The sequence below is a fragment of the Erpetoichthys calabaricus genome, chromosome 8 (assembly GCF_900747795.2).
Source record: "Erpetoichthys calabaricus chromosome 8, fErpCal1.3, whole genome shotgun sequence".
NCBI lineage: Eukaryota > Metazoa > Chordata > Cladistia > Polypteriformes > Polypteridae > Erpetoichthys > Erpetoichthys calabaricus.
This window is the reverse complement of record NC_041401.2, coordinates 40,647,776-40,936,133: the sequence shown is the minus strand read 5'-3', so window position 1 is coordinate 40,936,133 and position 288,358 is coordinate 40,647,776. Positions and strand designations below refer to the sequence as shown.

Sequence of the window (288,358 nt, the reverse complement as noted above, 5' to 3'; positions counted from 1 at the left end):
TCCCCTTATTTTGTATTTTGCATTTGTAATTAATATAGACCAGAGATTTGTTTTCACATTTGTGTTGATCACTGTAAAAAAAAAAACATTTAATCCACTTTGGTTGAATGTTTCATAACAATAAAGTGTGAAACTTCCAAGAGTATGAATACTTTTATAGACTCTGTGACAGTGGCACAATTAGTAACTTTCTAGTAACAAATATTTATATAGATTTCTACAATTCCTTATGAATAATTTGGACTTTGCACATTCTTAATTTACTAGCTTGTTCTGAATGGCAGATTTAGTGAGTGAGAGATTTCAAACAGTTCCTTGAGAATCATTTCCGAGTACCACTAGAGGTCACTGTGTGATTTTATGTTAGCTTGTGAGATTTTAACAATGCCACAAAAAACCTTTTGAATGATCTCTCTGCTTCACACTTCTGTTCTAGATTTGAAGGAACTGAATTGACTATGTTTATCTCTTTAAAGTTTCCTGATTTAAAGTATGTGAAATTTATGGAAAGGCTGCATTAGGTATCCTGATACAGACATAATCTTTGAAGCATTAAGTTTTTACATTTTTACGTATTGCTCATCTTTAATTTATATGTCTTAATTTAATTTTCTTTAAATACATTGTAATAATAGGTGCTGATAAAAGCACAATCTATTTCTGCTTTACCTTAATAAAAAGAACTACTACACAGTCAGTAATCAAAACTGGAAGTAGTGAAGTTTATATTTTTTTAAAATAAATCTGTGCATTTTGGCTCACTGTGAATAATTTAACAGGTTTATGTCATTCAACCTAGTACTGACCATTTCCTAATGAGATGCTGACAGGTCTAATTTATGAACATTTCTCTGTTATCTTCGTGAAAGGGAGTCGTAGATCCACTTGCTGCAATTCATTCATTTTTTTCAGCAATAACTGACGCCAAGAGACACGCTTCACTGATGAGAGGCATGCTGATGAGGCTGCTGACCTCACCTTCTGCAAGTGTTGAGTTGAGAACAGTACGCTGTGTCTGTGTGATATCTGGTGTGAGATTAATTAATTTACAGCAGTTGCCAGTTTGTTTTTGGTTGCCACTAAGGGGCCATATAGTGCTTTTTATGGCATATATCAGTCTTAGTCTGCCTCCCGGTTGTCTGATAAAGTACTTAACCTTCACTTTTTCCTTTTGCCAGCTAATTAGCCAGCATGGTTATGGATGATGTATTTGCTCTTTGTGTTTCGCTAGACTTTCTTTCACCCAGCTCTGGCCATATGCACATGGCCCATTCCTCCAGAAATAACTGGTGTAACCGGGACAGGTTCGTACACCTCCTTGCTCTACCACACAGCTTTTCAGTTTTGCACACAAATTTTCAATCAGATTGAGGTCAGGGCTTTGTGATGACAACTCCAATAACTTGACCTTGATGTCCTTAAGCCATTTTGCCACAACTTTGGAGGTATGCTTAGAGTCATTGTCCATTTGGAAGACCCACTCGCTGAGCTCTTGAGATGCTGCCACAGTATATCTACACAATCTTCTCTCCTGATGATGCTATCTATTTAGTGAAGTGCACCAGTACCTCCTGCAGCTAAACACCCCCGCAACATGATGCTCCCACCCCCTTGTTTGGCTGTTGGGGATGGTGTTCTTTGGCTTGGAAGCCTCACCCTTTTACCTCCAAACATGATGATGGTCATTATGGCCAAACAGTTTGATCTTGGATTCATCAGACCAGGGGACATTTCTCCAGAAGGTAAGATCTTCGTCCTCGTGTGCCACTACAAACTGCAGTTTGGCTTTTTTATGTCAGCTTTGGAGCATCTTCCCACAGTGTCCCCTGGCAGCACACATGGTACCCAGCAGAGCTGTGTTGCCGAACTCCATGTCCCATAGGGCCCTGCAGGAACCTGGGACACCGCTGCAGTCCGGGGGAGTTGCCATCTAGTGTCTTGAGGGAGGCAGTGTCCTAGAAAAGCTGCCTTCCCCCATCCTTCCATCTTAGGGGCATCCAGGCTGGGTTGAGCCACCGGCCGTCTCTTACAATGTACACTGTACATGTGATCAAGCCAATCTAAGTAATGGTAGGCCAGCAAGCTTAACATGCATCAAACCTATGCAGGCAGTTATTAAGTGACACATGTCAAGAACAGGTGCAGTTAGTGAATAGTCAGCATGGATTTAGACAAAGAAGATCATGTTTCAATATTATGCTGGAATTCTTTGAGAAAGCAAAAAAGCATATGATCTGGGAGATACATTTGATATTATTCTTCTTGACTTTGATAAGGTCTCACATGAGAGGCTAGGGACCAAATTAAAAGAAGTATGAATTCAGAATGTAGTTTGTAGGTTGGCACAAAATTGAGATTTTATATCCTACAGCAATGAGTAGCCAGAACCAAAGAGTTATGGTATGAAAAACTGATTTAAAACTAGGTAAGGTTACAATTAGTATCCCTCATGAGTCAGTATTGGAGCAGCTGCTTTTTCAATACGCAAGAACGGTTTTGATAAGAATTGAAATAAGAAGCTGGTTAAGTTTGCAGATGATACTAAACTAAGTAGAATGGCAGATAATATAGAATCACCTGAATAGTTACAAAGGGTTCCAGACCAAATACAGGCTTGTCAAAGGGATATTGAATGTTATTGAATGTAAAGTATTATATTAAAATATATAAGATGAGAAGGAGTCATTTAGACCAACAAAGCTCACCAAACCTATCCACTGAATTTTTAATATCAGTCAAGTTTTATTGATCCCTAAAGTCTGACTTTCTACCCACTACTTGGTAATTCATTCCACATGTCTGTGGGTCTATATGTGAAGAAAAACTTTCTAATGTTTGCGTGAAATTTACCCTCAACAAATTTCAAACTGTGTCTCTATGTTCTACTTTAACTCATTTTAAAGTATCAATCTGGATCCACTGTACTAAATTCCTCTCATAACTTAAAAAGCTTCAAACTTGTCTCTTCTTAAACTGAAAAGGTTCATATCCTTTAAACTTTCCTCATAACTCATGCCCTGCAGTCCTGGAATCAGCCTAGACCAGGGGTCCCCAATTCCGGTACTGGAGGGCCACAGTGGCTGCAGGTTTTCATTCTAACCCTTTTCTTAATTAGTGCACCATTTTTTTTGCTAATTAACTTCTTTTGAATTCATTTTAATTGACTTGCTTTTAAGATTTGCTTCCCTAACTTTCTAAAGGCAGTGTGCTCCGTGGGCTTTAGCATTTCATAAACTCATGCATTCGACTTATACAACCGACATTATAAAATACCAGAAATTATACAGTAAAATCAAGTCCCAGCTTATCTGCGGGAGAACTTAAACGCAAGTATATGCGTTATATGAACAAGAACCAAGTGAGCTAAAACTATGGACTTAACCTAGATATGAATAACCTTGACAAATCTTAACAAATTATCAATGTTGTTAACCTAAAACACTTATAAAGCATAGACAATCTTGATAATTAATTTGTCAATATTTGTGTAGAGCAATGGTCTCAAACTCTGGTACTGGAGGGCTGCAGTGACTGCAGGTTTTCATTCTAACCCTTTTCTTCATTGGTGACCAGTTTTTGCTGCTAATTAATTCCTTTTCCTTTCATTTTAATTGACTTGTTTTTAAAAATTTGTTCTCCTAAATTTCCTCATCGCTCCTCTGAATTGCTTCATTTCTTTCCTTAAACAGAAATGAAATGTGAAGTGAATGAGTCAACAGAAGACCAACTAAGTCAGGGCCTCAAACTCCAACCAGTTTCATCCAACCAGTTTCTTAATTAGTCGTCGAGTCTCGTCGTTAATTAAACCCATTCTTTAATTCCATGACTTGTTGCTGCTCTCATTGCGCAATAGCAGACATTTCCAAACTTTTTAAATTTTCTCTTTTCTAAGAGCACTGTTCAAATGTTTTGTGGACCTGAGCAGATCAGCATTCTTGAGACGTTCACCTTTCTTTATTTTCAGATACTGTATGATGGACACAGTTTGCTGGTCATGTTTTGGTTCATTTTGTATCTCATTATTATTTGGCAGCTAATTAAGTAAAAAGAAACAATTAAGGGGCCTAAGTCTTCAAAAGGAAGTCAATTAAAATGAATTCAAAAGACATTAATTAGGTGCAGAAACAGGTCACTAATTAAGAAAAGGTTTAGAATGAAAACCTGCAGTTACTGCGGCCCTCCAAGACCGGAGTTGGGGACCCCTGTCCTAGACGAAGGAAAAATGTTAGATTTTAATACAGAATAGGAGATCTGAAGTTTGAAAGTACGCCTTTCGAGAAGCACATCTTCCTTCAGTGTCTATACAGTATTAGCATGTCATAATTAAACGGTATTTGTTTTGTGTGATGTGTTGGATGATTGTTTTTATTATGGAGGATCCATTTTGTGAGGTTTGGAGCAACATTTTATTTATTTGGACAAAGTTTAAATTGTATTTTGCTATTACTGTGAGACTGCTAGCAGCAAAGTATAGAGGTTCTGCAATGTAGCTTCATCTCTCAGTGAATAACTTCTATAAAAGATCTTTCTAGAATTGTTGATGTATTTGTCAAGTAGTTCTATCACTAGGTTTCATTGTGACTTCTTCTGTTCCTGACTTCACTTTAAATTTTCCCTCATATTGTTTGCTGATAATTTACGATATTTTTATTTCTGACTTTTACTTGTCCCTTAATACAAATCTGCCTGATGTTACATCTTCCATTCTCCTTGCTCCGCACAATAATTTCTGGAGACGCTGTCTCTACACTACACAGTGTGCCGAAGCAAGTAAGAAGGCTAATAGAATGTTAAGTTATAAAGCCCAGTGTGTAGAGTACAAGTCAAGGGAGGTTATGCTTAAGCAGTTTAACATACTGGTCAGGCCTCAGCTGGACTACTGTGTGTAGTTTTGCTTTCCATGTTACAAAAAAAAAAAAAAATAGAGCATTGCTAGAGAAAGTCTTGAGAAAAGCAACAAGGCTAACTCCACACTGCACGGTCTGAGCTATGAGAAGGCATTGAAGTAGTCTGAACCTTTTTATCTTAAGCAAATGGAGTTTAAAAGATGGCTTGATTGAACCAGGGGCAGATCTACCATTAAACATTCTGGGTGTGCGCCCCGGGTAAAGTGACAGGCTAGGAGTATTTTTACCAAACCACACTTCCCCCTGTGAAACGATCTAGTGTCCACACAATGAAATCCCCAAGGGGGATCTCCAATAGCATGATCGAGTGTCCATGTGATGAACGCAAGAGTGGAAATTACTGTGCTGGAATAAAAAATGGAATGTCCGCACATTGCATTGGTAAAAGTATTATCAATTCTTTGTTAAGGAGCTCTATTCATTAATGGGAAAGTTGCTGTATAAATAAAATGTATTATTATTATTTTATTATTGTTATTATATTATTGCACTGGGTGTGGCAAGGATGGATAGGATTACATTACATTACATTAGAGGATCAGCACAAGTTGGACGGTTGGGAGACAAAGTCAGAGAGGCGAGATTGCGTTGGTTTGGACATGTGCAGAGGAGAGATGCTGGGTATTTTTGGAGGAGGATATTAAGGATAGAGCTGCCAGGGAAGAGGAAAAGAGGAAGGTCTAAGAGAAGGTTTATGTATGTGGTGAGAGAGGACATGCAGGTGATGGGTGTAACAGAACAGGATGCAGAGGACAAGTTATGGAAGAAGATGAACCACTGTGGCAACCCCTAACGGCAACAGCTGAAAGAAAAAGAAGAAGATTATTATTTTATTATTAGGTCACCCAAGAACCTGTGGGGGTCTTAAATTGGGCCTGGATTGAAATGATTAAAATCATGAAGAGACTTAGTGCAATGTACCAGCTGTTACTTTAAAGTAAATTCTTCCATTTGAAATGGGAACGCAGATGCAAACTTGTTAAGCGCAGATTTTGGACAAACATAAGAAAGTTTCTTCACAGAGAGTTGCAGGCACATTGTATGAGCTACCAAGTAGTATGGTGGACAATTTGACTTTGGGGACCTTCCAAGCTTGGCATAATGTTATTTTGGAGAAATTAGGAAAAAAAGGATAAGTGAGCTTTGTTGGTCTGAAAGGCCTAGTCATTCCAAACTTGCTCTAAAGTCTTATATGAACTTATTCATCGAAGACGTAGAATGCTAATCAAGCATCATGGTTTCTTTCTGTAATAGAACAATCTTTACCTCAGTATTAAATGATTTTCTATAAAGCCTGTGTTTTCTTCATGTTATCACATGTAATTAGTAATTAGTTAATGTGTTAGAGTTTTTGGGGTGTTTTTTATTATATTTTATTGATATGCTGATGAAAAGAATCAGTATTTTATATTTCAGGCTTGCATAGCGAATGTGGAGTGGTGCTGTCTTCCTGAGTTCAAATGTCAGCCTGGGTGCTGCCTGTATGGAATTTGCACATTCTTCTCAAATCTGTGTGGTTTTTCTACAGTGTTCTTTCCATATTTCAAAGACATGTGTTTTTGGTTGATAACTCTAAAAAGGCTTAGTGTGAGCAAAAGTTTGGCTGCAATGGACTGCAATGTACTGGCATGCTCTGTAGAGAGCTGATGCTACTGAGATAGGTCTTGTGTCCCTGAGAACCTGAATCAAAATTGGCTGCTCAGAAAATGAATGAATTATTACAAATTATGTAATTTTAAAAAAGGGAAAGAATCTAGTAATGAATATAAGCTAGATATGTGTAGCAATCATCTATATCTGAGAAAAGAAATTTCTGCAGCAATGTGTGACGCTCCTTAAAAAAAGCAGGGTTCAATCAGAGAAGAGTGACCTCAGTCAAACTGTGACGCTTAAATTGTCTCAACAGCAGATGCAAATAACGTCATGGAGGAATGTATTACATTTTGAACCCACAAAATGAAAACAGATGGAAGATTTTGAAAAAAAGCAAAAAGAAGCAGTTGTAACATTTCATAAAAACAGGCAAATTTTTTTCTGTATGAGAAACTATTTGACAGAAATCTTGTTTCTTTGCAGTTTAGCAAAGAACTGTGGCACCACTCCTTAAGAATTAAGTGCTAATGTGTAGAGTGTGACAATAATGGTTATCAGCCAATCAATAAATGGATCTTTGCCATTTGCAGAGTAAACGTAATCACAGTCTAATATAAACTTGAAAAGCTTATGAGTGCAATAAGAAGCTAAAGCAGTAGTACAGGCAAACAAATACAGTATTGACACACACTAAGATGAGCTTATATAGGATCAATATCACAGCAAATATTAAGAATGTTTTGCTTTGGTAACAGAGGAGTCAAGGAGTCAAATAAACTTAGACAAGCTGTAACAGAATATGGCAGCGTCCATTGCAGAATTGACACCATGCTGGTAGAATAGCTCTGGAAAGAAGAAGTGAATTTATGGCGTCACCTCAAATGTTTAAAAACATTGTGTAAATAAGTCAATGAGATGTTTGATTATATTAGGTGCAAGGTGTCATGTGATTTGTCATCATTTTAGCTATTGTACCAACCTTTCCACCTTCAACTTCAAGGAGCAGGAGAAGTGAGCTACTGTGACTAAAGTTCTTGCAAGACTGGTACACAGCCACAGAGAAGAGCACAGGATGGGACAGAGACAGAAGAAAGACTGTTGGCATATAATGAGACCTACCCATACATTCAGATGCAGGAGTACCACTGGGAACTGAGTTGTCCATAAGGAAAGACAGATGAACAGACCGACAGACAAATTATCTTGTTGTTTTTTTTTTTGTTTTTTTTTTTTAATGTAGCCCAAAAAACCACAACCCACAGATGACAATCAAAAATGTCCAGGAAAACCACTGACCTGGCAACACTGATGGCATATAAACCCAGGTTGGGAGCTTAAGGGAGCAAACATAAAGCTCAGTGACTATGTTCTGTACACCTTTGCACTATTTAAGCTCTTAGTTCATAATCTTTCATGGTTATCTGAGACACAAGATACCTTCATTTAGTGTAAATGTTTCTTCTTATCAATGCATACCATAAATATTTCATAGTCATAATAATAACTATTAATAGAAGCAAAATAAAAGGCTAACTTATAAAGTATGTAATGCTTACTGTGTTTCTTAGTTTATCTTCATATGCTATGAGGGAAGATATAAAAAAAATAAAGTTATGGATTTAATCAGAAAAACCAGCCTTCTGTGGGTTACTTATTATGCTTAATTGAACAGCTGCACTGTGGCACACAATAGTCAGATTTAAACAGTCATACCATAATAACTTAGCATGTTACAACAACAGTTACTGTCGAGAAACCTGCCAGCAGTTAAAATGTGTGGGCGGCAAATCTCCAAGCAAGAAAACACAAGAGCCTTCATGTACTATGAGCTAGAAAGCCTGGTCATTTTACTCTGAAAGAATTACAATTAAGTATATTTCAGACATCCATAACCACAATGCACAAGAAAAGACAGAAAATAACTGTTTCTGGCCAGAATATTGCTTATTTTATAATGAGTAAGTGAGGGGGGGCTGATATTTCTAGTGCTGGAGATAAGAAACAATTTAGCCTTCGCATGAGTGGTAGCAAGCAGAATAAAATGAGACAAGCTGACAGTTAAATTTCAGGGATTTCTACTTCTTAGCAACACTTAGCCCACAGGGGTACATTGTCTGTCTAGCTCAATAGTGGTATCTAGTGCTTCATTTAAAAACATGATGTAGATAGATAGATAGATAGATAGATAGATAGATAGATAGATAGATAGATAGATAGATAGATAGATAGATAGATAGATAGATAGATAGATAGATAGATAGATAGATAGATAGATAGATAGATAGATAGATAGATAGATAGATAGATAGATAGATAGATAGATAGATAGATAGATAGATAGATATCTTCACAGGTGGCACAGTGGTAGTGCTGCTGCTTTGCAGTAAGGATATTGTGGGTTCGCTTCCCGGGTCCTCCCTGTGGGGAGAGTGCTTTAAGTGAGTAGTGAGAAAAACACTATATAAATTTAAAGAATTATAGATAGATAGATATTCACACATAAACTATGGTGTGAAAACACACACCAGAATGACTATGACAGTGAGGCATTATGCACACATATTGCTGTTGGTGTAAAAGAGTTCCAGTAGTGTTTCTTGACACATTTCTGCCAAAAAAATTCATTTATGGAAAGTCCTCAGTATTAATATGTCAGAGAGAAATGTGTAGCATGTTCATAATGGCACTCAGTTTTGTTTAAATTACCTCCTTTGCAATGACATCCAGGGAGTTCAGAGTGTGTCGTTAACTGAGCCTGCCCTTTTAATTAGCCTGCTGATTTAGTGGGCCTCTTTTGATGTGATGTTATCAGCCCAGCACCGTACTGGCCATCACAGAGTTGTAGAAGATAAAGGACATCACAACCCATGTTAAAGAAATGCAGCCTCCTAAGAAATAAATCATGCTCTGTCCTTTTTTATATACTGTAGCTCCTCTGTGTTATGAGACCAGTGCACCCTGTTATTGATGAGGACCCCAAAGTACTTTAAAAGTGTACCACCTCCACATCCACTCTTACTGTAAACAGTGGTTGGGCATACATGCCCTTGATTTTGGTGATGTTGAGTTGTTGACAATTCTTTCTGCACACAGAAACGGAATTCCAACCATGAACTATAAGCTAAATATACTTCTTAAAGAGGATCTAAAAGCAAAACTATCTGTTTAACACTTCAGGTATAAATCATGTAAGTCAAAGACATGTTTTAACATAGTAGTAGATACACAGTCAGTATATGTGATATCTCCAGACACATAACAGATATCTCATAGAAGTAAAACACATAAGGATATAAATGACACAGATATCAATGCTTAGGGTTTTCATGATAAGTTAATAAAGCTTAGACCACAGTATAACAATGTACCAATGCGGGTGGAGGTCTGTCTAGATTTAGCATTTTGTAATAAACAAGATAAAATTGAGGAAGTGACCATAACATAATACAATTCTCAGAGTTTTGGCAAGGACAGATGCAGAAACTAAAACTGTTTAGTTTATATTAGGAGTGTAAATTTTGAACAAATGTGTCAAAGTTTAAAAATGGAAAATCTGGGTTAAGCTTTTAGAAGTGCAGGCAGTCAAGGAGGAGTGGAGCAGGTTTAAAAACTTTTAACATATAATACAGGATGGGTACATCCTAAAACTTGGAATTAGTAGCCAATAGAAAGCAGAAGGAAGCAGAAAAAAATCTAAAAATATATACTGGATTAATAAGGAGATGAAAAAGAAACTGCAAAAGAAAAAACAGTTATATAAGATGTATAAGACTAATAACTTAGAAGAAGAAGAATATTACACAAAAGACAAAAGATGACTCAACAATATTCTTTTAATATTTTAGTAATAAAAGAACAGTCAAACAGGTGGTGGTGTATTAGGAATAATTAAAGGGAATTAAAATATACAGCCAGTGAAACAGTAAATGTTCTAAACTTGCATTTTATAAAGTTCTCATAAACGAGGAATGACTTGCCAGTAGTAACAGGGACTACTAAGGAGACACTGGGTGATTTAGAAATTGTAGAGAGAGAAGTACTGCTCAGATTAAACAGGCTGAAATCTATCAAACCACAAAGACCAGACAATATTTATCCTTGAGTGCTTAAGGAGGTTAGTGAGTGCATATATAAACCTTTGCCACATATTTTTAGGAAATAAGTGCACACTAGGGAAATTCCTAAGGATTGAAAATAGCAAATAATATACAATTAAACAGTATCTATAAAAATATCTATAGTCCAGTAAGCTTAACATCCATCACAGGTAAATTAATGGAGCAGATTACTACGAAAAAGACTGAGCATCAGATGATATAATGCAGGAATTCTATGAGGAAGCAGAAAAAGTATACAATCATTTGGTGGAGTATACCAGACTTTTCCTAGTTCTGCTATGTCTATTTGTATCCTGGAGACTAAAACTGAACGCAGTACTCAGGGTGAGGCTTCACTAGTGTGTTATAAAGCTTCAACATATCCACCTTGGACATTCTGTTAACATTCTTCATTGCTTCTGTACTCTGTCGGGTTGTTGATTGTGATGAATCCACTATGGCTTCTATGTCCTTCTGATAAGAGATACTTTCAGGTTTCAGACCTCCCATTGCATATTCAGATATAATATTACTACTTCCTACATGCAATGCCTTACATTTATTTTCATTAAATTTAATCAGTGAAACTGGTATGCTCTCCCAGTCCCTCTGTAATGATTTTGTTGATTCCGTATTACCTGTCATCCCACCAAGCTTGGTATATCTGCACACTTAACCAGCTTGTTCCTTACATTCCTATCTAAATTATTTATATACAGCATGATATAAATAGAAGCGCTCATGGCACTGGCATGGCACTGGCACCATGAGGATAGCTACTTTTAACATCACCTAATACTGATAAGGTTTCTCACACCCTAACACTTTGCTTACTTTGTTTTAGCATAATTTGTCCCCATTTAGCCACTACACTCGCTTCTTTCCTAAGTATTGCTAGCCTTGCATATCAGACGTTATCCAATGGTTTCTGAAAGTCAAGCTGAATAATTTCATATGCACCTCTCTTATCATATCCTTTTGTTGATTGCTCATAGAATTTCAGCATATTAGTAAAACAGGAACTCCCCTGTCTCAATCCGTGCTGACTGTTCCCTAAAACTCAAATTTTTGCCACATGAGGCTCATTCTATTCCTTAATAACTTCTTCCATTAATTTACCTGTTATGTGTGTTAAGCTTACTGGTCTACAGTTACTTGGATTTGCCCGATCACCCATTTTAAATAACTGGATAATATTTACTATTTTCCAGTCCTTAGGAATTTATACAATGTTCAGTGATCTATGAAAAATATGCGTTAAGGGCTTACATATGCACTCACTAACTTCCCTTTAATAAATATTATCTGGTACAGGTGATTTGTTAAATTTCAGCATATTTAATCTAAGCAGCACTTCTCCCTCAACAATTTCCCAATCATACTCCCATAGTAGTCCCTGTTACTGCTGGGTAGTTAACCACTTCCTCACGTGCAAAGTTTAGAGTATTTGCCATTTCACTGTCTGTATAGTTTAGCTCTCCCTTAAGTCAAGTCAAGTCAAGTTGGGGAGCATGCACTGGTACAGTGCAGTGCCGCACCCAATACACGTCGAAACAGCTCGGGATCCTGGTTGGCAACCCCTCAGGCAGACACGCGGTCCAGTCCTACCCTCTGGAAATGACCCTCTATCTTCCGCAGACAGGTGTTACGTGGGCGACCCCTTGGCCTGGTCCAGCCACTTGGGGCCCCAACAACGAGGATCTTATAAGCTGGATCATCCTCGGGGAAACACGCCACATGGCTGTAGTGCCGTAACTGACGCTCCCTCACAATGCAGGTACTGTGCCTCATTTGGGACTCCATGAGCAACCGCTCATTCGACACAAAGTCAAACCAACGGTACCCAAGGATTTTCCGGAGAGACACAGTACCAAAGGAGTCCAGTCTGTGTCTCAGGTCACTGGATAGTGTCCATGTCTCACAACCATATAGTAAGACAGGAAGCACCAGGACTCTAAAGACTTGGACCTTCGTCCTTTTGCATAGATATCGGGAGTGCCACACACCCCTTTCCAGCGACCTCATGACCCCCCATGCTCTCCCAATCCATCTACTGACTTCACAGGAAGAGTCACCAGAGACATGAATGTCACTGGCAAGGTAAGTACACCTCTCAACAACTAAAGATCTCCCTTAGTGTTTTTAATATACTTCACTTCCTGTTTGTCTATTCTTTTACTACTATAATTTTGAATTTTAATATATAATATTGATATATAATATTGAACAAACCTCTTTGGGTTATCATTCTCATTTTGTTCAATATTTCTCCTGCCCTGTTCCGCGTTTGTACCCTGAAAGCTGAAAACCTTTTGGCATAAATGTTTCACTGGACAGAGCTGATTAAGGAAGACATAATGTCATACATGCACACTGATCAACTGCCAGCTCAAGAGATAGATAGATAGATAGATAGATAGATAGATAGATAGATAGATAGATAGATAGATAGATAGATAGATAGATAGATAGATAGATAGATAGATAGATAGATAGATAGATAGATAGATAGATAGATAGATAGATAGATAGATAGATAGATAGATAGATAGATAGATAGATAGACAGATAACTTTATTAATCCCAAGGGGAAATTCACATACTCCAGCAGCAGCATACTGATACAAAAAACAATATTAAATTAAAGAGTAATAAAAATGCAGGTAAAAACAGACAATAACTTTGAATAATGTTGACGTTTAACCCCCGGGTGGAATTGAAGATTGGCATAGTTTGGGGGAGGAATGATCTCCTCAGTCTGTCAGTGGAGCAGGACAGTGACAGAAGTCTGTCGCTGAAGCTGCTCCTCTGTCTGGAGATGACACTGTTTAGTGAATGCAGTGGATTCTCCATGATTGACAGGAGCCTGCTCAGTGCCCGTTGCCCTGCAACGGATGTCAAACTGTCCAGCTCCATGCCTACAATAGAGCTTGCTTTCCTCATCAGTTTGTCCAGGCATGAGGCGTCCTTCTTCTTAATGCTGCCTCCCCAGCACACCACAACGTAGAAGAGGGTGCTCACCACAACCGTCTGATAGAACACCTGCAGCATCTTATTGCAGATGTTGCAGGACGCCAGTCTTCTAAGGAAGTATAGTCAGCTCTGTCCTCTCTTGCACAGAGAATCAATATTGGCAGTCCAGTCCAATTTCTCATCCAGCTGCACTCCCAGGTATTTATAGGTCTGTACCCTCTGCACACAGTCACCTCTGATGATCACGGGGTCCAGGAGGGGCCTGGGCCTCCTAAAATCCACCACCAGCTCCTTGGTTTTGCTGGTGTTCAGGTGTAGGTGGTTTGAGTCGCACCATTTAACAAAGTCCTTGATGAGGTTCCTATACTCCTCCTTCTGCCCACTCCTGATGCAGCCCACAATAGCAGTGTTGTCAGCGAACTTTTGCACGTGGCAGGACTCCGAGTTGTATTGGAAGTCCGATGTATATAGGCTGAACAGTACCGGAGAAAGTATAGTCCCCTGCGGCGCTCCTGTGTTGCTGACCACAATGTCAGACCTGCAGTTCCTGAGACGCACATACTGAGGTCTGTTTGTAAGATAGTCCACGATCCATGCCACTAGGTATGAATCTACTCCCATCTCTGTCAGCTTATCCCTAAGGAGCAGAGGTTGGATGGTATTGAAGGCGCTAGAGAAGTCTAGAAACATAATTCTTACAGCACCACTGCCTCTGTCCAAGTGGGAGAGGGATCGGTGTAGCATATAGATGATGGCATCCTCCGCTCCCACCTTCTCCTGGTATGCGAACTGCAGAGGGTCAAGGGTGTGGCGGACCTGTAGCCTCAGGTGGTGAAGCAGCAGCCGCTCCATGGTCTTCATCACATGTGATGTCAGAGCGACAGGCCGGAAGTCATTCAGCTCACTAGGACGTGATACCTTTGGGACTGGGTAGATACAAGATGTTTTCCAAACCCTCGGGACTCTCCCCTGTTCCAGGCTCAGGTTGAAGATGCGCTGTAGAGGACTCCCCAGCAGGACCCACTGCTTTGCTGGCACGAAATCTCCTCAGCTCTCTGCTCACCTGCACTGCTGTAATTGTGGGTGGGGATGTCTCTCCTATGCTGGTATCAGCAGAAGGATGGGTGGAGGGTGTAGTACTCCGAGGTGAGAGTGGGTTAGGGTGGTCAAACCTGTTAAAGAAGTTGTTCATTTGGTTTGCTCTCTTCATGTCTCTCTCGATGGTGGCACCCCGCTTCGAGCTGCAGCCAGTGATGATCTTCATCCCATCCCACACTTCCTTCATGCTGTTATTCTGCAACTTCTGCTCCAGCTTTCTCCTGTACTGCTCCTTCACCGCCCTGAGCTGGACTCGGAGTTCCTTCTGGACGCGCTTGAGCTCATGCTGATCACTGCCTTTAAAAACCCTTTTCTTCTGGTTCAAAAGGCCCTTGATGTCACTTGTAATCCATGGTTTGTTGTTAGCATAGCAAAGTACTGTTCTTACTGGAACTACAATGTCCATACAGAAGTTGATGTAGTCAGTAGTGCAGTCAACAACCTCCTCAATGTTCTCACTATGTGATCCCTGCAGGATATCCCAGTCTGTAGTTCCAAAGCAGTCTCTCAGAGCCTGCTCTGCCTCAGGGGACCACTTCCTGAATGAGCGTGTGGTATGAATGCTATGATATGTGTTTCGACTATTTCACAGAGAGGTGGCTGCCAGTTTAAAGTTTGCACTCATCTTTTAAAACATCTTGCATTTTGCTTGTATGTGTGGTACAATATTTGAGGGGTTTCCTGGGTAAAAGAAGGTGGTATAAATCAGGGTAAGGATAATCAGGAGCACGAGTAAAAGACAGAGACAGAAAAAGATCCATAGCGTGAGATGGACTGTTCCTCATTATCTCTGGGCAGTCCCTACATACTGTATCTTCACTAGAGTACATTAGGGCACCACACATGTTAGTGTGGGTTCTATCATTTTCACAGTTGCCTTGCAGTACTGTTTAATGTGGTATTAAATTGATAAATTGGATGTTTTGCCATCACTTTGTTAAACAGGGCTCAAGTTTGTTTTTGCAGCTCATATAAAGAATAAATAAACAAGTTAAATGTGTGTGCAGAGGGCATTAAGTCCTCTCAAGTGGCTAAAATGTTACAGTTATGAATGACTGCTAAGGTTGTCTGACACACAAATGAGCTTGAAATCATATCTCCAAGGTTCATTAACTTTTCTGTCAAGCATACATTTCGGTGAAAATTTCCCTACAAAATTATTACCTCAGAGTAAAAGAAACTTCCTAGCCCAATTTATGATAAGAGAATATCAACAGAAATAATCTACATACGGAACTCAGCAAATTTTACCAATGACTGATGTGTGGAAATATGTTAAGTGTGCGCCCTAAGATTTAATCAAATAGTACAACTCTCCTCAGGGATGTAATTTATGGCGGAGATTAGAGGTGAAGTAACAGCAGATTGCGGAAAGCACTGACCCCAGTCGGAAGACACAGCTGTGGAGGTTTTGCAATGACATCAGATGAGGCAGTGAGAAAAACCTCATAACTTGGAAGTGGAAATGTACCCATCAAGTACAACACTCTAATCAATCTAGGAGATAAATGCATGGCTTGCAATTATCTTTCAGAGAAATAATAAGCTTAGCATACTCATGAAATGAGCTTAATAACAGAAATAAGAACAATATTGGATGTCTTTATCAAAAGGATGGGAAAGGCTAACCCTTGCTCTGTATAAAACCTGAAATGGAAATTTACTAATGCAAAGGTAACGGAAAATTAAAAAAAAAAAAATACAAAATTTGGCAAACCCCATGACAGACTGTAATCTTTTTTTCAATCTGTTACACCTGTCAGCATGAGGCATGAGGACACCACCACAAGTGACACTGCTTTATCAGAGAATGCATTTGGAATTTTAAACAACAAGGGCAAACTTAACATTTCTTACGGGTGTCGGGACTTGAAAGAATCTGATTGACTATTGATGATACCCAGCCAGCATCTGTCCCAGTTTACTGTTACTACCTAGCCCTCTGGCTACACTTGTAGAAGAATCCCCACCTCAATTACCCTAGACCCTGGTTCATATTAAGTGACTGAAAATAAAACTAAAGGAAGCCTTAGAAAATGAAGAAAATGTATATGGACATGATAAAAGTAATTAATTACATTGATTCATTTATTGGTAAATCATTTGTCTGGATACAAGCATACATTTACTAAATTCAGAATTATATGGGTGTATTTTTGTCTACGTTCATAAATTCTGGGTTCAAATCCCAGCCCTGGTACTGTCTTTGTGAAATTTTCACATTGTTCTTCCTCCTTGTACTCCAGTTTCTTTCCACATCCCTAATGTTGATTGGTGAGTATTGATTGGCACCATGTGAGTGAAGGTGCCCTTCTCATTCAAGGTTTGGTTACTGCTTATGCTTGATGCGGTTGTTATATGCTGTGCCTTCCAGTAACAATACACTGAAAAAAGCAAAGATGAAAATAAGACAACTCAAAGTACAGGATAGTGGCACCATGATTACTGAAGCTGCCCTATTGCACCAAACCCAGGTCTTATATTAACCTAATATTTATTATGCACTCAGTAGAAGGATGCAGGGTTTTTAATGGAAAGACCATGACTCATAATCTTTCACCAAGCCAAAGTTTGTTACCAAAATATCAGTTCTATTTTTTTACCTAAACCAAAACGATAAGCAGAAATTGTAGCCGAAATATCACTGCCAAAGATCAGTCCACTAAAGTCTAACTAAAGAAATGCGCTGGTTAACTCTCAAAGTTCAATCCAAGCTCTCAAAAAAAAAAAAAAAGATGCTGTAGAAGGTAAGGAAAAAAAAAACAAACAAATTCAGATCATAACAATACTGATACTGAGAAATGAATTCTAGTAGAAATAACTAATTCAATTTGTTATTTGATACAGTATGCTTTTTACAATATTCAAGAATCATTACAAGAATTAGAAAATACAACCACATAACTCATGTTCACAAGTCCTTACACTGGCTTCCAGGTAAGATTAGTGTTGATTTCAAAATCCTCCCTCTTACATATAAAGTTTTAAATGGTCAAGGCTCTGCTCAGGACCATCTTAACAGCATCATAGGCCCCCAGGTAAAGTAGTGCGCTGGGAACCCTGTTTTGATAGCAAAGCAGAAACATACATAGGCCTCAGAAACATTGGGGGCTCGTATACTCCTGGGGCCTCCAGCCAGTGTCCATTGTGCCCATATGTTATGCAAGTTACTTATCTGAACATAAGATCTTAAGATGCTGACCTTCTGAAGATTCCAAGGATTACAGGACCCCAAAGCTATGGAATGATCTGCCTTCGTATATAAGAGATATCCCTTCAGTCTCAAGTTTTAAATCCAGGCTGTAGACTCACTAGTTTAGTCTTCCATTCCCTGACTAGAGCTGCCGATTAATTGTGCATATTGCATCTGTCTGTTAGTTATTTGTATAAAAAAATGTTATTAACCTTCTTCTATTCCATTTGGCTTCTTGATGTCCTGCTGTGGCACTTGATGCAACCGCTCTACGTCCAAGCAGTTTTTCTGCTCATGGAAGACATCCAAGATACTGGGGTCCTTGGAATCAATTCATGGCAAGATTCAGTCATCAGATTAGGTGACACAGTACAGACTACGGAATGCCCAGAAGGTGTGTGTGGCCAGTTGGCAGAGATCTCCAGGACTGTAACTGTGTCTGACTTTGTCTTTTGAATTTGTCTGTTACAAGTAATCAAGGACCCCTCACAGGTTTATTTTCTCCAGGGATTCTGTTGACTGTTTTCCTCTCCTCTGTTGTCGGCTGGCTACAGTTCAGCAATGATGTTACTGGACAGATATTTTTAGGTTCCATTTCTTTTAGTCAGTTTGGAACTATTTTGTTATACCTTGTATTTAAACAAATCTATATGTTTATATGTGTGTGTGTGTTGTGGCAGACGACCGGAGACCTTGCCTCACAGGAATCAATGGAGAGTGGAAGGACCGGGAGAGAGGCAATACCTTTCCTGAGAACACAGGCCCCCCATAGTTTGCATCGAGGCCACGGGACTGGAGCTTGGAAGCCAGGGGGTGCTTGGACAATCCCAGAGCCTTGGACTGCAGCACTTCCACCACACCAGGAAGTGCTGCAGGAAGAGCGTCAGGGGGCACCTGGAGAACATCCGGGTGCATTATAAAAGAGGCTGCCTCACTTCATTCAGGGAGCCGGAGTCAGGAGGCAGAGGACAGAGCTTGTGAGAGAGGAGTGGAGGTGGCACTGAAGAAAGAGAGAAGGAAAGAAAGCACTGAGCATTATGGGTTTGTGTACTTTGTGGTGCTGAAAAATAATAAATGAGTGTGTTTTGGACTTGGGTGTCCTATGTTTGTCTATGATCTGAGGCTGATTTGTCCACAGTGTATTATGCAATTATTTATTTGTAAAGCCTGTAATTGCATTTTATCTGAGAACTAGTCACGGTGTTCTGAGCCTGCACTCAGTAAAGAGCTCAATACACTAATAAAACTGAATTGAGTTGAATTGAACTGAACCTGACCACCACCTCTGTGGAATCTCAATATTCACGGCAAGTCCACATAGGTCTACATAATTTTTTGTTTTTCAGATTTATCAGTTAATTTGATATTTTTATTTTATTTCTCTCGTCGGCTTAGTTACATCTAAGGTTAATTGACGACTACAAATCAACTCAGCATACGTGTGCAGACGTACTTGGGATATGTGTATTCTGCAAAGATCTGGTGTTGTGTTCATAGTTGGTTCCTACCTTGCTGCCAATACTGCTATCATGCACGCACATTACAGGAGTGTGCTGGAGGCGCTGTACAAGAGGTAAAATATGGGAACAGGTTTAGACGAGACACAGTCAGTAACCTCTCTTCCTTCTTCCACCCCAAAGAGGAGGTGTGGTGAAGTGAGTTCCTAATTGTTTAATTTATTTAATGGTTTTAGCTTGTGCAAGTACAAGGTATGCACATGAAAACATGTGCTAGGTTAACTAATGATTTAGCAGCAGCGTGGTAATCAGGAAACACTGGCTGGAGTTCGAGCAGAACTAAAAGGGGGCATGTTAGTGCAGAGAGGAGGGAAATGTCATGGAAGGAAAGGCAGGATCGGCCTGGCTGTGCTCTCGTCGGCTTAGCTGTGGAGCAGGCAAGAGAGACAAAGAGCTGGAACTTGTTGGAGGATGGAGGTTCAATGACGTGGTGAAATCCATGGAAGGGTAAGGCACCCTGGGGGCAGCAGCAACTGGTAGAAGTGCAGTTGGGTTTGCGTGGTGTATCGGGATGCAGTAGGCTGTGTCATGCAGACTCCTGGTGTCCCAAAGAAGATGGAGAGAGAGGGACAGAAAGAAGAAAACTTACATACACCACTTTGAAATGATAACACAGAGAAATGGCTTTTGCTCTCATGTTGAGGAACTGGTGGAGGAACACTCAGAGGAATTGTCTACAGAGGAACTTCAGCAACTTCTGGCTGAGCAACAGAGAATGGCAGCTGAAGAGCTTTCTGAAGAGGAGGGGGAGGATCAACAATCAGTGTAGCAAATTTCCTCTTCTGAAATAAATGACATCCTGAAAAAATGGACAGACCTACAAACATTTGTAGAGAAGACCCACCCAGACAGAAAAAAAGCTAATCGTTGCATTAACTTGCTTAAAGACAATGTCATGTCATACTACAGAACTGTGTTTAATTATTTTCAACCCAGTGCAGTGATTTTTATGGATTTATTATTTTGAATTATTTATTTATTGGCTTTTGAATATGCAATGCTTACATACACATGGCCACTTTTTATTCTCTGTTTTAAATGAAGGCTATCATTCTTCTGATTCTGAAGTCTCATCTCGCCCATAACTATCAATGTCCAGGATAAAGGAAGATTTCCATGGTTCCTGGCACTGGGGCAACACAGAAAGATGATCCCACACCAGATGAATGACCTCACTTCTGCAACGCTTCAGAAATCCCCTTTCTTCTGGTCTGAATCAGATTAGAATTTGACCCTGCCAGAAGTTGGCGTTCACTTTGGACTTGCCACTGTAAAAGTCACTCTAGCCCACATAAGTCATTCACTGGAAGCCATTATTTTGTTGAAGGAACTTAACGCTTTGATTTTCTTTTCATTTTTCAGAATTTATTAACATGGATGCCATTAAACGGGGTGCTCTGAGAAAACCCCCAGTCCTTTTATATTGCCTTTGTCTTTTCTGTTTTCACCCTGCTTAAATATGCAAATTATAAAATGGATGCATATTGCTAAGGTAAGATGCAGCAGCTTTGCAGGTTTTAATTTGTTCTCTAGAATGAAAAATGGCATATTGCATCTCTGGAGACTGACGGTCTTAGCAGTAATTCAGCTTTGGTCCGAATTACACTATACTAAGAGAACAATGAAGAGTTTAATGTGAGGTGAGGAATCATTCTTGGATGTTATGGTTGCTAATAAGATGTGGTTTTTAAATGTTTCAACATGTATGGAATCATGATGATAGAATGGTTTAGGTATTTTTGGCTTTGCACGTTTCCTTATTTTGAAGAAAATCGCAAAAACCGAGCTGCATCCAGTTTGAGCAATGAATGTCCCCTCACATTGTGTGACAGCCTTTAGAGAGAACCTTGAGCAACAGATCAGTAGCCTGTGTCACTTTGCTCCAGTCCCGAAAATGATGCAATAGCGTGTGGGCGGATAATGGAAAGCTCTTTTTATTCATATGCAATTCATTATTCCTTCTTTTGTTTTTGCACACATAAAAGATGCAATTGAAAAGGGTCTCTGGCTTGACCCTGCAAGACGAGGAACAGAAATTCTGGGAAATCCATTAGGTTTTTATTGGCTTTATTTTATTTTAAAAAATGTAATTTTAAACAGTGTAAAAAAAAAAAAATTCACTCACACACATATATCAGGTCCACCCATGTTCTTGAATGCACTAATGTCATTTGTTCAGAAACGACTGCATGTGTGAGTTGTAGTCTTTGAGGAACAGAAAGAAATGTCACATTTATATTTTGCCTACCAGCTCCAGTGCTTCTAAGCCTGTCAGGATGCTCCTCAGCTAAAATGGCATAAAGACCATTAGGATCTCAACACAGTTACGCTAATTTCTTAATTTAAATCAGGCATTCAACTTTCTTTAAAATGTCACACTCACTTTTGTCTGAAAAAAACGTCTTTATTATCTTTTGCTTAGAAATTAAACAACCAGCTTGAACAAAATTAAACCTTGCCGTTGTTTAAAGCAAAAAGAATCATTGGAGTTGCTTTGTTTGTTCCAGAAATGTGTACAATCTGAGTTATGGCCAGATATCTGTGATAAAAGTAAAAACAAAACAAAGGCAGTAAGAGTGTAGTTTGTTTATTTATTTATTTGCTAGAAAAGCTTAAGAAAAATTATATCTGTTACAAATTTACACTACTAAACCATGAGTGAAGACGCAGTAGTGATCAACATACTGTACATATAGCCATCCTGGCAAATTAGGAAGGGAAAAACAAAAGTAAAAATATTGGTAACAGAAAATGATGGAAATTTAAAATAAAGTTAGAAACACAATGATATATATCCGTTAACCTTTCACCGTATGTTTACACCTGAACACCAGCAAAACCAAGGAGCTGGTGGTGGATTTTAGGAGGCCCAGACCCCTCATAGACCCAGTGATCATCAAAGGTGACTGTGTGCAGATGGTGCAGACCTATAAATATCTGGGAGTGCAGCTGGATGATTAATTAGACTGGACTGCCAATACTGATGCGCTGTGCAAGAAAGGACAAAGCCGGTTATACTTCCTTAGAAGGCTGGCTTCCTTCAACATCTGCAATAAGATGCTGCAGATGTTCTATCAAACAGTTGTGGCGAGCGCCCTCTTCTACGCAGTGGTGTGCTGGGGAGGCAGCATTAAGAGGAAAGACGCCTCACGCCTGGACAAACTGGTGAGGAAGGCAGGCTCTATTGTTGGCATGGAGCTGGACAGTTTAACATCTGTGGCAGAGCGAAGGGCGCTCAGCAGGCTCCTATCAATTATGGAGAATCCACTGCATCCATTAAATAATGTCATCTCCAGACAGAAGAGCAGCTTCAGCGACAGACTGCTGTCACTGTCCTGCTCCACAGACAGATTGAGGAGATCGTTCCTCCCCCAAACTATGCGACTCGTTAATTCCACCAGGGGGGGTAAACGTTAATATTTAACATTATACATAGTTATTGTCTGTTTTTTTCACCTGTATTATTATCATTCTTTAATTTAATATTATTTATTGTATCAGTATGCTGCTGCTGAAGAATGTGAATTTCCCATTGGGATTAATAAAGTATCTATCTATCTATCTATCTCTATCTAAACTTTCTTTCGTTTAGTTAATTCCATATGAGAAAAGGGTTATGAAAAGTTTCAGATCATGACATTAACAACAAAAAGTGGGAAACTCTTTAGTTTAGGTATCCATTATAAGCAGTTATTAACAGTCTGCACGTTATAAAACATGATAACCCTCGTATTACAAGTTGGTTAACCAGCAGGAGACAAAGATTACAGATTCATGTTAAATGAGGTCATTAGTGCATTCCCTCGGGGTCTGTCCTGGGGTCATTACTTTTCCTGATTTATATTAATGACATTGATTCTTGGTATAGTTAGTAAACCTTTGAAATGTGCAGATGACACTAAAATTGTAGGAAGGGCAGATATTGAGGACACCGAGGAGACTCAGACAAGCTTCAAAAAGAGCAAAATGCTACACGTGGGCTTAATGAATGGCAATTATAAATATAAGATGGGAGACACTGTCCTACAGGAAGCAACCACAAAAAAAAAATTGAGGAGTTTATGTTGATGCAACATTTTGATTATCTAAGCAATGTGCAGAAGCAATCGAAAAAGCAAATACAATGTTTGGTTATATCATTAAATATAATGTTAAATATAAATCAAGAGACGTTATGCTCAGATTATATAAAGCACTAGTGAGTTCACATAAGGAGTGTTCTGTGCAGTTCTAGTTATAACAGCACTTGAAGCTGAGCAGAGGAGAGCAACCAAGTGCATCTCAGGACTTAAGGAAATGTCCTACTCTTACAGACTCTTAAACTCTACTCTACTCTTAAACCTGATTATTCTCAAGGAGGGCAGTTTGCGCGGTTGTCAAAATTCAAGAAGAATCTGGATGAGGTATTGGGGCAACTTATCTATTAGCTAAGCAACAAGCTTCAAGGACTGAAACTTTTATTGTGAATAGCATGCCAAATGTCCCCCTATCTATCTATCTATCTATCTATCTATCTATCTATCTATCTATCTATCTATCTATCTATCTATCTATCTATCTATCTATCTATCTATCTATCTATCTATCTATCTATCTATCTATCTATCTATCTATCTATCTATCTATCTATCTATCTATCTATCTATCTATCTATCTATCTATCTATCTATCGAGTAAGACAGGAGATAAGGTGAAATGTCAGGGTGCCAACATGCCACCCTGTTTACTCAGAATAATAACTGAACACAAATTAACAAGCACTGGATGGAGCAGTAAATAAAGAAAAGCAAAATGTAGCAATAGTCTGTAGCTTAAAGGCTCTGGAGAGAAGTCAGACTTCAGGGTCAGAGCTCCATAGTGCCGGTGGCTCATCTCCCGAATGAGATGCCTTCTTCCAGGAGTGCCTTGTTTTTAAAGCTCATGGACCAGAAGGGTTGGGATCATTTGATCTCAATGGGCTTCTTGGAGTTGTGGGTGACAAAAGAGAAAGAAGAGTCAGTGACCGCACCTCCCTCAGTCCCGGGGTGAAAGTGCTTACAAGTCCAGAACGTGACCCTCTGACATGCTTGCCTGACATAGTTAATAAAACATTCACAGACTGTTAATAATTGCATTATAATGGACACTTAAACTAAAGTGTGGGTCTGAGTTAAATTTATATAGAACATTAATGTAGAATGAAGTGAAACTTTCTTGGATTTGTAGCTTTTCTAAGGTCCATTATGATTATAATACATTTGATTACAATATGTTTTTCAGAGGCAAAATCATGGCACAACGTTTAGCCATGTTGCCTTACAGCTCTAAGACCTTACCTTAGCACTGCCTATTGTAGGAGTTGGTGAAGTTCTGGGGTGTAAATTCTATTATGAACCCTGCAGCAGCCTTGACTTATGTTTTATTTGAACACATATAGCTCATAACTAGTTTAGCCCATATTTGCTTATTTCTGACTGTTAGCTTATACAATGACTTATGAAAATAACACAGCAGCAATGTGAAGACTCTTAAGTTTCTTTCAATGGTTTGTACTAGGAAAGCTGCTGATAAAGCATGCTTCAAAATTAGTCTTTCTGTTAGTTTTTAAGATTACTTTGTTCCTTCAGAAAAATGACACTTGTTAAAAGATACATGATGATGTATGTGTGAACTTATAAAAGCAGTCAACTCAATGCAATGAGTAGACCCACACCTTAGGAGCTGCACCAAGGGCCTCATGCATAACGCCGTGCATAGAATTCGCACTATAACATGACGTAAGCACAAAAGCCGAAATGTGCTTACGCACAGAAAAATTCAGATGCAGGAATCTGTGCGTTCGCCAACTTCTGCTACATAAATCCCACTCAGCGTGGAAATAAACGCACGTGCACGCGCTTGCTGTCCCGCCCCAACTCCTCCCACAATTACGCCTCTTTGAATATGCAAATCATATATCAAATAGCCCTTAAGCCCAGCGTTCTGTGAAAAGGCAATGGCAAAAGTACGAGGAAAAATAGAAGAATTTCAGTGAATACCAAATGGAGGCAAAGAAAAACGTACTATTTGTTGGTTTAAACAGTTATATAAGCAACAAAAGGAACTTGATCGAGTGACATAGCGTGTCGGAGAAACTCGAAAGCACAAGTTCACAAAGTGCCTGAAATAAAAAAGTTGTCACATATCAAAGTCGGTGTGAAAAGGCAACTCGTAGCCCACCGTCTGAGTGTCATATGAAAGCTTATTAGGGTACAGTGAAAAAAAAGACACACCGTGTGAAAAAAGCACAAAATGTCAACTTTAATCTTGAAATTTCCACTTTAATCACGTAGTTTATTTTGTCATTAAAGTAGAACATCATAAACTTCATCTTAAAATCGTTTAATTTACTAGTTTCTCAAATCCCATCATAACTAAAGTAGCATGTTAAATGCTTTGTTGTGTATTTGATCTTATTTGTGCTCTATGTGCCTGAATCACTACGTGCTCTTCCTCTGACAGAACACAGAATCCATTACGTTCATAATATTACAGCTCTCTGAATAATTAAAATACTGAGAAGTATACGTGATATCATTTTCATGATGATATAAGTTAAAGCATGTTATTAAACATGGGAACATGGTGGTGCAGTGATTGTTCATGTCTCACAGCAAGATGCTTGCTGTGCCACGTGCGACCTTCAATGAAATGCTTTATTACAGAAGTACTGTCTTTTTAAAAAGTATCTAACCCCCAATTCCTGTCCTTACTTTTCTTTCTCCAAATACCCAATCGGCACACAATCAGCTCTGTAATAGACGTTAAGCCATCTGTAAGCTTAGAACGCCGATTCTTCAAAACTTTTAAGGAACATCGAAATATCTTCGTAATGTTTAATTATTCTATCCATCTATCCTTCCAGTGTCGCGCCAGCCACAGCATGAAAACAGCGCAAGGCAAGAACAATCCGTGAACGAAGCTCAAGCTCGCAAGCGCTGCGGCACCATGTAGTTAAAGTTTTATCTGTATAATATAATCAAGATATTTTGCTGCATTTCATCTTAAAAATGATATCGCCATCATATGTAAATACGTGCTTTATAAAGTGGCTCAGGTTGTGCAATATTATAACTGTATCATAAGTACAATTACCTCACGGTAACTTGCAAGTACAAACAGTTCTACAAGGAGCACCTGATGGACTGATTGCATGTATGGTTCTTGGGATGAAACTGTTTGTGAACCGTGAGGTCCAAACAGGAAAGTCTGTGAAGCGTTGGTCGGATGAGAGCAGTTCAAATAGCGAATGCCTGAGGCAGAGTGTGCTTGATGCTGTATACCGATAATTCTCTTTCCAATCGCTGTAGATCTGTGATTCACACTCAGATACAGTGATATAAATACTCCGAGTGGTGCAGTGAGAGTAATATGGAAAAAGACGATCCGCTGTGGCAACACCTAACGGGAGCAGCTGAAAGAAGAAGAAGGTGCAGTGAGAGTAACAACGCTAAAGCAGTTATGGTATTTAGAATAGTTTGACCACTCTGTGGACCATTATATTGTTACAGGTTAATTACAATCAGATGCATTCAATTTATGAACGATATGCGGTTAATTTCAATGTATTTGATAAAGCCGCCATCGTGGATGTAGATCTAAGAAAGGGTAACCACACAGAAACAGTAGCACTGCTTTGACGCTGGGTGCTGCCAGTCTGCAAAACCGAGCGGAGAACTTGCGTATGACAGGGTATGAGGTACCGTGAAAAAGTGTGTGGCTTTATGCCAAGTGTAGGTTTTATACATTGCGATTTGAATGTGGAAATGTTCTTACGCAACATTTCTGTGTTGTACGCACTGTTTATACATGAGGCCCCAGGACTCTAGCAGAGCATGTGGCATTTATGTGTGTCTAGCAATAAACCCTTGCTTCACACCGATCAATCCTTAAAGTGTTTGATTTATTTTATTCAGGTAAATTCTTACTGAACCCCTTCAGTTGGTGGCAGAAGTTAGATTCAAGACTGCTGTCTTGGACCAAGTTCCAGGCTGAATGTGGCAAAGAAATTCTGAACACCGGCGTATAAAGGTAAGGGGGAAAAACCATTTTGCTAAAATTTCCCTCTTTCACTTAGTATTGCTGCTAGCAACCTTGGGTGGGGCCATTGACTGCCAGTCCTTGAATTCTGTAGTAAGTAAGTAAATATTTAAAAGTGAATGATTGTCTGGGCAATGGTTATTGCTAAAAAATCCAAGCTTGGTAAAATGGGTATGGAAGCTGGATGCTATGCATCGCCGCTGCCCAGTAAAGGTGGTCCAGCGTTAATAAGCATATGCAAAAGTGAATAAAGTCATGGAAAAGGGCAGTGAACAAAGTACTCAGTGGCCACTAGACGGCAATTTTAACTGGGATAAATGGTCTCCTGTACTTATGTGGGTTTCTTCCTGATACATGGAGGGTTATATTAAGTTGCACCCTGAACTGGTGAGATTGCGAAATTGAGTGTATGAGAGAGTTCATTTATACTGGCGGTATGAACACTAATCTCAATGATTCTGAAATGGCTTACAAAATGGAAGGATGGGCTTATTCCAAGGCCAGGAATACTGTTATTGTTGTCTAGGAAGGATGACTAACTTGATATTATTCCATACATTTTACTTCTTTAATTATTTAATTTATGTTGTAGAAGGGATTATATGTATGACTAGCTGTCCCCAGCGGCTTCGCCCACGTCGAAGTGAAACAGGACAGTAAGGAGGGCCCTGAATGGCTCCCTACTCCTGACATCACACTTACTTCTTCCCCTTGGTCCGCAGCCTCTGTCTTGGATTAGCGCAAATATATCACTCCTGCAAGCGAACTATGATTATTAGCGTGATGAGAGAAGTCGCAAAATCAACTGGAATGTTCAAGCAAATTATAGAAAAAAACCTGATCTAAATCTATTAAGTAGTTCTCTCGTGAAAAGCGGACAGACATACAGACAGACAGACGTTGGATTTTATATACATATATAGAAATATGGTTGCTTACTTTACTGACGGAAATTGTGGTTAGGGTGGAGTGGTGGCTCTGAGGCTCATGATCTGTGCTAGTATCTGGAAGGTTGCTGGTTCAAATCCCATTACTGCCAGAAATGGTCCTAATCTGTTGGACTCTTGAGCAAGGCCATTAAGCTGAAAATGTTTCAGTGACTGACCCTGAGCTTTGATCTCCAAAGGTCATGAGAAAAAACAATTTCCCCTCTGGGATTAATAAAGTATATATATAAAAAAATCAAGTATACAATAAAGGAATTAACAATGTAACTAATTAAACATGTCTTATTTTCAAATTGTATGTTAAACATAGCTTTGCTTTATCTCAAGCATAACATACATAGAACATTTCAAATGTATCTACCTCTCATAGAGTATATAGCACCTTTCATATCTACAATTACCGTTTGAAAGAAACAACAGACAAATTAAAGATGTATGGGTTTTCTTCAAGTGAACTGAGTCTACTAGAGCCTACCCTGTTTCCAATTTCTCTAGCAAATGCAAACACAACAATATGCAAAGTATAATACTCTAGTTAAATTTAGTGTATTTAAAATGGAGCAGTTGCATTCTATAAATAGAAAGGGCTTTTAAGCAGGTCATACAGAAATGTTTGAGGTTAGCTGCTCAAAATTTAAAAGGGCATATTCTGCAAGATAGCCATTTAAATCACTTCATTTTTTTCATTTGCTGTATTCAACCTTCATTATATACTGCTCAGGAAATTAAAGGAACACTGAAAACACAGATCTCAATGGGAAAAAATCCTGCTGGATATCTATGCTGATATGGACTGGGTAATGTGTTAGGATGAAAGGATGCCACATTGTTTGATGGAAATGAAAATGATCAACCTACAGACACCCCGAAATTCAAAGTGAAAAAATGATGCGGCAGGCTAGTCCATTTTGCCGAAATTTCACTGCAACAACTCCAAATCGTACACAGTAGTTTGTATGGCCCCTACGTGCTTGCATGCATGCCTGATAACGTCGGGGAATGCACCTAATGAGATGACGGATGGTGTCCTGGGGTATCTCCTCTCAGATCTGGACCAGGGCATCACTGAGCTTCTGGACAGTCTGAGGTGCAACCTGATGACATCGGATGGACCATAATGTCTCAGGTGTGTCTATGGGATTTAGGTCAGGCATGTGTGAGGGCCAGTCAATGGTATCAATTCCTTCATTCTCCAGGAACTGCCTGCATACTCTCACCACATGAGGCCAGGCATTGTCGTGCACCAGGAGGAACCCAGGACCCACTGCACCAGCACAGGGTCTGACAAGGGGTCCAAGGATTTCATCCCAATACCTAATGGCAGTCAAGGTGCTGTTGTCTAGCCTGTAGAGGTCTCTGCGTCCCTCCATGGATATGCCTCCCTAGACCACCACTGACCCACCACCACCGGTCATGCTGAATGATGTTACAGGCAGCATAACATTCTCCACGGCTTCTCCAGACCCTTTCATGTCTGTCAAATTTGCTCAGGGTGAAACTGCTCTCATCCGTGAAAAGTACAGGGGCCAGTGGTGGACCTGCCAATTCTGGTATTCTATGGCAAATGCCAATCGAGCTCCATGGTGCTGGGCAGTGAGCACAGGGCCCACTAAAAGACGTCGGGCTCTCAGGCCACCCTCATGAAGTCTGTTTCTGATTGTTTGGTCACACACATTCACACCAGTGGCCTACTGGAAGTCATTTTGTAGGGCTCTGACAGTGCTCATCATGTTCCTCCTTGCTCAAAGAAGCAAATACCGGTCCTGCTGATGAGTTAAGGACCTTCTACAGCCCTGTCCAACTCTCCTAGAGTAACTGCCTGTCTCCTGGAATCTCCTCCATGCCCTTGAGACTGTGCTGGGAGACGCAGCAAACCTTTTGGCAATGGCATGTATTGATGTGCCATCCTGGAGAAGTTGGACTACCTGTGCAACCTCTGTAGGGTCCAGGTATTGCCTCATGTTACCAGCAGTGACACTGACCATAGCCAAATGCAAAGTAGTGAAAAAACAGTCAGAAAAGATGAGGAGGGAAAAATGTCAGTGGCCTCCACCTGTTAAACTATTCCTGTTTTGGGGGTCGTCTCATTGTTGTTCCTCAGTTGAAACTGATTAACAACCCCCTCTGCTAAAAGCTAACATTAGTAGTATCTTGTATTTTTGGTGGTGGTGGGGGGAGGGGGTCAGAAGATATGTTTAATCATATTTGGCTAGGCTACAAATATAAGCAGCTAAAACTTTTATGTGCTTCCACGACAAACATTCTACAGTATGCTCGATATTAGCAAAATATTATTTATCTTTTAGTTCCATCAGTACCCCTTATTAACACAGTTAGCCACTAACTAAAAGAAGATGGAATTCAAGGTGAGATCTGTAGTTGGGTACAAAATTGGCTCAAATACGGAAAACCACGGGGAATGGTGAGGGGAATGTTTTCAGTATTAGGTGATGTTTAAATTCTGTCCCTCGGGATCATTGCTTGGGCTGCTGTTCTTTTTTAACTTAAATAAATGATATGGACAAGAATATAATTGATAAGATAGTTAGGTTTGCAGATGATACCAAACTAGGTTGAAGGGCAGATAATGGAGAATCAGATAAATTGTTATAGAGAGACTTAGGCAGAAACGAAGTAAAAGTATACAAAACAGACTTGAGTATACAATGGAAAGTCTGTAATTGAGAATTGAAAATACACCTTATGAAAAGGACCTGGAAGTCATAGTGGAACATTACTATCTACAATCAGGCAGCATTTCTAATTTTTTAATATCCTAATGTCTGATGGCTCTGGTCTCATCAGAAGTGATCAAGAAAAGTACTAAGATGTTAGGTTAGAAGTGAGGCCTCACCTAGAGTAGTGTGTTCAGTTTTGGTCTCCATATTATAAAAAAATGCATAGCAGCGCTAAAGAAAGTCCATAGGAGAGTGACTAGGCTTACTAAGAGGCATGAGTTATGAGATGAGATTGAAGGAGTTGAAAAATTTCAGTTTAAGCAAACAGAGATTAGGAGGGAGCATAATTAAAGTGTTTAAAATCATTAAGGGAATTAGTATGGTGTATCAAGGCTGTTATCTTAAAATGAGTTCATCAAGAACACAGCTGGAAATTTGTTAAGGGTTAATTTTGCACAAACATTAGGAAGTTTTTCTTTACACAGAGAACCATAAACACATGGAATAAGTTACCAAGTAGTGTGGTGGAGAGTAGAACTTTAGGGACCTTCACATCACAATTTGATGTTATTTTGGACAATCCAAGAAAAGAATCAACAAGCACGCTGGGCTGAAAGACTTGCTCTCATCACAACTTTTCTAATATTCCAAAGCCTGAAGACTCTGGTCTCATCTAACAGTCACTTACCTAATGCTGTACTTGTTAAAAGGGTGTTTCATACACCAACCTTGATGTTTCTGAATGAAAAAAGTATAAATTTAGTTTGAAAATTAATGAACATTAAGACAGAAAATTCTAATGACCAGCCGGGTCACATTGGTAGCACTGTAGAGATGGAATTTTCTTTAATAACTAATTTGCAGAACGGAATTATTGCTTAGAAACCCTTCATCAGTAAATTTGTTTGAATTTTTATATGAAGAGAAGCATGCAATTCTTGAAGAGCAAAACAGATTGTCAGCAATGGATTCTGCTAACCTATAAATGTAGAAGTGGCCCTCAGTTAAAGATTGTGATATGAAATTTTACTGCAAATACTGTTTACATTGAACTGATTACAGACAGGTAAGGTCAGTATACAAATGTTGCTAAGATAAACTTATAGTTCAATAGATAAATACCATATATACTCACGTATAGGTTGGGTCTTGAAACCTGAAAAATCAATCATAAAATCAGACCCTCATGTGGGCGTTAGCATATCATAATCATAATATTGGTATAATATCATAATACCAATAGCGTGAGTTTTCCGCATTCGACTTATAGGACCAACATTATAAAACACTGGAAATTATTTGGTGAAATCAAGCTCAGACTTATCTGCGGGAGAACTTAAATGCGAGTATATACAGTAATAAGTCTTGATAAATAAAAATAATGAAATTACTTAAAAGGCTGTTTTTTTAAGAATAAGAATTTTTTCATAGATAAGTACTCTGAAGTCAGACAAAAGCAGTACTTTTTTTTGCCAAGCAGCAGGATGCATATTTATGCAATAGTAATTATTTATTAGCCTGGCAGACATGTCTATAAATTTTAATCAGTTTTTGAACCGCCCCAAAAAACTTCAGCATTTTATAATCTTCCTTGAGTTTCATAGGGACTAATATAATGAAATGAAATATTTTATAATTATATTGCATATGCCACATTTTTACAGTGTTCTTTAATATGGCACACTTACCCTCTAAGTCTCTCCAGCCTACAAAAGAAGACAAAAAGTCTCAAAATAGAAAACAAAAAAGAAAGGTACAAGACTATTCTGTGGAAATGAAAAGCAGCATTGTTAAACCGTGTTGATGAATTGTTTTTAAGGGCAGACAACAGAGGGTGGTATGGTGTTTGGCAAACTAGCAATACAGTAAATTCAACTATGTATGGAGCAAAGAGGTCCCATCTGGCATACATCAACTGTGGGCAAAGATCCACTGAGACACAAAAGCCATCAGACAGTAGAGGGTTCAGGCATTAAGTTAAAATATTTAGCCACTGGAGAAAATACTCCAGTGCTATTTTAAGAAATATGAAGGGGAATTGTCTTATAAGAACTGAAATCATTTTAGAATTGTTGGTTATTGGCAGTGCTTCTGTAGCAGACAGATGAGGAAGAGTATGCAATTGGATTATATAACGATCTGCGGTGGGTTGGCACCCTGCCCGGGATTGGTTCCCTGCCTTGTGCCCTGTGTTGGCTGGGATTGGCTCCAGCAGACCCCCGTGACCCTGTGTTCGGATTCAGCGGGTTGGAAAATGGATGGATGGATGGATTATATAACGATAAGTTAAATCTTCGGTTTGTAAGCTTTTTTTGTTTTTCAGAAAAATTATATAATTTTGATTGCTGTTTGAATTAAACTACAGTGAAGGTCATAATACAATGAATGTGTTAAAGAATAAATGTGAGCATTTCAGTGAAGAAGGATACATGTTACTTGGTTTAAAGGATATGGCTGAAAGTAATGAGATCTAATGAGTTCTGTCCATACTGGTGTCAGACTCTCAATGAATTCTGTATTTTTGCTATAGCTAAAACAGTCTGTATATGAAGGAACATGCAGGAGGTCATAAAGAAAGGAAGAGGCACAGGAGTTTCTTTCTGATGTAATCCATACTGGCATTTACTGAGGATTATATCATACAGTATGTGTCACTCCAAAATCTCGGAGTGCAGACACACATGTCCCATTAGGACAGCTTAAAGACTGGTGGCATCATACCTCCCTTTGGCTTATCTTTGTTTCAATTATTTTTTTTCTAGGAGGGGCATTTCATATTACAAATTATTCAGAAAATGGCTCATTCTAAAGTCTGAAATTTAAAATGCATTAAAATAAATACAGAAAACTTTGAAAAGAATATAATTTTAAGGTCATTAATTCTACTAACCAATGATATTCATTCAGTGCATTCAGAAAGTAATCAGAACACTTAACATTTTCACATTGGATCCTTGTTTGGTAAAATCATTAATAATTCATTTTCTTCCAACATCTTGAAACACTCAATACCCCAAAATGACAAAGCAAAAACTGGATTTTAGAAATAAAGGGAGATTCTAATGGACGGGGCCCCGAGTTATGATATGGTACTCACGTAATAATGAAGTGACAGAAACAAAATAAATACAGAACAAACCTTGACAGATGTGTAAACAATCGAATCACATTTGGTGTTGGAAATGGTCGCCTTCTTCATGCAAATACAGATCAACATGGTTCTCAATATTGGCAAAGGTATCCGCAAGCATTGTAGGAGTGATGGCAGCAATTTCCTGCTCAGTGTTTCACTGTAATTGTTCCAGTGTACTATGCTTGTTCTTGTATACTTTTCCTTCCAGTGCTTTCCACAGGAAGAAATCTGGAGGTGACAGATTCAGGGAACGAGGTGGCCATAGTCCCTTTGAAATGACCCGATTGCCACAAAACTATTCAATTTGTGCCATGCTGCCAGGTGACGTGTGACAGATCTTAAAGGAAAATAATCTTCACTGATCTCACGGTCATCTAGTTCATTCACAAATAACTCAAAAAGAGCGCCATGTCTCAGTCATTCATACATTTATTCAGGAATACTTTGATCTTTATCTTGTTTCGATTGCTTCATTATTAAGACAGTAATACATCATACAGTGGTGTGAAAAACTATTTGCCCCTTTCCTGATTTCTTATTCTTTTGCATGTTTGTCACACAAAATGTTTCTGATCATCAAACACATTTAACCATTAGTCAAATATAACACAAGTAAACACAAAATGCAGTTTTTCAATGATGGTTTTTATTATTTAGGGAGAAAAAAAATCCAAACCTACATGGCCCTGTGTGAAAAAGTAATTGCCCCCTTGTTAAAAAATAACCTAACTGTGGTGTATCACACCTGAGTTCAATTTCCGTAGCCACCCCCCAGGCCTGATTACTGCCACACCTGTTTCAATCAAGAAATCACTTAAATAGGAGCTGCCTGACACAGAGAAGTAGACCAAAAGCACCTCAAAAGCTAGACATCATGCCAAGATCCAAAGAAATTCAGGAACAAATGAGAACAGAAGTAATTGAGATCTATCAGTCTGGTAAAGGTTATAAAGCCATTTCTAAAGCTTTGGGACTCCAGCGAACCACAGTGAGAGCCATTATCCACAAATGGCAAAAACATGGAACAGTGGTGAACCTTCCCAGGAGTGGCCGGCCGACCAAAATTACACCAAGAGCGCAGAGACGACTCATCCGAGAGGTCACAAAAGACCCCAGGACAACGTCTAAAGAACTGCAGGCCTCACTTGCCTCAATTAAGGTCAGTGTTCACGACTCCACCATAAGAAAGAGACTGGGCAAAAACGGCCTGCATGGCAGATTTCCAAGACGCAAACCACTGTTAAGCAAAAAGAACATTAGGGCTCGTCTCAATTTTGCTAAGAAACATCTCAATGATTGCCAAGACTTTTGGGAAAATACCTTGTGGACTGATGAGACAAAAGTTGAACTTTTTGGAAGGCAAATGTCCCGTTACATCTGGCGTAAAAGGAACACAGCATTTCAGAAAAGAACATCATACCAACAGTAAAATATGGTGGTGGTCGTGTGATGGTCTGGGGTTGTTTTGCTGCTTCAGGACCTGGAAGGCTTGCTGTGATAGATGGAACCATGAATTCTACTGTCTACCAAAAAATCCTGAAGGAGAATGTCCGGCCATCTGTTCGTCAACTCAAGCTGAAGCGATCTTGGGTGCTGCAACAGGACAATGACCCAAAACACACCAGCAAATCCACCTCTGAATGGCTGAAGAAAAACAAAATGAAGACTTTGGAGTGGCCTAGTCAAAGTCCTGACCTGAATCCAATTGAGATGCTATGGCATGACCTTAAAAAGGCGGTTCATGCTAGAAAACCCTCAAATAAAGCTGAATTACAACAATTTTGCAAAGATGAGTGGGCCAAAATTCCTCCAGAGCGCTGTAAAAGACTCATTGCAAGTTATCGCAAACGCTTGATTGCAGTTATTGCTGCTAAGGGTGGCCCAACCAGTTATTAGGTTCAGGGGGCAATTACTTTTTCACACAGGGCCATGTAGGTTTGGATTTTTTTTTCTCCCTAAATAATAAAAACCACCATTTACAAACTGCATTTTGTGTTTACTTGTGTTATATTTGACTAATGGTTAAATGTGTTTGATGATCAGAAACATTTTGTGTGACAAACATGCAAAAGAATAAGAAATCAGGAAGAGGGCAAATAGTTTTTCACACCACTGTAACTCAGGGCGCCACCCATTAGAATCACCTTGTATTTGCAAATATATTAAAAACATAAAACTGAAATATCGTGTTGACACAAGTATTCAGACCCTTTCGTCAGTACTTCATGGAGCCACCTTTGGCAACAATTATATCCTGGAGTCTTTTGGGGAATGATACCACAAGCTTCACACACCTAGGATTTTCTGCCATTCATCTCTGCAGATCGTCTCAAGCTCCATAAGGTTGGATGGTAACCGTCAGTGGGCAACTGTTTTCAGGTTTCTCCAGAGTGGTTTGATTGGGTGCTAGTCCAGGCTTTGGCTAGGCAACTCAAGGATATTCACAGAGTTGTCCCTAACCCACTCCTGCTTTGTTCTTATAGTCATCACCCAGTTGGAAGGTGAGCCTTCAGCTCAATGTGAGATCCAGAGTACTCTGGGGCAGGTTTTCATTAAGAATATATCTTTACTTTGATCTGTTCTGCCTTCATTCAACACAGTCTCCAAGTTCCTGCTATTGGCAGTATCCAAGTCTCTTCCATTGAAAACAATACAATACAATACAGTTTATTTTTGTATTGCCCAAAATCACACAGGAAGTGCCGCAATGGGCTTTAACAGGCCCTGCCTCTTGACAGCGCCCCAGCCTTGACTCTCTAAGAAGACAAGGAAAAACTCCCAAAAAAAACCTAGTAGGGAAAAATGGAAGAAACCTTGGGAAAGGCAGTTCAAAGAGAGACCCCTTTCCAGGTAGGTTGGGTGTGCAGTGGGTGTCAAAAGAAGGGGGTCAATACAATACAATACACAGAACAGAACAAATCCTCAATAAAAAATTAAAAATTTTTTAGAAGTACGGAGCAGAATTTAACAGTAGATGATATCACATAATAAGATTTGGATAATTTTAGACTCCTGGATACCTCATCCATCAAGCTGCCTCCCCCATTTGACCATTCTATGGCTGAAACAGTGTTGGGCCAGCCAATCCGATGAAAGGACCCCTCTTTCTCACGATTCCTGCGATCCTCCATCAGGGATGACTTTACCTTAGGCAGGCAAAACAACTTGGCAGGTGGGCCGTGGCACCAAGTGCCACATTTGAGTACCGAGAAGAGAAACAGAATAGGTGAGGGTTAGTATCCAATTCTAACTATCATGTTACTTAAGTTTTAGTGCTAATGACTAACAACAGAGATACAGTATGTACAGTTAATCAGCAGCGCTAGTCAGGATATGCTAAACTGAAGTAGTAAGTCTTCACCTGGGATTTAAAACAACAACCCCACAGCATGAAGCGGTCACCTCCACGCATCATCATTGGAATGACATCACGGTCTCAGAGTCCTTCAGGTGCCTTTTTGGAAACGCAAGTGAACTGAAGACAGGCAAAAAACTTAGATCGAAGAAGTGTTGCAGTGATGGTTGTCCATCTGGAAATGTTTTCTTTCATCTCTGGAGCTCAGCCAGAATGACCATAAGGTTTGGGTCACCCCTTTTACAAAAGGGTGTTCTCCACCAAAAATCATGGTTCTTCCAAGCTTCTTCCATTTAATTTGGAAGGCCACTGGGCTTTTGGAAAGATTCAGCGCCACAGGAAATATTTTGTAGCCTTCCTCAAATCTGTGCCAACACAAGCCATCAGTTCAGCAGGCAATTCTTTCAACCTTGTGGCTTGTTTTTTCCAGTGATACACATTAGGCACTTTCCTACCACACATGTTTTGTTTTCAGGAACCAATAAGTTCCTGTACAATGTAGGCCCTGTACTACATGTGGTCCCTGGCCACTTTTGCTTGTTGCGTTTTAATCACATAACAGAAGTTGTAACCTTTATTCAAAATATGTCATGTGCAAAGAAGAGTGATGCAGTGCAAAGAGCGGCGTGTTGAGGAGTTCATTGGGAGCAACCCTACCACACCAAGCAGGTGGCTATGAATAGTGAAGCAGTGCGAAGTGTGGCACTCCATCTTCTCCAGTAACTCAACTACTAAGAGATCTGTAAGATGGCACTAATGCTTGCGGCCAACCAATCAGCAAAATTCATCACCCTAGCTCCTAGCTGGTTGAACAAAAAGTAAATACCCTGGAGTAGGAGCAAAAAAAAGTCCCAGGAACTGTAAATGGCCCAAGTTCTTGCGGTGGGAATGCCACAAAAGTTCCCGAATTTCTAAAAATCCCAGGTTCTTGAAAAATAACTTCCCGCTGTGGGAAAGTGACAACTGTCAAGCAAGGGTCCTTAAATAGAGAAATGTTTGCCTTTACTAGTCAGGTCCAATCAGCTGAATTTACCACAGTGGATTCCAAACAAGGTGTGGAAACATTTCTGTGATGATCAGTAGAATGCGATGCAAATGAGCCAAATTTCAATTGCCACAGCAAAGGTTCTGAACACTTGAGTCTATGTGATATTTCAGGTTTTTTTTTTTATTTCAAAATATTTTGCAAGTGTTTTTAAAGCGTGTTTGGTTTGTAATTCTGGGGTATTGACTGCTGTTTGATGAGGGAAAAAATGAATTGAAATGATTATTGCATAACAACAACAACAACAACATTTATTTATATAGCACATTTTCATACAAATGATGTAGCTCAAAGTGCTTTACATGCTGAAGAAAGAGAAAAATGACAAAATGAATAAGAAAATAAACTTAGGGAACACTAACAAGAATAAAAGTAAGGTCCAATGGCCAGGGAGGACAGAAAAAAAAATCCAGACAGCTGGAGAGAAAAAAACCAAAATCTGCAGGGGTTCCGAGGTCACGAGACCACCCAGCTCCTTCTAGGCATTCTACCTAACCTAAATGATTTCAATCAGTCCTCATTGTATTCAGGGTTCACATGGAAGAACTTGATGATGATAAGGCTGCAACATACTAAAATGTAAAAAAGCAAAAGGGTCTGAAAACTCTCTGAAGGCAGCGAACAGTGGACCAACTGGAAATATGTAAAGCTAATTGAATGTTTGGTAAGTCTTTAATGGTTTAGCCGATTGTGACACCCAGGTATGTACATTCACATGAAGAGACACTTCTCAAATAGAACTAGATGAGTGAGGGCTGCTCAGACTCATTCTGAACCTGGAAATCTTACAAAAAGCATATACTTTAAGACACCTGAATTCTAGAAATGAAATCATTTCCACAGAAGTCTTTTTTTTTTTGTTCAGAGATTACTTTGTAAATTTCCAGAGCATCCACATTGTTCTATAGACAGGTGAGTGGCTCAACAAGAGTGGAGTGTCATCTTATTCCATGAGCTACAAACTCAAACTCTAAAAAATGCATTCTATTGACCGACATCTTTTAGTAGCAAAAAAGGGAACCAGAATATGTGAGAGCATAAAAATGAAAAGAGGCTGGGAACAAGTGCAGAAATAAAACCACAGCAAGCACTCTTCTTCTGAACAGAATTATTATTGTGGGAGTTAATAAATGCTGCCTCTTTATTTCAAAGTGGAGGAATGGCATTGCTACAAAAAATGGAAGCATACCATGAACTAGTAAAATGATTAAATCCAAGAAAGAGTTAATTGGCTTTAGTTGACTTCTGATTTAATTTATTGTAATTTTATTCTAACTTGGCTCAAAAGCTGTTAAAGCAGACACGTTGTCTATCCAGTTTCATGATCCCAAACTGAATAACATTCCAGAGCATTTGGCCTCTTCTGGTGAATTTGCTTTATAAAGACAGTTTGCTGTTAGAATGGGACCTGAGTGTCACCCCACGCCCTTCCTTTCTCATAATTCTTTCTTTGACCTGATCCATGTAGCTCTGCTGTTATACACTACTGGTTATTTGTTAGTCATGTGAAGGGAGGACAAGGGCTTTCTTGCCTAACCCCTGTTCTTTGGTACATAGGTGTTTTTACCCTTGCTTGTCCTTTGGATTCTGACTTTTACTTAATGATTCTGATTTTGAATACTTCACCCTGAGATTTGCTTATGTGGTGTTTCTGACTTTTTTTGGATTGTTGGATTGCAGACAATAACCTGGTGTTATTGCAGTTCCTCTCAGTAAGGAGTGTTTATTGAGATCTGGTCAAGTGTGATGTGGTATTGCTGTGCTATTCACCACTTATGGTTTGACTTTAACCAAGCCATAAGTGCTTGGTTAAAATTGATGTGGAAGCTGACCCCCAGCAACTATATGCCAGTAACCTTAACATGCATCAAAGGTAAATTAATCGAAGGAATAATTAAGGAAAAGATTGAGCAGCACATTGCAAGAGCAGGAGTTTTACTGAACTGACAGCATGGACTCAGAAGAGGGAGGCCAAGTTTTACCAACATGCTGGAATTTTAAAAGAAAGCAACACAAGGATATGATCAAAGTGGAGCAAATGATATTATTTATCTTGACTTTCGGAAAGTATTTGAAAAGATGCCACATGAGAGGTTGGGCATTAAGCTAAAAGAAGTGGACACTCATGGTGTTGTTTGTAGATAGATGGATGAAAAACTGACACAACAAGCAGAGGGTTTTGCGCGAGGAACCCCATCACAATTCGCTGATGTCCCACAGGGGTCAGTGCCAGTGCTGCTCTTATTTTTAATATATATTAATGATTTGGATAGGAATGTAAATAAGAAGCTGGTTAAGTTTGCAGATGATACCAAGATAGGTGTTGGCAGATAATCAAGAATCAATTGAATCCATTAGGACTTGGACAACATACAGGCTTGGGCAGATTTGTAGCAGATGAAATTTATTGTAAGTACATGTAAAGTATTAGACGTAGGAATTAAAAATGTTAGATTTGAATACACAATGGGAGGTCTGAAAATTGAAAGTACACCTTAAGAGAAGTATTTAGAGGTCATAGTGGACTCGACACTATCAACTGCCAGACAGTATCAGAAGTCATTAAGGAGGCTAACAGAATATTCGGTTATATAGCTCCCTGATGTGTAGAGTACAAGTCCTAGAAGGTTACACTCAAGCTTTATAACACACTGGTAAGACCTCACCTGGAGTACTGTGTACAGTTTTGGTCTCCAGACTACAAAAAGAACACAGCAGCACTGGAAAAAGTCCAGAGAAGGGCAGCTAGGCTGATTCCAGGGATACAGGGATTGAATTATGAGGAAAAATTAAAAGAGCTGAGCTTTTTCAGTTTAAGTAAAAGAAGATTAAAATGTGACATGATTGAAGTGTTTAAAATAATGAAGGGAATTAGTACAATGGATTGAGACTTTTACATTAAAATGAGTTCATCAGAAGATGGGAACACAGTTGGAAGCTTGTTAATGGTAAATTTCACACAAATATTAGGAAATGTTTCTTTACATAATGAGAACCGGACAGGTGGAATAAGTTACCAAGTAGTGTGGTACACCGTAGGACTTCAAAACTTGACTTGATGGTTATTTTGGAAGAATTAAGTGGACAGGACCGGTGAGCTGAGTAGGCCTGAATGACCCGTTCTCATTCAGATTGTTTTGTTGTTCTGATGTGAGATGATGGTACTTACTGAATGTGCACATTACAATTCTCAAGGAACAGTGTGTAGATTTTCTTTATGATCTTTAATCATTCTAGAAACTGCACATGCTGCACTACACTCTACATGACAGAATTCTAATATTTTAGACAATACTGGTATTATATACACCCCTGAGCTTTAATTACATGATGTTTGGAGGTTTTTCATGTCAGTTGACACAGTGTAGCACAATTTGTCTGCCCTCTCCTTGTTTAGCCTAAGGATACATTAAAATCTTTAGTTGGTTTTGTCTCTGGTGAGGACAGTAGTTTCTCTTCTGATTTTGGAGAATGATTATTTAGTTTGTTAAGACATTTATAGGTTTATGCAAGCTAATATTATGAATCAATTGGAATTATAGAATGGCTAAATCAAGATCTGAAAAATTACTTTCCTCTTGTTTTTTGTTCTTTTCAGAATAACTACAGTCGATTTGTTTAACTTTTTAAATATGTCCACTATTATATATATTTCTACTGTATGAGGCAAAACTAATAATTTCAAGAACCTGTAGTGTCAACCAACACTCAGGAAAAACATGCTGTTCCATTGACTTGCTTTGGCCAGAGTCTGGCTGTCTTGCCTTTGTTTTAGTGGGTTCCTCAGCTTTCGTGTTACCTTAAATTTCGAAATTATGGTTCTTTGACACCTTCTTTAACACTGATTCCAATCTTAGATGATGGTCTCTCTGACCTTAAGATGTAGCCTGTTTTACAATGTCATCAGCTTGAGAAATCATACAGTATTTTATCTGCTTCTGTGCTTATTGTTACCAGGACTGTTCATGAATTCCTGACTGTAATTTAAACACTCCTCTCTTCTACTGTCATCATTTCCAGCATTGTCTAATGGTTATAATGGTCATGTGAGAAATCTAAAGCCTTTGGGGAAGACTGTCATGCTATGGTGATCTTTCGAGTGCTTACCAAAAACTTATTCTCCAGCATGTTTTTAGTTTTTTTGTTCATTACATCTCACACACTTAGGCTTGAAATGGACCAGTTCTCAACTACTTGCCAGTTTGCATTACTTTTACAGATTTGCCTACATCTGAGAAGTTCAGTAGGCTGTAGGTTACCACCATGTGGAATGAAGCCGTAGTGCTGATCTCTCTGTAGTGATTCAGTGTTGCTTTCCAATTATACAACACACACCGCAAGTAACTTCAATCTGGTTATCCATCTTTTGAACCTGGTTATTATGACACAGTTTTGCAAAATATAAGCCATCATTGATGAGAATTTTGAGAAACATGTTCTAAATTGTAATGCAGTGGATCCTCAGTTTGCAAGCATAATTCGTTCCGGAAACACACTCGCAGTCCAAAGCACTCGTGAATTTCCCCATAAGAAATAATGGAAACTCAGATGATTCGTTCCACAACCCAAAACTATTCATATAAAAATGATTAATACAAAATATAAGTAAAAATACATAAAACAAATTAACCTGCACTTTACCTTTAAAAAGAATCATGGCTGGTGTGAGTGAGTTTCTAAACTCTTGTGGGATTCCACCCAACGGGACGACATGCAGAAGAGCGTCCCAAAACAATCGCAGTCTCCCGGCGCTGTAGCAGTTCGCCGTAAAAGCGAATACGAAAAGATCGCGGACATGCTATAAGCGCCTGCCGTCGATGGGTGATACAAGGAACAAGGAACATTATAAATGCGCAGGGCACAGTACTACTTGGCCACGACCCTGCCTGACTGCTGTGTCTGTGTATAGGAGAGTGGCAGATCCTGCTACAATAAATAATCGCACTGTTGCAGTTTCAAGCTGAATAAAGTTAGCGTTGCTAAAGTACTAAGACTCAGCTTTGTGTTTTGGGGTGCAAGATGGGGACTCGCATGTCACAACACACACACGCACGCACGCACGCACGCGCACACACACACACACACACAGTCACGATGCTGTAGTAAACAGTATACGCTCGTACGGATGTTGACTATATGAGTGAGGCACGCCGACTCAGACGGAGAATAGGAAACGATTGCCCACAATCCCACAGAGATAGAGAGAGAGAGAGAAGAACCATCAGCTCAGTTGTGATCACATGACGCTCAGCAGACAAAGCGTATAAATACTACTCGTATTGCAAGACCTCACTTGTTTATCAAGTCAAAATTTATTAAAAATTTTAGCTCATCTTGCGAAACACTCGTAAACCAAGTTACTCGCAAACCGAGGTTCCACTGTATTTCACTTTTTAGGAAAATGCACAATTGATTGTTTTTATTAGTAACTAGCTGTGCCCTGTGGCTCCACCTGCGTAGAAATGAAGCAGGACTGTGAGGATGGTCATGCCCGGATCCCTACTCCGACATCACGCTTCCCCCTCCCCTCGGCATGCAGCCTCTGTCTCGGATTAGTGTGAGTATATCGCTCCTGCAAGCGAACTATGATTCTTAGCGCAATGACAGAAGTCGCAAAATCAATTGGAATGTTCAAGCAAATTCTAGAAAAAACCCCAATCTAAATCCGTTAAGTAGTTCCCTCATTCACTAGCTAAGCAGATGTAAGGTACGTCCCAAAGTGGCGTGTTAGTAAGGAGGGCCCCACCCCCTTCAGCTTGGCCCGCTGCGTCTCTCTTAGATTTGCACAAATAAATCAGTACCACAACTGAAATTTCTTACTTAGTGTGATAAGAGGGGTCACAAAATCAACCGGAATGTTCAAGCAAATTCTAGAAAAAAGCCTGATCTAAATCTGTTAAGTAGTTCTCTCGTGAAAAGCGGACAGACATACAGACAGAGAGATAGACAGATGTTGGATTTTATATAGAGAGATTTTTCAATATGGTCATAGTTTTCTTTTTGGCATATTTTTGTGGCTTGAAATTTTTGAGTTTTTTTTTTTTTTTTTGTAACACTGCAAAAATGCATCTATCATTTGCCTTACATAACAAGACCTTAACAAAGGCTTCTTTTGGTCTGCATACCACCTATAAAAACATCAGTAAATAGGTTATTCATATCTGTGCAGTGTTTTATAATAAGACCCGTTGATATGCTGGTTAAATTAACTTAGTTAATGTGAAGGATTTGTAAGTTTTTATAATTAAGTATGCAATATCAAGAAACAGAAGTCTCACTTATGTCATTTTGGACTGTTACAAAGTGAAATTATTTTTGTGGGCCATATTACATAGACAAATAACTTTACCAATGCTTTGTGTTATTAAAGCTAGGAGAAGCCTTTATTAAGATCTTGTTGGCTAAGAAAAAACGATTAATAGATGCATTTTTGCATTACCTAAAATAAAGTGTCACCTTTTTTTTTGAAAAAAATCAGAAAACATGACTGGTTCTTACCTCATTCTGATGTTGTTAGAATGAGCACTGGCCACTCATGACCATACAACAGGTTTGAAAATGGATAGTTAGTTTTAATCTTGCTGATTTCTTTCTGGATCATGCAACATTTACTGATCGATCTATCTATCTATCTATCTATCTATCTATCTATCTATCTATCTATCTATCTATCTATCTATCTATCTATCTATCTATCTATCTATCTATCTATCTATCTATCTATCTATCTATCTATCTCATCTAAAAATCTGCAATGAAAGACTTTAGAATAAAATTCAACAAAACTGAAGACAATGTAAAGTGGCCTACTTTAAGTTGCCTTAACATAGTTGAACATAAGGTGGCAGTGTTTGACTATGGAATTCAACAGCAGAGTGAACAGTTTTGGTCTTCATTAACTAAAGCCTTAAGGTTGTGCTTGATGCTTTTGTGACAGGACTCAGCTCTCTGTGAACCAAGATTTTGTGAAGCAGTTTGTTAATAATGGATATGCTATGAAATTTGTTGAACACACTTACGTGTGTCTGAAGCAGTGATGGTTGTTTATTTATCGGAAAGAAAATACTTTGAAGTGATTCTCTGAAAAAGAGTGGCTCTGTTCTTCTCCGTACTACAAAATATACATACATGTATGTGTCATCTGTTAAGTCATTTCTAGAAGAACCAGAGTCCACCTTGATTTATTAAACTTATGTCTGGAATATAATGGCCAAGCTGAAAATTTTGCTTGCTCACTGCATTTAATTCCTAATTTTGATTTTTTTTGGGTGGGGATTCTTTACAAATCTTTGTGTGATTTCCTTTTGAGTTTCCCAGTTCCTCATATATGCCATGTATCTACTGAGAATCAATAATGCCCCAGTCTTTCTGTGTTTGCATGTGCTGTCTATTGATTGGGCATCCAGACAAGAGCTATTTTTGTTGGGACAAGATCTGACCCTAATCTAACTTAAATGGGATATGTACCTATAAAAATGGATGGATGTGTTGAAGTTGTACTGATCAGTACAGAAGCCAATGCTGATAATTCTTCATTGGTTTGGTATGCAATCATGGTACTGGTGTTACAGAGAATACATTTTTTTTACTTTATTTCAGACACTGGATCTATGAAAATGATATTACAAGTGTACTGCTGTATGCACAGCATATGCCTTTTAATATACAGTATGTGTTCTACTATCTGCATAATATATAGCTTACTAATGTTCATATCTTAATGAATTATCACAAACTGTAATTTTCCAAGTTATAAAAATAGTTAATTTGATGTTGTTATTATTATGGATTAGATAAATTCTAACTCAGGTAATGAGGAATGGAATATGTGCTCACACAAAGTATAACCACCAAAGCATTATTGATGAAGCTTTCTTTGATTTTCTCTGACTCCCTACTCGCACACTTGTTACATTTTGAGGTGGTTATGCAAAATAAAACAGAAAAAGAAGGAAGCATAGTGTCAGTATGGTTAACTCTGTTGCTCTACAGCTCTAGAGATCCGAGGCTGACTCTAGCGTGGAGGTGAATTTCCTCCCTGCGTTCATGTTAATGTCCTCATGAAAGTAAGATCTTCACTCAAATCCCAAATGCACACATGTTAAGTTAACTAGAAGGTCATGAATAAGTATGCATGTAAGGCATGAATGTCCTCTGCAAAGGGCTTGAAGACCACACATGTACCACCTTGTCCATTTGCTTGCAAAACTCTAAAATGGATAAATGACAAAAAAAAAAACAGAGAGAACAGACAGACAAAATCTGAAACACCGTCTTTGGCCCTTGTTATAATAGTGCTTTGGTTGTTTTAAATACAGCTACAATGAATCGTATATTGTTCATGCATACTATTTAACTATGCGAGTGCACTATTTTACTGCATTTATTATAGTGGCATCTGTATTACCGTGTGACCCTGCACTGGATAGGTAGATAAGAAACTTGATGGATGGATATATATATGGTATTTGTATTATTCTAGATACTTGAACCTAAAACTAAAGGTAACTATTTCTGCTTTACCTCATACGGGTATAAAAGAGACAGGAGCCAATCTCTTATGTATTCTGTGTATGTGGGTTTAACCTTTGCTAGATTTTATCATATTTTCAGGTACTAGTTGTGCTACCCATCTAAGACAGATTGAAATCTAAGTAATCAATGTAGATCTCATCTTTAATATTTGCAATGCACCATGTAATGCATATGTCTCTGTTATAGGCTGTTTGGCTTGGAATTCTTAAAAGCATGGTGCTTGTAATGCACCATCTGCTGGAATGATGAATGCAATGCATACATCTCTGTATTAAAGTAATGTTAATGTTTCTGATGCACTATCTAATAGAATGACAAATGCAATCCATATGTCTCTGTTAAATGCCATTTGGTATGGGATTTATAAAAGCAGTGTTAATGTTTGTGATACTCCATCTTTGGGAGAATGATAAATGCAATGCATATGTCTGTTATATGCCATTTGGCATGAAATTTGTAAAAGCAGTGTTATTTGTGATAGATCACCTGTTGGAATGACAAATGCAATGTACTGTATATGCTTGTTATATATCATTTGGTATGGAATTCATAAAAGAAGTGTTAATGTTTGTGATGTGACATCTCTTGAAATAACAGTGAAATAGCAACCAGATGGACACACAAACTCTTATCCTTTTGTTAAGGTGGCTTGCACTTTTATGATCTACTAGGGTGCATATGTAATATCAAACCTTTATTAAAGGAATTGTGAAAAATAAATCTAGCTTACTTGACTGGGTTCAGTTGCCTCCTTAAGCAACTTTGTCTTCTTCCTAAAACCTGACTGACAGGCCATTACAGTATTAGCATTCTAATACAAATATAAACATCCATCTATTTACTTGTAAACAGAATAAATGCAGTTTAGGAATGTGGATAGCCTGGGCGTATCCTTACAGCTTCCAGAACAAGGCAGGAAACAAGCTGGAGCAGGATGCTAATCTTCTGCCAAGCACTTTCACATGCAGTCACTAATACAAGGCAAATTCAGAGTTTTCCATCAACCTAACTGACACATCTTTGAAAGTGTAGAGAAAAGTACAGATTTTCAATAGAAGAAAGACATGCAGACGAGATTTGAACACAGTTCTTAGGAACTCTAAGGATGTAACACTAATTTGTTTTTTTGTTCTCTATTATTTGAAGCTAAACAGAATATAGTTTCTAAAATCGAATTCTTTCTATTTTTATTGAACTACACTTAAACCAGTGAATTGTTGCAATTAGGTAACAGCAGGAATAACAGAAGCAACTGAGTATCAAAGGGTTAAGCCTTTAATGAAATATCTATCTTCCTTTTGAGTTCACTGAACTCTCCAAGGGAAATATTGAAGGACTGATTCTGTTTTAAATTCACAGCCAAGCTTTTAAAGATATTCAAGTGCCAACTTCTTTAACAAGAACAGCAATTGTTTTCTGGAATTTTTGATTTTGAGGGCTTAGGCATTATGGATGAAGCTGAATGTGAACTAGATGGGACTTGCATGTTTATTTACTAAGATTTGTTGCATTTTACTAATCAATTTGTGCACCAATAATATAATGAGAAAGCTTTGGAAAGAATGATCTAGGAAGCGATGACTTCATAACATTGATGGTTATTCCACTGTTTTTTTACATTGATTTGGAAAGAAAAGAAGCATAAAAGTATTTTTTATGAGAATATAGCAGTTTTGAAGTAATAAAAAAATACTAACTGTATCTAATTATGTTACAAAGTGGCGTGTACTGCTTTATCTATAAATCCATCTATTTGTTGTAACCACATTATCCAACATCAGGTTATTGAAAGAGTGGGTTATTTGGGGGTAAGCCCATTTCTACAGCAACAGGGATGAGGTAAGAACCACCCCTCCACAGGTGGTCATAGCTTATTTTAATAGGACCAAGGTATTAACCAACTATGGATGAGCCGCCAGTCTACACGCACATGTTTCTGCAGAACCAATTTAGAATTGCCTAACAGTCACATATTTGGGATGAAAACCAAATCTGAGGAAAAGTCCATGCAGATTCAGAGAGATCATACACACTCCTCACAGACAGTAACAGTGACTGGCCACAGGCCTCAAATACAGTACATGGAATAAATTAGTAGTAGTAGTAGTATAGTAGAGAGTAGGACTATAAGGACATTCAAATCTCGACTTGATGTTATTTTTGACGATCTAGATGAGTAAAAGGATGTGTTTGTTGGCCTGTATGTTCTCTTTACAATTTTCTAATATTCTTATGTTCAATTCCAGGATACTAAATCTATGAGCCCCCTTGACTAACCTCAGCGCCATTCCCTTTTGAAAATTGTGTGGAAGAAATGCTAAAATTTTATAAAGAGTCTGGAGACACATCTCCCATAATCCTCATGAACCCTATTCAAATGTTGAAGAGGTTGGACAACACAGTTAAAAAAATATCTTTTCAAATATGTGGTCAATGACCAACGGTGTGATATCCTTTACGTTACATAACGATATGTGTATGTGATACCATACTTTATTTCAGTAAACCATGGAAGCTAGCAGTATTGAAATGAAGCTAACAGTGATTTTATTATATATGTAGGTGCTCTTGTCAAAGACAGTGATTAGTCCCGAATGACTGATTAGTCCAATGTTGGAATTGTGTATCACAATAAAATTACTAATCATGGAATGCACACTATAAACCTTTAGCAATAAAAATAATGGCAATGTTAGATTATTCAATGTAAAAGGTGTGACAACTTAATTTCCAGAATGGCCATTAAGTGTCACTCATGTCACAAAGTGCTACTGAAATGTTTGAGCTGTTGAAAGTGAAGTATGGTGAGGATGCTATGAAAAAGTCAAGTGTCTTTGAGTGGCGTAAAAGGTTCAAAGAGGGGCGAGAAGATGTGAACGATGATGCTAGAAATGGATCATCCATCATGACAATGCCCCCAAGCTATGATGCTCTCAGTATTCGCGACTTTCTGGCTAAGAAATCAATTACCAAATTAGATCATCCACCCTATTCACCTGACTTAGCCCATTGCAATTTCTGGCTCTTTCTAAAAGTAAAAACTGCCATGTGAGGATGAAGATGTTCAGACATTTCTGATATCCAGTGTAATGTGAGAAAGGAACTCAAGGGTATTCTAGAAATTGAATTCTTGGTATTTTTTCAGCCGTTGTCATCTAACTAAATGCTTCGCTGCAGAAGGAGATTACTTCAAAGGTGACTATTGCTGCTATTTTTTCTGCAGGTTTCTACTGGTTCTTTTGGTACATTTAATTCATTGTGTGAAGTTCAGTACAATCCACTATCTCTAAAACGGAACTTGCAAAGAACCACAATTTTGGAATTTTTATAGGGAAACGTAAATATTGATTTATTGTGCGTATTACTTCCCAAAAAAATACTTTTGAAAGTGAGGCCACCTATCAGTGTAGAAATAATTCCAAGTAGATTTTATGGGATGTTAAAAAAAAAAAATGACTAATGGGCCTAGCCCAATATTACTGGGTGCAAGGCAGGAACCAGCCATGAACAAACTGCCAATTAATTAAAAACCACATTCACATACACCTCTCTACACTTAGTACTATCAAAAAGGCAAGTTTACAGAGAGATATTATAGTCATGGGGGACTTCAATTATCCAAATATTAACTGGGATAACCTTACAGATGGTGGAGTACAAGAGCAGGAGTTTTCAGAAGTAATCAGTGACTGTTTTTTAACACAGCATGTTAAAGCACCAACGCGGGGTGAAGCCTGTCTGGATTTAGTATTTTGTAATAATCAGGATAGAATTGAGGGAGTAGAGGTGATTGAACTACTAGGGTCAAGTGACCATAATGTAATACAAGTCTCAGTATTTTGTAAGAGTGCAGATGCAAAGACTAAAATTGTTAAGTTGAACTTTGGTAGGGCTAATTTTGAGCAGATGCGACCATATCTAAGTAGGATATACTGGGATAAGCTTTTAAGTGTGGAGACAGTCGAGGAGCAGTGGAACAGGTTTAAAAATGTTTTACATGTAATGCAGGACAGATACATACCTAAATTTGGAATTAATAGGAAACAAAAAAAAACTCCACGGTGGATTATTAAAGACTTAAAAAAGAAGTTGCAAAGAAAAAAACTGCTTTATAAGGCATATAAGACTAATGACTGCAAAGTGAATCGTAGAGCGTATGAGAACATGAGGGCAACCATTAAGAAGGATATCAGGGAGGCTAAAAGACAGTTGGAGAGGAATATAGCAGATAAGGCGAAAGATGACCCTAAGAGATTTTTTCAGTATTTTAGTAGTAAAAGAACAATCAAGAAGGAGGTCAAGTGCATCAGAAATAGTAAAGGGGAATTAAAAGATACAGACAATGAAATAGCAGATGCCCTAAACTTATATTTTTCTGAGGTGTTTACAAGTAAGCAAGTGGATAACCTCCCAGAGGTAACAGGGACTACTAAGGAGGTAGTGAGGGATTTGGAAATTATAGAGGGAGAAGAACTGCTCAGATTAAATAAGCTGAAATCAAACAAATCACCAGGACCAGATAATATTTATCCTTGAGTTCTTAAGGAGGCTATCAAGTACATAGTGTGGTGGGTGGCCGGCTAAATATTCCGGCCCTCACCCCCAGGCCGCCAGGTGGAGCTCTCCCAACAGCATGGACGTTCCCCAAATTCCAGCAGGGCCTCATGGACTTTGTAGTTTCTATGCACAGCCCTACTGGATACCATGGGGACCACCAGGAGTTGCTGTGGGGAGGCTGCCGGACTCTTACTTGCCCTATAACCCGGAGGTGCGTCATGATCACATGACAAGAGAAAACGACGTGCTTCCGGGTTGAAGAAAGGAGCTTTTTATCCGACCCGGAAGTGTTCATGATCACATGGACAGAAGGGAGAAACACTTCCATGCCATGGACTATGTAAAGGACTCTGGGAAACCAGTATGCGGAGCTGAGCTGGGAGGAAGGGTGGCAAAGTGTCTGGGAGTGTGGAGGATTGATTAGTGTATTGTTTATTGATTTATGAATATTGTGGAGTGGAGGGTGCTTTGTGCACGTTATTGTTCAAATAAAGGTAGTATTTGGACTTTTACCTGGTGTCTGGAGTCGAGTCAGAGGGTTCAAGAGGACGATAAGGGCCTCAATCTGCGACAATATATAAACCCTTGACACATATTTTTAGGAAGTCATTGTGCACTGGAGAGATTCTGAATAGACTGGAAAATGGCAAATTTCATCCCATTATATAAAAAGGGTGACAGGGCAGATCCAAGCAACTATAGGCCAGTAAGTTTAACATGCATCACAGGAAAATTAATGGAAGGAATTATTAAGAATAAGATTGAGCAACACCTGGCAAGGACAGGAGTTATTCTGAACAGTCAGCGTGGGTTCAAAAGAGGGAGGTTGTGTTTTACTAACATGCTGGAATTGTATGAGGAGGCAATAAAAGGATACGATCGAAGTGGAGCATATGATATTATTTATCTTGACTTTCAGAAAGCATTTGATAAGGTGCCACATGACAGGTTGGGCATCAAATGAAAAGAAGTGGGAGTTCAGGGTGTTGTTTTTAGATGGGTGCAGAATTGGCTCAGACACAGGAAGCAGAGGGTGATGGTGCGAGGAACCCCATCAGAATTGGCTGATATTAAGAGTGGTGTTCCACAGGGGTCAGTGCTAGGGATGCTGCCTTTTTTTACATATATAAATGATTTGGTTAGGAATATAAGTGACAAGCTGGTTAAGTTTGCAGATGATACCAAGATAGGTGGATTAGCAGATAATTAGGAATCCATTATATCATTACAGAAGGACTTGGATAGCATACAGGCTTAGGCAGATTTGTGGCAGATGAAATTTAATGTCAGTAAACATAAAGTATTACACATAGGAAGTGAAAATGTTAGGTTTGAATACACAATGAGTGGTGGAAAAATCGAGAGTACACCTTTATGAGAAGGATTTAGGAGTCATAGTGGACTCTAAGCTATCGACTTCCAGACAGTGTTCAGAAGCCATTAAGAAGGCTAACAGAATGTTAGGTTATATAGCACGGTGTGTGGAGTACAAGTCCAAGGAGGTTATGCTCAACCTTTATAATGCACTGGTGAGGCCTCATCTTGAGTACTGTGTGCAGTTTTGGTCTCCAGGCTACAAAAAGGACATAGCAGCGCTAGAAAAGGTCCAGAGAAGAGCAACTAGGCCGATTCCAGGGCTACAGGAGTTGAATTATGAGGAAAGATTAAAAGAGCTGATCCTATACAGATTAAGCAAAAGAAGATTAAGATGTGACATGACTGAAGTGTTTAAAATTATGAAGGGAATTAGTCCAGTGGATCGAGACTGTTATTTTAAAATGAGTTCATCAAGAACACAGGGACACAGTTGGAAAACTTGTTAAGGGTAAATTTTGCACAAACATTAGGAAGTTTTTCTTTACACAAAGAGCGATAGACACTTGGAATAAGCTACCAAGTAGTGTGGTAGACAGTAAGATGTTAGGGACTTTCAAAACTCGACTCGAAGAAATAAGTGGCTAGGACTGGTGAGCTTTGTTGGGCTGAGTGTTCTAATGTTCTAATTAATTACACTTAAATAGCACTCTACCAAAACAGTGGGAATTCTCTTTAATCACCACCAATGTGTAGCACCTGGATGTTGCAATGGCAGCCATTTTGGTGCCAGTACGTTCACGATACATTAGCCATTAAATTGTGAAGGGGTGAGAGAGGTAGTTAGTCATTTAGAGCCAGGGGATGAATGGAGACCAAAATGACCATGCCATGTGAGGCAATTTAGCCAGGACATTGGGATACACCCTACTCTTTTTGAAAGATGCCCAGGAATCTTTATGACCACAGAGAGTTTAGATCACTGTTGCATGTCTCATACAAAGGTCAGCACCATTGTTTTCAGGGCTATGTCCTCATCACTGACTGGAGTATTAGGATCCACACACAGACTACAGGGTAAGCACCCCAAACCAAAACCCTGATGGTCTCACTAACCCCTCTTCCTGCAGCAACCCAAGATTTCCTGGTTGGTCTCCCATTCCAAGTACCATTAAGGCCTAAACACACTTAGCTCAAGGTGGATTACCTTGTTCTGAGCTGCAGGTGGTATTGACACTGAACAATGATCCTTCACAATCTCTAAGACTTTTGATAAATAATGTATTGGCAAACATTCCAATACTAAAAGTCCTAATAGAGTTAGAAAGATTTCTTCTACATTTTCTTCTAATAGGGGCGGCACGGTGGCGCAGTGGGTAGCGCTGCTGCCTCGCAGTTGGGAGACCTGGAGATCCGGGTTCGCTTCCCGGGCTCTCCCTGCGTGGAGTTTGCATGTTCTCCCCGTGTCTGCGTGGGTTTCCTCCGGGCGCTCCGGTTTCCTCCCACAGTCCAAAGACATGCAGGTTAGGTGGATTGGCGATTCTAAATTGTCCCTACTGTGTGTGCTTGGTGTTTGTGTGTGTCCTGCGGTGGGTTGGCACCCTGCCCGGGATTGGTTCCTGCCTTGTGCCCTGTGTTGGCTGGGATTGGCTCCAGCAGACCCCCGTGACCCTGTGTTCGGATTCAGCGGGTTGGAAAATGGATGGATGGATTTTCTTCTAATATGGACTTTTGTCTCAGTCTCAGTGAAAGACCATATTCCTCCATACACTTTTGTTCATCTTTTAGTTTTTTGCTGTACTAAAACTTGTTAATTTGTATGACTACAAACTGGGTATAAAGTCTCATGAGCCTCTGCTATGAAACATGTCATAACAGAAAATGGCAACTGTTCTGTATTTACACGGAGTGTGATCTTTGGTACTGTATTGTCTACTGTGATGTCTAACAAATTATCAATAAAATGAATAAAACAATGGGAAATCTGACCTTATCTTAATCAGAAATCTATGATGTGTGTAAACTGACTGTATAAAAATAAAGTAAAATAGATGAACATTTCTTTCATACCATTTAGTGGAATATAAGTTAGGTTTAACAATTTTTCAGCAAAAACAGGAAATCAGTTTTCTTATGGTAGCCAATTTTATCTAACATTTAGTTGTTGCTGATTACATTTTTCAACTGGAGCCTTTCTGGGGAGAAATCACGGCATCAGATCTGTAGGTAATTTATTTGGAGGAAAAATGCATCTTCCCTCTGGATATTTGCAAAGGTCACAGGTACAATTAGTTTGCTTCAAAGGGCCTACCAAGTTACAAAACAATAATGCATTACCGGCTTTACAGTGCCAGCAGGTAAAAGATGTCAGTGACACATAGCATAAAAAGGTAAGTGGTCCTGAAACCTCCACTGCAAAAATATTCAGCCATATCAAGTAATCCTGAATAAGGTGTTTCACTTTTATTTGATTAACTTACCAACTGTGTGATGGGAAAAGGAATTTCCACTTATCATTAAGTAACTTTGTTGTGACCAATTAAGATAAATGATAGTTTAGCAAATGTTAAAAAGTGTTACCTGAATTTTTTGACTGAAGCACAAAAATATTGTGTTTTGTTAAAGAAAAAATACAAATTCTTTATCTATTGATTTTTACTGAAAAGTGCAGAGGATGTTTTCTAAGCCAAATAGATTGTTTTCTACTTTAAGTACTAAGCCTTGTCACACATGTGTGTTGGAGGACCTCTTCGCAGGCATATTCAAGGTATGTAATAACCTTCCGAGACAAGAGGGGGCAATGCTGCTAATGCTGTTATCTCTTTCTTTTCCAACAGTGCTAAGAAGCCATCCAGTGAAGGCTTTTAACCCAGCACCTTCCAGCCCAGCCATCATAAAAACCCAGGCATCCTGGGAAGGAGGAGTCATTATTGGCCAGAACAACCCTCTGGGCAGAGCTCCGCTACAGCAACTGCAACCTCTGTTCTTTTGTGAATTTGTGCTTAAAGGATGCATGCTTACAAGCATTATTTTTTGTTTGTTTCATTTCCGGACAATAAAAGGGATGACTTGGTTGGCACCCCAAAATTTCCTTGGTGGATCCAGGCCTCTCATTCCTGCACCCGGCCATAGCCTCTAACTACTTCAGTTTTCATTTGGGCCATGTAGAAGCCTTATATACATATTATTCAGTTAACTGTGTATTTACTAAAGACATATTATGTGTAAAATGCAAAATAATGAATGCTTTTATTAGTAAACCAACTGTGTTCAGTATTTAAACAGTTGGTAGAAATGCATTTATGTACACTATATACTAGAAATGAAACACTACCTTTTACCTGCTGTAATTATTAGGTAGATAATTGTGCAGCAATACACAACCCTATTATTTCCATAATATGACAGATTGTTTTCTACCGCACGTACTTCAACCTTAAAAATGATCTGCTGATAAAATTGCAATGTCAACCTTTAATTTTAAAGGAAAAACCAAGAGGCATCAGAAATGAACACAAGGTTGTTTCATACTTTTTTTTTTCCCTGTAACTTGGAACCAAGTTAAAATTTTCTTAGGAGCTTTAAAAGGTAATAAGTAGTTGCAGTAAATGTAGGAGGAGAAATAGTCACTCAAGCGAATAAGCAGTGCACATGATGGGGAAACTGTTTAAATGAGCAAAGATAAGAGATATTCTCAGGATGTACCCTTAGGTACAGTCACAGTATGTGGGCCATACTCTGTGCATAGCCACTCACGCCTAGTCAATTCTATCACACTTTTATTACTTCATATATTCTTTTAGAGACCTGGATCATTGCCTTTGGAGAGTAAATGTTGACACGACTAGAGGGGAACAGAATGTCTTGCATTGAAGCACACTGTAATACAAAATCTTGATTAAGGAGCCTTTGCTGGCAATTTGGAAAACGTTGTGGGGTCTTTCATTGCGAAACTGGCAGTAGAGTGAAATGTAAGTATAAAAGAAATGTCCAGGAGGAATTTTTGTACACTGTATTAACATACATTTATAATAAAAACATGTTTGTTTCTCAGATAGACAGAAAAGGAGAAATGTATAATATTTTTGTACTGTACCTTTAAAGCATTTCCCAGACATTCTTTGAATAATACTGGTGTCCCAAGAAACCGTGTTTAAGATTACTAAAGAGTATTTTAATAGGATTACATATATTAAAATTAAATAAATATAGCATTCCACTACTCAAGCAGGGCAGGTTTCAAGATCATGTTTTTCTTGTTTCAAATGAAACTATATACACCAGAGGAATGAAAGAAAGACCTGGTGTTTGAGTCCTTGGCTCCTTATTCTTGCTACCAGTCCATGAGGCTTTACTTTTAGAGCCTTTTTCTACAATACAGCTATCAAAAATGTCCTTTTATTGCCAAAAGGGCTCATAAGAATGTGCAAAAATGAAAAGTGCTCACAACAACAATACTTTCTAATTTTATATTCCACTTTGCTGCCCAATTAGATTCAGTAGATAATACTTTTTTAAAGATGGTTATTATGAGCACAGTTAGTATAGTCAAAATAGATGTTTAGATAGAAGATGAATAAATAGAAGTTTTATGACTTAAAGCAGAAATAATATGATAGACGAGATGTTGAACATACAGTATCTTTAAAAGCTTTTCTCTTGAACAAATAATATGTATAATGAAGGGCTTTCTAAATATCAAGGTGTTGTCCCAGAAAAGGACACAAGATTTATGAGAAAGAACCAGAGAGACACACCCAGGCAGAAATACACTGGCAACTTCACATGCCATTACAGGGAGGCAGGAGATGTCAGAAACCAGCAGGATGGAAGCAGGAGCACTGGTACAAGAGAAAGAGGGTGCCAACTGAAGGGATGTTTGAGCAGATTCCACAATTACAGTAGCAGGGATTAGGTGATAATGGATGCTTGAAAAGAGGCCAAAGGACCATGCAAAAGACAAAGGTAACATATTGTTCAAGATTTTAATGGCAAAGACTACAAAATAAAGACAGTTTTAACCCTCCAGGTGCCTCATGCATAACGCCGTGCGTAGAATTCGCACATGATGTAAGCACAAAAGCGGAAATGTGCTTACGCACAAAAAAATCCAGATGCATAAATCTGTGCAAACGCCAACTTCCATGTTCTTCCTCTCCATAAATCCCAGTCAGCATGAAAAGTAACACACGTGCACGCACCTGCTGTCCCAACCCAACTCCTCCCAGAATTACGCCTCTTTGAATATGCAAATCAATATAAACAGTATCAATATAAACAGCCCTTAAGCTCAGCCTTCTGTGAAAAGACAATGGCAAAAGCACAAGGGAAAATAGAAGAATTTTAGCGAATACCAAGTGGAGGCAAGGAAAAACTTACTATTTGTTGGTTTAAACAGTGATATAATCAACAAAAAGTTGATCGAGTGACAGAGTGTCGGAGAAACTCGAAAGCTCAAGTTCACAAAGTCGCACAGTGCCCGAAATAAAAAAGAAGTTGTCACATATCAAAGTCGCAGTGAAAAGGCGAATCGTAGCCCATCGTCTGAGTGTCATATGAAAGCTTATTAGGGTACAGAGAAAAAAAATAGGCACACAGTGGGAAAAAAAGCATGAAATGTCAACTTTAATCTCTAAATTTCCATCTTTAATCATGTAGTTTATTTTGTCATTAAAGTAAAACATCATAAACTTCATCTTAAAATTGTTTAATGTTTAGTTTCTCAAATCCCATTGTAACTAAAGTAGCACGTTAAATGCTTTGTTTTGTATTTGATCTTCCATGTGCTCTATGTGTGTGAATCACTACGTGCTTCCAGTCTTTCTCTTCCTCCGACAGGACACAGAATCCATTACATTCATAATATTACAGCTCTCTGAATAATTAAAATACTGAGAAGTATACGTGATATCATGTTCATGATGATAGGAGTTAAAGCATGTTATTAAACATGGGAACACGGCGGCGCAGTGATTGTTCATGTTTCACGCAAGATGCTTGCGGCACCATGAGTGACCTTCGATGAAATACTTTATTGCAGCAGTACTGTCTATTTCAAATGTACTAACCTCCAATTCCTGTCCTTACTTTTCTTTCTCCAAATACCCAATCGGCATACTATCAGCTCTGTAGCCATCTAAGCCATCTGTAAGCTTAGAACGCCGAATCTTCAAAACTTTTAAGGAACATTGAAATATCTTTGTAGTACGTGTTTAATTATTCTATCCATCTATCCTTCCAGCACCAGCAAGAATACAGCTTGAGGCAGGAACAATCCGTGAATGGAGCACCAGCTCCTCGCTAGCGCTGCGGCACCGTGTCCTCACATGTTTAATTATTAACAATATAGATTATTTAAATGAAGTTAAAGTTTTATCTGTATAATATAATAAACATATTTTTCTGCATTTCATCTTAAAAATTATATCATCATCATATGTAAATACGCGCTTTATAAAGTGGCCCAGGTTGTGCAATATTATAACTGAATCGCAAGTTTACAGTGAGGTAATTGTACTTATAAGTACAAACAGTTCTACAAGGAGCAGTTGATGGACTGATTGAGTGCGTTTATAGTTCTTGAGATGAAACTGTTTCTGAACTGCGAGGTCAGTACAGGAAAGGCTCTGAAGCATTTGCCGTATGAGAGCAGTATTCTCAATTGTATTTAGGATAGTTTGACCATTCTGTGGACAATTATATTGTTACAGGTTAATTACAATCAGATGCATTAAACTAATAAACAATATGCAGTTAATTTCAGTGTATTTATAAAGCCGCGTCAGGGATGTGGATCTACAAAAGAAAGGGTAACCTCACAGGAACAGTAGCACTGTTTTGACACTGGGTGCTGCCAGTCTGCAAAACCAAGCACAGAACTTGCGTACGCCAGGGTATGAGCTTCTGTGGAAATGTGCGTGGCTTTATGCCAAGTTTAGGTTTTATACATCACGATTTGAATGTGGAAATGTTCTTACGCAACATTTTTGTGCGTATGCACTGTTTATACTTTGGGCCCCAGGTCATTAGATGGCAGGACACACTTTCATTAGAGGAGTTTAGTCCAAGGCTGTGACGGTTAGAAAGAGAGGAGATGAGGTATTTATGTTGTGTGCAAGTGGGCTAGCCAAACACTGTTTAACATACTTAGAAAGATGGAGCAGATTTCTTGCTTTGCCTTATCCTTAGAATGTTGTATACATTTATTAAATAATAAACACACTAAAAAAAAATAATAATAATAAACACATACACACATTATATAATCTTATCAGTAGAAAAACATCTACTGATGTCATCTTCCATTCCTCACTGATTCACTCACTGATTCTCTTTATCTCTTAGTAGCTCTCACCAACGCTCATGTGCATTCCTCACACTGCATATCCCCAAGCACAGAGCATTCTCCTTGGCAACTACCAAATAAGATAATCAAATTGGATGGCCAGCCTTTTCAACCTTCCTCTTTAGTCTGTATAGAGTGGGATTGCGATTAACCTTTGCTCAGCCAAAAGCACACCTGATGGAGGTCACAAAACGTGGTGACAAATGTGGGACACAGTAAAGACAAGAGGATCCATACATTGAATCCATCCATCCATCCATTGTCTTCCGCTTATCCGAGGTCGGGTTGCGGGGGCAGCAGCTTGAGCAGAGATGCCCAGACTTCCCTCTCCCCGGCCACTTCTTCTAGTTCTTCCGGGAGAATCCCAAGGCGTTCCCAGGCCAGTCGAGAGACATAGTCCCTCCAGCGTGTCCTGGGTCTTCCCCGGGGCCTCCTCCCGGTTAGACGTGCCCGGAACACCTCACCAGGGAGGCGTCCAGGAGGCATCCTGATCAGATGCCCGAGCCACCTCATCTGACTCCTCTCGATGCGGAGGAGCAGCGGCTCTACTCTGAGCCCCTCCCGGATGACTGAGCTTCTCACCCTATCTTTAAGGGAAAGCCCAGACACCCTACGGAGGAAACTCATTTCAGCCGCTTGTATTCGCGATCTCGTTCTTTCGGTCACTACCCATAGCTCATGACCATAGGTGAGGGTAGGAACATAGATCGACTGGTAAACTGAGAGCTTCGCCTTGTGGCTCAGTTCCTTTTTCACCACGACAGACCGATGCAGCACCCGCATTACTGCGGATGCCGCACCGATCCGCCTGTCGATCTCACGCTCCATTCTTCCCTCACTCGTGAACAAGACCCCGAGATACTTGAACTCCTCCACTTGGGGCAGGATCTCGCTACCAACCCTGAGAGGGCACTCCACCCTTTTCCGGCTGAGGACCATGGTCTCGGATTTGGAGGTGCTGATTCTCATCCCAGCCACTTCACACTCGGCTGCGAACCGATCCAGAGAGAGCTGAAGATCACGGCCTGATGAAGCAAACAGGACAACATCATCTGCAAAAAGCAGTGACCCAATCCTGAGCCCACCAAACCGGACCCCCTCAACGCCCTGGCTGCGCCTAGAAATTCTGTCCATAAAAGTTATGAACAGAATCGGTGACAAAGGGCAGCCCTGGCGGAGTCCAACTCTCACTGGAAACGGGTTCGACTTACTGCCGGCAATGCGGACCAAGCTCTGGCACCGATCGTACAGGGACCGAACAGCCCTTATCAGGGGGGCCGGTACCCCATACTCTCGGAGTACCCCCCACAGGATTCCCCGAGGGACACGGTCGAATGCCTTTTCCAAGTCCACAAAACACATGTAGACTGGTTGGGCAAACTCCCATGCACCCTCCAGGACCCTGCTAAGGGTATAGAGCTGGTCCACTGTTCCGTGACCAGGACGAAAACCACACTGTTCCTCCTGAATCCGAGGCTCGACTATCCGATGGACCCTCCTCTCCAAATGTGGGACACAATAAAGACAAGAGGATCCATACATTGAATACTGTATATAATTGATTTTCAACCTTAAAAGGAGTGGATTTTGTTTAGCTATACATATTGGTAAAATATCTTAATAAATTATGTCAGAATATAACAATATAAAGGAAATGTATTTCATTTATTAAGTATTTAATTTTATATTACTTGTGCAAAGTATGAGTAACTTGTAGCAAAGCTATTCTGAGCATTACCTACTACGTTTGAGGGAATCAGTCTGAATGTGTTTGTCATAAATACATAAGTTTTGCAGCATCTCCCTAGACAATATAGCAAACACTGACTTCCAAAGCTTCTGTGAAACAGAGACTGAGAAATACATAAAAAAGAAAAAGTGAATCAGTTTATTTGGATTCTCTTTTGTGTGTTGGAATTACCCCATTTTTTGACACTCATTGTTCGCCCATCCTACCTGGAAGGGGGCCACTCTCTGAATTACCTTATTTAAGATTTCTTCCACTTTTTTTCTACAAGGATTTTTTCTCGTCTTCTTAGAGAGTCAAAGTTCAGGACAGTTGTCGAAAAAATGGCCTGTTAAAGCCCATTGAGGCATTCCTTGTGTGATTTTGGACAAGAAATAAAATGTTGTTGTAAAGTCCTAGAATGAGCAGGGCCCATTAAATTATATACTCATAATAGTTTGTGTTGACCAGGCAATAATTTTCTTCATCTCTGTACTATATATTTTGTTTTCCATATATGCTATTATGCATGCAAGTTCTTCCCTGGTATGTGATACCACTCCAGGTCAAGAGGATGCACTGCCGCACAGTACAGAGAACCCGCCAATGAAGGCAACTGACTCTGCCACTCCCAGTCCCAGCGCCATAAAGAAAATGACCACCTACAAGCAACCATCATTTTTGTCCAGAGCGATCAGAGCAAAGGAGTGCTATAACCTTTAGACGACATATGTAATAGCCATAATTGTACACGCTATATTATTCTAATGGCCACCATTTTTTGTCCCTTTTCCTTTTGTTCAGACTGTTAAGTTAACGGGGTCAGCCGGGTTGGTGCCCCAAAGATTATTTTTGTTTGAGCCTGTTATTCCCTTGGACGTTGACAATGCAAAGTGCTGTATTATGTAGTATTATGTAACAAACAGAACGAAAGTAAATGAGCCATCACATTTGACCCAGTCTTTAATAGGCACTCTAGAAAGAAGAAATCTTTCAAATCTGTAGAAAACAAGTTTACGACAAAAATCGCAACAGTCTTCCCCTAGCAAGCACTACTAATTCCTTTTGATTGGTTCTTTACAAATTAGTAAATTAAGTTCATGATTTTACTACTCATATCCCAAGATTAAAAAAGACTGAAATAATATATTTCTACTGCATGGTCAGCAGCCATACCACATGCACTTCAGAACAGACTATCCACCTGAAGCCTGGCCAGCAGTTGGATGGGAGACCATCTAGGAAAAGCTTGCATTGCTGCTGGAAGAGGTGTTGGTGAGGATCAATGCCCCAGTGCAGTGATAGGGACACTGTGCTGCAAAAATGGAGCTGTTCTTCGGATGACACATAGAACTGAGGTCTTGACTTTCTACAGGTGAATCTCAATGTCCAGGCTTAATTGCCCACCATGGCTAAGTCATTCTGCTCCCCCTAATCATCCACTGTCTCTAATTGTCCATCTCTCTCACCACTTCACCACCTAACAGCTAATGTGTGGTGTATGTACTGATGCAAAAATGGCTGTAGTTACATTATTCAGGTGTATGCTACACATTAGTGGTGGTTGAGGTGGCTCCCCACTCACTAAAGCACTTTGAGTGGTGAGAAAAGTAATATATAAATGAAAAGAATTATTATTATTATTACTGTTCAGTCATTTAATCTTAACCAGTTTATATACAGTAGGTTAGAAGTATGGGTAACACCATTAGGTGCAATACAGGAGTCAACCCTAGACAGAGTGACAGTTCACTGCAGGGCATATTCACTCAAACAGGGCTAATTTAGAGCTGTCATTTAGGCTAATCTACATGCATTTGTGATATATGAAGAAAGCTGGAATAGCTAGAGAAAACCCATGTAGACAAGTGACCAGACCAGCATTCAAACCTGGGGTCCTGGTTGCAACAGTAACCACTGCAACAGTATTAAGTCTGTAAATAATGAGATTAGACACCAAGTCTGGCCAGCGCCATTACTATGGATTATTGTACATTGATTTTATATAATTTGTATTTTGAGAATGATAAAAGTTAGTGCATTAATACTAGAATGCATCACACTTTCATGCGCAAATTGCTGGGCTTGTTTGCACTGCAATATATCATTGCATATTAAAATACTGTATCAGCCCAGGGGTGATTGCTATTTATCATATCAAAGTACACGTTATTGAGATGTAGAAGAATATCTGTCATGGTTTAATGCCTCAGAAACTAGAGAATATATACCCTTCTCAAGTCAGTGTGAATTCTACAACTGTAGCCTCTTCTTCACTTTTTCATAAGCATCGTCATTGCCTTAAACCTTTAACCATGGAGGGCATCTTTGAAGGCACCAAATACATGGAAATGCATTTCTTCATTTCCTGCAAATGTACAGTTTTAATTGTTTATCTGCCATGAGAAATTTAGTATTAGTCCATTGTTCAATAAATATTACACCAAATATAGCTCCATTTTTAAAGAACAATGGTGCATGTGGTAACAATCAGATTGATTCCATGGAGCTCCAGTATTCGGAAACATGACATTTGTGAAAAAATGTTTGATATTAAGTATCAAAAGTATTTTCAGTTGGGGTTTAAAAATTTGATATTACATATTTAAACTGATTTTCTGTTTATTTTTAAAATACATCCAAACATAAAAAAGGCCCTGGGCACTAATGCATTGGTTGCCGATAGAACAAAAATCTGAGATCATTTTGATAGACCTTGTCAGGACATAAATATATTCAAAGATTGTCCCGGTAAGGACAACAGAAGCTTTGAGGTAATGTAGTTATATGCATTAATCATGGTGCTGGAAAGTGTTGTGACGTGATGCATGTTGATTAGCTCAAAGAAGTAATAATTTCACTGTATTCTGCACATGTGACAATAATGACCCTATGACTGCATATAAACTGTCCTTTTAGATACATTTATTTTCAAGTAAATTACCTAAAGACATGATATCAAAATTGGATCAGATATGGGGCATCACTGTGGCACAAAGGGTAGTGTTACTGAATTAAAATGGAGTTTGGACATCTCCCTGTATATTCATGGGCTTTCGTCCGTGTACTCTAGTTTTTCTCCTATAGTATATCCTCCAAGATGTGATGGTTAGATTAATTGGCAAATCAAAATAGACCCTGTGAACGTGTGGGTTTATGTATGTGTGGGAATGGGCTCTGCGATGGACTGGCAATTTGGCCAGGACTGGTTCCTGCCTTTTTCCAAATGCTGCTTTAAAAGGCTTCGAACCCTCTATGACCCAGAATTGGATTAAGCAGGTTTGAGAATGTTATGTTATGTGGAATTTGATATGCCTTCTACCATCCTCCACTCTCAGTTGTCCATTTATTAACTAATATGTTAGAAAACCTACAAGGCTAAAGTCATCCGACACCACTTCAACTTGCACCCCACGGCATCAGCAATGTGCATGTAAAATATTGCAAGATCAGTTTTGTCTTTTAAATAGAAACTTGAAAAATTGTACCTTTGATGTCACGCCACATAATTTTTCATAATTCCTCTTTGATGTTATAGACGAAAATAACAAAGAATAGCATGCTTAACAGCAATATAAATCAAATAAATCACTTACAGTTTTATCAACATGAAACTGAAGGATCTTAAGCTGGATGAGGTAAAAATCAGATTTGAAAAGTGATGTTATGTGCATTGTCCATAAACAGGGCACATGCATACACATACACATGTAAATGTACACACTAAATGTGTGCACACATACATACATACATAGAGAAGGGTCAACCGTTTTTGTGTTCAGTGAGTGCATTCGTTATGGATATCAAATTACTCCCTCTCTTGGGCATTATCACATTGTATTGTTTCATAATATATAATCTGAATATGTTGAATTTGATCATTTTAACTTTTTTCAACATGAAGCACTCAGTAATGTCAAGGTGTGTCATTGTTGTCTCCTGTGAAATTGTAAATTCCTTGCAAACCCTGCACTTTTTTCCATTTGTTTGACTTAACAAGACTCAGAGCTTTCACTAATGATGCTAAATGATAGAGATATGCCTTCTTTGCTAGAGGAGATCTAAAAAACTTTACCAATATAAGATTTAACTAGTCCATTTTAATCCAGTTTATGCCCTCACAGCACTGAGAACTTTTCTGTTCTGGGGAGTATACTATGGTGCTTTATTAGTCCAGAAATAGATTAAATTTGTAGACACACACATTTTACAATATGGGTACCAACAGGGTAAGTGAATTGCAGTCAAATTGTTTATAAACATATTCAATTGATACATAACAAAACATGACAATGTTTTTTAATCCTTGTAACATCAGAGAGAGAAACACCAAAAATAACCCCCTTAAAGTCACCTATCTCAGCCACCCATCCTTGAGGCGGCCAACATACCAGCCTTGATAAGTGGTGAACGTTATTTAAAGGAAACATGAAAAAAAAAAAAATAATAAAGGCTAGTAGTACAACAGTTGGCCAGCAAGTAGAGGAGACTGGAGCACAATGAAAAGAGCTAGGAAACTACATCATGAGGCAACTCCCACCCAGCTCCTGATCAACTGCCATTTCTAAATTGTAGAGCTGGGTGAGTTCGCAGCCTACTGCTTTATAATAAAACAGTTTTTCTGGTAGGGCATACTGTCTATCTAGTACTTGCAGTAAACCCTTTCTCATTAGAAATGAAGTAACGTAAAAGCAGTGAGACTTATCTATTACCTTTAACCTTCAGCCCTTCTTAGCTTCCATCACACATTTTTTATTTAAGAAAATGTACTCATGTGCTTATACTTTATTCCTTTTAGAGACGTGCAAATTACAAATCCCCACTTCCTTCCTACATATCAAAAATATGCAATGAGTAAATCATGTCAAGACAATTGCAAAGATAACCATTTTCTGTCCACAACATTTTCACACCCCAAATGGAACTGATAATATGGTTCAGAGCAATTCATTCAAAACAGGTACTTGTAGCATGCATGCCATCATTACGTTTTTTTCCAGTTTCTGCAGACATCACACCCATGCCCAGATCTCCGACAGCACTAAATGTGCTGCAGCTGCAAGTGGTAAAATTAAAAGAAAATACAATTTTATATTCTACTTTAATCTAATATTTAAAATAATATCAATATGTTATTTTTTTATGGTTGCATGGTACATGAGGGCACTAAACACATAAGCTACGCACAGATGCTATTCTGATGGTATGCCACAGTGTTATACTTCTATCAAAAGAAGTGCTTAGAATCGGGGCCAAAAAAAGTAAATTGTGTTGCTTTCACATCAAGAATATTTTTCTACATCTTTCCCTTTCTCTGTATTTGTATTTGGTTAGCCCCTTGGGGTGATGTTGACTATGGAGAGGGCCTATGAAAAAAAATGATTGTTTATAATCTCTTCTGTAAAACCCTTTATTGCCCTTACAGGCTATTACTTGGCTTGAAGGTAGATAGAATGGAGGGCTGTTCATTGCCTAATCTGTTCAGCAAGGTTTTGGCTTAGATACAATTCACATTTTTTTTCATGTTTATACTATACAGTGCTTTAACTACCAAGAGAGAAAAGAGAGAATCCTTCTTTGTACTGCAGTAGGATAAACTAGATTTAGAACACAAGAACTTAAGAATAATTTTGAAAAGAATGGGCCATTTAAGTCCAAGTTAGTCCATCCCTATTCACCTACCTTTTATAAATTGTCACCATATCAAAATGTCAATATCTTCAAAGTACATCCCAAACTACCTGGTAAATTATTCAACATATTAAAAAAATGTCTGAAAAACTGTCAGAAATCAATCCCTAAACAGCATCCATCTGTGCCTGCAGTTTAGATGAAAAAATAACTTTAAGCTGGCAGCTGCCACACTAATTTCCTTCATAATTTTAAATACTTCTGTCATGCCTGCTGTTAACCTCTGCCTGATTAAACCACACCCCAATGTCCTGACATAGGGTTACTTACTCTTGTATTCTCTTATATCTTTTCTGAAATATGGAAGCTAAAAATGCACAAAATGTTTCAGATGAGGCTTCACAAGTGCATTATACAGCTTAACAATAACTCCCCTTGATATTTACTTGACTGCAGGTACTGCAGTAAGTACCCTCAATCAGTTCTGTACATTATCGGCATTTGTTCCATTGATTAGTTCACACTATAACCTGTAAGTCCTTCTCATAATATGTACTTATGATCTGTAGAGAATTTAGAAGCCGTTTTTATGGTTCCTTAGGTGATCATCAGATGAGCATGCATCTGATAAAACTTGTAAAATGTTTAAAACTTACTAAATATAACTAAATATAGTTGCTACGTGTTGTCCACTTATTTTCTTTTCTCCTATACTTCCACTTCCATTACTCTTTTGTGCACATAGTCATTGTCTCTCCTCATCTCATGTCCATACCAGTACTTTGTTAGATATCTCTCCTACCTTTGTAGTACCTCTGATTGTCTCATTTCTAATTCTGTTGTTTTTTAGTATCTCCACACATCTATTTCAACATTCTCGTTGCTGTCACGTCTAACTTCTTTTCCTGAGCTCCCTTTACATCCCATGTCTCAGCTCCATACATCATTGCTGGTTTTACCACTGTCTTATAAATTTTTACCTTTAACCTTCTCCTTAAATCTTCCATCTCACAATGCTCCTGAAACCTTCTTCCAATCATTCCAACCACATTGCACTCTATTGTTTATCTCTACATCTAATTCTCCATATTGGGGCTACCACTGATCTTAGATCTTCTTATGCACTCTTTTCAGTAGCTCTCCCCACAGGCTAACTTTTGAATCCTAATTGTCATTAAATCTCAAATATCTTCCTTCTTTTATTTTCATTCCTCTGTCCTCCAAAGCCCTTGATCAATCTTCCAACTTTCTCTCCACTTCCTCTTTTCTGGTGCTACATAACACCATGTCACTGGGGATTGGTCTTTTATCCCATGAGTCAACACATCCATAACCAGATCAAAGAGGTAGGGATATAAAGAAGATTCCTGCATGGTGCAGACCTACTCTGGGATCTTTTCTGTAATCCCAACACTACATTTAGCCTGGGTTCTCACTCCTTCATACATATCCTGGCTCATCATCACAAACATCTCTGCTACTCCTTTCTCTCTCATGCACCTCCAGACCTCTGGACGTGACACTCTATCATAAACCTTCTCCAGATAAATAAACACCATATAAAAAAAACCCTCTGTTTTTCTCAATGTTCCTCTATGAGCTGTCTCAGAAACTGCATCATTTGTTCCTTTCTCTGGCATATAACCAAACTGCTCCTCCCCTATCGTGGTATCCTCCCTAAGCCTTCTTTCTACAACCCTTTCATTGTATGTGTCATCAGTTTTATCCATCTATAGCTTCCAAACTTATAAATGGGTATAATCACACTGGGGCGGCATGGTGGCGCAGTGGGTAGCGCTGCTGCCTCGCAGTTGGGAGATCTGGGGACCTGGGTTCGATTCCCGGGTCCTCCCTGCGTGGAGTTTGCATGTTCTCCCCGTGTCTGCGTGGGTTTCCTCCGGGCGCTCCGGTTTCCTCCCACATTCCAAAGACATGCAGGTTAGGTGGATTGGCGATTCTAAATTGGCCCTAGTGTGTGCTTGGTGTGTGGGTGTGTTTGTGTGTGTCCTGCAGTGGGTTGGCACCCTGCCTAGGATTGGTTCCTGCCTTGTGCCCTGTGTTGGCTGGGATTGGCTCCAGCGGACCCCCGTGACCCTGTGTTCGGATTCAGCGGGTTGGAAAATGGATGGATGGATGGATAATCACATTGTTCCTCCACTCCTCTGATATTCTGTCCTGTTCATACTGTAGGTCTTCTGCATTAGATCCCAAAACACATCTATTCCCTCATCCCCTAAACTCTTTCACTCTGCCTCTGGTATTTCATCTATAGACAGTTACTGGGCAGAAATTCAAACCCAGGAAATCTGAAGCTTTGAGCATTAACTAACCACTACACCACTTTGCCACCTACATGTGTGATTCACATAAACACATCCCAAGCCATTGTTCTACATGTACATTTTCAAGCATGTCCATTTTTGGACAATTGCACCCGTTTGTTTAAATGAAAGCGGGTAAAGCAACACAAAAGGCTGAATATAAAAAACAGTTAACTGTGATCGATCTTTTTTTTTTGTCTATTTTTTTAAACACTTTAAATTCCATAGGATTCATGGGGGAGCGAAGTCAATGCAACTGTCAAGAATAATAAATAAATGCATTAAGCACTCATCAGTTTTCCGAAGCACATACCAGGCAGAGCCTAATTTTTCAGCTGCAGTCATAGGTGTCATTATAAATAGGTATTAAGACGTATTTCAGAGTAGCACGACATCATTGCATTGTAATAATAAACACGATCCCTGCCAGGTTGCATTCCTTTGAGCCACTTTCTAAGCAGATTCAAAATGCCATATTCTAGTTTACCTTATCTCGCTCTCTTTTTAGCCACAGTCGTTTTGAACGTCTCCTTCAGGCCGGTCTGATACGCAGCACCTGAAATGAGATCATCTCATTCCTGAGAGCTCTGATTTCTTTACAGTAAACAAAACGCATGTGAAATGTTTCTTTCTCTTCTCCAATAGCCCAACCACACACACACACACGTACACACAAGCTCCCATGTCTTTGTTTCACCTACAAATTATTCTCCCTTTTGCGTTTGAGTGACAGTGATTTTTTTTTTTTTTTTTTGGCTGTAAGCGAAGTCAGGTCTGGCGGGAGATGAACCGAGCTCAGTGTGCTAGAGAGCGAGAGCGGCGGCGAAACAGCGAGCGTGTGAGGGAGACAAAATTAAGTTTTAGTGCTCTTTACAAGTCTGGAAGGAAGCGACTTATTTATTTTCGACATAGAGAACTCCCCAACCGTCCCTTAGAGATACTGCATTTGTGACATGTTGTACTCGACGCCTACCTGCAGCCGCTGCACACGGCATGGCACTTTGTTAGGATGCTGGCTCGTGCCACAGACAAATGGAAACATCTCCTATTGTTAACTATTTATTACTTAGCTCTGTCCTTTAGGTGGCGGGACTCAGTTGAAGTCGCTACGCGGAGATCGTCTCTTTTCTATCCGCCGCCCTCTGGCACTGGGATATCTGCTGCGTGATTGAAAACTGCTCTTTTTTGGAATGAGGGACTTCTGACTCAGGACTTGACTGTTCATTCTTTAAGGAGCGCGTCTCAGACGCGGTTGTCATTTGGCTGTCAGGAAGATGTTCTGTTTCTCCGTTAATCTCTTCTTCTTCTGGGACAGGCTGAGTCACCGAACTCTTCAATTCTCACCGAGGTACTTCTGAGTCGCACTTCAAAGAGGCCTTTTGACAGCTTCTGTCGTTTCTCCCACTGCACAAGACACCGTCTCTGGACAGTGCCAGAGCTCCGAAATACCCGAATCGATCTAAAATTACTTTGGTCAGGAATAGTGTCTTTGTAGTCGTGATGCTGCTTCTCTCCAGAACTCAACCTGCACTGTTTTTTATTCTCCTGTGTCCAGTAAACATTATTGGACTGTGGTGGTGAGTTAAATTAAAACTTTTTGTGATAAACTCGCAGCCTTCGGGCAATCCTATAACATCTGTTAATTTATAGTATTTTGACAAGTGTATGTGAGATACAAATGTCATTCGACAGTATGCAGGACAGCCATCTCCGACACCAGTCTGAGACTCAACGGGGAGATTCTAAGTTATGCAGGGTGTGTTTTACCATAAAAGACCCCCCCCCCCCCCCCCCCCCCCCAAAAAAAGTTTTGTCTTATTCGTTTAGCGTTGTGTTTTTTTTTTTTTACTTATTAGATATGGTAGAAACGCTCAATGGCAATTTGTGAAATATTTGGCATGTTACTATTCTTCGTGATGGTCCAGCGCTACACAGATTATTTTAGTAGAAAAGTAGCTCAATGACACATCTCGAGAAATTAAAATGCGGTCCAGCAAGAACTATCGGTGTCTGACAGACTCAGTCCTAAGGATATGGGGGCTTTTTACGCTGTGAACTGGGAAGTTGCATGTTAAATTTGACGACTTCCAACGTTTCTTTTGTTTACTGCCACTTAACTTTTAATCGTTTCGAATATGAAGCAAATATGTTCACGGACGTGATGGTAATAAACATAAAAATAAATCCTAAAATAATAACAATTGAAATTGAGTCAAAATGTGTGAGTATAAAGAATGGGGTAATGGACGTAAAAATTACATTGCTACACTCTCCACATCCTACCCTGTTCTCCACATGCTTTGCTCATTAGGGCACACATAACCAACCACATGAGGATGTAATGCACATAATTCGTTAAAATTTGATGCACATCACATTTAAAAAGAGACTTTATGAGTGCAAAAAAGATCAGTCCTCTGGAATCTGACAAATATGCTGTACTGTATGTGTGTATAAGAGGTTGTGTGTATGTTTTATTATCTGCATTTAAACCACTTCTTTACAGTTGTTCTCCAAGAAAACAACAGAATATGTTTTCAATTGATCATCATTTTACTTGTGCTGCTTTCACTTACTCTTACAACAGGGCTTGACTGGTAAACAATGCTTTTAATTTTCACATGACAGAGTGAATTAGCACCTTGCAGACAAACTCAAATGTGTTAATTTTGGTGTTTAATTAGCTTTAGCTCATGAAGAGTTAAGCAATAGCCTTCAGCAAAAGTTATGAGACAGGAGGGGGTCAGAGTTGGAATTTCAGGTGGACCTGGAGGCAATGGATATGTCATCATAAAACAATTCCCAATTCAACATGCTGAAATTCCTCCTACTGATAATCTCCAGTCCTACAAGGTCAAGAAAAGAGGGCTTTCATAGATATGGAGAGTCACATCTTTAAAAAGAAACATACAAAATACCACTTTCATGTCTTTGTGGACTGTAATAATTCTAATATATATATAATGTCTGAGAATTTTACATATATATATATATTATATATGCACACACACACAAATCATTGATTATTAGAGTATATATATGTATACAGTATATGTGTGTATGATATATATATATATATATATATATATATATATATATATATATATATATATATTAGTATACGCTCTGTCTTTCTATCTAGATACATAAATAATTGTAGGGTATGTATGTATGTAAGTAATTTACACATACACATATACTGTATATGTATACATTTTGTACACATTGTATTTACCTTTTTGAAGTAAGTGTTGGATAAACAAGTTTTTTTTTCAGTGTGTTGCTTAAAATACGTTATATTCAGTAACATATGTGGTATATTTTGATATGGGAAGGGCACTGTTGTAATACATTTAAATTATGAATGTGGAGTTCCATACTGTGGTTCTATTCTATTTTAATTTTTTTCCACTGGGAGAACAAAGAATATATACATAACTATTTTTTTCCCCCGATTTCGATATACATTATTAATACCTGTGAGACAATACAATAGTTGAAAAAAAATTATAGCATTCTTTTCATAAAATATGTAGTAATGAACTGAATAATTTGAACAAAACTCTGCATTCAAAGAAGTGTTTATTGATTTACTGCTTTGCCCAATTTTCAACTTTTTCACTGTTGTTGTGTGGTGTAATGGGTAGCCCTATTAAGTAAATATTTCTGACTTAAACTATTTAAAAGTTAGGCCATTGCTTTGTCATGACTTGTCAGTACAAAACTGCTTTTATATATATGTTACGTTAATGACTTTGTGTTGTCTCCTGACATTTTCTTGACACTAAACATAATGTAGGAAAATATTACATACAAGGGCTGCAAAAAATATATATTTCAGCCAAGCAGAAGTCAAAAGGCATCACACTTAAACATAAGTATACAGAGACAATTCAGACATACACATTTCAGTGTATGAAATCATTAATTATGTACAATTTTATTATGGAGTTTTAAAAGAAACAATAATTGGCCTGGCTGAACAGAAAGACACATCAACAGCCCAAACAAAAGGCATCCCATTTAATTCAGATCATCAGATCTGCAACTTTGAGATTTGGGACTGTAAAACAGATTATAATTACACACATCTGAAACTGATCTATTTTTACAGTCATGTTTTAAGTCCAACTCTCATGTTTTTAGTGCTTTGGAGATGTTTTTGGTAGAAACATTTGAGAGTACTTTAAATGAGACGACTTAGTTCAAGCCATCCTATTCAATCTATAAGTATATTATTATTTATCCTTAAGGAAAATAACCTGAGAAGATATTAGAAAATGTTTATGTGGATCAGGGAATAATATTCCTGTCCATCTATAAAATTTCTATTCTACTTTTAAATGGAACAATGTTAAAAATAAGTCTCAGAATGGTTGATTTTAGATGAAATAGTACTTACAGTATGTTATGTGTTCACATCACATTTAGAGCATTTAGGGAACATAGACTGGTATGTCATTCCTTAGGTATTGTTGGCTGAACATGTTTTCTAACACCACCTTTTCAAAAGAATAGGTAACACATTGGTCTGTATCAAAGCATGTCAATACACAGATAGAGAATTCACAGAATGATTCTATTTTTTGTTGGTTTCCAAATTTGTGACCACAAAAATGCATCCAGTAATTTGTATAATAGAGGCAGAGGCGGATAAAAATCTGGTTGCAATAATAATATTTAGTAGATGGTGAAATGAGATATGTAACCCTTGTGACAGGTTACAAAAATGAGATTGTAGACAGCAAAATATATATTTCATTATACACACTATACTGTATATACTACATATATATGCCATGTCAGTTTTTCATTAACTTTTATCTTTGTCAAGAATAAGTTTATGTTTAGCCATTTTGTCATATGAAGATATTCAAAGTAAAGTTTGCATGTTCTTCCAGTGTTCACGTAGGTGCATGGAAGTGTTCATGCATGGACAAAAGTTTTACTGTCAGATCAAATAGCGTACACACACATACACACACACACTCTCACATACACATACATATACACATATACATATATATAGTTGTAATGCAGACAAACAGTTCATTCATCTATTCATTATCAGTTTCTGGTATTCATTTATAGCATTGCAGCGCTGAAGTCTGACCTTTTAATAGTGAAACATAGATCCAGTTATTAACCATCCATTTTCTGAACTTGATGTTACTTTCACAGGATTGTGGGGAGCTTATGCCTATTTCTGGCTGCGTGATACACAAGTGAGGCACAAAATTTGGAGGAGATGCCAGTCCATCATAAAGCACACTCACACATACCCACAATAGAGTTGTAAATTAAGTTAACATGTAATATATGTCCTTTAGAAGAAAGCAGAGTACTCCAAGAAAACACTCACAGATACTTTGAGAATGTGCAAGCTCTACACAGTCAGCAACGGGAGTTGGAATTAAACCCTTTCAGGCCAACTATCTACATAAAACTAACTGTTAAGAACAATTTAAACAATTACCTTCAATCATATCTATGTATAATGCTCTAGTTTTTCATTTGACATGGCTCCTATCAAAATCAGCATCTCTGCTTTGTCTGTTACTAAGGAGATTACATTAACGTAAAAAAGTGATTCAGTGTCTTGCATGTATACAGTTTCATAAGCTGTACTGTATACTATAAATATTAAAATCAATTAAACAGTTTATCATGAAAGCAACACTAAGTGAGATGGAAATCAGATAGTGTCACTGCTTGCCTGTTCACACTGGAGTGAGGAAGAGATGCATTGTTCAGTCTTGATTTGAATATTAAAAGGCAATGTGGCTAGTTGGATACATCTCTAAATCCTTAAATAATTTATAAGATTTGAAGCTATAATAATAATAATAAAACAACTCTTTTTCGAAGATGAAGACACAAATTTATGATATTTAATGGCAGGTGACTTGTCAGGTATGCAGGAAAGGTCAGAATATAACCACCAGGTACAGTATGTTAGTTTACTTTCTTCTTCTGCGGACAAACATCAGTTACTGTTCAGATTGAGACATAGTAAGCATATTTAGTGAACACAACAGATGAGCTCTATTTTGACCTGCTGCATGAGCACCTACAGTGTATAACAGAATTAAGTCTCTTGCAAAATGGATGCATCAGTGCATCACCACCCTAGCACAGTAATACAGGTCAAAGAGAGAAGGTGGAAATACTTTCTGGGTTCATGTAAGCCAAGAGAGTACATTCATAGATGTTTGAAGTTGCTTCTGACCACTGCTGATCATGAACATCTAGCTAATAAATGCAATAGATGAACTCACCTAGTCCTCCCCTAAAACTTTATATGCACTCCTCAACAGTCATTTCTCTTTTTCCATGAAATGCTGAAGGAGAAAACACTGGTGACATTTTCAAAATTTTTCCTCAAATACAGATAACTGCAATAATAACCAGCCTCTCTCTTTATTTAGTATGGTTGGGTGGGCAAGCCCATGAGCACACTTCTGATCTTGACCTCTGGTAAAGGCAGCTGTAACCTTATTTTCACAATGAAAAATTGATCAAAAGTAACTTCATGAGCTAAAGGAATATTACTTCATCTCATCTAAGTGTTCTTTTGACTAAAGAGCTAGCAATTGCAAGGTCAAGAGATCGAGCCCTGTGTAATATGCACATTAGACACCTATAGTGAATCTTTTAGCCTTTTTACTTTTACTCAGTGAGCAAATGATGTGTGCCCTTAAATCTGTGTTAATTCAGTAAAATGAAAAAAACAAAATGAAGAGGATCATGTCATATAATTGCATACACTTAAAATAAAAAAAAATATTTAGAAAGCTAATTGAGAACTTTTTTCTGGACATTTTTATTAAAGAATTGTTGATCTGCGCAACATTAAAATTGCTAATTAGTCTATTACGTGTATTGCTGAGATGCACTACAGTACCTGGAAAAAAACTCAAACACATGAAGGAAGCCTCTTCACAGAGAGCAAGTGCACCAAGAGTCAAACTTGGAATCCTGCAATGGAGTAGTGGCTGCACTAACCAGAATATGCCTCTGTATCACCCTATTTATGCAAAATCCCTTCATTCGTTCATTCATTCAGTATTTCAAATATGCTTATTCTCATTCAGGAAACAATTATCTTTAATACTGTTACTCATGTTAATGCATGGAGATATGACCTCTTTAGTTTCTACAGTGTGATTTTTGCAAACAACCAAATGGTGTTCAGAATAACTGCTAGACAATGGAGTATGCAGCATGGATGGAACCCTCCATAAAGTTAGCCAATCAACTGCTAGGAACTAATATCAGGTGTTTTTTTTAAGAGAAAAAGATGGAGAAAACCCTATATAAAACACTTATTGTGTTCCTTCTTAATACCTCGAGTTAATTATCCACAGCATAATTATTTTACTTCATAGCCTCACACAGTAATTATAATTGTCTTTTATTAAATGATTTATATCTATGTCTACGGCATACATATACACTATAATTAAAGTAATTATCTGTAATCTCTATTAAAAAATAAAACTAGAATGCATTCCTAATAAAACCTCTGAGTTTTAAATTTCATGTGTACCTTAATGTTTGTACTGATCTTTTCTTTATATTTCTATCCATATACTTCATAGAAGTCTTTTTGTATATGAATGCTGCACTGAGGATTTGAGCATCAATGTGACTGTCAAAGAATGCCAGGATGGAATGCATTTATATTGCAAACCCCTCTTTTAAAGTTCTTATTTTATTTCCTCAGTTTCCTGTAAACATCACAGTTATTAAAATGTCATATTGTGTATCCTTATAGGTTATATATTTTGTTTTCATATAGGCACTGCTTGTAAAATCCCATGTTGTCTGAAACAAATGCACTGAGTGATAGATGTTAAGTGCAAAGTGTGATTTCTATAAAGCTATTTGTGTAAGGATATGCAATCATTTGTTGAGTGTTCATAGTGGTGTTCTGGATACTTTTCAGGGCAGTAGGAAGCCCTCTGGTCATGGATCCCAACAGTATCTGCAGAAAGACAAAACGCTTGGCTGGAAAACAGGCTGAACTCTGCCAGACTGAGCCAGAAATCATCAAAGAAGTAGCAAAAGGAGCAAAGCTGGGTTTGCGGGAATGCCAGTTCCAGTTTAGGTTTCGACGATGGAACTGCACAAGTCACAACAAATATTTTGGTAAAATAGTACAGCAAGGTAAGAATCAGAAAGCCTACTGGCCATATGTTTTTTGAAAAGGAATTTTACTGATAAGAAATATTATATTACTTTCCACCATTAATGATATTTACAATTTTGGAGAATTTTATTTTTTGGTTGTTATTCTTTCTTTATTATGTTAAAAAAGTACATTTATTCCAACTGAGCTAATTTCCTCTTAATAGAAAAGTAAAAATGTGGGCCTTTTTGTCTTTATATTGTAAATTATTCACCTAAGCTTTTAAGTATGATATATAGTATATTATGTCCAATGTGATGAAGCACCCATCTATCAATCTATTTTCTGAACCTGTTTATCCAATTTAGGGTTGAGAGGAGTCATCAGCAAGCCCTGGGCTAGGAGCACTTATGTACGTACACACACACACACACACTGACACTGACGGCCAATTTGACATTACCAGTTAATGTAAAGCATGTGTTTTTTCTCATTACAGTATATAAGGAAAGTTGGTGTATCCATAGAAAAACACATGTGGACCCATGGAGATTGTGCGGTGACCGACCTGATTTTTCAAATGTGTGTCCTTGAGTAGTTAGGCAGCAGCATTATCCATCATGTTGACTCTGATAATGCATGTTGTGTGACTTGTGCAGAATCTGATTACTCCATTTAGGGCAGCACCGGTTGGAGAAAATGCACTTTTTCGTATTCTGCAACTATCTGTGACTCAATGTAGAAATTATAATAATGGCTGGCCAGCATGTGCTCATCATTATGTTGTCAATAACCTCAAAGAACTGATTTCATATTTCTATTTTAGACTGGTGTTGACTATCATGTAATGGCTATAGGAAATAAATATGAATTTTCAATAGTAAAAATTGTTTTAATATACTGTACTTGAAATAATGTAATTGTTCAGTCTGTCATTATTGAAATATTACTGTAGGTATGAAGTGGAGAAACTGTGTGTATTTAATTAACAGCTTACATTTAATGAGATTTATATTTATTGTTAGCTTGCTTTCAAACAAGGAATATGAACTAGGTCATATACCATAAAACAGAAATATCTTTAATAAATTAAATCGTCTTCCTGTCGTAATATCAATAGGTATGCAGAATGTCTTTGATATTCTGAAATGTCCATGTAAGTATTTACTTCTTTTTTCAAAACTATTAAATTTCTAATTTAAAAAAAAAATGAGAACCACTGATTTTTATGTAGGCATCATATTACAGGTTTAATATTCTCGGCTAAATTACCTTTTAAATGCAGTGAGCTACCTTTGTTTTATGAGACTTTGAAGTGAGTGATAGAAATCATTAGATGCCATGTAAAGCAATTTTACTCAGGCAATTTTCTTTCTACCGTTCCTCCCTTTCTTACAGCCTTTCTTAAAGAAAATCATCCATTATATGTTTTACAAGATAAATCTCTTAATGGGGGCAAGTTAATGATAGTTAAGGTAAATGAGAGCCAAAATTGTAAACATATTTGAGGTGTTGCAGTAAAAGAAAGCTTTATCATGAGGGCTGAGTGCATGTTGGTGTTGGTTTAATGCATGGAGGTTTCCAAATTCACAGTAGCCTGTGGCTACAAAACAGTAGTATACAAAAACGTGTTTTAAGTATGTGAGGTGAATTCCTGTCAGTGTTTATTTGGTCTTCAAAGAGATACCTTTCAGCTCTCATGGATCAGGATCCACAAGCTTGCGTCTTTAACAATTTTGGTGAATGCTGTTGGAATAATTCTTCATGGGAATCGTCTAAAGGTCATAATGAATTTACACCTTTGACCCAAGACAGAATAACCAATGAATTATAGCCTGTGTATATGTGTGTGTGTCTGTGGCACAGTGGTTAGTACTGTTCTCTTACAGTTTCAGGGATATAAATGTGAATACTGTACTTTGCATTGTTTTACACCAGATACACTGTTCTTTCCTCAAATCTTAAAACTAGTGTGTTAGATTAATTGGCAACTCTAAACTGACTAAGCATGGGTGATATCAGATGTGTGTGGGCCCTGTGATTGACTGATGCCATTGCAGAACTGTTTTCTTTCCTACATGGGTTTGGGTTGTGTTGAACAAAGTGAGTTTGAATATTCACTGGATGGTCATACGCATTCTGTGTGTTTATGTAAAATGGAGCAACTATTGATGTTGTATAGATAATTAAATGAAAGAAGTTTCAAACATTTACTGCCTTGCAATGGTTAGCTTCTAGCTGTGTGAAATTTTTAGTTTTTTAGCCTGCTTTTAAGAAAACATTACATCCATGAACAAAGCCATAAAATATCAATTGTACTGAACAGCTCGGTATTTTCATGTAGAAATATTGACATGAAATTAACTCTGACATGTTCTCCCATATTTGATTATTCAATTCTTAACCACTTGCTAAAGAAGAGGAAAATCAAGTAGTTAGGAAAGGGACACTGTACAGAAAAACTGGGAGTACAAATTTATCCTGCACTTGTCAGCTAAATTATTTCGCATCTAAAGCTGCCTTTGGATGCGATACAGATGTTGTACATTACCAGATGGAATAGTATCAAATACTGCCACCAAGCTAAAACGCATCCACACGTCCTCTTTCCAAACACACTTTGTCTGTGACAGGATCTCAGGAATCATGTGGTGCAAAGTCACAGTTTACAGTGGATGAGATGCCAGTCTGGGACACATTCTCATAGGCACATACATGCAAACATGTGGGGTAAGCACACTAACCATTATGAGCATACACTTCATTATAATGAGCACCCAGAAAAAATGCACGTAGACATTTAAACTCTGTACAAACAACAACTGGTAAGTGATTGTCACTTTCACTCCCTATTCACATCTATCTGTATTTATTAATCTCTCCCAGTAGCATAAGGCACAAAGCAGGAGCCAATCCCAAGTTTCCAGTTATCCCTAACTTCATGTCTTTGGGATATCTGATTTCAATCCAGACTCCTGGAGCTGCCTAGGTAGCAGTGCTATCCACTCCACAAGCCTTGTCTCATTTTTACTACCCTAAATGAAATAGCCATACATAGAAAGAGTAAACAGAGTACTAGCAATTCATTCAAAGTAAGAGGGAAGTGTGAATAAAACGGCAGGTTAATGGGTACGACTATTCATTTCAAATCTTAAAGTAGCCTTAAATCTTATAGTCTGTCTTCTGCTTTCTGCCTATTGGGAAGGATGATTAGCAAGATGATGGTCTAAAAGAAAGAAAAATAAAATGCTATAAAGATGTTATTTCTCTGTAATACAGTGCCTGTAAAAAGTATTCATCCCTCTTAGAAGTTTTCACATTGTATTGTTATACAACATTGTATCACAGTGGATTTAATCTGGCTTTTTTGGCATTGATCAAAAGAAAAAGACTCTTAAATGTCAAAGTGAAAACAGATCTCTGCAAAGTAGTCTAAAATAATTAATATGGCACACTTTAATTATCACTGGTGCAGCCAGTTGGTTTTAGAAGTGAAATTATTAGTTCAAAAGAGATCATCTTCCTGTAGGAAGTCGAATTGTTTGTAGTGTGAATGCTCTTGTATGTGGAACGTCCAGCTTGTGATAAGCCAGTATTGTGGCCTAACCTCCACTATGAAGACAAAAGGATTCTCCAAGCAACACCGTGATAAGTCAGGGACAAGAGAAATAGAGACAAGAGAATAACCACGTTACGGAATGTCCCTTGCAGTCCAGGTAAATCAGTCATTAAGGAATGGAAAGGGTATGGAAGAGCTGTATATCTGCCTAGAGCAGGCCATCCACAAAACACGGGACATGCAAGAAGAAACCTACAAGAAAGGCCACTCAAAGATCAATAATAACTATTAAGGGTTTACAAGCTATGGTGGCTAGGACTGGAAAGATTATGCTTACAAAAACTGTAGGCCGTTTCACCTGTTGCAGCTTCATGGAACAGTGGCAAAGAGAAGAAAATACTGAGGACATCTTGGCTAGAGTGGGGAGACTTTGAAATAAGCTGGAGGAAGTTCCTATGATCTGATGAGACCAAACTGTGACTGTTGAGACTGACTTGAAGGGAGTTAATACTTATGTGATCAGTTATTTTATGTTTTATATTTATTATTAATTTAGACCACTTTGCAGAGATATGTTTCACTTTGAGAGAGACTTTTCCTGTTGATCAGTGTCAAAAAAGCCAAATTGTGATTCAGTGTTACATGACAATAAAATGTGAAAACCCCCAAGTGGGTGAGAACTTTTTATAGGCACTTTATATTATTGCAGTAAACATTGAGTTAATGAAGGTAACAACAAACTAAAGAAAATATTTTATACAGCATTTGAAAAATAAATGGTCATTAAATTGATCTGAAATTAATTAAAGTAATAATTAATTCATTAATCTTGTTCTCTTCAGGTTTATAGTTTACTTTGCCTGATAATAATCATGTTTGATTTGTTGACTTTATACTGGCAAGTGTGAATAGTGTCCAGCAATGGATTGGCTCCCCATCTGGGATAGGCTCCAGAGTCTGGGTTTGGATGAAGATGTTTGGAAAATGGATGGCTGTGTGAATAAATATAAACTTTTCTTGTTTAGCACTTGTGGTCACTAAATTATATTATTTGTCTTGGTGATGCTTCCTGGTTGTCCAGTTTTGGTCAGTCTTGCTTCCAGCCCCCTGCAGTACAGACATGTGTCTCTGTTGTATGTCTTAGCTGAAAATGCAACTCAGGGATTTCACATTTTGCACAGCTGATACAAATAATTAAAGAACATTTTGTCCAGCTCCTTTGCTGGACTCCTGTGAGAACAGTTTCTGTTTTGTTATAAATAACTTTAAATCTTGCCATGTTTTTTGCACAGCGTGACACCTGACTGTAAGAGTTATTTTACTTTATTTTTAGACACATACATCTGAATGAATAAGAAACAAAAGGTATCACTGTAAAACTTAGAAACTTAACTACCAACAATGGGCTAAATTAACAACTCTCTCTCTCATATATATTGTGTACAGTAGGGGGCGCTCCAGCTCCCCAACACCCAACACAACAAGGCACAGACCTCAGTTAAAAGGAACAAAAAGTTTTTTATTGTGGAAAACTCTTTAAACCAAGTGTTTACCACCACAACAACAACATTTATTTATATAGCACATTTTCATACAAATAATGTAGCTCAAAGTGCTTTACATGATGAAGAACAGAGAAAAAAGACAAAGTAAGAATTAAAATAAGACAACACTAATTAACATAGAATAAGAGTAAGGTCCGATGGCTAGGGAGGACAGAAAAAACAAAAAAACTCCAGAAGGCTGGAGAAAAAAAAATCTGCAGGGGTTCCAGACCATGAGACTGCCCAGCCCCCTCTGGGCATTCTACCTAACATAAATGAACAGTCCTCTTTGTATTTAGGGTTCTCATGGAAGGACTTGATGATGATGGTCATGTAGACTTCTGGCTTTAAATCCATCAATGTAGGAACATCATGGTGCTTTGATTAGGTGGTGGTGGCGCAGGTCGCCACCTCAGAAAACCGGGAAAAGAAACAGAAGAGAGAGTAGGGGTTAGTACGGATTTTAGAGCCACCATGAATAGTTATGATCCATCCATCCATTTTCCAACCCGCTGAATCCGAACACAGGGTCACGGGGGTCTGCTGGAGCCAATCCCAGCCAACACAGGGCACAAGGCAGGAACCAATCCCGGGCAGGGTGCCAACCCACCGCAGGACACACACAAACACACCCACACACCAAGCACACACTAGGGCCAATTTAGAATCGCCAATCCACCTAACCTGCATGTCTTTGGACTGTGGGAGGAAACCGGAGCGCCCGGAGGAAACCCACGCAGACACGGGGAGAACATGCAAACTCCACGCTGGGAGGACCCGGGAAGCGAACCCAGGTCCCCAGATGTCCCAACTGCGAGGCAGCAGCACTACCCACTGCGCCACCGTGCCGCCCATAGTTATGATAATTAATTGAATATACAGAGCATCAGGATTAAATTAAAATGAAGTTATGAGAAAGCCATGTTAAAAAAATGTGTTTTTAGCAGCATAACTCTTTGGATGCATTTCTCTCTTTCTGCCTCCCTCCACTCCTTCTTGCAAGCTTTGTCCACCTTTCACCAGACTCTGGTTCATCTTTGTGAGGCTGGCAGATCTTGTTACCTTCTACCCTGTAGTACTTCTGGTCTTCCATTCATGTGACCCGAAAGCACATCCGGGTGAGATGGAAACCCCATGACGTAGGGTTCCCTAGTCCCTGCAGCACCCTCTGGAGGCACCCACGGAACACATCAGGGTTGAGTTGAGGAACTCCATGTTCCATGCTGCCCTTTGGAAATCTGAGGTATAGCTGCAATCCAGAGGGGCTGCCATCTAGTGCATTAGTGCACACTCTCACCCCAAGTCCTTTCATTCCTAAGGATGTCCTGGCCAGGTAAGGCTGTTGGCCGTCCCTCAGTGTATATTATATATATTATATACAGTATATATATTTTTTTAACTTATTTTTTGGATAAATCTGCATTTTTAAACTAACATTGTCATTGGCAATGATCCTACAGCCAGTACTTCCCTGGAATGACAACACTAGGAGAGGAACACTGAAAAATATTTATGTATCAGAACAAAATGAAATTAGCTTAGTTTCTAAATTACAGTGGCAAAATATTTTCTTTGCCTTAAACTTAAACTTTTGGATTCCCATTAAACTCAGAAAAATATTTAAATCAGTCAATATTTTGAAATAACTTTCATGCAGATACAGCTAGAAATGCATTCATATAATTCAATGGTTTTCTAAAGTTTTCTGTGCCAATATTAACACAAGTTTAATTTCAATAATAGTAAGGTTGCCAGCCACTCACAAACTCGCAGACATCCAGGACAAATGAGCTTGTTGCTCGTGTGTAAAATAAAATAAAAAATGTTTTATTTTCAGTTTCTACCTAACACTGTGTGGTCTTTTTGATGTTAAAGGAATCTTAGCAGGAAATCTGGGTCCTCCTGGGGATGCCTATAGCAGCCCCTCAGGCTGAGATGTTTCCTTGCTTTCCTGTGAAGAACAGCAGACTATCATTCCTGTCTTTCAAACTGATTTTGTACTGCACTCAGACAGTGTAACAGAAAGGGGCACGTTCCCATGTCTCTTCTCAGAGCCTCTTGGGGTGAAAAGATTCCTCCAAACTTAGGGTCATGCTTTTGGCTCTGAGGCATTATACCTTGTTAGATTATCTTTTAATGGTTCTTTTGTTATTCACGGTATGTTTTGCAAGTGGACTAGGTGGAGTAACTTGTGAGAACATGCATATGAAAACGTTAATGTAAACATATTATGAGATTAAAGTGAAAAAGTGTAGGCATTAACCCTTCCATTATCCATCCATCCTTCCATCCATTTGTCTCTCTTGTCAGAGTTCTGTTATAAGGAACATGGAACCTGTTCCATCTGAAAGAGGTGCAAAGTAAGAACTCACCTTGAAGCAAATCAGTTACATTGTTACCAAATTACATGTAGTCTGGGCAATTTAGGATTATTAACAGTGTTTCTTAGTCCTAAAGGACAGTCATGTAAACAATTAGAGAGCAAGCAAAATCCGCAAGAGAATGCATTGAAGGTGAAGTTGATAGCTCCAAATCAACGTGCACAATTCACATATTTTACAGTATTCATTTTGTTCAGTCCTTTAAGTTTATGAATTGCATCATGAATAAGGTATAGAGCAGTGGTCCTCAGTCCTCATGTACCGTTTTGAATGCAGCTTTTTTATTCCAACCAGAATCTGTTATTTATGATTCACTCTCATTTTGTAATTTTCTATATAATTGTTTAATTAGTTGTTCATGTTTTCTTCTCCTATTTTGTGTTTAGAATAGTGTGCTAGTATGATATTTACATTTAGACCAGGGATCTCAAACTCCGGTCCTGGAGGGTCGCAGTGGTTGTGGGTTTTCGTTCTAACCCTTTTCTTAATTAGTGACCTGTTTTTGCTGCTAATTTACTTCTTTTACTTTTATTTTAATTAACTTGCTCTTGAAAACTCCGACCCCTTAATTGTTTCATTTTCCTTAATTAGCAGCCAAATAATAACATACAAAATAAGCCAAAACATGACCAGAAAATTGTGTCCATCATACGATATCTGAAAATAAGGAGAGATGGTCTCAGCAGTGTTGATCTACTCTGGTCCACAAAAAATTTCAACAGTGCTTATAGAAAAGAGAAAAACAACCATTTTCGAAATGTATGATATGGCACAATAAGAGCAGCAACAAGCCATGGAATTAAAGAACGGGTTTAATTAACGACAAGATTCTGCACCTAATTAAGCAACTGGTTGGAGTTGAAGGCCATGATTTAGTTGGTCTTCTGCTGGCTCACTCATGTCATATTTCATTTCTGTTTGGGTACTATTTAAGGAAAGAAATGAAGCATTTCAGAGGAATGATCAGAGGAACGATCAGGGGAACAAATCTTAAAAAACAATTAAAATAAAAGGAAAAGGAGTTAATTAGCAGCAAAAAATGGTCACCAATTAAGAAAAGGGTTAGAATGAAAACCTTCAGTGCCTACGGCACTCCAGGACTGGAGTTTGAGACCGCCGATTCAGACAATGTCCAGAAAAGTGTGCTTAAATGCTTAACTTATGTTTACCGCTTTCTGTTTAATTCACCTTTTGCTGTGGAGTTTGCTCTCTTAATTGTATCTAAACACAGCCAACAAGGGATGTGCAGTGCAATCACAGGTGCAAATAAAAGCAAAAGGTAGGTGTAGCATCAGAATCTCCTGTGTGCTAATTAGTAAGAAATGGCTTAATGACCAGCACATTACAAAAATCTTAAAAACCAAGAAAAACAAGATTAATTTACCCCAGTGAGACACCAATACATTACTGTTACATTGCAATTAAAAAGAAGCAAACCTGTTTGTAATTTCTGGATTGGCACAAGAAGGAAGAAACAAAGAAAGGTAGAAACAGTCTGGTTAATGTTTGAAGGATTCTAGTTAAAAGCAGAAGTTTTTTGGAATGAGAACCTAAAACCTTAGTGATCCACAGGACTGAACTTGAGAGCCATTATTTAAGACTTTTCTTCATGGTAGGATGCAGAAGCACCTGAAACCTCAGTTCAAGTTCCAGAGGAGATGGTATAGTAAGGAAAGTGAAGCACTCGCTTTGTCAGAGTCTGCCTCAATGATGATGATGGATGTTAGTGGCATACATATCTGAATATCTGAAAGGCCCCCTTTTGGACATGCATTAAGAAGTTCTTTTACTCAGTCCCTATAAATTGCAGGTGCCCATTTTCACATTAGAAATAGGCCTCACAACTCTTGTTCAAATCAATTCTATTACTTTCACTTTCATTGTCAGGGGTTCTCTTCTTAAATATACACCTGCATTTGATAACTTTGCTGTATAAACATACATCTTGCAAAACATTCAAGCTGGTGTTTTACAAAAATAACACTGGATATTGGATGCCACACAAAGATGGTTATATTAGTGTGCAGTGACATTAGTATGTGGCTTATCGTATGAAGCAGGTTCATATGGGCCAAACCAAGACCGTCACTACTGAAATGAAAAGGTCATACGTCTGTTTTGTTAATGTAGAACCAAGCTGAAGAAGAAAATTTGTGGCTGCTTGAACCACTTAAGATAAATCACTTTTCCATGAGATTTTTATTGTGCTTGAGTTGTTGTCAGTCTATTTTTTGTTTTATACCATTTTGTCTTTACATTGTGCAGTGGATTTTAGTATGATTATTTCTGAAAGGTTCTTTAGAAAAACAAAACAACAACAGGTTTAGGTTAGGTACTACAAAAATGCATATATTACTCATTTACAATTATGTAACAAGACCTTAACAAAGGCTTCTTTGGGTCTTCAGAACACTCACAAAGCAGCAGTAAAGTGTTTATTCATCTCTGCAGTGTGACATACTAACAAAACTTCAGTCTGAAGTGGTCTGAGTGGCTCAACTGATACATACTTCTCTTGATATTACATATTTAGTATAAGACATGTGAATATATTAGCAAGTAATTTTACAATCATGTCAATATACCACACAGCACAGAGGTGAATAACCTATCTACTGATGTTTGATAAGTATTATGAAAACCAAAAGAAGCCTCGGTTAAGGTCTTGCTATATAAGAGTAAATGAGTAATAGATATTTTTGCAGTACTGAAATTGACTTGTTACCAAGACAAACATTGATGGATTAACTGGTCTGTTTCATGGGATAGATCGATAGATAGATCGAATGATATACACACACACTATAATCTGCACACATACCAGAATGACTACAAAGGAAGAAATGTAAAAAGAAAAAGACAAGAAAACTTCTGACTTGGCAGTCCCAGTCCCAGTGACGCATTATATAGGCATATATAAAGGAGCCCCAGTTCCATTTCCTGACACAATTTGTTGGTTGAAAGTCCACAGTGTTAGTGTGTCAGAGAGAAGTTGTGCAACATTCTTCATAATGGCACTGTGTTTTGTTTTCCTTCTTTCCTGGTGATCCAGAGTGCATCCCATAAATGAGTTTTTCCTTTTAATTAGTTTGTTGATTCAGTGGGCTTCACTTGAATCAATGTTACCAGCCCAGCACACTATAGCACAGAAAATTGCATAGGCCATCACAAAGTTGTAGAAAAACATTATGAACAGATTTTACGGGCCTACTGATATCAGCAAGTCTAACAGCTGATAAATACCAGTTTAGTAAAACTGTTGTACTATTCAAAACAAATTCAGCAAATTATTGAACCAAACAGTATAATGAACAGGTGACTGTTATTACTCAGGAGTTACTTTGTACTGCTTTCATGTTATAATGCATTTTGGGCAGTGCCTTTCTGTAAATCTGTATTGAAATAACAGGTTACAAAACTGAATAGTCTGACAAAATGTAAGAAAGTACTAATTATGTAATGTCTTTGAACAGTACGAAAGCTGCTTTTCTATGCAAGCTGCTCATTGTGCAAAGATCTTTGGCATGGCACAATCCAATGATACCGACACTGGTCTTGACTAATGTGTATGTGTGTAGCGTGCTTCCTGTATTTGGAAGACATATACTGTGTACTGTAGAAGATGACTGTTGTATCTCATTGTACCATAATACTAAGGCTTTCTCATGTGGTGTTTATAGCACTTTGTTTGTTTTACTCCCCATAGCCCATGGTTATTTAAAGAGTAATTACTCTATAACTACCTCCGCAAATACCATGCAATTATGCATTATTTACCATATACTTACTGTTTAGCTGAAATTATGAATGTACAGAATAAAGTTGACAAATGTGTTATTAAATATAGAGTACAGATTCTCTAAGTTCAGTGTAAGTATGTAATTCCAACACATTGTATTTACATATCTAGTTTAAGAACAATTAGTCTATGCACATATTAAATAGGGATATGGTAAATACCCTATTACAGAAGAAAAGTTGTATCCCTTTTCTCTTTGTTCTTTCTTTTTTTGGCACGCACATGCCCTTTTCTGGAGTGATATGAAATGCCTGCTCCGTGTGGCCACATGGGTTTGTTGATATTACGCATCTTTAAATGAAAATAACTCTGTTCATGTGCCTCAGGTGCAGTGTATTTCAGTGACAGGTTCAAATATATTAGTTACTTAAAACCTGGAAACTTTGTTCCAACAAAAGCATTTGAGTTCCCTGACATAAAAACTAGCTTTGCTTGAAGCATTGATCCTGCCTCCTATATGCAGAGATTCTTATACATTTTTGATTGTCAACTAAGTCTTACATCTATTAAAGAATCTCATTGTTGCAGTTAAAATGTGATTTCATCATTTACATGCCCTCTCAAACTCTGAAATGAAATCTATTCATCTTGAGCAATAGTCCAATTTAATTTTAGGTTCAAATGTCACTTGCAATATTTACCAGCTTCAGTGGAATTCTTATTATAGATTTGTTGTTTAAGTAACAAGTATTAGAAAAATAAGTGAAGTAAGGTAACCAGAGCTCATAGGCCACCACACAGGCTCTCAGGCCAGCAGAGAAATACCCAGCACAACAATTAAATGTCTGACAACTTTCAATTTAAAATATTTTGTTTATGGTTATTATTCTGCAACTGATTTTTTAAACAGGAATGATATTTAACAGAAATAAATAATAAAATTGCCCCAACTAAAACCATCACCAGATAATTTCTAGTTTATTAAAAATAGACTTTTTCTAATAGGAAGGTAGTCTGGTTTGGCTGGGTGTGGACATAAATAACAAAAAAATAAAATTATTGTATAAAAATATTTTTAACGTTACCTCATATCAGTTATGAAAGTAATTGAAAACAGGGAAGGGTATGCCTGCCTGTTCCTGTTTCAGAGTTGTGCACAGATAAAATGAATATCTCACTAGGAGCTCAGTGGATCATCGCCCTGGGAGAGACCATAACCTGTTGACCACTGCTTGTCCAAGATAAGGTAGCTGATAGATTTGACTTTGTAGTTGTCATTGGCACATTGCCACTCACTTGGCAGAACATATTTCCCAAACACGGTTTGTCAGCATATAGTGCTTGCATGACATCTTAATGTGTATTGTTGTTTGTGTACTGTAGCGATTACTGATTCATGCATACTGACTACATGGTGCGTACAAATTTTAAAGAAAAGATTTTCCAGCAGTGCATATGCAACTACACAGCTGTTAGAAAACATACAAAAAAAAAAAGCTTACCAGAGTTCATTGTGCTGGCTTAAGCAGTCACTTTAACCAGGAATATGAAGTAAACTTGGAGTCTGAACCAACATTAAATTTAAGGATTTCATAGCCTACTAATGACTAACTAATATGGTGAATAGAAACATTGAATATGTTAGATACCCCTGCCTTGGTGAAAGAAAAAGGAAAACAAAAAGATTAAAATGGCTATTTCTGCATTATGTGCTTGGTAGCTCACATAAGTAGTCTAATGGTCACTATAGTCGCACGTACAGAGTGCAGTGAAATTCTTACTTTGAGAGATATTGCAAGGGCATAAAGTATTAAAAGTACTATCTCAGCTAGAATTGGTCCGAAACACCATGGCACACCTAAGCATGACCGTAAATCACGAAAGAAGCTGAGGGTGATGGTGCGAGGAACCTTATCAGAATTGACTGATGTTAAGAGTGGTGTTCCACAGGGGTCAGTGCTGGGACTGCTGCTATTTTTAATATATTCTGTGTATATATATATATATATATATATATATATATATATATATATATATATATATATATATATATATATATATATATAAATGATTTAGATAGGAATACATTTGCAGATGATACCAAGATAGGTGGATTAGCAGATAATTTGGAATCCATTATATCATTACAGAAAGACTTGGATAGCATACAGGATTGGGGAGATTTGTGGCAGATGAAATTTATTGTCAGTAAATGTAATGTATTACACATAGGAAGTAAAAATGTTAGGTTTCAATACACAATGGGCGGTCGGAAAATCGAGAGTACACCTTTATGAGAAGGATTTAGGAGTCATAGTGGACTCTAAGCTATCGACTTCCCAGCAGTGTTCAGAAGCCATTAAGAAGGCTAACAGAATGTTAGGTTATATAGCACGATGTGTGGAGTACAAGTCCAAGGAGGTTATGCTCAACCTTTTTAATGCACTGGTGCAGTTTTGGTCTCCAGGCTACAAAAAGGACATAGCAGCACTAGAAAAGGTCCAGAGAAGAGCAACTAGGCTGATTCCAGGGCTACAAGAGTTGAATTATGAGGAAAGATTAAAGAGCTGAGCCTATACAGATTAAGCAAAAGAAGATTAAGAGGTGACAAGACTAAAGTGTTTAAAATTATGAAGGGAATTAATACAGTAGTGAATCAAGACTTATTTTAAAATGAGTTCATCAAGAACATGGGGACACAGTTGGAAACTTGTTAAGAGTAAATTTCGCACAAACATTAGGAAGTTTTTCTTTACTCAAAGAACGATAGACACTTGGAATAAGCTACCAAGTAGTGTGATAGACAGTGAGACTTTAGGGACTTTCAAAACTCAACTTGATGTTTATTTGGAAGAAATAAGTGGATAGGACTGGCGAACTTTGTTGGGCTGAATGGCCTGTTCTCATCTAGATTGTTCTAATAAATCTTCAGTTTTAAAACTCCCTTTGTTGGCTTCTGGTCCATTGGAAGTTTGTTTTTAAGTGCGTAAATGGGTTAGCTCCTTCCTATCTCTCTGACCATTTATACCTTTATATTCCATCTAGCAAGCTTAGGTCTGCTGATCATGCACTCTTAGTAGTGTGGGAGCTTGCCTAAAACTTAAAGTTGAACGAGCTTTTGTAACAGCCGCTCCTAGTGTTTTGAACTAAATATCTGCCTTTGTCAGGTCTGCTACATCTGTGACCAACCCAGGTTGTAAACACATATTTTTTTTATCAGAATTGGTTCCTTTACTATTTTTACTGTGTTTTATGTTTTTTTTTTGTTTAACTTTATCCTGTCTTAGAATGTAGTTCTTCTTACTTTATTTATTCTAACGTACAGCACTTTGGTCAAAATTGGTTGTTTAAAATGAGCTTTATAAATAAGCTAAACTAAAACTAACCTTTACGTTTTAGAATAAAGCTATTCATCATTAAGTAATGTGCAGAAATCTGCAATCTGTAGTATAAAAAGAGTAAAGTTTGACAGACTTGTTGTTAAAGGATTGCAATGACAGTAATCTTGCTATTTATGACTTGCATGCTTTTTGGGTGCATTTTATTTCTGGATGTACACAATTTTTGACCCTGTTGTTTTGGTCCTATGGTATAAACTTTTAATGTGAAAACAGCTTGTGAGTGGGTGGATTGGAATCTGTAATTTGACACGTGCATTATTAAGTCAGTTTGTTTGTTTAGAAATCTAAAACTGAAGATAGGTCTGATCTTGTGATATTTTTTCATGGGTGTAGATATCACAGTTGTCTGAATGTCCTTTCTATTTTGTGTGCTTGTGTTATCATACTGTGGTACACATTAGTATTACCAGTCATATAAATTTCTATGTTATAATGTAAGATGTTCAAAGAGTGTTCTCTTTCGCACACCACATTCATAATGACCCCAGTGACACTGAGCTACTGTAGTTCTTTCCTTCTTTAACATCAGGTGGAGCTCAAAGTCAGCCAGGCAGCACTGGGAATAAAGCAGAATACAATCCTGGATGGGGCATCAGTCTGTCAAAGACCACCCCATTAAACCAGTCACAAAAAACACACACTCAGAAAGGGTTCATCAAGAGTTAACAATTAACCTGACATGAGTGTCTTTGGGATGTTAGAGTGAAACTGGAGCATTTAGAGAGAAGGAAAAAACAACATGCAAACTCCTCAGACAATGATTATACCAGGATCTGAATTTAGCCTCCTGGAGCTGCAATGCAGTACCACTAACCACTGTACTATGACCTGCTCCCTTGCCTGTTCTTCACTGTTGTAATGTTTTTCTCCTGAATTTGCGTACTATTTTTACGCACATTCAATTGTTTGATAGATAGAACTTTATTTGTCCATAGGTGGAAATTTGGCTATTTGCAGAACAATACATAAATAAATGCATACATACATACATACATACATACATACATACATACATACATACATACATACATACATACATACATACATACATAAATAAATATGACTAAAAAAACTTACATTATGATAGACAACAAAACCCTCTCAAATGCACAGAAGAATGGACTGAAAAGAAAGAACACTTCTGACCTGGCTGTCCCAGTCACAATAAGGCCTTATGCAGGCGTATTGCTGTTGATATAAAGGAGCATTATTTGTGTTTATAGACACACTTCTGCTGAATAATTTGTTGGCTGAAAGTTGTGTTTGCTGCACATCCTCACTCGGGCACACTTTGTTCATTATGACACTCAGTTTTGTCATCATTCTGTCCTTCTCTACTACCTCTAGGGGGTCGAGAGTGTGTCACATAAATGAGTGTGCCTTTTTAATTAACTTGTCAGTTCGGTGGGCTTCTCTTGATGGGTTTACCAGCTCAGCACACCACATCATACAGTCATAGATTACATAAGCAATGTCACTACAAATGTTAATGTAGCACAGTCCCTAAGGAAAATTACTCTGCTCTATCCTTTCTTATACACTTCATTTGTGTTCTGAGACCAGTCCATCCTGTCATTGATTTGGACCCTCAAGTACTTGTAGAAATGCACCACCTCCACATTCACTCCCCAAATAGTAACCAGGCATAGAGGCTCTTTGGTACAGTGAAAGTCAATAATGAGTTCCTTGGTTTGCTGATGGTAAGTTACAGACTGTTCTTTCTGCACAAAGAAACAAAGTTCTCCACCTGACTCCTATGCTCTGTCTCATACCCCTTGTTAAAACACCCCATAAGTGCAGAATCATCAGAATACTTCTGTAAGTGACATGACCTGGTGTTATATTTATAGTCGGAGACAGGACTGTTCCTTGTTGTGCTCCAACGTTGCTCACATCCATATCAGAAACAGTTTTTGAGTCTCACAAACTACAATCTGCCTGACTAATTGTCAGTTATCCAGGACACCACAAGGTCATCCATCTGCATGTCTCTGAGTTTACCCATTAACAGGGATGGCTGGATGGTATTGAAGGCACTGGAGAAATCAAAAAAACATAGTGCTCACAGTGCTGCCAGTTTTTTCCATGTGAAAATAAGCCTTGAGGAGCAGAGATAATTGCATCTTCTATTACAATCTTTGTCGGATAGGCAAATTGTGATGGACCCAGGTGGTCTACCCCAAGAGGACTCATATAGTCCAGGACCAGTCTTTCAAAGGTCTTCATGATGCATGACATAAGTGCCGCTGGTCTGTAGTCATTAAGTGATGAAGTGCTCACAGCAAAAGGCGCAACATAAAGTAGGGTTTACTGATTAAATTAAACCATTTACCGTGAAGGGATCTACACATCCAAAAACAGGATATATATTTCAGTAACACATTTTAGACAAAGCATAGTTTCAAAATTAGTATTAATATTTGAAAGCTATTTTGAAAGTATATTTATAACAAGAAGTCGGAATTTTTTTTTTATCAATAAAAATATTACTTTACTCTGTTTAGATGTTATTTCACAATAAATTAGTTACTAAGCTTCATAAGCTTATAGAATGCTTAAAAAAATAAATAAGCCAAGGGCAACAATTAATAACATAACCTTCTCATATTCATTTAATCCAGTTCAGGGTAACAAAGAGATGGAGTCTATACTGGTGCCACTGGGTGCAACCAAGGAATGTACTCAGTATTTGGTTATATTGCTTATGAGTGGTGAATGGTGGCCTCCAGCTGACAACTACGCAGCTGACCTAAAGGCATCGGCGGACGTGCAACAATCAAAAATGCCAAAGCAGATGCCAACATCTAACAAGTATAATGGTCATCACACAGCCCACTCACTCACGTGCCCCCTATAAACTCTGAATCTGACTCTAACATGTATGTCTTTACTTACTTTATGTAAAAAATGACTAGGTGCTCAATCTGTGAGGCAGCAACACTAACTGCCGCATCACTTGGCAATAGTAAATTATATGTTTAGAGTAGCTTTGTTAGCAATGCATTAAAATATTGTAGAGTACAAAATTCAGGATCAGCTTAAAGCCAAAACATGCGATTAGCTAAACCAGGATAGTACAAGAACACAATTACATTTTTTTTCTCAACGTACTTGTTCATGACTAATGATTTTTTTTTTTTTGGTAGCCCACTCTTGTTGTTATTTCCATGTAACACACTACCTTGTTGTTTCTACATTTTGCTGGAAGACTTGGTGGATGCTGAGACATGTTTCTTTTGCGTTGTAATGAAGTAATTATGAAAACCCTGAGACAATGTACATTCCTAATTGGAGAAAAAGAATTCTGTCTGTCTCTAGGTAATTTATTGTGCCCTTAAGAATTAGATACATCATGGCTGTCAGATATCATTTATCTGATTCCCATCAAGTTTCCTTTAGAAAATGGGTGACATACTGTATTTCAAAGTTCTTGCATTTAAATGAATATCTGGCACAATCTAGAAGAGCAGAATTCACAGCTTACTGCTACTCATTCACAGTGATTTACAATGATAAGTTCTCACTAGATGTGTATTTATACCAGGGCTTCACATTGCTTAGCACTGTTGTCTTATAGCTACAGGGTTTAAATTCTAGGCTACCAGATTATGGTTTGGGATTCTAGACTTGTTGTGCAAGTTTCCTCTTGTGTACTTTTTTTTTCTTTCAATTTCCTAAGGACAGACAGGTTATACTGACAGGTGACCAAAAATTTGCCCAATGTGAATATGTGTGTGACGTATGAATAATTTCTGCGCTTCACATCCTTAAGGACATGGGGTCTTATTTATAAAACTTTGCATGGTTTCGAGCGTGAGAATCTGTGCATGCCAAAAAAAAATGCATTTATCAGACAAAAATCCTATTCTTATAAAACCCACCATACCCACATTTCTACACAACTTACCTTTTATAAATCACAACCACCATGTAAATGTCCTCCTATATATGTAATCACAATGCTGCAAACCTTTATTGGCTTGGTAGAGCAACCTTCCTCTTCATGCTTCGAGATTGTGCCACCTGTATTCAAGAGCATCTGGCTGCACTCTGCAACTGATTACGCAAGATTATAGCACCTCTCTTCTTCATTCTGAAGGTCTGGAAAGGAATAAGGTGCTAGTATCTGAGTAGGCAGCTAGTATCACCTGGCACATGTTTGCTGATATAAAGAATAGTATACACTCACCAGCCACTTTATTAGGTACACCTTGCTGGTACCGGGTTGGACCCTCTTTTACCTTCAGAACTGCTGTAATTCTTCATGGCATAGATTCAACAAGGTGCTGGAAGCATTCCTCAGGGATTTTGATATGTATTGTTTGATAGCATCATGCAGTTCCTGCAGATTTGTCAGCTGCACATCCACAATGCGAATCTCCTTTTCCATCACGTCCCGAGGGTGCGGCATTGGATTGAGATCTGGTGAGTGCTGAGGCCATTTGAGTAAAGTGAACTCAATCTTATGTTCAAGAAGCCGGTTTGAGATGATCTGAGTTTTGTGAGACGTACATAAACATGGACATGGTCAGCAACAATACTAAGGTAGACTGTGGCATTTAAACAATGCTCAGTTGGTACTAAGTGGCCCAATGTGTGTCAAGAAAATAAGTCATCACTATTAGCTTGAAATGTTGATACAAGGCAGGATGGATCCATGCTTTCATTTTGTTGATGCCAAATTCTGATCCTACCATCCGAATGACACAGCAGAAATCGAGACTCAGCAGACTGGGCAATATTTTTCCAATCTTCTGTTCTCCAATTTTGGTGAGCCCATGCACATTGTATCCTCAGATGCCTGTCCTTAGCTGGGAGGACTGGTACCTGATGCGATCTCCTGCTACTATAGCCCATCCACTTCAAGGTTCGACGTGTTGTGTTTTCAAAGATGCTCTTCTGCATGCCCCAGTTGTAACGAGTGGTTAGTTAAGTTACTGTTCCCCTTCTATCAGCTCAAACCAGTCTGGCCATTCTCTTCTGACCTCTGGCATCAACAAGCCATTTTCTCCCAGAGAACTGTCACTCACTGGATACTTTCCCTTTTTTTGGACCATTCTTTGTAAATCCTGAAGATGGTTGTGTGTGAAAATACCAGGAGATCAGCAGTCTCTGAAATACTCAAACCAGCCTGTCTGGCACCAACAACCTTTCCACATTCAAATTCACTTAAATCACCTTTTTTCCCCATTCTGATGCTTGGTTTAAACTTCAGGAGGTTGTTTTGACAATGTCTACATGCCTAAATGCATTGAGTTGCTGCCATGTGATTGGCTGATATTATATTTGGGTCAACAAGCAGTTGAACAGGTGTACCTAATAAAGTGTAGAACATATGAAAAACTGAAGGCTCAGCCAGTTACCATACCAGCAAGCCAGCCACCACGTGCACTACCATCATGTTTGCCAAGCTAGTTTTCATCAAAACAAATGAATCGCATGTTGACCCAGACCACGGAGACATGATGTTTGTCAGTCTCATCTTGGCATCACATTTGACTTGTGCGTTAATGGAATAAAATAGCTTGTGGTTGAAAAAAGCAGCTTCATTCTCACTAGGTGCCCTTATTGCAATAAGAATGCAGTAAAGTGGTCCAATTACATTCAGAGAAATGGACACTGCTGCAGTTTGCCTCTTTATGTTGGCAAAAATATGTAATGTTTTAAGTATGTGCACCTATACCATACGGTTAAAAACTGGATGTAGCACCTCCTCAGTCAGCTAATGGCTTTCAGCACAAAATGCATAATGAAGTTTGGCGGAGATATTCTTGACCTATTGGCCAGTTCCCTGAGAAGAGACAACAGGTAGCGGATATAAACTGAAATGTGCAGCAGTGGCCCTCTAAAAACGGAACTGAAATATGATCTGTATGTCATTGTTTTGCAGTTTAATATGTTTGTTATGTTACCACTCATTATAATATTGGCTCAGTGATAATAATTGTTATATACAGTAATTGTTATATTATAATATATTCATTATTTAGCTGGCTTGGCTGGATTTCCCTACGTTATCAAAGGTGTCATCATTTCCCAGTTTCTCTGAAATCTTGCATACGTATGGGTCAATGTTGCCATAAATATATGAAAGTTCCTCCGTTGACTTTTCTTTTATAAATTCCAACGAGTGTGTGAAATTGCGTATGCACATCTCAAGCCTCTTTTCTGTATATGCCAGCTTTATAAATGAGGTTCCTGGACTCTGTACCCAGCTGTGCAACCAGTGTTGCCAGATCCTGGAAATATTTCTAGCCCAATGACAGCTAAAAACCCTCCTAATGGTGTTGTAGTCCCATCCAATGAATGCTATTGACAACCAGGGGGAGTGTTTGGGCTTTAGACATAGTTTTGCCGCTGTAGCTTTCCTTCTCGAAGTGCATGTCCACGTCAGCGTTTATCCGCTATTAATATTCGGCCCACTTCGAGCCCAAAAAACTGAACACCACCAAATCAAAATTTTTGCCTGCACAATGCTTTCAAAAATAGCCCAGTATGGTGTGAAAGCTGCACATGTGTCACATGACCCTGTTAAAAAATAAGTGGGTCTGCAAAATGCCTGAATAAATGTGTATTAGAAAAGCCTTCTGGAAATATTTTCACTGGTTCTTATCTCTCAAAATAAATTATTTTGTTCATTCAGGATAAAAGCAATAAGTGTTTAAAAATGTTTGGCAAAGATCTGTTTTTACAAACTATTTCCATAGGTTAAGTAATGTAAAAAAACAGCTTTTGTAGGTATATATCTAATATTTAACATTTTATTCATTAGTTAAGACCAGGAATCAAGCAAGATACAGCCTACCGATGAAGCTGTTTTTATTGCTGGCACTTAACTTTAATCCTGAAGGCTTTTCAGCAGAAGGATACATGATGTATTTCTCATAAGCAACAGAATGAACATTGTAAGTAGAGCTGGTCCCACATGTTGGACAGATCAAATTAGCTTTGGCATAAAACAGAAGTCATTGCTGGATGTTTCCATGAAGCTCATTACAATTTTTGCCTATCTGCCTCTGCTAGCATTTGATACATGCGTTGTCTGGGATTAATTTAGGAAAGTTATGAGGGTGTCGCATTGGCTCTGTAAAAGTGGACCTAAAAAGTGAATTAGTTGGTGAGCTTATTTTTCATTGCGAGGAAAAGAGATTTCACTGTTCTCCTTGAGGTATGTTAAACAGTTTATCCAGTTCCTTTTTGATACTTTAGCAGCTGCCAGATAAAGTATTTTTAACGCATGGGTTAAATTCACAAAAAATAACTTTTCTGGCTACAAAGGAAGCAAGTATGGTTAAGTAAGGACAGACATTGGATTTTAGCCAAAATAAAAGAGGGGCACTTGGCGACTTAACAAGAAGTGATTGTAGACTGGTGTCTTTTTTCCTGCTGTAAGTCCCCAAAACTGCATCCCTGTGTGTGGGGTCACATCTTTCAAATCAGTATTCAAATATCAGAATCATGAGTTACAGTTGAATAAATGAAACTGTTTATGCAATGGTGAAAAAAGGAAACAAGAATGAGTAACGATTGTAAGGGACAAATGTGTGCATGTGTGTGTCTGTAAAATAAATGTAAGGCACATGTGCTGAGAAAGATGTGGTGCCATTTAGTCGGCCTGGAATAGAGGCTTTCAAGGACATTTTTAGAGATTGACCATTAAATAACTGCAGTACTTTGTCTTTTGAAATAATAATGTGCTTGACTCTGATTTTTATTGTCTTGTATTTGTGGTTGCAATTAACAAACACAGTAGTATTGGTCAGAAGTCCCGATGACATTTGTTTCTGAAGAGTTTACCTGTGACTTTTACAAATGTTTCGGCATGTGTGTGATGATTTACTTCAGAAAATACTGTTAATAATTCATTACATTTCTATAGCGCTTTTCTCAGTACTCAAAGCGCTATCCACACAGGGAGGAACCGGGAAGCAAACTCACAATCTTCCACAGTCTCCTTACTGCAAAGCAGCAGCACTACCACTGCGCCACCTGCGAGGATGAAAATGAAAATGTATGGGTTATTATAATATTGGTAAACAGTATTAAACTATATTAATTCCTGAGGGGAAACCATCTTTTCATGTGACCTTTTGGGGTCAGAGATCAGGGTCACGTCTGAAGCAATTTTCAGGTTAAGGCCCAATGGAGTAGGATCCCTTAAGACAGTAAGGGGAAAATCATGAATGTCTGATAAAGAAGCAAAGATTTTTTTTTCCAAAAACATCTGCTCAGTTTACATTCTCAAAATGTTTGACCAAATGAAGCAGATGCCTGACAAAATCATTCACAATTATGTTCTTGACCCGAAAGCATTTTGACAAGTTCTGAATTTTTTTTTCTGGTATAACTCAGCCTTAACAGTGACCTCAGGTGGCATTTCCACAAGATGAGATTTCCTGTCTTGTCTGTTACTGATTTTTTCCCTGTCCTAGGGAGTGTCATCTTAAGGAGCATTCAGGGTCTGTGGACAGACATATTGGGCTAGCATATTTTTTTGATTGATAATATTGTTGAATCAAGCTATTGGTATGATGTTTTCCAACCTTTCATTATGAAACCTGTAGTTATATGTGCTCAATGCTAATTTAACGCTACAATTTTAAAATAGCAATTATTCATTGTTCTCTTAGGGGGCGAAGGAAGTAAGAGAGGTTGGATTTGTTAAATGGTTGTGGCCATAAAAAATAATTGATATGCAAAAACAATTATGTTCTTAAGTGTTGAATTAATTGACATTTCATCCATGACTTTTGTGGAGGGAAAGAAGTTTTTGTTAATGAGAACCAAGATTCCAATATCACATAAAATCCTACAAATACACTGTAGAAAATAAGATATAGCAAACAATCCTATTTTAAATGTAATGATTACAGATGGGGGGATATTATCTAGTAATGGATTGAGCAACATGCTAGTTGCTTTGAGTCCTGGCCTGATCACTGTCAAAGTGTACATTGTCTTATGGGTACTTCGGCTATCCTCTTACATCCCAAAGATGTATATTTTAGGTTAAAGACATTATACTGACCCCATGTGAGTATGAATGTTTGTGTGAGTATGCCCTGTGACTGACTCATTTTCTGTCCATGACTAATTCCTTCTCAGTAATACACAACACCTATATACATAGAAAGTTTATTAAATGTACATATGATTCCTGCTAAATAGTGCTTTTAGCTAATTTAAATCAAACACCTTGAGATACTAATTGCTTATACTGGACATTTTGTGTTTCTTCAGATGATTTACTGGTACATTAACATTTTTCTACAATCTTCCTTTTTTTTTCTTTGAACTACTATAACAATGGTATTAAGTATGTGATCATCTTTAGGTAAACTAAGCCCATGCTTATTAAAATGCATTATCCCCTCAAAAAAAAGGTTAATACAGTAGTTTCAATATTAAAAGAGAGTCATAAAATGTTCTTTACTCTCTATTGCCTTCTCCCATGGAAATGATAATTTCTTAAAAATTTCAAAAAGTTCTTACACTTAACTGCTTGTTCTTCTAAGCAAAAATGTGCATTCTGATAATGCTCACCCACCCAAAAAAAAAAAAAAAAACAACTAAAAAACGAGCATGTTAACCAATGGAGAACAAATACAACTACCAACATTTCAACAGATAATGATGATATTCTTTTGATCTGATTGTCAAGAGATTAAAATGTGTCCCAATGGTTGTCACTAACACCTTTACCCTCCTTCTTAGTGCATGCTGAAACATTTACTTTAAAGAGCTTATGGCTTAAAAAATCACAGTTGACAATTTAGATCACTGCAGAATGATTCAGATTACTCAGTAACAGATATGTTGCCAAATAGTAGGGTTAAAGTTGAATTTTAACATCTTCTGCCTACTAGTATATGTTTTTCAAAGGAATGAAAGTATAAAATCATTTTTAAATGAATATTGAAGGTTTATTTATTTGTCACATGCAGACAATGAAGGGTAAATAGTGAAATGCAGCTCAGTGTGCAGCCTGTACTGTGGAACTGAATTCAAAAGTATACATTAAAAATAGATATACAGTATTAAAAAGGTGCAGCAAGATGTGCATAACATTGTTTTTATAGTAGCAATTCAATGAAACCCATCTTATTAACAATATACTGATAGGCATAGCTGCAAGTGTATGCTTTATCCATCCATCCATCCATCCATCCATCCATCCATCCATTATCCAACCCACTATATCCTAACTACAAGGTCACGGGGGGTCTGCTGGAGCCAATCCCAGCCAACACAGGGCGCAAACCAGGAAACTTCATTTGCATTTCTGCAACCAGCATAAAGTGCAATTGTATATTATGCTTTATTATCCACCAGGCCTTTAACATCCATCCATCCATCCATTTTCAAATGCTCAGGTTCAGCTACTCCCTTAACCTTCACAGATTTGCATATCGTTAGAATGATTGCCAAATAAATACGTAAAGCTTACTGTTTAAAGTGTTTGTCCATTTAATGAGGTTTTGATACAAGCAGATGATTTAGAGAGTCTATATAAAATATACTTTTTTTTTTTGTATGGTCAACAAAATATCCTAAAGATACCAATTAATATGACATAAAAGTGAAAGAAATAAAATATCCATTTACTTTATCACCTGAATCTAATGGGAACTGGGAACTTATTCCTACAGTATCAAGTGCAAATTCAAAGCCTTCCGTAGTCAGTGTGTCAGGATTAGATGTACTGCATTTATATTAACTGACAGAAAGAGGCATCTTAAGAATGTCCCAAATTTGGTTTAATGAAATTAAATCCATTATTTGTCAAGAAATACCATTTTTTTCCTAAATCAAACAAGAGAGGGACTATTTGGAGAAAACATAATGAAAGAATAATAAAGAACAGAAAAACAAACTAAAACCTGCTGCTCCAATTGTCCACTATGTATAATCTTTTTTCCCTTCCAGTCAAGTGGAGTGCATTTTCCAGTTCCTAAAATTTCATAACAGTCTCTCTCACCTATAATTGCTTTGGTATTCTCTCTTTCTCTCTCTCTCTGTGCTAATTAATCACTAATCATCTCAACTTCTGTCTCGAGATTCATTGTAGTCTTATATTTGATTGACATTTAAATCTATCACAAGGTTTGTTCCAGTCCACGATACAGAATCACTTCTGTGTGTTTTATTCAATTCAATGGCAGCTAGCTGATAGTAGTACAACTACACCTTTCAGTCTTTAATGGTCTGTAAATGTCCCTGAAACACATCACAGCTTCCAGCTTCTTGCCTTGTTTTTTTGGCAGCAGGATTCCATCATACATATCCTTCTGTGACAGGCTGTGAGAATTAAACCTCCTCAGTCTTGAACAGAGGAGACTGTGTGTGGACCTAATCCAGGTCTTCAAAATTCTCAAAGACATTTAGTGCATATACATGCGCTTTAATTATTCAAAGAAACCTGATTTATAAAATGCCATGTAAACCCTTATTTCGATTAGAGAAATTGGGTGTTTGGCCTCTGACAAGCCACATTAATAGAGATTTCTCCATGAATAATCTGATTATGTGGCGATGTAAACCCTTAACTGGATTACTGTTAAGGATTTTGAAGTCTGCCATGTCTGTTACACTCTGTCAGCCTGTACATGTATTTTCTTTGCACATTTCCAGAGGCAAATAATTGGCCAATCACGTTATTCCTACTTCTCACTGTAGTAATCGGTCTCAATATTTCAGAAATCACTGAATTTGTGTTAATGAGCTGAATGAACAATGCTAAATTCGGTAACACAATCTCGAGAGCAGTGCAGTAACATGTTAAAATTAATGCACGTTACGTAGTCTGATGACTTTTTAAAGTAACGAGTAACCTAACGCATATCTTATTGAAGTAAAAATACCTGTGTTGTTATTATTCCAGAATCACTGGGTGTAAGGCAAGAAGCACACGTTAGTGGTCCTTTGCAGAGCTCAATCACACAGCCAAGCACAGAAACCTATAAATAAAGTGACAGTTTGACTAAGCAATATTATAAAACAAAATAAAACTATCACAGACGTCATGATTATTTTCAGATTTACATTGTCCGATAATGTTTAAGTCTATTTTGTGCAGTTGAATGCCGTCAGAGCGTTTTGACATAGGAGAACTCCAGAAGATTACTTATTGCAAGCACACATGGAATTTAAAAAAAACAAGTTTATGTTCTGTTTTTCACCTTAACCTTAATGTGTGTGCTTTTAAACACACTTATTGATACAGTAGATCCAGCAGAATTATTTCAACTTAAAAGTGAATCACATACTCGAGGACACCAGTGGAATTTAAAGGGAAATGCGTTTATTACTGAAGCCATGAAGCATTTCTTTACACAAAGAGTTGTGGGACTCTGGAACAAGCTACCAAGATGTGTAGTTGAAGCAGAAACCTTGTCAACTTTTAAGAAGTATCGGGATGAAATACCGGAATAGCTTAGCTACCCAGGGCCATCTTAACATCATCATAGGTCCCCAGGCAAAGTAGTGTGCTGGGACCCCTGTTTTGATAGCAAAACGGAAACATACATAGGCATCAGAAATTTCTTGGCCCCCTATGCTCCTGGGGACCCTGTCCAGTGCCCATTGTGCTCATATGTTAGGAATGAGCTAAACAAACAAGCTTGATGGACTGAATGGACTCCTCTTGTTTACTAAATTTTTTATGTTCTTATCAATTTTTAATGATTTCTCTGCTATCACTTATTGGCTCAGAGGAGTTGTAGTAGCCATATTCCAAGCTTCCATTGTCTTGCTGTTACTTTGGTGCCTGTAATGAATTAATTTCTCTGGCACCAATAACACTTATAGAACTTAATACCTACTGATGGTCCTAATATCTTCACATTGATTTGCTGAAGAATATTTTAAGGTACAATCTAACATTTCCAATTACTCTAAACCTTAGTGGGCCCATTCCCTATGCTGTACTATTATACCTAGGAAAATCTCTTTTTCTGGCCAGTGCCTTTTTTTTAACCCCAGATGGTCCTCCTTGAGTTGTCTGGACTTTTTGGGGTGAAGTTAACACTCCAATTCAGTTTTAAGGAGGGTCTTGGACCAATTGCATCCAACTTCTCCCTGTGGAGATAGACAAACATACTCTGAAGCATCTTAAATTCCTCTTCATTTTGTGTTTTTCTGGAGATATTTGAACATCTAACACCAAGCAAACTGAAACTAGATATGTACTGTGTGTATGTGTGTGTCTGTGTGTGTGTATGCATGTTTGCGCATAAACAGTTAGTTACAAGTAAAAAAGTGATTTAGTTGAGGCTGATTTTACTTACTGGCTTTAGCTGCACTTAAATGAATTTCGTAATGCTTCACATGATTCATATAAAGTGTTCTACCTTAGAGAATGATTAAAAAATGTAATCAGGTGTATGTGGGCTTTTTTCTGTGAGCCTTAGGCATTCTTGGTGATACATTCAGAGACAAAATTCTAAACTTTACCTAGTGAGGTTAATCATTATTAGCCCATAAAATCTGAATCTTTTTAAAACTGTAAGAAAAGAAAAAAAGAGTTGATGTTATTACAGTTTTGTTTAAATATACTCAGGGGTTGTCATGGACCAGCTAAATAAATAAGGTACATTATTCAGATTCATGTCACTTTTATTTTATACTACTATAGTAAAAAAGTAAACGAGAAGTTATAAAGCATAATTTATTAAATGTGCTAATGAAAAAAAACATGTGGTGGATACTGTTACTCGTAAATACTAAAGGTGAGGTTAAATGTTTGGTAAGGACATAACAATTTTAAATGACAGAATTTGACAGAATTTTAAATGACAGAATGTGAGAACTGTTTACAATTTAAGCATTAAAACCAAATCCTTCCACCTTGTCATTTTATCTAAATCGTGTGCATAGTATTGTTTCAGTTACCGTATATACTCGTGTTTAAGTTCTCCCGCGGATAAGTCGAGGCTTGATTTTACCGTATTACTTCCAGTATTTTATAATGTCGGTCGTATAAGTCGAATGCAGAAAACTCACGCTATTGATCCAAGAGATTATGATATGCTAACGTTAGCCCACCCGAGAGAGTAACCACAGAGCACACTGCCTTTTTTTTTTTCTATGTTTTGTGCCTACATGACCACACGGTAATACCTGAACTATTCCGAAGTGACATTTGCACTGATTTGTGTTTTTTGTATCTCACACCCTCATACTCCTTTATTGTAAGAGCATCTCTTATCTACGATGGAGCATTGGATCAGAAGAAAATATGAAGCTGGTTTTAAATTAAAATTTGTTGAAGTGGTGAAAGAAATTGGTAACTGCACTGCTGCAACAAAATTTGATGTGTCTGAGAAACTGATGTGAGATTGGAGGAGGCAAGAAGATGTAAAAAAAAAATGTAAAATTAAGTGTCACATTTTTGAACGGGTGTATAAGTCGGGGTGTGATTTTATCATCGAATTTTCAGGTTTCAAGACCCGACTTATACACGAGTATATATGGTATATGCAGGGTTGCAAGGAAATCACTACATCACATTTTTCTTTCACAGGGTTCAATGTAATGTACCATTCTGGTGATAAAATTTTTTTTTATTTTGGAATAAATAGCATATTCCAGTTTAGAGTCACCAGTCATGTTAATGTACACATGCATTATGCCAAGAGTACATACTGCAGCTATTACTTAAAATATGCTAATCATGGCTTCAGAAAGCGGCAACGTACTGCATGGTACACACAAGTAAGAATTTCACTGTATTTTGTACACATGACAATAAAGACCTTATAAATCTATTTCAAATATACGAGTGCCAAGTAAAAATAAATAAAAACTCTGACATATATGTGCAGAATGTATAAATGCAACACGATATGACAGGGCTTGGATTCGATCCCAATCTCTTTGAGGCTGACGTCTACTTTAAGTTGCTCTTGGTTAAAGATTCAGACCCAGTGTCTGAAGACTGTAGAATAAGTATTAGCATAATCATAAAGTTGGACAGTGTGGCCATTTGTGACGTAGCATTGAACAGGGTGTGAAATTTAGATTTTTGTGGCTTTTTAAAAATACGTTCTTCAAGGTAGCTTATAGCTTTTCATATGTTACAGACCAAATTTAAGCAAGAATAGTAGGAAAGACCCTTCTAATTGATTTTCTTTGTAAATGTGCAATATCATGTACAAAATTTATGTCAGGATTTGTTAACTTGCTTTGTGGTTTTCTTTGAGTAATATTTTCTTGTTTTCAAGCTAGTGAAACATCAATTGAAAATTAATAATGAAACATGACAGGTTCACCCATATGATATTCAACATGTTTGTATTTGTCCCTAAAGGTTTTGTTTTTCTTTAATTTACACCACTGTGTTTTCTATATATGCCCCTATGAGGTGGATTTTGTTTTTTTACAAGTGTTCTCATGTAGTAGGCCTTGTGGGACCTCAATTTTAAATATTCACCCACTGTGAAAATTTGAGAACTGGTGGACTCAGCCGACCTGGTCAACACTTACCAGGGCAGATTATTCATCTTGTTGAAAACATAATTGTAAATCAACCAATAGCTGATGTCCTTAGGTGGTTTATTTTCTGGTAAAGGAAAAAGAATTACTTTTACTGAACTGAAAGTAATTCTTATCATAAATCTCTATAAATACATATGGTATGTTGCAACTTAAAAGCTTTATTAACTTCCGAAACATGACTGTTGGATAAAAAAAACTATTTTCCTAATTGTTTCAGGTTTTATGTCATAATGTTAAACATTAATGATTATACAGTAGATAGACTTTAGAGTCAGTATATAGAATATTGTGCAGGTTAAAGTGGCAGTAGGTGGCAGCATAGGAAAATGCTTAAATTCCATTAGCAGAGAAAGTTCAAGTTAGTAAATAGTCTGAAGCGCAGAGACGGTAAGTACAGGTAGATGGTTAAAATAAATTGCATGTAATTGCATATAAGTATATATTACATGTTTTGATCATTGTAATCTCAGCCTGTTATTCATGTTTTAATAATGATATGCTGTAGCCAAATTAGTTTAATTATTTTAGAAAAAACTTTATTTGTTCCCAGGAGGAAATTTGTTTTCTTACAGAACCTCTTTAAAGAAATAAATACATAAATAGATAAATAAATGTATATACACACTCAGTATGGTCTGAATACATACCAGAATGACTAAAATGGAAGGAAATTTTAAAAGAAAGAACTTCTGAGATGGCAGTCACAGTGGCACATTACACAGGCATATGGCTGTTGGTATAAAGGAGCCCCCGTGGCGTTTCTTGACGCACTCCTGTTGAACGATTCGTTGGCTGAAAGTCCTCAGTGTTAGTGTGTTAGAGAGAAGATGTGCAGTATTGTTCATAATGGCACTCAGTTTTGTTTTAATTCTTTTCTTTGCCAGGAGCTCCGGGGGTCCAGAGTGTGCCCCATAACTGAGCCTGCCCTTTTAATTAGCTCGTTTATTTGGTGGGCATCTCTTGAAGTGATGTTACAAGTCCAGCACACTACATCTCAGAAAATTGCTCTGGCTGCCAAAGAGTAGTAGAAGATGTGAAGGACATCACTTCCCAGATTAAAGGAACACAGTCTCTAAAAGAAAAATAGCCTGCTCTTCCCTTTCTTATATAGTTTCTCTGTGTTCCAAGATAAGTCAAACCTATCATTGATGTGGACCCCCAACTACTTGATTGAGTGCACCACTTCTACAACATTATATGTTTATGAGCAATAGATATAAATAGATAAATATACAATTAAGGGTAATTTTTTTCATCAAAAATTTTTAAAGGCCACAGCTAATGGAAATGTGTTAATAAACAATGAATACGACAGTTAAATCTTTCCTACCCAAAGCAACTCTCTCTTTAATGTCACCTGTCCTTTAAACAAACAGAAAAACATTTTGTATAGGTTCAATCACAGCACAGTTTACTGCTTCAAATTTAGCTTCAGAGAAGTCGTTTCAGCTTGCAAATTTTGTATAGAGTATTTTCTTCTTTTACATGTCAGATAGCCACTCCTGTCAGCAAAACAAAACCTCAGTCGTCTGCCCAAGCTATTAAAATGGCCATAGGGTCATTGTGTGCACGTCATCAGCTTAGGCCAGAATGATCTGACTATACCAACAGCGTTACGACGGTCTGAGCAAACCACTATCACACCATCACCCAATCATCATGACAAAATATTTAATAAACAAAATGTCTCTTTGATGAAGTAAATAAAGAATTAAAAATTCTCAAACTTTCATAACAGTTAACCCAAACTGAGAACACACCTCAGTGTTACACCATGCGTACGTTGTCTAACTTGATTTTGAAAAGCAGAAAGTGCTTATTTTGCCATAATTTCAAAAAGAAGACAACACAAACTAAAACATGTTTTCTGTCATTTAAATACTGTTATTGGTACTTTTTTGTAATTTGTTTTTTGAACGTGTTAATGTAAGTGAGATTTAGTTTATATTGTAACTTAATATTACAAACCGATTATGATGTGTAATTTGGGGTATGTATATTGTGACTCAAAAAAATGCAATTTTTCCTTATGGTTCGTCAGGCATCCTCTAGCCTAGATGTCAAAATCTGCCCATGGTTTCACCTAGTCTGATGAATGTTAGGTCCTGCAAAAGGTGAGTATGTTGAAAAACAGTGCATGCTGGTGGTTAAAGCACAATGGATATGTGTTTTATTTTACGGCAATGACTGGATCCCTTTAGTCCAGCAGAGCAAAATTGAAATATCACAGAATATGTGAACATGTTATTGATCAGGTAAATCCCTTCATAGAAGAGATTTACCCAATCATAGCTTTGTTTTTCTATCAGAATAATCCTTCATGCCACAATGCCTGGAAAGTAAAGGAATGGTCCTCGGAGTATGATCCCCCAAAGTAACTGAATCTCAATTTTGGTGTCCATCTGTAAAAGAAGATGCAAGGTACTCCTAAGATAAGAGACCTACTACCAGGCCATTTTGAAGAATCACTGGCCAGCATTGTTGTGCCACATTTTTGATCTTATTTAGTCCAAGCACTAAGTAACTCAATCTGTTCTGAGCATAGATGGAGGATCTGCTCACTATGATGAGGTGTACCTAAAAAAGTGGCCACTTGGTGTGTTTATATCATTGCACTTGCCTGTATTTGGTTAGCTTTTCATATTGTCATAATTTATATATTTTGCAGTTAAAGTTCGGAGGCACTATGGTGTAGTGGATACCACTGCTGCCTCATAGATCAAGTGTTCTGTGTTTGTCCAAGTCCATTTGTCCAATTTGCCTGTTATACCCATGTTTACATGGTGTAACCTTCTGGTACTCCAGCTTTCCTCACACAACTCTGTGTAGGTCTGTTTTCTGTCTTGTACCCAGGGCAGCTGAGAAAGGGTCTAGACTTCCAAGTGTGGGGTTCAGAGGGTCTGAGAATGTTCTGATAAAATTAAAGATAGTCCATACAGAAACACCATTTGTGTACTGTGAATATTTAAAAAAAATCTTCAAGCATGTTGAAAAAAAAGATTCAAATATTCTAACAAAGGTGAGTAAACTTGAGCATTTAATCTAAGAACCTGTAAACACAGCCATGCGGAATTTGCTGTGTTCGGATCATAACAAGCCATCTTGTCAAATATAATTGCAGTCACCTTTCAATACTTGCTCTTACTATTTGCAAAGCCAGTATCAAGATTTTTTAATAAAGTAGCGCATGCACCATTGGTTTCAAATAATGTGAAGACTGTACTCTTGAAAATTATTATTTGCTAATTCCTGTAGAAGCTCCTTCTGGCATCAACTGCTTAATGTGGCAGGTCCAGACAGAGGCTGCTGGTAAAATTTGTTTGGAATTTGTGTCCTGAAGGGAAAAAAGGGAGTTCAAATCAAGAGAGATTTAAATGCTGCTATTTCATAACCACCGTCACTGACTAGAAAAGAAAAAAAAAATTCCTTAACAAGGCTGTCATATTAAAAATTGGCAAAGTGAACGAGCCTTATCTAAGTGTTAACTAATTCCCAAATGTTATATTAACCAATTCATTGCTATTTTTTAATTTCACAAAGTTGATTCATTGTGCTGCTGCTCTTGATTCACACTTTAAGCATGCCTTCAGCTGGGTGGATGAGAGTGGGTAAATTATGTCTAAATGTAACATGATGAATGAAATAATAGAGCATGTGCTGAAACTTGTGTTCTTTAACTCTACTATGAAATGTTACCTCTCTATATTTCATAAGCAGTTGGAAATTAGCCAGTTTTTTTTTATTTTGTATAGCACTTTTCATCATCTGTCCTTCCATTCACTTTACTTGCATATTCCAATTTAGTAGTCATGGGTAGCAGGAGCCGGAGCCGATCCCAGCAGCATAGTACGGAAAAAAGGAACCAACACAGTGATACCAAGCCATCACAGGGCACGATTGCTGATAAAATCACCAATCAGCCTAATCTCCACATCTATGGAATGTGAAAAGGAATCAGAGTCCATAGTTCCCCACACGTGTCCTGCACATATAAATCGAGAACATAGACATGCATTATAGGCTGTAGCCTGGCCTGGATAGCATAGGATGTATTTGTTATCATAGTTCATGCATCCTAACATATTCTGTTTTTACAGCTAAATATAATGTATAACTTCTACTTATATGCCCAGCATGCTATAAACTACAACACATATTTTCATCCATCTTTGGTCTAAGATTGCTTATCCAATTCAATGTAGCAAGAAGCTAGAGACTAATTGATTAGCTGCTGCACAATTAAATTAAAACCAAAACATGCAAAACAATACACAGAAAAACTGAATTCCCTTCAGTTGTATTTCTACCAACTTGAGTGTAGTGGCCAGGAGCTGTTGTTCTTGGGTGATCTGCAAAATGTGAAAAGTGGTGAACAACAGAAAAATAAAATGAAAACGTTTGAAGTTAACAACTCTTCCAAGGGATTGGATGAGGTATGGGACAGTGTGAGCTAGAAATGATCAAGTCCAAATTGTGTTTGTTTAATGATTAGCAAAGATGTATTATATGGTACTGTTGGATTATATTTTTTTTTTTATTTCTCCGGTGTCTTCAGTAACATCCAGCCATCACTATTAAGGGGTAAACTCAAAGATATGCAGGTGGATGAGCCTCTGGTGTCCTGGTAATGGACTACCTGTCTGGTAGACCACAGTTTGTGAGACTCAAGGACTGCTTTTCTGATATGGATGTGAGCAACACTGGAGCACCACTAGGAATAGCCCTGTCTCCTTTTCTCTTTACTGAGTACCCCTCTGACTCTAAATACAACAGCAGTTCATGTCACTTTCATAAATTCTCAGATGATTCTGCACTTATGGGGTGTATTGATAAGGAGGAAGAGACACAGTGTAGTAGTCAGGTGGAGAGCTTTGTTTCTTGGGGCAAAGAGGATTGTCTGCAACTTAACATTAGCAAAACCAAGAAATTGTTTACATAGGACAGATACTGTATATAATTAAGAGAAATAATAAATATAAAATTTTGTAAGCCTCTAAATGACAGTTTGAAGATAAGATCAGATGTCCAGGGTGAACAGAAGAAAATGTAAAAAAAATCTGCAGTTAAGCTAAAGAAAAAAACAATCTAAAAGGGTTCTAGGTCAAAAGAGCGGCCAAACCCCAAAGGGCATTTTGCCTAACATAAAAGTTCTAAAGTAGTTCTTTATTGTTTTATTTATTTATTTGAAGGCTTCATTTTAGAGGATTCGATGCAGTGGGTCTTGTGGCAGGACCACTTGCATTCAATCATGCACAGGACTGCACAAGACTTTCTTCACAGGGTGGTAATGCAGAACGATCCGAAATAGAAAACAGACAAAAGTAAGGATTAATAAAAATTGCAGATTCATGGAGGAGTATGCATATCTAGTTTATTATGGGAAGTACTAAATTGTAGCTAACTCCTTCAAATCTTTAGCACTGTGATGGCCAGTATGATTTTCTTTGCTGTGGTGGGCTGGTAACATCACTTCAAGTGAGGCCAGCAAATCAACAACATAATTCAAAAGGCAGGCTCAGTTATGTATTGCACTCTGCACCCCCTGAAGGAAGTACCAAAGTAGAGAATTAAAATAAAACTGAGTTCCATTGTGAACAATGCTGCACATCCTCTCCATGACACACCAACACCAAGGACTTTCAGCCAACTAATTATTCAGCAAAAGAAGTGTGTCAAGAAACGCTACTGGGGCTTCTTTATACCAACAGCAATACGCCTGTATAACACCTCATAGTAAATGTGACAGTCAAGACAAAAGTTTTTTCTTTTTAATTTTCATCCCTTCTAGCCATTCTCGTGTGTGTTCAGACCATAGTATGTGTGTACATATATATACCGTAGAAGGTCCTTAATCAGCAGGACCGGTATGTGCTCCTTTGGGCAAGGAGGAACAGGAGGAGCACTGCCAGAGCCCTACAAAATGACCTCCAGCAGGCCACTGGTGTGAATGTCTCTGACCAGACTATCAGAAACAGACTTCATGAGGGTGGCCTGAGGGCCGACATCCTCTAATGCGTCCTGTGCTCACTGCCTGGTACCTTGGAGCTCGATTGGCATTAGCCATAGAATACCAGGCATTGGCAGGTCCACCACTGGCGCCCTGTGCTTTTCAGAGAGCCCTACAAAATGACCTCCAGCAGGCCACTGGTGTGAATGTCTCTGACCAGACTATCAGAAACAGACTTCATGAGGGTGGCCTGAGGGCCCGACGTCCTCTAATGCGTCCTGTGCTCACTGCCCGGTACCTTGGAGCTTGATTGGCATTAGCCATAGAATACCAGGCATTGGCAGGTCCACCACTGGCACCCTGTGCTTTTCAGAGATGAGAGCAGGTTCACCCTGAGCACATGTGACACATGTGAAAGGGTCTGGAGAAGTCGTGGAGAATGTTATGCTGCCTTTAATATCGTTCAGCATGACCCGTTTGGTGGTGGGTCAGTGATGGTCTGGGGAGGCATATCCATGGAGGGATGCACACACCTCTACAGGCTAGACAACAGCACCTTGACTGCCATTGGGTATCGGGATGAAATTCTTGGACCCACTGTCAAACCCTATGCTGGTGCGGTGGGTCCTGGGTTCCTCCTGGTGCATGACAATGCCCATCCTCATGTGGTGAGAGTATGCAGGCAGTTCCCGGAGGATGAAGGAATTGATACCATTGACTGGCCCCCACACTTGCCTGACCTAAATCCAATAGAATACCTCTGGGACATTATGTTTCAGTCCATCTGACTCCGCCAAGTTGCACCTCAGACTGTCCAGGAGCTCAGTGATGCCCTGGTCCAGATCTGGGAGGAGATCCCCCAGGACACCATCTGTCGTCTCATCAGGAGCATGCCCCGGCGTTATCAGGCATGCATATAAGCATGTGGGGGCCATACAAACTACTGACTACGATTTTGAGTTGATGCAATGAAATTTCGGAAAAATGGATCTGCCTGCTGTATCATTTTTTCACTTTGATTTTTAGGGTGTCTTTGAATTCAGCCCTCTATAGGTTGATAATTGAGCTTCTGTCTTCTTCCATTTCATATTTTCGCACTTCTGTGTGGGGTCAAAGTTTATAGGTTTTGGCCTCTGTAAAAGCCAAATTTCCCCTTGGGGAAAAATAAAGTTCTATCTAACTTTATTAGTATAATTGTTGTGAAACTGAACATGATTCAGTTAGAATGTTTTCTGAAAGTAATACTTACTGTTTCAATTAACTGTAGGTTTGCAGTAGTCTATTCAAACTGACTATTCATGAAGGTAATCATCTGGTCAAGTGTAGTACTGATAATCTCAAAGACAATTTAGAAGGAGAGCTTCAGAAAAGTGCACTGTCCTATCAAGTGTTACATTTTTGGGTCTACACCAACCTGTTAGTTTGCCTAGCTTCTCGTAATGCACCAGTCGCAATATTTTCCTTTACTGTGTCATTATTGATTTTAATAGCTTTTTCAATTGTCTAAAACTATTAACTGTAACACCCTTTTGAAATCCTTGAAAAGTGAGAGTGGAGTAAAGGGAAGCAAGTTCACAGAGGTATGTTTTCTGCTTGGTTGCTTCAGTTTAGTTTAATGGTGGATTCAGTCCATGTTGTTTGATTCATTTCTTGTTATTTGTATTGCTGTCATAGTTTTTGATTTACCTGAAATATCTTATCTATGAATGATGATGACCTTTACCTCAAACCTGAATATTATGACCAAATGCTACAAAAATGAACAGCACTAGAAGCTGTGCAGAGGAGAGCAGCTAAGTGCATCCCAGGATCTATGGACATGTCCTACTCCTTACTGACAGCCTTACTGAATTAAACAATGGAGGCTGCATGGGGTCATATTCCAGGTTTTCAAAATTCTCAAAGATATTTATAAAGTAGATTCAATAAAATTCTTTTAATTAAATGCCAAAATTGCACACTTGATGAGACCTGTGCAACATAAGGAGAAATGCATTTAAGACAGAAGCCAGGAAGCATTTTTTTCTGCAAAGAATTGTGGGAATCTGGAATAAACTACCAAGTCATGTAGTTGAATAAACCGTGATAACTTTTAACAAGTATCAGGATGAGATATCGGGACAGCTTAGCTATTAGCTAACCAGTCAGGTTTGATGAAATGAATAGTCTCATCTCATTTGTCAAATGTCTTTGATCTTATGTTCTTCGGCTCTGGATAAACCCTGAAACATCCTACAACTACATGCTGTGAGAGTTGAATGCTTCTTCTTAAGTTGTTGGAACATGACAAGTCACTGTGATATTAGAACTGTAAGTAAGAGAGGTCCAAAATTTGAATTTCACATCTTGGCTGCAAAAACACCTCCACCTTATTTATGGAAATGCTTTGATAGATAACATTATGTTTGGATTGTTACATTTTACATATGCATTTCCATGTTCATCTAATGTGATTCATTAATAACTGCTACCAAGGTTTGATCTGCCCACACTACCTTCCTGTCCATCGCAGAATTATTATCAAGACTCTGTACTAGTCATTTACAACACATTGTGCAGAGACTAGTGCTATTATCTGAAAAGTCCAAGAGATTAGACTCAAAACTTGGCCTGGCGACTCACTGTGAATCATTTGTATGTCCTCCCCATGTCTATTTAGTTTTATTCTCCTAAATCCTAAAGATGTTCAAGGTTAAGTGATTGCTAAATTGGCCCATCGTGGTTGTTTGCATACCTAAAATAAAAGTTGATTGATTAATTTAGAGAATGCGGGTACCATGATTTTAAAATTGGAACTTGACTTATTTGTTATTGCTTAGCTCTCTTTGAAATAACAGTTAGGTGGATTGGAGATTCTAAATTGGCCGTTGTGTATGCTTGGTGTGTTTGTGTGTGTCCTGCGGTGGGTTGGCACCCTGCCCAGGATTGGTTCCTGCCTTGTGCCCTGTGTTGGCTGGGATTGGCTCCAGCAGACCCCCGTGACCCTGTGTTCGGATTCAGTGGGTTGGAAAATGGATGGATGGATGGATAATTCTTTCTTTTGTGTATTGATTCTTCTGCCACAATGTGAACACATCACTGAAGAAGATTTGTCATGGGCAATATATTCGAGGCAGCCACTTGAGGGTTGCAACTAAACTACAGTGTGATTAAAATCACATCTTTGCCTGACTGCGTATGCCTGGAAATATGATTAACCATCATGATCTCTTGGGTCTCCCTGCTATATTTACTCCACTAGCAATGTGCTTTAGAATAGCATTTACCATAATTGCCAACGTATACATTATAGATTGAAGGAAGACTGTATGTACTGCTCATTAAGATATTCAGTTTGTGCATAGTGAAAATACAGTGAAATTAATCTTTGAAGTTAAGCTTAATACAGACACAAACAAAGAAAACAATATAATAAATGAAAGACAAGCATATTGTTTCAATTTAGTGGGATCAGTGCAACTCCTTTTGCATTGATAGATCTTAACCATCTTCAAATTCAAATAGTATTTTTATATCATGTCTAGCCATTTAAGTGAATATTTTATTTCCATTAAATTTTTAAATAACAAATGAATAATTAAGGGAAACTTGTAAACATCGAGTTTGACTAGAACCATTTAAGGTGATTTAATCAATTAAAATCTAGAAAATAAACCATGGAATCAAGGGAAAATTACAGTTAAACATTACAGTTCTTTCCCTCTCATTTATCCCGAAGTGATGAAAATACATTTGAGAAAATGATAAAGTGAAGCTTTCTAAATCTCCTTACATATTGTAGATTGCAAAATGAAGGCACAGGACAAGCAATCAAGATCAGTAATTATGATATATCTATGTTTGGTCTAAAAACTTTCAACATGTCTCGCCACATGTTGGAGTTCACCTTGTCTCCTCTTAGCTAGCGATACCTTTTTGTTCAACAGACATTATCATCTACAGATTGTTAAAGAGTAACGTTTGATGTTTTTGAAAGAGAGAGAGAGAGAGAGAGAGAGAGAGATCAGAGCTCCATGTGTTTTACAGGGTAGCTGCTGATTGCCAGAGATATCACGGCCATGTGCATTTCTCCCCATGCAGGGAACGATCACCCATCACAGCTAAACACGAGCAGATAGAGTGCCAATGTCTATTGATTTTTAAAGTTTGTCCTGTTTCATTACTATATGGGCACAGCCACGGGGTTCAGCTAGTATGTGATATATGTCATTAGACTATCATATGACTAGACCAAGTAAGTGCTGTTGTCACATTATGTTATTACACTTTAACACACAAGAAAAATATGATTTTGGTTCTAAAGTACTTGTAAATGTTTTATTTTATTTCAACACTGGGAATTATTGAAGATTTTAACTTATTTTTTTTTTTATCAGGCCAGATTAATATATTCATACAAGTGAATTTTGGCCAATCAGGACTCGGCATGAATGAAATTTAGCTGAGTTTTGCACATAATTCTCATAATGACCGTCATCATCAAGTTCTATCATGAGAACTCAGAATACAATGAGGACTGATCATTTATGTTAGGTAGAATGCCTAGAGGGGCTGGGCGGTTCCGTGGCCTGGAACCCGTGCAGATTTTATTTTTTTCTCCAGCCGTCTGGAGTTTTTTTGTTTTTTCTGTCCTCCCTGGCCATCGGACCTTACTTTTATTCTATGTTAATTAGTGCTCCCTTATTTTAATTCTTATTTATTTTGTCTTTTTTCTCTTTCTTCATCATGTAAAGCACTTTGGGCTGCATTATTTGTATGAAAATGTGCTATATAAATAAATGTTGATGTTGTTGTAATGCTTTGTACATGAAAGATAAACCTAAATGGGAAGACCTCCTTTGTTAGGTGTCTGCCTGAGTGCTTGATTTTCATTTAATGATGTTGCAAGCCACATGTTTCATATCAGGGCCTTTATTTCCTGCAACTCTGTGTAAATCCAAATCAAACCAAATGCTGAAGCTAAATGAATGAAGTCTGTATGATAATCTCTACAGTACTACTAATGTTAGCGGGGTACCTATGACAAAGCAAAAACGAGTAACATGTTTTCCTTTTACATTCCCATAGAATTTGTCTTGAGTTTACTGGTGTTATATTGTAACGAAAACACAGCAAAACTTTACTATAATGATTTTTTCAAACACCACTCTTAACTTTTGTGTCTAAATTGGTCCATTGTGTGGGTGTGTGGGGGAGTCCATCTTCATATTCTGCCATTGGATTTAGGGCCAAGGCTGTTGATTAACACCATGTCCAGGATGGGATCCTAATTTTCACCCAGTGCTGCAAATTTGAAAAATGCGTGAAAGAATTAATAATTTTGGAATTTTGCTATTCAACATTATAAGGATATGATGGAGACACTAAAGTTTTTGTTTGAGTTCCTTCTGAATGAGACAACCATTGTGTCTCCTTTTCAAATCATTTTTACCATCTTGTTTGAAAATGTTTGATTTCTTGCAGAGAACAATAGTAAATGGTCTGAGGAAATAGTAATTTTTAAAAAAAAATTTATTGCCTCCACACTGCCAATTCTAACCCAAATGAAATAAGAGTAATACTGATTTTAATGCTGTTATTTTCATGATCAGCGATGTTTGGTTGACAGAATCAAATACCTCTGCGTTCTCATTGTTGTTTAGACTCCTGGAATTTCTTACCATTATGCTGCTTTTGTTAAAGGTGGCATGGAGCAGACATTGAATCTGTAATCTTCTACCAAATTCCTCCACATATCTGCTCCCCTTCGGCTGTTGGCACTGCTTATTGCATTTATTTTTCAGGAGATTAGATGACCTGGCAGTAAGTATTGATATATACATTCCCAGATTTTAGGGTTAATACTGTAGGTGGAGGTGCAGAAATATGATTACAATGTTATAAGGTATGTAAGTAGCAAGAATTTCATGAGATCAAATCTACTAATGGGGAATGGTAAAAAGTGAAGACTAAGAAAAGACACAGAGGGATCAACTGCATAAGACAAGCTAGAAATTAATTAATTATTTATTGATTACATTTATATAGCGCTTTTCTAACCTACTCAAAGCGTTAAACTGTACATAGATAGTGAGGAACCACTTCAATTGCCATAAATATGTAGCACCCACCTGGATGATGTGACGGCAGCCATTCTTGTGCCAGTACGCTCACCACACATGAGCTATTAGGTGGTGAAGGAGTAAGTGAGATAGTTAGCCAATAAGAGGTAGGGGAGGATTAGTAGCCAGAATGGAATAGGGTTTGGTGCACATTTCAACTGGACATCAGGGGACACCCTACTCTTTTCAAAACACACCCAATATTTTTTTATGAGCATAGAGAGTTAAAACCTTGTTTTTATGTTTCATCCAAAGGATGGCACAAGTATTTTCAGTGCAGTGTCCTAATTGCTGCACTGGGGCATTAGAGTCAACACACAAACCATATGGCATGTGCCCCCTGCTGGCCTCACCAACATCTCTTCCAGTAGCAATCCAAGCATTTCCTAGATGGTCTCCCATCCAAGTACTGGCTGGGACTGAACATGCTTACCTTCATGTGGATGACCTGTTACTAGGAACTTGACAAGGTTAGCTGAGTGGATAACACTATAAGGGGGTTACTAAAATATTCAGGTCTAAACTGGCTAAGGTGACACTAAGACTAGGGTTTTCACAATAACAAAATTTCAAAGTACGAAAAGTATCGAAATGTGATATTTTCCATACACAATTCAGTATATAATGTAGCTCAATAAAAAAAGTATTTAAATTGAATTGGAAATCAATCTTTACATTGATGGAAACAAGTAATAACAATTTTAGTCATTAAATGCAAATACCTCCAGCAATGCAATCTTTAATAAAAGGTAAGACTAAATTTCTATAAACAATAAAATGTAAAGAAGTTCAACTCTGATTAACAGTTTTTTATATTGATGAAAAACAAATACTGTTACTGAGGTAGTACAATGAAATGTTCTAAATGGCATTAAATATTAATTGAACAAGTATTGCAATCTTTTGTATACATAAAAATATGAAAACAATTGCTTAATAAACATTCAAGTAAAAAAATCAAAAATCATGTGGTAATTTGTAAACAATTCAGAAAAGTAACACACAAACAGATCACTACACACCTAAAGGGTTTGAATAAATCAAACAGTGCACATTGCATTATTGTGTAAATAAACTACAACTACTATCTTTATAACTTCCAGATTTTTTTCAAGAAATACTAACATGTCAATGTGCTATTCCATGATGTTGCTCTGAAGTACATATGGCAAGGGTTTAAAAATCAAGGGAGCAATGGAGTATTGTCCTTGAATGAACAGCACAGAATAGAAAAAATTGCCAGAGGTAAAAATAATTGATAACCCCTGTCTTGATGTGTTGAAAATGTAACTGACTACAAAAAACATTTCAACCTGTAGAAAAAAAAGTCACATTCCTACTCCAAATGCAACAGATTACAGGTTTATACTTATTAATGTTTAAAATTTAGAAAATAAGATATATCTCGAAATTCTTTATATTGATTTCCGTGTCACTCTTTGAAGAGCTTGACTAAATTCTGTTAGTTGGTATTGTGCAGTAGCAAATCTTGAATACAGGCTTGCATATATCTTGTGGTTTATCTGCCCCATTTGCCACAAAGTCAAAGTATTTCCTGACACCACTCTGGCTGGCCATTTTATCAGTTAAGCGTGCTGGTGAAGGTTCACATGTTGGTGAAATTTTAGTCTTATTAACACCTGTGAAATGGGGCTACAACTCATGCTTATTGATAGCCTGCAAGGCTCAATTGTCAAATGCCAAAGCGAACTGGAAGTACACTCCTAATGCAGGCTGTGGAGTAGATACCCTGAAGAAAAAGAGTACTGAAGTAATTTTAAAATGTATAAATCAATACTTATTGATAATTCAATACTTTTGACAACCCTAACTGAGACAAATAAACCAGGAGCATGGCAAGGAGATACACATCTCTTTAAAGCCTATCACTTTGAATACTCAAAGAGAAGCCAGGATATAATATAATATAACATTTAACAATATAATAGTTCACAGTCATAGGGGCCTCAAGCCTATCTCAGCAACATTAAGGAGAAGGCAACCAACAGCCCTGGTAGTGAACTGCCTTGCCGTAGGTCAGGTATGGAAGGCACACAGTTTCAAACTGTGCCCAGCTAAATGTAACATAACATGCTCTATTGAATGTGCGGCACTATACTAATAGAGCGTATTGAATGTACTGTATTAAGTAAAGCATAGAGAAATAACTCATTATATATATATATATATATATATATATATATATATATATATATATAAATAAATAAATATATAAATGAATAAATATATATAAATATATATATATATATATATATAAATATAAATATATATAAAAAATATAAATATACATATATAAATATATATCCTCTTTAATAAAATCCCTGTGTGCGTCCAGGTGTCCGTGTGTGTGTGTCTTCTGGTAAAGTGCGCATGCGCAGGGCACGGTGCGATGCGCGATATTACTGTCAGAAAGTTACAGGCATTTTACGGAAATACAAACCAGTATTACTGCGAGAGGAAATTAAAGGTACACAATACAGTGACTCATATTACAGCCACATACAAGCCAGTATTACTGTCAGAGGAGATTAAAGGCATATTACCGACGCACACGCCTGTATTAACGCCAGAGAAAATTAAAGGTATATTACGGACGTACAAGCCAGCGGACGTACAAGACAGTATTACTGTCACAGAAAATTAAAGACACACAATACACGGCGGCAGCACACGAAGAACGGTCAGCTCAGCAAGTAAACATCAACAAAAGAAAGGCTGAAAGAAAGAAAAATGCGACCAACAAAAAGAATGAGGTCAAAGTCCCTTGCCATTAAATATAGACTGTTCCTACTAATGTTTATGCACTACTGTTCTAGCGCCCGTTATTGTAACGGGCTAAATGACTAGTGTATATATAAAACAACTGAAGTTTAATAAGAAAAAGTTTAAAGAAGAAACATTTTTTCCTTTTTTGTCTTTTGTTCTGAGTGTGTAACAACTTTTTCTGTATTTTTGTGTTGAATTTTCACTAAACCATTTTGAAACAAACTTTGACTGGGAAATTTCTTTTGGTTTGTGTTTGACTCATGCTTGATCCTGCCTTACCAACTTAGCAGATATACTATAAGAAAAGATTCCAGTACTGCACACATACAAACTTGCATCCATACAGGGTCAATTTAGAATTACCAATAAACTGAACAAATGTCTTTGCGATTTAGGAGGATCATCAGACTACTCAGAGAATAATTCACACATACAAGCTACGCTCAGTAACATGGGTGGGGGATTCAAACCCAAGATTCTGAATCCCAGAGGAAGTAACAACAACAACAACAACAACATTTATTTATATAGCACATTTTCATACAAAAAGTAGCTCAAAGTGCTTTACATAATGAAGAGAAGAAAAATAAAAGACAAAATAAGAAATTAAAATAAGACAACATTAATTAACATAGAAAGGAGTAAGGTCCGATGGCCAGGGTGGACAGAAAAAACAAAAAAAAACTCCAGAAGGCTGGAGAAAAAAATAAAATCTGTAGGGGTTCCAGGCCACGAGACCGCCCAGTCCCCTTTGGGCATTCTACCTAACATAAATGAAATAGTCCTCTTTGTAGTTCGGGTTTTTCACGGAGTCACTTGATGCTGATGGTCATACAGACTTCTGGCTTTTAATCCATCCATCATTGTTGGAACATCATGGTGCTTTGGGTAGATGGTGGTGGCGCACGTCACCACCAACAGGACACCGGAAAAGGAAACAGAAGAGAGAGTAGGGGTTAGTACAGATTTTGAATGAATAGTTATTATAATGAATTAGATATACAGAGTATCAGGATTAAATTACAGTGAAGTTATGAGAAGGCCATGTTAAAATAATGTGTTTTCAGTAGTTTTTTAAAGTGCTCCACTGTATTAGCCTGGCGAATTCCTACTGGCAGGCTATTCCAGATTTTAGGTGCATAACAGCAGAAGGCCGCCTCACCACTTCTTTTAAGTTTTGCTCTTGGAATTCTAAGGAGACACTCAGTTGAGGATCTGAGGTTACGATTTGGAATATAAGGTGTCAGACATTCCGATATATAAGCCGGGGCGAGATTATTTAAGGCTTTATAAACCATAAGCAGAATTTTAAAGTCAATTCTGAATGACACAGGTAACCAGTGTAGTGACATCAAAACTGGAGAAATGTGTTCGTATTTTCTTTTCCTGGTAAGGATTCTAGCAGCTGCATTCTGCACTAGTTGCAAACGATTGATGTCTTTTTTGGGTAGTCCTGAGAGGAGTCCGTTACAGTAATCTAGCCGACTGAAAACAAACGCATGAACTAATTTCTCTGCATCTTTCGATGATATAAGAGGTCTAACTTTTGCTATGTTTCTTAGGTGAAAAAATGCTGTCCTAGTGATCTGATTAATATGCGATTTAAAATTCAGATTACAATCAACGGTTACCCCTAAGCTTTTTACCTCCGATTTGACTTTTAATCCTAATGCATCCAGTTTATTTCTAATAGCCTCATTGTATCCATTATTGCCAATCACTAAGATTTCGGTTTTTTCTTTATTTAATTTGAGAGTAGTGCTCTTATCCATCCATCCATTTTCCAACCCGCTGAATCCGAACACAGGGTCACAGGGGTCTGCTGGAGCCAATCCCAGCCAACACAGGGCACAAGGCAGGAACCAATCCCGGGCAGGGTGCCAACCCACCGCAGGACACACACAAACACACCCACACACCAAGCACACACTAGGGCCAATTTAGAATCACAAATCCACCTAACCTGCATGTCTTTGGACTGTGGGAGGAAACCGGAGCGCCCGGAGGACACCCACGCAGACATGGGGAGAACATGCAAACTCCACGCAGGGAGGACCCGGGAAGCGAACCCAGGTCCCCAGGTCTCCCAAATGCAAGATAGCAGCGCTACCCACTGCGCCACCATGCCACCCCTTAATATATCATATTTTTGCAAATTAAAATATATTTCTAGGTAAACATTTCTATTAACATAATATAACCTTAAACCAGCTTAACTTAATTCAGGGTTGAAGGTCTAGAGCTTATCATAAGATGGGAACCAACTCTAGATAAGATGCCATTTTCTACACCGTGGTGTGTTGGTCTGACAACAGGACTTCAAGAGAAACCCACCGAATCAACAAGCTAATTAAAGGGCAGGCTCTGTTATGTAAAACACTCTAGACACCCTGAAGGAAGTAGCAAAGGAGAGAATTAAAACAGAACTGAGCACCATTATGAACAATGCTGCACATCCTCTCTTTCACACACTAACACTGAGGACTTTCATCTAGCGAAACATTCAGCTGAAATGTGTCAAGAAATGTCACGGGGTCTTCTTTATACCAACAGTAATATGTCTGTGTAACGCGTCACTGTCACTGTGTCTGCCAAGTCAGTTTTTTTTTTTTCTGTTTAATTTTTTTTTCTTTTTAGTCATTCTGGTATGTGTTCACAGCATAGTTTGTATATTGCATTTATTTATTTATGTAAAGACCTTCTGTAAAAAGCTCAATTTTCCTCTGGGGACAAATAAAGTGCATCTGTCTATTAATAGAATTGAACATTTGTATTGCGAATGACATATTATAATGAAGAAAACAGCTCAGTATTATTTTTTCTACAATGGTACACTGCAGAGGGAAAGGTTGGCGATTCCAGAATCTATTCTTATATAAAGTTGTTTAATCCTACTTTTTATGTCTGGTGAAGAGCTACTTAGGCAAAACATTGGTTTGTCATATCTGGAGATTATTCTGCCTGTTTGTTTTTATCTTTAGTCCCATATTCTGCATAATAGGTTTTGTTCATATGCTGAAGGTGTTGACAGCTTCACTAGAATTTCAAGCATCAGCTTAATTGTATGTTTTTACTTAAGAATGATTGTGTATCTCCATGAAAGATTTTTATGTTTTCGATTATTTGAAACTGTGGCACTGTTTCATATTTCACTAATTTTACTCTTGATCACCTTCTTTGGTTTCACTAGTCCATTAAAAATGTACACCAATGAAATCGCACTGGTGGAATGTGGTGTAGTGTGCCAAAAACTTGCAAACACAAGAGCATAATACTTTTGCCTTTAAAATAAGCACATGAAAATGGTAACAGCGAATGCTTTCTGGGATTATTTCATGGCAGTAATTTGTTGTGGAGAAGGCAAGAGTTCCCTTCTCGGACAAGCAGGAATCAAATTTAGCAGCAATCTGAGCCTGAACAGCATGATCTCTTTATTCAACACAAACAATCACAATGTGGGACACACAGAGAAAAGAATGTACACTCAGAAGCATTTGGCCAAATTAAAAAAAATAAAAAGGAGATTTGTATATGTCACGCTAACTCATCGTAAAGGAGTTAAAGAGAATACAGTATACTAATGATTCAGATGCCTCATTTGGCAGTAAGTGAACAAGTGCCTCACCTTGATGACTGTTCTCCACAAGCCCTGATCTGTCCATCAGAATGTGTGGTAAAAATGATCTACTATAATAATGCTCACCCCAGTCTCCGGTAATCCCTAGTCTTTCACTCCCCACATCTGTCTTGGATGCTTTTATCATATCTGACCTATTATACTTTCATTCATTTCCTACTCTGCTTATCCAGTTCACGATCATGAGGAACTTCTACTTATCTTGGCTGCACCAGGTACAAGGCAGGAGCCAACTTGACCAGGCCACGATGGGGTGCAGCTATGCACACCGCCATATTCACACAAGCTGGTTAAATTTAGAGTTGCCAGTTTTACCAACAAGCACATACCATAATAACCTGAGGAAAGCCCACATAGAGAAGGGGAGAATGGGCAGACTCCCCACAGGCAGTGCCAGGGTAGAGGTTCACTCCTAAGACTTGTGCAGCAGCTGTGCTAAACAATACATCACTCTCTGGGTATCTGACTTATTAGCAATGGATTATAGTAGTTACTAGCATAGACACCTGTTTCTTGAAACGGGCTTTACGGTACAATGTTAAGTTAGTCTGTTTCGATCACATTGTGCATTTACGAATCTCTGTTCACCAGACATGACTTACATCCCCTTTTCTTTGTACATCTTGTTCCATTTTTTCACCGGATATTCTAGCCCTTTCATCCCTCTTCTTTTGTGTTTCTTGTTGCCTTTCTTTGTCAGCAATTCCAGCCCTGGACAAAGTGATGCGTGAGCGTATGCTGCACCGTTTACCATTTTACACCAGCCACTTGCCTTTGTTCATCATAGACATTGCCGCCCTCTTATGGACATGGGAGGAGATTACGCCTGGGCTGGGGCATAGATAATGGACATCTTATCATTTCTATCTATCTATAAATAAATAAATAAATAAATAGAGATTATTACAGCACAGTCCCTCATAGCACCAGGGATGATTTCTGGCATGTCCTTGTTTATTACAGAGTTTACACATTCACTATTTATGTTTTAAAGTTAGTACTAGGGTGTTGTACCGTGTTAGCCATTATGAATGTAGAGAAAAGCCAAGCAAAATGACACCTTTTATTGGCTAACTAGAAAGTTTTAAAGTTTTTACTCAAGTATTTTTTTTCCACACTCCATACACTATGTCGTGGATAATCAGAGTTTGCAAACTGACTTGATTTAAGTGACTGTAGGTATGTTGCAAGAGTGTTTTCAACATGATCTGGCATCCTATCTACAGTTGGTTCCTGTCATGCCTCCAGTGATGTCAAGATAGAATCTGGCTGGCTCCACGTGACAGTGGTCTAAGAAAAACAATGGCTAGGTTACAATTAAAACCACAATAAACACTTTGAATTCCATCCATTCATTTTCTTACCCAGTAAATCAATTACAGTGATACAAGGAGCTGGTGCATATCCTGGTAACATCAGGCAGAACTCAGTCTAAGAAGCACTTTGGCTTGCTTTTCTTATTCATTTTTTTCAAAATTCCAGAATCAGCCTAGTCACTCTTCTCTGCACTTTTTGACTTTGATTTTTGTCTCTCATTTAATTTCATTAACTTTCCAAGTGCAATCTTTGCCTGCCTCCAACTGCATTTTTTTCCATAGGATCCCTTATTTGCTCACTTCTAATTTTTCCCCTAGTAGAACAGTTTATAGCTGCGATCGCATTGCTAGTCACATGATACTGACAGATTATAACCTGTCACATTATTGTGCTGCTACTATAATAAATGGAGGCACACATTCTCTCGTGTACACTCTTTAGATAGAAGACCTAGATTTAGTGCTGAAGAACTAACAAGTTAGTATAGGATTACATTTTTTTTTCTCTGTTTCAGACTTTTAGTTTTTGATCTTGTTCTGATTTTACTGTTTCCAATGAATTAAATGTGCTTGCCTTTTGGACTCTTCTTCAGGACTGCTTCTTCGTTATTTCTTGTTTGGTTGAAAACTCTGAAAAGTTTTGACTTTTTTTTTTTTTAAGCTCAACTTTGAAAATGGAATCCCTGCCAGAACTATCTGCTGCAAAAAAAGCAAAACAGTAATATTCTAGCAGGCGCCAGGGGATGGTGGTTATGAAAGTATTGTGATTTGACAGCACCAAAGTCAATTATTCAATCAATTCTGGAGTTCTTTGCAATTCTGTCCACACGTGTCATGATGACATTACCTGAAGTGAAGCTGCTGATCACAGCCAACACTTCTGATAAAAAGTGCCTGAAGATAAATGCGAACAATTTAAAAGTTTGAGTCACAACAGTTCAGATTTCAATAAAGGCAATTATTCTGTGATTAAGAAATAAGTTGAAGTGAAAAGAAGGAGGCACAATGTTCTGTCAGGATTAAAATGCTTCTGTGAATTTGGTATTAACAGTCAAGGTATGTGAATGTTTATCCTCAGGGCTGGTCAACAGCAGTACAACAGTACTGTGTCCTCTTCAAATTCTCTATCCACTACAGTTGACAAAGCTGAAAAAGCTAAAATGTTTTGCAAGGATAATTCAGGGCAGATCTTGCAGTTACAATGGACACCTTTTTTGAGTCCATTATTAATCCATTATGCAATTTACACAAGCAACTCTTCATGGTCCTGCATGCACAGTGAAAACCAGCATGTGCAGATCGATCTAATTCAGGTTCCACATTCAAATCTCTCCCACAGCTTCTGTGCAGGGCCCTAGAAGGAGTGTTTCAATTGCTGGCACTGGTAGCTCAGTGTAAAGTTCCTTCCTCAGTTTCACCCGATGCCACTTGCAGGTCCTCTGTGGCTCCCTGTGTCTGTTAAACTGAATTAAGCAGGTTCATAAATAAATAAATGGATGAATGGAAAATAATTTCTGTTTATCATTTGGTGTTGATTGCTATTACTGTACATATGAATTCTGTATTACCTTTCATGACAAAAGATATGTGGCATGCCTTTAGAGCCATAGCTTATCCTTGTGAGCCTCAGGGACAAAGCAGGAATATACCCTTACTTGCAGGGCACAGTCAAACACATCCCTCTTAAGAAGCCATATTAGAGTTGCCCGTTGACCTTCCCTTTGGCATAAAAACTGAAGTACAGAGAAAACCCAAAATGTGCAAAAACAACACACAACATTCAGCCCCCAGATTTGGGCCCAGTATTCTGGAGCTGTAAAACAGCAGCACAGTTCTTCATGTATCTTTGAAGATAGTTAAGACTTCAGAAGACCAGCATCATTGGGTAATAATCAGGACTTGTATCATTGGTTGGAGAAATTAGTGAAATAACGCTCAACTCTTTAAACAGCAATCCCCAAAATGTACCATGTATATATGGACTGCTCCATATATCTGATCTGAATGGCTCTGACCAATTTGCTGCTGATCGAGGTTAGCTGATTTTTACCCCAAACAGACTTGAGCAGTAAATTAGCCATTTTTCAGAACCTTCTTTTCTAACCTTCATCGTAATTTAGTTGTAATGTGCCTTTATTATGGTGATTGAGTACTTACATGTTATTTTGCTGCAGAGCTTTCTGTAAACAGACTTTAGAAAAGAGTGAATGAACCAAGGAATATTAGCTTTTAAAGTCAAAGGAGTAATACACTGAGAAAAGGGAATCTGATGTGTCGTACTGCACATGGAGAGGAATGGCAGAGTGTAAGAAAAGAAAGGCGCATCTTCAACAAAAATGAAGATATCCTTCCACAGAAAATTTTGGGGCGGTTTTTTAATGAAGAAGAATCAGGAGATGAAACTTAGTCTTAACCTTTGCAAAGTTTGAAACTGGAAAGTCTAACTGATCTGTTGTCAAGTCTAATCAAAACACCAGAAATCAAACTCAAAACAAACCAAGAGGGTATTTTCCGTACGTCGCTTAAATCATCCGAGATCAGATGCCTCATCTCGGATGAGTTAATGCCAGTGAAACTCACCTGGGATAAGTCGGTTTTTCAAACGCAGTTGTGTAGTAGATTAGTCTAGCTGGATCTAATCATCCGAGATGAATGCGCGCGCCCGTGCTGAGTGAAAAGCCCATATATATTGAGTCTAGAAAACATGATCAGCAAGTCTTTGATAGGCTGTAACAAAATGACGAAAGAACGGGCGCATTTTTTTTTTCACACAAGTGGAGCAAGACCTTTTATTCGAAGGACATGAAGAATTTCAAGATTTAATATGCACAAGGGATAACACTGCAAAAGCAGCCCAAACCAGAAAAGATGGCTGGTAAAAAGTGGTCGACAAATTAAATGCAAGTGCATTGTACTTACTGAAAGCAGCGTTTCATTTCCTATGTGTCAGATTAATTATTATTTAATATGTCATAATTCCAGATCAAACGTGAGCACAAGGAGAACACGGGAACAGGTTAAAGTGAAGTACAAGAATATACTTCAAACTGGTAAATATTGGTATATAACTATTTAAAGAATTGTTGACATAAAGAATCATATATAATGTAAAGAACATTAATTTTAAAGTTAATAAGAAGGCAGACAAGCAAAAAACAGGTGGAGGTCCACGCGGTCCAGACCTAACCCCTGCAGAAGAGTTGGCTCTCCAGCAAAATGCCCATCGCCCTGTTTCTGAGGGCATTCCAGGGGGAATCTCCTCCTCAGAACCAGTGGCAGGATGCAGTGGTCACTTCATTTCAAGTAAAGGATGGTCATTGCATATATTTGTCCTCAATGTGTGCCATAGGTAGGTTCCATATAGTCCTCTTTTTTTGTTGGGTCAGTTGCAGGGAATGTCATATCCCTAGAACCTGTGTCTGACCAACGAGATATGTGACAAAGGTCAAATATTTGGTGAAGACACTGTGTCTGATTATTCATCAGGAGGAGAGGTACATTTTCCAAATAATGTTTGATCAGACTCCACTGTGATCAGTCCCATGTGTCCCAATCACATTTGGAAATCCTGGGTAATGAGAATGTTAGGCTGATTGTGAGATTCTTTATGGAACTGTAGGTGTTTTTACCTGTGTATTACCTACCTGCAATGGCATGAAACGCAGGTGTCCAGGAAACATTATCAAAAAATGAAGGAAATATTTCAGAGCCAAACAGACTTTACGAATTGCCTGGCAAACTGCACTTTTAGATAGATTTTCCGCATTGCCTACAGTATATAAAAAAAGTGCCGCTTGCAAAGAACCTCAAAGCAATGCATACTGTCTGTGTGGTTGTGAGAGCCCGACTTCGCTGAGTTTGACTTCGAATATAAGGTCCTAATAAATTTTTGAGGTACAATATTCCCCCTCGGCTAAAGCGGTATCTTTTGAAAAGAATTTCCTCTGGGAGCAATAAAGGATTTTGCCAATCGCGCAAAACCCTCTCTATATGAAATTCTCTTCTTATAATTTGCGTACCGATATCAATTGGTCGCTCATTCATGAACGGCAAAGTCATGACTAAATGAATTCCACGCACGGACACTGATTAAGTATGTGAGCTAATCCTTGTTTACATCAAACAAACCTGCTCCGAGCAGGTTTGAGGATTAGGATGTGTTGCTATGACAACACATCCAGCAAGAGTTTTGAAAAACCGACAGATCCAGGATCACGCCAAATCATCAACAATTACATCCGGCTAAACGAGTAATCCACGTACAAAAAATACCCCCTAAAGCACTAAGCAATATACAAAACATTGATAAACAGCATGCACTAGTCACTAAAGATTATTATCCAGAACTCAGATAACCAGGAAGTTTCCCTTCTCACCTTTATACCTTTAAACTCATGACATCACAGGTCATGACCTCTGGTCATTGTAGAAAGCAACATGGCTAGCAATGGTACAAACACTAAACTCAAAATGGTGACACCAGCAAAAAATAGAATGGTGTCACTGAAAGATGTTAAATAGTTTAAACATCTTTAAATAAGTGTTTATAACAAATTGTTATCAAAGTAAGATTCATCAAATTTCAGAACTCTTAAATGAACCAGAATGTCCAATGAAAATGAAAGCTGTAATAAATTTATAACTTAATGTATAGCTGTAATAAATATATAACAAATCATAACAGAAAAGTGAATGAGTTCAGACCTTTCCATTTTGTCCTCTAATTAAAATGGTCACTCCTTGTCTGAGTGTGGATGACGAGTGAGCTTGTGTTTAGTAGAGCTGCTCACATTTTTATGTAGAAAAAGAATAAAGAAAAATGTGGCCTCATTGCTTATTAAAGAAAAGGCTTGTTAGCTTGAGAGCTAAAGGTGTCGATTTTACATGTAATCCTGTTGAACATGAGCATTGTAATAGAACTGTGGTTTATAATTAGGACAAGAATTTTTATTTACTTTTATGGTTTATTGGTTTAATAAGTATTTTTAGCAGGATTTTATTTATTTTAGTATTTTTTATGGTCATTGAACAATAAGCCTAGACAATGTCATTTTGTTACTAAAAAATGAACAGGTAACAACTGTGCTCTGTAGTTTATTTATAAAAAAGTCTAATTAATTTGGGTTGTTCATAAGAAATGCAATGATTTACTTCATGAGGTATAAAAGTACATCCATCCATTATCCAACCCGCTATATCCTAACTATCCTAATGGGGGTCTGCTGGAGCCAATCCCAGCCAACACAGGGCACAAGGCAGGAAACAAGCCCACTGCAGGGCGCGCACACACACACGCAGCAAGCACACACTAGGGACAATTTAGAATCACCAATGCACCTAACCTGCATGTCTTTGGACTGTGCAAACACTGGGAGAACATGCAAACTCCATGCAGGGAGGACCCGGGAAGCGAACCTGGGTCTCCTAACTGTGAGGCAGCAGCGCTACCCACTGTGCCACCGTGCCACCCTAAAAATACAGTACTTAATAAACAAGAATAGTTATGTCAGATATTTAAAATATTAAAATGAGTGTTTCAATTCAAACATGTCTAAATATTCTGAATAGTAATAGAATTTTGTCATTTTTTCACCCTCTGATAGAGGTCCACAAAGTGCTAGATCCCTAGTAAAGAATCAAAAATAATGTTCTATTCATTATTACTGACCTTGAAATAGTCTAAAACGATATTCCACCTGTTTATGTTTAAAATTTGTCATTTTAATCCTTCTAGAGGGCTAGGACCATTGGTAAAAAATCAAATATTAAAAATATTATCGTATTTGAGATCAGCAAACTCCAAAGTTTTGTGAAAAGCAGCAACTTTGAGCCCTTGTATCCCTTTAGGGGGTGAACCCAAGGGGTTAATTGATCTGGCATGCAACTCTTCAAGTCCTTCTGATTATTTTAGCTGAAGACACCTTTTGGTTTACTATTTAACATAAGAGTGTAATTTTCTACACAAAATATGGTCCAAAAATAAGGGTTTTGGGGTTTAGAGAAACAAAAATAGGAGGGAATCTCAAACAATAACTTAGAGATCAAAATGAGTAAGTGGTATATCATATTTGGGGGTTTTCTTGTACCGATTAGTCAGAAGACTCCAACAACAACAACAGCATTTATTTATATAGCACCTTTTCAAAGTGCTTTACAAGATGAAGAAAGAAAAGTTTCTAATATAAAAATAAAAATAAAATTAGGTAATACTAAATAGAAAAGAATAAAGTAAGGTCCGATGGCCAGGAGGACAGAAAAAAAAAATAACTCGAGAGGGCTGGACAAAAAAAAAAAACAAAATCTGCAAGGGTTCCATGGCCATGATTCTGCCCTGCCTCCACTGGGCATTCTACCTAACATAAATGATCTAAATCAGTCCTCATAGTTTTCACGCTTCACGTGTTCATGTGAACATCTGACCTTCAATCCGTCAATTTAGGGACTTCATGGTGCCTTGGCCCCAGACAAAAAATACCGTATTCAACTCTAAAGTACATAGTTCTGGTAAATATGTATGCATCTAATGTTGACCACAAAAAATGTGTGCAAAATGTATTGGGCCTGGTTCCCAATTTGAACGCTCATAAAATCACAATAGCTGAAGATTTTAAATGCATTTTAAATCCAGAGTTGGATACGTTCTCAACAACAAAAACTATAATTTATAAAACTACAAAGATAATTTCATGATTCATTACTGATCTCAATCTATAAGATTCATGGAGATTTTTATATCCAAATTCAGGAGAATATTCCTTCTTATTGCCTGTGCATCATAGTTACTCAAGAACTAATTATTTCTCCATTGATAACAATTTCTTACCACTATTAGATCTTAAGTGTATGACACTATTGTCATCTCCAACCACGATCTTCTTATTTTGGAGTTTATACCACCATGCCTTCCACAATCATATCACAACTGCCATCTTAAGCATCTGTCAGATGAAAACTTTATAGAATTTATCTCCAACCAAATCAGTTATTTCAAGGAGACCAATGGATCCTCTTTGGGAAATGACAAAGGCTGTTTTAAGAGAACAAATTATTTCGTATCTTTCAAATAAACAAGCTAGGGACTTGGAACACATCAGAACTGATGTCATGGATTTCCAGAATAGACCTGGATATGCCATATCTCCCAATGAGGTTCTTTATAAGCAAAAACTAGATTTGCAATCATCATTTAATCCCTTGACTCCAAGAGAAATGGAAAAACCTGCTACATCAATATTATGAACACAGAAACAACTAAGAATCCTAGTCAACAAATCCACAAGCAGGAAGTTTGCAATGCAATAACCACTGACACGTTTAAAGATACAGGATGTTGTAAATTTACACTAAAGTGGGAAGACTGCAGGCCCTGATGGTTACCCAATTGAGTTGTATAAAGAAATTTCAGCCACGTTAGCTCCTTTATTAGCTAAATAAAGCAATATTTTATGCCAAACATTCCACCAAGTATTAATATCTATTTTTCTAAAGATAGGTAAAGACTTACTGCAGTGTGTTTTGTATAAACCAATTTCACTCCTGAGTAACAATGTTAAGGTACTAGTCCTAGCTAGCAGAACTGATAAAGTGCTTACTTCAGTAATATCACAAGATTAAATGAGATATATTAAAGACAAATCTTCATTGCCTTTTTAATATAACATACTCACCCACAAAATTTTACTTACCAGATGATTTATAATCTTTGGATGCAGAAAAAACTTTTGACAGAGTCAAATGGGATTGCCTATTTACTGCACTGCACATTTTTGGATCAAACTACTCTATACTCTATACTTTTTAACACAATCCCTTCATTTCAGGGGCTCAAAAGTAATTGGACAAATTAAATAACTGGAAATAAAATGTTCATTTCTAATACTTGGTTGAAAACCCTTTGCTGGCAATGACAGCCTGAAGTCCTGAACTCATGGACATCACCAGATGCTGGGTTTCCTCCTTTTAAATGCTCTGCCAGGCCTTTACTGCCGTGGCTTTCAGTTGCTGTTTGTTTGTGGGCCTTTCCGTCTGAAGTTTAGTCTTCCACAAGTGAAATGCATGCTCAATTGGGTTAAGATCTGACTTGGCCATTCAAGAATTTTCCACTTCTTTGCTTTAATAAACTCCTGGGTTGCTTTGGCTGTTTTGGGTCATTGTCCATCTGTATCATGAAATGCCACCCAATCAATTTGACTGCATTTAGCTGGATTTGAGCAGACAGTATGTCTCTGAACACCTCAGAATTCATTCGGCTGCTTCTGTCCTGTGTCACATCATCAATAAACACTAGTGTCCCAGTGCCACTGGCAGCCATGCACGCCCAAGCCATCACACTGCCTCCACCGTGTTTTACAGATGATGTGGTATGCTTTGGATAATGAGCTGTTCCATGCCTTCTCCATACTATTTTCTTGCCATCATTCTGGTAGAGATTGATCTTGGTTTCATCTGTCCAAAGAATGTTTTTCCAGAACTGTGCTGGCTTTTTTAGATGTTCTTTAGCAAAGTCAAATCTAGCCTTTCTATTCTTGAGGCTTATGAGTGGCTTGCACCTTGCAGTGCACCCTCTGTATTTACTTTCATGCAGTCTTCTCTTTATGGTAGACTTGGATATCGATACGCCTACCCCCTGGAGAGTGTTGTTCACTTGGTTAGCTGTTGTGAAGGGGTTTCTCTTCACCATGGAAATGATTCTGTGATCATCCACCACTGTTGTCTTCCGTGGACCTCCAGGTCTTTTTGCGTTGCTGAGTTCATCAGTGCTTGCTTTCTTTCTCAGGATGTACCAAACTGTAGATTTTGCCACTCGCAATATTGCAGCAGTTTCTCGGATGGGTTTTTTCTGTTTTCGCAGTTTAAGGATGGCTTCTTTCACCTACATGGAGAGCTCCTTTGACCGCATGTTGTCTGTTCACAGCAAAATCTTCCACATGCAAGCACCACACCTCAAATCAACTCCAGGCCTTTTATCTGCTTAATTGATAATGACATAACAACGGACTTGCCCACACCTGCCCATGAAATAGCCTTTGAGCCAATTGTCCAATTACTTTTGAGCCCCTGAAATGAAGGGATTGTGTTAAAAAAATGCTTTAGTTGCCTTACATTTTTATGCAATCGTTTTGTTCACCGCACTGAATTAAAGCTGAAAGTCTGCACTTCAACTGCATCTGAGTTGTTTCATTTAAAATTCATTGTGGTAATGTACAGAACCAAAATTAGAAATAAGTTGTCTCTGTCCAAATATTTATGGACCTAACTCTATCTATCTATCTATCTATCTATATATATCTGTATCCACCTTAATAATACAAACTCTTTAGATTAGCACTGGGTCCTCAATATTTTCATGCATTCAAAAGGCAACTCTACAAAGGTCTAAAGCAGAAGCTGCTTGCTCCTATTCAAGATTTTTTCAACCTTCTCTGACCTACTTAGTGTTTAATTTATGGTAACTACTAGGGATTAAGACACTTAGAGATATTTGTATAAAAAACATATTTGCTTCATATGAACAATTATGCTCAAAATTTAACTTCCCAGCTACACAATTCTTCTCTTATATGCAAATTAGAAATTTTATTAAAAGAAACCCAACTTTCCTCATCTCACGCCTATATCGATCCCAGAGGTCATGCTAGTTAGTCTTAATGACAGCTCAGATGACATATACTGTAAAATAATACAGTATATACTGTAGAAATATGTTAAACAATCTACCCTTCAAAGATTCTAAGGAATGGTGAGAAAGGGATCTTTCAATTGACGTCTCAGAAAAGGAGTGAAACTCAGCCACACATAGAATATACTTTAGTTCTATATGTACCAAGCATTCCATAATTCAACTAAATGACTTTTATCGATCACATTGATCTCATTTAAAATTATCCAAAATTTACCCAGGGTAAGACCCAACCTGCCAGCGCTGCCATATAATTCCAGCTTCACTAGACCATTGTATTAATTTGGTTTTCATAAATAAAATATAAAAAAAAAAAAAACCTGAAGTGATTTCAAACCATTTATAGGTAATTCTTATGAACACAAAATACAACTTTAATATAGAACATAAGGCTTCTACATGGCTGATAACGCAGGAGCTTAGTGTAAAAAAATGTCAAGGATAAAGAAAACAAATCGAAATCCGTATTGGAATCAGACAATTCTAGCAACATGGAATTGGTGATCTGTAACAGCCCTAAAAAACATGATTGGAGCATTCCTATTAAATTTTAATGCAATGGAGAATGATTTTTGTTTGGCATATTTAAGGAATTTAAATAACTTAAGAATGTGCCCAAAACTTTTACAGGTAGCCGGGGAACAAATGGAATGAGTGAAACTAGCCTCAGTTTCAATAGCATTTTAACTTGGGACTTGAAGAGTCTGTTGACACCTCTAGCTTATAAATGCCAGATATTAATGTAGGCAGTATTAGAAATTTTACTTAACATGACAATGCTGTGGAAACAGAACAGATTCTTCAGTTTAGATCTCAGTAATGCTCATTTCAGTCAAGAGAGGGCCATGGCAGCTGTAGGAATCCATTCCAGCTAATTTCTACTTTTAACTAGTTGCCTATAATAATAAAATTTACTGTTTCTTCATGCTCCTACTTTTATGGAGTTAGTCTTAGTTTAGTTCACTTTTGTGCACGTTTAGGTTAGGCTAGGCAGGCTTAATTATCATAAAGGATTTTTTGTTTGCAGCAGAAAGTACAAAAACATAAGGCATTGTTACACCAATCCAATAAAATAAACATGCAACAAATGACAACCAGTGTTATTGTATATACACACACTAGAAATTAGTACAAAGAAGAAGTATAAACAGTTTTTTTTTTACAATTTACTCACAAAAGTGCTTCTTTTTAGAACATTAGAACAATCTAGATTAGAACAGACCATTCAGCCCAACAGAGCTTATCAGTCCTACCCACTTAATTCTTCCAAAATAATATCAAGTAATTTTTCAAGGCCCTAAAGTCCTAATGTCTACTTGGTAGCTTATTCCATGTGTCTATGGTTCGCTGTTTACTCTTAACAAGTTTCTGTGTTCCAATGTTTTTGATTAGCTCATTTTAAAGTAACAGTCTCGAGCCACTGTAGTAATTCCCTTCGTAATTTAAAAAAAGTTCAATCATGTCATGTCATAATATTCTTTGCTTAAACGGAAAAGGGTCGGCTCTTTTAATCTTTCCTCATAACTCATCAACCGCATTCCTGGAATCAGCCAGGTCACTATTTTTCTAGTGCTGCTATGTCTTTTTTATAGCATGGAGACCAAAACTGCATAAGTACTGCAGGTGAGGTCAGCACGTATCTACCTGACAGACTACAATTTGTGTTGATTAGCAGTCATGATGAACGCTCACCTATTCCTGTTTCATAAGATGTTTCACAGGTCTCATACTTGGCCAACTCTTATTTATTTAGTATTTATTTTTTTTCTCACATTGAATGGTATTATACATACGATTTATGTTCACACTAAGCCTACCCCTAACGTTCTACCAGATTCATGGGTTGATTGTATTAGTCATGCTAATTGTTGGTTTAATCACAGTTATTTAAAATTTAATGAGGACAAGGTTTTAAGACTCTTTATAAATCTGTTTGCCAATTTTCGTATTGATATTAATGGTTACATTATGTTTCCTACTTCAGAATTTAGGAACCCGAGTGCCATTTTAGAATCTAACTTGGTGCTTGAGATTCACGTTACAGGATAAATATGAAGATATTTCTTCACAAATATGCTATATATGATTTTGTCATGTGAAATTGTGTTCTACAGTTTTGTATAAATTTTAAAAAATATGTTAACTGCACTGGCACTTTATATTGCAGTCTATGGGGCATGGAGGAAAAGCCTTAAAAATTTACCAAATACTTCCATTTTTCAAGCCAAGACAGTTGTCAAGTACTGATCAACATCTTGGGATTACACACACATTGTAAAATAATTTACACATGTGATTATAGAACAAAAAAAAAATGAGATTCAGCCATTTTAAAAGAAGACCCACCATGCAAAATAGCTTAGTCTTCCTGTACAACAACCTTTCACACCGCAGGTGCACGGTTTTCTCACTTCAGACCAAATCACAGTAAACTTTTCATGCCACATGGTTGGTTTTGTTTTTATGTACTTTCGTATTTATGCGAGAATTTGCTTAAGTAAATAGAAAACATATCCTTACCACAAGAAATATAAAACCAGGAATATGTGATAAAAATGTGGATTTCCAGATCCCTTTTATTGAAACAAGGAAGGCATGGATAAATGCTCAACAACTCATCTTAGATTGAAAAATGGATGTATTAGGTTACGTTTTCACGTGGCTGAATCGCTTTTCCTCCATGCCCCATACCCTCCATTGTAAGGCACCAGAGCAGGCAAGATATTTTTTTTAATTTAAAGAAAGCACATAACTATGAACACAAATTCATGTGGCAAATACACATATACCATGTTTGTGAAGAAATAACTTTGATTTGAAAAATCCATCCATCCATCCATTTTCCAACCCGCTGAATCCAAACACAGGGTCACGGGGGGTCTGCTGGAGCCAATCCCAGCCAACACAGGGCACAAGGCAGGAACCAATCCCGGGCAGGGTGCCAACCCACCGCAGTGATTTGAAAAATACCAAACTTAACTCTTTAAGAAAGTAACAAGATCTGTCCTTCTTTCTGCTGAAAACATTTCTCAAATTAGACCTTTTCTTATCTATCATGCTGTTGAACACACACTTATCTCTGTTTTTACTACTCATCTTAACTGTTATAATACTGTACATTTGCCGCTTCAAGAAAATTACTAAACAGCTTCCAACGACTTCAGAACTTTGCAGCTTCAGTTTTAACTTATACAGTACGTAATGGTGTTATGTTATGACTACTTGTGTCCTTGAAGTGGTTGCCTATGAAATTTGATGTATTGTTGTTGTTTACATATACAATTTCTATCTACCTTTCTCAGGTGTTACAATATTACAAACCAAGTCACAATTTATGGTTTTCTAATGAAGAATTGCTTATCGTTCCCTACACTAAACACAAGTTACTGGGTGACTGACCATTTACTTTTGTAGATCCCAAGTTATAGAATGCCCTATCCATTTTCTTTCAGCATTCTTTCATGACTTATTATTTTAAAACTAAGACATCTTTTAAAATTGGCTTTTATCTTATTGTAATTTGATTGTTGTATCTTATTTATTTGTTTTATTCATACATCTCTGTTTTTAACTTACCTCTGTACAGTGTCCTTGAGTGTCATGAGAGGAACTTACAAGTAAAATGCATGTGGTATTTAGCCAGTCCACAAGTAGGTAAAGTAACTTTCTTGGGGACTCGGTGAATAGCTCGTAATTTTACATTTTCCATATAGAGATTTCCAGATAGCTTGTACCATTTAGTGGATTGGATTTTATGGTTCTTTTTCATTCTCCTGTTATCTGCTTTCACTTTTGATTCATCGTGTAGCCTCCTAGAACAAGCATACAGTCTTCAAAGAAAGTAGTAGACTATGTCTATGGGAACCTAATGAGACCACAGTTTACTTAGAACAGTAGTCATTAGTAACTGATGACAAAATACTAAATGAGATTTTTCATTTCTAAGACTATGTAGTGATGGATTTCTGTGCTCCAAGAGTTGTCTGCTGTTGCTTTTTATCTAAAATTATGTTGTTGATAAAACAGTTGTGACTGAATCAGTTTCCTTTGCCAAGTCCTTTTGACATTCTCTGGCACTTTTGACTTGCAACCTTTAACGTAAAACAAAAAAAAACCTCATGTACTATTTTGTAATTCTTGAAAGATTAATCATCCTATTATTTTGGATGGTCTGGTTTATTTATTTATTATATTTAATTATGGTTACCTCACTATCAGAAAGGATACTGCAATAGGCACTGGTATCTCATCTGAATGCAAGACGGAGAGGTATCTTCAAGGTCTTTAAGATGACCAATCAATGTTGCTAAGCAGATAATACAAGTTTTGAGGCTGTACTTGAGCCGTAATGAAATGGAAGCCAGCCAGCGGAGGTAAAAAATAGGGAATATGATACATGGATTCTTGCACTTGCCAGTGTTCTTTACTGTGCTTTTCTTTTCCATTCAGATATCCGGGAGACTGCATTTGTATATGCGATTACTTCAGCTGGAGTGACACACTCTGTGACACAAGCATGCAGCATGGGGGAGCTTATACAGTGTGGATGCGAAGCTACAAGGAGCCGAGCACCCCCATTCCCCACCTCTGGGCCAGGAGCAGATGGTTCCAAGTGGGAATGGGGTGGTTGTGGAGATGACGTGGAGTTTGGTTATGAGAAGTCGAAGCAGTTTATGGATGCCAAACGGAAGAAAGGAAAAAGTGACATCAGGACTCTAATTGACCTTCATAATAATGAAGCTGGCCGACTGGTACAGTAATGCTGTTTTTATTAAAGGTCATATTTAATAGTTAAATATTAAGATTGTCCAGTGAAACCAGCTAACTTGAATACACTGGTTAACATTCAGACATTAAAAACGGGGCATATTTTTCAAGGAATCATTTTATAATTAATTTTTATAGTAAACAGTAGCTGATGTACAGAGTTCTAGCTTAGTTTGTTCAAATATTTTTACATTTGGTAGAAACTAAATCAATGACTTACTGGTTTACAGTCTATCTCTTAAATGATTTGGTAGTATCCACTAAAACAGAACAAAAGCTGCTTGTATCAATAGAGTTGCAAGCAGTGGTGAAAGTGATCAAGTACAGTAAAGTTTGGAAAAACGGAATAAATTGTCATGAGTTACTAACTGACACATTTTACATCTTATTTTTTGTGAGATTTAGGATGAACTTTTTGAAGCTGCTTTAGATTGTATTCTCTTCAATGTAATTTGGACTTAAAGTGTCCTCTTATATCCTATCAAGATAGTAAGAACACCTGCTTATCACACATGTTTCCTTGCCACATCCAAAAGATATCAACATTAAGTTGATTGACCTGTTATGAACAAGTTCACTCAGCAGAGAACTGGCACTCCATCAACAACTAAAACCCTATTCCACATTTACGATCTCTCCTTAAACGCTACACATTACAGTCCAGAGTGAACAACCAGACATTCTGTGTTAGAAATTGTGATTGCTTGTACACAGTTTGGACCCAGCAATATAAAAGGAATTGCACTTACTATAGATAATAGAAAGCAAATCTTTGGTGTTGTGGCCTGCAGGGGGCGCTCCAGCTCCCAACACCTGAAATGGTCAGATGCAGATACAAGTTCTACATTACACACAGACATTGTTTGACTGTTGGAAACTCCACCCAAATCGTTTCCCACCTGCACAGCACAGTAGAAAGCACCAATAAGCATAGTTATAAAGCACAAAGCACTTTCTCTTCTTTGGCTTCTCTCTGTCTTTGTCTCCACTCCTTCTCCAGCAAGCTTCTTCCTCCACCTCCCGACTCTGGCTCTCTGAATGAAGTGAGGCGGTTCCTTTTATACTGCACCCGGGAGCACTACAAGTGGCCCATTAGCATGATCAAGAAGTACTCCCAGGTGTGGAGGAAGCCCAATGAAATAGGGCTCGCCAAATCCTGCAGCACCGCATGGCAGCACCTTTGAAACCCAACAGGTCTGATTCCAGAAACTCCAAGTCCCAGTGTGCCCTGTGGGAATCCGGGGTGCTGCCACCTAGCGTTCTGGGGGAGGTAATGCCCTGCACCTATTTTTTACCCAGTCCTTCAGTTATTAAGGCGCCCCGGCCATGTTAGGGTCCTGGCCATCCACCATAGCTTGTATAGCAATATTTGGTTTATAATGACTGCATAACTGTAATTCTTTACATTCATTAAAATTCACAACTCGTTTAGGCCAATACACAGTTGTTAGCTGCAGGGGTCTGTCCTGGCTACATCAGGTGAATGACAGGAACAGTTCTTGGATGGGTGTCAGTCCATTGCAGGACTCATCAACATACCCACTACCCCCGAATCAGTCCAGCTCAGAGTTGTCAATACAGTTGTACATCTCTGGTATTTGGATAGAAACCAGACCGGTCTTTTTTATTTTATTTTCACAACTTGAAATAAATAGATATTGGTACAGTTAGGATATGTTTTGTGACAAAAGCATCTATCCATCCATTTTCTAATAATAATTATTCTTTTGAAGATAGCAAACTCACCTGGCTGCATAGGGCAGCTCAGACTCCTTCAGAAGCCTCTAGGTCCTGTGGGTGTATAAACAGCTACCCACAGACAGGCTGAGGGAAGTAATGACTTAAACATGTCATTAACTATCATGGTCCTCATTCAGAAAAAGGCACCCTGAATATTACCTCAAGTAACTCCATTCAATCCATAGAATCACTCACAGTTGTCTAAAGTGCGCCTGGATTGCCATGTTTTCTGTCTCAGTTAACCATGCAGAGAATCGTTATTTCAATGACTTGGACCAGTGAACTTACCCCTGTGGTCATTACCTATAGCTTATGTGCATAGGGGAGATGTGGATGGGGACTAACATTGACTGCTAAAATTACAAAAAACTCAGGTACTTTTTTCACCACCAGTTTCCTGCAAAGAGTACAATACAGAAACTACTTGACAACTCTGCAACACAATATGATTCAGTATCAAGAGAGCTTTCAACCATCATGTCCATAGATGTCTAATATCACAAACCAAAGGAAAAAGTTGATGTTTATAGAATTGTTTCACCACAAGGCTTATTTTTGCCAATAGCTTGCTTACCTGTGAAATTTCGGCCTGGTTGTGAAACATTTACAGATTGCTCTATTCTGAACATTTTATTTATATTATATTTTTATTTGTACTTTTAACTGGCTAAGTGATTAGTAAACAATAAAAAATGAAACAGAGAACTTTCTAGTATCCATTCCCAGAGCATTCTAGTAGTAAGTGTAAGTTTAAAGATAATTCTAGTAGTAAGTAGGATTTTCTATTTGATGACAAGTCTCAGCAGAAACAAAGGAAAAGATAGATAGATAGATAGATAGATAGATAGATAGATAGATAGATAGATAGATAGATAGATAGATAGATAGATAGATAGATAGATAGATAGATAGATAGATAGATAGATAGATAGATAGATAGATACTTTATTAATCCCAGGGGGAAATTCACATACTCCAGCAGCAAAAAATATTAAATTAAAGAGTAATAAAAAATGCAGGTAAAAAACAGACAATAACTTGAATAATGTTCAACGTTTACCCCCTCTGGTGGAATTGAAGAGTCGCATAGTTTGGGGGAGGAATGATCTTCTCAGTCTGTCAGTGGAGCAGGACAGTGACAGCAGTCTGTCGCTGAAACTGCTCCTCTGTCTGGAGATGACACTGTTTAATGGATGTAGTGGATTCTCCATAATTGATAGGAGCCTGCTGAGTGCCCGTTGCTCTGCTACGGATGTCAAACCGTCCAGCTGTATGCCAACAATAGAGCCTGCCTTCCTCAACAGTTTGTCCAGGCGTGAGGCATCCTTCTTCTTAATGCTGCCTCCCCAGCACACCACTGCGTAGAAGAGGGCACTCGCCACAACCATCTGATAGAACATCTGCAGCATCTTACTGCAGATGTTGAAGGATGCCAGTCTTCTAAGGAAGTACAGGCGGCTCTGTCCTTTCTTGCACAGAGCATCAGTATTGGCAGTCCAGTCCAATTTATCGTCCAGCTGCACTCCCAGGTATTTATGATGTATTTAAGATGGTGCAAAGCCTACAATGGCCACCATTATCAGACATTCCTTGACGTCTTAAGCTGACGAATCTGAACTCCTGAAGTTGGAGGACCTGGTAAAAAGAGGAACAACATCCTTCTTTGATGCCATTATGGAAAAAGGCAAAGAAAGCAATCTGTCATTTCTCAAGAAACTACTAGAATAGTGGACAGATGATTCAATCTGCAACAAATTTTGTCAACTGCTAGTGTGCATAATGGTGGTTAAAGACATAGCTGAAAGAAGTGTAAGTCTCACTTAAATGTACAATCACATACTGACAGAGGACGAGGAGCAGAAAGTTTATTCTTTGACTGGTTACAAACAAGTGTCGAAGAGTTGTCTGCTCTTCAATTCAGATGAGAGAACAACAAATGCAGTGACCTCTAAATGTTTCTTATTTTCATAAAAAAATTGTGTCAGTAAGTAACATAGTCAGTAAGCAGTGGCTTTTGGAGCTCTGTTAGTATACTTTTGTTGGGATCAACCTTGGCAAGCATTCCATAGGTAAGAGGGAAATTAAAGAGAAATCCATGGTGCTCACCCCATAAAAGAAGAGAAATATTCCGAGAACAGAAATCACAAGATTCATCCCTGGAATGAGGACTAGAAGTGTTTTCTTCCACAAATACCTGGTAGCCAGATCATCACATAATCGTGCCTGGCTCTCTCTTACCTTAACAGTTATAATGAGCTACTGTATACAGTAAGTAAAAAGTGTTGGTAAGGATCAATGACATTTAAGCAAGTACAAGATGTATTCTAATTAACTAGGCCTGTCGAAGTACCTTTTAGATCTTGAAATATTATTTTATTTGCAAGGGATTTAGTTTTTACCTAGCCAAATACAATAATTAAGAAATATTTGACATCTCTATGTGTACTTTGAGTGACTTTCCTCTGTATTTGTGTGTCCTGTCTCTCAAAGTACATTCTTATAAAGCGTGCGTCTCAGACACTGTCATTGTTTTGGAGGCACCTTTCGCATTTACTATCCGGTTTTATACTTGTTGTCTTTGAGGTGACCCTCTCATTATGCATCTTATGCATTTACACCACCTTGTACGTCTCACACTGGCAGTTACTATTTCTGCGCATCGCCATAGCCAAAGTGACCAATCACTCCAAAGCTAAAACTGACCAATCAGATTGTTCAGAGGGAATGGACACACAGACCTTGGTATTCTATTATATATTAGACTAGGGGGCTCCGCCCCTTGCTCGCTTCGCTCGCCCACCCCCGAGTTTGGTTTACTGGATATACAATTTAAAGAGATTATTATTTTCATGGTAATTGTTACATATGCATTATTTTCACTTTTACTTTTAAACTTTTGTAAAAACAATATTTGTCCTTTACTTCCTGCTCTGGGCATGGTTAAATCTCTTTCTCGCAGGACATATAATGCTGCTCGTGTTGTGAATGGGGGGGGGGGGGGGGCTGAACACACGGTAAGGAGATGCTGTGTTGCTGCTGCTGCTGGTGAACAGCGTGTTCTGCATGTCGTGCTGCGTGTCGTTCATTTAAAAGCCTGTACAGTGTAATGATAGTTGATTAGTAAGGTGTATTAAGGAATACTTACAATATGATTAGTAATGCCTGCGGATGGGTGTGTGCAGAAGCGGATGCCTTATATAGATTGGATATGGACTAAAGAACCTGTAGTAAAATGAATGCCTCTGAGTACTGTCTATTAAAAAGTTGTCTCTTCCATTGCTGTGTAATGATTAAACTACGAACAGCAGCTGTCCTTTTGCCACTTTGCCTCTCTGCTGCTTGAGTCTTAAAAGGGGGGGGGGGGGTTGTCTGAACACACGCTAAGGAGATGTGGTTAGATCATCTGCTGGCTTGCGAGCTGTGTGTTCTGCTTGTCATTGTTTTAAGAGCTGGGAGCACATGAAGTGTGTCTTCCAAAAGCATTCCAACAACTGCTAGGTTAGATGTCCGTGAACTTGTTTTAAATTGTTTGTAAGTAGGGTGTGACATGCAAAGTCACCGTCTCACGAGTCTTGCTTCCTAAGGTTGTAATGTCTAGTCTCGGGTGTCATCAAAGTGTCTCTCCAAGATAATCAGGTCTCAATCGCTTCGCTCAACCCCCCCGGAGGCGCGCTATGCTCCTGCCACTTCGCATCTCTCCCGCTCGAGTTGTGAAGGGGGGGGGGAAGCTGAACGCATGCTAAGGAGATGTGAATGGATCAGCTGCTGGCTTTGTGCTTCTGCTGCCTAGGTGCGTGTTCTGCTTGTCGCACTGCGCATTGACCATTTAAAAGCCTGTACAGCAGCTGTCCTTCTGTCTCACTGCCTTGTCTTGTGTGACGTTAAAGTGTCTCTCACGGGATGTCAAATTGTCTTCCATGAAGATCATGTCTTGTCTCTTTGGTCTCCCTGCCAAGATTTTGTTTTTATAATAGAGAGATAATATAATTGACAACTAAAGTATATTGTAATTTAATTAACTAGCAGGAGCACCCAACATCACCTGAGGTGAAAAAAAGTGCAGGTGTGGTCAATAAATAAATTTCTCAATTGGACCTCCAAACCACAATTTCACTGACATACCCTAACCCTAACCTAATGTGAGGAGCCACTTTGCATACCTATGCTAAGTCCCAAAAATGCCTCCTAAGGGCAAGGAGAAAATTCTGAACAAAACATTATCCCCTGTGTAGCTGTAGCTGCGTTTATCCAAAATTATCAAAGTTCTGCAGCCTTTAGTTCACTTCATAGGATGATTTTAGCTACAGGGTGTCATTTGTTACAAATAATTCCACAGAAAAAATATCTTTGTTTTAAACATTTTAGTAAAATTTCAAGATAAAACAGAGAAAAAAATTGGTATTAAAGAAAAGAAAAATTATGTTTAAGGCTTTTTCCTTGTTTCATGTCTCTAAGTTTGATCACACAGTCATACTTGAAGCACATTAAGCAAGTTAAATAAGTTAAACACAAGTCAGAAAACTGTATGCCTTCTCCCATTTGAAAACATATTTAATAGTCCATGCAAGAAGCAAGACTATTTCCTCATTGGCTTAAATAACACTCTGTTCTACAGATATAGCAAAGAAAGTTCTGTCTCATGTTAACTTACAGGGGACAAAAGGCTATTCCATATTCTAGGTAGCTGTAAGAAACTGATATTCTGGAGGTTTTTTTTTTTTGGTTTTTTTTTGTTTTTTTCTGTCCTCCCTGGCCATCGGACTTTACTTTTATTCTATGTTAATTAGTATTGCCTAATTTTATTTTCTTATATATTTTGTCTTTTTTTCTCTTTCTTCATCCTGTAAAGCAGTTTGAGCTACATCATTTGTATGAAAATGTGCTATATAAATAAATTTTGTTGTTGTTGTTGTTAATATTCTATAGAAATTAAGCAAACACTATATGACTTTAACATCAAAGACTTTCTAAGATTGGCTGTTACACCCTGTTCAAAATATGGTGGTTCAGTGCCATGGATTTGCATGCTAGACATGCAAACATTCAGCTTTCCATATCAGATACAGTGCTATGAATATTTGTAACATATAGGTGTTCAGTGTAAACCACAGAAGTAACAATGCCATTGTGAACATACCTCCTAACCTATGTTTGTCTCATGCCCTATTCATTTTATTTTGATAAACATATACCAAAGAAGCATGGTAGTGCAGTGATTAACAGTACTGTCTTACAACTTCATGCTGTTGGGTTCAGTTGTTTGCTTGATCAGTACCTACAGTGGAGTTTGCTCCCTAAATGAGTGCAGGTTTCCTTAAATAAACCAAATATGTGAGTGTTCGGATAATTTGAACCTTTAAACTGGCCCTGTGTGACTGTACATTTGTTTATATGCCCAGATACCACCTGATTTCTCATTCAGGATTGTTTTTTAGCATACGTTCTATGCTGCTGGGGTAGGCTCTATCTCTGTGAACTTATGTAATGGAAAAATTGTCACAGGCATTGAATGAATAGAAAAGTGTATATTTGTTAGTCTTCCTGAAAGCAATGTCTGGGCATAATTTTGATATATTTTTGGTTGATATGTTCACAATAACTTCTTCCTGATACAAATGTACCTGAGGGGTAAAAGGTACCATACATACATAGTTTTCACTTTTCATAAAAACATTTTTGAAGGCATTTGTTTTGGGGTAACAGTTGTTCTGTATTAAATTGCCTCTGTCTAAACGAGTTATAATTCCTTTTTAGCTCTTGTTAAGACTCGTGTTATTTAGCCCTCACATCTCAAGTGCAGAGGCAATAGATGTGATTAAAAGTAAATTCAGTAAATCTGTCTCCTGGGATACGAAGACATAAACCTTTTGTATCTTAACAACAAGATGTACTGCTATTTGTTTTATGATTTGGCTGCCAGGCACCTTGGATGAAAAAAAACTTTATTGGGTTACAACAACAGTTAACTTTCAACAGCAGTCCACTTATTTTACATTTGGAAACAAAGATAAATGTAAGCTTACGTAGATGTCATATATATGCTCTAAGCATAAATAGTTAAAGGAGATATTGGAAAACTATTACAAGTTCAAATCTGAATAGGTGGTCACACCTATTGGGTTAAAAAAAGAAGCTCCACATCTGTTCATTTTTTGGATTAAACACCTTGACACATCACTGTCTTAGTATGAACCTAAATATCCTATGTTACTTTTTGATTCTTCTTATTTGCCTAATCACAATTCTTTTAGCATTTAGCTTCACTGTCTTTCTGCTTTTCTGAGGCTCTCCATCGTTTTTTGTTTTATGTTTCAATTTACTTTCATTGCTGAACACTAATAATACAGGCTCACCTTCATATTTAGCATATTAGCTTTATCCTTGTATTAAAGAAAAAGAACAATTATGGCTTAAGTACAGCTTAAACAAACAAGCACACTGAATGCATAGTACCATAGAGCAGGGTGTAATAATTAAATGCTGATTAAGAAAGCAACACACTCAGAAGCCAGCACCACTGGAAGAGTTGCAGCCTGTGTCTGGTGGTCTGGGGGTGAATTATACCGCATTAAGAAACTTACTAAAATGGCCATTAGCGCTGTCATGTCTGAGTTGTCTAATTAGCTTTACTGTCTGTCTTGCTTAAACAACATTTTTAACCTAAAGATTGTAGAAACAAATTATGTCCGGTCAAATATTGGTTCCCGCCTTGTGTCTGAGGTTGTCAGGGTGGCCCACATACTTCTGAAACTCTAAAAATGAATTTATTGAGTTTATCAAATGGATAAATTAATGGGTAAGGCAATAAACGATTTGCTACTCTTTGCTTTTGTGTCTATCTCTGTATAGACAATGAAGGAATACGTGGCTTTGAATGACACTTCTTTAGCAGTGCTCAGATTTAACGGAATGGGTTAGTTTAAATTCTCAAAGTATATGTGAGGGTTGATTCCTAATTTTATTGGCTCATAAATTACTAATAAGGGACACAAATAATGCTACGATCAAAAGATTGTTTGCTGTATAAGTGTGTAGCTATGGCAGAATTTCATGTTTCAGACGTGGCCTGCGATTTGCTCCACAGAAGAATTATTATGTGATGGACACTAAGCACTAAAAGAAATTGTCTATGGAAGTTTTTCATTTAGAGATGACCCCTCCTGGAATATAGAAGTCTGTTTTTAAACATTCATTCAAGGTCGTACCGACAGACTGGCAATACAGATATTATGTGCTAGTTTAAAATGGTTCCGACTTTCCATTTGTGGTTGACAAAGTATTACCACATGCTTTTCAAGACTACGTTCTAAACACTTAGAGCTGATCAAAGTAATACAACTTAGAAGGTCATCAGTCCTCCCAGTATTTTAATTATGAAGTGCAAAAAGCGTATATGGTACTGTGCAATTCTGTGAAGATCAAACTCAAAGATGGGATACATCCACCTTACACATAGAGTGTATTTGTATTCATTCTGTCATTTCTTAGTATACTGCATAGTACTCACAATGTCACTTAGTGAACATATGGCTACATGTCTGGGACTTGATTATAATTAATTTTTGTTAATAATTAATATACTGATGTCAGCTTTCACTATTTTTCTGACATGATATTACAGAAGATATTCAGTATGATGTCATCCTTCCAAGTTACTTCTTTTATTACTTGAGTACATTTCAAAACTGAATAATAAATATGCTGTATATATGTAGCACTAGATGTCAATCTGTATTAACATGGAATGGGTTGCAGACCCTCAAATATGTGGTGGTTATCTGCAGGTCATTTGGCATCAGTAGAAACATTTACTTTCAAAATTATTTTTCATAGACCTGGGATGCAAACCCAGGTCTCCAAACTGAGAGGCAGCAGCGCTACCACTGCCCCACCACATTGGACATTGTGTCTGTTCTATATGGAGGACAGTGCAGATGGTCAGACTAGTTTTAGTGAAAATCATTAAGAGTAAACAGTTGGGGTCTGGTAAACTGTGGCATTTCTGGGGTCCTGAATCTTTTGTGGAAATATGCTTTGGACAGGGATAATCATGCCTGATCATACCATTCTGTCAAAGTAAAAAAGGCAGAGGGGAAAAAATAATTGCCAGAACAAAAAGCTAGCAGTTCATAGCCAACCTGCTTTTTAAAACCCAAATTTCCATGATACAAAAAATAAGCAGGCAAAAAAGGGATCAGGAAATGGATTAAAATCTTAATGGAAGCAAAACTGAAGAGATAAAGAAAATCAGGCATCAAATCCAAAATACTAAGCAAACTTGGAGTCAAAATGCTCCTTATGATTCTTTACTATAAATCACAAAGAAGAGTCAAACACACTAAAAAGTAAGTAACACCAGCCTCAGATGTTAATGAGCATGTGGCACTGGCTTTTAAAGCGTCATGCCAATGGCATCACATGACATGACTTCTAGGTAACCAGGACTTGCATCCTACTGACAGCTACTCCTAATGCTGGCTTCCATACATAAACAAAATGTTGTCACGATAAAACACATAACCATAACAATTTCCCATTGGGATTAATAAAGTATCTATCTATCTATCTATCTATCTAAAGACAATAACCTATCAACATAACCATACCAGGATATTCTCTAATGTGATTACCTTCTAAAATGTGAAAATGAACTTGAAACAAAATTTATGTAGAGCAAAAAAAAAGCATTTTGTCTGAATTATAACTTAATGTGCTCAAGGTTCAATATATGAAGTAACACTTAACTTCAGGAATAGAATTTTCTTGTTGAATGCAAAATAATACTAACAATGTATAGTATGTCCTGTTAAAATGGAACTGGTTGAGCTCACCTTGCAACTTGCACGAGATTGAAAATTAAACAACATGGGCATATAGACAATATTTGTTATGATATATATTTATTATTTTTCTATTTACAAGCATAAACCACTTCAGTCAGCTCTTAGTGTAACACTTTTTAACAAAACCTACAATATGAATCTAAGTAAAATGCCAGGAAACAGACAAATGTCAGTAAGCTGGATATTTGAGCATACAGTGGCTTTAAAAGATGACTGTTCTGAATAGGTGCATCATTAGTTTTAGCATAAATCATGGGTATGATCAGCACACAAATGAAACTTCAGATCAACAAACTGGGGTTGTCCCCTTTAGGGTTTCACGTGAGTCATACATGGAGTTCAGATACAAAGATCAAGGCCTGGATACCGGAGACCAGGTGATAAAGCCCTGGAAACCCTGCAATGATGACACTGACCCTGAACTGAAAAAAAAAATTATACATATGCTTATAAATTCATTCTAAGTAAAAACAGAAAATAAGTATTTCATAAGCCAATACTTGGTTGAATCATCTATTGGTCGATACTGTACTATAGCTAATAACTGTTCAAGCTGTCACTCATTGCATGGTTCCACTCGGTTCCCAGTCCAGGTGGTTTGTCAAGTGGTGGATGTGGCAATGCACTGGAAAATCGGCACATGCTTACAATCTGACATTAAGCTTTTTTCTTTTAAGCTAATCCAGTTAGACCTTCACTGTATGTTTTGGGTCATTACCCAAATGATGGTGTGACTCAGATATCACACAAGCACTCTCTGCAACTCCCATCTCTCTTTCTCTCCCTCTGTTGCTTTCCTAGCCCTGGACTTTTGTCTTACAACCTGATGATCACCTCCTACCTCTACACTCCCTTAACCTCCGAACATGAAGATTTAAACCCATTCATAGGATACTTCCAGTTGAGCCCTATGCACTCTAGTCTAAAACTTCCTCTTGTCGCTCCTGCATTTCTGTATGAACAGTTACCCATATAAATGGACAGGTTCTCCCATGCATCTCCATGCTGCCACCTCTATGACTAGGAAACATGTTCTGTATCTATGAGCATGTGTCCTCCAGAGACCAGAGAGTGTTGTCATCTCTGTCGTTCCCTTCTTGGCCCCACTGCTGTCTATGAATGGAGGATTGGGCATCCATGCCAATTGCTGTCATCTGCCCTCTAGTGTCCTGGCAGAATTCTGCATGAACACTCTCTATCTTGCTCATGATGGTGACCTTGTATTGTATCCTTCCAGGGTGCACAGCTCACAGTGCAGCACCCTAGCAGCTCCTGTCCTCCCACACTGGAATTCACAGGACCTCTTCTGTGCTTCTACCAGTGTGACCTTCGTTCTTCTTTGCAATATTTCCATAGGAACAAACCATGTCCAGTGCCATTCTGGGGATGCCTTTGCACTCCCAACCTCTCCCTAGACACCCTCTTATAATGAAACATAACAGAAAGAGAAATAGTCCTTTTGGAGAAGGAGTCAAATACATTTTATAATCACTGTGTGTGGCAATATGTATATTGTGTATGTGTTGCCCCATTTAAAGAAATGTTTATTTATATTTATTTTATTAATTATTTGATTCCTAATTAACAGCATTTAACTTCATAGAATAATATATTTTTTTTTTAATACAATCCTTGCAGGATATATGCAGTTCATTTCTGGCATAAAGTAAATATCTCTAGGTCATATCTTGTTATAATTACAGAGCAAGAGGTAAAGTAGAGAAGGGTAATTTTTTGAAAATCTAAACATATTTAGCATAAACTGCTGAAATTTTAATGTTCCGTAGTATAATAAAAAGTAAACATATTGATTGCCGTACACAAATGCATGTGCTTTCGTAAATTGTTCATATAAGGCAGAAAGCAAGCAAAATTGGCTAAATTACAATAGTCAGTCTGAAGGTTTGTTTCTCAGTAAATTATCAGATATATAAGAAACTCATCTCTACTGTGTGCACCACAGTCACTTATAGAACAGTTGCCAGCTGTGCCACATCTTGGATGATTATTTAATTCTTTAGCAATATGAAAAAAAAACATTGAATTAAAAGATTAGGTTCAGCGGCTTTCAGATTAAATTAAATAATTCACTGGTTCAGTGACAATGTACAAAACGGACAGGAAGTGTATATCAGCAAATAATTTTTCCTAAAACAGCAGAGAAACGTATTCCTTGAATAATGACAGGAACTGATAAGGTAATGAGATAGAGGAAGCAGATTGACGAGGCTTATGTTGCAGTGAGTGTGTGACTAAAGGCTATGCATTAAGGGTGGAGGGGCAGCTAGTTTTTAGATTTTTCAAAATCCAATGTATGAAGCAACTAGTGGGGATTGCATTTGGAAGAAGTTTCCACTGTAGGGTAATAGGTAAATGGAGTCTTTCCTTATCATTTACATTTATTATTGTCATGAATCACTGCTGGATGGGATGGCAGTCCATTGTACAGTACACAGATTTACTCAGACTATGACAGTTTGGGATCTCCAGTCAGTATGACAGCATGTAGTTAGGTGAAAAACACACAGTTGCATGAGGAGAATGTTCCTACTCCCACAGTGAACTCGAAATTCTTTAGTGTATCCCATTTATCATCAAAAACACTTTACTCAGATCATTGATTGTATTCCATAGCTGTAAACATTCTAGACCTTTCTTGACTCTCTGCCTGTCCACTCACTACTAAGATTTCCCTTTTACTCCTTTTGTGCGTCGTAAAAACTATACTGAGACTAAGTGAATATCTGCAGCTAACCAGTTTTGTTACCCTTTACTATTATTGAAAATGTAATAACAATGTACACAGAAAATAAACAAATAAGAAACAAAGCTGTATCCAAATGCTGACCACACATCAAACACACTCACGTGCTAAGCTCCTTTTGCATATTTCACTTTCTATGTGCTTAGCTGTCTAACATGGCTGTTTATTCTCCATTGGTGCTATTGCTTCATTCCATGATGCACAGCTGAGAAGGCTATCAATCAAACTTTGGATTAACCTGATTAAATTGTATTAACCAAATCCAGCATCTAAGTCAAACCAAAATGGACATTCTTTTCGTTAAATTTGTATATATTCCACAAATATTTACAAGGAAATGTTCTAAATTAACGCAGAATACTTCTTCTTTTTCCTCTTCTTCTTCTTTTCCCACTTCTATGTTGGGGGTTAATGAACCTATCAACTTTTTCCATACAGCTAGGTCCTGCATCTCCTCTCCAGTCCAGTCCAATCTCCAGTCTTTCACTTTATCCATCCACCTCCGCTTGAGCCTCCCTCACTTTCTCTTCCCCTATACTTCCATTCTCATTTCTATTTTGCCCACATATTTATTGTCTCTCCTCATCACATGTCCATACCACTTCAACCTACTTTCCTGTATTTTCTTAGGTATCTCTCCCACTTTTGTTGTACCTTTGATTGTCTCATATCTTATTCTTTTCTTTATCTGTAACTCCACATATCCACCTCAACATTCTCATTTCTGCCACATCCAACTTCTCCTCATAAATGTGTACAACCACTCTTCTGGTGTTCTCTCCTGTTCATAGATCTTCTGCGTTAGATTTTACAACACATCTACTCTCTCTTTCCCTAAAATCTCTCACACTTACGCTGGTATTTCATCTGGTCCTGTTGCCTTTCCATTCTTCTATTTTGAGACAACTTTAAGATTGATTTACTTTGGAAAAGGTTCACTGCCTACTTAACAAATGTCATTTGTGATATAATGCCAAATAATTAACTTTGTTAATTAAAGGCAAAATAAATTTGCAAGGCATGTCTGTATTAGTAGTTAGGCTTGGTGTGAATAGCTGTTGTGTGCTAGCTTGAAGGACTGTGTAATCATTTATATTTCTAAAGTATGACATGATACAAAGTTTGTTTTGCAAAACGCATACATTTTACTTTATTTTATTTACTAGCTTTCTATATTGAATACCATCCTGAGTCACTTTACAAGTCCAGTCTGATAGTCCAATTTTTTATGGCATTTGGTGGAAGATTTCAGTCCAGCACTTTTCCCACTAGGCCACACTTCAAAAATGTCTTTTTGAAACTTTTATAATTTCAAAATGCATACTTGTTGAAATTTAAAAACCTCCATGAGCTTGTTTTCAGCATGAACTGGAAGCCTCTTCCCAATCAGTAAGTCAGTCAAATGACATTTTTTTTCAGTGATTTTCAAAATAAGGTAGTTACAAAAATTAACCCACATTTTCAAATGAAATAAAAAGCATGTGAAAAGACAGAAGATCACAGGTTTAAAGTTTTTTTTTTTTATGACATTGTATATGACATTGTATTGTAAAATAAATTATGTTAAATATTTCCAGCTAACTTTAACTGGTGTTTGCTTCCTCACCAGATTTTTTAAAATTCTGTTTGTGAAAACTGTTTAAAATGAAAGCAGCAGTATAAGCGGACAAGTCATATTTCAATGGGTTAGTTCTAACAAAGCTGAAAAACATCCCCAAAATACAGACTTTAAGTGACAGATATTGTGTGCCTGAAATGCAGATAACCTGATGAAGGGGCCTTAGCTGCCTTGAAAGCTTGCATTTGCAATCTATTTAGTTAGCCAATAAAAGGTGTCATTTCACCCTACTTTCTCCTGTATCAATCTATGGCTAACACGGTACAACACTCTACTGCTAAGTATGTTTTGAGACATACTGTCAATTCCATAATTATAAATTAAACTGGGCTGTTTGTGTCATTAGAGTGGCTCCCCCTCTGGCCACAACAAAAAATGTGGAGTGTGTGATTCCTTTCACAGAGGCACAGCAAGTGAGAGCTGTCTTAGGGCAGTAAAAGTTTGGATCCTCCAGTAAGTCTCATACTGATTTCCAGTTGTGTCTTCTGGATTAGGATGGAATCTGGTTCTGTGTAATAATAATGATATCTGGAATGCATGGTTTAAAAATTGGGTTTTGTTCCAAAAGCCATAGATCTTTTGTTAGTAAAACAATGCTATTCCTCACTATGTTAAGAGGCTTCCATTGCATGTAATAGTCACCTTCCTGAAGCCACAATTGACTTAGACAGTTGGCTCCATGATGTGTGACCCAGGTCTGTGCTTTCTGGAGCAATACATATTCTAAACACTAGGTGGCATTGTGGGGTGCTAAATGTGTAGCTGTCATGGTATCTTGTCTGATTTCTTTCTACACTCCAGATGTGAGCAGCTGGAATGAACTGGACTCTAGAGAGTACTACTGTGCGAGCAGCTGATAACCCGTTTAGTGTTTATTTCTATCTTAGAACTGTGGAATCGTAATGTGCTTATGAAAATGACTGCAAACAATAATAAAGCTGTTCATCTAGTGCATACAGTTGGCTTTTCTACAATGTGTTTTCTGTGTTGCATTGGTTTTCTTAATTGCCTTAATATTTAAGTCAACAATCAGATAACTTAATCATATAGTTAGAAGTTACCAATATAAATACATATTTGCATGTATTTATTGTTTAGGAAGATGCAGCAGATTGGCTCTTTCTATATGTTGGTCTATGTATAGTATAATTCAGTCAATTTTTTTGGCTTCCGTGTCTTTTTTAATTTTTACAAACTGTCATTTTAGTAAAGATACTGTGTAATGAAAAAGTAGCCCAGTAGCTAGCAGCGCACACCACTCAGGCACCTCTTGGATTCCTTATAGGTACAGTATGTCTTCTCGTTGGACTCTGCAGACTCTGCAGCACTCAGCTTTCTTCCTTCACTCTAGAGACATGCAAATATGTCATTTAGAAACTGAATATTTCAAGTGTTGGGTCCAGCCAAGAATTGATTCTTACTGTGGGTCCCTTTACTGTCAAGAAAGGCCCATACTTCCACTGTGACTTTGTATTCAACTGTGTAAGCCAAAAATGGGTGGATGAAAATATATGAAAATCAATAATGATCAGTAATACACATTTCTGTTACATGAGACTACATTAAACTCTTAATTGCGTTTCCTTTGAGTTGCATATATATTATGAAAACAATATCAATGTATGTGTTTGAAGGTAAAAAAAATATTTGCTTTCCTTCCTGATCTCTCTCCACTGCATTGTAATAATAATAAACAAAATACTCATGAATTTAAAAAAAGATATATATTGTAGGGGGGTAAGCAAGAAGGCAAAGGTGGTACCACATACCTTACATGAGCCTGGAAGGCGACCATCTGCCGCACATGCATGACATTATGTCAGCAAAAATCAAACTAAGGTGCATGTCAAAAAACTGTAATTTTTCAATTCTTTACCCAATTCTTGGTGACCTTCATTCTTATGACGAATGGTCTGTGGTCCCTGAAAAGTAAATTCTATTTTGTTGCATTATGTCCATAGTAGTATTAAAAATTTAGATAGATAGATAGATAGATAGATAGATAGATAGATAGATAGATAGATAGATAGATAGATAGATAGATAGATAGATAGATAGATAGATAGATAGATAGATAGATAGATAGATAGATAGATAGAATAGTACATCAGTGCCCATCAGAAGATTAGTGAGAAAGGTATGAGCACTTGCTCTATTTGTTATTTTCTCAGCATTTCTTGGTTAGCCTCTCCATAGCCTACAGGTCTCTGGATCAATCAGACTTCGTTAATTTACAAAGTTATTGCTCTGCTTATTTTTGATAAGTGTGTCTGTTTTTCAGGCTGTAGTCTCTCCGAATGAGAATCCATATGCTCTTTCCAGCCCATAGTTTTGAATAACTGAGAAGCCATCTGCGATAGATATGTAAAGAGTGTTGAATGAAATAGCTGATTATCATATAAAGATTTGACATTAGATTCTGAGCAAGTTTCTGTCTTATTACAATAGTCTTAATCTTCCTCCAAACACCATGGTTTGCATGAGGCTTCACTTTCATAGGAATAAGAACATCTGCAGTCACACATACAGCCACACTGACGTAACTCATTACATTTTAATATAAAGAGGAGAAACACACAATTCCACCCTGTAAACCAAAAAACAGTCTAAAAAGTGCTACGAGATAGCAATGCTATTAACTCATTTTTTATGCTCCTCTTTCTCTTAATCTATTTATGTGATAGTTGGTTTGTATTGTGCCATTTGCCCTCATGGGCTGTCCTCCTCCTTAATATGAACCTCTGACCTTGTACTCTTCATAGCTAGAATATTTCAAACATTCATAAGGCTTCTCCAGCTGTGGCATCACTTCACATTGTGTGGCAGGTTGCCAGTTTATCTCTACTGCATTATTATGCATATACACACAAGTACACCAGGCATTTTAATTATTTTTGTATATATATAAGCCAGTATATGTAATGAACTATAAATAAAACATAAAAAGATTTTTTCTTCAACAGAGTTGCAGGAAGCTGATGGCTATCCTTGCAACATTTGAAGCAAGTCAGGAACTATCCCTGAATCACTGTCACCCAAAAACAGGGGCAGTTTGGAGATATCAATTAAACTGACCTCCATATCTTTGCTGGACAGTCTGGAAACATGAACAAACCTCAGAATGAGACAGAAATCTGATCAATTTACTGCCTTTTATTACATCAATCGTCCAGTCATTATCTAAAACCACATAATCCAGCTTCAGGGTCATGGGGTGCCAGAGGCTACCCCAGAGGCAGCAGATGGAAGACAAGAACCAACCTATGATGCGGTTACAGTCACTTACAGAACACACTCGCTTACACCCACACACCTTCTCACTTATACCAGGCAAGGGTAGCTTATCTGACAAATGTGTCCTGTATGTCTTTCTGGAATGTGAGAGAAACTGGAACACCCTTAGAAAAAACATGCATGCAAGAATATGCAGACACTGATTGGACACTTGTAGATGGAGGAAGCAGTGGTAACCATTGTGCCATATTATATTATATTATATTATATTATATTATATTATATTATATTATATTATATTATATTATATTATACATTCAGAAACGCACCTAAACAAATTCAGTATTTTACGGGGTGTGCAGCCTGTCCTGTCCTGGAAGCATAGGGCACAATGCAGGAATTACCCTGGACAGGCCACCAGTCCACTGCAGGGCACACATTCACTCACTTCAGGGCCAATTTAGAGTTGCCAATTCACCTACTATGCCTGTCTTTTGGGATGTTGGGGGAAATACCCATGCAGACATAGATCGAACATGCACATGCCACACAGACAACAACTGGTTGTAAGATTCAAAGCCAGGATATTGGATTCAAGGGGCTTACTTCCTTTTTCTGAGATCAGTTTATCTGATAATATATACTTAGTGTGAAATCAGAAGATCATTGCTGGTTCTGTGAACAACCATCAGGACAAAAAAGCAGAAGACAGCTATGTTTAAGTGCTTTATATGATTCAAACATTTTTGTACATTTTTTTTTTTTTGCTTTATTATTCCTGTGTGAACTGCTGTTCTGTTTTCATAATCTGTAAAGAGAGGGCCATGTCAAAATAAGGTGAATATAGTCAAACTTAATTAAAAAAACAAAAAAAGGCCAGAAGATGTAAATTCCACCAACACATGAAACAATCAAAAAATGTTGCTCTGCAATTCTCCGTTAATCACAACCTTCACAAACTAGAACACTTTCTTCACCGACTGCATTTTCTCAAACGTAAAGGTTTGAAATAGTTACCATATCATTAGATTTAGACAGTGGCCGGCTGGCATTTGGTGAATGCTTGACTGCCGCTCTTAATTATACCTAATACTAATAAATTGCCCAGTGTTCACCTTTGACCCTCTTTGTCAGTATCACTTTATCACATTCTGAAATGCCGCCACACAGCTTAAACTGTGCTTAGAGAGGGGTCATATTCAGGTAACTGGGCAGGTGCGGGGTGTGGTGTTGAGGAAGACAACCTTCAACTGAGCAGCAATCCAGCATTTAGCAGCAAAAGCCCATAAAGATTCATTTTACATAGAATTACAGCATGAACGGCCCCTTTTTCATAAGTTCCACTGTATATTTATTGTATGTTTTCTTAATTAAAAACCTGGTAGAGATAAGGGCATTGCATTAATCATGGCTAATTATCAGAAGTGTATATCTAAGTGATTCCTGCCGTCAAGCCTTCTAAGCTTTGAGATGGCTCGGAGGCAAGAAGAGGTGAATTCTTTTCAAATAGCGTCTGCTTTTATCTAACCAATCTATCTTTGTCTCTAACTACAGGCTGTGAAGAATTATATGAGAACTGAATGTAAATGTCACGGATTGTCTGGCTCATGCACACTCAGAACCTGCTGGAAAAAAATGCCTCATTTTCGCGAAGTGGGTGATCGCCTCCTGGAAAGGTTTAATGGAGCCTTTAAGGTGATGGGAGGCAATGATGGTAAAACCCTCATCCCTGTGGGGCACAACATTAAACCGCCAGACAAGCAGGATCTCATCTACTCTGCGGAGTCACCTGACTTTTGTTTGCCAAACAGAAAGACTGGCTCCCTGGGTACCAAAGGGCGTGTGTGTAATAGCACAGCAATGGATGTCAGTGGATGTGACTTGCTATGCTGCGGACGAGGCTACAGGGAAGAGACGGTGGTGTTTGAAGAGAACTGCCTGTGCCGATTTCACTGGTGCTGCGTGGTGCAGTGCAAGAAATGCTCTGTCAGGAAGGAGTTAAGTCTGTGTCTATAATGTTGGATCTCATTTGGAAGGATAAAAAAGAAAAATGACCACCGGCTTTGCAGCTCCTAGAAAGTGATTGTGAAAAATAATGGATCCAGACAAAGCTGCAGTCGCTGATTTTAATCTGTCTGGGACGTGGAAACAAAACTGAACTGGAGAACCACAGTGATAAAAAAGGAAGACAGGGATCATTTTTTAGTTTGTCATGAAAAGGGTCCATCTTTTTTTTTTTTTTGTATTTTTAATTTATAATAATTTGACCGTGTAGGACATTAAAATGAAACTACTACCATTCCCTTGTTCTAAAGCACTTTGGATGCAAAAGCCTGTTTGGTGGAACTCTCTTCTGTTACTGAGCGCTTGGTTATGAACGAGGACATTACCAGTTATTTAGACATTTCAAGAGTTTAATGCCAAGTTCGTTTGTTACATGAATGGGGCGCCTGCAATCCCACACTGCGACTAAACTGCCACACTTTCATTCAAGCACATACTCTATTCTCTCTAGCATCTTTTCTGCATGGCTTATCACATTTAGTTCAAATGTTACGTTCCTGGTCAATTTCCTTATTGGGTTTTTAACATATATTAATAAATAAAGCCTCTGTTCTCCTTAGGCCTTATGGTAAGCATCATGAGTGACCTGGAAAGAAACACTTAAAAACATTCTGATGCCAAATGTTCCCGAGGATACACTGCACAAACCTAAATAAATGATGGCTGAAAATGTTCACAACCTTAATGGCTAATGAAATTTGTTTGCTTTAGGAAATGATATTTTAAGCTGCTGGAATCCATCAGTGGGCAGCCCAGCCTTTCAGCATGGGGATCTCACAGTAAATGCAACTTTCTTTACTTTGCAGTGAAATGGGGAATTTATATCTAAAACACTTTATTTGGAATAAATAATACATATGGCAAAAAATGTCCAAGTGTAAATAGGAATATGCATATGGTTTGTATAACTGATTTGTAAAAAAAATGAAAGCATAAAAGATGTACATGGTTAGTTTTGTTGCACACTGTTCTTAAACATTTTTTAAGTGGTTACTCAAGAACTGTGTATTTTTATGAAGTGAAAATGTGGTAAAATTAAACAATCTGAAAATCGGCTTGTACTTAAAATGTATCAGTACATATGCTTATAGAACATCATACTGTGAATACATTATGTGTATATTTATGCATATACACATAGAGAAAAGCCAAGCAAAATGACACCTTTTATTGGCTAACTAAAAAGATTACAATATGCAAGCTTTCGAGGCAACTCAGGCCCCTTCTTGATTTCATCTTGCCTGAAGAAGGGGCCTGAGTTGCCTCGAAAGCTTGCATATTGTAATCTTTTTAGTTAGCCAATAAAAGGTGTCATTTTGCTTGGCTTTTCTCTACATTCATAATGGCTAACACGGTACAACACCCTAGTACTATGTATATACTGTACACATGGTATTTATGCAAATGTGTGCGTGTTACCACAAGGGGGCACATGGTAAACTAAATGTACTGCATGTAGTGTAGATGTGTTCATGTGACTGTTGTGTGGCAAACCAAAACACAGGAACCTACAGTATAAGGGATGTTTCATTTGAGCAACACTAAAGGATGCTTTACTTTTATGTTTCTCACGGAGCTCCTGCACTCCTATGAGGATTCCGTTTTGGAGTCTGTCTTTATATTTTCATTCACAAGGGCAGATCCAGAAGGAACTGCTCCTCAGAACCTCTGTCTGCACACAGCCTGTCAAAATGGCAACACCCCTTCAACATCCATACACCTGTTTACAAGTTAAAAATTTTTTGTTTTTTCTTTCTTTCTTTAAGGTCACAATCCTAGGGGGTATTGTCCAGGTTGTGACACACATCCTGATTGTTCTCATCAAAAGGGAAGCATAGGCTCTGAGGACTTCAGTGAAAGGGGGCCTTCAGTGATTTAGTCAATTAGTCAACTAAGCCTGCTTTTTTGGATATGGAGTACTGTGGAGCCAAACTTGAGCGTACACAACTGTACTCACTCACAACTTAGACATAAATACACTTGTATACAAAGTAGACATAGATATACAGTATTATGAGGAAAAATATGCAAAGCCTGCATATACAGTTTTAATACAGTGTGTGTCTCTCTGTATGTACTGTATGTACTGTATTTATATATACAAACCGAAGTACCCGGCATTAGCTGGGTATACTTCTAGAAAGGTGTATGTTTGTTTTCAAATGGTGACCATGTTATTATTGCTACCTGTACGATCTGTTATCCACACTGCCTCTCTATCAATGTTTCTGCTCTCGTGAGTCAAGAATTTGTTCTTTTTGGGTCCAATTAGAGTCCAGAATTGTGGTAACCATGAATGCTGTCATGTCTAACTTGTTCTCTGAGATCAAGGTTCATAGTGCTTAAATTATTAAGAAAAGCCAACAAAGTTGGCTAAACAACAACCCTTTGATTCTCCTTTGTGTTGCACAGTGGTTCCACTCTCAATCAAATCTCACCCATGCACTGCAAAAGTGCATGATATTCCATTTTATATTATATTAGATAGAAGAAGGGCGGCACGGTGGCACAGTGGGTAGCGCTGCTGCCTCGCAGTTGGGAGACCTGGGGACCTGGGTTCGCTTCCTGGGTCCTCCCTGCGTGGAGTTTGCATGTTCTCCCCATGTCTGCGTGGGTTTTCTCCGGGCGCTCCGGTTTCCTCCCACAGTCCAAAGACATGCAGGTTAAGTGGATTGGTGATTCTAAATTGGCCCTAGTGTGTGCTTGGTGTGCGCTTGGTGTTTGTGTGTGTCCTGCGGTGGGTTGGCACCCTGCCCGGGATTGGTTCCCTGCCTTGTGCCCTGTGTTAGCTGGGATTGGCTCCAGCGGACCCCCGTGACCCTGTGTTCGGATTCAGCGGGTTAGAAAATGGATGGATGAATGGATAGATAGAAGAAGCACACAGTGTTGCCCTGGTAAGTTATGTTAAGCTCTGGTCATTTTGTCTGCTTGTCTGACTTTAGCCTCTTTGAATTTTTTACTTGCTCCGAGCCAGCAGGTGGCACTGGTGTAGCACACCGGGAAAAGCAAAAACTCTGTGGACCCCAGGGTCAACATTTTGGGTTCCAAATTAGTCTGTCTTGACATATTGGTCCTAGACAACAACTATGCCAAATTTGGTTCCATTTGGTCAAAGAGTGCAGGATTGTATTAATAACACACACACAGGCAGACATTTGATTTTTGGCATGTCATTTGTAACCTGCTTGATCCAGACCAGGGTTGCATGAGGAGGGGGCTGGAGCCTATCTCAGCTAGCATAAGGCACAAGGCAGGAACAAACCCTGGACAGGGGGCCAGTCCATTGCAAGGCAAACACACACACCCACAAAAACACACACCAAGGCCAATTAGAATCGTCAATGTACCTAACCTATGTATCTTGTGGCAGTGGGAGGAATCTACAGGGGGAGAACAAGCAAACTCCATTCAGGGCAGTCCCAGGACGTGACTGTTCTGTCTTATATACACACATAACCCATCTTTGAAATTATAACTGATCTGTCTCAAGCAAGGCTGTATTTAGGGCAGAGTAAGTAGAAATGCTGCCTCTTCGATTCCCAGCACAGGTATTGTCAGTTTGGAGCTTTCACCTCTCAGAAATGCTTATAATTGTTTTGTTATCTTTTAAAACCCTAAAATGGACTCATGCTCTAACATAGGGGTCCCCAACTCCAGTCTTGGAGGGCCACAGTGGCTGCAGGTATTCATTCTAACCCTTTTCTTAATTTGTTTTACTGCTAATTAACTCCTTTTCTTTCATTTTAATTGACTTGTTGTTTTAAGATTTGTTCTTCTGCATTTCTTCATCATTCCTTTGAATTGCTTCATTTCTTTCCTTAAATGGCACCCAAACAGAAATGAAATGTGAAGTGAGGGAGCCAACGGAAGACCAACTAAGTCAGGGCCTCAAACACAACCAATTTCACTCCAACCAGTTGCTTAATTAGCCGTCGAGCCTTGCCGTTAAATAAACCTGTTCTTTAATTTCATGGCATACATTTCCGAAATTGTTGATTTTGTCTTTTCTAAGAGTCAGAGTCTTTAAGAGCAAGCCAATTAAAGTGAATCAAAAAGAAGTTAATTAGCACCAAAACTGGTCACAAATTAAGAAAAGGGTTTGAATGAAAACCTGCAACCACTGCGGCCCTCCAGGACTAGAGTTAGGGACTCCTGCTCCGAAAGAATAATCATTATATAATAGAGAAATGGTTAATGTTTGTTTTGCAATGTGAAGCTGGAGTGGTTAGAACTGCTGCCTCATACCTCTGGTGAAGATGGTTCCGCTCCAGGTCTTGTTTGTTTGGATCTTCCATGTTCTAACCAAGCCTGTAGGGAATTATTTCATTTATTTCAGATTCTTTCCTTTTCTCCCAAAGATGTGCAGATTAAGTTGTAACGTAATATTAATTTTTGAGAGTGAGAGTTCCCTTGGATAGACTGGCTTTCTGACCAGCATTGTTTCCTGTCTTGCACCCAGTGCTGCTGTGGGATAGGCTCCATCTCCCCATGATGTTGTAATGGAATCAGCACTGGAACAGAGACATATCTTTGGGGGATATATAAGTATAAAATATACTGTGTGTGTAAAAAAAAAAAATATATATATATATATATATATAAAAAAATAATGTGTGTGTGTATATATATATATATATATATATATATATATATGTCTATTGTATCTGTCTTATGTAAAATTACATGAAAAAATAACTTTTTTTTTCGGTTGAGCAGAAAAATTAGGTGTTGTTTTGAGTTATTTATGTAGCTGAAAAAGGTCCTTCTGTATTACATTGTGCTTTGCAAGTCCACACAAGTGAATATTTTCCAGGAATCCAACCTCTGGAGCCAGCAGGGCTGAAGACGGAGTAAGGCTACAGACTAAAATCTTGCCAGCAGCCTAACATTTTGACTCCTGTTATACGTCGATGGTTCAAAAATAAAATTTTTCAGATACCTCTTTTCGGTTTAGGTCATGTGAGGTTGAAATAAACTGTCAGTCTATACTTTGTTTGTACAAACAGGAATTGTACATTTTGCATGTAAAAAACTGGTAAGGTAAAACAACAATCTGTATTTGGGTATGACCATTAAGATGATAGCATGGCATTATTAAAAACACCTTCTCCCTTTTAAATATACACCCACACTGTGTATACGGTACATATACGCTTGTATATATGCACCGATATGTTATGAGCAGAATGTGCAAAGTACACTTATACTGTATAAATATAGCCTCCATGTACAGTATACACATAACATATAGCATATACACACCCATAATCAAGCTGCACAGTCTTTTTATACTCCAGAGTTTCGTGATATGTCTGCCTTGAATTTATGTTGAACATCAAACCCTAACATTTCTAATTGCCCATTCACCTTCAGTATGAGCTTTTAACAAAGTGTCCCTTTGAAGAATAAGAGTACTAGGATAGGAAGTGTGCTAATCTAACATAAAGCCAATAGATTTCTTTCTACTTCCTTTCTTTTTTTAAAATACTTCTGTACAAGTGTACATTTACAGAGGGTCTCTACTATCTATGCCTTCATTGATTTTTAAGTATAAATATAAATGCGTCTTAATTGAGACCTAACCAGCATATCCTGCCTCAGACTGCTGCAAAGGAGAAGCCTGACGGACTCCACCTGTTCTTCAGCGGGCTCTCCCAGAGAGCGGCACGCAGCCTGTCTAAGAGCAGCTGCACACGAGTGCTGATTCACAGCCCACTCAATGACACACTTTTCATTAGTGGTTTCCTTGCCTGATGAAGATTAGTTCCGACCTTTGCCTGTCTGAGGGTACTTCTCTGAAGCAGTGAAACATGACGGTTTTCCCACTAGATGGCACTGTTTCCACAGGCTCAAACAGTAGGTGTAATAATCCTGCCTAACAATTTACTGTAGTTGTACTTTATTTAATATCCTCTTGTTTATATTATTTTGAGAAGTTGATTTTTTTAAAACACTTTTCACATGTAAACCTTCAAGGATGTGCACTGCTATTATTCTTCAAATATCACGTACATATTTCTTTCTACGATGAAAACTTTCTAATATCTGCACATAGCCAATCAAAAATGAACACACCCCATCAACACCAATGCACCTATTTCCAAATTGAACATTTTCTTTTTCTTTCTTTCTTTCTTTCTTTCTTTCTTTCTTTCTTTCTTTCTTTCTTTCTTTCTTTCTTTCTTTCTTTCTTTCTTTCTTTCTTTCTTTCTTTCTACAGTTTGTCCAGGCGTGAGGCGTCCCTCTTCTTTATGCTGCCTCCCCAGCACACCACCGCGTAGAAGAGGGCGCTCGCCACAACCGTTTGATAGAACATCTGCAGCATTTTGTTGCAGATGTTGAAGGACGCCATCCTTCTAAGGAAGTATAGTCGGCTCTGTCCTTTCTTACACAGAGCATCAGTATTGGCAGTCCAGTTCAATTTATCATCCAGCTGCACTCCCAGGTATTTATAGGTCTGCACCTTCTGCACACAGTCACCTCTAATGATCACGGGATCCATGAGGAGCCTGGTCCTCCTAAAATCCACCACCAGCTCCTTGGTATTGCTGGTGTTCAGTTGTAGGAGGTTTGAGTCGTACCATTTAACAAAGTCCTTGATTAGGTTCCTATACTCCTCCTCCTGCCGACTCCTGATGCAGCCCACGATAGCAGTGTCGTCAGCAAACTTTTGCATATATCATATTAATTATATGATATAATTATATATTTATATATAATTATAATGATATATCATCTGCGGTGGGTTGGCACCCTGCCCGGGATTGTTTCCTGCCTTGTGCCCTGTGTTGGCTGGGATTGGCTCCAGCAGACCCCCGTGACCCTGTGTTCGGATTCAGTGGGTTGGAAAATGGATGGATGGATGGATGATATATCATATAGTATCATATTAATTTACATCTGTATCTATGTGAGAACTCTTCCTCCTATTTCACAAGCAAATAAAAATCACATCTTAACCTCAAGAAAAATAGTTCCAGGAATATGCAATAAAATTATTATTTCCAGAATACAGAAGGCATGTTTTCTTTTATCCAAAATTTTGCCACTTCAAAATGGATATATTCAGTAAGTTTTTAAGCTTTTATTTCCAGTAGTGCTCTGTGTCCGATAGCTTCCATTATGAAAACGCCAGGGTGAGCAAGATATTTTTAAAAATGTATAGAAAACTCTTAACTTTACAATACAATTTTGTGTGGCGAGTGTATATATGCCATGTTTATGAAGAAATAACTTTGACTTGAAAAATCCCAGATTTGTCATTTAAGTATCAACTCAGCTGTTTCTTTGACTATAGTCGAGCAGGTGATTGATGTTCTCATTTCTTACTTGTATGTCATGTACTGTAACAGACTAGTAAAGTGCAAATACTAATTTTCTTATTATTGTACATTCACACATCTTCCAAACACAGAGCCAAGAAGGCCAAAACACAGCACAACAATAAGCAACCCTGGACTAAACACCAGTCCATTACAAGGTACACACATACACACACACACAGCTAAGAATGTAAGTCACCAATAGACAGTAATTCAGGGAGAATTTCATCCCAGATCGCTGGAGATAGATAGATAGATAGATAGATAGATAGATAGATAGATAGATAGATAGATAGATAGATAGATAGATAGATAGATAGATAGATAGATAGATAGATAGATAGATAGATAGATAGATAGATAGATAGATAGATAGATAGATAGATAGATAGATAGATAGATAGATAGATAGATAGATTGCACTTTATTTGTCCCCAATGGAAATTTGTCTTTTTTACAGAAGCTCAGTAAATAAATAACTTTTATTATATTATGACTAACAACAAACACTTCTCAAATACACATCAGAATGACTAAAAAGAAAGAAAACAGTTACATTCAGTGAGGTGTAATGCCGGTGTATTGCTGTTGATACCAAGGAGCTCCAGTAGTGTTTCTTGACGCTATTCTGCTGAATGATTCATTGGCTGAAAGTCCTCAGTGTTAGGCCGGGTTTATACTTCACGCAATGTAACACATGCGCCTGCGGATGCTTCTGCTACGAAAGTGTTGTAAAGTTTATACTTGCGCGCCTACTTCATGTAAATCTGGAATATTCCACCAGATGACAAATGTGAGATATCATCACGGTGAGAACATGTTCAACTTCTCTGTCTTGTGAACTGCCTGCAACATCCATTTAATTCCCAGCACACTTTGCCACAATATCTCTGAAAAGAATACATGTTTAGTGATTAAAACCATCAATCCAGGGATGCGCCTATTCCAGCATGCATCGGGAGCGAGGCAGAAACAATCCCTGGATGGGTTATCAGCTCATTGCAAGGTTAATACAAGCACACACATACACTAGCATCATTTTAGCCTCACCAAATCCACAAATCTGCATGTCTTTGGAAGGAAACTGGAGCACACTGTGGAAACCCACCAGGAAAACATGCAAACATCCAGTGACATGACTCCCTGCGAGGCAGCAGCGCTACTACTCCACCACCGTGTTGCACCCACTAACCACTCTGTTATTGTGCAATGATATCTCTGAAAAAAAATACAAATTTTCATTAAGGTCCTCTGAATTTTATTGCCAATATATTTTTCAGTTTTCTATTTACTCCATTACAGGCTTGAAGATGACGCTGGTTTCCTATGACATCTATAAAAGTGCACATTATATGATGCTTAGCTGGCTCAGGTTGAGTGAGTATTCCCTGTGGTGGACTGATACCCAGACTGATGCTGGTTCCTGTCTTGAGCTCAAGTTAGATGTGATATTTTTGGACCTCTTTCATTCTATCTTAGAGTAAGTGATTTTCAAAAATGAATGAAAGAATTAAATAAAAAAATCTTCAGCTGCTACATAGTGAGTGGCAATGCGTTGTATATTGACTATTACCATAAGTTAGAATTTCACGGTACTTCATATCCTAGAGCTTATCCGCGAGTGCTTGAGGAGATGAGTGAGAACATACATACATCCTTGAGGCATATTTTGCAAAATGTCCTTGTGACACCCCTTGTAGTGGGAATTAGGAACACCAGCCTACACTCTAGGTGTCTAGTATGTGGGACCGAGCGTGGCCAGGATGATAGTGTAAGACAGGGAGACACAGACACAAAAAGGGTTGGGTTTTTTGAAAAATAAAGTGAGGTTGTATTTACAGGTGCACTGTAACAAAAATAATGTCCTGCGGAATTTTTATATTAATACACAGTCCAATACCGCAAAGGGCACACAAAAACAGTAAGTAAATGAAGCCCAAAAATAGTGGCTATATACAGTATTTATAGTATTGAATGAAAGTCCCAAATGAAAAAGAATACTGCATACAAACTAGTGAAAACCATATATACACGAACCAAAATGAAGTTGTCTTCCTCCACAGTGCTCCAAGTCAGGAAGCTGCTCCTTCAAACAGTGTATACAGGATTCACCAAAACAAAAATATTCAAAATACAGAAAAAGTTAATATTCTTTTAATCGATTCCCATCCCTAATATATATATACTAGGGAGGTTCAAAAAGTTTCCCCATTTTTATTTTTAACTGTATTTATTAAGAATTTCAAAAACAAATTACATCAGTTTTCTACATAGTCACCTTCCTTTGCAAAGCAACTTTTCCAGACACATGACACTCTCAGACACGAGCAATTACTACTCCTCCCACCTATATATATATATATATATATATATATATATTGTCCCAGATGGATGAGGACCCTACCCAGCCGGGACGCCTGGATGTTCCCCGTGATGGACATTACTTGCCCTGGGGCACAAGGGGGCAGCCGCCCGGGTTTGCTTATGGGCCACTGGACCGGACATCGGACATTTATCCCTACCGGAGGACGTGGTCACCACCAGGGGGCGCCCAGACAGTTGTGAAGTCCCAGATGGCAGCACTTCCGCCACACCAGGAAGTGCTGCCGGAAGAATTCCCAGGAGCACCCGGAGTGCTTCCAGGGACCCTCTGGACTCTTCCGCCACACCAGGAAGTGTCATCAAGGGGAGCACCTGGAGCTCATCTGGGTCAGTATATAAGGGACCGCCTCCCTCCAGAAGAGGAGCCAGAGTTGGGAGGAAGGAGACGAAGCTTGTGAGGAGGGGAGAGGCGGTGAGAAAGAGAAAGAGAAAGAAGAAAGAGTGTGAGGAGGAAGGCATTGTGGTGCGGAAAGAAATAAAAGAAGTGTGTTTTGGACATTCTGGTGTCTGTCTGTCTGTGACCGGGGGTATGCATTCCACAATATATATATATATATATATATATATACATTTTGATGGACGGCAGCAACCTTTTCACGAGGGCGAAAGCCTGCAGTACTTCCGGGATACATGATGAAGGAGGATGTGGTGTTTGACCCGGAGAAGAAATACTTCCGGGTCATGGACTATAAAAGGACTCTGGGAATACCAGCAAGCAGAGCCGGAGTTGGGAGGCAGTGTGACGGAGCTGCTGGGAGTGGAGGATTGTATCATTGATATATTAAGGAGAATTGTGGAGTGTGCGGTGCTTTGTGCACTTATTTTGAAGAATATTATTAAAGAATCTTCTTGGTGCTTTTATACGTTTGTCCTAGACGTCTGTCTGGTGGGTTCAACGAGGCAGCAGCAACCCCTAGCGTCCACAACAAATATATGAATATATATAGGGCGGTACGGTGGCGCAGTGGGTAGTGCTGCTGCCTCGCAGTTAGGAGACCTGGGTTTGCTTCCCGGGTCCTCCCTGTGTGGAGTTTGCATGTTCTCCCTGCGTCTGTGTGGGTTTCCTCCTGGTGCTCCAGTTTCCTTCCACAGTCCAAAGACATGCAGGTGATCCTAAATTGTCCCTAGTGTGTGGGTGTGTGTGCCCTGCGGTTGGCTGGCGCCCTGCCCAGGGTTTGTTTCCTGCCTTGCGCCCTGTGTTGGCTGGGATTGACTCCAGCAGACCCCCATGACCCTGTAGTTAGGATATAGCGGGTTGGATAGTGGATGTATATATATATATATATTAGGGCTGGGAATCGATTAAAAAATATGAACTAATTAATTACAAAAATTTATGATATGTGTAATTAATCATGATTAATCGCTACTAACATTAAAACGTGTAATTGTAAATTAATACATAAATCATAAAGCAAATGCACACTGAATTACAAATTTAATGTAGCATCAACACAAAAAAAATCGATGGCATAGTTTAAACTTAAACAATGACCTTAAACCTGAACATTTAATAAAATACTACTTGAGCAAATACAATCTGAATTTGAATACCTTCCTAAAAGGCAAGTTGAAAAGAAGGCAATAAGAAAATGATGCCAATGTATTAATTCTCAGATTGGCATAGTATATGAGACACAGATGTGTTATAGTAAAAATGAAACAATCAAAATGACAGTTGATTTTGAATGCACTGCTGAAGACTGATGTAACTGAAATAATACGCATCTTTTAAATGGGCATTCATTAAAACTTGTGTTAAAACTCTGCAAATACTATCCTCTGTTGTTCATCACCATCAATGACTTGTTGATTATACACTACACAAGTGTTTTTCAACTGGTGCATCGTGGAAATAACAGTGTAGTGCCCCTGGGTCCTCGCTTGACAGGGAGACACACACAGCAGGTGGTCAAGACCTGTCTGAAGAGGATGGGACTACCTGGAGAAGCCAACATAAAAGCAGCTCTGTGATCGCCATTTAGCAGACAGCTTAGCGCATGTACAGTATAGATTTAATGGTTCTGTGGTTGGTAGAATGCCTTGGGATTTTATGGGTTACGAAAAGTGTGCCACCACAGAAAAATGACTGGAAAACACGGCTCCTGGCATCCCAAAAAAACATCTCTATAGCTGCTATCTAATGTTAAAACTGATGTTATGCATTACAACAACAAATACATACAAATGACGTAGCTCAAAGTGCTTTACAGTATGAAGAAATAGAAAAAATGCAAAATGTAAAAAATAAAATTAGGCAATACTAATTAACATAGAATAAAAGTAAGGTCTGATGGTCAGGGAAGACAAAAAAAAAACTCCAGACGGCTGGAAAAAAAAATCTGCAGGGGTTCCAAGGCCATGAGCCCACCCAGCCGCCCCCTTTTTACTTGGATGGTTGTATTGCATTCTGTGCATACATTTGTGAAGATATTGCAAACGTGAACATGGGTAGGGATAATCATTACACTTCTGTTTTGTAAAATTTTGTCATTATATTTGGGCAGTCAACACATGTAAGGCGGTTGGCCGACTTAATACAGAGGTACTAGAGGCTTATTTTGGTTTTAATGCCATTTAAAGATAACTTTATTTAGCATGTATGTGATATGACTTACAGAAACACGAAATGAAAATAAAGTATGTATAAATCAAGAAAACAAACACCAGTACTATGTACTGACATGTGGGATATCATAATATGGAATGTTAAACCTTTAAACGAAAATGTTGTTGCAAAAACTTTTTAAAGGTAGTAAATAAATACTGTACTGGGTATGTATGTAATTCTTTAGATACACACTTAACTTTTTTCTATTAGTGTCTTGTAATGTTAAAAGAAAAAAAAAACTATATACTGTATATAAATGGATAGAAATTTAAACAATGGTCTTGTTAAGTTTGCATATGATACCAAACTACTGTATGTGGAAAAGCAGATATTCCAGAATCAGTCGAATCATTACAGTGGGAATTGGAAAGAATAGAGGCAGGTTTGTGGCAGATGAAATTGAATGAAATTTGAATGTAGGTAAATTCAGGCAATACTGTGCATGCATATATATATTTATCTATATGTTTATTTATTTAGAGAGCTTCCGTAAATAAACAAATTTCCCTCTGGAGACAAATAAAGTTCTATCTATCTATCTATCTATCTATCTATCTATCTATCTATCTATCTATCTATCTATCTATCTATCTATCTATCTATCTATCTATCTATCTATCTATCTATCTATTAAATGTTAGGTATGTGTAGATTACAAGTCAAAGCAGGTTATGCTAAAGCTTTACAACACACTGGCGAGGCCTCATCTAGAGCACTGTGTACAGTTTGGTCTCTGGACTGCAAAAAAGACATGGAAGTGTTAGAAAAAGTCCAGAGAAGAGCAACTAGGCTGATTCAAGAACTGTAAGTTATGAGTTGTGAGGAAAGGTTAAAGGAGTTGTACCATTTCAGTTTAAGCAAACAAAGATTACAAGGTGATTTGATTGAAGTTTTGTAAAATTACAAGAGGAACTAGTACAGAGAATCCAGGCTGTTACTTTAAAATGACTTCAGCAAGAACACAGAGACACAGTTGGTAAGGGTAAATTTCACTCAAATGTTAGAAAGTTCTGTGGTGGGCTGGTGCACTACCCAGGATTTGTTCCTGCCTTGCGCCCTGTGTTGGCTGGGATTGGCTCCAGCAGACCCCCATGACCCTGTGTTAGGACTGGATGATGACTGACTGACTGACTGACTGACTGACTGACTGTTAGAAAGTTTTTCTTCCCTCAGAGAACCACAGACACATGCAATAAATTACCAAGTAGTGCTTCAGAGACTGGGGTTTTAGGGGCTTTCAAAACTAAATGTTATTTTGGGGGCGGCATGGTGGCGCAGTGGTAGCGCTGCTGCCTCGCAGTTAGGAGACCCGGGTTACGCTTCCCTGCGTGGAGCTTGCATGTTCTCCCAGTGTCTGCATGGGTTTCCACCGGGCGCTCCGGTTTCCTCCCACAGTCCAAAGACATGCAGGTTAGGTGGATTGGCGATTCTAAATTGGCCCAAGTGTGCGCTTGGTGTTTGTGTATGTCCTGAGGTGGGTTGGCACCCTGCCCAGGATTGTTTCCTGCCTTGTGCCCTGTGTTGGCTGGGATTGGCTCCAGCAGACCCCCGTGACCCTGTATTCGGATTCAGCGGGTTAGAGGATGGATGGATGGATGTTATTTTGGACAAAAATGTCCTAATGTTCTAATGTACATGGGACAATAATGACCCTATAAACCTATACTGTGAATGTTGCTGCTCATCACAATTATTGAAACAAATATTAGTATTGAATAAATGTTCATGCTCTCCGGCAGTGACTCTGTTCACAAGAAAAACAGCTAGCAGACATTAGTTGGCATTAAGTGCAAGCAGGAATGAAATCAGGGAAGTGTTAATTCATATTCTTCTCTCATCCCTGATAATACTTGTTGTGTCTTGACTTCACACTCACTCACTGTTCATGAACAAAGTTTTGTAGATTTTTCAGGTATGAACAAATTACGTAGTGTGGAAGGCACTACTTTGGGGACTTTCACATCTTGACTTGATTAGAGCTTTTAAGGTCACATGAATAGGCAATGATGTGCTGAAAGGATTATTCTCCTCAAAATTATTATAATTATTTTTTATTACAGTATGAATAGCTCATCGTTCATTGTCGACTCCTGGGACCAATTCTTCCAGCTCTCATTGGTCAGGATCCCTGCATACTTCATCCGCTGAGTTAAATGAATGCTACTATAGACACAAAGGGCCCAGTCATTCTTCTCTGATGTAGGGTGGAAACATCACCACACCACTCAGTATATAAGGTTTGCTCCACAAGTTTGTTTAACTAACTAAAATTAGGGTGTTTCTTCCTGCCTTAGCAGTCAATTACAACTTCACCTCCAAGTGATGCTAATCCAGAGGCACTCTTGTCCACACAGGCCATGCAGATACAGTATAAGCAGCACTCTGTACATCACAGTTGAACTGATCACAGGTTGTTCCCAGGTTGAAGAGCTTACTTCCTTTGTCATATTGGACCGATGCTCATGTATCATTCTTTCCAAAGCCTTATATCTACTGTACGTGCAGCTCATAGATGACACTTTAGATTTCAGAATATGAATCTCATGCATCTACCTTAATAAAAGGATAAGCGTTGGTATGTTTTGGTGTCTGTGTGTCTGCTCATTTGCTATGTCTCTGTCATTCCAACAGATGGTGCTTTACAAACATTTGTAGTATTAAAATGCATTGCAGTTGTCATTCCAACAGATAGCACATCACAAACAGCACTGCTTTGATGAATCCAATATAACAGAGACATGTATATTGCATTACACAAATAACAAATACTCACTTATTACATTATAAAATACTTTCCAATTGTCAGTGCACTGCAAACATCAATGTTGAGGTCTATGTTGACTATTTAGATTTCAACTTGTCTTTGATGGGTAGCACAGCTAGTACTGTATATTCCCAAGCAGTGCATAAAATAAAGTTGCAGAAAATCCAGAAATGAATGTTGTGAACATGTAGAATGTAATAAACACACACCAGAAATTCCAAATTGAACAACCTGCACAAAAAATACAGATGTTAAGACTGATGGAGATCAGAATTGTGTGTTTCTAACTTCATGAAAACATTAATTTTTCTACTACATCTAGGCAAACTTTAGATATTTTTGGTATTTATTTATCATCACTAGTTTTTACTCTTAGCCCATTATGATACTTAGTGTAAAACAAAAATTAAAAAGTTCTATGATACAAGGATCTGGGCTGGTAACTCCAAGGTTGCCGGTTTGAATCCCCTCAGTGACAGAAGGAATGCTACTCTGCTGGGTCCTTGAACAAAGCCCTTAACCTACAGTTGCTCCAGGGGTGCTGAACAAATAGCTGCCCCTGCGCTTCATATTGTGTTTTCTCTGTCTACCCTCTCCATCCAGTTCCTTTTCCAAATTTTTGCCAGTTTCATTTCCATTTATTAATAACCTGCCCTATAAGATGAGGTCTTCTACTTATGTACCAGACCCCATACCCACCACACTTACAAATTCTGCCTTCATGCCATTACCCCAACTGTTACAGCAGTGTCTTTGTGTCAGATGTTTTGAAAAATCGCTTCTTTAAACCTAGTGTTAAAAAAGTCTGATCTTGATGTTGATAATCTGAACAATGTTTGGCCTATCTTTCACATACCTTTTCTGTCTAAAGTTCTTGAGTGTGTTCTGGCCTCCCAACTCACCAGTTACTTAACTTGCATCTTTATGTGAAAACAGCAGTGTCAGATTGGGGGGGGTGAACGCAACTGAGAGAATAAAACTGAATAAAAAAAAAAAAAAGCTAACCTTTACAAGTATCATACATTTACACCGGCTGTTACAGACGGAAATCAAATGCATGTTTTTATTCTAAAATAGTAAGAAAAAGAGCAGCTCACTTCTCAAAACAGACTTGTCCGAGGTCGAACCTGTGAAGTTTTGATTACCAGTCAACAGTCGATACCGTTGTGCCACCAAAGCGGTCATAGCAAATGCGTGTCAATGTCACACCCTAACGCGGGTTCTTTTTCTGCAGTTATATTCTTGAATAGAAGCACACTTGTTCTGTTATATTTGTACCTTTTGTGAAAGTGTTTATTTGATATTTGGACTTTAGGCTTCACACATTAAACACTTCATGTCTACATTTTGTCAATTATTACTAAAACATGAAAAACATTTCTGTTTTAACAATGTGTTTACTGTACATAGATTGTTGTAGACACGGAACACACATAAAATGCATGTGTTCCAAATAACGATATAGTATTTATTAAATGTGTCATTTTACTTGACTTCTCACTCTATACAACTCCAAGCAACTGACACGCAGGTAAACAGACTTGAGCTGAGAAAACTGTGTGGCGGTGGGGGATGTGATAGCACGCTGCTTGCTGCTTATCGACACATTAACAGGACAAAAGACGCTGATGGAGAGGTGCGAAGCAATTTAAGGTGGGATGGATCTATGAGTTTTTTCGTAGGCTCTGGTAATTCTAGTGTTAAATCACCTTCACTCCCTTCATTACAATGTGCCTTAGAATTCCTCACAGGTGGTGCAGTGGTAGTGCTGCTGCTTTGCAGTAAGGAGACTGTGGAAAATTGTGGGTTCGCTTGCCAGTTCCTCCCTGTGTGGATAGCGCTTTGAGTACTGAGAAAAGCGCTATATAAATGTAATGAATTATTATTATTATTAATTCAGTTAGGTCTATCATCCCTGAAATGTTCCTTATTATATTATTCCTTTGTTGACATAGCTTAACTTTTAATGTTTTAATGTTATTTTATTCCAATTATTATTCCTTTAATATTTTTGTTGTTTTATTTAAATTTGTTTTATTTGATTATCTTATATCATGTCTCATGTATTCTTCTAATTTGTACAGTGTATTGGGACCATGCAGCATGGTGATTTTGCACTTTAAATAAAGTTGATTGATTGATTGATTGATTGATTGATTGATTGATTGATTGATTGATTGATTGATTGATTGATTGATTGATTGATTGAGAAAAGAAAAAAAAAAGTTGAAATCTATAATGTTTCGTAGGCTGCCTTGCAGGACACTAACAGATTAATTCTTTGGTAGTCTGTAGTATTGTAAACAGCAAGAGTGCCTTTTAAATCAGGACCCATTGGAATTTCACAAATCTGTTACCATCTAGTCATGGCTGTTTGTTGTATGGAGCCTGTTACAGATCTAAATAAATAAAGTTTTTTTTTCTGAAACCTTCATGTAAATGGATCTTTTAGCAGCAAAAAATGGCTCTCCTACGGGATCGCTCTGAAGAACTACTCTGGCACCTTTATTTTTAAGTGTGTGGATGGATTTTAACTCTTTTAACTTAAACTGCTACAAAATCAAAGTCATCATAATTGGCACTAAAGCTCATCTTAGGAAATTGAGCTCCTCATCAGACCTTCTTCTTCTGCAAAGCATATTGATGCCATTTTTGAATCCTCCCTTTTTTATTCTAATCACATAAATCATATTCAGTAACTTTCTTCCTTCCGCCAACATACCATATCTTGTGTTCGCTCATTCTTCTCCTTTTCTGATGCCTAGAAACGTTTCCATGCTTTTATTACATCATGTATGGACTACTGTAGCTCCCTACTAGCAGGTGCCCATTCTGGTCTGTTATCACAGCTCTACCTGGTTCTGGTAACACTGCTGGCCAAGGGATTTGTCACAAAATGGTACTGACCGGTAAATTATTTGTCTTTTGTGCAGGTATGTAGCATTGGAACTGTACAAAATGCAATTCAGATGCATACAGGTAAGCAGCACAACAAGTGCCATAAAAAAAATCTCTTCTATGTCTGTTGTGTTGGAATATGCTTTTTTCCTACTTGTAGGTTCACCAATCAAGGAATGAAATGTAATGCGCAAGATCCAATCATGGAAAGGCTACGTGAAAGGCATAAGAAAATCAGAGTGCAGTAAGAGTATGCATTTTCACCCGTCCACAGTGCAATGCTGAGCTGGCATTTTGAGAAATATGCAGCTCTTGAGAACGTTTTTTCAATAGTCTCCATTTCCAGGGATTAAAAATGCAGAGGTAATGTGGATGAATGGTAAAATTGGAGATTAATATCTGCATTTTTAAATTAATTTGAATCACATATCATGTTACTTGTTTAAGGGCTTTTTGTAGTATTTTGTATTTTTGTATTTTGGTTTATTGTCTCTTATTCTAATTCAAAGCATTGTGTTTCCTGTATTTTTTAATTAGTCTTTTATGTGGATATTATTTAGTAACTAATGTTGTGCATTTGGTATTTTTTTCTGCTTTTTTTAATTTTTATAATTTCTGTGAAGCACTTTGAACATGGGAAAGATGCTATATAGATAACACATTCTTCTTCTTATTATTATTATTATTACTACTAGTCACGTTACTTGTCGAAACAGTTACTTGACTACATATAAAAATGCAGTATTTGATATTTAATATCTCTTACCCTTCAGCGCCTTTCCTGGGTATCCTTGTCTGTCTCAGCCTGTCTTGGCCAGTGCTCCCCTTCTCAGCACATTCCCGTAAAGCCTGCTTCTCAGACTCTTGTCATTTCGAGGCACCTCGCTCGCCTTCTCTCTCCTTTTATATGTCCCATCTTTGAAGGTGACCCTTGGCATGTCTCCTTTGACTTTACTCCTCCTTGTATGTCTCAACTTCTCTTGCCTGAAACTTTTCCTTTTGATCGCATCACAAAAGCCAAACTGACCAATCAGATGAAAGCCAAACTGATCAATCACATTGAAAGCAAAACTCACTAATCAATTCGCTCAGACAGACCTGACACATAGACAGACCTTAGTGTTTTATTAGATAGTAGTATAGATTAGTTACAAAGGCTGGTGGACCACATGTACAGGTTTTTATTTCTTATTTAATTAGCCTACAGTTAGTCTTTTGTATGTAACATTTAAGGTCAGATTTTGGGAGGACTAGATCCTCTTGGCCCCTGATAAGCTTTACTTATAGAGCAGACAATGAAAGCAGACGCTAAACTGATATTGTCTGCCTTTTGCATGATTCATTTTCCTGTTATTAGCACTTTCTAATATCAGACTTTGACGTGTCTCAGCCTTTTCACATCCAAATGCTTGCTTAGGTTCCAAGCAAACAGAGACAGTGAAGATAGCAGCAGAGTGAATAAACCAAGGCAAGCACATGAGAAAATGAAAAAATGACAACATATAAGACTGTTGGCTACAAGACGCAGATGTATGAATTAAATATCTTACAAAACAGATAGGCTTTAGGAAATTAATGCATGAAACAAATGGCCAGCCACACTAACTGGAGGCCTTGTGCCTTGCAATCACAATGAAACCAATACGCTCTAGGGAGATGAGATGTCTCTTTCTATAATTTAAAAACATTAATAACTACCGTATCCTAATCCTTCTGACAAATTTCATTATTCCCTCCGGATTTTAATATGGCTTTTCCTTATGTAGTCAGAAGTACACAGCATTGGCGTACATGCTGAAAGTTCCAACTATCCACCCATTACTAAGGGTCACGACTGCCAGACATGAATCAGCCCTAGATGAGGTGCCAACCCATCACAGGGCACACCCACTCATGTCAGAGTTTGCACGTTCTCTGTACTTTTGTGTTAATTTTCCTTTGGGTGCTTCGGTTTTACTCCCACATCACAAAAATGTGCAGATATGGGTAATTGGGGGGCTTTAAATTGAATCCATAAAAGTGAACACCGGTGTGCTCTTCAATGGACAGGTCCTCTGTCCAGGGATGGTTCCTACCTTGGACTATATAAAGCTAGATCACTAACAGATGGATGGAGTAATGAATTCATTTAAAATCATATGACCTAGAAGATTCCTGGCTCCATTTAACCTTTTATGCGAAATATAGTATTAGTATTGCAAAAATTATAGTATAGTATTGCAAAAGCTTTAGGACATTTTCAATTTTTTCGTCCAGAGGTTTGGTTCCTGACTTGTGTCTACTGCTACTGGGATAGACATCAGCATCCTGAAAGCACTGACAGGACAACTGGACTGGAAAATAAATGGATACTATAATTCTTTAATAATAATAATTCTTTGCATTGTTTTTCTCACTACTCAAAATGCTTAGCAATTGCAGGTTAAGGGCCTTGCTAAAGGGCCCAACAGATCAGAGTCTCTTTTGGCATTTACGGGATTCGAACCGGCAACCTTCCAATTGCCAGTGCAGATCCCTAGCCTCAGAGCCACCACTCCACCTACTCACTATGTAAAGGGAAGCAGAGTGATAAAGGAGAGATAAGTATATTAAAAGGTGTGAGTTTAACAAAAAAACAAAACACACAAAGTAGAGTCTCACCAGAGTACACTCAGATTATGATGGAAATCAAAAGAAGTAAAACCCTGCTGCCTAAGGATCTTACTGTCCCTCTTTAATGGTTCAGATGACTCACCCTCCTTTGTGATGGTTCGGGTCGGCTCCACGTCCTTTGGCAGCTTGAACCCAGAGCCTTTCATAGCCATAAGCGAGAATAAGCCAGGCAAATGAGTACACACACAATCAAGAGGCAGTGTACAGCGTTTAGTGTAAAAGGATGCAGTGCTCTTCATAAATAAATAATCCTCAATAAAACAAATGTCCAGTGGGGTTTACATTCCTTAATTAATACAAAAAAGAATTCCATTTAAAGCAAGGTTAAAACTCACCTTCTTCTTAAAACGTGAGCCCCATTGCTTCTTTCTAAAATCTGACATATCCTCTGCTTATATCCTCAAGGTCTTGCAGCAATAGGAAACTCCAGCGGACAAATGTACTCACCCACTAAACCTGGCTTGGGTTCTGATTAGTGTCTATGAGGGACAACACCAAGCCACTCACACGTCCCCCACTTCTGGTTCTCTGCTGTCTGTGGGAGACAGCGCATATAGCCCCACTCCTTCTCCCACGTGTCCCAGCCCCCTCCGAGTGTCAACCACACACTCCTCTCTGTGGGATTCACACCCAACCACTTGCCTCCATTCCTAATAGCATGGGCTTTCCCGATCCTACCTCTCATTCTCTCTTTCTTTAATCTCTTTTTTTTCCCCCTGTTTCTCTAGTCCAGGCTCTCTTTTAGGTTATGAACAGGTGCAGGCGTGAACCAAGGCATGAGCTAAGTACTTGACTGACCTGCTCTTGTCTGTATGTGAATGTGCAATCAACCAAGCATCTCAATTAACCTCGGAATGGTGTATGCACATTTTCACATGCACCTGCTCCTGCCTGGAGTCTGCACACTCAATTATTTATGTAATTTAAAATCATTAAGTGCCACAGACATCTGTTGTGATGTGAGATTTTACATATAACTTGATAAATATTTAGTATGTCTTTATTTGTAATTTAGTGTTTACCCCAACACCCCACAAGTAGGCTAAGGTGTACCTTAACATATGGTTTGGGGGCAGGTGTTAAGATGTTCTATTCCCCCATTGGTCTGAGGTATGGCTGTTTGGAATTGGCTTGTCTCAGAGGCCTTTAAGTACCATGATGTCCTATTGGCTCTAGGGGTTGGACAGAACATCTATGAATGTACGTGTTTAACCTCACAATCTCTCTCTTACCAACCAACATATGATGAAGAAGTATCTCTCTCTTGCTAACCTGTGATGAAGAAGACAACACAATGAAGAGCACAGCTCAGCAGCCATTTTGAACAGACATGTGGCTAAAAGATGAGCAACAATGAAGTCTTAACTAGAGACATTTAAGTAACCACAAGTCTGTGTGCCGCCTGAACTACATATCACCATTTAATCAGGTTGTATGGTTGCCAATATTCAAATGTACTTTGCATTTTGTTATTATTTCTGAATATTATCAATAATACTGTACATTATCTTATGTGTAACTTAACTTCTGCTTGTCTTTTACTACATCTAATTGCCTGAGGTTATAGATATAGAAGGGAAGGTGGGGATAAGTTATATACAATAATACCTTATAAACAGTGGTAAGTCTGTAAGATTAGGCATTCTAAGGCTACATATTAATAATACAGTAGGGGAAAGTACAGCAATATATATATATATATCTACCAAGACAAAACACCATCACAACCTTCCCATGTTCATAGTACAAGACAAAAGCACTCCCTTCTCTCTCTATTTCTCATAATCATACCTTCTTTCTCCAGACTCTCTTCCCAACTCCAGACTCAGTCATTGCTCTGGCATGTAGGCTCTTTACGCGCCAGAATTACTTCTGGGGTTATATGCTGATCTATAACATCTTCAGGACACCATATTGTCTTTTAATATTGCTCATATCCCCTGAGTCTCTGAACTCTGATCTGCCTTATGCTGGTCAAACCTTAAGGTATGTCCTCAAAAGAGGGTAGCTGTGAACCTCAATAGGCCATGCATGGGTCCCTACTCTGCATTACTAGAGACACACCTGTGTGAGGTCATCTGGTTAAGATTTTTGGGAGTACAGACATTTTTTAATATCTATTTTTTTATTTTATGATTATTGTGATGATGGCAGAATAACATAATTTTGTGCTCTGTTTTATGGATATTGGCCATATACATTTTGTGATTATCTCTGCATGGCCATTACCATGTTCTTTGCCATTCATAATAACTCATCACACCCCTCCTATTTAAGATGGTGGTGTGCATCCATTGTTATCCTAGTGTTGGTGCAAGTTAGAGGAAAGAATCCAAACATAGCTCTTGGATGTCTAGCTTCAAATTTGCATTATCTTTGACCCTGATTCCCTTTTCCATGTTCCTGTTTTGCTTTTTTGGTTTAGTTTATCTAAGTTGGTTTTTGAACTCTTGCCTGTTGTCTTACCCAAATGGTTCTTTTAGTTTTCTCATGCTTCAGGCTTCAGACTTTTGTTCTCAAGTGTGTTTCCTAATGTTTTAAATATGAGGATTTGAATACTTTTGTTATGAATTATTATTTCAGCATTTAGAAATTATTTATCATTTGTTTTGTATTGGCCCTGTTGCCATTAAGAAATAGCTGTTTTTCAGGGCCATGTCCTAGATTCTGCATTGTATGACAACATTAGCATGATAAGGCAGTTCCGCACTGGGACACTACATCCATGATTATAGATATGAATGGATCAGAAAATTCCCAGAGTCAGTCAATAGCATGTGAGTAGGGTGTAGTTATCATATACACTGGCAGGTATCATATGCCGACAGTCTGGTTAATCAGTCTGCCGAGTGGCATTGCACTGAGTTGATCAAGTGAGTATTTCCGGCATTTATTCTATATTTGTACACAGTACTTGGTCAATTTCTTTTCTCCGAGCTACCATAGCAGATTTTTAAGAGATAGTAATGACTGTTTTTTTCATAGACTTATTCATAAAGAGGTTTTCCCCTGTGGATCGACTGTTAATCAGTGACGTTACACTGGACTTGTGAGGTGTCTATGGGAAAGCACTGGGGGGAAAAAAAGTCCAGAGAAGTGACCCACCCAAACCTATTTTTTTCACAATGAGAGTGAAGAAGATTTTCTACCATGGAAGAAATCCAGGGTGCTGCAGACATCATAACAAATGATGATCACAGTAAACATTTTGAGGAATGGGAGAAGTGCTGGGACAAGTGTATGGCCTCTGAAGGAGAGTATTTTGAATGTGGCTAAAAGAGAATTGCTGTACTCTTTATCATAAAGGTTATTTTTTTAACAATTCCAGGAATTTTTGGGCCCCTCCCCAGGACATTTTTAAGAGTTTAATGTGTTATAGGTAATGATTTACAGCAAACAAATTCAGTATCATATTACTGACAAAGACTTTGGTTTACATCCTGGTTTTGATAAACGATTGGATTGATTTATTGGTTTTGACTTACCCTTCATCTTCTGACTTGTTACTCTCTGCCCTTGTGGCCACCTCCTTCTACCTGTTGGCAGTAGAATGGCCTTCCTGGTATTTTACCATTTAGCAAATATCTTTACTTTGAACACTTCAGCCTTAGAGGTATTCACAAGTCTGGGGTCACCTGAGAAGAGTTCAAGGTGTATGGCCTCAGGCCTTCAATATGATGATCAGGATGGTGGAACGGATGTGCAGTTTGGTGGGTGGGCCATTGCAGGATAAACAGAGATCACCATAGGACCTCCCTAGTAAGAGCAACAGATTGTGGTCAGTAATGTTGTAAAGGTAATTAAAATCATGCAATGTTGAGATCAAATGTCTTCGAACCACAACTCTATATTGACATTAAAACTTAAAGCAGAACTGATTCATCATAGTATGTACCTTCAAGAAGCAGGGAAAGTCAGTAACAATTAAATAGTTTTACTCACTCCAACACGACATCCTGAATCATTCTTTTTCTCTCTACCATATTCTCAAAAGTGCAACTCAGCATGCACTATAAAAGAATTGGTACTGGGTTTGTGCCACTTCATTCGTTTCCCTTGCAGCTTGGATATATCAGATTTAGTCATTTATCTGTATTTTCAGTATTTTTCAGTGTTCAGTGTTAATTGGAAGTGGAGAATGAATTAATAGCTGCATGTCTTTTAAAAATCAAAGGTTTTGATTTGAGAATAACTGATAAGACTGCATAATCGGTGCAGTTCAGATTACAATGAAATTCATATTTGCATGCATGACTAACACACAGCCGGTTCAAGTCCCATTGCTGCCAGAAGGGATCCTCCTCTGTCAAGCCCTTGAGCAAGGCCCTTAACCTGAAAACTGCTCCAGAGGTGCTGTGCAATGGCTGACCCTGCACTCTGATCCCCTGAAGGTCATGCAAAAAGACAATTTCCCCTCAAGGATTAATACAATATATCAGATCAAAATCAAATTAAAATATACAAATTTTCCGGCTCCACACTCCATTGGTTATGTAAAACACAATTATTAAGTAAGCAATTGCTTTTTTTTATATTTATAATTAGTTTAGATCACTTTGCAGAGATCTGTTTTACTTTGACATTAAAGGGTCTTTTTCTGTTGTTCTGTGTGAAAAAAGCCAAATTAAATCCACTGTGACTTAAAGTTGCTTCCAAAGGGGTGAGTACTTTTTAAAGGCACAGCAAATCAACTTTACACACATATATGTGTGAATGTGTGAATTCAACAGATTTACATACTGGCTGTTTTTGTTATTTCCACTAGAGGGGGTATCAGGTTTTCTTTATTTTATTTTTACATTGCCGACAAGCCATCGCTCCTGTTGCATAATTTGTGTTTTTGTTTATAGCTTTCTATGTTTATTCTGTTGCTAAATGCAAATTTTCATTTACACAGAGGAGTTAAACTAAACATTGCAGAACATACAGGGAATCTGAGAAAATTAGAGAAAACCAAAATGCAGCAGAAGGAAGTTTGCTTGTTTCGTGACAAAAACTACACTGGCGAAATGAGACGCTGATGATGGGCTTGTGACTCATGTTCATAACTGGTGATAATCTACTTGTTGTCGATTACCACTACATTTCACTCTCTAGACTAAACTGTCTCTGCCTCTTTTTTAGTCATCCAGGTATAAAGAAATCATAGACACCATGTCATTCTTTAAATTGCCAGAGCTAGCAAATGAAAGGCTGCTGTGCAATTTGCTTTCTACATGTTTATAGGAGATGAATCCATGGAATGGTTTTTGCTGCCTATCCCAGCTTCCTTCTGATTTTCATAAAAAATGGCACAATTAGAGCAATAAACATATAATGAAAACTCAATCTGAAAAAACTCAGTCAGTCGGTTACACTAGTCGCTTCAATCCCCTCTTTGTATAATGGTTTTCAAGGACACAAAACAAAAGCAGATCTCTCGCTAGTCTCCCTGCTTTGAAAATGTAGCTGTTTATACCTACTTAGTCCATGATTTACAAAAAAAGTAAACATGAGCTTAAAACTGAGTGAAGCAAAAAAGCTGCATGAAATTTTCATTTATGCAATGTGGCTGAACATGCAGTAATGTTTTATGGCAGTGAGAACGTCGACAGTGTTGCAGAATTGCTAGATTTAGTTGATTCTATGTGCCCGTTTTTCACATTTTAAAGTCTCTAAAATTATATTGTGTCTGCTGTCTAACAATCAATGTAAACAGAAAGGTGAAATCTGCAGGCAGATATAATGTAGGGTTCTTCATCTCTGCATGTTACATTCACATGTTACTTCCAGTGTGGAGATGAGATTAGCATTTCAGATTTAATCAACTCACAAACCCCTAATCATTTTTAAAATATTATTAAAAACATTCAATTATAAGGGCATGTTGAACCAACAATTTACTCAGTACTCAAAAGAGCAAACAAAAAACACTCTGGGGCTGCAATTCTGCTCAAAATGGTCAGATCTGACCAATCAGATGTTCTGCTGACCATACCATTGCTGGTTTTGATACCAACTTTGTGTTCCGTACTTTTCATCCTTTAAAGTGGTCGTGTGCATTGCTTTTCTGTGACCGCTACAGCGTAGCTTTAAATAATGTATGTAAATGGTTGTTCAGAGGCTCCTTTACGTTATATTGAGGTGTCCCATGCAAGAGTAGTGTTAAATCTGAGGTGTGTGTTCTAAAATACCTATTATACAAATCAGACCAGAGACCTGGAAATCATTTTGACTCTGTTAGAAATAGGTGTTTATTAATCATTTTTGTGTGTTTGTTTTACACATTGTGGCGGGTTGCAGGCAGTTGGATTCCTAGAATCATTTACTAAGGTTTATTTTTCATTTAACGTTTACTTTCCCAGTTTTATAATTCTTTTGGATCTTTTTGTCATCATCTTGTGTTTTAGTAGTTATCGCCATGTTTGTTCACCTTCACTAGCACAACCTACCAGGGTCATGAAGTCGAGAACTGCAACAGGTTAAGAGGTTGTTGAAAAAAGCACTTCTGTATCCAAGCTATAGATTTCTTGCTAAAAAACTTTTTCTTGTAAAATTTCCGGTTTTGACTTCAGTTTTTGTCTCATGTCTTCACAGTGTTCTTGATTTTCTGGTTTTGACCCTTTTGCTGTTTAACGTCCATCTTCTGCTTCTCCCATCAAACGTGCTGGTTTCTGGAGATTCTGATCAATCTGATATCTTAATGGACAAAACAGTAGTTGACCACAGAGCCTGTACTTATTGCTGATTAGCATAGATCTTCTTCATTTCCACTGTCTTCCTCTGAGGAAGTAGCCACAGTGGTAGTCAGTGTCATGATCACCTGGAAGATAAAATAAAACATAAAAATATTTCTAAACATTTAAATATTAAATAAAAATGATTTATAAATACATTTTTATATATTTATAGACAAGCTGCTTAGTTGTCTGGTATTACTCAATGAAAAGCAGGCAGAAATATGGATGCACAACATGTGGTACAAATCCCTAACACTAGAATGAAAAAATAAGATTGACAGAACCAGACTGAGCCCGCAAGGGCTTGCTTTGTCTGTTAACTCTACCACAGTCAGCTTGGGTCCCTGCATATTTAGTTAACTATTAAATACGCATTAGAGTACCACAGTGCAGAAAAGAAAATGGAAAAGGAGGCAGAAAAACATAGAAGAAATAGGAGGAGGTTTGGGCAGGTGTGGAGGAGAAGTGAATCAGCAGGATGGTGGGCATGTGGCAGCAGGGCGCATGGACAAGGTGGGAGGGAGTGATGAAGAGAAAATTATTTTGGGGTGACATAGTTCAAGCCATCTTACTCAGCCCAGTAAATCTACACACTTGGGAAAATCTACATACCAGTATGTCCTCTCTGCACCAGAAATGGCTTACTGGAGCAGAAAGTGCACAATAGCTCTCAGTGAAGGCTGCTTAAGCTGGCGACACGACCAAGTGCTCAAGCGAGTGGTAGAGGCCATCTCTAAAGCCATGGCTAACAATGGGGTCATTCACAGCACAGGGACATTGCCTTTAACAGAGCAGGATACCAGCCTCAGCCACAGCCTACAGTAGCCGGCCTGCTCACCTCGGCGTTTGGCCAAAAGCTACAAGCAGACTTGCACAGGTAGCTCAAGTTCCCGGACAATGTTACATCAACTTTTTTATGGCCAGACATGGTGTTAACATCTGCCTCTTCAAAGCAGTTGCTCATAGTGGAGCTGACATTCCCTTGGGAGGCTAATGAATGAAAGTGGTCCAAGTACCATGAGCTGGTGAAGCAGTGACAGAGGAGCGGCTGGAATGCTCTTTGTGAGCCCACTGACGGGGAATGTAGAGGCTTTGTTGGTCGCTCATTATGCAAAGTGTAAACCCTGGTATCACAGGAGCTGCGAAAAGGAGAGCCATAAAGTTCACCATTGAGGCTGTAAAGAAGACCTTCAGGTGGCTTTGGATCGTGGGATGTTTCTTCTGGGGCACAAGCCAAGGTCTGATCAACCCTTGCTGGGTCACCTGAGCAAGGGTCTCTGATGTTATGAGTCCCGATGTTATGAGTCACTGGATAGCATCCATGTCTCGCAACCATATAGCAAAACATAATGACCTTAGGAAGCATCACTGATGATGTATCCCAGCACATCCTATGATTTATCTTAAACTATGGACTACTCAACAATAAATCATATTCACAAATATAAAGAAAAATAATGTGCATAAGCACAGGCATAGATGGAAAAAATGAAATTAGAAGTTAAATAAGAAACTGAAGGCTTCTCCAAAAAAGAATAAATCAGGGGGTTTATTTAGGCATCCAGGTGAGCTTGTTTAGAGTTTTAGAATAGTTTCCAAAACCACATGAACCTGCTCTGTGACATCATAATGTGGGGATTTCTGGAAGAAATGGCATATCGCCATTGTTAAATAAGAAATTGAACGTTGCAGAAAGACCTATGAAATGGCTGACAAACCTGACTCTCAGACTGGCGAATGACTTTAACGTTCCACTAGTTAGGGAGCCTTGTGCTCCTACCACTTTGATTGGATTTATAAAAGCAGTTCATCAGCACCAACTTCATCAGAATCTAAATTTGGTAATAAGGTTAGTTAATGAATGGTTAGACTTTTACAGAAAGGACATACAGAGTGGTCTCTGGCGAGCCAATGTTTCTGGTCTGTATGGGTGGGGGGACCAGATATTTGCTGGAATTGCACAGTGTAATGTTTGTGTTGCCATTTATTTCTTTTTTCCTGATCTGCATCTTAAAATCTTGCATTTAACATTTCACGGCATTTTAGCACTGAATAAATATGGTAATAGAAAAATTGCTTACATGGGAGACATCCCTTCAAACAATAATGACTGTGTGAATAATTCACTAAAAATGATGATGGAAGAAAAGGTTATTATTGTGGCCGAGAAAAGAACTGAACATCTCTACTGGAAAATGTGGGGGCAACAACTGGGTTGTCCCTATTTAATTATAACAAAAATAAATGGAAAAACTCAATGAAAATTAGGGACTCTGTGTGCGGCAATACAAAGAAGCTTACCAAAAGATAGATAGATAGATAGATAGATAGATAGATAGATAGATAGATAGATAGATAGATAGATAGATAGATAGATAGATAGATAGATAGATAGATAGATAGATAGATAGATAGATAGATAGATAGATAGATAGATAGATACTTTATTAATCCCAAAAGAAGGGTTGTGCTGCAAGAAAAGAAATCCATCCTGCAGTAAGTGCAGTGAAAGACTGAGCACCCGCTTCAGGCAGCAGTGGGATTTATAGGTTGTTGACCAGAAGAGGCATGGACAGTTGCCCTTACTGGGCATCTTCTTTAAGATGCAGAGGAGGAGAAGAGAGGAGAAGGTTAACACCAGAACCAGTAGTTCATACCTCAGATGAACCCAGAAACACACATGCGTGCCATTATATAACTATAAATAAAACCATAAATCAACAGACTGCGGTGGGCTTGTGTCCTGCCCGGGGTTTGTTTCCTGCCTTGCGACATGTGTTGGCTGGGATTGGCTCCAGCAGACTCCCGTGACTCTGTAGTTAGGATATAGCGGGTTGGATAATGGATGGATGGATAAATCAACAGAATAAATTATGAAGAGTTATACACTGTAATTCACTTTAGCAAACACATTTATTTAGCAGTTAACTGTCTGATATCAAAAACAGTGGAAAATCGAGGCCTGACAAGTTATGTTTGTAATCAGGTCAGGTCAGGTCAGGTCAGGTTGGGAAGCATGCACTGGTTGAGTGTGTTGCTGTACCCACCACATGACGAAACAGCTCGGGATCCTGGCTGGCAACCCCTCAAGGCAGACTTGCGGTTCAGTCCTACCCCTCGGGAAATGACTCTCTATCTGCCGCAGCCAGGTGTTATGTGGGCGTCCCCTTGGCCTGGTTCAACCACTTGGTTCCTCAAAAATGAGGATCCTGTGAGCTGGATCACCTTTGGGGAATTGCGCCACATAGTTGTAGTGCCATAAATGACACTCACTCACAGTGCAGGTAATGTGCCTCATTTCGTGAGCAACTTCTTGTTCAACATAATGTCAATCCAGCTGTACCAAAGGAGTCCAGTCTTCATCTCAGGTCACTGGATAGCATCCATGTTTCACAACCATATAGCAAAACAGGAAGCACCAGGACTCTAAAGACGTCCTTGTGCAAAGATATTGGGAGTGCCACACACCCCTTTGCAGTGACCTCTTGACCCCCCATGATCTCCTAATCTGTCTACTGACTTCATAGAAAAGTCACCAGAGACATGAATGTCACTGCCAAGGTAAGTACACCTCTCAACAAGGTCAATGTCAACTTATTTATAAAGCACATTTAAAACAACATAGGAATGCTATGGCCAAAGTGCTTTACAAAAAAAGAAGAAAAAAACATAAATAACATAAATAGAAATAAAATAAATGAAGATAAATAAAATAAATAATAAATAGAAGTAAGATTATAGAATCACAATGAGAAAACCATCAGTATTACTGAAGGTCACAGAAAGCAAGTGAATAGAAATGAGTCTTTAATCTTGTTTTGAACAGTTCAGTTGTAGACGACTCCTTTATGTAATGAGGTAAGGTCAACATTCTCTACGCAGACAGACACTGATGGTCTGAGGTCATTAAAGGCCTGAATCTTGTTTTTTATTCAGAACACTCAGACTCCTCATTCAGTCTCTTGAGAGCCCTGATCTGAGCCTCCATTGACCATTGTGAAGATCACAGCATTGTTGGCAAAGTCAAGATCAATGAATCATTCTTCACCAACAGATGCCCCACAGCTGCTGGACCCCACAACCCAGTCTAACACCGAGTCCATGCACGCATCGAACAAGTCGGAGTAGGAGCAAGAATACACCCCTGACGAACCCCGGAATCAACTGGGAGAAACGCAGGGGTCCTTCCTCCACTCTGCACACCACTCACACCACCAGTGTACAGACTGGCCATGATATTGTGCAAGTTTGGGGGGTTCCCACAAAATCTCAGGATGTCCCACAGGGCAGCTTGAGCAAGTCACCACAACAAAGGCTGCAAAGAAACTTGGCCAATATTTGCGTTTGCACTCCATGAGAACCCTCAGTGCTAGGATACGGTCGATGGTAGACCTCTTAGGCGTAAAACCAGAATGCTCTGGTCATTGGTAGGTGAGCAAGTGATCATGGATCCTATTAAGGATGACCCTCACCTGGCACCAAGACCAGTGAAATCGCCCTGTAGCTGCCACAATCCAGGCATTTACCCTTTCATTTCCAGATAGGGAAAACTAACACCTGTTTTCCAGTCAGTTGGGATGATACCAGTCTCCCAAATGAAAGCAAAGATTGCTTGCAATGCCAGGAAAACAGCCTTACCACCAGGCTGGAGAAAGTCCACCCCTGATACCACAAATCCCTGCAGCCTTCCCTACACTCAGCTGGTTCTCCACCTCTGCAATCTCGGGTGGTTCACAACTAATTGGAGAATCAGTCTCAAGAACCATGGACACAGAGATGTCCAACCTCCTATCCAGCATAGCGAGTCACAATTGCAGTGTCATCCGTAAGGACCGTTCCATCACTCCCTGAGGAACAGATTTGGATGTGCGTAAAGCTTTGATTCCTCTGTAACCTGGACGTGGGTCACTTTTTGCTATTCTTCAGTGCTGTGAATTATAAAAGGTTGTTGCCTTTCCTCTTTATGTATTTATACAATATATAACACAAGCCTACTTATTTCTGAGTGTTTATCGAATCTTGCTTTAGCTAGTTTATGACTTCTTGCCTGCTACTTTGTAGACTGTCTGATAGCAAGACAGCAAATCACATCATCTGTTTCTTTCCAGAACAGAAAACAAATATTTTGGATTATTTATTTACATCCATCCATCCATTAACCAACCCACTATATCCTAACTACAGGGTCACGGGGGTCTGCTGGAGCCAATCCCAGCCAACACAGGGTGCAAGGCAGGAAACAAACCCCGGGCAGGGCGCCAGTCCACCGCAGGGCACACACACACACACATACACACCAGGGACAATTTAGGATCGCCAATGCACCTAACCTGCATGTCTTTGGACTGGGGGAGGAAATCCACGCAGACACGGTGAGAACATGCAAACTCCACACAGGGAGGAAGCAAACCCAAGTCTACTTACTGTGAGGCCATTAATTATTTATAGAAATCCATTTTATCTACAGTATTGTTTTGATTTCACAGTCATGTGTGTTATGAGTGTATTCTTATTAAAAAAGCATTTTACTAAACAAAGGTATTTGTGGGAATATGGGTGTCTATTACTCTGGAACATTTCTGTGTGAGTACCCTGCATGCTAATGTTTTTTAGAACATAGTAATGATTTCTTTTGTGGTACCATAATATTATTTTGTTTTGAATATGTGTGACTCTGTTTTATGATCTCTGTTATGCTGCTCTCTATTAACATTGAACAAGATTTTCACACGTTTCCCTATATTATCCATCAGCGAAACGCCTTAAATACTTGATTAGCAGTTCATTCGTCCGTGATTTGGATAAAAACAAAATCAATCCCTCTGCAAATTTCTATCCTGAATTTCTAGTTTTTTTGGACTTTCAGTACTGGTTAGCACTCAGACTTTGGTACAAAAGTTTCATATTCTTGCTTTCTTCTACATTTCACCTCCTGGTTCTTTTATTCCAGCCTTCAAGCAAAATAATGTGGCAAGTAAGGCCCTTCTAGTCTCTTGGGCCTTCCCATTTCACGTGAAGCTTTATTTCAGCTGCTCACTGTAAAGTTTGAGCCATTTCAAATGTTAGTGTGATGGAAAACAAAGTATCAGTGGGCCATCTTTCTCTCACCTTCCTCATATCTTTGTCATGATCTTGTTAAACCATTTTTCAGCTGTTGGTAAAACTACTTTTCATTTCATGGCGTATTTCATGTTGTGTATGGTGTCATTTTAGTAAAGCAATCAATAAATAAATGCGTAAGGAAATAAGCCATAAAAGCATACTCTGTGGTACATTTAATTATTTATGCTCAAATATGGTTATTATTTATTTATTTACTGTGTCATTTTACAATACATGTATTGATTTGCATAATTGTTTATTTACTTAAATTTGCTCAAAGTATTTCTTCAGATTTCTGGGGTGAGTGAGAGTTTATTAAAAAGAAAAGATGTTTTTGTTGGGTGGCGCAGTGGTAGTGCTGCTGCCTCGCAGTAAGGAGACCTGGGTTCGCTTCCCCGGTCCTCCCTGCGTGGAGTTTGCATGTTCTCCCTGTGTCTACATGGGTTTCCTCCGGGCGCTCCGGTTTCCTCCCAAAGACATGCAGGTTAGGTCGATTGGCGATTCTAAATTGGCCCTATTGTGTGCTTGGTGTGTTTGTGTGTGTCCTGCAGTGGGTTGGCACACTATCCGGGATTGGTTCCTGCCTTGTGCCCTGGGATTGGCTTCAGCAGACCCCCGTGACCCTGTGTTCGGATTCAGCGGGTTAGAAGATGGATGGATGTTTTTGTTTTTGTTTGAGGTGACCCAAAAGAAAAGTTAAGTAGCCACTTAAACTAGAGAACTTTATTAAAGAGAAAATAAACAGAAGTTCAAGTTATGAGTTTTTGAACAGGTAAACCCAGTAAAGCTAGTAAGAATATGAATTGTCTTAAAGGCAAAAGGAACTGTGAATCAGTCTTATACCTTAAAATAAAACAAATAGCAGAAGGCAAATGATGTGAGAGCCGATATCTTAAACAGCATGGCCCAGTGCTGTGACGTTGCAAGCTGTCATGATTCAGGCCTAAAAATCATAAAGTGGACCAAAGGCCTAAATACTTGAAAAAAAGGCTTAAAGCCTAAACACTTTGAAAAACATCTGAATATGCAAAGCCCAAAGAGGGAAAGGGAATCTGCTGAAACCCCTGTCTCGGAAAAAAAACAAAACCTCTCTACAGTAGAACCATCAGGTCTAGGTTTTAAGGTTTTATTTTTTTATAGTTTCAGTTTAGTCCTTTATATGATTACTACTCATGATCCAATTTGAACATGTCCTGATTATTCTATGCAATTTCTGGAACTGTAATTTTCCTTTTCGTTGTTTCAAGTTGTTTCTCCTTATCATGAATGCCACCATCTTGTTGACAGCAACTATGCTGGTGTCAAACCAACAGATCCTAAAGCCTGATTAATGTGAGGTTCTTAGAAATTTGCAGTTAATTTTTGGAAAAAAAAAGCTACATTCACACTGACTCTAAATTCCAATATTACCTCAAATGTTTGAGACATATTTTTTTGGAGAAGAAAGATTAGCAAAAAAATGAGAAGGGATCAAAACCTTTCAGAAAGGATATACACTATTTTTTAACAACAAGTTGGTTTCCAAACCCTCCACATCTCATTGTCGTGATTTTTTTTTTGTCTCGCGTATCCACAGGCTTCTACATACAGACATGGCAGTGATAACTGCACTCAAAACAACAGCTATGAATGTTCTTTTCCTGCTTCTCTTCCTGATATCACAAGCTGACAAATTTGCAGACATCCTACAATGAAACAACCAGCATCTGTCTCTGTCATACCCCAGCACCCCTCTCTTAGGCTTTAGCAGGACATGAAATATCAAGACCGGGAGTCACTGGGACAGTAAAGGAGGCAGACACGGGTGATATTAACAAATAAAAAGATGTGTTTATTGAAAAAAATGTTCCACAGAGAAAAATATATAAAAACATCACACAAACACTACAATGAATTAAGATGATAAACAAAAAAATTATTAAAAAGTTACATTCACTACATGTCATGCACCTTTAAAAAATCTTCCAAAGAAATAAAAAAATCAATCCCTTTTTAAGGACCTCCAAAGAATCAGCCCCTCAGTAAAAAAGAATGCTTAGTCTGCTTTCCCTCCCTATCCAAAAACTTGGAGGAAAAGTTTGCCTGTCTTGGCAAATCGGAATAACGGTCTGTTCCCTGCTTGTAAATCACCCTGCAGTCACCCTAATTTCTTGTGTGCTGACCTTTTTCTGGTCTGAACTGACCTAACCCTGGCTAAAGAAAAGTCCAGCTTTTATCCTGGGTCAGCTACCATCTGACCCGAGTTTAACACCCCCCCCCCCCCCCTCCCTGATCAAGCGCTTAGCCAAAATGATATTTCTGCCGACTGCACCACACACGCGCTTACATTGTTTACATTCCACAGCACCTCCAAACACTTCCAAACTTCCATCTTCCAAACACCAGAAGAACATTGGAACGAAGCATGATGGGTAGCAGGCACACGTCTTCACCTGAGGGCCCTTCCAATGGAAAGACATGTCACCCCATCTACTCCAAGCCCAAAACACATGGCCACTCCATGTGTGCACCCTGGAAACAATCCGGTAAGTGAACAAGTACCTTTAATTCCTTTATTTATAAGGTCGGTGCCTTCAAAGAATTAAATAAAAAACAGAGCAAAGTGGTTGGAATTGATCACATTGGGGGTGTTCCCTCATAGACTCAGAAAATTGCTTTCATATGCACATGTATGGTATATTTATGATACATCTTTACTTGTTTGTTTTGGGAACCCTCGCAAAATTGATTTGAACAAAAAAAAAAAAAAAGATATGATTCAAATATCAGAATAGAGTAGCTTTTAGCTGCAGTGTGAATATACACTTAACTCTTTCAGGTCTAATTATTTTTTTATTTTCTCCCAGATCTCAATATTTTCCCCCAAAAATTCAGTTTTCTAAAAAGCATACAAAGCAAACACTAAATGCATTTAACATTAAACAGTAGCTTTCTAAATGGGCTGTAACACTTCTTACATGCTTACTACATTCCTGTTTGTCTAACTATTTACATTCTCAAAGGCTCTTTCTGGAAAGGAAACAGTTACCTGCCTTTCATTTTTGATTTCCAGATCAATTGCATCAAAATCGGAGTTTGATAAGTCAGTCTGATTCAGCAATGATATGCAGAAAGCAAACAAAAATTAATAATGCCAACGGAGTATTTTGCTTTGCACATTCGCTTTTCTTGTTTGCCCGACGTCAATGTCATTCTAGGTGTTGTTTACTCTACGCTCCTTACATACACACACAGGGATTCAATGTCAAGTCAATGAGTCTAACAGTCCTCCCAGCAAAGAGGGTCTACCCATAACATGATGGTGAGTTTTATTTCGACGTCTATAGCTGATTATTACCCTCTGCCCCTGGATGTTAACTAAAGTCAACATCCAACCTCGACCCCTGCTGTCGACAAAAGTCAACATTAGCCCTAAAAGAGTTAAAAGACTCATGCTTGTTCGGATGAGCTTTTTGGTAAAGAAGTAATTCTGTAGCCCCTAAAACACACTTTTGTAATTGTTTTAATCTAACTTTATCTTGTATGTACACAAAAGTATCCCGTATGTACATGAAAACATCTTGTACGTAAGTGAAAGTATCCTGTACATATGTGAAAACATCTCGTACGTGAAAGTATTCCATATGTACGAGATATTTTCATGTACATACGAGATAAGGGCTAGTCCATAATTTTTTTCACTGTGCGGTTTAGAGCTTCCGTAGTATTTAATTTGTAGATAGTGTGAGACTTTCCCGGACACCACCAGTCGGAGACCACATCTTTATAAAAGCCACAAGTTTATTAAACATTAAATAAACACAGTTCCACACAGCACACAATGCACAAAGCAATAATCACCCCAAAATCAAGTCTCTCAGTCCTTGGCCGCCTTTCCTCTCCTCCTGGGAGCTTCGTCCTACTCCCACTCCCGACTCTGGCTCACTGACTGTAAGGAGGCGGCCCCTTTTATTCCTGCCCGAATGTGCTCCAGATGGCTCATGATGTCCATCCGACAGCACTTACTGGTGTGGCGGAAGTGCTGCCCTTTGAACTGGAAGCACTCCGGGCGTCCCTGGCCGATCCCTCCGCCATCTTACCAAGTGTGGTGGAAGTAATCACATCCGGGTCTCCTGAGGCTTAAAGCACCCCCTGGTGGTGGCCACAGTTCCCAATAGGTCGAATCCTCTTTATACCTTTTCTGTGGTCCTCTTTTTATCCAGGGCGGCTGCCCCCTTGTGCCCCAGAAGCCGTTAATGTCCCTTTCCGGTCCCTCCAGGCATCCTGGCCAGGTAATGACCGCAGTCATCTGTGACAATAGATAGATAGATAGATAGATAGATAGATAGATAGATAGATAGATAGATAGATAGATAGATAGATAGATAGATAGATAGATAGATAGATAGATAGATAGATAGATAGATAGATAGATAGATAGATAGATAGATAGATAGATACTTTATTAATCCCAAGGGGAAATTCACATACACCAGCAGCAGCATACTGATAAAAACAATATTAAATTAAAGAGTGATAAACATGCAGGTATAACAGACAATAATTTTGTATAATGTTAACGTTTACCCCCAGCCAGACAAACAAGGGTGGAATTGAATAGTCGCATAGTGTGGGTGAGGAACGATCTCCTCAGTCTGTCAGTGGAGCAGGACAGTGACAGCAGTCTGTCGCTAAAGCTGCTCCTCTGTCTGGAGATGATACTGTTCAGTGGATGCATTGGATTCTCCATTATTGACAAGAGCCTGCTCAGCGCCCATCGCTCTGCTATGGATGTCAAACTGTCCAGCTCCGTGACTACAACAGAGCCTGCCTTCCTCACCAGTTTGTCTAGGCGTGAGGCATCCCTCTTCTTTATGCTGCCTCCCCAGCACACCACCGCGTAGAAGAAGGCGCTCACCACATCCGTCTGATAGAGTATCTGCAGCATCTTATTGCAGATGTTGCATTCAAAAAAAGAAAAACCTTTTTTGGATGCTGCATCTGAACAAGCGTGAGTCTTTTAAGTCTACATTCACACTGCAGCTAAAAGTCACTTTATTCTGAAATGAGTGTGATGTGGTCGAATATCAAAGTCAGAACACTTTTAGGCACCTGACTACTTGGTAACCACTGTCTGGTCTGAAATCATAGTCAGAAAAAGAAAAAGCAAAATTGTTAGATTTGTCCAAAGATTGTCCAATTGTTAATTGTTAGACAAAGGGTTCTGTTAGTCTTAATTATGGTTATAAAGCATCAGTAATGTGTTTATTAATCTCTGTGCAGCGTGGCATTTGATATGCTGGTAAGATTACTTAGGAATATGAAGAATTCTCAGGTCTTATAATGAAGTACGCAATATTAAGAGACATTTGTCTCACTTAACTAATTTCAGGACCACTCCAAACTGATATTATTTTAGTAGGCCACATTGTACAGATTAATAACCACTTGACTGATGCTTGTAAGTGTATTATAACCAAAAGAAGCTGTTGTTACATTCTTTTTATATAAGAATAAATGTTTAATAGGCCAATTTTTGCAGTATCTAAACTAAAGTGTTACCTCGTTTTTTTAAAGCAAACCTCTAAATCCTCTAAATTTTGATGCACATGCAATTGTTTTGCTCATCACCATGCCACGTATTTCCCTGGTCAAAGATAAATAAATACATCCACTGATATCTAGTCTGTTGAAGATCAGGTTTAGAATTAAAAAGATTCTCCACAAAATGAAATTTGGGATCCTGAATGAATCAACTCAGCAAACATCCAAAAAAATAAATCATTTTTTAATATGTACCCCAACTGCTGTTTAAGATGAGAGTTTTCATTCTACCATGTATTGTTTTTAACAGTAACGCCTTACAAACTTGGAACAAGACTTCAAGGAAACTGGCAAGGCATTTTGATTGAGTTACCACTTATGGAAAACCTTCGCAAAGAGAAACCACAGCACTATGCCATGATTTCAGCTTAGTTCTGGCCTAATTCTGTGGTCTCAGATCAAAACACGATAACTCCAGAAAAGTAAAAAAAAATTGCAATATGGGAGCAGATGGTCATCACTCTTGTAAATTGCTTGTAACAAGTTCTCCAGCAAAATATCAAGTTTCATCTATTTTGGACAACAAGATGTTGGGTATAAGAGTACAGTACAAGATGCTAAAATGTGAGTTTCGCCATGTGAGCACAGAATTGGCATGGAGCACAACCAAGGTACAACACATGTGTTGCTCATTTACAAGGCATTCCTGCTGTAATACATGCTTAGCATTTCAAGTTTGGACTTATAGGCATCAACTGTTCTTTCTAACTTACCTATAATAAAATTAATGAGTAAAATATATTATCTATAATAAGACCCCTGCAGAAAGTTAGGTGAAAAGAGAAAAAGTATAAGAAATAATTCCTTGCATTCACCATTAGTTGAATATAAATAACTAGTACTGCTTCATCCTAAAAAGTTAAAACAAGTGTCTGAGTGGATTGGTTAAAATGGCATAACATAATACAGGGAGATTCACTCAAAAGAGGCCCCGAATATTCTGTTGTAACTCCCATTAGGATGAAGCAATCTGAACCAAAAAAATACACTAAATACCTTGACATATGTGTAATTGATTGCATTACATGCGATGCTGGAAGTGGTTTGCATTATCTGCCAGACACATTTCCTCCATGTTCCTGAATGTATCAGCAAGAGTCTTGGGGGGAATAGCAGTAATTTCACGTTGGATGTTTTCCTTCAAATCTTCCACAGTGTGAGGCTTGTTCCGATAGACTTTTCCTTTGAGCGTACCCCAAAGGAAGAAGTCTGGTGGTTTCAGATCCAGTGACCATGGTGGCCAAAGCCCCTTTGAAATTACCCTGTTGCCGAAGAAGGACTCAATTTCTGCCATGCTCCTTGCCAATGTGTGACACGTTGATCCATCTTGCTGGAAGTAACCTTCCATTAACTCACGATCATCCAGTTGATTCTGACATTGCTTAAATGAATCGGTGACCCAATAGGTTTCGCACCTTGAAGATACACTGCTCAATACTGTACACTACCATCCTGATGGGATGTCAAGTGACTGAGTGAAGTGGTATGGGCGGTATGCACCCACAAGTTGCAAACAGAGGTTAAACGTTGCGACGGCTGACCGGTGCCTACCTCATCATTCCGACGCAGGTGCACCCTGGCTTGTTCGAAGCTCCATATACTGAGAAGTACATTGCACGTTGTTTTGTTCATATTGCTTCGTCCTAGTGAGCGTTATTACAGAATATTCGGGACTCCTTTTGAGTGAATCTCCCTGTATATTACTATTAAATTGGCTGATTGCAATCCACGGTCCTGGGAGGTCAGACATGACTGGAGACAGTTTTGGACAATGTCCCATTCCATCACAGGAACCAGTCTGGTGCACTTTGAGTTCACTCCTATAAAGGGAGCTATCATGCATGCTATCCTAGTGGCTTCCAGCTCAGTTTGCCTGGAGAGATCAAGTGAACTGTGATAACACATTTATGACATTTTATTAAAGCAGTACTATGTGTACTAAATTTCTACATGCATTTGAATACATCTCACAGGCATCCATCGATCTTAAGTGACCATGGCATATGTGCAGATAGATAGAATAGAGAATCGTGGGGTTCACTTGGTGTGGCTGTAGAGCCTGATATGTGAGTGGCTCTCTCACCTCTGCTGCAGCTTGATTCAGCATGGTCCTTGTTGACTCTTCTCCAGATCTCCTGTATCCAACTAACACAATTACTAACACATTCCTCCCTGCTGTTGACTTTAATGTCCATAGACTTCATGTCATATTTGCAGAAGTCCTTAAAGCAGAGGTGGGTGTAACTTTGGTGCCACCATTCAGCTCAGTGCGGAACAGATCCTTGGAGATCTTTCTATCAGAAGTCCAGTGAATGTGGCCAATTCAGCAGAGTGTAAAGTCTGGGGATCTTTGCATGTGTAAGGACCTCTTCATTTACCACCTGTAATCAAGAATGCTCCTAAGTTCGTGCATATGAAATGCATTTAATCACATTTATTGTCTGAAGTAGAGCATCCAGGATTTGCTGCCATACAGCAGAGTTCTATAGACAGCCATTGTGGAGTGGAAAGTCAGTTTTTTGTTGTTCCAGACCCTCAGAGCCAGTTTAGCAAAGGTTGAGAAAACACGGCTGATCCACCGGTTGATCTCTGCATCCAGGGAGAAGGTAACTGTGGAGCCAAGGTCGGTGGACTGATGCACCATGTTCAGCTCATAGTCGGAGATGGTGATTGAGGGTGAATTCTCGACACCTTGGAACATCACATTTGTCTTCTTCAGACTGACAGTAAGAACCAGGGCTAGAAGTGGAGCATGGGCACTTCTACATTTTTCTGACCTGACCTGAGTATTGGCAGTGTTTGATGAGTACTAGTGATCCTACCACACCTGTCTTCAGTCATGGTGATCTAAACTCCAAGGGACTCCCCCCGTTATAAAAAGCTAACTTAAAACAAGAGTACTGCCATTTATTTATATCCATTTTAGGCACTGATGAGACCAAAGGAATGCTCTCCAAGGAGAGCCCATCCATCAGTCTCTGTAGTTACTCTTGTGAGTGGATGGTTCATGACACATCAACATGTCCCTGATGATGAACTACTGAACTTAGACGAAAAAGGCTGAATGGATTGCCGTCAGACCTTGTGTGAAGATGCACCCCCTTAATCAATTCCTTGAAGGCATTTTTCAGAATCAAAGCAAAGACAATGGTGAAAATGGTGGGGGCAGGGACGTAGTCTTCCTTCAGACTGCTGAACATATTGAAGACGCTGAACATATTGATGATGCGCCATTGAACTCAGCTCACCTTTCATGTCTTTGTGGAAGAGCTGGATCAGGATGAGGAACTTAAGAAGTACCCTATCTTGCCAAGGATCTTGAACAGACCATTCCAACTGATGAGGTTGAAGGCCTTGGTCAGATGAATAAAGGCGAGATAAAGACACGCCCTCTGATAAAAATCAGCATAGCGTGGCCTAATTTCTACAGGCATTTAAGTACATTTTACAAGAAGTACTGTATATTGTTGCCATTGATTGAATTGTTTGTGAGAGTTTAGACAAAGTCTCCTCCTTGGGGTCTCGCCCTGTTAGTTAGCTGGACACTCACCCAAGTTTTATGATGCCACCAATTCATTTCAGTTTGACTGCTGCAAACAAGAGCTTGGATTGTGCTCGGCTGATAGCATTACATGACTTATAAAACCCTTTGATTGTTCAACAAAGCCCTTTTGGAGAAGCCTTTTGTTCTGCCTATTATTGTAAGCTTTTAGATAAAAACAAGAATAAACCTCGCTTTTTATTTTTGTACAGTAGCTAACTTGACTTGAAAAAACCAGCTTTTCAGGTACAATCCTTCCTTTTATTTGCAGTAACAAATTACATTGTATACAGTAATTACAGGATAGGAGTAGGATTTCAAAACACTGGCAGTTCCTGAGTTTTCCTCTCTTCAAGTTCCATTGTAAGAAAATGAGGAGTGTTGTGATGGACACGTGTCACCTACTTTGCTGGTTCCTTTCTGGCGCCTGCTCTCTGCAACCTCTAACGGGAAAGAGTGGATAAATAGAAGATTTGATGGAAAAGGATTAGTTTTCAGTTTATATACGTAAAATATTGCATTAAAAATACAGATGCATTTTGAAGCTTTGTAAAAGGATCCTCATGTAAGAAGCATTATCCAGTTAAACATTTTTTTTCAAACTTGCTTAATCCAAATCCATGTTATAGAGGCAAATCTAATAATAATAAATATATATACTGTATATATTGTAACGGGCCCGGCCGGGACGCCCCTGCTGCATATGTTTCGGGGGAGCAGCCATGAGCTCCTCAGTACCTCCCCTGGGACGCTTCGTGGCAGCCTCCCTGGGTGACGTTGGTGCCTCAGTTTCCCCCAGGGCTCCATGGGAGATGGAGTTCTCCACAGCCCTGTGGGGATCTGGGGTGGCTGCCAGGGGGTGCTGCATGGATCCCGGAGCCTTTGTGACAACCTCTACACCCCTGCCCGGTAGTGTAATTAGCACCTGGAGCACTTCCGGGTGGGCTATAAAAATGGCCAGAATACACAACTCAGGAGCCAGAATTGGGAGGAAGAGGACGAGGTTGCCTGGGAGGAGTGGTGGTGCCAGAGGAAGAGTGTTTGTTGTATGCCTTGCTTGTGCTTTTGGGACTGTGTTGGACCTGTGGGACACGGGAAAGACATGCCCCATGGCTGAAGAGAAAATAAAAAGTCTTTCATTTTATACGTGCCTCTGTGTCAGTCTGTGCTGGGTCGGGCGCTATATAGCGCCTTTATCACAATATTTATATATGATGATCATAATACCAATATCCATTAAACTTAATAATACTATTACTACTGAAATTTAAAGTAATAGATTCAAAATGAGCACATTAAAAGGTACAGGAAGTAATTGCCAATTCATAACAACACATTAGATTTTCTTTTAATTATCAGATCAATAATTACCGGTGGAAGCAATACAAAGTGCCCTTTTACCATCTACTTAATGGACTGTCTGCATCTTATCCTGCTTAATGAAACCCATGACATTCTATAATGTGTTTACTTTAGAGGAAATCGGCACTCAGAGAGATTTACCTTTTGAACTACTCCTCACACCCCTTACCTTTGAAATAGTGAAAAGAAAATCATATGTATATGGTACAGCATTATAAAAGAAAATGGGGAAATGTGCAAATTGCCAAAGAATAGGATCTAACTGTTCTTTTGCTAATACATTTTGTCAGAGGACAGTTCTTGGAAGGTGTCCAGTTTGCTATAGCATCATATTCATTGTCTACGTTTTCAGTTGAAAACAGGATAAGTATGTCTTGTAACACGTAATTCAATATACACATGTATATACACAATATGCCCTGTTAAAAAGCTAGAAAAAAGGCTTCCCTTGATGTTGTGAACATGACACCAGATTGCCGACGTTAATTGTGCTCAATACATGTGCTAGAGATAAAAATCAAAAGAAAAGAAAATTCAGCTATAATCACAGTTAATATAAGCAAACTTGTTCAATTTTTCTAAAAACATCAGGAATAATGAAGGGCTAAAAACCTTTAAAACACACACACACACACACACACACACACAAAAACAGTGACACAGAAATAAAAATTTCATATTTAGCAGAATAGGGGGAAGTTTGAGCACTTTGAAGGTGCAGCTGTTCAATTTTTTCATCATCAAAGGTCCACTCTGTCACAACCTGTTTTGTTGTATAATTTGAATGGGACAGTGTTTTATTGTTGACAAAATCCACCACATGTCCAGTAATGTTCCAAAAGTGACATTCTCCTTTTTGGAATAAATATTAGATTTTTTTTTGCAGTTATGAAATGACCCCAGCTGTGAAGAAAACAGCAGGACGTTTATAGAAACCATGTCTTAGTGATAGTACATTCTTAAAAATTGGAAGTCCAAAAGCAAGAGTGTAGATCAGGATCAATTAAATTCCAGACAAAACAGGCAGCATTTACCAATAGAATTAAAAAATTGATATCAGAAAGTTACTTTTCTGGCTCACTCTAAATATATTTAGAAATGAAAAAGATGAAAATAGCAAAAAAAACAAAACAAAAGCGTCTCCTATTTAGAACAGTGTACATTTGAGCAAATGGGAAGCATGCAGATGCAGTGCATTCAGAACATTTTCTTACTTTGCATGCCTACTACTACATAAGCACAGATTTTAAAGTCTGAGCAGGAGACCCCCAAAGATTGCAATCCAGAAAGCTAAGTACCTGCCGACATTGCTGACAAGTAGATTCTCAACACACATACAGTATATTTTGAATACTCTGAGTCTTGAAAGATGCTTGCCATGTATAATTTTGACTTGAGTTAGACCATGCTTCACACAAATTGAGGAAGAATTCATTATGCCATCTTTCATTCATTATTCATTAAAGGTTTACATTAAAGGTGATATCTGAGATCCAGTTGTTCATATAAAGGGATACAGATTTGGTCCTACTCTTAAGAGTAGCAGTTATAGCTTTTAATCAATTTTCCTAACTTAGGAAATTACTCTTAACCACACTGCAGTTTGGGAGAGCTTGTGAGTGTTCCTAACTGTTAGAAGATAGCATTAAGTTAAAGATCAGCATGCACATATCAGGCTTTAGGCTGAATGTTTTGGAAATATTGGACAACAATGAATTTGTAAAAAGAGATTGATTTGGCAGAGATGGAATAATATTCTCAACAAATCACGTGATCACACCATCTACAAGTAGAAGCCATGCACTGCCAGTCAAAATGAAAATATTGGTAACATTACAGTTTTAGGCCAAAGGGAAAATGCAGCTTTATAACAGCAATGATTTGGGTATGTCACAAGCAACCACTTCTCAAATTTTGCACCAAACTTTGAGTGTCTTTTCATCACGAGAAGTAGTACACAGACGTATGCATTTCTCCACCACTGCACATGAGGTAATGTAAAAGCAACCTGCAGTCATGCAAATTGCTGTTTTTTCTGGAGTTGTTGGTGTGATTGATGTCATCCACATAAAGATCATCACCCTAAGTGTGGATGAGCATGCATATGTGAATCACAAGTGATATCACAGCATCATCACGCAGGAGCTCAGCGATGCAAACTGTATTATTATTTATATTGTTGCAAAGTGGCGACAATTATGTGTAATATCCCACTCAATTATATTTAATTTCTTTTTCTCCTTCTTTATCTTATTAGTACTGGTTTGTATATCATTATTATTATTTTTTATTTGATTCATTAGTACAATCTAGGTGAGAACAGGCCAATCAGACCAACAGTCTTTTCAGTCCTGTCCACTTAAGTCTTCCAAAATAACGTCAAGTCGAGTTTTGAAAGTCCCTAAAGTCCCACTAACTTGGTAACTTATACAATGTGTCTATCGTTCTCTGTGTAAAGAAAAACTTACTAATTTTGTGTGAAATTTACCCTTAACAAGTTTCAAAATGCGTCTATGTGTTCTTGATGAACTCATTTTAAAATAACAGTCTCGATCCACTCTATTATTTACCTTCATAATTTTAGACACTTCAATCATGTCACCTCTTAATCTTCTTTTGCTTAAACTGTATAGGCTCAGCTCTTTTAATCTTTCCTCATAATTCATCTCTTGTAGCCCTGGAATCAGCCTAGTCGCTCTTCTCTGGACCTTTTCCGGTATTGCTGTGTCCTTTTTGTAGCCTGGAGACCAAAACTGTGCACGGTACCCCAGATGAGGCCTCACCAGTGCATTATAAAGGTTGAGCTTAACCTCCTTGGACTTGTACTCCACACATCGTGCTATATAACTTAACATTCTGTTAGCCTTCTTAATGGCTTCTGAACACTGCCTGGCAGTTGATAGCGTAGAGTCCACTATGACTCCTAAATCCTTCTCATAAGGTGTACTTTCAATTATTAGACCTTCAATTGCAGATTCAAACATAACATTTTTATTTCCTCCATGTAATACTTTACATTTACTTGCATTAAACATCATCTGCCAGAATTTTTTTATCGTTGTGGTGAAGCCTTAACGTTACTATTAGAAAACTACCAAACATCATCACGATTTTAAAGGAAACTATAAAACGCCTCCAATGAGTACCATTTTGCAAATCTGGGTACTGTAAAATCGTGACATCATTCATCCTTCATTAGGAGTTGGTGTAGGATGCTTCATAACTAACTTCTCATGTCTTACTCTGGGGTAGGACAGATTCTTATCCTAGTCAGAGTTTTAGTCCAATTCCTAGGAGTAATTCTGTGACCTTTGATAAATAGGGGCATTGGAGATCAGTGGGGGAGAAAAAGCAAAAAGATTAATTGTGTTCTGAATATAGCATGTAAAAGAGGTATTTGGAAAACAGCAGTCTTTTCATCACATAACTTTGTTTTTCATAGTTTTGTTCTGGGTTTGAAGTGTAGAATTCCACTATAGTCCATATCTGATTTTACAAAAACTATATATATTTGCAAAGCTACTGCACCAATTTGTTGAGTTACTTTTATATTAATTTGTCAAATTCATAAATGCAGAACATATGGGGGTCAATACTGTAGTCTATTTCCAGTGAAGGATTTACATTTTTCCGCTATGTGTAAAATATGTCATCTGTACTGTTTAATTAATAACAGTAAAAAGTAACAGGATGGGTTAGAGAAGGAACAATTGTTTCACTGTGCAATTTAAAAATGATAGGCAGCAAGGGCAAACTTCAAAATCTGAAAACAATCTCGTCATCTAAACAGAAACAGCATTAGCCAGATGATAAAATTTAACAGGCATCCACACCCAGGACAACACACAGGAGGCAAAAGCGACAAACATATGATGCCTTCATTAACACAAAGTAAACGGAGAGAATCTGTGGTTGTTTCTTCACAACAATTATTCCTGTGCCTAAAACAAAAGTGGACCATCTGAATGGCTATGGACCAGTGGCACTCACTAAAATTGTGACAAGAGCTTTGAGAGACTGGTGGTGGAACATATTACAAAGGTGGTCCCGATAACCTCCAGTTCACATATTGTCACAACCGGTCCTCAGAGGATGCACTTGCACGTCATATCATCCCAAACTTCTGGATAATAAAATTGTTACCAGAGTCCTTTTTATACAATACACCTCAACATTCCACACTGTTGTAGCAGCAGTGAAGACCACCAAATGTCTCAGGACTCAGCATCATTCTCTCCAGCCATGATTTTGGACTTGCTAACCAGAGGACCTCAATATGTAATGACTGTCTGACCTTCAATAATGGTACTCTACATGGTATTGTTGTGAGCCCCTTTCTCTAATCCTTTTTCATCTCTGACTGTGTGGCCAGACACAGCTCCAACTCCATGATTAAATTTGCTAATGACATTACAACCATAGGCCTGATCACCAACAATGATGAGATGACTTACAGAAAAGAGGTCTACCTGCTGACTCAATGGTGCCAGGATGATAATCTCAACCATAATAAAGACCAACATATCAGCAAAACCAAAAGGCTGGTCATGGTCTTCAGAACTCAAAACTCAAACCACACTGTCACACATCCTCCTTTTAACATATGATGCCTTAAAAGGCCAAGGTCTGGCCTACCTGTCTGAACATATCATGACTTACAAACCAGAGCGCACATTAAGATCTGAAGATGCCTGTCTGCGTATGATTTCAATGATTAATAAAATAACAATGGGAGGTCGAGCTTTTAGTTACAGAGCCCCTAAACTCTGGAATGGTCTTCCTGCTACTATAAAAGATGCCCGTTCGGTCTCAGCTTTCAAATCCTGGCTGAAGACTCACTATTTCAGTTTAGCACACCCTGACTAGAGCTGCTGATTAACTGTATAGACTGCATCTCTGTTGTTAGTCATTAGCACTAAAACATAAGTAACATGATAGTTCTAATTTGTTACTAACCCTCACCTATTCTGTTTCTCTTCTCGGTACTCAAATCTGGCACTTGGTGCCACGGCCCCACCTGCCAAGTTGTTTTGCCTGCCTAAGGTAAGTCATCCCTGATGGAGGATCACAGGAATCGTCGGGTAGATGGGTCCTTTCATCGGATTGGCTGTCTCAGCTGTGGAATGGCCAGTTGGGGGAGGCAGCGTAATGGCTGAGGTCTCCAGGACTCTAAACAAATCCAAATCCTATTATGTGATATCATCTACTGTTAAATTCTGCTCCGTACTTGTAATATTTTTATTTTTATACTGTATTGAGGATTACTTGTGTTCTGTTCTGTGTATTGTACTGTATTGCATTGATCCCCTTCTTTTTGACACCCACTGCACACCCAACCTACCTGGAAAGGGGTCTCTCTTTGAACTGCCTTTCCCAAGGTTTCCTCCATTTTTTGCTTACTAGGCTTTTTTTTGGGAGTTTTTCCTTGTCTGCTTAGAGAGTCAAGGCTGGGGGGCTATCAAAAAGCAGGGCCTGTTAAAGTCCATTGTGGCACTTCTTGTGTGATTTTGGGCTATACAAAAATAAATTGCATTGTATATACATTGCGGGAAATGCTGTTAAGAGGGGGGGGGGGCAGCTTTCATTTTCTTGGAAAGACTATAACTGATGGACTGAAGTGGGCGCAACACATTTTAGCTCCTGTCACAAAAGGCTCAGCAGTGCCCCTGCTTCCTCAGATGTCCTAAGGCAGCTACGAGTTTTCCGTCTGTTCTCACAAACATCTACAGTGGAGATACTAAAGCATCACTTCCTAGTACAGAAACTGCTCAGTCCAAGATTGTAAAGCACTGCAGAAGGGGGTGAGGGCGGCCCAAACAAATATTACTGGTACACAGCTGCCTTCTGTTTAGGACATAACACCACTCGCTGTCTTAGAAAGGGAGACAGTATAATTAAGGATCTCAGACATTCTGCATAGTCACTGTTCTCTATCCTCCCTATTGACACTGGCACCAGTAGATTCATGGACAGTTTTCTTAACAGTTACTTCCTGAAAACGTTGCTTTAAACGTAAACAACAAAGACATCATTCTCTCTATGCTGTGTGTTTGAATTACTCATTGCTCATTCACTGGTGAAGAAACCTGTCTTTAATTCAAATGTACAGCATTGTGGGAATGACGTCAAAAAGTAACTGCTAATAATATTTTAGCACAAAATGCACACATTTTGCACGTTTTGACCATACAAATGAATATCAGACATGTGGATTATTCATTTTGTTTCTTTTTTCCATGGAATTTTTTACATCATTTGGCAGTCTATAGTGTTGGTCATCGATCAACCACGTTACCTGCCATTGTACTTTGAGACTAAGTCCATGGACATTCAGTTAAGTGTTTAATAAAAAAGGCGAGGCATATGCATGCTAATCTTAATATCTCAGGATCTTCTTGTCCTTTATCTTCAACTGAAATATTTGTGAACCATCCATCATCGTTTCACAAAGTAACATGATCTGTAAATTAAAACCATGTTGTCACACTCACCATTCTGTCCACCTTTTTATCATTTGGTTTATTTGGGTTATGCTTTTGTTTGCCGTGCATTGATTGAAGATGTAATATCAGAATCACAATTTAGATTTTTAAAAGGGAAAAAGTAACTAATTAAAATAATATGTTCTGGTTCAGTCTTGAATGATTTAGCATTGGACAATTTAAAATAAATTAACAGTTTTTATATGCACCCATTGTTTTCTTTTTATGACCCATAAACTAATTTCATTATAAATAATAACTTTCAAAGAAAAACCACAATGTTACATAATACACTGGGGATTAAATATTAAAAAGGACCACACAAGAGGACTTAGCAGTACAACTGGAGCAGTTGATCAAGAATTTGTAACATAAGACTGACTTTACTAAATTCAGGGTCATGGAGGGGCAGGCAGGTGTCTGATCTGGACGTGGTTCACCCACACTTACACTTGGGCCAGTTTGGAGAAGCTGACAAAGTTTTCCGCACATCTTTGTAGATATGGAAGTAAAACTCAACTACCACTGAGAAAAAGACACACAGACACAGCAGGAATTTTCAAACACCATAGGAACAATGATCGAACCCAGAAAGAATCCCAAAGAAACTATATCTGTGAGACAGCACTGCACCATCCAGTCCCAAATCCATTATTCAGAAAAGGAAATGAAGCTTATAGACAAAAGAGACAAGTGTGAAAATGCTGTTTGTAGATTACAGCTCAGAGTTTAATGCTAAAATTCCCTTTAAGTTGACAGCAAGCTTGGAGCTTTGGGTCTGAGCCACTCTGTTTGCAGCTGGATTCTGAAGTTCCTGTCAGATTGGTGATAGGTGGTTGGACAGGGTGGCATCACTTTCTCTACACTTACTCTCAACTCTGCAGCCCTACCAGGGATGTCTGCTAAGTCCTGTCCTATATTCCCTCTACACCCATGACTATATGGCTAGGAAAAGGCTGTGGTCACTAGGGGCGCTGTTGCCCCATGAAACCCCACAGACAGACGTCCAGGACACACATGTAAAAGTACCAAGAAGAATTTTAAATTATTTTTCTTAAATACAGTGTACAAAGCACCACACTCACCACAATTCTCCAATACCAATAATTAATAATAATTCAACCAATAACAATCCTCCACTCCCAGCAGCTTTGTCACCCAACCTCCCAACTCCGGCTCAGCTTGCTGGGTCTCCAACAGTCCTTTATATATTCCATGACCCGGAAGTGTTTCTCCTCTTCTTCCGGGTCAAAGGCCACATCATCCTCCTCAAGCATCCTGGAAGTACTGTGGGCTTCCATCTTCGTGACTCCAAAGTACTTCCAGGTTATAAGAAAAGTAGGAGTCCCCCGGTCCATTATTAGCTCCCCCTGGCGGCACCCATGGCACCCAACAGGGCTGAGAAAATGGACTCCATGTCCCATGATGCCCTGCGGGAATCTGGGGTACATTTACAGTCTAGGGGAGCTGCCACCTAGCGTCCTGGGGGAGGCAGTGTCCTGGAAAGGCAGCCTTCCTCCACTCTTCCAGTTTGGGGAGGTCCCGGCCGGATTGAGCTGCTAGTCGTCTCTCACAAGGCCTAACATCATTGTGTTATCTGCTGATGACACAAAGGTAGTGGGTCTTATTTCCATCTGCGATGAGACTAAATACAGAGGGAAATCAGGGCCGGGAAAACTGTCTCACCCTCAATGTGTTCAAGATCAAAGAGATAACAGTGGACTTCAGGAAGGCACCAAAAATGGGACTAATGTGGAAAGGGTGATCAGTTTTAAGTTCCTCAGCATGCATATCACCAAAGACCTCACATGGACTGTTCACACCAGAAAAGAGGTGAAAAAGGTGGGGCAATGCCTCTTTTATCTCAGGTGGCTGTAGCGGTTTGGAGAACTCTCAGATCATTTTATATCTGTACAATTGAAATCATCCTAACTGGAGGCATCACTGACTGGCATGTGAACTGGACTGTCCACAATCGCAAATACTTACAGAGATCTATTGTTTCTTTGTCTTGTTCTTCTGAAAAACCTTTGTCCATGATTAGTAATGTATGATCAGTAAATAATTCAGCTCCTCTTATTACATTACACACTACATATCATTAGGTGGATGGATAGATAATCTAACCTATTATACTCTTTAGGCAGGTGCCACACTGAATGACTTAGAGTCAGAAAGTACGTCACACTAAACGACTAAAGTTGCAGAATTTTGCTGCCTTGAGGATGTCAGAATGACAAGGAATTTCAGGGGATGATGGATTACACAATTCCCTCAGCACATCTTAGCTGTTTCAAATTCCCAGGCATTACAAGCACACCACACATTCACAGCCAGTTAATATACTCCCTGACAGTATGAATGTTTTTCAGGTGTGGTGGTTTCAACCACAATCTTAGCCTGTCTTTTGTCTTTATTCATTCTCTCATGGTATGACAAAAATGAGATATCAGAGAGACAAGCTGCTGCTCTATTTGAACAGTTCAAAACCTTTGCTTATCACCTTTCCTTGTGGTTGAATTATATTCACTCTACTTCTAGTTTAGCTTTCATTAGTTGCCAACTCTCAAATACACACAGGAGCCCACTCCTTTGACTTAAGACAAAGTCAAACCTAGAAACATAAGAAACAGAAAAATTGTGACAAGAGCAGGCCATCGAACACAACAAGTTTGTCCATCCTATTCACCTAGATTGTCCAAAATAATATCAAATCAAGATTTTAAAGGCCCTAAAGTCATCCTCTGCACTACACTACGTGGTAATTCTTACCATTTGCCTCTTGCTTTTTGCATGAAGAAAAACTTTTTAACAGTTGTATGAAATCTGCCCTTCACAAATTTCCAACCGTGTCCCCATGTTGTTGTTGTACAGTTTATTTTAAAATAAGAAGTGAAATATACTGTACTAATTTCTTTCATAATTTTAAACACTTCAATCAGTCCCCTCTTAATCTCAGTTTTCTTAAGCTGCAAAGGTACAGCTTATTCAGTCTCTCCTCATAACTCACACCTCTCATTCCTGGAATCCACATAGTTGCTGTCCTCTGGACTTTCTCTAGCACTGCTATGTCTTTTTAGTAATATGGAGACCAAAACTGCACACAGTACCCCAGATGAGGATTCAATAATGTGTTATATAACTTAAGCATAACTTCCCTTGACTTATATTTCATAGATGATTATACAGTATATAACCTTAAACCCTGTTAGTTTTCTTGATTAATTGTGTACACTATATAGACAGTAATTAGTCCACTATGACTCCTAGGTCCTTCTTATAAGGTGTACTTTCAACTTTCAGGCCTTTCACTGTGTAATCAGATCTAACATTTTTACTTCCTACATGAAACACTTTACTCTAATTTATGTTAAATTTCACCTGACACAAAGTTGTCCAAGCCTGTATGCTAAATCCCTCTGTTACAATTTAACTGATTCTCCATCATCTGCCCTTCTACCTAGTTTGGTATCATCTGCAAACTTATTGACTTATATTCCTGTCCAGATCATTTATATATATTAAAAGAGCAGTGTCCCAAGCAGTGATTCCTGAAGGACACCACCTTTAATATGATCTAATTCTGAAAAGGTTCCCTTACCATTAGATTTGTGAAGAAGTAGCTGAGCTACCATTCCTGAGGCATCACAACAAAACTTGTAAAGCAACATGGACACCAGCCTAAGCCAAATTCTTGATTGTATAATGAACAATGTACCATTTTTCCCTAGTGACCACCATGCCTTGGTGCCTTTCAGACAAATGGGAATTTCTACATATTTTCATAACTGGAGCTCTAATGCTGCATAGTGTTTCTTCAAGGTTCAAGGTTGCTTTATTTAGTGACATTTACACAAGAAAAGATGAGATTTGCCTTCTCAGTTGCATCTAATAACAAGACAGAAAGAAATTAAACAACACAAATAGAGACAAGACAGGTTAAGGTAAGGTAAGGCAGTTTGACAGGGCATATTTACACAAAAATTGTTACAGGATACATATCAAACCTTAATAATTTTCTCTGATATTCCTTATTAAAAAGTTGTAGGGCACAAGGCAGAAAGGAATTTCTGGAGCGATTTGAGAAGGTTTTCAAAGCAACTATCCTTCCTGATTTACTGAAGTTAAGTTCTACATGTAATGGATGTCTGTCATCAGTTGAGATCATTTCTAGTTTCTTTAGCATTGTCCCCTGACACACACTTGCCAGATCATCTACATCACTCCCAATAACTTTAGCTGCATGTTTAGTAATCTGCTGGAGCTTTATTTAAATTTTGGTTTGTTAGACCACTAAACCTGGCAATGAAACTGAAAGTGATAACAGATTGGATCATGCTGCGATAAAAGGGTGACATGAGGTCCTTGTCTACTTTAAATAGTTTGAGTTTATGGAGGAGAAATAAGCGCTGATTGCATCTAGAAAATATTTTTTTTGTATTTGCATTCCTGTTATGATTGTTATCTAAGTTACTTCCTAAGTGTTTATATTCATTCACTACCTCCTCCCCCCAAAACAACAATGGGTGAACATACAGATTTCTGTTTCTTAAAATCAAATATCATTTCTTTGGTCTTTTTTACGTTCAGAGTGAGAAAGGTCCAGTTTACCATACAGTCCACTTGATTTAGATAGTAGCTTTCATCCACCCCAGATATGCGTCCTATGAGCAGGGTGTCATCCGCATATTTGATAATGGAGCAGTGGTCACTGTTCTGTCTCAGGTCACTTGTATACAGAGTAAATAATAATGGTGATCAGACACACTCCTCCGGACTTCTTGTGTTTGAATGAACGACTTTTGAAAAAGTGTCCTGTACCTTGACTGTCTGTGAACGATTTAAAAGAAAATCCTGAATTGATAATGTGATAAATGGGTTTAGATTCATACTATTTAGTTTTCCAATCAGCTTGTGAAGCATTGAAGAAAGATCCAGAAATAATTCTCTGACATATGTACCAGGGTGATCAAGAAAAGTATAAATCTGATGTAAGATACCTCAGCTAGGAATAACGTCACACTCCAGTTGACTGCATTCCAGTATAACATTTGGAAGTTTAATATGGACACCTCCAGTCAAATTCCTGCTGCGCTTGCTTTTTCAGAATAAATCCTAGCACTGCATTACCTGGTATTTTGTACATCCAAACTCCATAGCATCATGTCAACAGAAGTAGGAGAGCACCATGTGTATGACTGATTTAATGAGAAACAACTAGACAGAAGTGCTAATAAACAATATTATACTACAGCTTTCAGTAAAGTTTTTGGTGTACGTTGGCATTTTGGACTGAAGTCGTAATCTGAAATTGGATAAACTCTGACTTGACAGACCAGTCCTGTGTTTCCAGAGTAGGAAATCAGACATGTGGGGGCATTCCAGATGAAAGACGGAAATTCTGCCTTCCCAGTTCAAATGGAATGCAGCATTAGACGTCAATCTAATTAAAAGGGCATTTTTTCATACATCTCTACACAAACAGCCATGCAAGTGGAGGAATCAGAATGCATTCTACGTAAACCCTATTCCCTGTGCCTCTGTCTAGTTTTGCTTTAAGAAATATTATAAAGGGTTATTCTATCCAACATATTATATACGTAATAAGATCCCAGTGAAGATAGAAAATGTTAAACACATAGAATTTATATTAGAACCTGTATTAAAAATGCTGGAATATATCAGCAGAAATGAGATTAAAAACTGGAAGTGAAGATCCTACATTGGCAGGCCACGGTGCTATTCTGCATAACATGAAGGATTTGGTCACACACAGCACTTCTTCAAGATTTCACCTAAACTGATCCACCCACCGACCCAAATCCAATTCCTATCAGCTAATTTTCAGTTTCAGTGTAGACTCATATGTGAAAGACTTGACAAACGGGTGAACTCTGGCCCAACTGCATAATAAATGTGCATGAATTTCAGTATCCACGAGACTTTATAAACAACACCACTGATTATAAGTCATGGATCTTACACCAAATATTTAATTAAACAGATTCAGTTCCTCACCTGCGGTAAGCTTTCAGATACTTTGCTCTTAAAAGGTATTTATACAGTTGATATGTTTAAAATATTGTATTTCACTTTTTCTCGCTTTAGCCTCAAGTAAAGGAATGTTTTTGTTAATTGCATTTTTTATACGTTGTGTCAGAAAACCTGGTGCAGTTACAATAAAATGTTTCCAAGTTGTCTGCATTAATTGACAAAGTACGTTTGTGTAGGAGGAAAACACGCCAGTTAATTAAAATTGAGTGAAAAGTCAAAGCTCCTCTCAAGTCACTGGCTTTATTATGTAGACTTTAAGCTGCAAGCTGCTAAATTCATGAACATCATGCATTTTGGAAAAAACATATTCTTCACAAACCTTATTCCTTAAACACATTTTACTTTGATACTTTACAATTTGCTCAAGTCTATACCTGTTATTCATAACCTGGAGTGAAACTTTCACTCATCTAATGTATAATCCTAATTCTGTTAAAATTAAACCTTCCATGAAACTGTAGTTAAAATCTTTGGATAATCTAAGACACCATTGCAAAACATTTTTTTTTCTTATTCTACAAGTAAAAATGCACCATGGCATAGACATAAGGAGATGTGTCAATGTTTAACTGGAGGGAAAGTATTTTGCTTGAGAAGGTGATTATGCTTGACCATCTGAAAAAGCGTGTTCTGATGTGTCTAATTTGTTGACATGAGCTGAGTCACTAATTAGCTGTAGACTGAATGCATAGATTACTGCCTATCAGTTTACACTGCCTCGGTACTTCCCTATAGCACAATATTCTTACTCCTTAACATAAACCTTAATTCAGTCTAACCATTTATCTGTGAGCAAAGTTAAAATACAACATAAAGTTAAGAGCAGCTGGTATAAATGTTCTTCACAATTAAAAATCAACATTTAATTATTCTGCTGTATATTGAGCGAATTGAATTCTTCATGGCTGGTGCCCAAATGTGATACACTATGCAACACCCATTTTGTAATTCACTTATCCTCTTTAGGGTCACTTAGAGCCGTTTCTATTCCAGTAACTGTAGGTTCAATGTGAGAATGCCTCCCTATACTGATTGCAGAATATTCCCCTTATTAGTTTCATTGCTCATATTCTAACTTCGTTTTTAAGTCAAAGATGACCAGTTTTAAAGCCAGGACCCTTCTGAACACTGTAGTTAAGGTACTACATCAGAACTCCCCAAAAAGTCTGCTTTGCTCAGCTGAATTAGGATCAGAGAGCTGGAGTTTGCCAGGAGAGTTTATAAAGCAGGTTATACTGTTATGTTTCACCAAGGTTTTTTTCTTGCTTTACATGTATTTTCTGTTTTATTGTTGTTTTTGATTATTTTTGTTGTTCATGTCTTTTATGTAATTTCTGTTAACTTTGCTCTTTATTTGTTATTGGTGTGCTATGTCTTTAAATGCTTCGCCATTCCTTGTGCTTCATGGATGGAACCCCAGGAGTCAGGGCCACCCTCACTTCACTGCTGATGGGTCCTTACTCTGCCTTTTTATTGAGGTCAGAGGGGGGTCTCAGCAATGGATCATTGAGAATTTACTTTGTGTATTGTTACCCTTGATTTTCAGGTTGGGCGGCACGGTGGCACAGTGGTAGCGCAGCTGCCTCGCAGTAAGGAGACCTGGATTCAATTCCCTGCTCTTCCCTGCGTGTAGGTTGCATGTTCTCCCCGTATCTGCATGGGTTTCCTCCCACAGTCCAAAGACATGCAGGTTAGGTGGATTGGTGATTCTAAATTGGCCCGTGTGTGTTTCCTGCGGTTGGTTGGCACCCTGCCCGGGATTGGTTCCTGCCTTGCAGCCTATGTTGGCTGGGATTGGCTCCAGCAGACCCCCGTGACCCTGTGTTCGGATTCAGTGGGTTGGAAAATGGATGGATTTTCAGGTTTGTTTGTTTTTTTTTGCGTCTGTTCTTGGATTACTGATTTTCAGATTTAATTCTGGGACTCATTGGCTTTGGATTGCCTTTTTCTGCAAATCCTTTTTGCCTATTTCCTATATTTTGTTCTTATTTAAAAAAAAAAAAATAAATAAATTCTTCAATTCCTAAGGATTTATTATTTAGACTTGTGTTTGTGAACATTTAAAAGACAGTTCTTTATTTTGTGTCTGTATAGCCCATAGTCTGCAAGTAGTAGTTGGGGTCTGCAGCCAGGGGTAGACCATTTCTGGGCAGGTATGTGAAGGTCTGGGCCTGCTTATGGAGCTTTGTGGAGGCCTCAACCCTCTTCTGCCATGCTTGACACTCCAAATTATAACACACACCATCAGGGCCTACTTTATATAAGGCTTATTAAACATCAGAATCCATGCAATGTCAAACTGGTACGGCACTTCAATTTCTGACTAATTTACTCTCAGATAAGGCAAAAAAAAGATGGTGGAGAAACCAGATTTATAGAAACCATTCACGACTAGAATCATCACTGTGACAAGAAGGTCTGTTGCTCAAGGACTGGAATCCTCAGCCATCGAAGATCACACATAAAACCTTGAAGAACCACATTTTTGTCTTTTTGTGTGACTGCAAATGGAGGAAGAGAAAAAAGACAAAATATGTAAAGAAACCTCTTCAATTTCTAATATAATAATACTGAAATGCTATATGAACATGTGATGCTAGTTTAAACATTTCAATAAATGGGCTAACTCTCTTTCTTTCCATAACATTTCAAAACAAAATGTTCTGGATCAGCGTTCCCCACCCACTGGGCTGTGGGCCGATACCAGGCCGTGAATCACTTGGTACCAGGCCACAAAGAAAGAATGAAAAACTATTTATTTCTATTTCCATTTTATTGACTATTGGAGTCTGCAGGGTGTTTTATTTTGAAAAATGATCAGATCACCTCTGTATTACAGTGACTATGTTCTGTTGTTTATGTACCTTGACAGTCACTGTAGTTACGGGGACGGCAGTGGTAAGTAAGGATTGGATGTGCATGCAGATGGATTTGTTTGTGCTGTACAATAAACTGTTGATAACTTTCAATAACTGTGACAACTCGTCATTCAAAATGAAGAAATCATCAGTAACTAAGTCTCATTGAAGTGCAACGAGGAAAGGCAATTGAATATACTTTGACGGCACAGCAGAATGATTTTGTAGACTTGAACTGCTCGATTTGATGGCAGTGTTGCGGAGAATTGGTGTGTGTTTGAACAAGAATATAATATTTTCATCGCAGCTGCACATTCAAGTAAAGACACACAAGCGTTTAAGCTTCTCAATTTGACCCGCTATGTTGAACCGTTGATAAAATGTTTAATTCTTGAATGTGTTTAGAAAAATATGTAAGCAGCCCTCTTTATGTATTTTGAAATAAGAATCAAAGCTAAGGATGGAGGATGTAGAACAATGACTATGTTCTGTTATTTATGTACCTTGACAGCCACTGTAGTTAAGAAAGTAGGAGGGGCGGCAGTATTAAGTCATGTTTGGATGTGCGTGCATATTGATTTGTTTGTGGTGTACAACAAACTGTTGATAACTTTCAATAACTGTGACCAGTCGTCATTCAACAATCTCCCCATCACTTCCGTCTGTGCCTCTTTCCCACACTTGTCTTTGTCACAGTTTTGCTAGTAAGCCTACAAGCTAACCCCACCTAAAATGTGTAAAAAACAAACAATCTCTGGAGGGCTTCTTTGAAAACGGGGAAAGCCCCAATAATGAGACAGATGAAGATTCTAAGGCTGGCAACAAAGAGAAAGAGAAAGCTGAATTTAAAAGAGAATACCAAGAGTTATTAATACTAATACTCTAGTTATAGGGTTTTTATCGCAACAGGTGATTCACATGCTCCCAGGCCGCTGTGTATAATATGTGTGGACCGGCTGTCCAATGAGGACATGAAGCCTTCAAAACTGCTTCACCACATAGAGACCAAGTACCCTGCACTTGTCACGCATGTGCGAGTAGGAGGACGTTGTATGGACCAAGCGAACGTAATTGCACGCCAGGCCAGGGGGTGGCGGGGTGCACTAAACCTTTTCCTGTTATCTCTACAGACCAGCAGTGGGAAAATCTGTCTGACTCATCATTGAAGATGTCACTTCCAATTCTAGTGCTTGGGATGACATCAGAAGAAGGTCTCTCCCAGTTCCCCTATGTCACTTCCGGTCTTTTCCATTTAAAACCGCCATCTTCTCAAACCTCAAGCAGTTCACTTTTGGACTCCACCAAAGACACTTCTGTCAACTTTTCAAACCCACTGCAGCCAGGGACAATACACGGATGGCTACCCCAAACCTTTATGAGTGTGTCGAGTCTGAACTTTTCATACACTTTATTATACATGCGTGACGGCTGGCCCATGGAAAATTTTCTTACATGAAACTGGCCCGTGGTGCAAAAAACAGTTGAAGACCATTACTCTAGAGTACATTAAATAAAGGATAGGACTAAGTGGCAAATACAGAACCAGTAACGGAAATGATAAAGAACATCCACGTAGGAGCATTACAAATCTAGCATTTATTTTAAATCTTTGAAAAAAAAGCCAAAAATATAGGGATATTAGATAGTAATATGAACCAATGGAACGCAGCACATAACTGCATATGTCTTTACTCGCAAACCCATACGCACACATACCAGTCATTGATGCCAGCTTCATATGTTTCCAAGCTCAATTCTGACAAATATTTATGGAAATTTCTACCACTATGTACAGTTTTTCCACAGTAAATTAAAATCAATAACTTGTCAGCTGTAAAAATCAAAAATAGTCTTGAATTACAAACCATAGCTGAAAGGTACAGAAAGTAAAGCTGTATTCTTTGGGTTTGGAAATGAGTTCTCATTCCTTGAAGCAAAAACAGTCAAGCCAAGCTGACAGACATGATGACATCACTCAGCACTGGAATATACAAGAAGCTGTCAATAGCACTAACATGGAAACTGCTTTGGTTTGGGAACCAGCTGCTGCAGGAGCACAATCACTTTTCATTTTTGTTAGACTTTTTTTTTTTTTTTTAGTTAAACTCCACTTGAATTCCATGAATAGATTATTCATATCCTTTTAGCACGTCGCTGTATTTTATAAAACTTAAGAAATTGGGTGCAGCTTACTTAACAAGTATGGATGGTCTTTTGTTAATTGACAATTGATAATAGGTTGCAATAAATCTGATGAGCTGGCAGCGCCATTACATAACATGGAACGCTCACTTGTAGCAGGCCCATGTGGAGTCAAGGTTAAGTTCATATTTATTGACACTGTGGTAGACGGCCGGGGAGGCCCGGAGAAGCAGGAGCAATTCCTTTCCCGGGTCGCAAGAGGGCAGTCCCCCTGGATTGTATGGGGGCCACAGAGTTTGAAAGCTCAACCCTGTGGGGGCCCGTGACCACCGCCAGGGGGCACCTGGATGGTTCCAGAGCCATGGAATGCAGCACTTCCACCAAGCCAGGAAGTGCTGCTGGAACAGGAACCAGGCACACCCGAAGTGGTTCCAGGTGCCCAGGCAACACTTCCGCCACACCAGAAAGTGCTGCAGGAAGGTCATCAGGGAGCACCTGAATAATTATATTAGTTGCTCAAATTGATATTGCTGTGCTCCAATTAGATCACAGTCATTCTGGAAGAAAAGGCAGGCTGGATGGTGTAGAGGTTAAGACTTTGAATTTCAAACCCTCCAGTTGTGTGTTTAAATCCCGCCACTGGAACTGTGCTATCATAAACATGTCACTTCATCTGCCTGTGCTCCAACTGGAAAAACAAAAGAAATGTAAGCTATTGTATTTCAAATGTTCTACACCACCTTGGACACCCTAGTGAACAAAGAGCTTACTAAAGTATATTAACAATGTGCTACCACTTTTAAAAGTTAAAAAAAAATATATTTTCTGTAAATGTTTTCTTTCAAACACACTTCAGTTTTAATTTTGTACACTTAAAAAAGTATATTTTAAATGGAAATGCATTTTAGTGTACTTAAGCATACTTGAACTTAAATATACTTGCTTGGAAGTACAGTTTGGTGTATTTTTTGTATATTTTCAAAAAATCTATATATATAATTCACTAAGTCCATGGCAAGCAAGACGCACGCAAGACTGCCACGACCGCCAACTCACAGAGCCCCGCCCAGCAACAATTCACTAAGCAGCCGACCATGGCACACGCACGTCAGAGCCCCACCCACCAACAATTCACTATGCAGCCGACCATGGCACATGCATGTCAGAGCCCCACCCACCAACAATTCGCGTGAGAGTGCAAGCATTTGCCAACAATGTTTTCATTAATCAAGAACGAAAGTCGGAGGTTCGAAGACGATCACATACCGTCGTAGTTCCGACCATAAACAATGTCGACAGGTGATCTGGCGGCGTTATTCCCATGATCCGCCTGGCAACCAAAGTCTTTGGGTTCTGGGGGGAGTATGGTTGCAAAGCTGAAACTTAAAGGAATTGACGGAATGGGTACCACCAGGTGTGGAGCCTTTGGCTTAATTAGACTCAACACGGGAAACCTCACCCAGCCCGGACAAACAGAACCATGAAAAGTCAACGTGGCTCAGAGGTGCATGTGGACTGTAGTAGATGCGAAACCGCCTGAGGTGGTGTTTGGAAAGTGAATAGTCAACGTGACTCACAGGTGTATGTGGACTGTACACAGATGAAAGCAATTCAGGTGAGGAGTTGGGGGCGGGCACCATCAATACATCGTCCTCACTGGGCATTATTCCCCTCACACCCCGTTCTGCCCTCCGTGCACGACTGTCGTCCAGCCCCGTCCCTCGCTCTGGGAGGTGGGGGCGTGGCGGCAGTCCTCCAGTTTTCAGTCACGGACAATTGTATGTTGCTCTCTCCAGAGTTCCCTTACAGTCGTATCCTCAAACCTACCCCATAAGAAGAAGCATGTTTGTCGCGGATGTGAATCGCTGTATGCAGTGTGTAAAACAGTTTGTTTGTCGCGGATGTGAATCGCTGTATGCAGCGTGTAAAACAGTTTGCGAGGGGTATCCCATGGTCTTACAGTTGGTGGGTGGGTCTCTGTTAGTTGCTCTTGCGAGCGGGCACATGACCAGGCAGTGTGTATGCTTCGAGAACGAGGGTGGACGCGACAGGACCATCTAAGAAGAATCATATTTGTCACGGATGTGAATCGCTGTATGCAGCGTGTAAAACAGTTTGCGAGGGGTATCCCATGGTCCTAGCAGTGCCTATGTTTCGATGTGAATCGCTGTATGCAGCGTGTAAAACGCTGTATTGTATGTTGCCCTCTCCAGAGTTCCATCTTTTCATTCACCTACAGTCGTATCCTCAAAACCAACCCCATTTGGACAACTGTGTCTTTCAGGAAGTGTTCACCCATCAATACATAATTATGTGGCGTATGCTACACCGTGTGTTGGTTTGTATATTATAAATGTAGATGTCCCTTAGTGTACCTAAGCATACTTGAACTTAATATACTTGGTCACGAGTACATTTTGGTGTATTTTTGTAAACTTTATAATAGTACATTATAAATGTGAATTAGTTTTAGCATATTTAAGCATACTTGAACCAAAAAGATACATTTCAAACACTTTAAATTAAATAGGTTAAGGTATATTTAGTAAGAATTATACCTTTTATTAAAAGTTATAGCAGTTTAATTTTTTTAAATAGTTTTAAATATTCTTTTAAAAATAATTTTTAAAGTATTAAAGAAAACTTTAAGTTAATAAAAGGTGCTTCTAAGAAATTAATTTCTTCATTATTATCTCAGTATAGGATGTATTAATTCATAATTTTGTTTCAGTCCGATGTGAACTAGACAAATTGTTTTTACAGCAGGTTCAGAGCTTAAATTGGGCCAACGTACCAGCAAAGATGGGCCACTGAAAATGTTAAGAGAAACAAACATTTCTAATGTGGCGGGCGGCTGGGGGCTGTGCCCAGCCAGGAAGCTTAGAAGAACCGGGAGAGGGACTATGCCTCCAGACCACGAGAGGGCAGCCGCCCTGGTTGGTATGGGGACCACGGGAAGGGAGTATGGAAGCTCAACCCTATAGGGGCCCGTAGCCACAGCCAGAAGGTGCCTGGACGCCTGTGAAGCCCTGGACGTCAACACTTCCGCCATACCCAGAGGTGCTGGTGGAAGGAATACCAGGGACACCCGGAGTGCTTCTGGGTACTCATGCGGCAGTTCTGCCACACCAGGAAGTGCGGCAGGAAGCTCATCAGGAGGCACCTGGAGCATGTCCGGGTGGACTCCATTCGTCAGCTGGAGTCGGGTGGAAGAGGACGAAGCTCGGAGGAGAGGAGCAGAGGCGGTGAAGAAAGGACAGTTCTATAAAGAGGCCTGAACTAAGGGTGCTTGGTGCAGGGGCACTGGGTTGTGTGCGGGGCATTACTTGTAAATATTTGTAAATAAATGTGTGGTAGTGTTTGAACACTGGTGTCTGCCTGTCTGTGTCGAGGCTGATCTTCCACACTAATAAACCAAAGATTAACTACAATTTAAATATATTTGATTTTAATACACATCAATATTAAAACCATTCATTTGCCTGGATCTGTTGGGTACATTTAGTAATTCTTTGGGGACAATGTTTCTAGAACTCTGGCATTATTACTGAGAAGCAAAATGTTTTACTGACTCTCTGAAAGGAGCAGTTTTACACTCGCTGCTGTACTTAGAGGAACACCCGTGGTGTTTTCGCACTGCCGTGTTTTAGGGTCAGTTTCCTCCATGGAGTTTTCTCACTGACTTTTACAGACAGTAGACAACCCTGACTGGATCTGTTGCTGCTCAATTTGGACTGGATACCTGATTTGAACCATGCAACATCAAAATACGCAGAAAAGCATTCTGGGATATTACTGGAAGTTTTCAGAGCCTAGAAACACCTCTTTATACTGACAACCAACCACATTACTCAGAGGCTAGCATCATAAAAGGTCACATTCAAATAAAGGCTGCTCTGCTAGTTGGCACAAAAGTTCAAAAACGTGAATGGTCCTTCCGGTTGAGGGTGCACCGAGAAGGTTCACTCGCTAAAAAGCAGGTTTTTTCAAACAAACAAAGACAAAGAACAATCAATGGAGCATGTAACAGCTTCAATTACTTTGTACAAATAACAATGAATCAATAATTATATTGGGAAAAACAGGTCAACCACTTTACAACATGCAGGTATGCAAGTTCTGTAGGGCCTGCTGCTCGACTATACAGTAATCCCTCGCTACTTCGCGGTTCACTTTTCGCGGATTCACGACTTCGCGGATTTTATATGTAAGCATATCCAAATATATAACGTGGATTTTTCACTGCTTCGCGGGTTTCTGCGGACAATGGGTCTTTTTACTTGCTTCTTAAGTTGGTTTGCCCAGTTGATTTCATACAAGAGATGCTATTGGCGGATGGCTGAGAAGCTACCCAATCAGAGCACGCAGTTAAGTTCCTGTGTGCTGCTGATTGGCTCAGTGACAGAGCATTGCATTAACCAGGAAGTCTCATCTCACTCATGCAGCATTAACGTGCTACTGCACAGAAGATGCAAATGATTGCAGAAAAGGTAAAAGTTTTGGATATGTTGAAGGAAGGGAACAGCTACACTGCTGGAGGACACCATTACAGCATAAATGAGTCCATGATTCTTTTTATCTAAAAAGGAGGAAAAGCATATAAGATCTACGGCCGCAGTGTCCTTTAACCAGGGTGCAAAACGAGTTGCAAGTGGACGTGATAAGACAGTAGTCTGGATGGAATCTGCTTTAGGAATCTTTGCAACAAGGTCGACGACGTCATGACCGCCTACAAGCTGCTACGCGTACTTCGCTATACAGTAAGTGTAAACTTATCTACCGATTTCATATTGCTTAGCAGTCGTCCCTGTTATTAATAGAGTAAATGGTAGGTTGTAAACAATACAGGGAGGGTTTAAAAACGTCCAAATACACGTTAAATAATTAAATAAATATGGTGTCTCTACTTCGCGGAAATTCAGTTATCGCGGTCAGCCTTGGAACCTATCTCCCGCGATAAGTGAGGGATTACTGTATAGTTTTTCCAACAAACTACATATCAGTGTTTAATGAATAGACTGCTAATGCGTGAAGTAAACATTTTCCCTCCGTGTAGTGTATTAAAGTAGTACGCAATTTGTTTTTCAGATTTAAGTTACGTTTTATGGACCACGTCACCAAAAACAGTCATTACCTGAAAGGTAATTCTACACTGACACATGCAAGCACCCATAGATATTATACAGTAACACTTTCATATGCTGAGACAAAATATTTTTCAAATTTTTATCCATCCATTATCCAACCCGCTGAATCCAAACACAGGGTCACGGGGGTCTGCAGGAACCAATCCCAGGCAGGGTGCCAACCCACCGCTGGACACACACAAACACCAAGCACACACTAGGGCCAATTTAGAATCGCCAATCCACCTAACCTGCATGTCTTTGGACTGTGGGAGGAAACCAGAGCACCCGGAGGAAACCCACGCAGACACGGGGAGAACATGCAAACTCCACGCAGGGAGGGCCCGGGAAGTGAACCCAGGTCCCTAGGTCTGCCAACTGCAAGGCAGCAGCGCTACCCACTGCGCCACCGTGCCACCCTCAAATTTTTATATAATTGTATAACAAAGACCACATCAGAAAGCCACTACTAAATTAACTTTGTGATAATTTCTCATTCAGATCCAGAACCACTAGTGCCACCATGAACACCAGGTAAGTACTGTAGCTTGTGACCGATGTAGCCATTCTTGAGACAAAAATAAAATAATGATGTCCTCTCTATGGAAATATACTGATGCATGCTTTTGGGAAATTTACTTTCACTTTATTATAATCGTCAATCAAAGTTTGTGATATTAATTGCTAAGATATGTAATGTGGCTTTAACAATTTGCAGTAAGTCTGGACCATGGGGATCCCAGCAGCACCTGCCTGAGCAGAATGCACTTGACAATTTTTTATCCATAATAAACAGTAGATAGAGTAGCAATCTATTTGTACTTTAATAATTTTTGATATATATCTTTTTCATTACAGATTACTTCAGAACAACAATGACATTAGTGTAGAAAGGTCAGGAGGAGCTCATAATTAAACTCTCTAATATCACACAGTAACTGTGCAATGTAAAAATGTGCAAAAATTTTACAGTATTATTATTATTATTACTACTTTTATTATTCATATTTTGCATTGTACATAAGACTGTAAATTAACGATTTTTGTTGTTTTTTTGTTTCAACCAGATTCACAAGAAGTGATCATGACTGAGAATAATTGATCTTATTTAGTTAGCTGGTCTTTTATTTTTCTTCTGTTATTCAGAAAAGCACAGCAGTATGATTTTTACATTATAAGACATTTGGAAATATTTCTGTTTCTTGCTATAGCTTTAAATGTTTAACTATTTTTGTTGTTTTCCTATTATGTTTCCCTTATTCTGTGTAGTTTGCTCCCTTCATTGGTTCCTAATAGTGACAATTAAAAACAAGCAAACAGACATCCTGGCAAACAACACTAAATGATGAAAGGCTGACACTGCTTCAGCATCAAACTAATTAGTCAATCATTGAAAGGGAGAATGGAAATCAGGATGAAGAGAAATAAAAAGTTTTTAAAAATTATCCACATATAACTGCTTATTTTTTATTAAAATGTATAAACAAGCTTACTTTTGTAATTTCATCATTTACCTCAAAACACAGAAACTGGAAAATAACAGCCCACTTAATTAGGCTAGGAATCCAATTAAAAACAGAAGTTGGTTGGAACAAAAACTTGCACCCCCAGGGGGTCCCCAGGCAGAGGCGTAGCTAAGGTTTTCAGCACCCGGGGACAACTGAAGATTTTGCGCCCCCTCCTGCTTGCCAAAATGTAATGGGGAACATCAATTCGGCACCCACTGGATGTTGCGCCCGGGGACAGATGTCCCCCCTTGCCCCCCCCCCAATCCCCCCCCCCCCCCAGCTACGCCACTGTCCCCTGGGCCGAGTTTGGGAATCACTGGCTTAAAACATTGATGTTAATGTCCTGGAGTGGAGTGGCCAAGTCAGAGTCCTGATCTCAATCCAGTTGAAATTTGTGGCTGGACCTGAAAAAGGCTGTTCACTCATAATCTCCATGACACCTGGCAGAGCCTGAGCAGTTTTGTAAAGCAGAATGAAGAACAACTGCAGCAACCAGATGTTCAAAGTTGATAGAGACCTGTGGACACCGACTCAAGGCTGTCATGGCTGCCAAAGGTACATCTACAAAATACTGAGTTGAGTGAGGGTGAATTCTTGTATGATCAATTAATTTGCGTTTTATACCTGTAATTAATTAAGGACAGTTTGCAGAGATCTCTTTTCACTTTGACATTTAACATTCTTTTTCAGTTGATCAGTGTCAAAAAAAGCCAAATTTAATGTACTCTGGTTTATTAATAAAATGTGAAAGATGGGGGTGAATGCTTTCTTAGGCATAGTGTATGTGAAAATATATATATATATATATATATAACTATACAATGTATATAAAAATAAATTGCATATTTTGTATAAATAAATATAAAATAAAAATATAAAATAAAATAAATATAAAAAGCACACCAAAATGTGTGCCAACAGAAGCACATGGTCACAAATATATGTGGGGGACAATGCATGCATCTTGTAGTTTACTCTTTTGTTCATAGACAGTTATTGTTGAGGAAATGTTTGGAGTTTAATTTAGTGGACGCTTACAAACACCAAAATAGCTTCTCCTGCATGTTTAAATACTATTAGTTTTAAGATTCATGCCCAGTGATGACTTGCCTGCTGTTTTTGAACATTGTCCAAAGTGATGTACAGTTTAACCTGATTAGTGAGTTAATCCTGGCTCCAGTCCACCATAATGAGTTTGATGATGTATGTATATTTAAAGCCAGTCATCTGAAACAGGATAAAGAACAGGAAGAGTCGTGTGTATACAACATGTTTACATTATACTGTATATTTTCTGTCAAGATCTTGATAATCTGATCTAATTTACGGAAATTATGTATCAGTCTGCTTCCTTCACAACTCTAAAGTCACCAACCCAGAATAAGCACCACGACCCCAAATGGCTCACCCCACCTCTCGGTCTTCTGTCACTCCTGTCACTTGTTGAAAGGTTCATCTCATCAATCATCACATGCATTGAAAGAACAATGTGGAGAAGATTATTCTCATCACTAGTACTGTGACACACCTCATTATTATTTCAAAACAGCTATCTCTGCAATAAACAAGGAGCATAAAGAAAACCCTTGGGACATGTAGAGGGGCTCTAGATACCTTCAAGCGTGTTCTCTCAATTCTTCATGAGGGGACTGAAGAAGCAGCTTTCCCCAGGAAGGTCAAAAAGACAGGCAAACCTAAAACCTGCACCATAAAGTCCACTTTTGTCAGGATGCCTGAATAAGAGAAAGAACTGGAAGAGGGTTGGATAGTTCCTGCTTTCAACAAAAGAGGAATTACACCTTACACAGACTGCACGATATACTTGCAGTGTGACTTATCTCACAGTCAAAAAGAGAACAGACATTGACTGAAAGTTAGGTAGGAGCCAGTAAAGGCTAAAAGTGACACTTAAAGAAATCGTGAAGACCATTAATCCTTGCTGGTCATTGCCTAATTGTAATAAATGTAATCCGTTTTCCAGTGCTTGAAGTTAGGTGGTGCTCACAACTTTGAATTTCAACACAGAGTACAGCACCTTTCCATGAATCTTCATGGGAAGTCCCCCTTGATCTTCAATATAAAGTTGATACATCCTGAGAGTCCCTCAACCCCTGCTCTTCGATCAACTTTTGTTGTTTCAGGACAATAGATGTCTCATTGTCCTGGCACATTGTTTTTAGTGTATTGTGAACACCAAATCTACAACAGCGACTCTCCCATGTCCTGATGTTTACCAGGGACCGCCAAATCTTTAATTGAATGGCACTGTAAGGCCATAAAATGAGTACCACCAGTAATTTGTTTTCACTTCAAGCACTGCTTTTAATAATTTGATAATATGGCTTATTGGCAGGGTTTGTCATTATATAATACATTAATATACTGTGTATTGTAGGGAAAATAAGACAAGATGTACTAAAGTTTTAGGGTCTCTTGGAGATTCTTGTTTATGTGATTTAGTAATAATAATAATAATAATATTAATAATAATAATAATATAACCACTGTTAGGTCTATTTTCCCAAATTAAAATTGCTCTTTCTGTAAATAACTGACTGCACCCAACCATGCCTGTACTGCAGCCAGGCCTTAAACTAATTCAACAGCATTTTAGTCCCTGACATAATTCAGTGGGTGGATTTCCTGATCTATTGGTAACAGCAAAATATGCTAACAAATGTGATTTTTTTACTTGCTCTGTGCAACAGTACAGTAATATTTTGATTCACAAGCCCCTTACATCTGTGTGCAAACAAATCTAATAATCTGATTGGTAAACTACAGCATAGAGTGTGAAACTAACATTTTGTAAAGCTGATTCCTGATACAAAATACATAAAACTGTATGAAATTGGCTGTTTCCATCAATATGTAGATGACAATTCCTAAGGTAGCATTATGGTTTTCAAATTAAAAGCCTTTGAGTGACACACATCCTGTCCAAGGTTAGACCCTGATCATGGCTTACTGTATATCATCCCTGTATTAGCTTAAGCAGCTACAGAAAAGAAATGGATCTCAAATATTAATAAGTTTAGACATTTTACATTTTCCTTCTGTAATTTTAGAAAACTATGATAGCAATGTATATTGTATACTGCATAAACGTAACAAAGGTTGTTCCATCACATATGATTTGCACAGGACCTTTCAAAACTGTATTAAGGTATAAAACAACTCAATTTCAAATTTCTATAGTATGTAATTTATAATTATTTGTTATGAATTCCTGTAATTTTTTGAAGTCAACAAAAATCTACATGTTAATAATGTCATAAAGCTTCCAGTAAACAGTTTATAAGATCATTACAGGGTTTTATTTGAGTTCATTTAGAATGCACACATTTCCCATTGTATTCAATGGCGTTAACTTTTCTAAAAGCCAGAAACTCCCTTTGCTCTGTTTTTTGTTCAATAGATCATACAAACATAAGTCCATCCATCCATCCATCCATTTACCAACCCGCTGAATCCAAACACAGGGTCACGGGGGTCTGCTGGAGCCAATCCCAGCCAACACAGGGCACAAGGCAGGAAACAATCCTGGGCAGGGTGCCAACCCACCGCAGGACACACACAAACACACCCACACACCAAGCACACACTAGGGCCAATTTAGAATCGCCAATCCACCTAACCAGCATGTCTTTGGACTGTGGGAGGAAACCGGAGCGCCCGGAGGAAACCCACGCAGACACGGGGAGAACATGCAAACTCCACGCAGGGAAGACCCGGGAAGCGAACCCAGGTCCCCAGGTCTCCCAACTGCGAGGCAGCAGCGCTACCCACTGCGCCACCGTGCCGCCCCACAAACATAAGTCTTTTATGACAAATAATTTAAAGAGGTTAATATCATCTTATGTGATGGACTGCCGCTCTCTCCAGGGTTTGTTCCTGCCTTGTGCCCTGTGCTGGCTGGGATAGGCTTGGCACCCCTCACCGTGATGCTGTTCAGGACTAAGTGGGTTAGAAAACAGCTAATATTTCATCAAATGGCAAAGTAATCTTATATTTTGCTGGATATCGACTTAAAGAGACTGTGCAGATTACTAATTGGACATTTTCTACACTGTCAATATTTTTAAGTTATTTTCAGAGCCATTTAACCCAGTCATGGAGCCAGTCCTAGCAGCACTGAATATAAAGGAGGGCGTCACAAGAAACCATCACTCACCGGGCCAGTTCAGAGTCACCGATTCAGCTAATACACATATTCTACGAATATGCAAAGAAATCCAAGGTATCTGAAGAAAACCCCATAAAGATACAAGAAGAGCATTTAGTTAATTTGGTCCCCAGTCCCCTGGACCTGCTATGGCAGAATATAATATCTCCAGAGCAGACTGTATACTTCATAAGGAGACGCAGCTCTTCAGATGTATACAGCAAGCTGCTGAAAATGTTCTACCAGTCCATTGTAGCCAGTGTGTTGTGCTATGCTGTGGTCTCCTGGGGAAACAAGTCGTTCACATAAGACACACAATGCCTGATAAAAAACTTATCAGGACAGCCTGCTCCATCGACAGGGTGAATACTGGACACTCTGGAAGCTGTTATGGAAAAGAGAATGATGGCAAGATTGGGTGCCATCATAAAAAATCCCCTCCTGAAGGTGCTGTCTTGGAGCTCTGTTAGCCACAGGCTCATTCCACCACGGTGTGCTAAGAAGAGCTGTTATCAGGCAATTCAGTGCTTCCTTCCAATGTCCCAAACTAAATGCTGATCCTCTTTACATCCATCCATCCATCCATTATCCAACCCACTATATCCTAACTACAGGGTCACAGGGGTCTGCTGGAGCCAATCCCAGCCAACACAGGGGGCAAGGCAGGAAACAAACACCAGGCAAGGCGCCAGCCTCCTCTTTACATTCTTTTTATAATTGCTGCACAATATACATTATTTACTTATTTGTTGGTTGATTGTTATTTGTCCTGCGAGCCTGTATCTTTGTTTTTATGTTTCTGTTACCATATGTGCCTAAATTTCCCCTTGGGATTAATAAAATGTTCTCTAATCTAATATAAATATTTAGCCACTGTGCCACTAGATGGCTATAGCATATAGAAAAATCATCAAGTATTATACAATTATTAAAATATAATTAGACCTACCCACACAAGGGAAAGAAAAGAATCCAATTTACCTTCAAGACGTTAACATAATTTTACATTTTATAATAATGTCTAGCTAGTACTTAAAATGTGAAAAGTGTTTTATACAATGTACCATATTTGATTTTTCACAGATTGTTTTTTTTGGCGGTGCACCACATAATAATTTGGATGAAGTGTTTGCTGGATAAACACCATTTTTGCATATGTTGTATTACTCATATTAATTATATTGAGGCCTGTTTGATTCATTAAAATAATTAGTTATATGTTTTAAAGTAATTCTTATTCAGCATAATTTATGATCATATTCTGAGAAGCTATTATATAAAGAGTTCTTTATTAAACAACACAGAGATCTGTTTTTCATTAAAGGGTGTGCAGCAGCGCAAAATGTTGACAGTGTTAGCCATTTGGAAGTGTCTGAAATGTTTGCTGTGAAAGAAAGAAAGAAAGAAAGAAAGAAAGAAAGAAAGAAAGAAAGAAAGAAAGAAAGAAAGAAAGAAAGAAAGAAAGCTATTGTTGTTCAAGAAATTTGCATAGGTGACAAAATACAAAAGAGAAAAACAACCTTACAAGTTTTTGAGTCAAACACATACGTAGGATGCAGTTCTACTGGTTTACTTCTGCACATTTGGGTTTTGGAAGTAACTTGGAGACAACTGGTGTGCCAAAAAATGTAAATGTACAATGAATGATGGTGATTTCTTATTAAAAAAACTCTTTAGTCCAATTATATTGGGATGGCATTTAAATTTCATGATTGTGTTTTAATAATCAATGCTTATATCATACTTTCATTAAAAAAGTAAATTAGTGTGTGTCTTGAACCATTTTAAAGTTATAAAAACCATGTACAATTTTTAAAAAAACTTTAATATTCTAGTGCCACGAGAAAGTAAATGTGTTTTATTTTAATTTTGCTTGTTTTATTTGCTTATTTTAATTTGTTTCTCCTTCATCTATGTCAAAAGGTATTAGTTTGTGGTCTCTAGTTCAAGGAAAAGGGGCGAGTAAAGAAATTGTTTAAATATCCATTGCAAAAATGCCAGTTCCAAACAAAAAAAAATTCAGAAATCTAAAATTGCAATGTAACATATCACAGGCACACCACACACATATATATATATACTTCATAGGTATAATTTATCTATCTATCTATCTATCTATCTATCTATCTATCTATCTATCTATCTATCTATCTATCTATCTATCTATCTATCTATCTATCTGTCTATCTCTCTATATATTTACAGTTTATCTATCTATCTATCTATCTATCTATCTATCTATCTATCTATCTATCTATCTATCTATATATTTACAGTTTATCTATCTATCTATCTATCTATCTATCTATCTATCTATCTATCTATCTATCTATCTGATGAAAAGGAATCATTAAAAAAAATCTTTTTTTTATGTACGTATATTGTAAGAGCACATTTTCAAAACAAGTATTCATAACGTGTAGCAGATTTTTTGCATTATTACCGAGTTCTGCCTCATTGCTGTTAATCTGGTCATGAAGCCAGTGCTTGAGGAAGATGATAATGAACCACATATGCAAGTTTTTCAGACAATAAAAACTGTTTACAGGTCGATATGTTTAGCTAGGAGTACTAATTCTCAGTAATTTCTTTGAAAGACCTTTTACTAAATGCTTTTAAATGAATTATTCCTTTTTGTTCTCATACATTTTAAGAAAGCGGAAATCCATAACTGACTCAGGATGAATCATGAGTTTTTGTCATAAGAAATAAGGTTACAAATAATGTAAAATGTTTGTTGTGTTCTTTTTATTATTTATTTTATTCTTCTTAAAAGCTGAACACCAGAGCTCCTGCCCATCTATCCAGCCCATTACATCCAAAGTCAGAAGATTTTGCATTTGTAAATTATACTCCTTATGAAAAAAAAAATATTGGTATATATTGTCAACAACAAAAACTTTCCAGAGAGAGGAGAGGTGGGGAGCATGCACTGACCTACTTAATTAACTAACCAACACGGAAAAAATGAAAGTTGATCATTTTTATTAACGTAAATGGAAGTAGCCCCAATACACACTGATGCTAGTTAGTTTCATTCCAACCGAACCCCTTTATTGCTATAATGGCTATTCCTACCGTGCTCATATCTATCACGTCTTCAACATGACAAAATAAAGCATTTAGCAACACTACTGTTAACGCTGAGACTTCATCTAACAAAATTTTGAATGCTTTTGGAAAACGGGAAAGGGCCATAGGAAAATATCTGACACTGACAGAACTGTTGGTAAGATCTGAGCAGGTTCTTTAGAACAAGAAACAAACTCGAATAATGTTAAATCTGTGCACATAATAATTTGATTTCGGATAGACTATGAAACAATCGAGGAATGAAAAGTAGACGAAATGTTTAGAGGCCAGCATAATTAGTGTTGCAGTCTAACAGTTTACACATTTTTTTGTTGGCTAAAAGCTGTACAATGCAACACATCGCATGCCTTTACATCTAAACATCCACACATGCATTAAATAGCTACTTATAAAAAAAATGTTACATATGTGACCGAACATAAACCCAGAAATATGAACTGGCATGTGTGGCTGCTTATCTGAAGAAATCTAGAGAAGCAGGTGCTTCGAGCGCCTCACGCACGCACAGCAGGCAGCCTGTACTCACCTTCTGCGTATAATTCAGCGTAATTAACGGTAACTGTCTCGTATTTTGCCGCAGTGCTGTCTGATGACATGTATTAAGCGATCCGTCATCTTTTCAGGTATTTTTTATCTCCTGTGAAGTAGAAATGGCCGCTAACTGCGTGACTAAGGGATCAGCTTCACAAGGAGCCTCATGGGACGGGATGAATAATACTAGTGCGGGCAATTCCCGCTAAATAACATGCAGCAACAAACACACACACAGACATATATTTGTGAACCTAGAAATTATCTTAATTGAAGCCACATGGAATCGTTCAATGTTTCTTTACCCGAGCACAAGTCATGCTTTTTTTTCATGAATCATCGCTCTTACTGTTATCATTTTCAATACCAGAAGGGCTGTTTGCGTGGGTTTCTGCCTCTTTTGAAAATTAGACAAACGGGTAAATCACGGCAACGGAAAGCGGATCAGCCATGAGTAACGCTTACTGTATAATTTCGAAATTGTATAAAAGTTTTATTGCCTCTGTGTCTCTGCAGCGTTATCAGATAAAGAAGCGTTCATTTTTTTAGATTTTTTTTTAAATTCTAGTGTAGATCCCTCAGCTTTCTAGTTTCTAATATAAGATTTCCCACACAGATCAAAAATCAACCACATCAGTCAGTCGCCGCTGTCAGTTCTCACACATCTGGCATATCACAGTAAAGTGTACAGCTTGTGGTTTCATCTGTTTCAAAGCACGTTTACTTCAAAATATTTCAGCAGTAAATGGCATAAAGCAACGGAGCACAAGACCAATTTGTACATCATACTGCTGTGCATGTTTACTCTAAATTAATAATAACAATAATATATACTGCTTTCCAGAACAAGATCGGCATACTTGATATTAAAAGCGGACGCATGTGTGAAGATAAAAGAAAGGTGCAAAAGGATCGGATATATCGTTCAAAAGCATCGAATCAAACTTCCTTTACTTTACATCGCGTCTTTCAATTTAGGCACAATTGCCCTCTTTCCACAGAAGTAATTTTATACCATTAGCGCAAAATGTTGGTAGTGTTAGCCAACTGAAATGTCCGTTCTGAAGGATTGGGGTTGGAGGAGGGGTTAACTGATTGATTGATTGATTGGGTGTGGTGATTAAGGCATTGGACTTCATACCCTGAGGTTGTGGGTTCAAATCCCACTACTGACACGGTATGACCATGAGCAAGTTATTTCACCTGCCAGTGATCCGATAGGAAAAACGAAAGAAATGTAACCAATTGCATTTCATTAGTGCAAGTCGCCTTGGTTAAAAGCACCAGCTAAAGAAATAAATGCTGAAAGATGGATTTGTAGACTTTGTGTGGCCGTAAAAAAAGATCATGACCATACATTCTCTTTTCAAACTCACTGAAACCTTCTGTAGTTTCCATAATATTTGTCACCCGTTTCGTTAAGTATATGATGACTACAAATTGGTTCATTGCATTTTTTGTAACCTTTACATTTACATTTTTATTAAAAGAGTCAATATTCATCTAAAGAAACTAAAAATTAAAAGTGTACGTACACAACTATTACTGAAACTATACAAATACTAAGCAGCTCTCCCTGATTGAATATTTACATATTTTTTAGCTGATCCGTTATTTATAATGAATTTTGCGTCTAATTCTGTTGCTGACTATACTTTGTATTGAAATAATTACATCCAGACAGGCATAATGATACGTATGATGGATATTATAAATTCCCGCTGTAGACATTGCAGAGGTGCTATACTAGATAGATAGATAGATAGATAGATAGATAGATAGATAGATAGATAGATAGATAGATAGATAGATTCCCCATAACATATATGCATAAGTAAGTCAATAATCTTTTTGTGAGGATTTTTGCACAAGAAATAGGGACTTGAAGATTATGAAAAAAACGAACGAAGCTGTTAAACTGAACGGAGACTTCGCTATATTTTACTACCTTTTCTGTTCTGTTTATTAAACCAAGAGATTACAAAAAACAAACAAGTTACATCGATGCAATGTAAAGGTTAAGGAAAAGCTGACGAACAATCAAGAGATCGGAATAAATGTATTTCAGTGTTTTTTTAAAGACTTGTTTTACAGTCGTTAAAGAGTATGCATCTCTTTCTAATGTCTCTAATCTTTAAAACTGTTGACCTGACAGGTCTTAGAGAAAGACGGCACAGCCCACTTTCGGAAACTGTGTGGCCGCCTGAGTCCATCCAACCCAGATCTTAAGCATCTTGTGCGAATCGCTTATCTAGCTGCTCGTACTTTTTACTTTTTTATTTTGTAGCCGGAGTTTCCTCGGCCCGCGTGACGTCACGTGTGGGCTGGGAATCTGCTTAAACCGTGTAGTTTTCGCACAATCACTGTAAGGAAAAAAATCAGTGAGATAGGGAATCAGTTAAAGAGTGAGTGAGACAGGGCTGAACAACGTTAAACCTAGTCCGAATACAGCTGAATGTAAATAAAACTGAGCGTCTCGTATCACAGAGGGGACCGAAAGAGAGAGGCAGAGAGACTTTAATGAGAGGACCTACTTTCAGTTTAAAGTTTCAATGACACTGATGTGCAGAATATCTTTTCGTATTTTTAAAAGGGAAGCACTGAAATGCATTGTTTGGTTTGCTTTTAAACATCAGTACTGGAAAAATTGCAAGTTACTGTGGATCTGCACCCGTGGATTGACTTTTAATTGCAACACGTCGGTTGGTGTCCTGTGCGCTATATATAAACGGAGGTTATATTGAAAATCAAAGCATTCACGTCTTCTTGGTAAAATCTGATTTTTAGTGAATTCTACAAAATTGTCAGTCCAGGAGACTTTCTTAACAACCAAAAAAAGAGGGCAAAACTAGTATATCTAAAAATGGAACTTTGGAATATACGCCTCTGTCGCTTATTGGTTGTTATTGTTCTTCTAATTCAAAGGTAAGGCGTTTGTTTTATTTGCGTAGAGGACTGCACGTTAGAGTGCACATTTCACAGAGCTGAGGGACTGTATGTAACCACTATGTGTCTTTAACGTCATCGTTGTTATCAGTACATTAATTTAGTAGTAAATTCAGACACTCCTATCAAACTAGCAGCATGTTAATACATTTCTGAATGGGATGATCTGTACTGCAGCTTAAATTGACAATCTGCATTCAGTTTTAGTTATTTTTATTGGCCGCTTATTAATAAGAGTTGTTTAAAGATTTCAATTCTATAGTAAAATCAAGATTATGAACCGCTTTACAACTGCTTTGCACAGTACAGTACAGGAGTCCTATTAATTACAATACTTGCGAATTCCAGTGCAGCTCGATAAATTTAAGGTCTTCAACGGATATAAATGATCAATTAGTTATACCGTTTTGTAACCTGATAATCAGGTAACCGTAAATAAAACGCACCGATTGCATTAGGTGGCTCATCCTTTAGACTGAAACGGGACAGAAGAGCAGTGAAGGATCTGCCATATCGAACAGAAAGTGATGCGCCCGATTGATAAGCCCACCGAACCACTTTCAATACGACCAATGGGAGGAATACCCAATTACAAGTAGTAGTGGGAGGCGCTGATTTTTGACATCCATTGCTTAAGTTGACTTTTAAAGAGTCACAATACGGGTGATCGCATCCCAGCTGAATGAGAATGAACTCTCTGTATTGAAAAAAAAAACACACACACAAAAAACAATGCACTTGTTATGTACTTGAAAAAAACACAGAATTGTCAAATCCGACATCAAAAGTAAATTTTTAAGACACTCGTAGGAGACGAATTCGCCGCGCGTTCTTGATTTCTTTCACATTGTGCGCACTGTACATCTTGTTAACCGATGTTTTATTGGCTAAGATATCTGCACTTATCAGAACGGAAGTCACGCCAGTGCCTGGTTTGAGTCGGTGTCCCTGTCCCACCTGGAGGTATGGCGCAAAAAGAATAAATGCAAAACTAGAAAGACCCTTGTATTATATTACATAGGCGTAGAATATTGTCAACGATACCATTTTGGCGTTGCTGTCCACTGAAGATTTGACTAACTCGATTGCAGTTATACACAATAGACAGGCGCAATGTGTAATGTCTGTTCTTGTCTTATTTGAAATTAGTCAATTTATAATAAATATCTTAAAGAACTGCAGTTCTGTTGTTTTGGTCAGGTAAAATTGGGATATGTTTTAATATACATGTTTAATATAAAATGTACCATTGTTTATATTTCAGCATAGATTCCAATGAAATCCTAGGGCTGAAAATCCCAACGGACCCTGTACTGAACGCCAATACCGTCTGTCTGACTCTCCCCGGTTTGACACGGCGACAGCTGGAGGTCTGCATGCGAAATCCAGATGTGACGGCTTCGGCCATTCAGGGGATTCAAATTGCCATTCATGAGTGCCAGCATCAGTTCCGGGGCCACAGGTGGAACTGCTCGAGTCTAGAGACGAGGAACAAGATCCCCTATGAAAGTGTGGTGTTCAGCAGAGGTGAGCATGTTCAGCGCTCCGTCTTCGATGAAGTCACCTGTCCTTAGAGTGCTGGCTGGGGGGCAAGGCGGACATCCGATTTTAAACTCAGTGCTATAGTTTACTCAAATCGGAATCTTGGACTGTCTAGAGACAAAACAATCGGTGAGGGAAAGATTACCATGTAACCCAGTAACTCCAATTTCATGGTCACTCATACGCCTGACACGGACCAAGATGGGCAAAGTTACACAAGGCACTTTGCATTCAGTTGACTAATGCTTTTTATTTGCTTTCAGCACTTCAAACATCTCTCTTCCAAAGATAAAAAAAAAATCGCTTTGCACACACCAAGTGACATATTTCTTTAAACTTTCATTCATTTTCCCACTTCTTAAGCCATCAGCTCAGCCGTGCGTGTCTCACTCTAAATAATTTCTTAGTGTGATATGTTACTAGTCTCTCTTACTCAGTCTCACATTAAATCTAAAACAGCATTTTCATGTCAGAGTCTCTCGGAGACTTCTAAGTGCCATCAGCGTCCATCAGAGCGCTAAATTTAAAGTAGAGGAGCGAGTCGATTGTAACAACGCGGTCGGCACATTCAGACAGACAGACAGATAGATTTATTGATAGATAGATGCGAAAGGCACTATATAATAGATAGATAGATGTGAAAGGCACTATATAATAGATAGATAGATAGATAGATAGATAGATAGATAGATAGATAGATAGATAGATAGATAGATAGATGTGAAAGGCACTATATAATAGATAGATAGATAGATAGATAGATAGATAGATAGATAGATAGATAGATAGATAGATAGATAGATAGATAGATAGATAGATAGATGTGAAAGGCACTATATAATAGATAGATAGATAGATAGATAGATAGATAGATAGATAGATAGATAGATAGATAGATAGATAGATAGATAGATAGATAGACATTTTTATAAATGTGTCAATGGGTACTTGCAAATAGAGTTTTCAAAATAAATGAATACATTAACACACATTGAGTTGTACTGCTATAACCCTTTGAAATGTGTATCTTGCTACAGAAATTCAGGTAAGTTCTAATGGAAAATATATTATCACCATTACATTAAGTCATTTTCTTCTCCACAATTTATTGATTTGAAATCCATTTGCACAAATTATTCAGTTGAAATTATTCTGTACTTAAAATAACTATTTGGTGAATCATACATTCATCAGATGCTAAGAGATATTTCCTTAACATAATGTATTCTATCTATCTATCTATCTATCTATCTATCTATCTATCTATCTATCTATCTATCTATCTATCTATCTATCTATCTATCTATCTATCTATCTATCTATCTATCTATCTATCTATCTATCTATCTATCTATCTATCTATCTATCTTATTCTGCATAAAACAGAGAAAGGGTTTTAAATAGTGAAAGTTATTTAGATTTGTTTAAAGCTGACATTAACTTGTGAAATGTGATAATACCAGAACTATGAAAACAGAAAACTAAATTGCTAGAAAGTATTGTTCTCTTCAGACTATGCAATCAATCAAGTCTGCAATTAACATTTTTCTTAAAAACCTTGTGTTTTAATGTAAAAGGGGCTAATTATCATCAAGACAACAACTATGCTTGAAAAAGCATAGCTGAAACTTAAAAAAAAATGTGCCCCATAAGAAAATGTTTAGTGGGCAATTTAATACATGCAGTGCACTGTAAACCACAGCTACAGTTCAAAAGGCGATGAGTAATTTGACAAATAGTGCTCGATTTTTCAGATAGGCAGCTGTAATTTAAATTTTCAGGTAAATACTGGCTTCATGGGCAATTCAGATGCTTTGGTCTTGTTTAAGAAACAACATCAGAGAGATGCAGTGACATTGTTGATTCTACAACCTAGAAGTATAACATGTAATTTTTAGTTACAGAGAAGGCAGCTGGAATTGTTACAATAAAATATTATACACCATGTGTACTGCACATGGCAGTACTGTCCTAGGACAAACATTACAGAGATCGTAGGGTTAAAGATCTTAGATCAACAGAGTTATAAATCATTTGGAGGATTTGAGTCTTACTTCACGATACATACATACATACATTCATACATGCAAAAACACCAAATATAAGAATAGTGAGTAAATATATTGACACAAAGAAAGAGAATGACAACTTCAAAAATTAAGCTGGCCCTACTGTGTCCACGACACGTTAACTAGCCATTATTGTTAGCACATATTTTTGTGATTGCATCTTGCTGTGTAATAAAATTGGTCCTCAGAAGCAATATTTTTCACATATTTCCCACTACCATTCTTTCAGTAGATTGTAACATAAAACAGTTTTCACATGCAATATGGATATCATAGACATCTGCAAAAGGAAGTCTTCAGGTTCCACTAATGAAATCACTTTCACATACTGTGTATAAAGTCAGTAAGAGATCCACAGTCCCCTCAGCACCAGAAAAAGTACACTACATGTACGTATGTGATTAAGGAAGAGCGAACCAATTGAATTCTTTTCTGTTGCAAATGGTGTAATAGTATATATTCAAAATTACTTCATTTCGATGACATGCTATTACACCATTTGCAACAGAAAGGAATTCAATTGGTCCGCTCTTCCTTAATCACATACATGTAGTGTACATTTTAAGCCCATTTTTCTCCAGCACTTTGTTCTCTGCAGTTGGATGTACTTGTATGCTTCCTTATGCTTACTATTGGTTGTGAATTTGAAGATAACCCCAAAATCAGAAGAACTGCTCCATGTTATTATTTAAATATGTGATCTCTAAAGTTTCTGTCACACCATTCCATTTAGTGTGATGAAAGAGATAAAAATGATATCTTGGAATTATAGAAAAAAATGTAGCTATTGTCACTGAAACCTTTGGCATATTTTTTTTAAATAAATTAGATGCAATTAGGGGGTACTTTTTACTACATTTCTTTCCTTTTGAATCCAAAATAATATTATTTTAAACCAAATTTAATTTCCACATTTTAGGTTTTAGGGAGAGTGCCTTTGCATATGCGATAGCAGCTGCCGGAGTGGTCCACGCTGTGTCCAACGCATGCTCTATGGGGAAACTGAAAGCTTGTGGCTGTGATGAGAAAAGAAGAGGCGATGAAGAGGCTTTTCGCATCAAACTAAACCGACTTCAACTAGAAGCAATAAATAAAGGGAAAGGCATGGTGCATGGTGTCATGGAGCAAATTCCTGCTGATACTCTCGGTCCTCAGGACTCATGGGAATGGGGAGGATGTAGCCCTGATGTGGAATACGGAGAAAAGTTTTCAAGGGACTTTCTGGATTCAAGAGAAACTTACAAGGACATCCATGCAAGAATGAGACTGCATAACAACAGAGTTGGGCGGCAGGTAAGAAATTCACTCTCTATGTACACACATTCCTTTAAGTATTTAAGTACTTCGGCCTGATTGTACTGCAATATCTATCTATCTATCTATCTATCTATCTATCTATCTATCTATCTATCTATCTATCTATCTATCTATCTATCTATCTATCTATCTATCTATCTATCTATCTATAGTGCCTTTCATATTTATCTATCATATAGTTCCTTTCATATCTACTTATTATATAGTGCTTTTCATATCTATCTATCTATCTATCTATCTATCTATCTATCTATCTATCTATCTATCTATCTATCTATCTATCTATCTATCTATCTATCTATCTATCTATCTATCTATCTATCTATCTATCTATCATATATTGCCTTTCATATCTACTTATTATATAGTGCTTTTCATATCTATCTATCTATCTATCTATCTATCTATCTATCTATCTATCTATCTATCTATCTATCTATCTATCTATCTATCTATCTATCTATCTATCTATCTATCTATCTATCGACATTCCTATGTCTTTATCTATATCTCTGTTTCTCTGATTTCAAATGTGTGCACTTGCATACTTTTCCAAATGTCATATAAAGCTGATTGAGTTTCTTTCTCACCCAGCCTTAACACGGCTTCAAAATAAAATGAGTAAGAGCACAGTGAACTATCACATAAAAATGAAATTCGGTTCATTCCAGCTCTATATTTATCCTCGGGGCTGTACACAATATTCCGAACTTGCTTCTCATACAATGGTGTATAGTAAGCTGTTTAGTTGATTTTTTTTTTCAGCCACTGGCAGAATTGTGCACTACCTGACTTTTAATCACGTTTAGTCTTGTCTTCATTCCATTTGTTCATATTCAATAAGGATGAATACGTCTATTTTGTGACTCACAGGAAGAGTTTGTGTTGTTTTCAGATGTCAAGTTTATATTTGTTTTGGTCCCATTAGCCAAGCCCACTTGTATACATCATTTCCTGTACTAGAATATAAGAAGAGTGAAGACGGCTGTTGATTTTTCAGTTTCTTCATAATGGTTCGAGGCATTAAACCTGATGGAAATTTATGTGACATTAACAAAACAAAACAAAAAAAACTAAAGTATTATGCTGCTTTGAAAGTGTGGCTGGCATTGCTAATATCATTGTAATGGATTATATTTCTTCAGAAAATTCATTTAAATTAAAAAGGCTGCTTTTGTTTGACACACACTGGTGACACTGGAGTCACTGGCACCTGCCATTATGGATGGATGTTGAGGTTTCACGAGGCTGTTAAGCATTTTCCATGTATAATAGTAACACCTTGTAAAAGGATGTTTACTACGGTACATTGACATTCCGGGGCTTTATGTAAACTCTCAAGATTGAAAGATGAACACATCACAAGGCTAGCTAAAAATAGTCACCTACAGCAAAACAGAACGCTGCACATCATTTTCAAAAATGAGCCACAGCAGTGATAATCATAAGTTTGGTTAGCCACTACTCTTCAGTGTAAATGTGAAGATGATGCCAGTGGGTAAATTGCTCATTGTTCACGGCTTCCTCTTGTGTACTTAAGGGTTGTATCTTTTCATCAGCGTTTATTTCTGGTTTCCGTGAAAAGAAATCAGTTGGTGATTGTTTAGACAAAATAAAAATACTGACTTATTTAGTTAATTTAGGGAAGCTAAATGACAATAATACCAATGTAAATATGCTAATCAACTAGATATGATAAAAAAAAACATAAAAGCTTTGCACAGTATTATAATTCCAGCAGGCAGAGTGAATATCGGCAATACCAGACTCCTTTGCGTTTGCAAAATTCTTTTTTTTGTTGCAATTGTTGCAAAGATGAGCTTATATTAAACACTATGGCTGGTTGTTGATTTAAAGGAATGTTAAACCTCAAGAGTAATTTAAGAAAGAGACGTCAAATAAGCAGAAATAGAGCATTAAACAGCCAAATATACTTGCACAAGAACAGAGTGAGTTGTCTTCCCATCGAGTAAAGGGCACCTAATAAAACCTGAAGGAAATGCTTCCTCCACTTCCACCCTTGATTTTTTTTTTTAGAATGGCTTACGTCACTTATGTAATATGCCTCCCTGTTAAGAACCTGCTTTTATCACCTCATGTTGAAAACCACCAGTAATTGGCGTTTCCTATTAAGGGCAGCAAAGGAGGAGACAGAAGTTACATTTTATCCTGAAGTATAGTTTTAGATCTTTCATGTAAAAAATGTATATGTGCTATGTCAGTGAATTACATCTTGCCTGAAGAAGGGGCCTGAGTTGCCTCGAAAGCTTGCATATTGTAATCTTTCTAGTTAGCCAATAAAAGGTGTCATTTTGCTTGGCTTTTCTCTATGTTCAAACTAAAAGTCGTCAATTGAAATAAAAATGTTTCAGATTGCTTACTTTACTTTAGTTTGTTCATCCCACTTAAAAAAGAAAGATATATATTCCAAAAACAACAAGTATATAGATCTGTAGACTTTTCATAAATACTGAAATGAACCACACAGGTGAGATCTGAAATTGTATCTTTTTTCCCCCCAAAAAATCCCCTCTTGTACACGAGAATGTGGTGCTTTGAGAGGGGTATACATGTTTTTTCATGCCCACCCTCTCGTTCTCACGATGTCGAGTCTTGTTAAAAGCACTAATTAGTGGCTGCTGGCTGTTTGGAAACAGATGTTTAAACTGAGCACAAGATTTGAAACATCAAACAAGGCGGAAAGTAGAAAGAGATTCGCCCTTCCTTCCCTGAATTTAGCTTTAAGACTGGCTTTTCAGACTACAGTGAAAGGGATAGACAGTTAGAAAATGGGGAATTCCACCTAAAATTCATAAATGAGACTAATTTTTCAAGCTTCTATCAGCATAGAGATTTATAATTGAAAACTAATAAATGTATGGGGCCTAAACAATAAACCCGATATTCATTAAAAGGTACGTAAGCTGTTTTGGTAGACCTAACCTCTATCACATCTTAGGCATAAATGACAATCTAGACATTCAGGAAGATGCATACTTATATTTTCAAGAAATGTTGATTGAATTCGGATTTGTACGTAGCTCAGGGTAGAACACGACTTTGAACGTGGGTCAGGTTCATCACAGGGCTTGCTTCTGTGAACATCCACATAGGACCACCGCTTAACCTTTAAGTACACAGCTTTGGGGAGAACCTGCAGTAAAATCAATGTAGATACCAGGAGAACATCCAGACTCTACACAGAGAGGGGGATTTGAGCCCAGGACACGTTACCTGTGAGGTGGCACACTTGATGATCTATTAGTCATATAATAGTCGTGTTCAAACAATTCATCAATAGACTGCCTTACAATACAGTATAACTGACGCACTCACATAGTCTCACCTCCCCACACACACAAATAGTTTATATAATCCAAGAAATAATTTAAAGATTTGCAAAACACCACCTTCTGTCATCTGTTTCCATTTACAAAAAATGTAGTTGTCTTTTGTTTCCCTCTTTCGTCAACTTGAAGGTGATAAGCGACCACCCAACTTCAGTCTCCTGAGGCTTTTGCACAATCTGATAGCAGTACTTGCTTGACCAAGGTGGGGAATTTTCTGCATCTTTAGAAAAAAAAAATCTTCTTCTTCACAAGACCTGAATTTTTCTTTGCTTCTGTAACATTTCCCTCTGAAAACAATCACACGTCTGTGTGTTTCATTCAATTAGCATTTATGTCTATTTGAGAAAGGACGAACTGTTTGTAAGCATTACTTTGCCCAACTCTGGCAATCTGATGCAGAATCTAAGACGTTCTTATCCTACCATCGATTTCAGGAGCAGGCCTGTCGCTGTTCAGGCTGGGCACAGAGGCTTTTCTTGTGAGCCCCTCTGGCGGGATTCACCGAGTGCTGCTTCTGTCATCTGAGGAGTGCTAGAATATTTATTATTTGAAAATGACAGAATGTCACTTCCTCCTTTGATTAAAATCTTGCATGGTAAAGAGGGGCACTTCAATGCCAAAAGAAACATGTCCTACAGTAATCAAAACAGAGAGGTGATGACTATCGGTTCATGCAACAGTTTATTCCAACATCTTAAATAGTCTCCAGTCCCATAAATTATCTAAAAATAATCTGCTACCAACAGGCCCGTTATGAATGTCTATTAATGTCCATTTGTTGGCTTTTGCGTTTTATAGCACTGCATCTGGAAACAACCAGATGTTGCAAATTTGTAACAGGTCCCAAAGATCTGGTTTTAAAGTAATTGCTTCAAATTATATTTGTTCCACAACTATTGGTGACCTACATACCCTAGAAGCCACATCAAACATTTTGTGCTCTTTGCCCCGCCTGGCATTGCAAAGCATTACCTCCATTTTCATTTGGAGCAAGTCACATTTCCCACATCATGCTGGGTGCATAGTGACAGCACAGGGCATGGTCAAAATAAAATTTTTGCAGATTAGATAAATAAAAAAAGTAAAATATAATGAAGGAGTGGGGCGGCATGGTGGCGCAGTGGGTAGCACTGCTGCCTCGCAGTTGGGAGACCTGGGGACCCGGGTTCGCTTCCCGGGTCCTCCCTGCGTGGAGTTTGCATGTTCTCCCCGTGTCTGCGTGGGTTTCCTCCGGGCGCTCCGGTTTCCTCCCACAGTCCAAAGACATGCAGGTTAGGTGGATTGGCAATTCTAAATTGGCCCTAGTGTGTGCTTGGTGTGTGGGTGTGTTTGTGTGTGTCCTGCGGTGGGTTGGCACCCTGCCTGGGATTGGTTCCTGCCTTGTGCCCTGTGTTGGCTGGGATTGGCTCCAGCAGACCCCCGTGACCCTGTGTTCGGATTCAGCGGGTTGGAAAATGGATGGATGGATGGATGAAGGAGTGTCACTGTGGCACGGTGATTTGTGCAGGAACCCGGTTTGACTTGTATATGGAGTGTACACGTTCCCCCTTTGTCTGAATTTGTTGTGCTCCAGAGTCATTTCACAGCCCAAATATATGTATATTAGGTTACTGTCTCCCAGTGTGTCAGTGTACCTTGGAATGGACACACATTCAGATCAGCTTCCGCCTTGTACTTAAAAGAGTTGGGACATGTACATGTAAAAATCAGCTTTAGAAACTTCAAGGATAAATGTGCAGATAATAGAATGCAGAATTGTCTCCTAATCTTATAAAGTGTATGCACTAAAAGCAAGACACGTACGTAATTTTTAAATATGTAAATAATGTTAATGTGTGAATTTTCATGTATCAGTCACTCTCTTTTAGCATCTTTTGTAGTGAAGGCCCTTACATTCCCATCTCTTTTCAACACAAGAGCAGATTTAAGTAATTTGCCAAGAGCCTTTAGTAAGCCAAAACTTGTATTCGGACTCAATAGTCATTATTTGAGTTTTCTCTTTACCACTTCATGCATTTGATAAAAGCATAGGCACCATGGCGGTGCAGTGGCTGGTGCATCTCTCTCATATTTTTAAAATCCTGGGTTTGAATTCAGACTTTGCTTGTTGTTTCTGTGGTGTTTTTCTCCAGGTCCTCTGATTTTACTTCCACATTCCTAACACTTGCAGTTTAGGTTAATTGGCCCAATTTGAGAGCGTATGCAAGTGTGCCCTGTGATTGACCTCCACTCCCTTCAGGGCTCTTTAGTGCCTTGCACCCTGTGTTGCTGGAGCTCAGATCACAATAAGTGGGTCTGGGAACTAATTATTTGAGGCATTTTGTAGAGCTTCTTCTCCATGTGTTCCTACACATTTTTCATTCTTGGAAAACCAGAGAAAGACATAATCTGTACTGATGTCTCCTTAAACTGGCAATGTAAAAGGCTCAATGTTCTCCAAAGGGAGCAGAAGGACACTCAGTTTATTCATGTTTCCACCACACTTTACTTTTGGTCATAACAATTAGCCATACACAGTACTTTATACATACTGTAAGCGAAGAACACATAGATGTCCTTTGTCGCTCCTATGATTTCAGACTTTACTATCTTATATACCAGTAAACCCCCGATTCTCTAAAGAATCGCAAAGCAAGAATGGCAATTACTTTCTGTTCCCTCCAATCTTTGAAGAGATGTAAGATCATGGAGGGTGGGAGCGTCCTGGGAAGGTTTTAATTTAATGAAATAAATATATTTGTAGTAAAGCTGTTTCTTTTTGGAGCCATGACTCGTTTGGTTCTGGTGTTTCAGAAGCGCGTTGTAGGCACCTTCGTTCATTGTTTTTATCCATGCAGTCTCGTTTTTGTTTTTCTATGGGTGTGTTGTTAGCTAGAAGTCATTTGCTGTTAGGAATCATAATTGAACCCCTGACCGCAGACACTGTGGAGTAGCTGACTGCTGGCACTGTCAGTAGTCACCACTACCTCAAGTTTAAATACATACACATATATAGATAGACGCCGCATTCACTGTGTTTCCCAGTAGACACGATACGTCAGCCTTATTGAGAGTGGCAAAAGTGCTATTTAAACTAATACAGGTAGACATGTACACCGGGTTTTCTGATGAAAAAACAATAACGTTTAAAAGAGTATCGTTTACATACAACAGATTTTGGTGAATCGTTTAAATGCAATTATTTATATCCATTTATACACTAATAATGGCAATTATAAAAATAATAATAATTATAATTATTATTAACCATTCCTCCCATATACTGTAAGTAACATTTCGGGGACTGCCTTCTTCTATCTTCAAAACATTTCCAGACTTTGTCCTGTTCTTATGCAACACAGTACTGAAGTATTGTTTAATGCCCCAGTCACGTCACGTATAGATTACTGTAATGGTATTCTATCTGGCATCCCACAAAAACTTATCAATCGCTTAGAACTTCTTCAAAATTCTGCTGCCAGGATAATATCCTGCTGTTGTAAATCCAGTGAACATATTACACCTATTCTCTCTCAACTTCACTGGCTCCCAGTTAACTACAGAATACAATATTAAATACCGCTCTTAACATTTAAAGCTCTCCACAACCTCACTGATCTCCTACAGACTTACACTCCTCTCGCTCACTCAGGTCTTGTACTTTGAGAGTATTCAGTCTGGCAATATGGTGTAGCCTTAGTTTGTGGAAGACAGACACAACTAAAGACATGAGCATAAAATGATGGTTGTCAATTTCAGACTGTGTTTCCTCATGTGCTCCTTGAGAAAAAACATCATCAAGTTTGAGACATGTTAACAGCTAACAACAATCTACATAGTGACTAAATACGTTTAGCCAAAACGTTGTTTGGAGGCTCACTTGAGCACATAAATGCATAGCTTTGCTAGCTTAGCCTGGCTTAGCTAAAGTAAAGATTATAAAACGGGATTTTTCTAACGGCCAAATATAATAATAATTGTTCAGCCTTACCTATGAAATGTAATCCCTCAGGATCTGGTTTGGAGCGTACAGAGGTTTGTACAATCCCAAGCAGCACATTATTCATTACTTCACTCCACAGCAGTGCCACTCACAATATGGCAGCGATGTTGACGTACAATTCTGCTAGTCATGAGGCGTCTAGTTATTCTATGTCAATGTTTAAATATGTCACCATGGCAACTTGTTGGCGTACACGCTTTACGTCAAGTTTAGTTTACAGGTTGTGTTGTGTTGTTTGGGCGCCACTTACTGACTTTGGGAAGCCACTGGGTTTGACTGTTGGGCACTGTGCAAGTTCGCTTTTGGCAAGGGTTGCGTCTGGCATCCGTGCATATATGCAACCTTCGTAAACATTACTAAACGAAGGTTTTATATGCAGTGGTGTGCGCGTTCGGGCGACAGTTGTATTGTGACCTGAAGTTTAGTTTACAGGTTGTGATGTGTTGTTTGGGCGATACCTACTGAGTCTGGGAAGCCGCTGGGTTTGACTCTGGGGCGCTGAGTCTCAGTGCGAGTGCGCTTCGATGTGTCCTGTGTCCGTTGTCCTGCATCCGTGCATATATACAACTGTCGTTTAGTAATATAGATAAACGTCTACGTGTGAAAGTGTGTATGTCTGTCTATTCGGCCCGGAAGTGTGAGGTGGCCCAGAAGTACAAGGCTACAGCATGAAGCTGAAAGAAAGCAACTCCGTCGCCAAAGTGAAACCGCCGACGAAAGATAAACTTGCTTAGCCACTAATACACAAGCGAGGCAAGCACATCGACAAAACAAAACCTTCAAGGAAAGAGAAACTCACTTAGCCACTGATAAAGAAGGGGGGCGAGCATGTCCGGAAAACAAAACCGCCTACTCTGCATTTCAGGTTTTTTTGTGATGATTTCAATAGTTTCTAGGAGCCTGGGCTTTCTACAGCACTGGCTTACACAGCTAGTAATGTAAACATATATATGCAATAAAAAATAAGAATTAATTTAATACTATTAGGGTTGATTTAATACTAGAGATTTTACTACATATAAATCATATATAAGCATATGCATATACACTATATATACACTGTATCTACTATATATCTGGTACAATATAATATACTACAGTATATCTTTATCTATAATAATGTATCTACTATAAATATACTACTCAAAAAAATTAGGGGGACCACTTAATCATCACAGTCTAACAAGTCAATTAAGCTTCAGGGATATCAACCTGTCCAGTTAGGAAGCCTAAGCGACTGTGAATCAGCTTCACCTGCTTTGGTGCAAATGAAAGTGACAACTGGTGCACTGGAGAGGCAACAGCAAGACAACCCCATAAAAAGGGAATGGTTTTGCAGGTGCAAAAGATAACTGCTCTCTCCTTATCCTTCCTGACTTATTCAACTCTAGTTTGTCACTATTGGTAGCATGAGGCGGTACCTGCAGCCGATTCAGGTGGCAGAGGTAGTCTCGTTTATCCAGGATGGCACATCCATACATGCCATCGCAAGAAGGTCTGCTGCGTCTCCCAGCACAGTCTTATGAGCATGGAGTAGATACCAGGACATGGACAGTTACATTTGGAAAGCTGGACAGGGCTGTAGAGTGGCATCAAACTAGCACCAGGACTGGTATCTGCTTCTTTTTGCAAGGAGGAACAGGAGGAGCACTGTGATGATTAAGTGTTCCTTTAATTTTTTGCGCAGAGTATATAGTAATAAACAAGAAGGAACAGTTTTTGGGCACCCATGGCCAAACCCTGTATAACTGATATCTCAAAAAGAGAAATAAAAAAACGTGGGTAAGAGCATTGAGATGTGTCTTTTCAAATGGGAGTCTGGATAGGAGTACCAAAGATGGTGGTTCTTCTGGCTGTAAGGGAACCTAGCAGAAAGAGGCATGTCCAGGTGGATGGACACAAGAAGTGATGTCAGCAGAGGAAAAGCCATCAATCCTCTGGTCTGTAGAGTGTTAGAAAAAAAGAAGGCATTATCTCAAAGTGCCAACCCCTAGAACAGCGGAGAAATACCATCACCAGAACCCTTAAACGGTCCCCTATACGCACGTGTGTGTGTATGTCCGGTTCCTACAAACAATCTGATTGGGCAATTTGGCTTTGATGTAATTGGTCAGTTTGGTTTTGGTGACGCGTTTGAAAGAGAAAGCACAAGTGTGAGACGCACGAGACAAGAAACACCTTCAAAGATGGAAAGTATAAAAATGGAGAGGAGGTCAGCAAGGCGCCTCAATTTGACAGAGTCTGAGAAGCTGGTTTTATGGGACAGCACTCGACAGAGAGAGTGCCAGTTAAGAGAAGTTCAGACACACAAGTATATTGAGGAAAGGAGCTGAAGGCACATGCTGTAGGCAAGAGATATCAAATATTTTTAAATTTATACTATTACCTGTTTCTGTCATGTAATGCGGCTAGTGTGTGTATACTGTATAGATATTTATATAATTTATATAGCAGGCATATATTACCTGTCTTTGCCTGAGGTAAAAAGGAATTACATTTTATATATACTGTAGTTAGCTGGTGATCATATTGATTTTGTTCAGAGCAAAATAATAGCCAGGATAACCAAAAGGGGAGAGACAGGAGCACAGACAATATCTCGTAAAAGGTCACTGACAAGAAAGCAAATACATATGGCTTAAATCAAACACTACAATCAAAACATAACCTAAACAGTGCAGTCTGAAATCAACGTAGCAAAGTCCCAAATAGTTTTGATCTTAAAAATTCATGATGCTTTGTGAGTCTAGCATGATATCACGGAGCTGTAGCAACCAAAGTTGGATGGCATAGCCCCCCAGATCTATAATGTTGATCCTAGTGGTGAGCAGAGAATTAGTGGAAAACCTGAAAATACATAAAGCGCGTATGCAGAGGAAAACTGGAAATGTGTCGGTGTATTTGTGCCTTAAAGGTAATGTCTTTTAGTATGTACTTTAAAGTTACCTGTGTGATACATAAGCCTTCCCTTTAATAATATTACCCAGAGTGCTGTGCAGTTGATGCAAACAGGAAGTAGTAAAGAATCAAAGGGCTTTAGTGTTCTGCTTATTTGTTAGCAGTGGCAGTGAATTACCCAAGGTGTCAGAAAAAGAAAATACTTTTGGATTGAGAGAAGTGTGTTCCTGCTACGCATGTGTTTGGGGCAAGCTTTAGTGAATTCATGCTTACTGTCTGCTAGTGTTTGCAAGAAATTTTACTCTTGTGGTATTTAATTTTGTGAATTTTATGTCACAGTGGCACAGTGGTTAGCAATGCTGCCTCAAAACTCAGGTCACATGTTTGGGTCCAGCATGGTTGGCAGACACTTCCTTAGCCTTCTGAGACACTTAAAGAACACTGCACCATTATAATCCAAACATTGACTTAAATGTATTTTGCTGAGTTGATGAGTTGAATGAGCTGCCCAAACATTTACATTTTAAATAGTTTTTTGAATAATTAGTTTTTGATGAATCTGATCCAAAACTAAGATAACCGGGACATGCATATGGAGGAGGATGACACACACTGCCACGTAACCTCCACATCACCTGACCAACAACCAGTGAACAACGTGACTGCTGGAGCCCCCTAGTCTTGATTAAAAATACTGAGAAAAATAAGAGTTTAGGTAGAAAATGTATTAGAATAGCAAACTCCACTGCTATATGCCTGACTTCTAATTAGCTCAGCCACCACTAAACAGTGCAGTATCTCATAAGATTCAACACCTCATTTCGATTCATAATTTAAACCTTCTGACAGTTAAAAAGATTATATTTGAAAAAAAAATGGAATCAGACTTATAAGAAGTATGCATTTATTCATTAGATATATGTCACTGCTGCTGTCAGAGTCATTTATGTTACAGTGATACAAGTATTAACCTGTACTAGCTAAGCACTTACCGACTCTGATCTTTTGCAGCAAGGTAGACTCATCAGTTTCAGTTTTTCTGTGGCACTTTCAATTTAAAATTCCTTCCTTAATTTGTTCCCATAAAAATGTTAGTTGTGTCTATTAAATAACACTGCAAATGTGGCAGACATACAGTTTTGTTTGTTTGTTTCACTGGGAGAAAAGATGACACATGGAAACAATTACTTCAGATGTGTAAATGATCTCAAAACCTTGAGGCGTTCTTTTAGTCCATCTCCACCCTAGTACTGCCATCCCACCTCTATCCGTATCTATCAATTCATTCAGTTTATAGGGTAACAGGGACCACTGCTGATTCTAGAAGCATTGGGTCTAAGTCAGGAATCTTCAGTAGGAGTTACACCAGTCAACTTATTTTTATGCTGAGTATACCATTATACATAAGAAGACATTCCAAAATGATGTTCTGGGCAGAGTACAGTCCAGTACTCAGGCATTTACATAATTCATTAATTCGATAAAATAATTATTTACATAGTTCTAAAAATCAATATTTCACTCTATTAAATAATGATTCATTTACTCCATAAGCTGGCCAATCCATTGACCTATTTTCTGATTCTACTTTTCGTCCTGTTCAGGATTTCTGAGAGCCAGTGATGATCCACATGTACAAGCATTACGTTTACTTATTTGGCCGACACCTTTATCCAAGGCGACTTACAACATTTATGATACAGTTGGTTACATTTGTTTTGGTTTTCCAATTGGAGCACAAGCTGGTCAAGTGACTTGCTCACACAGGGTCAGTAGGGGGATTTGAACCCATAACCTCAGGGTTTGAAATCCAAAGCTTTAACTGCTATGCCACACTGCCTGGTGCAGCACACACATGATGGCCACTTTTGTTATCAGGTTCATTAGATGAGAAGCGATGGTCCAAAGTCTACAGAATCTGCTCCAGTTTGGAATTAAAATAAGGATCAGGTGCTGAGAGGCAGTGTGCAGTTTCACCTTGTTCTACTTTTAAGCTTTCAAAGTAAGCACTATCATAAAATTCTTTGTTTAGTCATTAACATTAAAAGTAGAATTATTTCTTTACATCACAAATCAAGTATAGTATATGGAGGATACATAGCATTCTATTTATATGTCTTGCTTCTCTACCGTGGTCATTGAGAGCTGGTACCTGCCATGATAGCATTGGGTGGAAAAGCCGGCCTATCCCATGGTACACACACTTGCACAGGCATCCTCACTTATACACGTTGTGATGGATGGCCGGCTAAATATTCCGGCCCTCACCCCCAGGCCGCCAGGTGGAGCTCTCCCGACAGCATGGAGGTCCCCCAAATTCCAGCAGGGCCTCATGGACCTTGTAGTTTGTATGCACAGCCCTGCTGGATACCATGGGGGCCACCGGGAGTCGCTGTAGGGAGGCTGACAGACTGTTATGTGCCCTATAACCTGGAAGTACGTCCTGGTCACATGAACAGGAGAAACGACGTGCTTCTAGGTTGAAGAGAAGGGCTTTCACTCTGACCCGGAAGTAATGAGGACTTGTGGATGATTGGACAGGAACCACTTCCGGGTCATGGGGTATAAAAGGACGCTGGGAAAGCCCAGACACTGAGCTGAGCTGGGAGGTAGGGTGGCGAAGTGTCTGGGAGAGGAGGAGTGATTATAGTATTTGGATTATTGAATATTGTATGTACAGTGTGGAGTGGAGGGTGCTTAGGGCACATTATTGTCATAAAATAAAGAAGTCTTGGACTTTTACCTGGTGTCTGGCGTGGTACTTGAGGGTGCAAGAGGTCGATAACAGCCTCTACTGCTACAACATCAAACTCAGAGATGGCAACAAACCAGTCAAATCAGAGCAGCCGAGCAAAACATTGGCTGTGTGTGTAAACTCACAACAAAGAGAGGGGCCAAGTGTGAATTAAAGCATTAAGTCAAGAGGACTCCAATACACCACATACACCATGTATGTGCGAAGTACAAATAAACAGCAAACATTTAGGAACTCATTTACATTCATTGTCATTCTGACCATAAACGTGTGTTTCATAAGCAAGGAATCCTAGCAGACACCCCATAACCCCCCCCCCCCCCCCCCCACCCGCCCTGCCACACTTGTGTTTTACCAGCATGTCTTGCATTCTGAGGTATGAAAGTCTAAAATCCTTTTTCAAGTCAAAACAGGTACAGCTGAACTAATAATTGTAAGCTCCAGGCACCTCAACAAATCTTCCCTCTTGCTGACTTTTGTCAGTTATGTCATACAATTATCTTTCTGTGTCAAAAATAAATGATTTCATTTTCAGTAGGCCCATAACTTTGCCTCCATGGTTGTTATACTTTTCTTTCAATTCCAAAAGGTACTTTCATATGTCATAAAATCTAACTTTAGCCGGCTGCAGAGTAATAACTAACTGTATGCAAATGCAAGCTTTTTAATTTATTTTTTAAAAGAGGTAATTTTTTTACTGATTGAATAAGCATAATAGCTTAATAAATATTAAATATTAGTCATCCCTAATGGCATAGGGTGGAGTGGTGGCTCTGAGGCTAGGGATCGGAAGGTTGCCGGTTCCAATCCCGTAAATGCCAAAAAGGACTCTGATCTGTTGGGCCCTTGAGCAAGGCCCTTAACCTGCAATTGCTCCGTCCTGGGTATGACGTTAATCTGCATTCATCCCTGCATGTAGGCCCTCCAACCTGCAGGGAAAAACTTGGGAGTGGGTGGCAGAATTGGCACTCCAGACACCATAAAAAACCTCACACTGTTTCATTCCCTCTGAACTAGTGTGGTGCTGAGGTGTCACCCATTGCATGGCTGCACTCGGGTTTTAATCTGGGATCCTGAGTTGGTCAGCGTGTGCTCCTAACCTCTAATGGCGTGACAAACTGATAGCCCCACCAATGACAAGCGGCTTTGAAACCCCAGCTACTCCATGGAGAGAGACATAATTCAGTATTTTCTCAATCTATATATATAAAAGCCAAGTACCATTGACTCACTCATCACGAAATCTCCCGGACCATGAGGACTTGGGACTTGAAATTTGGAATGTAGGTTACCCTTGGCCCATAGGTGCTCGCTAAGAAATGGTTTAAAAAATTTCATGGTCCAAGCAAGTTCTGTCTGTATGTCTGTCCACTTTTCACGGGAGAATTACTTAAAGGATTTAGATCTAGTTGTTTTCTATAAGTTGCTTGAACTTTCTGGTTGATTTTGTGACTACTCTCGTCACGCTATGTACCAGACTTCGCTTGCGGTACTGATATATTTATGCAAATCCAAGAGAGTGGCTGTGGGCCGAGAGCAAGGGGGGCTTCCTCATTCAATCGCCAGCCTCAGCCTCTCGCCATGTGTTGGAGTGCTCCTTGCCTCCACTTAGCTAGCGATACCTGTTTGTTCAACAGACATTATCATCTACAGATTGTTAAAGAGTAAGGTTTGACGTTTTTTGAGAGAGAGATCAGAGCTCCATGTGTTTTAGAGGGTAGCTGCTGATTGCCAGAGATATCACGGCCACGTGCTTTTCTCCCCACGCGGGGAACGCTCTCCAGTCAGAGCAGAACACGATCAGATATAGTGCCAACGTCTATTGATTTTTAAAGTTTGTCCTGTTTAATTACTATGTGGGTGCAGTGCTGCCAGAATTACCTCCAGCCCTGCAACCCAAACTAAAATAAGTGATCTTGATAATGAATGAATGTATGGCTTCCAGTAATAAGCATTTCAAAATGTTTTAGAAGTTAAACAAATATTATCTGTTGCCAGCATGCACACCCAAAGTCCCCTTATTTCACATTTGTAACATCTGCAAGCAGACAGGATTTGAGAGTGAGTAAAGAGAATAATGAAAACACAAAAAAGGGTAAAAAACTGGGAGATCAAAATTGTAGTATAAACATAAAAAACAAGAACAAGAAGTAGATAACCCCCCCCCCCCCAAAAAAAAAAAAAGAAAAAGAAGGGGTATATTAGTATGAAAGAGTATGAAAGAGCGATTTGGAGGACCTTTTAACTTGTCGCATCGAGTCACGACTGCAGTGGACATGCCCCTAACAAATAAACATGCTTACCCTAACAATGACAGCAAAAGAGAAATCCCAAAATGGCAGACAAAACGATTCAGAAAATTAGAAACAATAAAAAGAAAGGAAAATCTCCACTAAAAGAGGTCAGAATCAAACACAGAAAACAGAATCGATACAGAAACGCTTACAAAAATTCAGAAAAGGAACCAATCCTTACAATATTGTTATTATTGAGATGAAAAGCTAAGAGTACAACACTAACCCATTTTCATGTGTGTATTTTGAGTTATTTTATTTATTTATTTATTTATTTTATTATGGAGCTGTCGTTGTTTTTTTAACAATTTTGGTTTATTTTGACGAAGTTCGTTTTTATTTTTGTTTTATCCAATTCTTTGCTTACACAACAAGACAAGATGCATAATGTGACCATGATGGTGGCATCACTAGACCTAACGGTATAAATCTGGCAGTGTTTTTCCCTTTGGTAAGCTAAATAACAAAATCTTTAGCAGCAGTTTCCTGAATAAGTAATCCTTTTTTGTCTCTGAATCAAATTTCCATTTTGCCCTCATGTTTTGGTTGCTTTATTGTCTTTTCTTAACTCTGACCCAGAATTTTCTTTGGACCATGATTCATATTAGATAGATAGATAGATAGATAGATAGATAGATAGATAGATAGATAGATAGATAGATAGATAGATAGATAGATAGATAGATAGATAGATAGATAGATAGATAGCACTATATAATAGATAGATAGATAGATAGATAGATAGATAGATAGATAGATAGATAGATAGATAGATAGATAGATAGATAGATAGATAGATAGATAGCACTATATAATAGATAGATAGATAGATAGATAGATAGATAGATAGATAGATAGATAGATAGATAGATAGATAGATAGATAGATAGATAGATAGATAGATACTTTATTAATCCCAATGGGAAATTCACATTTTCCAGCAGCAGCATACTGATACAATAAATAATATTAAATTAAAGAATGATAATAATGCAGGTGAAAAAAAGACAATAACTTTGTATAATGTTAAATGTTAACGTTTACCCCCCCCCCCCCCCCCCCCCCGGGTGGAATTGAAGAGTTGCATAGTGTGGGGGAGGAACGATCTCCTCAATCTGTCAGTGGAGCAGGACAGTGACAGCAGTCTGTCGCTGAAGCTGCTCTTCTGTCTGGAGATGATACTATTTAGTGGATGCAGTGGATTCTCCATAATTGATAGGAGCCTGATGAGCGCCCTTCGCTCTGCCACAGATGTTAAACTGTCCAGCTCCATGCCAACAATAGAGCCTGCCTTCCTCACCAGTTTGTCCAGGCGTAAGGCGTCTTTCCTCTTAATGCTGCCTCCCCAGCACACCACCGCGTAGAAGAGGGCGCTCGCCACAACTGTCTGATAGAACATCTGCAGCATCTTATTGTAGATGTTGAAGGACGCCAGCCTTCTAAGGAAGTACAGTAATCCCTCCTCCATCGCGGGGGTTGCATTCCAGAGCTACCCGCGAAATATGAAAATCCGCGAAGTAGAAACCATATGTTTATATGGTTATTTTTATATTGTCATGCTTGGGTCACAGATTTGCGCAGAAACACAGGAGGTTGTAGAGAGACAGGAACGTTATTCAAACACTGCAAACAAACATTTGTCTCTTTTTCAAAAGTTTAAACTGTGCTCCATGACAAGACAGAGATGACAGTTCTGTCTCACAATTAAAAGAATGCAAACATATCTTCCTCTTCAAAGGAGTGCGCATCAGGAGCACAGACTGTCAGAAAGACAGAGGAAAGCAAACAAATCAATAGGGCTGTTTGGCTTTTAAGTATGCGAAGCACCGCGGCACAAAGCTGTTGAAGGCGGCAGCTCACACCCCCTCCGTCAGGAGCAGGGAGAGAGAGAGAGAGAGAGAGAGAGAGAGAGAGAGAGAGACAGACAGAGAAAAACAAACAGTCAAAAATGAATATGTGCCCTTCGAGCTTTTAAGTATGCGAAGCACCGTGCAGCATGTCGCTTCAGGAAGCAGCTGCACAGAAGATAGCAACGTGAAGATAATCTTTCAGCATTTTTAGACGAGCGTCCGTATCGTCTAGGTGTGCGAACATCCCCCCTGCTCAATCCCCCTACGTCAGGATCAGAGAAAGTCAGCGCAAGAGAGAGAGAGAAAAGTAAGTTGGGTAGCTTCTCAGCCATCTGCCAATAGTGTCCCTTGTATGAAATCAACTGGGCAAACCAACTGAGGAAGCATGTACCAGAAATTAAAAGACCCATTGTCCTCAGAAATCCGCGAACCAGCAAAAAATCCGCGATATATATTTAAATATACTTACATATAAAATCCGCGATAGAGTGAAGCCGCGAAAGGCGAAGCGCGATATAGCGAGGGATCACTGTATAGTCGGCACTGTCCTTTCTTGCACAGCGCATCAGTATTGGCAGTCCAGTCTAATTTATCATCCAGCTGCACTCCCAGATATTTATAGGTCTGCACCATCTGCACACAGTCACCTCTGATGATCACAGGGTCCATGAGGGGTCTGGGCCTCCTAAAATCCACCACCAGCTCCTTGGCTTTGCTGCTGTTCAGTTGTAGGTGGTTTGAGTTGCACCATTTAACAAAGTCATTGATTAGGTCCCTGTACTCATCCTCCAGCCCATTCCTGATGCAGCCCACGATAGCAGTGTCATCAGCGAACTTTTGCACATGGCAGGACTCCGAGTTGTATTGGAAGTCTGATGTATATAGGCTGAACAGGACCAGAGAAAGTACAGTCCCCTGCAGCACTCCTGTGACCACAATGTCAGACGTGCAGTTCCCAAGACGCACATACTGAGGTCTGTCTTTAAGATAGTCCACGATCCATGCCACTATGTATGAATCTAATCCAATCTCTGTCTATTATGCATTGCCATCTCCTTGTTGTTCTTGGTGGTTTCTACTTGAATGTCTGTTCTTAACCCTAAACCTTAGAGCTCAGGGTGGTAATAGCTTTTCATTCCAACCAATGGTTCAGTTAGTTGCCAATACATTTAGTTAATTGATTTAGTCTTTTAACATGGTGGCTTGTTTCATCCCTCTATCTACAAATTGGTAATGTAATTTTCACTTTTTTTTAATACTCAGACGTTTTACAGGAAAGCATTCGCTGCTCAGTCTCTTCCTCTTTGCTTATTTGTTTTTTAAAGCTTCTGAGTCCAATGCTTTCTCTTTTTAACCAGGATCTAATCGAAAATAACAAGTTCATCAATACCAGTCATGATATCATAGTGCCATCTACACCCGTGTCTCCATCTTAATCAAATTAGAAACAGAAAACAGAGATATATTGTTGAAGAATATAATGGGTACTACTGCACATACTGGGATACACAATATCTTATTGAAGCATAAAATACCTACCAGATCAGGAACAAGCCATCTCATTAAACAATATGTTCTACTGAGTAGAAAAAGTATCCATTAGTTAAGGTAGGCCCTCAGGACTAAAAATAAAAACAACTATAGGAGATGATAAAATGGAAAGGTGCACTTAGCTTATTACTCACAATCTTCAGACACCAATAATTGTGAGGTGTAAGATCGAGCCTCTTCTAAGATATGCTCTTGATATCAAACATAGATGAAGACTTATTACTGGTAATAACAGGAGTGGACAGCCATAGTCCTCAGAAAGTCAAAAGCTTGCTTTACCAAGAGATACTGTGTGTGCCTCGTGTGGGCCTTGCCCATCCCCAAGTCTCTGGTTTTCCATTACCTAGAGATGATAATTATTCTACCATAACCTCAAGCCTATTTATGTGTTGACTGTGTGTGATTATCAATAATTGAGTTTCTGACAAATAGAAGACCTGATTAAACTAATCTTAGTATTTATTTTTTTGTACACTTTTGATTGTTGTCTTGCATTTTTGGAGTTTTGTTAGTTTTTGGCTTTGACTTTGCTGTGCCTTCATGTTTATGGTCTTTATTTTTCTTTAGAACTTTTTCCCTGATGTTGAAAATGTTTTCACATCATCCGTGATGTCTGTTTTTATTATGACTTTTATTATTTCCTCCTTATCTACATTCTTTAATTGTCTGACTCATGCCATTGAGTCTGTTTCTAAAGGGTCATCTCTGTCTTCCTTGTGCTGGTCATTTCATTCCTTTTCTGTCCATTCTGTAGTGTAGAACAAACCATCTAATGTAAAGTACATAGACAGAGCTTAAAGGTGGCTAAGATCAAACGTGACTATTATAGCACTGTAAATGCATTCTTTGCTGTTTTTCCAGTTTTTTTTACATTGGCAGGTTCCTAATCTTTAAATGGGGTGAAATCTCATGTAATTGTAAGTGCAGATATTTTGGGAGTATTATCATGAAAACATACATTAAACATTATCTTTGCCATGATGCATAAATAATATTTATGTATACAGACATAGCGAAAAGCAAAATGACACCTTTTACTGGCTAACTAGAAAGATTAAAATATGCAAGCTTTCGAAGCAACTCAGGCCCCTTCTTCAGGCAAGATCTTTCCTGAGTTGCCTTCAAAGCTTGCATATTGTAATCTTTCTAGTTAGCCAATAAAAGGTGCAATTTTGCTTAACTTCTAATTACATCCATAATGGCTAACACGGTACAACACCCTATTACTATATACAAACATATAACTATCTAAGCAATGTGGAATCAAGCTATGGTTTGTGAAGAGTCAGAGGAGTTGAATGCAAGACAGCAACCAAACTATGAACATTACCCCAGTCCATCACTCACTTACTTATACCAGGCAACATACAGTTATCACTAAACTAACATGCACGTGTTTTCGGAAAGGGGAGGAAAGTCAGAGTATATGGGAAAAATACACACAGCTTGCTTACTCCACCCAGACTATGACCAGGCTGAAATTTGAACCCAGCATCCTATCTATCTATCTATCTATCTATCTATCTATCTATCTATCTATCTATCTATCTATCTATCTATCTACAATGGCTCCAGTCAAAGGGTCAGATCTTGGGATCTGCTAGTTCTTGAAGGTGGTGTGTTGGAAGCAGGAAAATGAGCAGGTTTAGGGATCTGCGTGACTTTGTCAAGGGCCAAATTGTGATGGCTAGATGACTGGGTCATTGCATTTCCAACATGTCAGATTTTGTGGGGTGTCCCTGGTATACAGTGGCTAGTATCTTCCAAAAGTGGTCCTAGGAAGAACAACAAGTGAACCCAAGACTTATTGTATGTGTGAGGGGAGTGAAGGCTAGCCTGTCTGGTCCAAACCGACAGAAGAGTTACTGTAGCAATTAATACTGGCCATGTGAGATACAGTAGGTGTCATTACAAAAAGTGTATTGCAGCTTGCTGCTTGTAGGGCTGCATAGCCGCAGTTCGGTCAGAGTGCCCAGGTTGACCCATACGATGGGCACATAAACTTTAGAACTGGACCAATGGAGCAATAGATGAAGGCGGCCTGGTCTGATGAATCACATTTTCTTATAGATCACGTGGACAGCTGGGATTGTGTGCATCATTTACCTGGGGAAGAGATGGCAGCAGGATGTTCTATGGTAAGATGTCAAACAGGTGGAGGCAGAGTGATGATCCGGGAAATGTCCTGCTGAGAAACCTTGGGTTCTGGCATTTATGTGGATGTCACTTTGACACGTACCACCTACCTAAAGGTTGTTGCAGACCACGTGTACTCCTTCATGGCAACAATATTCCCTGATGGCAGTGGCTAATGTACCCTGCCACACTGCCAAAATTATTCAACAATGTTTTGAGGAACATGACAAAAAGTTCAAGGTGTTGACATGGCCTCCAAATTATCCAAATCTCAATCTGATCAAGCATCTGTGGGATATAAGACTGATGCATGGAGGCCCCACCTCACAACTTACAGGATTTAAAGGATCTGTTGCTAACATCTTGGCAGGCAGGCAGTGTGGTGCAGTGGTTAAGTCTTTCGAATTCAAACACTGATGTTGTGGGTTCAAATCTCACAATTGACATTGTGTGACCCTGAGCAAATCACTTCACCCACCTGTGCTCCAATTGGGAAAAGAAATGTAACCAATTGTATCTCAAACGTAAGTCACTTTGGATAAAGATGTCAGCCAAATAAGTAAATGTAGGTACCACAGAACAGGTCTTGTAGAGTCCACGCCTCAATGGGCCAGAGCTGCCTTGGCAGCACAAGGAACACTGACACAATATTAGGCAAGTGGTTTTAATGTTGTGGCTGACTGATATATGTATATTGTGACAGATAGGGGCCGCTGTCGTCCCCTTGAACCCTCAGACGAGATGACAGACACCAGATAAAAGTGCAATTATTATTTTTATTATAATAATACAGTGCACAAAGCACCCTCCACTCCACAATACTCAATAATTAAACAATACAATAAACAATAATCCTCCACTCCCAGACGCATTGCCACCCTTCCTCCCGACTCAGCTCGCCCGTCTGGGATCTCTCACAGTCCTTTATAATCCTTGACCCGGAAGTGCTTCTGATCCCTCAGTCCATGTGACTTCCCAGTACTTCCGGGTCAGGTGAAAACTCTTCTTCTTCATCCCGGAAGTACGTCATTTCCTCTGTCACTGTGACTAAGACGTACTTCCGGGTTATAGGGAAAATAGCAGTCCCTGCTCCTTCCTGTAGCGTCCCCTGGAGGCCCCCATGGTGTCCAGCAGGGCTGTGATGTAAAACTCCACTGTCCATGATGCCCTGCTGGAACTCGGGGCATCTCTATGTTGCAGGAAGGGCTCCACCTGGTGGCCTGGGGGTATTGGCCGGGATGAACGGTCGGCTATGTCCCACAATATATAAAAATATATGAGGGGGTACCCAAAAATAACTGGAATCTGTACCTGGCGCTCAATTTAGACTTAGTTGCGAATTTTGCCACTAGGTGTAGCATACTTACAGTATTCTGTGCCAGTCTGCCAAATGGTGTTGCTCTGTATTGTTTATATGCCATTCCATGTTGTTTTTTTCTTGGTGCTTATTAAACGTGTCCTGTGATTTTTGTGATAGGTGATCATAAAGAACAGTGTGCCTGTGTTAAATGTTGTTTTCTCTTAGGGAAAACAGCTGCTGAAACTGTAGTGATGCTTTAAACTGCTTTTAAAGAGGAAGCTTTAAGTAAAACACAGGTCTACAAGATTTTCATGTTTCAAATGAGGGGAAATGTCACTTGAAGATCAACCAACATCTGGCCGACCTTCCACAATTAAGAATGAGGAAAACCTTGAAAAAGGTCGCAATGTAATTTATGAAGATAGTTGTCGGACTATTGAAGAGATTTCTGAATTGACTTGTGTGTCTTGAAATTCTTTCCATCTTCCCTGCTCACCTGATCTTGCTCTGTGCAACTTTTTCTTATTCCTGCATATGAAAAATGAACTCAAAGGAAAGCGTTTTTGTACCATGGAGGAAGTCAAAGAAAAATCGCTGCAGGCATTGGACAATGTTCCTCTTCAGCAGTTCTAAAAATGTTTCCACCAGTGTGAAAACTGTTGGGACAAGTGCATTTATTCACATGGAGAGTACTTTGAAGTAGACTAAAGTTTCAGTACGTAAAAATTATTAAAACAATTTTTTTTTCAATTCCAGTTATTTTTAAATATATATATATGAGACAAAGCCAAATGTCTGGGATGCCTTATTTAATTCCAATCAGAAAACTGTAACGAAAAACACACTTGTAAGCGTTTTTAATGAGGGGCAATTTCCGTGAATAAGTGCTCTCTCAGAGTCACACTTTCTCTCCTTTGCTCTCTCTTCTAGCAATCACTGTTGTTGTTAAGGTCCAAAATGAAGCACCACCTTCTGGGTGTGTCTCTCTTTTATATCATAGGAACCAGGAGGGGCGGGGCTTCCTTTCCTGTCATGCCCTCAAGGGGCAGGTCTCAAGGCTGTGACACAAGACTGTTAGTGACAGCACCCATCCCCGGGTGGTACCACATACTTTAAGTGAGCCTGGAGGGCAACCCTCTGGTGCACATGTGTGGCAACATACAGAAACTGTATGCTCGTGGAATGTGAACTGCAGATTACTAAATTAAGAATAGAGAATAATGAAAGTCACTTTGGCATACTTTGTCATGGGTTATCATGCTGTCAGTGAGCATAGCTGATGTGATCTGTTCAACTGTGTTAATGAAGAATTAATTAATTACTTTAAAGGTATTCTGTGATACCTTAAAACAGGAGGCTAGTGTTAAAAACTTAAGCATCAAGGTACTCTACAAAACACTGAAAAAATACATTTGCAGTAGCACAGAAGCAGAAAATAAATGTTTTACTAAGATAATGGTCAAGCTGTACACCACTTTTTTGGCAATTAATTCTCTGCATTTCCCATTGAAAACTATTTTGCTCGCTATTTGTTAAAGTTGTGCACTATGTCCAGTATGCATCAGATTTCAATATTTCTTTTTGTTTTCTAGTTTAGAGAAAATTATATATTTTTTTTTAATTTTCCGCTCACAACTCGTGTAATCTACTCTGGCCGTTCAAGTATACCAGCATGCAGCTTGTTAACGACAGTCTCCTTGTTGTTAAATATAATAAATCCCCAAAGCAAGACACCCAGTGAGGGCAATGCTGTATCCAAAGATCTGGAGTGTTTATTGCATGCTGAGGCGCATAATGTATAAGTGATGGCTTAGGTAATATGAAACTATCAGTATCTTATCAAACAATGTTTATTTTATATGGCACATCTGAAATATGACACAACCAAATATCAAAACAAAAGACAGAAAACGGTGACTCCCGATTTACAGACATCCATATGTTTGCTAATTGGAGGGCAGGCAGGTTAAATGGTTTACTTAGGGTCAGAATGTGAGCCAGTGTGGGATATTAACCTCTGACCTGAGGATTTCAGGTCCATCTCCTTGCCTGGCTTGGGTGTACAGTAAAGTACAAAAGCAAAGAGTGACAAACGTAAAGTGCAAACACATAAACGGTGAACTGGTCCAAATTACAAACTGGTGATTCATTTAAGTAACAGCATACATACATTTGATATGCTTTCTTCTTCTGTATTTTATACTCTACTATTTTAAACCAGCTAAGGGGGGCTGGGCAATACTCGGCAAAATGCAATGAAATTTAAGGCTCACTCTAAGATACAGTACATTTCCAAAGCAGTTACCCTGGAATAGATTATCTGGATGACTGTACGGTTGTTTCTAATTCCAGCATTACGATTCTTTTCACATACTTATAAATAGCATACACACTCTCAAAGTATCACATAATTAAGGATAATTAAGGCACTGTTTATATTATAAAAGATAGGCCCCTTTAAAATGACCATTAAGTCACAGAGCCTCTGCACTGTGCTGTGGCGTCATGCCACAGTCTCTAAAAACTTTCTTATAAACATAGTGTTCCCTAACCGCTTTAACCGCTAGCGGGCATCTGGGAACTTAAACAAAACAGCGATCGAGTGCATGGGGTTCAATTAACTAAACTGTAATCAAACAGCTCCCAGTGTTCCATAATGCTTCTCTGCTATAACATGAAGAACTTTCTTTTTCAGTTTATCAAATATGAAACTACAGCAACAGAAGACTCCTGGTCCACTCCCTTTAGATCCTCAAATGTAAACATCATGATCATCAGCTGTGTTTACTTGTTGCATCTGGAACACGAATATGTCTGTGGCTACATTGAAAGTGCAAGTGTCTTTTCGTTTAGTCCAAACAGTTCATTCACACCACTGTCATCAATGACTACCTCATAACCACATTCTAGAAATGTGTAAATGTGTTTCACTTCACTTCTGTTGATACCTTTGCTGATTTTGTCTCAAAACAGATGTGTCATCCATTTTGACTTTCTCAAACACAAAACAAAGCCATACTTTGCTAGCTTTTACTCAACCAGACTCCATATGCCATATGAGTATTTTTCCTCACCTTCAAACACCTCCTCTTTTCTTCAATTGCCTTTGCTAGATCAGTGTTCTTACCAGAACACCCCCTTGTGCCCCCAGAATTCTTTTGTTCAATCACCCTCTGACATTTTTTCAATAAGATTTTTTTTTCATTTGTTTCCACCCACTATTCATTACTTGTTGAATATTTACCTGCTCTTTCTGCCAATGTCTAAATTTCTCAAACTTCCCGGCACTAGCTTCCAAACCCTCAGCATTGACACATAATATTTCTGACTTCTCCTCATGGCTCAGACTGAAAAATTCCTTACCAATAAGCAATACAGGCCACTCCTTAAGAAGCGCCTTTACAGTCTCTTAGGTTGTTGACACATTAAAGTGAAATTAAGAAATGTAAGGATATGAGATGTACAGTACCTAACGTGCTTAGACTAGAGAGATCAGAAATTGGTCTTGGAGTTATACCAAAACATTTTATGGAGCACGTGTCACACATTGTATAGGCTACTTAACAAATATCTCCTACTCAACCAAATTACACTTTCTTTCCAAATCCATCAACATCACATAAACCAAAACTTTGTAGAACCCATGTTTATTTAAGAAAACAGAAGAATAAATTAGTGTAAATTATAGCAGCAGGTATTGCAGTAGTTACAGCTGCCTGGTTATTGTCTTGGTCACACTGGGCATGACGTTTGGCCATGCTGAATTCTACAGGCACTCACAGAGTCTGCTAGATCTGACATGTGTGCTATGGTGACTCTGATAGATAGATAGATAGACAGATAGATAGATAGATAGATAGATAGATAGATAGATAGATAGATAGATAGATAGATAGATAGATAGATAGATAGATAGATAGATAGATAGATAGATAGATAGATAGATAGATACTTTATTGATTAACCTGTATGTGCAGCTATTTGTTCTTGGATTACCTGTCATTCTATGCGCGGTTGTTTCCAGCACCCTGTCCTGGCAGGATACTGTATGCTCCAGCTCTCAGGACACTGAAAAAGAACAGACTAGCATAACACCATTAGAGATCACTGTCATAAGAACATAAGCGTGTGAGGCTGGATAAAGACCTTCTATCAACTCACAAACCATAGTCAATGGAACAGTCAAATCATTTCAGTTGAAATAATGGAGACTAAGAGGTGACCTGAATAAGTGTTTTCAATTATCAATAGAGTTAGTAGGGTGCATGCCACCCATTACCTTAAAGTGAGTTTTTTAGCTATAAAATAGAGCAGGATTATTAAGACACTCATTTTGCACAAATGTTAGAGAAGATTTCTTCATGTAGAGTATCATTGATACATGGAATAAGTTGTCACGTAGTGTAGTAGTTAGTAGGCCCTCGGGGTCCTTCAAATCTTGACAATAGTTTTGAAAAAGTTAAGGGTGTAGAGACTGGTGAGCTACTGTGTATTAAGCTAAATTGCCTCTTCGTGTCAAAACGTTTCTTAGATTCTTATAATCCTTAAGAAGGGACATATAAAAAGGGAGAAAATGTCAATTTCATATAACTGACAACTTACATAATTAACGGATAAAAGATAAGTACCATTTATTGCTTAGTAAAAATGCTTTACACTTCACATGACAACAATGTACAGTGCAAGATGAAAATAACTGTTTTAGTCATTTTTATTTTTTTCAAAAACAACCAAGGAAAGAAAGTTTTGTTCAAACTCGGATGTAATGTTTTGTCTACAGAGTGATGTCAACAGTAAATCTAATGATGAGAGTTGGAGCTGTGTCTAGTCATGCACAGTCATTGGTGACCAAGGAGTATAGTGGTACAGCGGTGGGCTCAGCCCTTACTACTCAAATGTGTGCCATTGTTAATGAACTGCCAGTTAAATGCCCAGAATCCCAGTGCAAAAGGGTGGCACTAAATGCCTAGCTGAGGAGATTTGTGGCCAATGTTTATTAAATGCTGAGCTGTTGTCATAGCAGTTTTTTAATATTGTCAGAGTTACATGAAGTACAAGGGATATGATATGGCATGCTCTGAAGGTGAGCTGAAGTATCTGGAATATCCCATTTAATCTGTTAGCAGTTCAGGCCTCTCCAAGGATTTCATCACAGTGGGATGTAGTCATTGAGCACTCAAGTATTGGTTTCTTTGCCTGAGGGGTGATTGTTGTCTTTCTGAAGTGGGTGGGGACCACATATTACAGACGTCATTAAAAACACTGGCTAACTGGTCACTACAAGCTTTTCAAACCTGAAATTTTGTTGGGTTCTTATTACTTATAAATGGATGGTTTAATAATTCTCCTTACAACTTCATCATCAACAGACAAGGATGAGGTCTGATGGTTCAGACAGCCATATGTAGGGCATTTTATAATCATGATCAAAGTAGAGAGAAGAAATGTAAATGGACTGGACTGGGCTTCAGTTTCTCTTATATATAAATGTCTACACTAGGAAGTGTGTGTGTCTGTTTGTCCGGCCTGGAAGTTTGAAGCTACAGCTCAAAGAAATTGACTCTGTTGCCAAAGTGAAACCATTGGCAAAAGACAAACCAGTTTAGCTGCTAATGCACAACCGATGCGATCGATTGATTGAAGTGCCAGAATCCATGGTTTCTAGGAGCCTGTGCTTGTTACAGCACGGTTTACACAGCTAGTAATCTATAAGTATCTGTCAACCCTGCCATAGTTTATGTGCATCACAGCTGCTACTATACGTAGTTGGCGCTTCTACTAATAGCGATGGTTATCTACGCTAATTTCTTTCCTGGCCTCATAACAGTGTTTAATATATGTTTCCATACTGCCATCCTAAAATGCATTGCTGTGAATGTTCACTAAATTTCAGTGTATTTGGGGATACAAGGCTTCTCATTAGGAAATGCGAGAAATTTAATACATACTTTATTTGGAAAACTGAATGGATTTATATAAGGGTGACATTGTTGAGCAGTGCTTATTGCTTGTACTTCACTGCTTCTGGGATTTATCTATCTATCTATCTATCTATCTATCTATCTATCTATCTATCCATCCATCCATCCATCCATCCATCCATCCATCCATCCATCCATCCATCCATCCCTCCCTCCCTCCCTCCCTCCCTCAGGTTATGAGTTTGGGGGTTATCTTTGATAGTACTCTGTCTTTTGAATCCCATGTCTATAATGTTACACGGTCATCGTTTTTTCATCAGTGTAGCCTTGCATACCTGCGACCCTCCCTCACACTTAAAGCACCGCCATCCTTACTCATGCATTGGTCACTCCCCACATTGATTATTGTAATTCTCATCTCTTTGGTCTCCCACATAAGCTTCTCCATAAACTCCAGCTTGTTCAGAATTTAACTGCCTGTATTATAACTCAGACCTCTTCCGTGCAACACATTACCCCAATTCTTAAACAGCTTCATTGGCTTCCTGTAAAATTTCGCATTGATTTTAAAATTCACTTCACAGCCTTGCTCCACTATACCTCTCTGACCTCATACATGTTTATATACCTTTGGTCCTCTACTTCTGGTCTTCTCATCACCCCCCCCCCCCCACTCCCCCCCCCGCACGCCTGATCAAGATGGGTTCCAGGATATTTAGTCATAGTGCTCCTCGTCTCCAGAACTCACTACCACAAAACATTCGGGACACAGATTACTTACCTATTTTCAGATCTCGTCTTAAGACTTATCTATTTAGATTAGCTTACACTACATGACCTTAGGCTGTACTCTTATTGCTATATTTTCAGTTGCATAGATAAAGATATATGTTTATGTGAACATGTATGTTTTTGTTGGTTGTATGATTTTATTATCTGTACGGTGTCCTTGGGTGTTTAGAAAGGTACCCTGAAATAAAATGTATTATTATTATTATGGACTGTGCACATTTACTTGCTGTCTGTATGTATTTTCCATCTCTGAGTTCTCTGATTTTTTTTTCTCCTAAAGACATTTAAATTAGATTAACTGCCAACTCTAAATTGGCCTGATAAGAGTGATTGTGGCTTGTTATAAACTGTTGCCCCATTCAGAGTTTATTACTGTCTTACACATGATGCTGCCATGATAGGCTCTGCTTTCTCAAGAACCTGAAGAGTTTTAGAAGGGTATGAAAATGGACGGATCGATACAGATCACAAATGTTTTATGACATATAAAATAAATATCTGTTTAAACCGGGGTCTCCAACACGTCACTCATGAGATACCAGCAGCTTGCAACCCTTTTCCAAGTAGCTCGCCAAAGGGTTAATAAATTCTACTAAGTTGAAAACTTGATTAGTCGAATTAGGGGTGGGCAATCTTTCTAAAAAATCATATCATGATCTACAATCTGAATTGCAATCTATCTTTTCAATGTGGCATACACTTAAGAGAATATCTGGACTCAAACTCATCAAGACCTAAGTGACACTTTATTTTAAATATCAAACAAAAGTTGAATTCAATTGTTCTCTCGTTCGCTAGCTAAGAGAAATCAAAGTTCAGAACATGTACTAACAGATGAACATTTAAATGACTCCATAAGAGTGAACCTAAGTGGCTCCACTCCACCATACACCTCTCTTGCTGACTCCATGCAGTGCCAGTCATCTGACTAACTAAAAAACACATCACACATGCAACTGGGCCTGTGAATACTCTTGTAACAAAATGACAAATGAATAAGTCATATCTGTGTATTTGTATTTGCATTGCTTTGTTTTGACAGCATTCGTGTTTTAATTCAATAGTGTGAGATACATTAGAAAATGCATACAGACATACAAAATGTACTTGCAGGTGAACTAAATATTTTTTGTGATGTTTTAATGCAAAATGTGAGTTGTGGACACCAACATTTTGTAAATGTTCAGTTAAAACAAGATTATTCAGTTTGTTTCAGTGTAAATAACCTATGAGAATAGACGTTAGAAAACATGAGTAGCTCTCGGCCATTTTCATTTTGTAAAAGTAGCTCTCAGGGGAAAAAAGGTTGGATACCCCTGGTTTAAACCGTGCAACCTTTTTGTCAAAAGGAGTTAAATCATACTCTTTAATAAAAAAAAAAAAAATCTTAGTCTTAATCCATCTGGTGTAGGTGACTTCTTTACCTTGATCTTAATAGATTAAACAGCTTTGAAAATGGACAAATACACGAAAAGAAAATAAATAAACTTCAATAAATTATGAATTGAAAACGTCTCTAAAGAAAAAAAAGACATTTGAAAGGTACATAAAAGACAATTGAGACGTACATATTAAGAAGTTAAACAAAATATAGAAAACCATTAAAGTTTTTATATTTTTCATTAGTATGTCTGTAGTAGTAGAGTCTTGTACTGTGTTAGCCATTATGGATGCAATGAGAAGTCAAGCAAAATGACACCTTTTATTGGCTAACTGAACCGATTACAAAATGCAAGCTTTTGAGGCAACTCAGGCCCCTTCTTCAGGCAGTTTTTAATTCAACCATACCTGATTACAAACTGTCCGAAGAAGGGGCTTCAGTTGCTTGACTTCTCGTTGATATGTGAAACAAATTCCGAAGTGGATGGATAGAATGGAAGTGGATGTGCTGTTTGGTGTTCAACAGAGTATTGAAGCATAGAAAAATAAAACACCACTGACAAACAAGTTGGAAGCTTTTCAAATCATTTAGTTTACTTCTGAGAATGAACTTAAAGTTCAGAGTACCTTACCATTTTACTGTGACGTTCCTGGACTCCTAAACCTGGTTATTTTTAACCATGAAAATATTAACACTGTTCAGCTCTAAACATCTTGATTAGTCCTTTCCTTGAACATGTTGATGTTTATGTATATAACAAGAGTAGGAATACTTGTTTTATGTTAACAAAACTGCAGTTGCATTATGTGCTTTTGGCAGTCTTAAATCTGAGCATCTGGCTTGCAGCACATTTCGATCGCCCTGAAAGTCAGCATCTGTGTGAAAACCGTAGCCGTCAAGGTCGTGATCACTGTAAAGGAGCACTTTAAGGCTGCTGCCTCATGTATTTAAAGGGTACTTCCCCACTTAATAAGGGTGGATAAACTGTGATCTGTCAGTAGTTTGGGAGGCCCTCTTTCCCACTGGAAATAAGATCTGGAGTGTTTATTGTAGGTGCTGACAGATAGCAGTAATGTACACAGTACTGGAGTTTTTCGAGAAATGTAGGAAATTTTGAGAATTTGTTGAAGCATGTCAGAAACAAAAATAAACAGGCAAAATTGATAATTCATATTTTTTGACTTCAAGGTGTAGAATAATTCATGTACTTAATTTGTCAAAGGAGGAATGTGCAAATAAGACTAATGAAACATAGCATAAGTTTAACAGTTAATTTCAGGAAACAGCACCTTGCTGAAAATTAGTTAAACTCAACAAGACTTCTTTCCTGAGATTTACTTATACAACTGATTGTTTGTATAAGAAACATAACATTAAAAGAAAATTAATATAAAGCATTCTGCCATGTAAATCAAGGGATGAATCAAGGTCTTCTTTAGAAATTGTATTAGAATTTTCTTCTTTGAACAAGAAATATCACTTACCCTTTTCCTTTTAGGAGGACAATATCTTGCAAAAGATGTAAAAAAAAAGTGTATGTTCTTGCATTTAAAGTATTTTATTGGTTTTGCATACAGCTTACTATGAAACAGCCAGCCATCTATCTTCTGGCCCAGACAGGCATCCTTTCTATGAAATATAATGTAGAAAATGGAGATTATTTAAAAGACCTTTACACAATTAAATAATAGATAGATAGATAGATAGATAGATAGATAGATAGATAGATAGATAGATAGATAGATAGATAGATAGATAGATAGATAGATAGATAGATACTTTATCTATCTATCTATTATTTAATTGTGTAAAGGTAATCATTATCACTAAAAATAAAATTAAGAAACAAACCACAATCAGAAGCAAGACCTATAAATAATGTAGAGTCAGTATTCAACATTTGCACATTTAACCTTCGCGACTTTTGTATTTTCCCACTAGCAACCTCACACATTTGCAAGGTTCATGGCTATGCACAATAGAGAAAAAAATGAGAGGACAATGTGCCCAGGGTTTTGCGTATCATATTAGATGCTTCACCGGTCTTGTTCACCATACCATAGAGCAAAGAGCTCCCCATTCTTTAGTGCCATATTTTCATTGTTTTGTTTAAAATATTAAGTTTTGTGTTGCAATTATGCTTCCACAGCTTCAGGCTCTAAGCTCAAGCATTCAAAGTTAGCGATGCTACTTAGTGAGAAAATAAAGGTGTTAGATAAACTTCATGCCGGAATGTCAGCTGTTACTGTTGGCCGTGAGTTTGACGTTAACAAATCGACCAGCTGGCTAGAGACTTCGAGATCGCAGCCTCAATGTTAAACATCATCTCACATCGGCAATGCTGCACATAACGGCAGTATCTTTAAGGATCTTAAGTGGCACACGAAGCAGATGTCACTGAGGGATTATTTCAAGCCGGTGAGTCTCATGGCAGTCTTGGCATCTTCCGCCAGTAGTTTTTTTTTGTTTTTTTTATTAAGCTGTTGGCACTGAAGGTCCCCATAATTTCAAGTGGTCTGTGTCTGTCAGGCTTTTAAATACATAAGGGGTTTGTTGTTCTTTAGGGTTCTTGCTGAAATTTTGTTTATCTCTATATATTTGTTAACAACGCCAGTATTTGGGCCATGTATTGTATTGTCATAATTTGCTATTTTTGTTTGATTAACTTTCTATAGTGTGATACTGGTTTTGATTATTGGTGATCTCTGTAGCACTTTGAATTAATTGTATTTATGTACTATTGATTGTTACATGAATACACTTTTATTATTTGCGTAATCCTATCTAATTCTTGTATTTCATCCCCAAAAAGTCAGTAGGGTGACCCTAAACATACTGTAGACATCCATCTTTTTTCCTAAATCTCAGTCACTAGCAATCAAATTAGTTTAATAATATGACCCAGGGTTTGAAGAGGACTGAGCCAGGCTGATGCTGTCTTGCTTCAGGATGTGGTTTAATCATTGGAGTTTGAACTTATTGTAACCCAACTGACTCATGTCAAAAATCTCCACTTCGCTGGTAAATACATACTAATGCCTATATCTTTACGTTATGGCGGACATGTAGGATGTATTTATTTTTGCACAAGTGACTTTTGTTGCTTGTAGACCTAAAGTTTTAATATAGGGTTTTACTCAAACTCTATCCAGTACTTGGTGGTGAAATAAAATCTTTTTCTATTTCTTCTCCTCCTTCGTTTTTCCTTTTTGGTTTTGATATTGAATATTTATTCTCTTGTACTGTGCCTTCAGTGACTTGTATCACTGGCTGCTAGATAACAAGTTTTTGTTGCAACACTTGCTAGCTTGTTGTGGAACTGCTTTTGACTTATATACTGATCTCTTTAGGAACCTCGATTTCTGAAGCCCTAATGTTTCATTAGATCAATGTGTTTGACCACTTTCTTATAAAAAACATTTTCTTAAATTACTTTTAATGTTGGATCCATGTTGAAACCTCAGCCTCTATGACAATGTTTCTGCTCTGTTTTGTAACCTATTGCTATAAAAATTCACTCTTGACTCTTCACTTCACTCAGTATGTGCGTCTTGGGAACTGCACGTCTGACATTGTGGTCAGCAACACAGGAGCGCCACAGGGGACTGTACTTTCTCCGGTCCTGTTCAGCCTATATACATCGGACTTCCAATACAACTCGGAGTCCTGCCATGTGCAAAAGTTCGCTGATGACACTGCTATCATGGGCTGCATCAGGAATGGGCTGGAGGAGGAGTATAGGGACCTAATCAATGACTTTGTTAAATGGTGCGACTCAAACCACCTACACCTGAACACCAGCAAAACCAAAGAGCTGGTGGTGGATTTTAGGAGGCCCAGACCCCTCATAGACCCAGTGATCATCAAAGGTGACTGTGTGCAGATGGTGCAGACCTATAAATATCTGGGAGTGCAGCTGGATGATAAATTAGACTGGACTGCCAATACTGATGTGCTGTGTAAGAAAGGACAGAGACGGTTATACTACCTTAGAAGGTTGGCGTCCTTCAATATCTGCAATAAGATGCTGCAGATGTTCTATCAGACAGTTGTGGCGAGCGCCCTCTTCTACGCAGTGGTGTGCTGGGGAGGCAGCATTAAGAGGAAAGACGCCTCACGCCTGGACAAACTGGTGAGGAAGGCAGGCTCTATTGTTGGCATGGAGCTGGACAGTTTAACATCTGTGGCAGAGTGAAGGGCGCTCAGCAGGCTCCTATCAATTATGGAGAATCCACTGCATCCACTTAATAGTATCATCTCCAGACAGAAGAGCAGCTTCAGCGACAGACTGCTGTCACTGTCCTGCTCCACTGACAGATTGAGGAGATCGTTCCTCCCCCAAACTATGCGACTCTTTAATTCCATCTGGGGGGGGGGGGGGTAAACCTTAACATTTAACATTATACATAGTTATTGTCTGTTTTTCACCTGCATTATTATCATTCTTTAATTTAATATTATTTATTGTATCAGTATGCTGCTGCTGAAGAATGTGAATTTCCCATTGGGATTAATAAAGTAGCTATCTATCTATCTATCTATCTATCTATCTATCTATCTATCTATCTATCTATCTATCTATCTATCTATCTATCTATCTATCTATCTATCTATCTATCTATCTATCTATCTATCTATCTATCTATCTATCTGTCTGTCTTCAGTAAAGTCTGGCTGACCGTTCATTGAGGTCCAAGCAGTTTCACCATCTAATTGGTTAAAGCAATAGCATCAGGTCAGTTTCCCTGGCAGAAGAATTCATATAAGTTGAGTCTTACAAGAAGACTACTTAACATATTAGCTGCTCATAGCAAGAAGAGTAAACATTGATGTGTAACTAACTAAATGATTATATTTTTAAATGTAATGAGAATCAGGGTGTATAAATGCTAGAAGCTGATTAATCTTCTAGGCTGCTGAATACAAAAGGCAGCACAGAAAAGGGCTACGGCTAATACTATATAGTTTAATTTTTAGCATTTCTTGTATTGATTAGTGTAAAACTTCACAGCACTTGTTTAATACACATACAGTATCTATAATTTGGGGAAGGAAACTGGAGTAACTGAACAAAATCCCACTGGCCAGGTCATGAATCTACCTACAGTTCATACTCTATTCACTTTCCAACATACCATCCAAGATCTGAAATATACTTGAGTTAATTAAGAAAATGAAGTCCTCTGAAATGTTCAGAAATTACTAGGTTTGGCAGACAGATAAAGCCAACAGTTTTGTGATCATAAACCATAAATAGTGGATTACAGAATTTCTGTAAAAAAATGGTCTTTAATCAGAGAAGTATGGTATCTAGTATGTCTTCTAAGCTGGGTGCTCCTATTAAGTAAAGAACAATGAATAGCAGATGGTTGAGCAGGGTTGATCTTCATCTATGCATTGTATACCGTGATAACTTTGCCCTGTTGGAAACATATGAGACCCACCAGATGGAAGCCAGACCATGAACCTGGTAGGGCAGTGTTATCCTAATTGCCAGAAGAGGTTAGGAGTTTAGTATATACCATGCTTGACATCACTGGACTTGTGAGTACAGGTCAATAAAAGCTTATGGTAGTATGAGGCAGATGAAACTATACTATATGGTAGAACAAATAACCAAAAAGAGAAAATTACTAAAAAATAAGATGTTGATACAATGAAGCAGGTACAATGCTCAGGGTGCATCCCGGATGATAAGAAGTAAGATGGCTAAAATATGAGATCTCATAGGTTTATACAAAAAGTTAAAGCTTTATGCAAATTCATTTATGCAAACTTTTTGCATTTTAATAAAGAATCTTGTTTTTTATAATATGGATACCTTTCATCTTATTCTGAACAACATTATCTCCCAATTTATTATAAACATTTAGCAGTATATGTTACTTTTGTCTTGTTTTTTCTTGTTTACAGGCAGTAATGGATAATATGAAGAGGAAGTGCAAATGCCATGGGACGTCAGGAAGCTGTCAACTGAAAACCTGCTGGCAGGTGACTCCAGAATTCAGAGCTGTAGGTTCGATGCTCAAGGACAGGTTTCACATCGCCACTTTAATCAAGGCCCATAATCGCAACACTGGCCAAGTGGAACATGCCCATCCACCACACCGGAGGCGAGCTAACCACAATGAGCTCATCTACTTCGAGAAGTCACCCGATTTCTGTGAGCGGGAACCTGGGTCTGATTCAGCAGGCACACAAGGAAGGATCTGTAACAAAACAAGTCCTGGCATGGATAACTGTGAAAGTCTGTGTTGTGGAAGAGGACACAATATCCTGCAGCAGACCAGGAGCGAAAGATGTAACTGCAAATTCCACTGGTGTTGTTACGTAGTTTGTGATGAATGCCGAATAACGGAGTGGGTCAGTGTATGTAAATAAACTTGGTTTACGTGTACACATACAGTATTTGAATGAATAAGACTTGGAAAGAGAATTCATTTAACACCCTGGACAAACAATCTCCATGGTATCTGAAAACTGTGCGCAGCCTGGAATTCAGTATTGTGTACGCAAAGTGAACACTGCACAAGTTAAATCACTCGGACTGATTTTTAAATCAGCACTGCTTTTATTTCAAAAGTCATATTTAAGTTAAATAATTTGAAGACATAATTATATTAAAGACTTTACAGTAAGCAATATTTAAAGGAAATGGACTGTGCTTTTATGCAGTTTGTGCTTTTAGAATCTACAGTTTTTGACACAGTAAATGTACAAATGGGGAAAACAAACCACTCTGACCCTGTATAAGCCATATTAAAGTCTTGTTTTACAAATGAAATCCACATAAATTAATACAAGAAAAAAACAACACAAAAGTGCACTGCCACAAGGATTTACTTTCTATTATAATGTGGACTATGGATGCTCACACTGAATGATAATATAAAGCTATTCACTTGTTGTTTTTGCTCATTTTCTGGAAAACCAATGGACTTACTGACTGCTTGCTTGTCCAGTATGAGTGTGTTTGTGAGTGCGTGGGTGGGAGTCTGTGTGTGCAAGTGTGTGTGTGTATGTGTCTATGTGTGTGTTGGGGGGAGGGAGGGGGATACAAAAAATGCTAAGATGCCTCAAAGTAAGATTTATTTTAAAATTTAATGTCATTTTGTTGATTTATTTTAAATTATTTTTGTGAATAATTATTTGTAAACTTGTCATGAAATTGACAATACTAAATATTAAAGGGATTTAAACGGTGCACAAATGTGTCATTTTGTGAACTTGTTACACAATAATAAAATGTCCATTTTACTTAATTTATTAAATGCCTTGTAAATATTTATTCAATTTTCTCTGTTCATTCTGCTAGAGGGGGCTGCAGTCTACTGTAGCATTAATGGACACAAGGCAGTATCCAACCCTGGACAGGGAGTGATCACATAATAAAGAGTGTTAAAACACATATAATATAGATAGATAGATAGATAGATAGATAGATAGATAGATAGATAGATAGATAGATAGATAGATAGATAGATAGATAGATAGATAGATAGATAGACTCCAATGGGAAACTTCAGTTTTACAGAAACCTGATCACACTGAGTGACAGTACGTGGAATACATTCGGGTTAAAACAGTAAGATATATAAATGAACAAAATAAATAAAATTCAGTAGTTCCCACCGTTTTATCTGGACTAATGTTCTGTGCATCTCCGCGGACGAGTGGAATCCGCAGATAATACGCAATCCTATGTATTCAGTCAATCTGTGGGGGTTACACTCCTGAAAAATGGAAATTGCGGATACTAAAGAAGCATTGATGCTATGGGAAAAATGGGGTTAGATTCCAGCAGAACTCCACCATGGGGGGTATATGCACTAGTCCTCTGCCCTCCTCACTCGAGGCTCAGTAATGATCCTTCTGCAGGTTCACCTATGGAAAACTTGTTACAACTTTTACTTGCTCTTTTGATTGTTGTCTTCTAGGCATTCACCAGAGGCCATGAGTAACCATGACAGGGCTGATCCAAGAACCCTAGTTAACAATCCAATTGGTATTAGCGGTAGGTGGTGTGTGTAGGAAGGGCAAGGACTTAATCAATGTAAGCACTCTTAGGAATATGTCAGTCATGAGGAACAATGACAAGCCCTGGTCCTCATCACGAATGGGATTCCATGGCTTACCCATGCCTCTTGGCAGACAATGTTGATCCATTTAGTACAACACACATGCAGTGTGAAAAGATCTAAAAGCAACAACTTGTTGTTGCTGTGTGATAGGATTCTCAGAATTCTTTTCTACTGTGCATGGTTATGAATAGACATGAGTAAACCGCAGGTAAAATGAGTTATACTTTTGTAGACATGGATAAGCAATTCCACAGTTAATGCATCCATGGACAGTGAGGTTTTACTGTATATGCTTAATCTTTTTTAAATTGACATAATAAAGTGGCAAAAAAAACAGTCTATCTAGAGCATTTATTACAGCTTAGAAAGGTAAATGTGAGTGTTCATTCTTTATACAGTTCCACAACCTTGGTCCAATCACAGTAAAAATTTACAGACATATCCCACTTTTTCAGGAAAAGACAAGAGATGGCTTTGAAACCCAAGGGCTACCTTTAGGAGCAAGGTTAGAAACACCATTTATTGAAGTTAGATTACATAGTTTGGCCTTAAAATTACCTGAATGGGCAACGCTGGATGCTGCTGTTAGTGTGCTATAAAATCTAATACCAGCCATAAAGATCTCTGATAGGTGGCAATTACCTTATACTTGACATATTTAACAGGTAGACACAGCATATAAAGAGTTTAAGCTATTGTCTAATCGCAGAAGTCCTCACACATTTAATCACTTAAAGTTGAAGCAATGGTCCAAAGTGTGTCTAGGAGATATCTCACTTCACTGCTCCTACTAAAAGATTCACAGGCATCTGTATATGTGATTAAATGTAAAAAAAAAAAACTCACATCTCTTATGGTATCCTGCTGTCTTTGTCAGAATCCATTCCATCTTTTTTTAACTTTCATCATTTATTTTTGATTTATTGCTGCTTATCTGACTCACCATTGCTGTTTTCAAAATGGCATTGCTTTTGGATATCCAATATGTTCACTTGCACAGCAAACAATACGCGTAATTGTGTGGCGACAATATTCTGCGTAAAAAAAAAACAAAACATTTTATTACAACAAAAAGAAAGGTTTGCTTTTCTGATTTTTATCATAAAGCTTGACTTTACTTTCAAAATTTTTTCAGCAACAATTTTGAAAGAACTTTATTAATTTATGCCACTTAATTTTGCCCTTTATGACATTGCATAAGTATATACAGTGTAAGGGAAGCATTAGGGTGTTGTCAAACCTGTTACTTTTCAATAGATTTACATATTGTATGCATCTCTGATCACAATTGTACCACTTTCTGAATGATGTCGTACATTAGGATGTGAGCTTCCGGACATATAAACTCAAAAACAAACCACTCAGTGTATGTAACTTATGGTGTGGTTATTAGTGTTATAAGTTATTAACGTTTTGTTACGACTGAGCAGAATATTTATTTTACCTTGTATTTGATAAGATTGGCAAAATTCAATAATTTTGATTTGATTTTGACTAATTTAAAACTGTCATGATTCATATTTTTATTGTTGCGCACCACTGTTGGCTGCCATCATTTTATGATTTGTTTTGTGCTTTCCACCTTGGTTGCTACCACATGACAGCAGGATGTGTGTGTTATGTGATGGTATCATTGCACAAAGGCTAGTGTTGTGTACGTCCTGATTGTGTAAGTTTATAGATAAATCTCAAAGACATGCAGATATATTTATTTTGAATTCAGGATTACTTAACTTTTGTTTTTCTGTTTAGTGTTTAGGGTTTGGTGCTCAGTATTTTTCTGAAACTTGAAGGATTACTCCACCCAAACGTAACATTTTTTATAAGTTATGATGGCCAAAAAAAAATCTGTAATCATATAACATAATAGAACAGAATCCAATGGTGACCAATGCCGGAGAACAGCAAACAACATCAAAACCATCCATGAATAAATGTCATGCTACTTGTCATTCAGTTGTATGGACACAACTGGAAAAACGCACATACTTTTTGGTAAAATATTGTTTATAATAACCCATAAACAGGACGCCACTTGACACTGAGTCACAATTTTGAATTGAAGACAGGACTCTTGACCAGTGATTGAAGGGGAGAGGAGGGTCTTCAATTCAAAAGCATGATCCAGTGTGAATGGGCTTCTTGTTTGTGGAGAACTTTCATTTTGTAGAATTACTTATTTAAAAATGATTGAGGCAAAAATGCATACTTTTGTTTCCTCCGGGCGCTCAGGTTTCCTCCCACAGTCCAAAGACATGCAGGTTAGGTGGACTGGCGATTCTAAATTGGCCCTAGTGTGTGCTTGGTGTGTGGGTGTGTTTGTGTGTGTCCTGTCAGGGATTGGTTCCTGCCTTGTGCCCTGTGTTGGCTGGGATTGGCTCCAGCAGACCCCCGTGACCCTGTGTTCGGATTCAGCGGGTTGGAAAATGGATGGATGGATGGATGCATACTTTTAGATGTTGTAAGAGTATGACTGGATGACTTCCCGTATGAATTATACAACAAAGTTACAAATTTTCATGGACATTTTGGACATTGCTGTTGTCAAGCCTTGTTCACCATTATGTCCTATTCTATCAGAAATTCTGTGATGTCGGTACTCCATGAAAACATGAGATTAAAAATTTTCTCAGCTATTGCCACAAACTATATAAGGTAAAGAACGTATTTTTAAAAAATCAACATTTGGATTAAGTACTTCTTTAATGAACAGTTTAGAGACATCTCTTTTCCAGGGGTTTTGTTCAGTGTTTAGGCTTTCGGTGTACAATTTAGTCTTCCTTTATTTTACTATTTCTTGTTTTATTGACAAAGTTTTCACCCCCCAATCTCTACATCTCTTAAAAAATCTTTAACAAGATCAACAAGATATGTTTCTTCAATTTTACTCCATTTAAAGAAATATTATCTTGCAATATTTTACTAATAAAATCCCAGCCTTAAATACGGAACATAAGAGGGAGATAAAAAGCAGTGGGCAGAAAACTTGATAAGCAAAAATGCTTGTAGGTATTGTGAATGAAGAAGTACTATGTTTTGGGGAAAATATTACATTACTTGGGAAAACACCAGGTCATGTCACTTGCAGAAATTCTCAGATGATTCTGCATTTCTGGGATGTATTGATAAAGTGGATGAGACAGAGGAGAGGAGTCAGGTAAAGACCTTTATTTCTTGGTGCAAAGAATACTGACTGCAAGTTAACATCAGCAAAATTGATATTAATATCAAGAACTGGTTATTGACTTTCACCGCACCAAATAATCTCTACATCCGGTCACTATTCAGGGAGTGGATGTGGTCCATGCTTACAAGTATTTGGACGTCCACATTAACGACAGCTTGGACTGGTCTTGTAGCACAGAGGAACTATATAGGAAAGGGCTGAGCAGACTCTTTTTCCTTAGGAGACTGCGTTCCTTTAATGTGGGAAGTGTCATCCTTCACATCTTCTATAACTCTGTGATGGCCAGTGCAGTTTTCAATGCTGTGGTGTGCTGATCTTGGACTTCACAGAATTAATTCAAA

The 288,358-nt window shown here is 38.3% G+C and overlaps 2 protein-coding genes across 3 annotated transcripts; both read left to right on the top strand.

The window, feature by feature from the left end:
- The first annotated feature begins 70,343 nt into the window (after nt 1-70,343).
- Nucleotides 70,344-163,838, top strand: wnt6b (wingless-type MMTV integration site family, member 6b). Of its 2 annotated transcripts, none has more exons than XM_028806479.2 (4): nt 70,344-71,371; nt 77,972-78,192; nt 142,190-142,491; nt 162,261-163,838. In XM_028806479.2, exons 1-4 carry the CDS (start codon nt 71,298-71,300, stop codon nt 162,720-162,722), a joined length of 1,059 nt encoding a protein of 352 aa, XP_028662312.1. In that variant the 5' UTR covers nt 70,344-71,297; the 3' UTR covers nt 162,723-163,838. The 2 variants fall into 2 exon arrangements, with proteins under 2 accessions (XP_028662312.1, XP_028662311.1); XM_028806478.2 differs by having other exon boundaries at nt 70,363-71,600.
- Nucleotides 163,839-241,002: 77,164 nt separating this feature from the next.
- Nucleotides 241,003-283,570, top strand: wnt10a (wingless-type MMTV integration site family, member 10a). The gene is made up of 4 exons (XM_028806476.2): nt 241,003-241,590; nt 242,876-243,138; nt 246,142-246,515; nt 282,663-283,570. Exons 1-4 carry the CDS (start codon nt 241,529-241,531, stop codon nt 283,128-283,130), a joined length of 1,167 nt encoding a protein of 388 aa, XP_028662309.1. The 5' UTR covers nt 241,003-241,528; the 3' UTR covers nt 283,131-283,570.
- Nucleotides 283,571-288,358: the final 4,788 nt, after the last annotated feature.

What these genes read in the sequence shown, in the direction of transcription:
- wnt6b (XM_028806478.2), top strand. Translation starts at nt 71,524, where the DNA reads ATGCTGCTTCTCTCCAGAACTCAACCTGCACTGTTTTTTATTCTCCTG. An exon ending in AACATTATTGGACTGTGGTG is followed by an intron (nt 71,601 to 77,971) that starts GTGAGTTAAATT and finishes GATACTTTTCAG; the next exon opens with GGCAGTAGGAAGCCCTCTGG. An exon ending in ATAATGAAGCTGGCCGACTG is followed by an intron (nt 142,492 to 162,260) that starts GTACAGTAATGC and finishes CTCTAACTACAG; the next exon opens with GCTGTGAAGAATTATATGAG.
- wnt10a (XM_028806476.2), top strand. Translation starts at nt 241,529, where the DNA reads ATGGAACTTTGGAATATACGCCTCTGTCGCTTATTGGTTGTTATTGTT. An exon ending in ATTGTTCTTCTAATTCAAAG is followed by an intron (nt 241,591 to 242,875) that starts GTAAGGCGTTTG and finishes TTTATATTTCAG; the next exon opens with CATAGATTCCAATGAAATCC. An exon ending in AAGTGTGGTGTTCAGCAGAG is followed by an intron (nt 243,139 to 246,141) that starts GTGAGCATGTTC and finishes TCCACATTTTAG; the next exon opens with GTTTTAGGGAGAGTGCCTTT.